General features: G+C 35.4%; 9 protein-coding genes and 1 long non-coding RNA gene across 13 annotated transcripts; 4 read left to right on the top strand and 6 right to left on the bottom strand.

Moving 5' to 3' along the window:
• Positions 1-12,770: 12,770 nt before the first annotated feature.
• On the bottom strand, positions 12,771-72,284 carry sty (sprouty signaling antagonist). 2 transcript variants are annotated; one of them, XM_073085461.1, is made up of 3 exons: positions 72,037-72,284; positions 39,759-39,796; positions 12,771-13,938 (listed from the first exon to the last, which is right to left on the bottom strand). In XM_073085461.1, the coding sequence occupies exon 3, from the start codon at positions 13,879-13,881 to the stop codon at positions 13,228-13,230; it is 654 nt and encodes a 217-aa protein (XP_072941562.1). In that variant the 5' UTR covers positions 13,882-13,938; positions 39,759-39,796; positions 72,037-72,284; the 3' UTR covers positions 12,771-13,227. The 2 variants fall into 2 exon arrangements, with proteins under 2 accessions (XP_072941562.1, XP_072941561.1); XM_073085460.1 differs by lacking the exons at positions 39,759-39,796; positions 72,037-72,284 and adding an exon at positions 23,016-23,174.
• Positions 72,285-82,187: 9,903 nt separating this feature from the next.
• eIF5B (eukaryotic translation initiation factor 5B) lies at positions 82,188-112,117 on the bottom strand. Its single transcript, XM_073085458.1, has 18 exons — positions 111,887-112,117; positions 111,743-111,805; positions 111,395-111,552; positions 108,697-109,883; positions 108,122-108,289; positions 106,988-107,119; positions 105,994-106,212; positions 105,508-105,621; positions 104,973-105,200; positions 104,134-104,316; positions 103,575-103,736; positions 102,994-103,124; positions 102,285-102,417; positions 101,720-101,827; positions 101,094-101,258; positions 100,591-100,698; positions 99,999-100,160; positions 82,188-82,572 (listed from the first exon to the last, which is right to left on the bottom strand). The coding sequence occupies exons 1-18, from the start codon at positions 111,931-111,933 to the stop codon at positions 82,465-82,467; spliced, it is 3,576 nt and encodes a 1,191-aa protein (XP_072941559.1). The 5' UTR covers positions 111,934-112,117; the 3' UTR covers positions 82,188-82,464.
• Positions 112,118-112,745: 628 nt separating this feature from the next.
• Suv3 (Suv3 RNA helicase) lies at positions 112,746-123,257 on the top strand. The gene is made up of 15 exons (XM_073085960.1): positions 112,746-113,256; positions 113,334-113,454; positions 113,656-113,824; positions 114,284-114,473; positions 114,894-114,971; positions 115,146-115,237; positions 116,518-116,657; positions 117,352-117,486; positions 117,662-117,768; positions 118,199-118,392; positions 119,675-119,854; positions 121,162-121,310; positions 121,971-122,069; positions 122,351-122,480; positions 123,057-123,257. Exons 1-15 carry the CDS (start codon positions 112,842-112,844, stop codon positions 123,171-123,173), a joined length of 2,316 nt encoding a protein of 771 aa, XP_072942061.1. The 5' UTR covers positions 112,746-112,841; the 3' UTR covers positions 123,174-123,257.
• Positions 123,258-123,720: 463 nt separating this feature from the next.
• Positions 123,721-130,885, top strand: LOC140751871 (uncharacterized). Its single transcript, XM_073085963.1, has 5 exons — positions 123,721-124,077; positions 124,147-124,282; positions 125,091-125,393; positions 126,877-127,043; positions 130,015-130,885. The coding sequence occupies exons 1-5, from the start codon at positions 124,002-124,004 to the stop codon at positions 130,287-130,289; spliced, it is 957 nt and encodes a 318-aa protein (XP_072942064.1). The 5' UTR covers positions 123,721-124,001; the 3' UTR covers positions 130,290-130,885.
• LOC140751872 (transcriptional adapter 1) lies at positions 130,870-133,332 on the bottom strand. Its single transcript, XM_073085964.1, has 4 exons — positions 133,175-133,332; positions 132,680-133,095; positions 131,949-132,313; positions 130,870-131,603 (listed from the first exon to the last, which is right to left on the bottom strand). Exons 2-4 carry the CDS (start codon positions 133,067-133,069, stop codon positions 131,453-131,455), a joined length of 906 nt encoding a protein of 301 aa, XP_072942065.1. The 5' UTR covers positions 133,070-133,095; positions 133,175-133,332; the 3' UTR covers positions 130,870-131,452.
• Positions 133,333-133,386: 54 nt separating this feature from the next.
• On the bottom strand, positions 133,387-146,507 carry LOC140751870 (cytochrome P450 4d2-like). The gene is made up of 11 exons (XM_073085962.1): positions 146,227-146,507; positions 143,787-143,893; positions 141,997-142,087; positions 141,581-141,763; positions 140,716-140,785; positions 139,810-140,006; positions 139,180-139,289; positions 135,964-136,097; positions 135,510-135,610; positions 135,234-135,413; positions 133,387-134,392 (listed from the first exon to the last, which is right to left on the bottom strand). The coding sequence occupies exons 1-11, from the start codon at positions 146,375-146,377 to the stop codon at positions 134,238-134,240; spliced, it is 1,479 nt and encodes a 492-aa protein (XP_072942063.1). The 5' UTR covers positions 146,378-146,507; the 3' UTR covers positions 133,387-134,237.
• On the top strand, positions 141,439-146,185 carry LOC140751874 (uncharacterized). Of its 3 annotated transcripts, none has more exons than XR_012103390.1 (5): positions 141,439-141,545; positions 141,850-141,889; positions 143,880-143,938; positions 144,615-145,097; positions 146,045-146,185. It is a non-coding gene; the product is annotated as an uncharacterized LOC140751874 (long non-coding RNA). The 3 variants fall into 3 exon arrangements; XR_012103389.1 differs by having other exon boundaries at positions 146,042-146,185; XR_012103391.1 differs by lacking the exon at positions 141,439-141,545 and adding an exon at positions 141,644-141,771 and having other exon boundaries at positions 146,042-146,185.
• Positions 146,508-159,781: 13,274 nt separating the features above from the next.
• Positions 159,782-178,755, bottom strand: LOC140751869 (cytochrome P450 4d2-like). Its single transcript, XM_073085961.1, has 11 exons — positions 178,569-178,755; positions 174,948-175,054; positions 174,482-174,572; positions 173,340-173,525; positions 172,652-172,721; positions 169,618-169,814; positions 168,963-169,072; positions 166,899-167,032; positions 166,098-166,198; positions 160,542-160,721; positions 159,782-160,070 (listed from the first exon to the last, which is right to left on the bottom strand). The coding sequence occupies exons 1-11, from the start codon at positions 178,717-178,719 to the stop codon at positions 159,919-159,921; spliced, it is 1,479 nt and encodes a 492-aa protein (XP_072942062.1). The 5' UTR covers positions 178,720-178,755; the 3' UTR covers positions 159,782-159,918.
• Positions 178,756-180,773: 2,018 nt separating this feature from the next.
• Positions 180,774-181,998, top strand: mRpL27 (mitochondrial ribosomal protein L27). The gene is made up of 3 exons (XM_073085921.1): positions 180,774-180,951; positions 181,024-181,187; positions 181,733-181,998. The coding sequence occupies exons 1-3, from the start codon at positions 180,903-180,905 to the stop codon at positions 181,934-181,936; spliced, it is 417 nt and encodes a 138-aa protein (XP_072942022.1). The 5' UTR covers positions 180,774-180,902; the 3' UTR covers positions 181,937-181,998.
• Positions 181,999-228,051: 46,053 nt separating this feature from the next.
• LOC140751762 (uncharacterized) lies at positions 228,052-234,052 on the bottom strand. The gene is made up of 2 exons (XM_073085803.1): positions 233,966-234,052; positions 228,052-231,224 (listed from the first exon to the last, which is right to left on the bottom strand). The coding sequence occupies exons 1-2, from the start codon at positions 234,050-234,052 to the stop codon at positions 230,235-230,237; spliced, it is 1,077 nt and encodes a 358-aa protein (XP_072941904.1). The 3' UTR covers positions 228,052-230,234.
• Positions 234,053-243,793: the final 9,741 nt, after the last annotated feature.

Here is a 243,793-nt window from a genome sequence, read left to right as displayed (position 1 = left end):
TTCAAAACGAAAGAACATATTTTGAATAAAAAAATGATTTCATTTGATGTGACTTCAGGCCTACCATATAGTCTCAAATCTTGAAATCGAGGTAAGTAGTTTACAAAATGTCTGGTGGTGACCACTTAACAAGCTCGTTTGCTCAGTCCATTTAACAAAAAAAATATTTTAAAATAATATTTTCACTTTTTTTTGTGGTATCTACACTGCTTTGCGCATATAGACAAGTTCAGGGATTCCGGTACAAGATATTAGGTACAACGTACAGAAGTTTCTGTCACACAATTCACTTTATAGGTAACACGAAACGCAATCTTCCTCTCTAAACATTAAAAAATTTGTAGCCCCAACAATTCATCGTTTTCGTGTTGCAAATAACAATCACTCAGGAACCGCATTCTACATAACATAATGTCATTTATTAGTCGCATGCTCTTTAAAAAGTACCTATATACCTATGTCTTTCATTTCAAGCTATTATTGTACTACTGCTGGGCAGAGGTTTTAGGCGACAGTCGTCCGTGATGACTAAGTGCGGATAGGATGACTTTTCAAAAAAATGTAAGAACACTCAGATGTGTAGCAAGATTTGTAGTTTGAAGGTGGTAGAATCCACTGTGGTTCGACTCCGGCGGCACCACCGCCACACCTATTTCTACCTAATAACAGCAGTGTTAGGCACTGCTGTGTTCCGGTTTGAAGGGTGTGGTAAGGGAGACAGACTTTTCCGAGGCATTCCAGCTTATTCCTCAGGGGTAGCGGCGCATCTGTAGCCGACCTCAGGTAGGAATATCTAATCCTATCTGGGGTTGATTACAGATGTCCATGGGCGGTAGTAGCCACTTACCATCAGGTGGACTGTATGCTCGTCTACTACCCCTATATTATAAAAAAAAAAAGTTTCCTCGCAATGCTCATAATACCTTAACGAACTAAAGTTAAATAAATCCAGACATACCTCCCGGGTATTAGTGCGCCCATATGAAATTCATTCACGTGTAAACTAAAAGCTGAGTTGCATTACCATTATAGAGCGGTGTCGCAACACGAGCTCTTCCTGTCAAACCGACACTCGATATTGTGCAATACGTTTACACCCCACGACTACGATTAGTCTTTCCCTATAACATTAATCCTGCATTTGCTATTATTATAAACGATTCTATACGAACTAGTATTCTAAACTCGGTCAGAATTATTATAGAACATTTTGGGATTATTTAAAACGAAAGCTAATACATACTAAATAAAAATAGCATGTCAGTTGACGCACAATAGAGAAAAATGTTATTAACTGCTATGTCTTAGCCGATTTATTTTCATACATAAGTAATAGGAGTATCGTATATTAATTATATTAATGAAGACCCAAAATAAGCCACACGGAAAAATGTCATTAGCTGAGCACTATGTCTTAGCCTATATATTTTCATACATAAGTAATAGGAGTAAAATTACCTTAATGAAACCCCAATATAAGCCATGTGATTTATTATGTATTTTATATTTTTTTCTATTCCGCTAATATTAAGGGTTTTCTCTTACGTACTAAAACTTTATATATAACTGGGGGCCTGCTATACTAAGAAGAAGCTCGTTTTGAAATACACATTTATTTTGCCCACGATTATGTACGAGTGGTTTAAAGTAACGTCGATGAGGTTTACCGAGTTGTCTGTATGTAATAGACTGCACATAATATTCATTTTTTTCATTCTATATAGGTACTTAACTCGCAAACGAGTATGCAGCTTCCAATATTAATTTTGTATAGAACATGAATAGGTACTACAGAAATTAATAACCGATGTATTGCTTGCTACTCTTAAGTAAACATTAAGGTGTACGAAACATTGTATTTGCTTTATTAAAGTTTTTAAATCAGAATACGGAAGCCCTACTCTGCTGCTAAAAGACAGAATTTTAGATTTTTTTGAGATTTATCTAATCGGTATTGTGTTTTTTCATCTGGAGCATTTGGTGATACAACGCTTTTTCAAGGTCAATTTCTATAAGATTTACATAATAGGTAACCATTTTAACCATTTGAATATCTCAAATCATGATACAATTTTTTTCCCAGGATTTCTATGTTAAAGATAAAGATTTGTACAAATGTCTAATATTATATTATTTGTCGTCGCCGCTTGTTCTGTAGGGCATCCGACGTAACACAATACTCAGATACATATAATATCGTATGAGGATAAGAGATAAGCAAGCCAAGTTGAAATGGAAAGAGCATTTCGTTCGCGATTACGCCACGCCGCGCCGTGAGCTTTTGCAATTCACCTAGGTCAGGGTTTATTAGCGTACCCGGTCCCGACAAAGGGCGTACAGACTTACAGAGGAACACAATAGGGTTTTAACCGGCATTAGTCCGGCATATCCTGTCTGCTGCTCTGTGGCTGACAGGAACCCGTGCAGGGCTTCCCCATGTAAAAAAAGGATCTACAAACCTACGTAACATGGTGTAGGGATTTCAGGGAATGATTTGAAATTGTTAATATACTTGTTACTGTGGCGTAGGTGTCCTCTTACGTTCGTTATTAATAATCAATCTACCCAATGTTTAGCCTTCCAAAGATTAAGGATTTTTTTTATTTATTTAGGCTGTTGGTGAACAAAACACTGGATAAACAGATTAATATTAACGGGTTTTCGAAAACTTGCACAGATTGCACTTCACAAAATCACATAGTATAAAGTAACAGAATAAGTAGGTAGTTATTAATTGACTTAAAACACAGTAGACGTAGATCCTTATACTGTGCTTAAAATGTCATAGCAATATTCAACTGTCATACTCCTAACGATAAGATGTTTTTTTAAGGTAAAGAGATACTTTTACCTTAAAAATCTATTCTTATGATACACACATAGGCATAGTACCTACAAAGTTACTTCTCAATTGATTTAAAAGTATGTTAATATAGCAATATTTAAAAGCCATAAATTTAATATGTAGTATCATAATCAATTGCTACCCCATGATTGCGCAGTGTGCCCACGCTGCCCCAGCCCACTCGATGTGAAAGTCTCGGGTTTGTTTCTTCATTTATACTTCGATACCTACTTGCGATAATCTTAATAAAACCAACAATATTGTCTTACTTAATTTGTCATATAGGTTCTTCATGGAATTGAAATGATCGAATAACTGATATAACATAAAACTACTCTTCTGTAGGCACACGTCTTAGTCTATGTAGAGTATTGTAGAGTCAATATAATCTTAAAATATTTTGGTATTTAAAACTCAAGAAACATACTTCTTTTCTTTTTAGAGCCTTAGATTTTAGTAGGTTGTATTCAACTATTCATGAACATGAGCATTGAGCATGAGCACCGGATATTGGCTAAGGAATTTTGAAATTTCAACTGTAGTGTAAAATATTTATAAATTATTTTTATAAGTACTTTGCTTGACTCTATAAATCGAGAGCCATTCTTACACAGCTCTAGGAGGTAGCAGCTCATTTTAGATTTATTTTAGACTTGCTAAAAGATTAAAGTAGTAGTAGGTAAGTGGTAAGTGTTGCCCATGGATAAATGTACCTAACTCCATATGTAACAAGGATTCTACTTGAAGCTGATCACATATTCGTCAATAAGGATTAAGAGGTTTCTTTATATGTAAGTCAGCCGCTATAAACACACTTCCACCGAAACACAGAACTGTTTTACGCTGAAAATTGGTGCATCGGTGGTGCCTCCTCGTCCCCGGATAAACCTATTGGTTCTACCACCTTTTAAACACTAACATAAGATGAATTGCACGACTGCATTAAAATACATTATATTTTATGCAGTCAATATTCCGTTTACAGATATGACAAATTGTAGGCGTTATTTACAAAATCTAGTTTCTGCAGGTGATTAGAAAACCATTGGAAGGGGCTAAGCTGGCTCCCACGGCCGGCCCACACTCCAAACGAGCTAGGCCTGTCGTTTACTGCCAGTAAACCATATCCGTTTAACATAATTCTTTATAGAAATTAGATGGCAGCTTAAAGTTGATGCTAACGATGTGTGGAGGATATGTCACTATTTTATGTTAAACCTGTTTTTGGTCTTATAGTATTTTATAATAAAATAAGTATCTTTAATTGTTATCTCTAATAATTATGTCATTGTATGTGAATCAAGCCTTAAGGAGCTAATACAAGACGGTCCTCAATATAAAATGGTGCCCGTGTGTAACATCCCTTAGCTAGGTATTGTACCTATTTTATTTTATGACTTGTATAAATATATCCAGATATTTTATTATTTATTCTTGTAGATGGAGCTTATGTATGTATTCTATAAAAATGTGATTAGGTGATCATTCTAGATTATTATACACATAGGAAGAAATATATGGTACTTACTTAAAAGTTGTAAGAGCATATACTAATTTCAATGCGTCGTAAAAACCACTGTTTCAATTTAAATGTATCTACTAATAAATACAGGATTAGGTCTGAAAGAGGACTTAATCTGTTCATATCATGGAACAGAAAAAACAAGGTTCATATGAATAGATATAACATTTTAATCATTTATTCTTTAAATTATTCGAACTGATCTGTAGGCGTTAAGCTATTGCATTATGCATTTCATTTTCGTTAAATCGTTTACACGTAGGTATAGTAGGATGAGGAGCTTATGTTACTCGTGGATAATGTAGCTTTCGAATGGTAAAATAATTTTTAAAAACGGTCTAGTAGTTTTTGAACCTATTCATTACAATCAAACAAACAAAGTTTTCCTCTTTATAATATTAGTATAGATGAATATTATCATATACCTAATTCAAAAACCGAAGTACCTACCCATAACTAAATCAAAAATCATCTTAAAACAATTAAAATTTAAACTTATCTATCAATCTTTATTTATCTATTTTATGTGAGGGCTATAAAATTTGTTTTTTCTTGCATCTTGTTTATTGATAATAAATTTAAGTTTTAAAAGTTATTTCTTCAAAGTTCACACTGATATGAATGAGTGTAATGCGGTTACAATACGCCTCCGGAGTAAAGTGGTGCGTAGTGGACGAAACAATGAGAGCACATTTTTATCGACGCCGCATGACCGATGACCGCAGATTCTACGATGGCAAATTGACGGACTGCGAAGCTCTTCCTCAACAATGTGTTACTACCACTCCCATATTATAAAAAATAAGGGTTGTATGAAAACCTACGTCACAATGAAAAGTAACTATTGTAAGGTCAATCGGGTCAATACTCCGTTGGTTTCAGTCAATTTTCTCCGAATCTACTAGATGGTACTTAAATTGGCGTTTCGAAAAGTCAGAGGTGCCTGGGATTTGACTCTTCGATACTCAAATTTATCTAAGCATAGATGAGAAAAGAAACATTCTCAGGTCTCTTTCTCTTCCTGTACGGTGATAAAAAAATTAAAACCGATTTTTTTTTCGCAGACCTCGACTGATGCCAGTGGTTTTGGACCCCCTTCTAAACAACACCAGCTAAGGGTTCTCAGCAAATACATAAATATCTTAATCAAAACACCACTACGAGTAGTAGACAAGACATCCCGTGATAAAGCGAGCCTCCGCCAGACTCCGCGTGACACGAAAAATCCTCCTTATCTACCGACCGGGTTTTGTCGCTCGCTATTGGTGTCATTCTGTTTATATCGTAAGGATTTATTCTTAGACGATTATCACTCTTTAGTTCATTTTCCTCGATTGCGTGTTTCATTTATTTTTATATTGTACTTAGTAATGGTAAAGATCGTTCTTAGTAATTGTTGTGATTTGGGCAATATAATGTTTCAGCTAATTTTTCGAAACATTTCCAAAATGAAATTTAAGAACGTTCACTTGTATGAAGTATCTTGCACTATTTTTGAAATTGTATACAGAGTGTTCAATGAAAAGCACGATCGATGCTCGGCATCGGTCGATTTGTGTGTGGACACCCTTAGTGATATTGATGTAGAGCGCATGAGGGTAATACAGATTACAGGATACAGCAGAAATGATAACAATTCTATTATGTACATAAAATAATAAATATGTGTTTTTCTTTTTATTTCTTTAAATTAATATTCATTGTACCTAAAAATATTTTTAACATCAGCAGCTTACAAAAAGCATAACGTCAAAACCTGTTACACTAGGATACCCTTTGTCATCCCAAGACACAGTACTCGAATCTAAATATATCCAAATAAGATGTCTGCCTGCCTGCCAGGATCGAACCCGGAACCTTCTGTATCACATCCGCATGATACAAACCGCTATGCTATGCCGTTACAAACAAAAAAAATCATAAAGTTATTTTCACGTTTTCACGACCAAGACATGATAGCTTTTTGTAACTGTTACTTTGTAACTCGGTTTTATTCCTTCATAGTTAAGAAACGTGTTTCATATTTATAAATCTGGTATAGGTACTTAATAATTTTATTACGAATAGATGCTATGAGAAAAAACTTGATCCATTGTGAGTGACGTCAGACGGCAGTGGCTGCTTCACTCATGCGTCCCATCTTTTATTTATAGACGATTGATTGATGAAGCAGAGAGTCGTATGAATGAATCGATTTATGGTTTCGTTGAGCGGACACTGCTTATGTGTCCGCTTGACGTCAGGAATTAGTAATGGGCAACAATATCCTAGTATTTACCATACACCATCGAACCTCATCTAAAAACGACAAGTAGTGTATCACATCTCATTTAAATATATTCCGGTTCGCTTATTCCAGTGTTTTTCAATCTGTTTCATGTCGCGACTTTTTTAAGTTTAGAAAATATTTCTCGACCTATCATCTAGATTATGCAACTAATATCAAATTCATTCAAAATCTTTATTTCATTTTCATAATTAACGTTCAGTACTCACATAATTAATTACCTACAAATCTTCCTCATAATACATTATCTGCGACCCCCTAGGGGATCGTCGAACGAAATTTGAAAAACACTGACCTATTCGATTCACAATTCCACTCAAGACATGAAACGAACACGTATTAATCACATAAAATGATCAATCACAGGCGTTAATAGTTTTGTACCTTATCTTTCAATAACGCATTAATTTATTGAGTCATAAATTCATTCGTATAGACTGAAAACTTTATTCTCCTACACTTCATACATAGGTAGTACAGGACAATAATGTAATGTTTCACAGCCGGTGCAAATGTTCTGTTATCACTTTCAGCTCATATCATTTGAAGACTAATGGCTCGTGTTTTATTTCGTGAATGTCAAAATAATATGCTCAAGTGTGACATATCGTAACCTTTGGCCCGCGGGCAATCGTACTCACTTCGTAATCGGCGTTTAATTGCGGTCTTGAGATAGGTTAGCAACCGACAGTAGGCATGGTGCGATTGCTCAACGGCGTTATCTGGTCATTCGGCAGAGCTCGTTTGAAGTTCCCGCCGCTTCCTGTGCGATGACCCGCGCCTTATCGCCGCCTGCGCCGCTGCAGTCGTGCGCTGCGCCCGGTGCCACGGGGCCACTCGACAACTACACTCGCTTTTGTACACCTAAACCTAGTGAGAACCTGACCTAGGGAATCATCAAGGGAGGGAGAATCATGAAGGGATTCTGGAGCTTACAAAAAAATCAAATACAAATGCTAGATAGAGTGGGACTTAATAAGAGGAATCACTATCTTTATTGAATGCAGTTTTCAAGGAGACTACTTCGATCCATGGCCTTATATCCAAATTCCAAACAATTAAGTATTAGGCAAAAAAATCCGGTAATGTATAAAAAAAGATTATAACTTTGTATTTACAGCCAAATGATACCTACCTACTTACATGTTACGATAATAAAGACAACCCTAAAACAGTAAGGTTAAAAACTCGTCTTTTCCTTAGAACATAAAAACATGGGAATGGTTGTTATGTTAAATGATGAAACAAGGTTCAGGCCTTTCTAAAGAAACATTAGTTATCTGACATCCTATCCTATCCTTAGGTATCTAGTTTTCATTAGTTACCTTTACTAATACCTACCTACACAAAAGTTGTAAGAGGCACCCCATACCAAATGTTACTCGATAGTTTCCTATTACATGACGAATAGCTCGCAAGCCGCGGGGTCAACTAGTTCAACTAATGTGACACGGAGAGTAGGTATGAATATTAATGTAACGGCTAGGATATGGATAGATAAGAGCGAGATTAGCCGTGTGCCGTACCTCCTTGGGACGCCGTACGTCACGCACGTCGTAATTACTCGTATGTTGGTTGTCGCCAAGCCGTCTCTAGGTGAGATAACCGTCATAATTTCATATTTATTGTGTCTACCGTCTCTACATGTTATTGTGCTAGGTCTCTAAAACTTTTTATGCCTTTCTTGCTTATTCACTTTGATAAAAGTAGACCATGAATTTAAATTGTGTCTTGAAATGAAAAATAAGTAGGAATTGAGATTAATATTAGATGTCTTAAAATGGTTTAATATTGTTCTTTATTTTATAATTATTAATCATACTACGTACCTACGTTGAAAATATTTTAAAGATTTCATTGCTAGGATTAATACTTCTTTCTAAATTTATATTTTATGACATTTATTTATTTAAGAGATAAAATTTCATCTATCTAAAAAATGTAGTCGTGTACACCAAAAGCTATTGCACGTCTTACTATAAATGGTACTACAAAGTAATGGGTCCATCATTAGTCCTTAAAATGCATAGTACCTATAGATTTACCAAGTAGGTATCCGTAGTACAGCTCTATTAAACCTCCGGACTAGACTATTATTCACTACACATCCAACAATCAAAGTGCCACTGCATCATACTCAGGCCACAGGTCAAGGAATGCGATCGATAAATAGCGATATTTGACAGTGAAATAGCGTGTTTATGAATGCACCACGACGCCCCATAAATGGCTCGGATCACAAATCAACCTTACAGTGACACGGGTGATCCATCTTGTGAGCCACAGGTCGAATGATCCACGCCTCGGCATATTTTATACGGGGGACTTTTTTTTCCTAATTCAAAACATGTATTCCTATTCAAACGTAAACAGATCTATTCATTCTATTAGATAACTATTGAGAATAAAAACAACTTAAATTTTAAAGCGCGGTCTATAAAACGAAGAGGCTCCTATTAGTTGCAAATATAGAGCATTAAAATTCTCGATGTCGTGCGCTTACGCACGCAGCGAATACATAGCTGGCGGTCTATAATGTCGCTCGATACAGCAGGACCTAAATATATCGGGAACAATTTCGAAGTACTAACACATTGTAGGGTTACGCCGTATGTTATCCAACAACTCCCAGTTGTTTACCAAAAACGCGACTCCATAGCGTCGGTTTCAAATAGACATACCGTTTATTAAGGACTATTTTTTTATTCAAATAATTTTTACGATCCAAGTTTGTTTGTTTCCTACCTACCTTCATATAGAATACAAAACTACCAAGGCTATTGTATTATTATACCAGTCTTTTTCAAAGTTGCAATAAATTGACAATTAAGATAGATAAACATTTGATTTATAGAACGAGAAAATTAATCATTTAAAAAGATTTAACGACTAGATTCAAACGAAGTTTTTCCGTTAACAATACTTCAATGTTACTTCTATACTTGCAGAATTTAATCTACTTAATAATAAAATATAAGTGTAATTAAAATATAATTCGTGGTTATAAGGGACACAATTCTATATAAATTCGTAGCCAAAAATATTTTATAATCAATTGCTTCAATTTTAATTTTGTTTCTCATAATTCGTATCTTATTAGTCTTATTACCCCGCACGAATAATGACTTAACAAACAAACAAACTTTAATTTCACTTTAATTGCACTTTATTGACGGAACGAACACCTCTCCTTGTGTGCCCAATAACCAATAATGTGCTTTTATCACGCCAGACTCATCCGGCCATCAAAGCTGACGGCCTGACAACATCTGTTGTCCCAATTTAAAACGCTCCACACAAGTACGTAAGTAAATAGCATGGGGGACTGATCCTGTACTCTGATGTGTAGTTCAAAGAGTACCTACCTACTCGTAGTAATATATTTCATAGTATTATAGAGCTGTAGTTTTAACGCAGATAATGCTGGGACAATTAGACATAAGTATTCTGGGCTCAAGTTAATATTACCTATAGTTTAAATCGAGATAAAATTACCAATACGTAGGCAATGGACAAATTCTAATAAGCAATTTGTGTTTTTGATAATTACTAGTTTTTCAAATAATCCCAAAGCGGATGATCTTAGAATTAACGTCTGTCTTTATGAAAATGCATTATTCCTTTAATATGATGAAATATATATAAAATTAATTTAACTTCAAAAACAATAGCCGATTTTAAACAGTATTTTGTACAGGAATAAAAGAACTGAATTTAACTTTGTAATGAATTCTTACTAAGATAATTTTAACTCTTGTCTTATTATGATTCGTTATTGACAATCAGTATTATTTTTCTTTAAAAGTCCACATGACATGCATTTGTGCTCTATTGTAACAAAAACTTGCTACTGTAGACATATCAATCAAACGTAGCAAAAATATTAGGCCTTTAGCTATAAATGTCTACAATATTATTGTACATATTGTAAAAACGTCTTTCTAAATCTTTCAAGTAAACATATGTAATAAAATTACGCTTTCGAATACGACCAATACGACAGTTGTAAATCAAAATGACGTAACAGTCAAATCAAACCACCAACAGACCCCGGTTTATAAAAAGAAGCATCAACATCTAATATTAATATCCAAACGCTTCCAACGCCAATATTTCATAGTGGAGGAAACGTGCGAGTGCCGCTTCCCGGATGGCGGGGCGCGATTCCATTGCGACTCGCGACTTCCGCCCGACCTGTACGTCAATATTTATGTCGGCGTGCTCCGTGCCGTGCCGTAACTATAACTGTTTTTATTAATATACTAGCTAACCCGGCAAACGTTGTGTTGCCATGTAAATAAAAAAAATGTTAAGGGTGAACAACCCTTATCACTTACTGGTTTGAAAAATACATAGAATATTTGAAACTGCGATGGTAGCGAAGTCTGTCGAATCAAATGAGAAGCATTCCAAAATCAACAACTACTTACGAATTAAAAATTAATTAAAAAAACCTTTTCCCACGGACTAAATTGTGAATCTAAACCATTCTCAAGTCCCCTTGAACACACACAACAAATTTCATCATAATCAGTCCAGTCGTTTAGGAGGAGTTCAGTGACATACACACGCACATAGGAAATATATATATAAAGATTATCATACCGATAAACAGATATAGCGAAGTTATAACGAATCGGTACAAAAACGAATTAACAAGGCAAAACTAAAACAGATCTGAAACTTATAAACTATGCATCTATCCATGATGAAAACGAAACGACGCGAATAAAATTGAATGCGTCGACATTACTCTTTGTTGATGTTTGCGATTCCACATTGGTAACAAACCTATGCTTCGATATTGATATAATATCATACCGTATCGATACACATAGGTATATAGCAAAATTTTTACAACAGTAATGAATTACTACAGTTAATAATTACCAAAGGCAAAAGTAAAACCGATCACTAAAGTATAATCTACGTTTATCTATCTTTCGCAGAGATGAAAACGAGAAGACGCGAGTAACATTGAATGCGTCGAAATTACTCTTCGTCGATGTTTGTGATCGGTAACCAACCTGCTTTCGATATCGATATAAACAGTTTTTCATATGTAACCGTTATCGTAGCGATATACGTAGCTGTTTTCAAATAAACGGTCGCTAATCATACTTACTATGTGGATATGTTACGTATAGGAAGCGTTTATCTATAGATATGTGAGCCTGAGAATGCTAGTTGGTTTTTACTTCTCCACACTTCACGTGTGACTCATTTTCTATTTTAAACAATTCCTACTAAGAGATCCTAGATCAAAAAGTTGGGAATTACGCTTGTTAGAATTACCTAAACATCTTTTAAATATAAAATTATTACTTATTGTATCAGTATAAAATATTAAAATCTACACAATATGTATTTAAATGTATGATTGCAAATTGTATGATTAGCCACTGTACAAACACTTACAGTAGTGGTGGTGACATGTCGAAAACAAATTGATGTTTCTAATTAATTTGAAATTTTGTCTAAATCTAACTATCCTATAAATATAATATTAAAAGAAAGTAGCTTAATAATAGTCGGGTAACTAATTATCACTATGATCAGATATTTAGTCGTTATGATAAATCAATACACTTGCTTATTTGAAATCAACACAGCATGAATGCAAAATGAAAATGTTCTTAACAATTTTCAGTTGGCATTTTACAGCAAGCGCTATCAAACAGATTGTTTGTAAAGTAATACAATTTACCGACGTACCGCTATGAATATGAATTTCTATAATTTCAATGTAAGTAACTTTTTATGTTATCATTATTTCTCTAGTTGTTATAATGTTCTATGGGTTTAAGATTTTTGTTATACTTGGTAAAGATAACTCGAAATTATGTGTACCTAGATGGAATATTATTTATCTAAACTAAATAGGTACTTAGAATGTATTATTAAATGTATGCTATGTTAAAGAAATTTAATACTAACAATTCAATTCAATTCACATGTTGTAACATGATTGTGTTTTATCTACACAAATTGCATCTTTCTTTACGTCTTATTGTATTACATGTGCGTATGATGTGTATATTCTTGGGATATCTCAAATATTTCGCTTAGCAGTTAAGAGGCAGAAAAAAGAGGCATAAAATAGTAAACATTCGATATATAATATAATGTTGTCGTTTTATTTACAAATAAATACAAATTCAGTTAATAAATAAATGGTAAATTATCTACATCTTAATGTATGTTTCTTTTATCTCATTTCTTAATCTTCTCTGGATTTGTGTGGAATCCAAAATACTAATGTTAGCGTTTTCTTATGACACGTTTCGGTCTCAAGAAAATTTGAGACTTTTTGCGTTCGGCGACACGTTCACGTACATTCACACTATACGACTATATTTACAAGGTACTCGTAGACGATCACTCAGCGAGCGCGGGGCGCTCGTCCCCGGCCCCGCGCCGCCACACCACACACTCGGACCAGGCACAGCGATCACTGAAGTCCACCCCCGCGCGGTCCGAAGCTCTCCGCTCGCCAATAAATATTTGTACAACGCGGGCGCGCCGCTCGGCGACTGGGCTCGGCGCTTCGGGGCGCGGCGGCTCGCGGCGGGACTAGATAATACTGGAGAGCGGCGGCGGCTCGGGACAGCGGCAGCCGGAGCGGCGGCAGCGCGCGTACGCGGCCGCGCCCGCCGCCGCGCACGCGCGCAGCGGCCAGTACAGCCACAGGCACGGCAGCGGCAGCGCCAGCGCGCCCACGCACGCCAGCCGCGGCCCGCACGCGCACGGCTCGCCCGCCTCCTCCTCGCCGCTCCCGCAGTGGTAGAACAGCGCCTTCACGCAGCACATGCACGACGCGTAGTCGACGCACGCCTCGGCGCTGCACAGGCACGAGCCGCACAGCCAGCGCGAGGGCAGCGGCCGCGGCCGCGCGCACTGCTCGCAGCGGCAGCGGCCGCACGTCTCGCACAGGATGGAGTCGGGCGCGCCGCCGCCGGCCCACTTGTCCGCGGCGGCCGGCTGCGCCGTCACCGGCTTGAGCGGCTGCGCCGGGCGCGCGCGATGGCCGCGCGGCGCGTGCGCGGCGCTGTGCGCGAAGGCGGCCTCGCGCCGCGGCGCCTCCACGTAGGCGTTGTGCTCGCGCTCGGCCTCGGGCCGGGGCCGCAGCAGCGACACGGCGGGCGGCCGCTCGCCGCCCGCGCGGTGCACGCGCGCCGCCGGCTTGGGCGGCCGGGGCGGCGCCGCCGGCCCGCCATACTCGTCCATCGAGTCCGGCTAACGGCTCTCCGGGCCGTCGCCTTCCTGTTCCCTCATCGTCCCCACCTGTCAAACGAGTGAATACGTTCGTTAGTGACAGTCCGTTGTCCACTAATAATAGATGCGGTTAACGATTCGCATTCATCGATTTCATTCAAAGTTATCTATATCTTGCATGATGAATGATATCTCTTATCAAATACAACATTATACTACAATGTAATAGTAATAACATTCTGTAAAGATTACAAAACATACGATTGCAGTGTAAAAGCCCAGTCATTGTGTATGTGTAGGATGTACGTAGAAAACGATACCGACCAATATATTATAAATAACACGCTTTTAAAATGGCTAACAATTTATTTTTTAACTTAAATATTATCTTTTATATATCCGAAATCCGCAAATTAATTCGAATAAATTTACTGGTTTATTTACTTAGTAACTTAATTTTGAAGACAATTTTAGTTTCTAATAGTAAATAAACCATTCATGAGTAAACGAATAGAAAAGCATCACCTATTATTTGTTTTACCGGTGCCTATTATTTATGTTTTCTCCCCTACAATATTTGTTTCTTTATATAAATTATATATAATACGTTATTGAATCTTCAAACTAAATAATGCAGACGCTGAAAAGATACGAAGAATGTCGTGTTAACCATTCTATAAAGAAGAACTAAGATTTTTATGTTAATAAAATTGTAGCACAGTATTTTGGCTCATATAGAGTCTACAAAAAGCAATCGAAGCAACATTTACTCCCAAAGTAATTAGCTTGTAAAAGCCAAAATATTTGTAATTAAAAAAGATGGCAAAAAAATCGAAAATAAATTGAATCGCACCTAAAACGCCACAGACTTTTTGCATAACATACGGAATGAAAGATAACAGAACAATATAGGTATGTATTGGCAAAAAACCGACATGTTTAGACTCCGGTGAACCAGGTGGATTGGTGTAAACAAAAAAAGTGCGCAGTGCCAAGTATCCGGCAACATTGAACTTGATCAAGGTTTAGTAGACGCCACATTTCTAATAGTTCGTATATCTTTATATATCTAAGGAATCAGCAGCCTCAATACAATAGGTATTATAATCTTTCCATTGTTTTTAATTCATCCTCGACAAGCTTAAATTTTAATGTCTAATGCGTTTTAGAAATTAATATACTCGTAACATTCACTTCAACGGTTAAAAAAAATTGCGAGAAACTAGCTTCCATAGAGACCTGAGCCCAGCAGTGGGGAATAAAGCATTGATGAATTGTCTATTCCTATGGACATGCTTTCTGAAAGTAATGAATTCATTGATAACATCATATGTCGCATCTTTCGCATTTTACTTTGTAGATAAATTTAATACGCTACGAATTTCAAGTTTTTTTTTTTTTTTTTTTTTTTTTTTATAATATAAGAGTAGCAGACGAGCATGCAGTCCACCTGATGGTAAGTGGCTACTGCCGCCCATGGACATCTGTAATCAACCCCAGATAGGATTAGATATTCCTACCTGAGGTCGGCCACAGATGCGCCGCTACCCCTGAGGACTAAGCTGGAACGCCTCGGAAAAGTCTGTCTCCCTTACCACACCCTTCAAACCGGAACACAGCAGCGCTTAACACTGCTGTTATTAGGTAGAAATAGGTGTGGCGGTGGTGCCGCCGGAGTCGAACCACAAAGGGTTCTACCACCTTCAAAAGTTGTCCCTTATTGATTAATTTCATTGTACTAAATATTAGAAAAGCTTTTTATGTAAGTGCTTTATATAGAGCTTGGTAGAGCGAAGAGTCTTTGAGTATCCCAATCAATATATCATTATTTAGAAAGGGATTTTAAGATACACGCATATTTTGATTTATTTGAAATATTATGCAGTTTGAAGTAAGTGCACTTAACAAGCTCTGCAATGTATAGAGCGAGTCACTTATAGAAACTACAGATGGATAATAATTGCGGATAAAAACCTCTGAATAATCTTTGGTCTAAGATTAGATTAAAATGGCAGCCACTGTAATGTTTTACTAATAACGCGTATTGCCACTACCTAGTCCTCCTCCAATTGTGAAAACCACGGGTGAAACTTAAAAAGTTAACAGCAAATGCCTCACATTCACAATTTAGTGGTATCATCTACAAAATTTTATTTAATTTGACTACAAAATTTAGAATGCTAAAAACGTTTTCTGCCAGCCCAAGATAAGGGATTGAGAAAATTTTTATTCAAAATACGTGGTGAGGGTGACATAAAGACACGAAAAGAAGAATTTAACATCCAGACCTTGCTGATAGGTACCTAAGTTTTTTATTTGGGGGTTTGCGTCACCAGGAATCTAATCGGGAACCTGTTTCCCTCTCACCATGAAATATAATATATCGCTAAACATAAATGCCTCCAAGCGGTCTTCAATATTATTGGCGATTATATAATAAAAAAGTTTATAATAACAAGAAGCGGGTAGCAATAAACCAAAATTATATTGTATATTAAGAGTATGTAGTAAAAAGATTAGCGACTTTAATTGATTAGCTTGTAAAGCACTAAAGTTATCCAGGTTTATGACAACAGTAACTAATTTACCGGCAAGTAATGCGTATAAAAATAGAATTAACGATCTTCATGATTTATCGCGGTTGCGATAATTATAAAGAGTCCATTAATATCAGCATGGTATCCATAGAGTTGAGACATTAATGAGAAATTGGTAAGCACATATTAATCTGGAAAATATGAGAAGGATGTGAACAAAACAAGTCTAGAATTGCTAATGTCGTATACTGACGCAAAAATGTGATAATTATTGGAAAATCAATTACAAAAATATACAAAAGGATTTTAGAATTATTTGAGTCGACTGTAGAGATATCTCTGTATAGAAATTACCCATACATATTCCTCATAACTTATAACCATACATACATAATACAACAATCGATCGATCGTCGCGAGGATCGACGATGGAATAAATAAGTCGACGTTGATCGTCGTTATCGATCGTATTTAATTCAATCAAACATCGACTATGATTTAATGGTGGATTTATTGATCAGCTTCATCGAACAGCTAAAGATCAATGCTGATCAAAACTATCGATCGGCGGTCGTTCGAAGTGAAGAACAAGTTTTCCAAACTTGCAGCAGGGTAGACGGTTCCTTGTCACCGATTTTAGATGAAGAGCATCAGAGGACTTATAAATCAATCAGTCAGGTCATGGCCAATTAGTACAAATACATTTAAAATTGGTTTTTACTACTATTATGTATAAAAATCATAGCATTTACATTAGAAACTTTACATAAGTTACATTAGAAACATGTGGCTAGAATATGCGTGGTTTAAAAAGATCGCCGTTTCTATATATTGTGCAAATACATGTTACTTTTTACATTGAAGTAGCGAATGACCTCGTAGTCCATCTGATGGATAATGGTGGCTGCTACCCATAGACGTCTTACATCAACTATATATAAAACAGTGGTTCTACCTGAAGCAGAGTACAAATGAATTGCCACTTATGAAACAAGATGGTCGTCTTATATGTAAGTCAAGTTGGAAAAGAGTCTACTGATCAAGCAACTGTGTTCAATCCCCATCGGAGTATGCTTATGTGTATTATATTTATAAAACTTCCACTATATTTAGCAAATGTGGTGCCATCTATTGCTGAGTTGGAGAAGGACGCAATAGATCTACAGAATCCAAGAAAAAGTTACCGTGACAAAACAATCACTAATAAACATTATTAAGATAAAAAATAGGCAAGTAGAGCTCATATTCACGAAATGCTTCTAGTATAAGGCCTACATCGAGGTTGAGGAGCTTCATTTCAAGAATCTTGAAACTGATTTTTTCACGAATGTCTAAATGAATAACATTAAAGCATACTCATTTATCTTTACAAAAAAAAGTCCATGTTTTATAATAAAAATCGTTGGCTATCGATACGTAATAAAAACCTTGAACGTTCATAGAAATTAATTTAAAATGTAATCAAGGAAACATTAGTAAACGTGCCGGTGCATCCGTTTCCTCGACATTTCTCTCGGCAAATGCAATAATTTACGTTTTTGCTCAATATATTATGTAACGTCGATTGATGTAGTTATCATCGCGGAGATATAAGTGAATGAATATTACGTAAATAGCAATTATATAATAATACTACGTACTTATTCCAATACGGTTTATTGCTTTGAGAAATGACTACGTTTTGTAACTTTGATACTTGTAATTTGTATTGTGGATTTCTTTTATGAGATTAATGTATCAAGAATGAGAATTATATGTCACCCATATAATTTGGTTTACTATGTAAAGAACACGGATTCTAATTGAAGTCAATTACAGATGAGGTGCTAATACTCTTGAAAAATAAGATAGTCGCCTAATTATGTTAGTGAACAGGCAACCACACCCTTCGACAAAACGCAATCTGCTTCACACTAGAAATAGGCATGGTGATAATTTACCCCGTGTAATGTATGTGTAATGTCTACCTCCTCCGGTTCTAGATGTTTGTATACCTGAACATAGCGCATGACAATACAGCTGTGAGGTAGAAAAGTAATGCATACTCAGAGCCTCGAAAATTTTAGATATAATATTGTGAACATTGGGATATAAACGGGAAGTCATTGTCGTGTTATGGCAAAGATGCATTGAAAGGTCAGCAGCGCATGACACATTACTTTATCTTAGCCATGTGCCACTTAACCTTTGAATTTAAAGAGTTAGTGTGAACAATACCATATATGAAACCGTCTATAACGCAAAAGAGTAATATATGCCGTGGCATTACATAAAATGACCAGTAGACTTCAATGGGTTATATGCATTTCTATTTTTTATTTCTAGTATAGGTACCTAATTGCATTTGACGATTTCTTTTTCATTTTTTTTATAATATAGGAGTAGCAGACGAGCATGCACTCCACCTGATGGTAAGTGGTTACTGCCGCCCATGGACATCTGTAATCAACCCCAGATAGGATTAGATATTCCTACCCGAGGCCACAGATGCGTCGCTACCCCTGAGGACTAAGCTGGAACGCCTCGGAAGTCTGTCTCCCTTACTACACCCTTCAAAACGGAACACAGCAGCGCCTAACACTGCTGTTATTAGGTAGAAATAGGTGTGGCGGTGGTGCCGCCGGAGTCGAACCACAAAACAAAGGGTTACAAAACAATAGAATAGGATAACATGAAGTCCAATATAGATTTTGCGCTATTCGAAGTTCATTTTGCAAAAAGTCGTGTTATATACACTAACGTAGACTAGTAGCATACCACAATATTCAAACTAGATCTAGAAGAATGCATTGCCACTCCTGAGGATTAAGACGGTTCTATAATGAAATGAACGATCGTGAATGTAACGTGTGGACAGCCTAAACCCTTCCACCGAAACAGCTATAACTATGTATAAGTGTGGTGGAACTGGGCGATAACCACAAATCAGGAAACTGGTATCATAGTATATGACCACATTGACCACTGACCACATTGATATCTCAGTTGAGGAAGGTGAAAAAAAAAAACTAGGCGGGCAAACGCCGTCGGGATCGCGGAGGAGTGCTACCAGCGTCCGTGGTCACGTCAATCGGCATTCAGAGGAACACCGGGTTTTAGCCGGTAGGAGTCCGGCATATCCTCTAAACTGCCCCCGCTGCCGAGAGGAACCCATGAAGAGTTTTCCCACGAAAAAAAATAAAATAAAAAAAAACAACACGTGAAAAGAACTGAAATTACCTTTTTTATTTTGAAAATAAATGGCTGTATGGTTTTATGACAAAATTTAAGTCTCATAAGTAGCTAAATGCAAAATTCAAGAATCATTCATACGCTCCAATAATATTTGCAATAAATCGTACATTTTGGATATTACGTAAATATTTCTTGGTACATATTTGTGGTCAAATATGTTGCCATATATAATTCAAGGTAATTCAATTTAATCAGCTGGGTTTATTTACTACGTTAATTTTAATCGATGTTAATGATTACTTAATTTTAAGACTGATGGCTAATAAGAGGAATCTTCAAATTTACCAAGTTCGACCATTAGAAAAACGCTAAAAATGTTGTTATCATATACGGTATAATTAGTATGGATCCTTTTAAGTAAAAATATGCCTAATATAGTAAATTAAAGAAGCTTATCCTTATGAGGCAGTCAAGACTTATTACATTCGCCGACTGAGTGGTACATACTGACAGTTCTATAACAAGATTATTTTCCTCAAAGATTCGATATTCTAAATATTCTAACATAGGTAATTGTTTAGCGTTTTGATGAGTTTATATTGCACATTGATTGACAGTGAATATTCTACGAACAGCTATTTCTAGCTATCAACCGATCACTATTGTGTAAACATTTAATAATATCAACACTCGGTCTATACGCGATACACATAATCTACAGCCGTCTATTAATTAAAACGAGTTGGTACGTTTTTGTCGCTATAGACTGCACAGATGTTTGAAAAGACAGTAGCGATTTTTCAAAGAGAATTTTAATAGCTGTTATAATGGTATAGTTTGTGAAATAATTTAAAAGAGATGGGAATTGATTTACCTTGGGAGATTAATCTTGGAAAACCTTAGTAGCAACAGCAAAGAACTGAAGTGAAGAGCAGAAGACAAGATCAGGTCTACCAGCATAAACTTAAAATGTGTTCGGTCTCTATCCCCGAAGCTATCTCCGAAAGGCTTACGAATGACTTAAGTAAGTATGGATATCGGCCCAAGGCTTGATAGATGCCAAACGATATATACGAGCGGTCACGTGGGGACTTTGTGAAAGACGTGATCTCGTCTTCCATTCTCGTCTGGTAATCAGGAGGAACGGTTTCTCTAGTATTTTCTCTTCTCAGTGTTGTAAAACTTTGACTTTGTACAGCCGAAAATATTCCCAAGAGTAAATGCTTCGGGCGAAATTATAGATTGTAAATTAGCATCGTTTAAATGAGATTAGCATTACAATTTTAAAACTAATTTTATAAACGAATGCATCACTGGTCTCTACATTACAAAAATTGACTTACCCAAGATGATTTATGTGTAATTCGCAAACATACCAATGATAAGATAAGAAAGATAAAATTTACGACTTGGCGAAAATACGTAAATATACGGCAGTTAATATTGTAGGTATGTTATGAATATTAATCTAAAGAAAATTCGACCACATAATCGTGGATGGAGTAGAGACATTATTGTTTTTATGGGTTTTACTAATGGCAGGTATATGATGTTTCGATTTTTAATATTAGGCAAGGATTTAATTTTTTGAGCTGGATCTAATATCTTGAGGTAAAAAGTAGTTTGTAGCCATGTGAAGAGTTGCTTACATACTCCTCATTCTTATATTATCCAGTGTACATTTAAGGAGCTGTTTCCGAGATTAGTTCATTAACAGACAATCATATAGGTAGTAGACAAAAATCAAATAGAATTTAATTGTTTGGTCATCATGCTGTACTAATTAGGCTCAGTAAATAAAAAAAATATATGGAAATCCCGTATACATCATTAAAGTTTCACTTATTTATGTATATAAATGCTAGGAACACACGTGGGTATTGATCGATATAAAGAGATTTTCTGATAGACAGTTGCTCTTAGCGCTATTTTTGCTTTGCACAGTTGCTATTTTATCTGATATAACGATATTATGAAACTCAACGGAAAGCAGCATCAGAGATTGGAAATAGTTCTAATTGAAAGCTGCTTCTCTAAGTAGCTCGTACCAAAAAACGGGAGTAACGAATGGCCTGAAGGGACCTCGGCCTTGGACGACGTAGACGAAAAAGCAAAGGTCGCCCGCGTTGTGATTGCAACAGGTGGTTGCTTATTACTATGGCAGGTTTTAAAATATCATGGTTGTTCGTTATTCGTTCATTGAAAGTAACGGTTACAGTTATATGAATTATGAAGTGACGTGCTCATAAGTATCGTGCGGTTGATAATAAATTATTAATATCTTTAACTGAGCACATACACGTGTTGGATTTATTTTTAATCTTCTGATATTCAAGATAACATTGAAAAGATACGTTCGAGAAATATCTGCGATAAATATTTATTCGCAAGGGGCAGATATATTAGAAGGAAGAATGAGTGGCAAATCGTGCTTAAACGATGAAACATACTTTCTTTGACGAATGGGAATATGGATTTTACTATATTAGATTTAACAGATCTCCGGAAGACTAAAATATAGTGGTTTTCATCTCGTACAATTAAAACCATGTTTTGTATTATGCTCCAGAATTTGTTAAAAGATATGCTACGTATTGTTTACAATTTTAATAGTCTTTATCTGCGTTCAGCTGTTATCATTTTGAAGTCAAAAACGCTCACTGTTGCTATAATAATATGTTCAGTTGAACGTGATTACTCGCTCGTATATATAATTATTTATTTACGAGCCTTAATTTAAGTGGAAAAATGTTCTACAACGAAAAGCAAGTTACCGAAATATTCGTGATCCGTGGTGGGTCCTAAATATACAGACACCTTGCCTGCTTAAACCTGACTATTGAATATGCGAGAATCGCAAGAGACTTAAGACGGTTATAACGACAGCGTGGTCAGGTGGTGGAGCTGAGAAGTTTCCGTGGAGTGCGTTCGGCGCGGCGCCGCACGTGTGGCGCTGCCGGCCGCGCCGTCGCCGTTCCTCATTCATGTTAGCTGCACTCGCTCGCTACCACCGATCCTTACATCGATCGCGTCTGCGACCCATAAACCCTAGCCAGTTCGATCCGGCGCGACCGGACGGCCCGCCGCGGGCCGGGGCCGGCTCCGGCGGCCGGGTGGTACTTACGAGGCGGACGTTCCACGGTCACCCGTCTCCTACGCACATCGCTACACGCTACACAAGGGCACTCGGGCCGACTGGCCCCACACACTGCACTGCGCTCCAGCCGGTGCCGCGCCGGAGCCGCGCCGGCACGCGCACACACACTCGGAATACGGCGGAACCACCGAATTTCGGGCGCGCGAATCCACGGGAAGGCTCGCGAGACCGGCGCGGCCCGGAGCGGCACCTGGCGCGGGCGGGGGGCGGCCCACGCACCGGCCTCGATTCTCGTCCGCCCGCCGCGCGGTTATCACTGCAATATGGCCGCTACTCACTTCCTCGGTGAAGTTCTTCGTTGATTTCTACTCCCGATCTCGACGACGGCGATTCTCGTGACCGTTCCGAACTCGTGCGGATTCACTGTACTTATTCTTATACACATTTTAGTGGAAAACCGGGAGCGCTGGCGCTACGCTCCGACGAAGCGACCGTTCCGTTCGCTGGCACATTCCGCACTGGCGTCGGGTGCGGGCGCGGGCCGGCGGAGAGCCGCGCCCCGCCGCCGCGCGTCTCTCCGCGCGCGCCTCGCCTTTTTATGAATGGAAGGCGGCCATACTGAATGAACCGCGTACACGGAGCGGTCGGCCGCTATTTTCGCAGGCGAGCGGGCCGCGGGGGGCGGGGGCCGGAAGCGGGCTGCGAGCGCTCGCGGTGCCAAATTTTGCGGCGCGGGCGACGGCAGCGGATGTGCTCGTTTATCGAGCTTCCGGCGAGATCCCCCCGCACGACCGCATCCGGGAATTAGGTTTCCGGTCGGCGAGAGTCGTACCGCTCCGCCCACTTTCGTCCTGCAACTGCACTCTCGGTCGCGCCCTCGCTTCGCTTATCTCCGGAGGATAAATCCGGCTCAGATAACGTAGGAAGTGCCGGTGCAACGAGCTGCGGAGTCGGAACGTTACGCTTTGTATTGAGGGAATTAATCTGTCTGCCGAGAGCGCTTCCGTTTGGCAGCGATTCGGGCGCAAGCACGAGGGGCGCGTTATCGGGAGCTGGCGGGCCGCGGGTGTATTTACACGCGAGCACAATTTCGCAAGGTTGTCGACAATAAGGCGCGTTGTACATGCAGCGTCTCTGTGTCAAGGACGAGTGATAACGCCGCGTCACACGGAACCTCGCTTGTCAGTATAATCTGACAACGTTATAATTCATCAAAAAACTCCTGATGTAATAACGTCGCTTACAAACTACTACTGAATACAATCATTGTAAATGCCCGATTTAGAATTGTAGATATTAGTTACACAACTTTATATCTTATCAATTCAACACATTTGGGAATTTATGTATGTAGGTATACATTTAGTCTAATAAATGGAGACTTTTGTTTACCAATTTACTTTGTTGCGAGTATTTTAAAGTCGAAAGCAATTTAATTTCATAAACTGCAATCTAAAAATAAAAAATAATCCGCTGTCGAGATCATAAGTGATCACCACAGTGAATGGATGGTGCAATCCCCATTATTCCGTTGGCAGTTTTACAAAAAGTTTCTACCTGAGCGTGCTTTGTTGAGGTGCAAGCAACAACCACTCGACAATCGGTCACTCGTTTAAATGTTCATTATAATTTATGAATATTCTCAGGAGTGAATGAAATGAGCATCATCGACATCGGCATTGACTGGACCCGTTTTTTGTTCGAATCACCAAACTGTTACTACCTACGTCTTGTAACTGAAGCTCTAAAGCAATCGACAATTTCCAGTTTTATTACTAACAAAAAGTAAAAATTTACATCCTTCAATCAAACGAGTATGCAGTCTACTTAATAGTAAGTGAATGTTGCCATGGACATCTGTTATCAACCTATATTATTGTCCTACCTAAGGTCGGCCATAAATGCTTTATTCCTTTAAATGCTAAGTCGTAGGTTAACATTGTTGTTATTAGATAGAACCAAGAAGAGTTCTGGCCCTTATACTTTCATTATACTTTATAACAAAAATAACAAAAAAATTTACAACTGGAAAAAATATCTGTTTCAGAAAGTGAGGTAAGTACTTATATGAGACTTTACAACTTCTTCAGGGCCAGTCATAGATTAGTAAAGATTACTCACTCCTAAGAAGAAAATGTACCTAGTTTTGAGAAGTTGCGTTAAAAAGTTTTGCCACGTCTCCGTGCTAAAATGTCCCTAAAATATTTGAAATAATTATTTATTTATTATGTAAATTACGCAGTGTTAGTTATTTATTCGTAAATTTTCTCTAAAAATGTTTTTATTTGTCAGGAATTCAAAAAAAGAACTTACTAATAAGCCGTTTGTGGCTTCATTCAATTTCAAGGCGGCGAAGTAACTTTACTAATCTATGGGGCCAGTGTTACATTTATGAGCTACTTTTTATAGGACCTCAGCTGATCAGTTCTATTTGGGTTCCATAATGAACCATGAAGTACACAATCACCACATTGATGGTTCGTGATTTCTATCATATTAGAATTCCAATGCTACTTATTGCCAAAGTTAGATACAAGCACTCGCTATTGTAGACATAATCGTCAAGTCTACACAAAGATTTTGGCAAAAAAAAAACAATCCGAACATCAAGAAATACAATTAAAACACAGACACTGTTAATTTTCATTTTATCTACTTAAATTTTGGCACAATTAATAAAAAACCCTAATGAAAAAAGACATAAATCAGAAATATCGTAGACATAGAGACATAGAGTCTTAATTTATACTTAAACAATGATATCAGTATATCTTACAAAAAATATTTAGTAGGTAGGAATACAATTTTTTGCAAACATTTTTTATCTGCTGGAAGATCCGCTTATTTTTTTACCGAAGCACGTTGGGACCGACATGTGGTTTTGTGCAAAAGGCTTTTTTTGTAAAAAAATATTGCTGCATCCGCATCCGTGCCTTTTTTGCTTTCTTTTTACGGTGTTCTTTCCGTTACAAAAAACTAATTGCATTCTGTTATTTTTTCTAATTGTACGTTTTTCTGAGTCATTTCGAGTCTCATTTATTTTGAGAGGTATTTTATTGAGTTATTTGAAAATTTACGAGTCCACATAACTTTTATCAGTTAATTTTGATTATTAAAGATTAGTAGGTAAGTTAACTTTTGGTTGAATTTGAAATAACGTAGGAACTTATAAAAAAAAAATTAAAGGCTTATACTCCAAGCACCCAAGTGCCCACAGAAAACTTGCTGAAACACATCATATAGGTGGGTATTTTATTTTAGTCTTGGCAATTGAATTTCTAAAATATGTATCCTTAATTTAAGTATGAGTATTCAGACATTCCCGAGAACTGTTTGTCGGATCGTCGATTGCATATAAAGTACCGACTCATTATACTTTGTACAAAGAGAATCAAGTTTAAATAATCGACATTAAATAACATGACAATTGCGATTGTTCGTCATTTTACGATTTAGGAGTGTAACAATAGAGTGATACGGGAGTTGTAGGAATCGCGAAGCCAATAAGGAAGAACAATGGTCCATACTGGCTCGAATGGGCACAGTAAGTGAAAACGACACCGCCTGAAACCACATATGGCACTTCGAGGTAACTGTGGAGGCTCGAGCTTCGAACAAACGCTGTTCATGGAAGCCGTGTACCAGGAATTCCTTTCATTTGCAATGGCTTCGATTTTCCATCAACACTCGTTACCGATGCCACGAAATTAAGCCACATTATAGTCTTTAAACGCAAATAACTTAAAAACTACTTAGTAAGAATAAAAATTGCAATATAAAGTACTATTTGCTAATTGTGCGGAAATTAATTAATACACGTAACACATAGGTACGCGTTTGTCTGTCAATTTATAACTACATAAAATACATTTTATTTTTTTCAATTCATGTGTATTCCTTGATATAAACATTTTTGCCGTCTTTCCGAAACAGCAGTTTGGAGTATGTTTTTGGATAAAATCATCTTGAAAAACTTTTTTGATAGACATTAACAATATAAAATTTGTCATTTCGATAATTTTTATTGCACTATGAAAAAAGTATCTAAAATCATATACATATAATAAAATATACAATTCTACATGTGTATCCAAGGGTGAGATATTGTCCGACTATAATAAAATACAGGGGAAAAGCTTATATTTTACAAGATTCTACTGGCGCTACTACATCTCAAGAACGTTTTAACTTTTAAGTGTGATAAGTACTTGCATCTGCTTCGGCTTTTAGCTGTGTCGTTGGTGCTACTGGATTCTGATTTACCGTTACTTTTTAAGTTCTTATCATTACAAAAATGGTCTTTTAGAAAATCTAAGTGAGCATTATAATTTGCTGAAGCCTGCTATCGTTACATCAAATTATCTGCCAATGCCATTAGACTTTTGACTACAATTTGACTTATATTAATTAATTCATATGCTGTACCAAACCTGGTCACCTGGTACCCTGGTACCTATCCTGGTAACAAATCTGGTCTGGTAAGTACTCTTGATAGTAGTTACGAACTAAAATATTATTTTTTGTTGAAGTAGCATACAACAATGCAGTCCACCGGATGGTGAGTGGACACAGATGCTCATGGACATCTATAATCAATCTCAGATAGGACCCCGAAAACGTGTGCTTGCAGTAGCAAGAGCACGCGTCTGTGGGTTCCTATTTGAGTGTGGTGCGAGAGAGTGTAGTGTCTGCGCCTCGTCTGAATGTCTTTCTCTTACCACGACGTTCAAACCATCAGCACTTACCACTGATGTTACTCTAATACAGTTTTATTAACTTCAGGCCACTGCGTTTTAAAACCGAATCGAATCACAGTATCGAGATCGAGTCGGTAAGGTGGCCCACTCGATAGAAATCAGGTTCCATTTGTTATTCTGGAGGCGGCGCGGCGCAGGCGGAAACGCTCGCCCGCGCTTTCCATCCGCCTGCCTGCTCGCCAGCACCACAACTAACACTTATTTATCACGATTATTTTATCGCAAGGAGAAAGCTTACTGATAGACCTGTGGTTTGGATTTAACCCCCACGCACTGGTTAGGATTCCACGCAAACACGATTTTTCGAATTTCGTCGTCTTCTATCCATTACCTACTGTCGGTTGGGCCTGGGCCCCATCACAGTGGCTTAAGACATAGTCCACTGCGCTGGGCAAGTGCGGATTGGTAGAATACACATATCTCCTTATATATAAAAAAAATCTTAGACGTGTTCAGTTGGTTTCCTCTCTATGGTTTTCCTTCTCCGTATCAGCAAGTTATAAGTAATTAATTTCTAATTTTCATGATCGAAAATGCTGGTTAGAAATTAATCACAAGGTTTGAGGTTAGACAAAAGAAGTAAAAAATTACAGGGTCCTCGGGAAGGACTTCCGTTCTAATGTGGTTTGATAACAGATGTATGTATATTGTACGTCGTTCCATTTACCATAATTATTGTAGATTGACTGTGTCTATTTGCTCCTTAAACAAACACAGTCATCAGATGACGCTTTATACATAATATATATTATAAGTCTTCAGTCTAAATTGTCTCTATGTAGAGTACCTACAATCACATATTATGGACATAGACAATATAAAAGAATCTCATAATTTATACCAGAAATATAAATATGTTATAAATACTTAGATATCTGATACGTAAAAATCAGCTTTCCTAAGACATTGTGTTATCTTAATGATTGTTTTCTGAAAATATTACGTTATCTTTGAACTTCCTTCTCGAGTCAAACATAATTTATCGCCATATGCTCGTATTTGTTCCAATAATTATTATTTCTTTTATTTAAACTCAAGTCAATATTAACATATATTATCTGTATAATACCTACGTACATGATTACGAAATGAGCCGATGTATTTCGGTTACTTAACAATGATAAATAGTATTGTTTTGGACATTATTATCTTTCGCGAGTTTGTGGTGATAAGTGGTTCGTGGTTGTCTAAATTTAATACAAGACAGAACGATCGTCTAAGATCGAAGTGAGCGGATGTGTGCCAGCTAATGCCGGATGTCGGCCGCAGATAAAGGAAGCATGAATGAGAGAGTTACGGCGATACGGTATGTCGCTTGCAGACTATACAGTCACTTGTGCAAGTACTAACCATTAGTGGAGAAGTAAATGGAGTGGTCACATTCACAAAGGAACTTAGGAAAAATTAACAATTGGGTGTACCAAATGAACAGATGATAAATATGCACATAGGTTGTAATACTAAGACTAGGAGCAGTATTGTATAAGTTTATATTTAACCGTTTGATGCTGCATAAAAATCGATATTTGTATAGCTTTATACTTTGCGTTATACTTCAACAACAAAGTAAACTATTAATAATTACTTAATAATACATAAAACAAAACTGAAAATAAAACGTTGAGCTTATTTTAGATGGATTTATTTAATAAGCTGATATTAAAATATTAAATTTATCCAATCACTAAAAATCTAATTTCCTGGCAACATTTTATCTGTCAAGCTGCATAGTTGCCGGGATTCTAGATTCTAAACAACCTTGACTAACTAACTAAGCAACTAACTAACTATATTCTAATACCAGACTTGCACTAAGCACTTGCAAAAAAAGAAAAAGAAACGGTGCCCAGTAGAGCAAGCTGCAACCTGAATTAATCATATTCGTGCTCTGTTTGTACCTACTTACTACTACGACTTGAGGTTCAAATTAATTTCAAAAGTAGGTTAAGAAGATGTATGCAAACGGAAAGTTTACTTCAGACTTACGAATTGGTAAGTAGAGTACCTAGGTGCAGGAAAAATGTAAAAAAAACTAGATAGTTTTGATGAATGTTAAGTGTTTTAGATTAAGGTATTTGTATTTAATTTTTACATTTTATACAGATGTTATTTTTTTTATCCTACTAACGTAAAAGTGGTTTTCGTAAATGTTAATTTTAATGTGTTTTACCCAAAAAAACTGATCATTCCTATTTTTATTGAGTAAACTGCTTTACTTACAGATACAAGAGTAAGTAGCCACGATTTAAGTAGTATTACTAAGTTATTTCTAAAGTTACTTATATTATAATATTATTATTTTTGACGTAAGTAACACTGACATAACTGTTGTTAATCCTTTGACATACAGTACAGGGTAGTATCTGAAACCGCTAAATAATTTCGTGCGGTTATGCATGTAAGCTCATGGTTGAGGACGTTATAGTCGCGTTTTGCCATTATCACTATGGATACTCAGAATAATATTGTCAATAACTTTATAATGTGACTACATGGGAGTAGGATTTTTAGGGATCCGTACCCAAAAGGTAAAAACGAGACTATAAGCCTCCAATGTCTGTCCGTGTACTCGATGGTCAGGGCTCTTATCTTTTAACCGTAATAGAGCGTCACTTGACATTCTCACATTGCATGTGTGTATGTAACTTTATATATTGTACGGAACTCACCGTGTTTGACTAGAAATTGGACAATATTCTACGTTTTCTAATATTGAAAAAAAAACTAAATAAAACAAATGCACATGAGAACAGATGTAATTATTGTTCTATTACCGTAAAAATATGATATAATATATGTACTTTATTTGAAAACTACAATTGCAGATTACATATATTTTGATGTCTCAGACACTTCTGTTTTATTTATTAACATATACCCGTTTCTTTTTTTTTAATTTTCCTACTTGTAATACATTTTGGTACTTGCCCAAGTTACTAGAATGTTACTGTCACGCTATAGTATACATAAATCTTACAATTTCATCTTAATTTTTTTCTTAAATATGAGAAAAAAACAAATCGGCTGATTCGTAAGAGCTGCATTAAAAACGTTTCTCCATATATTACCTATATCTGTTCTCAGAAATCGCGAATATCCTTTCTTAGAAATGAGCAATAAACAACACGACGTGCCGCACATTTTGGCGAATTGATAGAGATGGAGAGTCTGCCCAAACAAGATCGATTTTTTAATCGATTGGAATCGAAATCAAGGAATCAATCTACAAAAATATCAAAGAAAAGACATTAAGTATATTTTTAGATACCGATTATTTTCTAATTTTGCTGCCCAACTGTAACGTGCTCTTTGCATGTTATTTTTTTTGCAACAGAAAAATCTAATCTCGTTTTTAGAGTTTCTGAAATAGCTTCGTTGCTTGGTATCGATTTTAAAAAATAGGCGATTTGTTTGTTGGTCATAAAGTCGATTCTTCGAATAATCGATCACAGATCATGTCTAGCGGCCAATTTTTTCTCTTGAAAATTTCGAAGTATTAGCAATAAGCACATGCAAAACGCGTAACTTTAAGCAGGAAACGCGAAACTAAATAAAAAAGCGCGATTCCCATCCGAGCACACGGCCCCCATACAAATGTACTTAACAACATCCGTTAAGTTTCTAAATTGGTATCATTCTTTTTTTAAGTTTAACTTTTTGTAACTTTAAAATGTCGTTTATTATCTGTGTACATACTTGTTTTTTTCATGTGTTTAATTTACAGCCACTATACATTATTGCGCGCCATATTTTAGTGACATAGCAAAATATCTATAATGAGAAAATCTGAAAAGTACCAAAATCAAGTACAAAATCAATCCATATTTTTTTATAATTATGATATAAAAAGCTGCCTTAATTACACTGGATTTTTTTTTTATTTTTCAATAAAACTGCAAAATCATTTGTAAATTGTAATTGTGTAATTTATAACTTTTATATGTATAAAAATAAATTATTATTATTGATTTTTTGGATTATAACCATAATGATATCTTAACAATCCTGCTGTGCCACAGCTAAACCCACGCATACATTCATAAGTAGAGTCCGCGATGTTAAGGTACAAACACACTGTTTTTATGTCAATAATATTTTTTACTTATATTTATAGTCCGATTCATAATTAGGTGTCCAAAATGTAAACAAAGGTGTTGACCTATCAAGAAAATATGTGTCAAATGGCAGTTTCTTATTTTTGACAATATTAAATTAATACATCGATAATAAAATAATAATCTAAATAAATTAAAATCAATTCACATTTTCCAATATTAATATTAACTCAATTTCATTTCATACAGTAATGATAATAAAAAACAAGATTTATGAGAGAAAATTAAATTGTGATAATGGTCACACAATCGGCATCCAAAACATTTTTTGTGCCGCCATTTTTAAGTTTCGTAGTTGATATTATTCATTTTCTTGATCGTGATCGAACTCGATTTTTTTCTAGTTTTCATAGCGCGTTTTTTTAAATTGTGTGCAGTTTAAGTTTTTGTTTTATGTTGAAATTTTTGAAAGTTTTCGTTTCTTGTTAATTTGTAAGGTTTGCAATACCTGTCATCGAATTTTGACAATGACATTTCTTTGTTTACATTTTAGACACCTAATTATTAATCAGACTATAATTTCATTCATTGTCATTTGGGTTTTTATTTTGCTTGTTGATTGCCTTTTATTATTTTAATTAATGTCTTCGGCATTTTAAATAATACCAAATACAGATTGTCGTACGACATGTGAACACTAAGTTATTGACAATTAACGGAAACATTTTGAATTTGATATTATCGTACATAAGTAAAATCAGCTAGTGTTGTACATATACATGTATGTATATAAACAGCGTTACGTAAGAACAAAAGCTAGAATGAAGGATCTCGTTGAATGGACGAGTGTCGCGACTCGACTCCATTCATGGCACACACTCAGCGGTGACCTTACCAGCCCATGTGGTTATTTAGCGGACGTGTGTAGTAGTAGGTAGCGAATATTCGAGGACGCATTTGGCTCGTTGAAACGCTCGTGCGAATTTGTCGTCACTCATTCCAGTTTGTCTTTTTTAGGTTATGCCGTGGCAAGTTCGCGGTGTTACATGCCGTACATGCACATAAAAACAGTCCAGTATTTATAACCAAGTAATTAAATACGCAAAGTATATAATTGCGCTCACAATAGTTCAGTTTTGTGTGGATTATGTATGTGTTGTATGATGTATGACATGTAAATGAGGACAATTAATACAAGTTTTTGGAGTTACGACCCCCAAAGACATAAAAAGGCCTTGTCAGCCTTATTTAAATGTGTTAGTAGGTGTACGAAAATTCAAAAAAATTACGAATTTGGGAAAATTAAACCTTTTTGTTTTTTCAACGTCGAAAATTTGTTGCTAAGTCGTTATTTATCACCCAACGAATAGAATTTACATTGCAATTATTATGCTCCTCATATTAGACAGAAAAAACATAGTTTCCATATTATACTCAAATACTCGTATGGAATAAATATTGATATAACCAGGGATTTATGCTAGTGATATACGAGAGAAGTTAGTCTAGGCACTGAAGTCCACTACCACTAAAACGACCCATGTCGTCGCTCGAATGAAGATGGACCGAGCGTTTGAGATTCTTCTCGTTTTAATTGAAGGCAATTACATAAATTCCACGTAGCGGTGAGGGCGAGGCGCGGGTGTGAGGTGGGAGAGGCGGTCGACCTTCCGTGAGGCCACTGAGTCCGACTCGCTCGACTGTTACCGCCACGAGACCACAGCGACACTACAAAAGCGCCCTTATTGACAGTACGTTATACGTGTATAGAGTGGAACAGGAACTCGTTCTTTCCAGGAAATTTACGTTACCAACTCTGAGGTTGACGATTTTCTTCTGTGTCAGAACTTCGGACAATTGGATACATTTGATACGAACGTTTGATAAACGGAATGTAGGCTTTTGTTCAGATTTTTTTAATAATAATAATAATAATCATTTATTTCAGAATTAGATTCCATATTATAAAAATTAATGAGACTGTCTTTAAAGAAATGTTTATAATTACATGTTTATAGCAGTGATAGCCCAGTAATAAGAAAATCGGCCTCTCTTTATGGGGACCGAGGTTCGAATTTTATATTATGCATATTAGAAATTCATTATCACTGGCTGATGAAGGAACACATTATGAGGAAACCTACAGCTTGAAAGTTCTTTAAAAAAGTTCTCAAAGGTGTGTTAGGTCTACCCTCTGTACATGGACAGCGCAGTGAACTATTATCTAAACTCTTCTCTCTCTGAAAAGGTGACTTTTATCCAGTGGAGTAATAATAATTTAAGTTTAAATTTATATTAATTTCCAACAAATATAGTTTTTTTAAGTGCGGATACAATTGTTTTATCAAGTTTTAGTTGTAAAATCAACCTCAAATTGTTATAACACGAATATAGAGTCGAATTGTTACCGACAGTTGAAATACGCTGACCGGCAGATAATTAAGAAACAAAAAGTGTTTAATTTTAAAAGTATAATTAAGGAGGTATCGTCGTAAATCATTAAAATATATCGCTAATTTATCGGTTACATCGCGCCTTATAATATGGGCGGCAACAAATTGTCTAAATATATATTTATATACACATATAGTACCTTTATATATATGTCATAATAATAATTGAAATTGAGCAATTTATTTAATTGGTGCAAAAATTATTTGTTTAAAAATATGGGTATATTTTGTAGCACCTTGAAGTAAGATTGACTTTCATATTTTTAAATTTTCATATCAAAATCTATTTCATTCGATTAACCATAACATCTTCATTTTAAATTACTGTTAAGGTAATGTTTGATCTAACTATGTTAGGTAATAGGCAATGACATTTTATACTATAGGTAAGTGAATATATTAATTTTGTAAAATAAATTACAACCGACTACCAACACTTAGAAAAATATTTGTGAAAATATTAGGTACACATATTGATAGTGACTGTTTTAAATTTAATTTAAAAACTTTTATTTTATACAACCGCGTTAACATACAAACATTACAAACATTTGATTTTTATTTATTTTTATAAGTTGCACCAACAAAGTGTACACCATCTCCTCCAACACACAGGCTTGACTAAATAAGTTACAAACTAAGTGTCACCTCAATTACAGGCACCAACGGCTTGCAGTAATACCAACATTAACATTCATGTATTAAGACTTAAAAACGACGACTATTTTGATTATCTATTTGAGTATTATCTAAAATTTTGAAGTAGTAACACCAGTAGCGTCGATAGAAAATGTTTAATCATGCTACTAATCGATTTTTAAATTATACTCGTGTTAAGATATTTTGGTATAAGCTATTATAGCTCTAATATCCCCAATCTCTAACTCTATAATGCATCTGAATTGTACGCACAATCGTACGTATACATTGTTGTAAGTTGGTTTAACGTTGAGTATCTTTACCGTTCACATAATGGCCAAACACAATGTGACCTTAATGATAACGGGTGGTAAAATTGAAATTGGACACACTGAGTGATGGGTTCACGTCTACATTCCAGTATTGCCTTAAAGAGATTAGAAAATTCCGACCGAATGACGTGTGCCTCCAGGATGTACCTACAATGTTCACTCAAAAAGCAAAAGTAGCGGAGAGCGAATGGAACACGGTTTACAGTACGCAGTCGGGCCAATGACATCACTTTCCACCATCAACATGGCTCAACTAGCCATCTAATGATTTACAACACTCAGCCGTACCAACACACACTACAGTCCAAAATGGAGTCGCAGCGCAAAGCGATGTGTGGACACGAATATTTTTTTCTGTTTCTCCTATCCGTATACCAGTATCTTGGTTTCCACAAAACAAATTGTTGTTTGAATCGTAATAGCAGCGTGTTTGACACGTTAGCCTCTCGGATCGTGAACCCGAATCAATCATACAATCGATTTCTTTTGTAATACGCATTAGTGTAGCGTGTTTGAACGATCTTTGAGATCTTGAGAGCAGTGTTTGATGTGGGAAAGTTTTGATACGAAAATCGTATTAAACATTTAATAGAATCATCATTTTATAACATAAACTGTTTAAGTTGCAAAACTAAAAGATATTTTAATTAAGTTATACCGATTCTAAAATAGTCGTATACGGTAGGAATACTAAAAATGAAATTAATTATGACTCTATCGATGATTCTAGACAGTTTGGCTCTATTTTCAATAAATTAAAACGGAATATAGCAATCATAAATTTTACCATTAACTGTGGCTATAAATATGAAAATGTATTAAAGATTAAAATTATATTTTAATTTAAAATCATTTAGTTAATATAAATGGATTGAAATTAAATATTAAAACATTAAATAAAATATTAAGTACACATAATTTAATTAAGTAATATTTAATTAAGTACATTTAATGATGTACCATTGTAACAAGTAAAAGCTTGAAAAAAATAGTTTGAAAAATTATAGTCAAAAGTAGCTTAAAATTTTGGATAAATTGCACTGATTGGTAGAGCCGTTTATAGCAGCAGCGTTGCTAGAGGCTTGATTGATGTTTTTTGTTAATCTGCATGAATGCTTAATGACCAGAGTGGCTGCAGGCGATTGGTAGCCGCCGTTTGACACGTCGGGCCGGCTCCGGGAATGTTGCTAATGATAACTGGTATCGAACGGTGATTTACGGTAGATCGCATCCGGACCGCGTTAACAAAACGCCATCTTCGTGAAATGTCATACGTCCTAATGACGTCCGTGATGGCCGTGTGGACTAATTGTATTCGGCAACTCGAATAAAATTAAATCGTTGAGACTCGGATTTGGGACTATTAATACAAATTCTATAGGTAATATTAATAGCATACTGTATATGTTAATATTGTGAACGTAAAATTTTTAAATAGAACGATATATTGATATAAAATGGCATAGTTTCGTTAGCAACTAACGTTGTTAGTGGTAGCTGTTGTAGTGACTTTTGAGTCAGAAAAAGTAAAGTTTAGTTTTTAAATTTTAATTTAAGCTCATAAACTCTCCTTTGGAACTTTCAGCGGGTGTAATTTTCATACGAGCAAATACCAAAATTCATCAAAATAATAATTAAACAATTTTCCGTAGCTAAATAAGTGATTTTAGTACTTTTAGTACTTCAATTTTTTAAGCTAAAATGTTTTTAGATAATTTATTTTCTATAGCCTAATTCAATTGATTCTTATATCTCACGAAATAGCGTTTAGATTCTTTCTATTATATTGTTTCCAGGATATTGTTTCAATTCTATTACTGAGTTCCTTTACTTAATAGTCCGTTGTTTAAACAGTGCGACCATGTGTTAGCTAGACCAGGCGGCGGCGCGGCTAGGTGCGGCGCCGTGGGCGAACGAGCATCGCCCACACGACGCCGGGCTGCCGACCACGCGACGCGAATTCCGAGCCCACCGCCATCTCGACCCACACCTGCGCTAACTGCCACTTCGGCTCTTCACGCCATGCGACACGTGGACGACACGGAATTATTTGAAACTGACGCTTCGAGTGTTAACATCGTGCGACACGTGGACGACACGCGATTATTTGAATCTGCCATGACGGAGATTTTAAGGACTGATACCTACTGAGCCCTTGTGAAGTTTGGATAAGTTGGTTATGGTTTTCGCCTAATTAAGTTAAATATTAATTAAGCTAACATAATCTGAGAGATGGTAGAACCAACTTTCGGTCGGAGAGATAACACCTATTTCGCGTGAAGCAGTTCTTGCGTTCCAATGTAAGGATGTGGATGCAGGTGGACTTACAGGTAGTCCTTAAAAGTGGCAATGCTGTGATCGGCTTTAGGTAGAACGCCTATATGTTGGCTAGAAATCTATAGGCAGTTTGTTTAAGAGACCACTTGCCAATGTAGACTGCATGATCTTTTGCCATTTTAATCTTATGAAAAAAGGAAGTACTAAATCTCACCGTAACGGAAAGCCAGAGTTAATCGATTGGTATTTAATGATTACCAGATCTGATTACTTAACATGGTCTCCTTCCATTTCTTAAGTTGCAGTGGCTTAAGTACCAATTGGTACTAGTATCGCTGTATTGCATATTCACTTGCTATTTAATTACTTAATAATAAGACTGACTTCTTATAATTTGTACTTAGTTCAACTCCTAGACAGATCTCATTTCCGATCGTATGGTTTCGCATAAAAATATGCATTTTACGCAAATCTGCGAGTTAACTGATCAAAGTCGTGTTCACATTTTTACATAGTTTCCTGTCTCGACACCGCGGAATGCCGCACTAATCTTGTCGTTTTTCATATAGAAACCCATGTTATTAAAACGACTAACGAGGGAACTAACAAACTTAATCAAAAAAATGCTGTAGATCACTTATCTAGAGCATTTTTTTGATTAAGTTTTTAGTATAATGTAAATTTAGAATAGCATCAATCAGCAATTTAGGCAGTAGATTTCCGGCTAACTTATATGAAAGGTGAATATGTGATCCAGCGGAGGACTTAAAAGGACTGATGACTGTAAGTTTAGTAGACTGTATAAAAAACCGAAGAAATAGTAAATACACGTATCTCGTTCTTTTTATAAAATAATGATAAATTCAAAGTCAAAATCATGGTTTTATGTAGTAGATACTATTGCAATATCTTACTGCAACGGTACTGAGAGCTGATGTATATTTTACTTCAGGCCTCTATAGGAACGTCTAGAAGTTTCTTTCGCACATCCGTAATCGTCTCGTACCCGTCTCGTGAGGTGAAGCGTCACCGCATTTCGGTTCCGAATTCGCCCGCTCCACGCAGCTTTCAACCGCCACCAGACCGGTTGATAAAGCAGTGATTTCTATTTAATTTCACCTAATCTATCATAATGCTGATCTTCGCTTTGACAGCCATTGCTACCGAAATAGGTGAACTAGTGGGTGAGGATAGGTTAAGTTAGTCAGATTCAGTTATGTGCTCGCGATTTTGTACATTTTTAGTTTGCATTTTTGGAATATAATGGATGTTTGTGAAGTTTAAGAAACATAGTAATCTTGAAAAAAATAGAAGATATAGATAATTTTGTTTCTAAGTATCGCAGAGTGAGAAGAAACGACGGTAGATGGCGACAGACATGTCATAGCTATAAAATTTAAATTATATAACGTTCATATGTAAAAATATTTGTTATAATAATATTATTAATCTTATAGAAAACTGTAGGTGTGACGAACGCGCACAATGACATCAAAGATCAGTTTCACTCAACATCAAACCTGGAACCCCGTGAAACTATAGTTCATTGATGACTATAGTATTATCACGACGAGCTTTCGTTCAATCACGATGGATCAATTTATTTAAAAGAATTATTTCTTCAAAAATTAGCATTCAATTATGTAAGGCAAATTTAATCTGAGCACCAAAAGAACCACAAACACATAGGTACGTACGTATTTTTGTCATACACATATTTAATTTAATTCATACGATATTAGGTATGCGTTTAATTAAGTGAAAACCGACACCTACACAATAACATGTGTAACGACAATATTTTAATAGGAAACTTAAGCGCCGTCATTTAAATTAAAATATTTTAATTTTCTATGGAAAAGCGACCGGTATCGTCTTCTACTTGATAAACTGGACACCATTAACAAAGTTATTATATACGTTGCTGAATACTGAATGTAGTTCGTCCAACTTATACTTTATGTATACTTATATAATATGTATATGTATGTGTACGCCTTCTTACGATCTTTTAAAAAGAAATATTAAATATTTTTCGTCGACTTTGTAGTACATAATTAACTTAGCGTAACAAGACAAAACAATACAACTAACATTACAAAATAGTAATAATAATTATATTAAAATTAAAAAAAAACTAACTAACTTTAGTTAGTTTTCCTAGTTTAGTTTTCCTAACTTTGCTTGATACTTAGGAAAAAAATGGGGGGGGGGGGGTAACGAACGGTAGGTGCGATGGACAAATATAAAGACGAGTAAACGGTTATCCAGAACTAGTAACAATCGAAAATAATCGTCTAGATATCCGTTTGGGATTGAACCTGGAATCTTTTGCGTGTCAGACACGTGACATATACTTTACCACGCGAGTCATTGGTGAATAAAAATATATATTGTTGACAAAATAATGTCAGGTAATTGTATACTGAATGAACCACCAAGTATGTGAGGTATATGTATTTATGTGCACAATGTTATTTCCACTTTGTAGCAAAGTTTGAAGTGTTGCCAAGTGAATGGAAACGAATTGGCAGATCATAGACGAAGTGCGTACCACGCATTACTCACCTACATGTTTCGTAGGGCAACGCCGCAGCAGGTTGTGTCTGTAACAATAAATATAGTACTTTTAATGTTTTTTACCACGCTTTTATTAGCTTGAGTTGTATCTATGTAGGTATGTATGTAACGGAATCTTTGAACTCGATTACCCACTTTGAACGATCCGATTAAATTAAAATTTTGAACAATTGTCAAGAACCGATGACAATACACGATTTTAATAATTTTATCCCATTCTCCACATCAGGATCGTCAGGAAACAGGATAACGAGTTTTTTGGTTTTTAGTTTTTAAACTATAATTTATTATTATTATAGTTGACGTAACGATAAAATAAACATGGTACCTGATGGAAAATAGTCACCGTCGCCTATAGGCATTTGCAAAACCAGAGGAGTCGCCATTGCATCGCCGGCTTTGAAGGAGAGCTCTTTTTACATCTTTTTTTTAAGAGCCTATTTATTTGCCCAAATTCATTGCATATTTTGCACGTTCATGGCAAGAACATGGAGCGGTGCAGTGAAGTAATAATAACTGAATTTGGTGGACGCGTAGCCGTGCGTCTAGGCACAATACAAAAGTATTACAAACATTGCAATTAATAATAAGAGTTCTAATGTGGTAGAGCACTTCGTGGATCAAGTAAGGAGGCACCTCTGCCACACCTATTTCGATCTAATAGGAAGACAGTCAAGCGCTTCTATGTTCTGGTTGAGGTGTAGATAGTAAGTCTTGGATTTATGTTAGGTCTTCCGACTTAGTTCTCAGGGGAAGCAATACGTCGTACACTCTAATAATGACTGTAATCTAGGGTGATTTTTGATGTCTATAGGCATCAGTTGTCACTTACGTGGACTGCATGCTCGTTTTCTATATCACTATTAAAAAAATCAAGTCGAAAATTTTGAATTAAAAAAAGTATAACGCGAAAGAATAAAATCCTTGGCGAAAGAGCTACGCTCTGCGTGTTCATAGGTAAGTAATGGCGGTAGGTATAATTTAATAAGCCTACCGTTACAACCACGCTAGCAGTGCCATCTAGTATGTTATAGAATGATAGGCTACTGTTGTGATAGCCATTGTTCGTCTCAAAAAATTGTTACATTCTATTTTGACTAATTTAGAATGGAAAACATTTTTGAATTGTTGTTAAAACATAATCATAATTTTAGAATGTTTATGTAGTGTAGCATATTACATATTAGTTATAACCTTGTACTTTACGTCGAAATGTAGGCAATTGGCACTTCATATTAGTCTACATAGAGAAAAACTCAAGCGCTACTTCATACAACACACATGCGATTGCACAGCGCAGTACGTGTTACATTGCATGTTCGCAAGAAGGTCAGCATCTAGGATGCGGACAACAAAAACGTTCATTTGAAATAAAAATATTCATCATGAATGAATAAACAATTCCACGTTCATAGCGTTAATCAATGAGTTGCATGCAGGCAACAGTGCGAGTCGATGTCGAGCTCATTGATCGATCGACTCGATAGGCACCACTACACGCGCGCCGTGTCCGTATACGTGCGCACGCGCAACGAAAACCGGATGGCGCACACACGGGCCGGTGTCGCTGTGTGCGTGCATGAGCAAAGGATTTCCTACCGCCCCGCGCCCCCGCGGACCTGTTGCAGTGCTACTGGAGTTACGCCGCATACTTACCAGACTCGATATGCCTGCTCTCCGCCGCGCCGCTCCGTCAGAGCTAAGTTATGGCAGAGTGGTTAAGTTACGTATAAAATGTATCGTAAAAAGATTTGTAGTAAAGTCACATTCAGCGATTTTTGTTTTAAAAGTGGAAGGTAGTTTGAAAAATCTACTTGAAAATAATAACCCTACTGTTTTAAAAGATTATTCTTCGTCTTGGTAAAAGATTATTACGACAATCTTGGCTATTTTAGAATGAATTGACACGATGCCACGTAAAATAACATTCTATAATTTAATGGCTTATAATTAATTTAATATAAATTAAATAGTGACTCCGTTATAATAACTAATGGTAAGTTGATTAAATAAAATCTTTGAAATATTGATAAGTTTTATATAGGTATTCTAATAATTTTAAATAGTTTATTAATTATTTATTTCTGATACACCCGTCAAGTACCTACATATTGTGTACGACATAATAAAAGTAATTTAACTATATGTATTTTGGTACTTTACCTAAGGAAAAGTAAAGCACAAAATTAAAAAATAAAAAGTTTAGTTAGTTTTTTTTTGTAACCATAACCTCACCCTGCTATTTTTCGTTCAAGCTTTAGGTATACATCCGACGTACATAATTTGATAAGTTTCAGGATGTGTATCGCCATTTATAGACATACCAATATCAATTAATAATAAGGTATACGAGTAATGCTAATATTTTACTTTTTAGTAAACCTGACGTTCTTTCAATACATCGTCTGCGGTGTAGAGCGACACGGACCACGCACACACAACCGTTCGAACACTTAATTATCGCGGCGCACTCGTGAAATTGCCGCCGATCTCTGCTCTCATCGACATTATATTAATGTACGATACATAAAATCACACCTGCATTTCTAAGCCACTTCGTTTTCTTATAATGTTTCGTTAAATATTCTGTCTTAGCAGTAGATAGCTGCTGTATTCTGGTTTGGTTAGCGTGCTCAAACTTATTAGGACACGTAAGACTTGAAGTGAGACTTCTATTTCCTTTGGTATTACAGAACTTACAGTGATTGATTTATAAAGAAGTTAGCAACGTCTATGGTATCAGAATATCAGAAAGACAACATTTCTATTTAGTACTTTGTAATAAAAAAGAAGAAATTCACAAAAACCTTGAACGATATTTTTTTACAAAAGTCAGACTACTTTTGTAGTTGTGTTTTGAAGGTTACATTTAGCAGATTGATTTGAAGTTGTAATAATTGACCATGGGCTATCGTCATGGTACTAGATTTCTAATTCATCTAGAGTGGTGACAAACTAGTCACCACAACTGATGTTTAACTGACAGAATTAAATTTTAAATATAGTTAAAGTCATGGAACAACAAAAAGTAGTCTTGACCCGTGATCAGCCCTTTTCTGTCCCCCTGCTGGTTTCCACCACTTGACCACCACACCACGGGTCTCCATGGTTCCACCACGCTGTTCCAGTACGGATTAATAAACTACACATACTTTTCTTTTGATATTTTTTCTTTTAAAATACTTTATACCTATTAGCTACTGTTAAGTGGCTAGATGTGACTTTCCTTGAAGAACCTAAGAGTTTTAAGCCATGGTAAACCAGGCAAGCATACGAGAAAAATTTAGATAGGTAGGTATACATTTGTACGGACTAATTCTCGGCTATAAAATTTGATCATGGTAATAAAACATCCTCAAAAACAAATTTGTTCATATTAATAAAACAACATGTTACTAGTTGCAAAAGTAATACAGTAGACCCGTTCGATTTATGGTCGTTTTTGTGCATCAGCCGGATTTATGACATCATGGAATGCTAATTTGACCACATCAAGCTATCACTTGGTACTTATTACCTACAGATTAAAAATGTTGGATTATCTTTTTGATAATGCCTGTAGGCGACGCCATCTGTAATTTAAAATTTACATTTTAAATCATATTTATTTTAGTAGATAAATAAATTGCAATTATAATTTTATTTCCTTATTGTATATAATATTTTCATAATATTTTTAATAAATGCTGGCAGTAAATAAATCACACATATTCATAAAAATAATACATTGTAAAAAAATACGAGAAAAAACAAATGAGGTACGAACTGTGATGTTCTCATCTGTCGATAAATCATTTTAAAATTACAAAATTGGTAAGTGATAATTTTAATTTTCAAACCTAAAATTTTGTATTTGTAGATCCATAATGTAAGCATATTTTACTCATAAACTTATAGATGTATTTAGTAGACAACCATAAAAAGTGACTATTGTATTTAATTCACATATAACGTCGAAATATAGCAAGTCACTTTAAAATTAAGTACCATTGTATGTTTCTTCGTTATTTAATTAATACATCTGTACTAAAACGATAATAAAGGTGGATAAATGAGCATCACATTACGAGCCTTTAACGTTAATAGTTTAACTTCATATGTCGTCAATTTATCATATAATAAGTACGCGTGTGGTACTGGTCTAATAATAAACATAAATCCTATAAATACTCGTATCTGTGTGTAAGTGTAAGTTGCTGGAGATTGCAAAGAAAAGACAAGATTTTATTCCCTTTGCGTGGAACTTGCCTCAGCGTTTAACTCTTACTTAACTTTATTGCAATTCATTTAATGTAAAGTTATTGCTATTGTAGTCTGGGTAGAGCTATACAAGTGTCGTTGGTAAAACTAAGATTGCATTTTCTAATAAGATTAAATGTTCCTTAAGAGACCCGTTCAAAACTGTAAAAGTTACAGTGTAATGTAATTAAGTTTACATATAAAATGGACGTGAATTTCGCAACAATTTAGTCCCTCTGTACAATTACGATCGTGGAAATAATAAGCAAACGGACGCGGCGACGGCTCGCCGACTGCCTCAAGCTCTAACGCGGTGAAAAAAACAGGTAGCGCCGTTCCGCCGTATCGATCTTTATGTTATTTTTCTTATTTATCTTTTTTATCTGGGCTTCGCTTCGAGACTCGGACCCGAACGGAAGTTGTAACGATTTTTAATCGCACCAAGTATCTCGGCCGGCCGGTTCGTGAGCCCGCTTCGGACGACCAGTTTATACCTCGATATACTTATGTATTATTTTTTTGTAAACAACCACCGGAAACGGACGAGAACGTAGTGCCCTGGAACACATATCTTCCATTACGCTCCTCTGTTCTCGGTAACGATAAGCGGAGATAACGTCGCACTGACAACCCTGAGAGTTCTCGAAATGGTCGGTACTAAAACAAAATGTGCGAGCTAATGAGTGTCGATAGTATTAATAGCCGGGAGATCGGTGTAGTGACAGCATTTCATTGATGTGGACGTGTCAGACGCTCCAAGCCGGCACCAATGTCAGCAGCTGACGCCGTATAAGACGGCTGTGAATTGCGACGATGTATTTTTGTAACATTTTTCTGCCAATAGCGCGGCGTGGGCGCGTGATAATGGCCCGAAATATCCACATTCTCGACGCCCACCCGCACCATCGAGAATATTACTCCACAGATAAATTATTCTTAATCTTATGCTATTTTCATAAAGGTAAGCTCGTTGCGTGTAAGGCCTCTACGTTATGCCAGTAGGTGACAGTACGCGAGGCAACACGCGCGGCCTACGTAAGCAAACAACTCATCATTTTCGCTCGTCGATGTTTCTGTAGTTTAAACGTTTGAAATACAAACATATACAATGCAATATACATACGTACTAAGTAATGTAGATGAAGTCAATCATCAGCTTTGTAATCTATCGACCAAATTGTGTACATAATTATTTTTTTCTTTGAAAGTCATTATTAGCAAATATAATTGTACCCTTTGCTATATATTACTTTAAAGTTGTTTAATTATGCACTATTTGCGTGAATGTCATTGTTAATAATTGCTAGAGCTAGTTGCAGTCAACTGCTGTCCTCAAAATTAATTGTTTAATTAATCTGGTTTACGCTCGTTTACGGCGCTTTGAATAGGCATTATTTTGATCGAATTATGTAATCTACCTAAGCGCTTGGTTAATAACAATTATGTAGCAATAATATAGATAAGATTGCTTTATATTAATTTCATTGTAGTCGTAAATATCACTGAATAGCACAGGAGAAATAATTGTCACATCCCTGCTACGCTAATATGTGGACCACGATTAGTTTTCGCTGTTGATTGGAATTCGGTATCTCAATCGAAAAATTCGAGGTTGAATCCTAGGCACTCTTTCGTATTTTTGAAAGTTACGTGCTTATTATACATTAATTACTACCTGAGGAGGGGATATAGGGGAAAAATTGTCAGGCGTTCTTCACGATGTTTTGTGAAGAACGCCTGACAACTCTATCACTTAGAGAGAAAAACCGTGCCCAGCAACAGCAGTTATTATAATGAGTAGACAAAAAATAAAGACATGAAATCCATATTATGTGATATGAATACTCCCTAAATCAAAAGTCCCTAATCGAAATATTTGTAAATAAATAATAGTACCCAGGATTCAATAATCGAATTGCGACCTGTATTATCTTATGGTAAAGCAATATTTATTATTAAATTTCCAAACGTGACCACAACCCGAAAATCTTAAAACGTTTCTACTTCACACTTGGCTCACTACACATCTTGATGCGCGCGGCGTGTCCCACTAACCGTTCCTTTGTTTGCCGAACAAATATCCACCAACATCGCTAAGTTCACAAAACGTAAACAAATTGTGTGAACAGCTGACTACGGAATACAAAATTCAAGGATTACAGATAATGTTCAGATCGCCGATTTGACTGGCACTTGATGTGCTACCTCGTTTACGGAGTTGAGTTACAGGGTAGTTTCCAACCAAACTTTAAATACGTCATTATAGCTTTACTTTCCCAAAAGACTTAAGTCGTTTGTACTATGCTTTTACAGTCAATTATCAATAAAAATCAGCGACGCTCACTGCGTTAAAAGTAGGTACTTTACAATATGAACAAAAATCATCCATGTTACAAAGATTTGAAAGCTACATATATATAAAGTTGATTGTAATGCGAGATGCGTTTCTTGTAGAGTCCCACGCATGTACATAAAGATTTGAAATTTGTTGAAAATGATTTACGAATGTGTTTTTTTATCATACCTATATTATAATTGTATACAACCAGCAAAGAAACATACAACCTACGTCATAGAAAAAACCGGTTATAGATTCCTCACTATGTATTTCCAAGGACTAAGCTGGAATGCCTCTTCCTACACCCTTCTCACGAGAACACAGTAGCGCTTTCATAGCGTAGATGTAAGAAATCATGGTGGTTCACTTATAAGTGGAAAACCTGACCTGAATTATGAGATACAAATTTACGACTTAAAATAAAATGAAAACGTTATTCGATACTCTGTGGGTAGATGTCATGTAATTATTAGTCGTTATATTTAGTCTCATATTTATTCCCTTCGCTTTTACATTATCTGTATTTCTAACAGAAATATTTCGTAATGTAACTAAGTATCTGTTGATAAAAAGGAGGCCTTCGCAGAGGTTTTTATGTTTGACTTCGAAGGCTTCTTTAATTACAAGCTTTCATCTCCTTATTTAGCTGATGGATGATTTTTAAAAACATGTTTGTGTACCTACTTGGGTATTGATAGTACAGCATCAACTTTAGGCATAGTTATGGAGTTGGTTGCATATGTCTAAATAAAAGAAAATAATAGGATGAAGAAAAAAATCTCAGTAGTCATCTGTATTTTATAAGGAACTCTACATTCTATAGTACATATTTCATATTTTTTTGGCTGCGCCTGAGAGATACAACCTCTATCAAACAGTGTTTATTTTATTAAGCACATGTTTAAGGAATCACGTATTAACGACATCATTGTATAACGTATAGCAACAATTACCACTTTTCTAGAAGGATCAATGAAACGATTTATGGATAGACACCGACGTTCTACACACTGTTAGGCTGAGACGCCGCCGGAGTAGACTAAACAAGCCGCAGTGTTTACACAAAACTGTGCGAATTGGTCTCTACCGATACTAGAATATTATTAGACCTTTTATCATCACTTATCTTCTCTATGTATAGTAATAATAGTGAACATAAAATCGGTGGGTGATTTATCTAAATTACATAAGAATTATTCAAAAGTGAGGGGGACTTAAATTTGAAACAGTTTTGTTTACGTCATGCTTATAATGGTATAAAATTTATCAGCCGTTTTCCTCACAATTCCTATTGTTCCTACTTATTCACTTTATTGCAACAAACTTTAAATATATCTACATTACATTATTTATAAAAAAAACATTTACACTAACTATATTATAACTATACTTGTGTACTTGTGCCTACTTGAATTCGAATGATATTCTAAGACTAACCACAAAGCAACGATACTCTAGTCATTCTGGCAGAAAACTAAAATATGGCATGTGTTTTACAAACAATCTTGTAAACCTTCATGTGTTTGTCAAATACACGGAATACTGAAACCAAAACACGTTAACAGATTTTGACAATTATTATTTGTGAAGTTATATCTGCTCGGATCGCTGTTAAAAAAATAACGAATATAGGTAAGTTTACATTATTGTATAGCTATGGAAATGTTCAGTATTACAGTGGAGTCTCAAGTCACCTCCAAGTTCCCCGTTGTCATGGTTGGGCGCCGGCTGTATTTATATCCCTTTGAAACGGCCGCTCCTTATGTTTTCACTGACAGTTTACTTAATCTCCAAAGGTTCCCGACGTAAATAATTTACACTACTTATCTTAACTCTTGACGACGTTAAACTTTAATATTCCTTTACAAAAACTAGTACTGTTTCGTGCTACAAAGAAAATACAGAACTCCTGACAATAAAAATTTTTGCATTATTTAACCTCTGCTCGATATTTCGGGAGGGTGAATTAAAATAATTTTAGTTGCTGTACTTAATTTTCAATATAGTTGCTTATACGTTTAATCATAATGTAAACAGCGTAATCCGAATCTTTGAGCAAAATAATTTCGAGAACTGTAATGATGAAATCAAATTCTATTTCAATGTCATTGATAATGTTTTGACAGATACATTGGTTTATTCAACGATTTAATTGTGGAAAATTCAACTACAAGGTGTATTGTGTGCAAAATCAAGAGCCAACTTTGTCTCAGATATTTTATAAAAATTAGACATTGCACTTTTTTCACGAATAGTTTCATGAACAAGAAAATAGCGAACACGTGACACGATTGTCGCCATTTACATATTTCTTTGTCATTTGGTGCTTGATATTCTGATATTTTCTAATGACAAAGTACTTAAATTATGCGCTAGCAACAAACCGACGCATAATACAGTAATATAGGTATCGAAATATCGTATTTGCATCATCAATATCGGGAACCAGATTATAATAAAACATTGCAATCTCTTACATGCCACTTATCATAATATAATTGCTCTATGAAATTAAATTCTGACATAATTTGATTTTAATGATTGACGGTACGGGGAACCAACGGATTCGAAACCAGTTTAATAAATCATTTGAAGCATCAATTACACACTTGAGCGGTTTCGTTTACCGACAAATTGAAAAACAATACCAAGTTTATAAAAGTCGAAGTTGTATGTATGCAATCCTGATGTATACGTATGGATCCTGAGTTACCTACTTGTGATTTCAAAGGATACCAGAGCCGACGTAAGTATGGATACCGGTTGACTTACCCATGAGGCGAACATCTTAGTCCCCGGGAGTAACTATACATCTGTGACCGACTTCGGATAGAACATCTGTTTTATATGGAGTTGCTTACAGATTTCCATGGGCAGCAGTGACAACTGTACATAAAAAGGTCAGTTCTCCTTATATGGCATCGTCCGGATCGTCACATGAACTCCGTATTCATGTTGTTGATCCTATCTCCTGACTAGTCTATTATACCAAAGTCTACAACAGTGTATGAGTCAAGGCATTTAGTGACCACATTCCGTAATGTAGGAGAAACTATTTAATAGACACACTTGAAACTTCAACACAGACAATATAGGCATCTTAGTCATCATCATATCATAATTCGTGCGTAAGCAAAATGTGATAAATCCTTTTAGAACTGAAATATACGGGCTACGCAGAGTGGCGTCCGCAAACCCATGTCATAGCTTGCGTCACGGCTAAACGTCAGGAGTCCGTTTTGATGGTATTGAATAATTGTTTACTAGATTATTTTTATGATTTACTCTTCTCTTAGAGCAATAGATTTCTTTTCTTAGATAATTGCGGTAAGGTCATACCACGGACCTACGAGGCATTCCAACTTTGTCCAAGTAGGACTTCAATTCCATTTTGGGTTGATTGCAGATGTTTACAGATGTGACCACTTACCATCAAGTGGATTGCAAGCTCATTTGCTACTTTTATTTCATATGATTTTCAATTAGAATTAGTCTGTTAGGTAGAAAGTCGTACAGGAAAAGTTAATAATCTGCCCACTGACTTAGCTATGAAAGGAAGCTCCTATTAAATAAAAATTGCCTATTTCAAACTTCAGTAGTGTTGTAACGGAGGTATAAAGTGAGCTGGACACCGCACGCATGGATAGGTTTAACGGAGGACGCAATTATGATGATTAAACGAAACTGGTTCCCGCCGCGGCTGGGCGCTCGACTCGATCACCGAGATTTACTTACGCCTCTGTCCACGGCTTTGCTGTTTCCTACACTTATTAGTGTGGATGGTGTCTAGACTATGAAGAGGTTTTCATTTATAACTTACATAAGTACAATTTTTAAAAGTCAGTAGAATGAATGCCAACTCTATAGGTGCATTGTGCGTCTCTCGTAAAATTGAAATTATAGAACAGTTTCTAATTCAATTCAAATTCTAATTTCTAAATAAGAATAGACACTAAATTTGTAACTAATAGAAATTTTATCACTTTGAAAACATTCATGTGCAAAGAGAGACATATATTGGAAATAATTAAAATATAATCAGTTATGCTAATATAGTGAAGCTCCTACATCATGATGTTAGTCCATTCTGATTCAGCTGCGGAAGAACCACTGTCTTACATAATTCTGCATGCCTAAAAGCAGCATAGCTCCTACTGCTGGATTTATATTCTTATCAAACTAAGGAAGATCCATTGATCCATGTACCTACGTTTTATACGAATCATGAATCATTCCAAAATTTTACATCAGCAGCAACCACAATAGTGCGTCGTAAAAATTATTATCTGGAAATACCGTATAATTTCCCGCGCAGAAACTGCGGTGCAGAGTCGTCGCTCGTTACACAGATAAGAACACAATGTTTTATCTGTTACTCGATGAAAAAATATTTGGTCAACACCAAGGCCATGCCTTACGCGGAACTCGATACTACGAACGGAAACTTAGTAAAAAAATAATTTAAACGCTCGATACGAGCCACGAGAGTATAGCAATGTCAAATAAGTTATTGGGGACGTTTTGAGGACGCTCGTTACTTTATCTTATTTTTATGATCTGATAACAAAATACCTATTTACCTAGTATCGAATCTCGAATCGAGCCGCGTGGACGATAACAGTGTTGGTATCCACGTACACACCTACTAATGGTCTAAGATTCGACAGTGTGATAATTTATTAATATGCCATCTGCTTTTTAATCTATATACAAATTGTATAGATAAAAAACATGTTAAATAGCATTGATTATGGTAATACTGAGTTAAATATCAAAATACGATAACAAATATTTATTATTAAAAAGCAACTATATAATGAAATACTTTCAAAATTCCAATGTTCCATACAGATTCGATTTTTTTCTATTAGCATCAATTTTAATGCTATCTAGAAAAATAAATTAAATTTGAATACTTGTAAATCGATTAAAGAGCGATTGTATTTAAGAAAAAGAGAAGTTAATTTGAAACAGATTTAAACTTAAAAAATGAAATTGAAAGCATGTTTCATAATCGTACTTTATTAACATTAAAATATGTAAAATCACAGTCACGTGGTTATCACTCCCTGGGATCTCATACTGTTTTCATAGATTAGTAAAGATTACTCACTCCTAACAAGAAAATGTACCCAGTTTTGAGAATTGAAATAGTTGCGTAAAAAAGTTTTGCCACGTCTCCGTGCTAATATGTCCCTAAAATATTTGAAATAATTATTTATTTATTACGTAAATTACGCAATATTAGTAATTTATTCGTAAATTTTCTCTAAAAATGTTTTTATTTGTCAAGAATTCAAAAAAAGAACTTACTAAAATAAGCCGTTTGTGGCTTCATTCAATTTCAAGGCGGCGAAGTATGTTTACTAGTCTATGACTGTTTTATTATGATTTTTTTTTAAATAATTAAAAAAAAAATGGTAGCGTATATCCTAAAATGTTTATATTATGCATGAGTTTTAAAAATGAACTTTTAGTTTTGTTTAAAACTTCATTTAATTTTTGTAGTCATGGGGAAATGACACAAGCGAATATTATGTTCAATCCCAATGACGTCCGCAGACCCTACTACGGACGTCATAGAAATTTAATAAATAATAATCGCTGTCATAAATAAAACATTACTGATTATATTACTGATCAATCCATATTTTCAGTTATGTATGACGTAATTCTACTGTAAGCGCCATCAATTATATTTTCCATATTGAAAATTAATACGTATCATAAGAGAACACGCTAACCGAGAGTAGTAATAATTTATTTTTAAAATTGTATAATAATGTATAAAGTTTAAACAGTGAAAAGTTCATTCGATTCGGTCCAGGCGTTATTATGAAAAGATCTGATGTATAAAAAATATCATCTCTATAACATTAGTATGATCTATTTCGAAATACACGCAAGACATCCAACGTTTAAAAATTACACGTAGTTTCCGCGTGTGTTCACAAACAGATTCTTACGACGACGTAGTGACGTGTTTTAGGTACTTCCGTTCCGAATAAGTTGAGCAATTCGAGCATGTTTGAGCATAATCAAGCAGATTAGATGTCAGCACTGTATAATGGGATACTCAGAACAATTATGTAATGGAAGAAGTTGACATAAACATTATAGCTTCAAATGTCATGAATCAAATATTGCAAACTTCAAGTTTATATTATTCAGATATTATCACCATTTTAAAATTATCACAGATATTGCGGTTATTTTTAATACAAATTTGAAAAAATATCTTTTAAGATAATTATCATTTTCCTGTTCTTATCGTTTATCAAATGCTAATGCTGATTGGCTGCTTTTATTGTCTTTGATTTTATAAGTATTTTTTGCACACACTCCTAACAGAAATTTGAATTGCTTAATATTGAGCAATACGTTCTTATGTCGATGGAGTATTTATAATTTTTTGTTTCTAAATAGTTATTTATTAAATTGATACGTATTTAATGACAAGTGTACTTACTATAATAATATGGATTTATTTCGGCGGAGTCGTATCTACGGCAGTAAACAGGAAGCGCGCGAGTTGGCAACTCTTCAACGTACGAGACATGGGTTTATCTGTTGATATTGGGTTTTATGGGATTTCCATGGATGTAGATGTACAAAAATATGCTCAAACACAGAAAATCATACTTATCTCTTCTTATTTGAATACACAGAAGTAATGTTTACCTATGTTTGCAAAAAGAAGCATTTCGTAAATGTATTTTTAATGGATGACGAATAAAATGAATGAATTAAATGGTGATAGTCTAGACACTTCACATATCTACTTCGGTAGTTTGGTTTGTGGTTTCGAACATTTATTTTCGTATGCTTATAAGAAATTAATCATGACATGGTTTCACGAAGAGGTTTCATCGAGATTGATCCTACATTATATACCTATGAGTGTTCTCATTTTAAGAGGACATCCATGTCCAGCAATGGGACAAAAATGGGTTGTTGATTGTTGATAAACTGCACTTGGGATTGACTTTTGCACCCCATATAATTATATCATTTAAAATATTGCAGACTCTGTTTGATTTACTAGATTATGCTACTAATGTATAAAGAATCCTACTTCAACATTGAAAGATGAATAATAGATTTCACAGCCCAGTAAATATAAACTCACCAGTAACCAACAAAATCAATAAATTGACAACAGCCGCCAGGTCAGCTTCGTATGAAACGTTAAAGGTATTTTAGAGAAATGTCAAGTGTGAGCAAATCGAGATATCGACCTAACTAAAGGAGAGACGTCATTTTATTTCCCAAAATAGTTGATAGTGAACTCCCCGACTCTCTGACTTTTCGACAAAATGCATGATCTAGCATATCAGTAGTCAGAATTTTGTTTTGGGAAGAGTTGAAGTTGAATTCAGACTATTCAGAGGTAGCTAATAAGTAATAAATAAAATCTTAATGACCGATGATTATATTATAGACTATTTTTCTTAGCATAGTATAATGAGCTTTTTTATCACCGACTCACTGTTATATACCAAACTACTTTTTTGGCAATCCTAGTAGCCTATTCGTATAGACACACTACAATACTGAAGCTCATGAAGAGTTTTAAATTTAAAAAATGCCTACAAACTAAATGTACCTCACAGGAATTTTCTCCCTCAAAATAATTTAACTCCTTAGATTTAAGTGAATACTTTGAACCATCCTCGTACGCACTACGAAGCCCTTAATCACATTTCTTTTATTTTTATTCACATGTAAATATCTAATTCAGTGACCAGCGGGTGTACCGGATACGTGAGCCCGTTAAATGGTATTTATTTTCCTCGTCGAAAAAACGGCACAAAAACAGGCGGAGGCGACACATGGTCCGAGACAAAGGGCTCGAATATGCGCTACAGATGTGGGGATCGCTCCCAGTAACAAAACACGCTTTTAGTAGCCACCATTTTCATACTATGCCGTCTGTCGTACTTACTTAGTTTAGTTATTTGTTTCCTAATGTAACTTTTATGATCTTAAAAAACGGCATCTCAATATGTAGATCCCAGATTCAAATCCCAGAAAAGCACATTTATTGCTAAATATATAAGAAATTAATTATTCTAATATACGTTATCGGTGGAAGAAGACTTCATGAGGAAACCTTCACACCTGAGATCTTAAAAAAGATGTGTGTAGTCCACTAATCTACACTTGGCCAACTTAATGGCTCCCTGTTGCAAAGGAGAGCAATGGATTTACATTTCATGAGTCCTGAAACCTTCATTCAGTGTGATTTGAGTAACTGTATTTGCTTTAATTATACCAAAGGTAATTATCGAGTGACTATGGTAGATAGTATACTCACTCGTTATTATATGCGAGAAGATACCTACTTCTTATGTCATCTTTAGAACTTTTAGAATACCTACTTGTACTATAACATACATAAAGGTATGTGAAGTCTATCAATACGTACTTGCCCAGCGCGGTGGATTATGGCGTAATCCTTCGATTCTGAGAGGAGACCCCTGCCCAACAGTGGGACAATAATGGGTTGATGACGCACATAATTTTGAAAAATCAGAGATACGTGCCTGGAATTTGAACCTCGGACTCCTCCATCAAGAGGCCGAGGTTCACCACGAGACCTTCAGCACTAGGCTATCACTGTTTTTTTTCAATTTAGTCTACTCAAATACGTCCGGCGGGTGGTGGCACGACGTCACAGTACAAGTATGTATACACCGCGTGCTCTCGTCACGACACCGACACTTAGACACAACATGCAACACGACATTACCAGCCACTGTTTAAACTGGACTCTAATGGAATGAGCCAACATCGACGTTCAACAAACCACTATGTAACATTGTAAGCTGTGGACTTTGTTATGACATTGTAATACTTATACGCGTCCGTGTGTTCGGGAAACATATGTTTAATTAGTTTTTGAAGATATACTTATTAAAATGATGGCCTTAATTTTTACAATACCGACATCTAGAAAAGACACTGTTACACTGTTACACTGTCTGTTAAGTTGGATAGGAAGCTCATAAGTTTTGTAGAAAAGACAGAATTTGGCAGTGGTATCTCGGTTGAGCTATATTGGTTCGAAAATCTTTTAAAATAATGTGAAAATAAGTGCTTACAGAAAAAATAGTACCTATTAAATATAACTTTTATACTTTTATAGCCTTAGCAAGCGTTTTCTTCCATAATTTATCAGTGCCACACACCTCTGGCATTATCAGCCCACCGCCTAGGTACCTGATGTGGGTTTATTATGGTGCAAACAGATTTGTAAATGTACATTATACAACGGCTTATTGATGCAACATCGTTTCAATCGACATGCCATCGCGATTGTGCCGATGTGGGTGTTTATCGCTAAGGTAGTATGTGACCATGATATTTTATGAAACAGGACAAAATAACAGTTGCAGTTTTTATATCCCACCGGGCAATAGTCTCTCTGCAAACAGGGAGACGCCCTGGAGAATACTCTACTACGATATCGCATTGCGTAATGAAGAAGGAAGGTTCGCCATTGAAGGCTAGTTGCTAATCTACTCCAACAAGATTTAACTGCTACTATAACTGCCTGCGAGTGACTTAACGTATGATTCGCGCCAAACTACTAGTCCGCTCTGAAGTTGTTGCGAGCAGGTGTAGTCATACAATTTGCTATGGCGACGCGATTAATTTCTATATTCAGAGCGGACTAGCAGTTTTATGCGGACTATAACTTCCTAAGCATGGAAGTTCGAATGGAATTAAACTACTACTGCTGCAAGTGACCACCCGTTGGTCAAATTTGAGAACTGAGTCTGTCGATTTTGTTATTCGAATAATCTTTAGTACGAATAAGTAATAACGAAATATTAAAAGTGGAGACTGTCTTCAATATTAAATGTATGTAAGCACATTTCCTGTATAGGCGTCCTTATAAAATCTCTAAAGTAAACGTTAAAAGCCACTTTTAGGTAAGAAGACATAATGATTTTAGAGTCGAGGAATGACTTTTGTTAGAATTTTTTCGTGACAGAATATAAATCATAAAATCGGGACAATTCCTTTTAGTGTAAACCCATGGACACATTACGGATTAGTTGTATAATCGCGACCTCGTCATCACCATACCATATACAATTATAATTATCTCCAGTTGACCTAAAATTACTTTAAAAGTTTGCATATTATTAGGTTTTCATTGAACGTACTTGCAAGTTTATAATTTATGTTTGATGTATCTCTTGTAGTTTTCGCTTTAAATCATTATATTTTGGTTGTACAAACAGAGCGCTAACGATTGTATAAGACCAAGGTCGCCTTGGTTGGCGATAGTCAAAATAAACTTTTCATACACCTACCTCTCTATAAGTACCAATATTTCTTGTGTTATGAATGCTTCGGGCTACCACACACGAAATCGGTTGTGTATCCAATGTCCAAAACAGACATCTAAATTCTAAACATCTTTTACGTTAGCCTGACCGAGGTTCGAACTTAAAAAAATACGTATAGAATACCGTTAGAGTAACTAAACATTGCTTTATCATAGATCTTTTAAACATGGGAAAATTATGTAGTAAAACCGCCTTTATAAGCAACCTTTACTATTTGTTAGATTAAAATAAACGAATGAAACATTGAGTGTGAATGAAATTTATCTTTACCGTTTAAATAGACAATTGTTAAACTATGTACATAATTAATAATAATTCATATCGCTTAAAATGAAATGAAATAGGTACCTATTACTAGCTTTGATAAACTTTTAGCCCGTATTACACAAAATTACGTAGTACACAAGATTTTAAATAGTGTCAAATAAATTCTCGCCCAACATTGTTTCCTGTACAGATAATGAGTTGTCAATTTGTCAAAATCAGTGATCGTTTATGAATGAATTAGTGAATGACAGTTCGGCCATGTTGTTTGTTTACGCGGGGCATTCTATCGGGTGAAGTCGGGCGCGGCCGGCACACATCGGTGCCTGAAATAGCGCGCCAACGAAGAGAGCGGTCGACGACCCTGCGCCCTGCCACACCGTCCGAAATATAACAAATCTTCACAATCCTTTGCCTTCCCGTTCCTCTGGGGGTGTGATTGCACTGATCGTTTGGGATGTACGATGTAGATTTTTTTAATGTTTGATTCCGGTAATCCATTGGTAACAGGTAACATAACACTTTTTTCATTATTATACAACTTCATAATTAATTCACTTTTTCTGAATATGTAAACCTATATTGAAAAAACTATAGGTAGGCGTAACTTAAAGAAGGAAAAATAACTAATTATTATTATTTATTACTTACATCTAATTATTCCCTATTTAAGAAATAAACCTAAAGTTGATATTTTGTATGTTTAATTAAGTATTATAATTTCTAAAATACTAACATACATACTTAATAGGTACGTAATAGTTATACAATAAGAAAATTGAAACATACAATTTAAATTAGATTTAATTCACAACGCACCTATTTTTATAACAGGTAATATTTAAATTACGTTGTAATTTGAAAATGGAACGTTACAAACTTCTCTGAATGAGGACATCTCCCGCCCTCTAGCGAGGTTCGCCGCAACTAACCAGTCACCTTGCCCTCTTCGGCCTCAATTCTATGTCAAAGCTTTTAGTCTTGCACTAAGCTAAAAATAGTGCAAGTGTGATAAACACGTGTATTTATAACACATGTAGCTCAACAATAATTTATTATTTAGTAGATTACAAAGTATTTGCGTCTATTTCTGAATTGAATTGCATATATTTCATCGTTTGACTGTATCCGGTAGAGGGCGTATTGCTCTGTGGAACTCTTTAGCAAACAGTAAAAGATTGGATTCCGTTTATGTTTTAAATATTTTGTTATACGATATAATATTATTCTTACAGAAGTAACGATAAAATAATAGTTTGGACATATTTAATTGTAACGTCTACTTATAATGCAAATCAAATTGAAATAATTAAAGGTGATTATGTAGGATGTGTCTATGTGAAAACCAACTGAAAACCTATCTCTAGATGAATATTATATAAATCTGAAATAAGCGCGGATCTTGAAAGTATGAACCATAGAACTATGAATTAGGTCGCTATTATAGATTAGTAAAGATTACTCACTCCTAACAAGAATATGTACCCAGTTTTGAGAATTGAAATTGTTGCGTAAAAAAGTTTTGCCACGTCTCCGTGCTAAAATGTCTCTAAAATATTTGAAATAATTATTTATTTATTATATAAATTACGCAGTATTACTCATTTATTCGTAAATTTTCTCAGAAATGTGTTTTTATTTGTCAAGAATTCAAAAAAAGACGGCGTAGTATCTTTAATAATCTATGTTCGCTATAGGTCCTGGGAGCGCCTTCCACCACATACGGACTGCCTTATACCACCTCGCATGCTCTAAATATCCAAATCTCCCTTTACAAATAGGTACAAGTCTCATGATATCTATGTAGGTAATTAATAACAAAATATAATTGTTTATTTACATTACATTACAATAGCTTTATAAAGGTAAGTCGCTAAAGTCTCATCTTAAGCAGTCAATGCGTGTAGTAGGAGCTTTCACTCTTTAACTCTCTACTCAAGCCATAAACAAACTTAATACTATGTAACAAACATACTAGAGATGGGCAAAACACCCGGTTTAAACCCGATAAAGACCCGTTTATACCCTCCCGCAAGGTATTTATTTGGGTATTTAAAAATGATTTCATAAAATCTTTTGACACTTTTTTAAATATTTATTCAGTTCAAATATTTATTGAATAGATATACTAGAAGTTTCTACGGTATTTTCAACGTTTTAACATTTTTAAATGTTATATTTTTGAGGTTTTACCTACTTTTTTTTCCCAACTGCCACAGGAGGGTGATGTTTTTCGCGCATATTTTGTATGTTTGTAAATCTTTTTAATACAGTCGGATCTGGTTAGTATTTCGACAGTTAAGGTGTATATTTGTCTAAAATACCAAAGTGTCATTTTTTTATATCAGATGATATTATATTCTAGAATGACAACGGGACGTGGACATTGTTTGAAATTTGCATCAAAAGCATAGGCTGATTGGTTTCTTACTTAAACCTGCTTCTATAATTGCGTGATAAAATAGTATTTTAGTGCTGTAAATGTCTTTTTACAGTGCATATTTAGTACATTATCATCATCAAAGTAACAATTGCGCTTAAAAAAGGATAGATATGCATGAAAATAGTAAATACCGGAATAAAAACCCATTTTCGGGTTTAAACCCTATTTCTTCCCAACGACCGGGTAAAAACCGGGTTTATTCCCGATGGGTTTAAACCCTCTGCCCATCTCTAGTTAGTACCAATAATAATAGTAGTATGGTTGTAATCAGAAAAAAACATTCATAAGTGATTACAATATTCCCCCTTCTCCCTTAATGGATGGATTGGTACTTAATAGTCAACCCTATAATATGTAAGAGAATTAAATTTTATTTATATGTACCTATACATAAACCTACGAGTACATACATCGATCACAGCCACAGCCTTAGAGAATTCGTAGCGCAAATCATACAAAATCTACGACCTCCTTTCCTATAACCTGAATCTAATTGATACCACTTAGTCCTACGTCAAAGCTCCCACGACAAGCGTGTAAGGCCTCATTTACACACTGCGCCAGGCGAATTCGCTTGCTCGTCGAAATCGCTAACCAACTTGTAAAAACGCCTACTCATTTGTCGCCTGAGTCCGTTCTTGAAAGCATAGGTATATGTCACGAAATAACCTATGGTCTATGGTGGTAAAAATCTATGGCTGAAAATCAACCAAATCCTTTGAATGTAGTGATGTGATTTCGATAGTTCGCATCGACTACATTGAACGCTTCAACAGAGCTTTCGGTAAACCGAAATCGCTTATCGTAGTTTGTCTAATCTATCCTATATTATCCAACAAAGATTGAAATTCAATAATGTGTAATATGAAGAAATTATCAAATGTCGATCTTTGGTTGCCTACCAAAGATCTATATATACATACATTTGATACATTTGATAGATTGAATATCAATAACAATCGTAAAAACAATGCTGGTAGTCACCGAACTTCAACATGACGAAGTCATTTTCCAAAACTGGCAGCATATTCGGTGTAAACGAGCCCTTTGGAAGTTTCCCGGAACGAAGTCTAGAACAAGTTAGAATAATCAAACATTTCACAAGCCTATCCCAACCCACGCTCCAATCCTACATCCAACCTGCATCGTTTCCCTATAAACCACCTACTAAGCCTGATAATGCCTGCGGCATCAGCCTTGTTGTATTTCGAACTTCTACTAGTTTCGAACTACTACAAATTAATTAAATTGATAAGATGTTCAAGTCGGGAACAAACACTAATACCTACCCTAAAATACCCTACCCTACCTAAAATACAAAACAAAATAAAAATCCACCAGTGCGAATAATTCATTTATGTTAATATAAAAAAAATGGAAACCAGTAATACTTACCTAGTTCGAGTTTTGAATTCCACATTGCTTCAATTTTTTAGAAGTACATACTCTGAATTAAAACATCTTGAAGAAACCTACTAGATTGATAGTTTTGTAAAAAATCCACTCAAAAGTGCGTGAAGTCTATTGATCAACACTTAGCTAACATGGCACTATGGCCTAAAATTATCCTATTATGAGAGACCTGTGCCCAGCATTGCGCCAATAATGGGTCGATGATGAAACGAATGTGAACGATGCAAGTATTAATACGAAATCATTACAGAGTAGAGTCGCCAATAGGTTACAGCGCCTACATGTCTGTTATCGTCACCGCTGTTTCGAAACGATGCATCGCCACCGAATTCTCAACCCACCTCAGACGTGGGCAGGTGGAAAGCGGACCAAGCGATACCAGGTTATGCAACCATTTGATATGGTATGCACCTTATTGGTTGCGAAAGCTGATTCCTTATGCAAGTAATGGTTGGCTAATTACAAAAGTTATGAATGGTATTGTTACGAAGGAGGGAACGAGATGGATTCATAATTTTAGACATCGATCGACTGAACAGACATGGGTACAATATGGCTTTGGAAGTCGTGGTTTCACTGTTTAGTTCCGGTCTAAAAGGGGACGTAGACGCCTGTCTCTACTTGGCCCTCTGTAATAGATAGTACTTAGTACCTACATCTTATATGATAAAAACGCTTCATAGAAGAGTTTTATTTTTCACAGACAATAATAAATAGATTAATTCGTGAAAAATGTGAAGATCTGTAAACTGAAACTCTTTACTCTATTAAAATCAAATTACGATACGTAATAAAATTGTAACACTGACATACAATGCATTTAAATCCATAGGTTCTTAACTCATATCAAATAAATAGCATAGGAGTTCCTTATACGAGTATAACGTAAATAAATACTAACAAAGTATTTTAAAATCATTTAATATAGTTCAGTATGTACGGACACCTGCGATTCAATAGTCATCTAATAGAGTTCAATACGTATCTACCTACTGAAAGCTGCTAAGTATATAAAATATGTAGTTAATTTAGTCAAATTTAAACAGGTGGGCATAGCTACGTAGTCCGCACAAATCTTACAGGATATACTTAATCCTACACAGCAATTCCGGTGAATGTTGATAAAATAACTGTGGGGTACATAATTTAATAGCAGCACAAGTGCGTGGATAACTTATTTATGCAAAGTTTATGAGCAATCATAATATTATTTGAGGATGTAATAATCTAATTATTTTACGTGATTTTCGTGTAGGTGCACTTCCTAAACCAATTATAACTAATATTACAAAAATTTGAAATTATGTTAGAAATAGCAAATGCAAGTGAAATGGTGGTAGAGCCCTTTGTGGTTCCAGGGCACCACCCCCACCACCTACTTCTGCAGCATTCAAGCATTGCCGTGTTCCGGTTTGTAAGGGTGTTGTAAGGGACATGTTCGAGGCGTTCGAACTTTGGATCTATTGGTATAGGTATTCTTCATTAGGTATATTTTTACCTGTAGCATTACCATGAGTTGGCATAGAAACGCCACTATAGAAATGGTAAATAGAAAACTATTGTCATTTTGCTAGTGAATAACATAACTACTGTCGTTACGGTATTTCTTAACAACGTCTGTCAAATTAATGACTCATGGGACCGAATTTGTATGGCAATAGATCATAATGACATTCGCTAGCGATTTGATTTCGATAGGTTTTTTACGTATCGAGTTACGTCACTACGGATTTTAGTTCTACGAGTAACCACCAGAGGCGCTGTACAATTTTTCATACATTTATTTTACGCAGTCGCTAGCGAGTAATACTTTTGTAAACTCATGGTAGTCCTACTGCAATGAGTTAAAATAATATTTCAGTAGAGCGCACAGAGACTACAATTTGTAGCGACATAGCGAACAAAAAATTATTTAACTACGTCTCTTATTTGAAAAGCGTTCTGCCCGCATTGCATATCTATCTATATCTCACATATGTATTATCTTTTTTTCAATTAACCCACACAGATATACATAGTAATAACAAAACATCCCTACTTATTAATAAGCAGTGGATAGCCTAGTGGTTGAAACTCGGATTCTTAGAGAGCCCTTACATTTCTAACAAAAGTTGTCAATAGGGTGCAAATTCTTGTCCCTGTAGTACCGGGACCAGGATAGGGCTACGGTATCCTCTACCTGTCGTAAGAGGCGACTAAAAGGGGCTTTCGGAGTTGCGGGCGGCAAGAGTGGGAGCTCAACCGTCCAGCAAGCGACCCCGGGAAGGACAGCGGTTTGTGTGGTCGCATATCGCTGTAATCACCAGGGGATGTGAGAGGAGCGTAAATTGCTCCCCTAGGGCAGAGCCCGATAGAAGGGCATCGCGTTAGGAGGATTCCGGTTGTGTTCCGTTGGAGATCCCGGAGTTCTCCACCAAACGCTGAGGACGGCCACCGTGGGGGTTTTAGTGCGGTAAAAATCCCACATAACCCGACGTCGCTCCCATGGCGTCGGGTACCTTTTGAAGGTTTCCCCCTCGTCAAAAAAAAAAAAAAAGGTTGCAAATTCTACCAATTTACCCTTAGCCAATGCGATGGACTTTAACCCCGTGTGAGACCCGTGTCCAGCAATGGGGCAATAATTCGTTGACGACAACGACTCTTAGTTTTATTAACATTTACATTGTACTTATTTCACCTTTGAAGATTAACCGCTTGCATAGGACATTAAGGTTTCCAAGGATTCGTTTCGAATCATCTAGACTCTGTACATATACGTTACAGTGGAGTCAGTGACACAACAGCTGGGGCTCCACATGTTTTAGAGAGCACGACAACTCACTGAACCGTTGTTGCCGTAACGTGATCTTGTAATTAAATGCACCAGATACATACGTTCTAAGATAGCTCTATCTTCCGGGGGAACGCTTATTAAATATATTAGATGTCTGAAGAGTTTTTTTCTTTTATAATATAGGATGAATATGGGAGCAACAGACGAGCATGCAGTTTACCTGATGGCTACTGCTGCCCATGGACATCTGAAATCAACCCCGGCTAAAATCAGATATTCATACCTGAGGTTGGCTACAGATGCGCCGCTAACCCTGAGAACTAAGCTGGAACACCTAGGAAAAGCATGTCGCCCTCACCACCACTTTCAAACCAGAACACAGCAGCGTTTAACACTACTCTTATTAGGTAGAAATAGGAGGCTGTGGTGCGCCGGATTCGAACCACAAAGGATTCTACCACCTTCAAAATAGGTGGTGCCGCCCGAGGTTTATACTTCTTTTTTCTATTTTTCTTCTTCTTGCGGTGCCTCTCCAACTAGTGAAGGTTGGCTATCAGCTGTCTAGGCTGTTTTTTGAGAAACGAAATAGTTCAGCTGCGCTTGCTATCCTCGTCCACTCTCGAATGTTTCTATTATTCTTTTTTCTATTATTCATTTGTTATACGTTTTTGTGTTTTCTAAGTTTTACTTTCGCGGGAACATTCGTACGTATTTTTCAATTAAATACCACGCTAAAGTAACCCAGTATTTAGGCAGCATAAATAAAGTTTTCTTTCTTTTTGTCTATATATGAATGGAGTCCATGAAAGTAGAGACCTGAGTCGCTAAGATCTGAGGTCGGCAGCAAATACGTTGCTTCCCTTAACGAAATATAGCGCCTAGACACTCAAGACCTCCGTTACAAGACTAACATTTTGAAATATGATCATATATGAAGTTGGAAATCATAATTACATGCTACTCGACAGGTTTTATAAAGCTGTAAGCCCTAACATGCGACTGCGAGGCAATCTGTCTGTAAATTAATAGTCAGTTGCTTTTGGACATGGTGACTGCATGCGTACTTTATTGTTTAATATGTCTCAGTCATAAGGCCCATTAAGGCTGCATTTCAAAAGAGGTAATGATGTCCTTCGTGTGTCCATACCCGCCTACTACTCAATTAGTGGTCATCGTTAGGGAAGCGACTTAACGAAATTTCGATAATGTCGATCCATACATATCGATATTTTGTTCTAACGAAAAAAATATCGATATTGATTTTTTTTTAATATTTATTTACTGATATAATAATATGAGTAAATAAGCAAAAAAGGGTCGTAAAAATTAATATTCTTGTCAGCGGAAAGGGTTAATTAATATACTTGAATACTTTGAATTACCAATAATTGCGCATTAAAATCGTCGATACTATCGATATATCGATACGTCGTATATAAACATCGATATTATTATCGATACAAAATTGCATCTTACGGTTTAAAAACTCACTGATTGTGAATAACGATTTGTTTACGTTTAGATATTTCTGTCGCTTCGTCAGTAACCATAAGTAGGTTATACAGCCTACGCCGCATGTTAAGTATGGTATTAGTATGTATGTCACAAAAAACAAATTTACCTGTTACCAAAGTTGAACACCTATGTCGTAAGGCTAAGTCTAGGCTGACTTTGTACTTTGTAAACAGTGATATTCTAATAGGTACTTTACAAAGGTTTAAAGAGAATTGAGGAATATTAGAAATACTTTTTTTTCTATTTTGTTAATGAAACAATGTAATTATTTAATGACATATCTAGAGTTATTGTTTGAGGTGCGTAGATCACATTGCAAATATTACGTTTAGGCATACTTTAATTGGTAATTGTATTTTATTAATTAAGGTGCGTGTTGCAAACGTTCACGTTTTAACTTCGAACTAACTGCAGTGTTAAGCACTCTTACTTATGTTTTTGTTTGAAGGGTGGTAGATGAAATACACTTAGATGAGACTTTCAAACTTAGACTTCAGGGGTAGCAAAACTAGCAATGCAATGCCATGCATCTGTGGTCGATTTCACACACACCCCATCAGAGGTTCATTATATGGAGCTGCCTATTAATATCATAAAGACAGCTATAGATAAGTATAGATATCTCACCGCCTTGTAATTGAAGGAAGCCATTAAATGGCTTAAACAGCTGACAATTGTGTCAGACATTTAATGGCTGTCATGGTGTAATTTACGCGGAACAATGCCGACATGCGCAGTTAAGTGGTGCATAAACACGAAATCGTCCCATCGTCTTCACTGCGAAGGGCACAAACATGAAACTCTCTGATATATTAGCATTAATTATTTTCTTTTTAATAATTACTAGCGACCCATATATTATTACCTACAATAATTTTATTGTTACATTGAGCTTTATTAACTCATTCATATTCTTTACGAGATTAAGGTAATATAAATTACAACACACACATTGTTATACATTGTAGTTATATCCACGAGCATGCATACCTATCTAATCTTCTTATGTCATAGGTTACGCAGTCGGTGCCTATTCGAATGTAATTTGATCGTGGATTACACTGTACTGGTTCGAAACCAATTTAGAATCTCATCTCCGTACAGGATTAATTACAATTCCATAGAAATTGTGATCTGGATTGTTGATAGCAAAAAATATAATGAATAATGTTTTTTGTTTCCTATTAAAGTATTGGGTAAACAGATTTTTCATTATTTTTAACCCTTGTTAGCAAAATGAAGCAAAAACTTCTCCTCCCCCTATACTAATCAGAATTAATAAGAACTTCCTAAAATCCTGATACAGAAATAAACATACATAACCACTTAATAAAGCCGGCCTCTAAAACGTTATAATATCGACATCATTTAATTTGCCTAGACGGGATACAAACCCGGAACCTTTAGCATAGTCAACTGTAGTATTTGGTAAGATTACACATGGGTTCACTGCACACATCGTTTATTTTAATAATTCCTGTTTGTGACGATTTTTTTAAACTGAATAAATAAAAGTATCCAATCTCGTACACACTGAACTCCAAAAGAATAGTGGGTTTTTGTTGCTTAGGCCTACCTATTTTTGATGAATTTTCATTTAAAAATCCTGCAGATAGCGATACAACTAGGATAACTGTTTTATTACATTATAATTATCGGGTATAATATATGGGGCACAGAATGAATAAATGTTTATCTCCCAATAACTTCACTGTAAGAATCTCATGGGTTTTGGGTCGTGATCCCTAATAAAATAACGGTGGCCATAACTGTTCTAGATAACGTCATACTCATATTTCAAAGAACAAATTAAAAACCACATGTATAATTTAAATTGAAGCTTGAATATTTCATTACGGAGGATTTATTTAATGACCTTATTAAAATATAAAAATGTTCGTTAAATATTTTAATGAGAAATTAAGTTTTATTACAATTAATATACTGGAAATAATCCAGTATTTTAATTATAATAATAAAATATATACTTATTACAATATAAAGCAGTTACTAAAGTTTTTTACTTGCCAACCCCGCTACAGTAAATCCACTTCAATCTTATATATAAAATTCTCGTGTCACAATGTTAGTTATCGTACTCCTCCAAAACGGCTTTACCGATTTTCTGAGAGTCTGAGTCTGAGAATCGGCTACTATCTAATTTTCATACCCCTAAGTGACAAGGGTTGTTCACCTTTAACATTTTTTATTTATATGGCAACACAACGTTTTCCGGGTTAGCTAGTATTGTTATAAGAAAATGACTTATATAATTTATATTTTAGCATTTTGTTTAAACAAGTTAATATAATATCCCGAAAAAGTAAAAAAAAACCCAAAAAGCCTTTTAAAATATTATTTCATGTCGATTTAAATTCATAAAACCCTAAAATTGTCGGATTCCGTATAAATGAACGTAATATAAGAGCATTGTAAATATTTCCACTGAAAATTATAATCAGGCAAATTTCAATTTGAAATTCCACGAAAGAACCGCAGAGTTAAAACTATAATACCTACATACCTACCTATAATTCCTTGAATTTATTTATAAACTTGATAATACGAATCTATAATAAACAAACGAACAAACAAACAAACGCTTTCTACATTCACAGCCCCACACTAGGATTCCCTGTGTCGTGGGTGCCATGGACACACACATAGACAAATACACAAACACCCAGACCCAGAAACAGAAATCTAAATTCATCATTCAGATATCTGTCTGGCCGGGGATCGAACCCGGGACCCTTAGCGCGTCAGACCGGTATGGTGACCGCTCCGCCACGCGGGTCGTCATAACATAATAATAACTAAGTATTAGTGTAGTATACCTAAACTTGCTCGACAAGGGTTAATGAGTTATACTAGCCCTTATCTGTACATTCATGTCAATATTGTTAGGTACACCAGTGGAATGAATGAAGCTAGATAAACGAGTACCTAGCTCAAACTGGAGCGTTGTCGATGTGTGCTGTCATCAATCATCACAATACTTCGGTGTATGCATGTTACACGCTAATTATTTGATGGCGAATACGTGCTCTTAAAAGATTGATTGTCAGCTGAATCGTTGTTTTGTTGAAACGCCATATTTTTGTGAGATATGTCGAAAATCTGTATTGCTTTTTGCCATTTTGTTTTTTTTTTACGTAGCTCATGCACAGTAATGTTACTATTGTAGAGCCGCGTCACGCACTATTCATTTAAACATTTTGTCATTAATAAATCTTTGTATTTTAACTACATATATCAATCATATCACGTCCAGTAAAGTAAAACTACCTATTATGAAGTATGTACTTATGTCACATGAAAATAAATATAACAGGCTAAGTTCATATGCTTCTACAAAAATAAAATGTAATCTCACTTACATAAAACAATATCAATGTCCATACTAATCTTGGAAACAAATGAAGATAAATTAATATTGGGTTAGACTTTCATGCAAATATAGACTTACATTTGCTTGCACAAATATATGTAAGACTCGCCCACAAAGTTTCGTATTTCAGAAGCTAAGCTCATAAGCTCAGCTCTATACTGGAACGAAGCAGTGATAGGACAAAGGTTAAGTCAATTATGTTAGCACTTCCAGTGACACGTAGGTACAACGCGTGGGTAGATCTGACCTTCGGCGCTTCCATTTAATCGAATTTCAGATGCACTTATCCCTATAACCGAGTTCTATATGGATGGCATACATCAAATGTTAAAGTTCATAGACTTCTGTGTACATTTTTAGCGAACGTTGGATAGATATTGCGTGGGAGGCCTTTGCTGGTTCCCGGGAAGTGCACTTTCACCCCCACGCCATTTAAACTGGATTATGTCAAAGGCTACGTGATCAAAGCATACGTGCGAATATTGAATTTCGTTTTAATGAATTTTCGACAGCACAATGTAAAACAATTTGCGATTTATATTGCACGTTTCATTTTTACAATGGAAATACATATTTCACTTTTGTTTTGTAAAATTTAAGCGAGCATAAAATCAACCTTATACGTGTAAATACTACTGTCCATGGACGTTAGTAACTAACACCATAAATAACATGGGTTCTACGTGAAACCGATCACAGATGTATTGCCTCTTCTTATGTCTAAGATGGATGCATCGTAAGCCAGCAGACATACACACCCTTCTAATAAAACACAAGAACTTCTTCACGCTAAAAATACGAATAGATGTATCGGTGATACCTCCACAGTTATACCTGCTTTCATCTTAAAAGTTACTAAGTAGATTTTGCTAAATGTGTTAAGTATTATAAATGGAGTATGCTACATACTTTATCGTAACATTGTAGTAACCAAAATAATAATGAATACGGTCAGTCTCGACAGTGTAAAACTTCTTCTTCAAAAAAAAGTTCTTCAAGAGCTCTACTTTCGTCTGGTGATACATGTTATGTTAATAGGTCAGGTTATACATGTTAATAGGTATGTCATGTCAATAGGCGACGGTGTCTAAGTACTTATACTAACTACTAAGTAATAAAATCCTTTACTCTACTACGTTAAAATAAAAAAAAAAACCTTCGGACCCTTCACTAGCTGTGACGTCACAAATCGCAGAATTATGTCATTTTTTTAGTACGTGTGATCACTCAATGATCCTAATTTTACATCATTAATAAGATCCAGCAACTCTGAAACAGAAGCGTCGAAAGTTCTAGCACTCTAGTTTCTAATTAGCCTCCCAAGCGAAGTCTAGCAATAAAAATTAGAGCGATATATTTGCGAGCGATATGCGTTCAGAGTGCAGGCACTTCCTCCGGTTACGTGACATGCGTTATCTTTCATTGATAGATTTATCTCGAGCCGCGCGGGGTCGTGTTCGCCTGATCAGCTATCATGCCTAACGGTCACCTCACGTTCCGAACTTTATGAACTGTTCCTTCATTCGGTAGTTCTCAATTTAGAATGGAAACACATGACAGTTACGAGGAAACATTTAATTTGACAAGCCTTGCAGCGAAGCAGTTCCGGGGCCACTTTCTGCTAGGCAGAATGAATTTGAATATTTGTGTAAATTGTAAAAATTAAGTTGTTTGTGTGCTCGTTTTTGTATGGGTCCATACTACCCACAACAAAGGAGATCACAATTTAAAGCTATAAGTGTAGAAAGAATCTAAACGCCCAGTGCCTTTGATTTTGGAATATTATGGTAGAGTAGTAAATAATTGCACAAAATATAGATAATGTTAAGTCTAGCACTCTCAGCCAGCGATGTAACAGAGAGAAACAAATAAGAATTGTTTGTTTGGTGTTGAGAAAATATACCTACTATTTAGGTAATAACATACTTACTCGTATTTTCATTTCACAATATGTAGATAACGAATCCTATAGGGATGCTATACTAATAGTATTTATTCATCCTGCCAACAATAGATGCGTTGATTTATTTTGGTGTATGTTAAGATTCCATCATTTTCAAAATTGGTAGGACCAATATGGTTTGACCGTGGTTCACCGTTTCCGTAAAAGTTACTTTTGAGGCCACCATCTTAATCCTCAGAATTGGCAACGAAGTTCTGGTGGACTTCAGTTAGAACCCTGGTTCTATATGGAAGTGGTAATAGATGTTTATGGGCAGCAGTGACCACACCATTAGGTCGTATGCATACTTGATTGCCACTTCATTTTTATAAAAAAATGCTTATGACTGAGTGTAGTGAATCAATTGATGAAAAGCGATCAAAATACACTTTTCTCCGGCATTTTGGTTTCCTACACTATTCTTTCTTTGCTTTTCTAAATATAAGGTATATGTCCTTAGGAGATTGAAAAATATTTCAAATTCAAACTTTAAAAAAATTATATGATTTTACTACCTCCATTACAATTCCCACATTATATTTATAATTACTGTGCGTAGATGACTAGATACTTTAAAGATACGTAGCGATATAAATATTCATAAGTTTTATCGACAAAATATTATTTCAACGAACATTCTGGCTAGTTATTAAAGTTTATTGCACAGTTAATGTAATTTATGTATTAACGCTGTGAATTATTTTTATGTGTATAAAAAAAGATACTTTTAGGAGCATTATGAACAAAAATTGAGATAATTTTAATGTTGTAAAAAATAAATGCGGATGTAACGATGTTACGTAAACTGTGATACGACACGATACCAGTGTTGTGACATTGCAGATGTAATTACGTGTTCCTATCTTTATCAGAGCAAAAAACCGACTGGCGCCACGTTGATAACAGACTTAATTTCTTAAAAAGCCCTGTCATATTGACTTCGGTAGATAATGCTTGTAATTCTTCTCAAACTTGGATAAGGTTGTGGTAGCCCTTTGTTCTTATCTTATCTGTGCGCCAGTTCGGCAAACATTTTTGTTTTGGCACGCAATTTGTTAGGCTGTTTAAAAGATAGGATTTTTTCGTAGCTGCCACAGAGATAGGTGAGAGGGGAACTTCCTGTATATGTGGTGCTTGTTGGATGTCAGTTGGGCCCTGTACCTAATACTTTACTCTGTAGCGTGGGCACTGGCGACATTACCGGCGGCATGGCGGCGCGTGCAACGGGACACCGCTACTCGGTTACCTGGCGGCCATACTCACTACTTTTAATTTCCTGTCAATAGGCTTTCTTAGAATTATAACTGTAAACAAACATACATTAAAACAACTCGCACCAGTTCTCGTAACATAACTATAATCGACGTCTATCTTGACTATGTTTCGGAACAGGATGGGTGCTAGTCATCCAATTAATACGATCTTTAGCGGTTATAGATCTGAATTATCTCCAATTAACGAACGGTTCGTCATCGTAAGCGGTGCGTGCGAGGTCCGTTTGAAATAATTTTAGTGAATGAAGCCGCACAGCGAACTTCAAGGTCGGTCGGGAGATCGAAAGAGTGGTGGTATAAATAGATGACGCACCGAGAGGATCCGGTGTGCGGCGTGCGTGGAGTACTGTGAGTGGCGAGTGCTCGGGAAGTCGCTGGCAGCGAATGGCGAGCGTTGTCGAGCGAGTGCGGAGTGGTGTCACTCGCGGTGCGCGAGCGCCGGCGCTGCGCAACGTGCGCGCGGGCGGGCGACGGCCGACTGTTTCAAGCGCGCAACGCTCATTCATTCGCCGCCATGAATGAACGACACTCAGCACGTGGCCGAAAAATTCAACTGAAACTCCGTCTGGCTCGGAACTGTCGCTGAGGAAACCGCTGAATCGACCTTGTCTCTTTATGTCTTTACGCTGGCTAGACATTGCACTCTTATACGTGTGTGCACGACGCGAAAGCAGTGACGAACAATATGCGGTCACATTAAAAATATAGGTATGATGTTACTATTTGTAGCATGCAATAAATCATAATCCTATAAATTATTTACTACATAAATTACAGTATATTTGAACACATTTAAATAAATATGAGACATTATGTACCTAACAATGAAGTCGGTACATTATGAGAAATTATATGTTTATGCAATGAACCTTGCAAACGTGCTTTCAGCTCAGCAGATGTTACGCTATTATGCAGCTCAGCTCACTACGCTATTATACGACTTAAATCGGAGAGCAGCCCTACTAAAGGTCGGACATACATATATTGTTGACCCAGCAGACCTAGAGTTAAAAGGTCTCTTACCTACCTGCGCATTTTACCTACCTTAATCCATAATCAAATGTGACCACAACAGTTGAACTACTGGGTATTTGTCACCTTAAATACCTGGTTTTAAACAATATTTTAAATATATAAAGCTGTAAATAGTTGAATGTATATAATACTATTTAATAAATACATACAAATTACAAATTGATTCGGCGCATCGTCGCATGCATAAATGAAATTAAATTATTAAAATTTTATAGTTTCACGCTAATTAAAATTTCCTGTATGCCCAGACAATATTTGAAGGTTTTAAGCTTTTGCAGCATCCGCCGACTTGTAGCTGCATCGGATAAAATTGTATTATGCCGTATACTAAATACCTACAATATTTGAACAGGAACAGTTGATAGCGGATGATCAGAATGACAGAGGTATGTATTTTGGCCTATTACGCCTATTATTAATTATATGAATCCACCCAATCGAATTTCACTAGGTACTCTAGTTAGCAGAAATTGCCAATTTTCGATTTTGAGTAGACAAAAACTGGATTGTTAATTATTATGGGGTGTTTCTAATTTTTTATTCAAATTTGAAGTTTAAGGAAATTAACTGTCAATTTCTAAAACCTGTAAAAAATATTGTGAACAAAAAACTACGTAGGTAGGTAGGTACTAGAAAGTTTATTTATTTATTTATTTATTTACTTTATTATACCTTAACTAACACGGGTATAAAAGGCGGACTTAATGCTAGAAGCATTCTCTGCCAGTCTACCTTTAGGCTAAGCAGAAAACGTGCAAGGCGGTATGTCTAGGAAGAGTAATTATAATATATAATTATAATTATATATGTAAGTATATAAAATAACTATACAAACAATAGGTTACATAACAAACACACACATAATATAATATAATATATATAATTATACATACAATAGGGTACACTATAAGAAAAATGATGAACCGTAAATATAAGCACTATGATTTCTGTAGAAAATATAATTTAATTATATTTTTAAAAGTCTGTCTGCTGCAGGCATTGCGTAATTCATTCGGGAGAGCATTCCACAACCGAATAGCGTGAATTGCAAATGACTTGGATACGAAGCCAGTCCGATGAAGTGGAATCGTTAAAACGAGAGAATTGGAAGATCGCAACTGGCGCTCGTGAGAGTCACGGAGATACTGAAACTTTTGCTTCAGGTATCCCGGCGTAGGCGGTTCAGATAAAATAGAAAAAAGAGTAGAAAGTAATCTAACCTGTCTACGCTCACGAATAGGAAGCCATTCAAGTTGGCGACGGTAAGAGGAAATGTGATCGAATTTGCGCAGACAGAAGATGAATCGAATGGCGTGGTTAATAAGTCTTTCCAACTTATTGAGATGCTCCTCACTTATATCAGTGCAACATACATCAGCATATTCAATAATTGGTAAAATAAGCGCCTGTACTACAGTGACTTTAACTTTAATCGGAAGAAAGTTACGAAGGCGATTTAGGACGCGCAGCCTCGCAAATACAGAACGGCTGACTTCACTCACGTGGTCCGACCAGCTCAATGTTGAATCCAAACATAGGCCGAGATCTTTGACACAAGATGTGAAAGGTACAATAGAGTCCTCAAACACAACCGGTGAGACGGAACCATGCCATCGCCAACTGCCGAGAACTACCAATTATAATGGCTTGGCATTTATTGGGGTTAACGCTTATTCCATATCTCTGTGACCAATTACTTATGTTGGCAAGATTATTATTAATAATGCCTATAGCATCATTGACATTATTAATGTTGGCTTGTGCGTAAATTTGTAGATCATCGGCATACAAATGGTAAGAGCAATTAAGGGAAAGAGTAAGGAAATTTATATAGAGAGAAAAGAGTAATGGTGACAGAATTCCACCTTGTGGGACTCCATTAGTGAGACTGCACCAGTCTGACAGCGTGCGATCTACTCTAACAGCTTGCCGGCGTCCGCGAAGGTAAGATGAGAACCAATCCAGTACTGTAGATGAAAACTTATAATATTGGAGAGCAGCAAGAAGAATATCATGGTTCACCATGTTAAAAGCATTAGAAAAATCTATGAGAACGAGGACGGTGACCATTTTATCCTCCATGCCATCACGAATATCTTCGATAACCTTGAGAACAGCTGTTGTTGTGCTATGTCCTGTTCGGAAACCGGACTGAAAAGGGCTGAGAAGATTATTGTTAGAAATAAATGAGGAAACTTGTTTGTGTACAGCAGCTTCAAGAATTTTCGATAAGAAGGGTAGTATAGAGATAGGTCTGAAATTATTCACATGACAGGGGTTAGATACTTTCGGAAGTGGGATAACAAAAGCCTTACGCCAGACAGAAGGAAAAACCCCAGTAGCCATGGAAGTGTTGATGACGTCAGTAATAATGTTGAGTAAATGTGGCAGTATTGGAACAATCGTAGATCTACTCACATCATCAAACCCGACCGCTTTTGATTGAATGGACGAAATAATTTTTAAGATTTCATCTACGGTAACGGGAGAAAAAGAAAAAATATGTATATCGAGTTGAGCATGGAAGTAATTTCAAGAATAGTTTTCAAGAATTATTTAAAAACTTCCATATTTCGGCGGAAGACTTGTTAGATACCTTTTCGGTGAAGTAATTGCGCTTAGCTGCTCTTACCATTTGATTACAGCGGTTGCGTGCGACTTTATAGAGACGCCAGTTTTCGTCACACCGGTCACGCTTAAATCTTCTAAAGGCCCTGTCACCTGAAAGTTCGTCGTGAGTTCCAAATATTTGCGACGTATAATGAACGGTATTTGGCCAGTTTTGTCGCCAGCATTGTGTTAAAATGCTTGTACGATAATGCATGTTAATATTTTTTTAGTATGAATTGTTTTATTTTTACATTAAGTGACCATAAATATAAAATAAAACTTAATTTAGGCCTACCTGGCAATCTCGAGCGAGGTGTCACTATTGTTCACTGGTTAAAATTACTAAAGGCTTACAAATAAAAATAAAACTTTGAGCGGTAAAAAAACAAAATTCACCAATAAACACTATTTTACTGTTTTATAGAAAATTTAGTTTTACTGATAATCAATTGGTAGGTACTAATTAGGTACACTGCACTTGTAACTGAGATAGGTATCGCGCACTTCACACATTGTCGAGAAATTTCTAGAGTTCTAGACTCACTTGTCGACGACCGAGCGGTAGACCGCAGATGTGTTTCACCAGGAAGTGTCCGACGGGGTTTGAGCTGGTTCCGAGGCTCGGAAGCCCGCGCAAGCGCGTCGCACGCCGGGGCGTGACCTAGACCCTGAAAATGCCAACCCCCTCGCCCACGCATACCGCGTTTCCATGGTAACCGACCCAAATGCATCCAGAAACATCCTCAAATACTATGCAAGAGACCCAATAATGTCGGAAATTCACACAATTTTCGTTTTCCAACAGTCAATTATTTTAGAAATTGTGAATTGAATGAGTGTAGTTTAAAAGTAGTGGACATGACAAATTTTAGCATCCGGAAGTAGAGTTACCTACAAAGCTCGCTCCTCCCAAAGAACGACCTAGCTCGAGCCGCATTGGTGTTTTCCAAGATGGTTTGAGGAATGAATGTGATTGTGAACAGCCATTATTGATGACACACAAGACCCACATACGGCTTTATTAGCTCGGTATGCTTTTAACGAATTAAAGCCTCATATGTAGACTTTCATTGTATATGTAGCTATATAGGATGGGATGGGAAATTCAATTGGAATTGGGAAATTAGGGTTTTGTGTTTTAGCGATTGAATCGATGGAAAATTCCGTTTTGGCGACTGGCTGCGTTCGGTCGCAGAACCGAAAACACGCTTTTTTATGATTTCAATAATACTGCATCGCGTTTTCTACGTTCAGTCGCTGCACTGAGCATTCAAAAGCAGATACGACCCTTGCTCAAACATGTGCCTGTGTAGCATGTAGCGTTTGATCATTGCACCTTTTTTTTCTTTTCGAGGGGGAACTTTGAAAAGGTACCCGGCGACGTGGGAGCGACGCCGGGTTATGTGGGATTTTTACCGCACTAAAACCCCCCCGGTGGCCGTCCTCAGCGCTTGTTGGAGAACTCCGGGATCTCCAACGGAACACAACCGGAGTCCTCCAAGCGCGATGCCCGGATCGGGCTTTGCCCTGAGGGAGCGTTCACTCCTCCCACAACATCTGGTGATTACGACGGTATGCGACCACACATACTGCCGTCCTTCCCGGGTTAGCATACTGGACGGTTCGAGCTCCTACTCTTGCCGCCCGCAACCCCGGAAACCCCCCTTTTAGTCGCCTGTTACGACAGGCCAGGGATACCGTAGCCCTATTCTAGTCCCGGAACTAAAGCACCTAACGTCTGAAAAGCAGCTAAATCTTCAATCGGCAATGCTAAAAGTTTCTGGTTTGATGGGGCCCGTAAAAATCGCTTCAGGACACTTATAGTATATTAATTTAAACATTTTAATGTTTCACACTAACAGTGTTCCACTAACAGGATTCGAAACCAAAGTGCGATAAAGCAGATTTTACAAGTGAGGTCGCAACATGTTCTCAGGCAGGCAATATGTTAGTTTTGGATGGGAAACTTCCAAATCGTGTTAATTTTGGGATTGGTTACGGATGTAATTGACGTCGACGACTACTTAACACGGCGTGATCTGGTAATTATAAAAGGGCACTTAAAACAGCTTCCTATGATTGTTTTGAATACCTACGTTTTTTTTTTGTTTACGAGGGGGAAACCTTCAAAGGTACTCGGCGCCGTGGGAGCGACGCAGGGTTATGTGGGATTTTTACCGCACTAAAACCCCCCCGGTGGCCGTCCGCGGCGCTGCGTAGAGGGCTCCGGGATCTCCAAAGGAACGCAACCGGAAGAATACCTACCTAGCTGTCGGTCTTTATTGTTTCAATTGACGCAACTTAACTTTCCTCCTAAACTTTCGGCGTTGGTTATAGTTACAAATCCTATTTTCGAACACCTCCATTATAAGATTACTGTAGCCCTAAGGTACTAGTGATCTTTTTTCAATTAAATTTGGAGGCGAAAATTTAATGATCTTTCGTGTTTTAGATCTCTTGTGTAGATTTATCATCTACCTATGCATGTATCTAAAGGACCCATTTAGGCTAAAAGTTATAATGTTTCCTAGCTTAGTTATAAAGCTGTTACACGGTTGAAGGTACCAGTTTCAAAGGTGCGATGTATAATATAGCTATGATACTTAGATATACTTACCCATTATTAATATGTATTAAGAATATGTATAGGTAAATTGGCTACCTATACCAGGAAACTGTCCCTTAACACGTTCAATGTCAATACGATTTCATTAATTTCTTCTGAGGTGCCGCCTATATTTCACGATGGACTCGCCAGGCGTCAGTTCACTGGCATGACGTTTAGGTAAACCATGGATTAGTAAAGATACTTCGCCGCCTGCAAATTGAATGAAGCCACAAACAGCTGATTTGTCAGTTATTTTTTTGAATTCTTGACAAATAAAAAAACATTTTTAGAGAAAATTTACGAATAAATACTAATACTGCATAATTTACATAATAAATAAATATGTACTTCAAATATTTTAGGGACATTTCACCACGGAGATGGGACAAAACTTTTTACGCAACTATTTCAATTCTCAAAACTGGTTACATTTTCTTGTTAGGAGTGAGTAATTTTTACTGATCTATGAGGTAAACATAAATATTTGTTATTATTTTGGCCGTCACAGTCTCCACAACGTTTATATCTGTATCAAAAAGTGTTTGGCAAGTGTTTAGTGTATTTCCACGAATAAACCTGGCTAAAAACCCTACAAATCAAAAAGGAGGTAATTTTTTTCATAATTTATGCAGGGATTGTCAATCTTTTGATAAAATTCCATTTATAAAATTAAGTTTTTTATGTTCATAGTTGCGTATATAAAATTGATTTAAAGTTTAACTTGTGCGACTTCTATTTCTAATAAATGAGTAATTTCTTAAAACATCTCTATCAATCAAAATATTGACACAAAAAATATGCTTTCTTACGTTAACTATAATTCTGGGTAATATTGAAACTCGTGGGATTGGACATTATGCATTTATAAATAAAAAATATTCAAAAATTAAGCACTTCTTCTAGACAGGTATGATACGGTCGCATCATCACTTAACATCATGTGAGATTGCGGTCTACGCCGTCTATCAAGAATAAAAAAAATATCTTGAATCGGAAAAAAGTCAAAAAGTTGAGGACTTGCGTCAGTGAACTCGCCTAGCGAGTTCAAACCATTGTATAATGCAATTTTTTTCTTAAATTATAAAAATAGTCGTAAATACGAGCCATCGTGTAAATGTTCATATTAGCGTTTATTTAGTCTACACTTTGAATTTCAGTAAAAAATACGGACGAGTTTAGGAAATATTGGCGGAAAACTTTGGACTCGCCCGGCGAGTCGCCAGCACATGAACGAAATTTATATTACGATTAGGTCATGTTTAAGCTACTACTCTACAGTTGATTTACTGCAGATTTAGTTTGTAAAAATAACTTCTTGTCCGAAGTTGTGTAAATCAATTAATATACAATAACAAGCTTGTACCTACCTACTAGGCACTGTAACGTCGCGCACACATCTTTTTAAAGAAGCAGTTTATACTCAATAAAGATTTATTACAAGTTTTCTGTGCTTTTACCTCTAATTTTTACGTTTTACGTTATAACTCTCTACGTACAGGATAGTATTATAAGTGGTGTAAATCGATATTGTGCTCTACCAGTGCCGCTCCAGCCCGCTCACATCTTCTCCACATTGACGTAACCACGCTGCCTCTATACTGCTCGTCTCCCCACGAGCCGGTTTTGGTGAAAACTGGCCCTAAACTTAAGTACCACCCATTCCACATCCTTCAAACCAGAATACGGACGTGAGACTAGTGTAAGAAGGTTAGTTAAATATCCTTCGACTTATATGTAGTCAAGTAGGTAATTGGAAAATATTTGTGTGTGTTTATATTTTAATCTTTTTCTCCATGTGTTGTTTTGTTAACAATTATTAATTGACGGAGAGGTAGCAAATTCATATTAGATACATATGTAAACGATGACTAAACCTAAAACCAAGCTACGGGCGTATAAAGTTATTTGAAACTTAAACCCCTATTTTTTTATAATATTTCTGAATAATAGTATAAGACATAAGTTGAAAGAATAAGTACTTAATAAGAAAATATTTTAAAATATTACTCAATGTTAATAAAATGTTATGTTGTTATATTCATTTGTGTTTTAAATCGTACATGAGCTATATTAAAACTTCTGTGAATTATAAGTGCAATATCTGCATGTATTTGTAAATAATATTAAATAAATCGAATGAATAACTGTGAAGCTATGTATGAATAAGATATTTTGGGTAACATAAGTACTTTAACTATTGTACTATAATAGTTGTTAACTTTATAAGTGAGAAGAAAATCTTCAGATACGAATATGTTTTAGAGTTGGGTAAGAGTTTGTGTAAGAGAGAGAGAGCAGGACAAATAAAAGACAAAACATCTATTTTCGTATTTAATAAAATTTCTTCAATATAAGAATATGTCCGATTCCATCTATATAATACAAAGCATTTCAAAAAGGGATAATACCTACATAAAAAATACAACCTTTCGTATCTTCACCGTGGACTCATCTCGCTTGTTTGACAATTTCAATTTTGTAAAAAAGAACATGACCTCCATTTAATAAATTTTCCTTAGGCTGACTTCCCATTAGGCTACTAATCTAAATATATATAACTCAAAAGTGACTGACTGACATAGTGATCTATCAACGCACAGCCCAAACCACTGGACGGATCGGGCCGAAATTTGACATGCAGGTAGATGTTATGACGTAGGCATCCGCTAAGAAAGGATTTTGACCAATTCTACCCCCAAGGGAATAAAATAGGGGATGAAAATATTACTTCGTAACGCGAGCGAAGCCGCGGGCAAAAGCTCGTAGATTATAAACTTCTTAAAAACGTACTTAAAAACTTATACGAAACTTCTGTCTACGACAATCCATTGTCTACGTACAGACGTGTAGACTATAGTCACCTGAGCAACTAAATAGTCGCCAAGCAACTTTTCCCAGTCGCGTTAACCACTACTTAATCGCTAAAGTTCGACCGAGAGCGATATATCGAAGTAGCTCGAGCAATAGCGGCCAACGGGTCGTCAGTCTCTCTGAAATACTAACTAAAGTTCTAAAACCCAAATAGCAAATGTAATTAGAAAAATGCGACAAACAATGAGTACATGAACATTCTACCATTCGATTGGACACGACGCGAGATCGTTTATTGCACTACCAGATATTAAATAATTAAAAATTTGCGCTTCACTTATATACATTTACATAAAATATATAGGAAATAATTCATTTCAATATTTACATGGATTCTATTTTAAATCTTGTTATTACTTAACATTTCCCAAATAGTGAATTTTTAGTAATTTCGTTTACATTTCGAGGTCCAAACAAAGATACTAAAGGTTGAGAATAACCGCCATATCTTTAATAAATAAAGTCTACAATGGACTATGTACAATGCGTCACTTCGATATTGACTAACTGACGACGTGGTATACAACTACAATCTGTCCAAGTTTACTATTACGATACTATTTTACTGAGCGCTGGATTCCTGCTAGCATTTTGAGCATAAACATGACCAGTGTTTTCCAAAGTGTGCCGCCCCCCCCTTGCGACCCCCTGGGGGATCGCAAAGCCTTAAAGAGAGTCGCGGGAGAAATATAAATGACAAAATGTTACTTCTATTTTAATAAAGTTTTGTGCACTTAATTGCGTATTTAATCTATGTCTAATTATAAAAATCAGATTAGATCATTGAAACGTAATAAAATACAGGTTAGAAGCACCGGAGGGTAAGGGGTCGCAATATATATTTACATATTGCGGGGATCATGTAATGAAAAATATTGAAAAACACTGAACTAGACCATGTTGAGATCAGTACGATTAAACCAACTTCATATATTAGCGGAAACCCAGCGCCCCATATAAACGCACCTTATGGCAGCATTAAAAATAATTGTGTACAAAAAATGGTACGGGAATTTAATACAAGATTATGATGCTAAGTGTTAAAAAAATAATCTCGGAGCTAAAAGATTGTAATGAGATTCTATCATACAACGGAACAAAGTTAGATGGAAACGACAGACAGACAGGACACACCGAAATTCAATATACATATCCGCACCTACGATTGCTTATTAGGACGAGACCTTTACAAAAAAGCGAATAAAAATGGCTTCACTAAAGTTAGGTACATCAAGGCAACGTTTTTGTAATGTATTCATAACCCGTATTTATTCTCCTGTAAATATTCCGTTAATTAGTTTTAGGATTGACTGAAATTAAGTATTTACTACGACTTAACAACAGATGTTTCCAAGGGTTATTCTCTTTTCAATTAACTGCGCTAACAAAATTATTGTAATAAATCCAATAAGTTATATTAAGACGATAAAAACAAAATAATTAGAAGTACAACGAATACGGAACAGCCTTTTTCAGTCAAGCAGAAATCAATACCGATTTACAAACTTTAAGGGTGCGTTTCCTCGGCGCGAGATAGCGACTTCTCTCACATCCGACAGTTACATTACAAAAACGTCACAGAGACACGAGCTTAAACCAGCGGCTGCTGCTATGGTGTTAGAGGATCTGGAAGAGTTTCTTCAATTCCACCATCAGCTGCCAGTCGGTCTTGATTAGGTCATCACGGAAGTAGTCCTTGCACGCGTCGATACTGGCGCGAGATATCTGCAACAAATCAATTGTATGAGTCATGGGAAATGGATATCCTATACACGTGTGAAGCCTCATTATATATATTGATCTATGATTTTGTATTAAAAGATGTGCAGTCGGCCGTATACACCTATTTCTGCTTAGTAACAGCAGTGTTTAGCATTGCTGTGTTCCACTTTAAAGGGAGACTTTCTTATTCGAGGCATTCTAACTTAGTCCTAAGTGCGTTTGTTGCCAAACTCAGGTATTAATCTTATTTGGGATTGATTACAGTTGTCCATGGGCGCCAGTACCCAACTTTTTTGCTACTTAAATATTAAAAAAGAAAACACCTTTTTCGTTAAAATTCATAGTCTTATCATAGGCTATTAATCACCCAAGTAGCCCAAAATTTAGCCAATTGAACAGACATATAAACAGATAGTAAGTGAGTCACCCACCCTTTGATCCAGGCATCCATTAATATAGTACCCTCCTTTCCCTCACATAAATGTATTTGTCGAAAATTCCTATAAATGTATAATTTCAAGAAACCCTTCTCTTTCAAATATACCTGAGAGTAGAAATACACAACTTATAAAAATAATACATTTAATGTAAATCAGGGCCTGTGCCAGTATAGATATGTATGTTATTGTAACATTTTATCGGCTAACTACATTAAAAGAATCTATGTCCTAAACTTAAAGATACCTTATTTTTATATAAAAAGAAAATAATAATATATAATACACATATGAGCTAATCATATCAATACTAATAATTTCACCCAAATCATACAAATTTTCCGTAATTCCGCTATAATAGAACTTAATGAATGAATTCAACGAAGCCTTGTTCCGACGAATTTATCGCGGAAACTCGTACAAAATAGGCTGCACTCCAAGTTCCCCGGTTCTAAATATAGCCCATGGCTATATGAATGTAGACCTCACTTCATTCAGCTCGACCTACTTCGAGCCACTGATTCAGTTACCCGGGATTCAATGAAGGTTTGACGTCACCGGGTAAATGGATCAGGTTGTGCAAGCGACTAACTGGGTCAGACCACCCCTCTTCATCCCCACCCCGCCTGCAACCGTGCCCGGGGATGCTTCGAGCCAAGTCAAAAATATTATTGTTAACGGGAAGGAAAAATATATAAATTCCGTGATTTTCCCTCTGAGAAGTTACACAGGCTGGCGTACTTCATTGTTCGCAATAAAGAATATCAGAAGTTTGCTTTTACTTTTGTATATCTCAAGTGAATTTACACAACTTATGAGATTTCAGTTGCAAAGACCGTACCATTAAAAAGTCATTGATAGCCTAGTGGATGAAATTTGGCCCCTCGATGGAAGGGTCAAAGGTTCGAATCCCAGGCACGCAAATCCGATTTTTCAAGTTATGTGCGTATTAGCAATTAATTATCCCTTGCTTTAACTTTGAAGGAATATCGTCAGTGAAACTGCATACCTGAGAGATCTTTAAAACAAAAGTTCTGGAAAGTATGTGAATTTTACTAATACGCACTTTGCCAGCGCGGTGGACTACGGCCTAGTCCTTTTCATTCAGAAAGGAGACGCGTGTCCAGCAGTGGGACAGTAATGGGTTGATGACGAGGACCGTATCCATTCGCGGAACTATAAGTGCATGTTAAAAAAATCCGAGATTCAAGGTAATCTACAATGTACTGGACGCAAAGATAATCGGCGAGTCATTTGAAAACTGCGTAATGCATTAATATGTATGAGCAATTTGATTACAATGAGATAAGCAAGAAATCTGATTAGTTCAGAGGGCGGTGTTCGCCATATTTATGAGGATGATGCCTTTCAAATTATGTTAGGTTAATACACGAGCGACTGGCGATATCGACGACTGACGCCGGCAACAGCCAACAAGAACAGTTGCTCATGTTTTAACACATTGTCGCTAGCGTGTTACTTTCCTTATATAATATCTATTGAGTTCTATTTTTATATTATGGCATAGATTAGTAAAGATAATTCGGCGCCTTGAAATTGAATTAAGCCACAAATGGCTTATTTTAGTAAGTTCTTTTTTGAATCCTTGACAAATAAAATCATTTTTAGAGAAAATTTACGAATAAATAACGAATTTACGTAAGAATTACGTAATTTACGTAATAAATAAATAATTATTTCAAATATTTTAGGGACATTTTAGCACGGAGACGTGGCTAAACTTTTTTACTCAACTATTTCAATTGTCAAAACTGGGTACATTTTCTTGTTAGGCGTGAGTAATCTTTACTAATCTATGTATTATGGTAAGTAACTACGTATGTATATGTATGTATGTACAATAAACATTTTACAGTAGAGTATACAAATAGGCATGTCGCATAAATATTTCCTAAGAAGGTAAGTAGGCCTTGCAGATACTAAGTAAAATGTAAATGAAATTAACCTTGAGTTTTTAGTTTCGTATTTACATACATGAAGTCGCAAGACTTGAACCTCGCCGAAAATCTAAATTAGGACCTGCTGACTTATCATTTCTGTAATAATTTTAAAGGACAACTGGGTGCAGATCTTACCTAACATATGAGATAAGCTTGCAACGTCCTCCTCCTCACTTTTCGAAAATAGATGGACAGAGTAAGGGTGCCTTTCCACCAGAGTTACTCACAGCCACATCTACGTACCAACATAGCTACGCTACCTCTCAAGGTAGCTTAGTTTTAGATGTGTTAAATCCACCATACTTTCGCTCCGCTAAGATTTTACAACTACAACTTACATACCAATAATGAACACACCTACAAACTTGAAAAAAAAACAAGGAAAAACATTAACAAAACCCGTACTACAGAAACATTGTATGAGATAGGTACAGATAAAGAGTTCAGATCACCTATCTTCCGTCAACAACGCTTTGACACGAGCTCACAAGTAGTTTCATCAATGAAACCGCGTCGCGAAACATCAATGGAGCTTCTAGAATGGACTGTGACCCGGTCACTGTGCATGTGTGTCGGCTTGCGTCTGTGTGCGTTCACTGACGGTGAACAACCGACTTTATATCGCGAACACAAGAGTCAGTGTTAAGGAGGGATTGTGGGGATCTCAATGGCGATGTGACGTGTTATGGCACACCCTTAATGTTTCTCGTTGTGAAAAATCAATATTTTCAAATTAAATATAAGTATGTAAAATATTTCGCAGTCTAGTGCCAATATTTGAGTAATCTAATGGTATAGACTTCGAAAATTTTAGGACGTAGAACAATTGTCTTGTTTATTGTTCGACTTCCCCCATCTAAGAACACTTGTATTGTCAAGACAAATCTAACGAGTTAACACAACCTTTATTAAAGAAAGCCGTCCAGCTTCAAAGATATAATAACTAGAGAAATATTATAAAACAAAAAAACTCAGTTACAATTAAGACGAGTCCAACAACCTCTTACATGTTAAAATTATTTGATCCGTTCGAGCTGAAGGGGCGCGCTAAATAATCAGAACTATATTGGGTCGAACAACATTACCCACTGCCGCCGGGTAACAAAGATATAAGCGAACGGGCTTTTGCCCGCGGCTTTGCTCGCGTTACGAAGTAACATTTTCATCCCCAAATCCCCAAAATCCTTTCTTAGCGGATGCCTACGTCATTACATCTACCTGCATGCCAAATTTCAGTCCGATCCGTCCAGTGGTTTGGGCTGTGCGTTGATAGATCACTATGTCAGTCAGTCAACATTGAGTTATATATGTTTAGACAACAATAACACATACAGGTACCTATAGCAAGACATAGTTTAGGTATACCAACTAATCATTATTCGCTATTGCCCCACGATCGGCTCATTAGCATACGCCACAAATCACTGAAGTCCTGGTTACATAAAACATACGGTTACAAAGTCCAAAACATTTGCCATTCCACACAAACAATGTAATGACTCATGAAAATAGTTTTTCTTCAACTCATTTATATTTATAAATTTGATATTCTAAGTGTTGTTGTAAGAATTTATTACAAAAGATTAGTACCTACATATTATTCGCTTATTTTTATATTTTGCATTTTTTATTTTATTGCAGAACAGTAGGTATATCTTATATATAAAATTCTCGTGTCACAATGTTAGTTACCGTACTCCTCCGAATTTTTATATGCATATTCAGTAGGTCTAAGAATCGGCTACTATCTATTTTTCATACCCTTAAGTAATAAGGGTTGTTCACTCTTAACATTTTTTATTTATATGGCAACACAACGTTTGACGGGTCAGCTAGTTATAATATATTATGAATGATGAGGTATATGTTACATACATATACATTCATAAAGTATATACATTATTATTATTGATTGTTAATTTCGACATAATTGCATTCGTCTTCCTTTTCATTTTCCTTTAATACTTATTGTTAACCCTAAAATTTTATCTAAGTGTTGACATGTTATTGACCTATTGTACTAAATGCTTTACACAATAAAATAAATAAATAAAATAAAGTACCCGATAATGCTAGTAGGTACTTATTATAGTTAGAATATGGGTACATACATATGTAGATTTAGTAGCAATACATTTGACTGACAATTTAAATTAATGTACCCTACTAAGGTATACCTAAACATCTATTTCATATAACTGTAACTTTCAGATAAAATAAAAAGCGTGTAAAAATACCAACGTTCGTTCGTTGGATATAGAAACAGAAACAATTTAAAATGTGCTAATGAAAATGGCTACCAGGAAAGGCTTTTATCGCTAAAATAGCGCTCTACCAGCGATCAATATCTTCAATCTTAGTTAGTTAGTTTCAATCTATCTATCTATCTGTGTATTATATGTATTTTGTCCCTGAAAATAACTGTTATGTTAATAAAAAAATCGATTTCTTTAAATTCTGTTTATTTGTAAAGATACTCCACGCTTAAAACTTCTAGCATACACCTTAATTCGATAACAGACAAGTTTCCCGTAATAATATCGCATGCAAAAATTCAAATAACTCATAGTCATAACATTGTAGGAGCATTTCTTGAGGGCTAATAAGTAACTATGATTACACGGGGATCGGGAAACTGTAACCCTCAGAGCTATTATAAAGATAGAGTGCGCCAACTCGGGTACGAACAAAGTCACAAGTAAGAACATCATCAGTAAGCGGCGTACCGTATTGCCATGCAAGTACAAGTGAAGGGAATTACCATATTTTTAATTTCGTTAATAAATATCGTAATTCTGGTAAAATTGGCTATTAAAACTGGTACTGGGAATAGTATATTATATTTCACAACTAAATTAGATTTATACGGCTATAGTCCATTTGCTCACGGGTATATATAGAGGAGAGAGGGTTACGAGGTCTGGAGGTGCCCCTCCCGCTTAGCATAGGATGAAAAAAAATATAGAGATCTTTTTTCTGCGACTGCGAATACACCACTACTTATGGACCTATCCCTTAATAAAGCTATTTCTACGCTCATACATCTGCCTACAGTTCGTACCAAATCGTACTCTATACTAATTATTACTCTGGACAGTAAAGCTTTCGAGAATCCCACGCCATTTTACTTTCCGAGAATTACACGGAAAATACTTGTATAATATTGCATTGGACTTTATACGTTTTCATAGCACGGTATTTTTCCACTATGAAAGAGAAGTAGCAATAAATATTTTATATGAATCATTTTTCTTTGAAAACCTTTCGTTTTAGAACCACTATGAGCGGTGTATTGTTTATCAGCCTTATTCCTTTACACATCTCGGATTTTTATTATATTTTGTCTTAAATGTTATTGTTTAACAGCTAATTATAGGGACTACATTATTGCTATCATTAGATCTTGTCGTGTTTTTTTGTATTCAATTGGCAAAAAAACTTGTCGGATTAAAAACGTTTATTTTGATTTGATGATAGTGAAATCCTAGTGGTTTCAAATTCGATCACTAGCTCTATTTCCTGGGTTCGAATCCCAAAGACGCAAGTTGACAACGAAAGAAGATATCGTGAGGAAACCTACTAATAGTGCAGTAATAGAGAAATTTCTGAGAGGTGTGTGTAGTCTGTCAATCGTCATTTTACTTGTAGAAATAGACTATGGCTATGTCCCTAGATGAGTCCGAGATTATGGACAGTAAGATCCAGTACTCCAATATTTCCAGCCACAAAATAAAAGGGCTATTTAAAGTGGAGGCGGCATCGGGCCATCTCTTACCTAACGTATGGAAAGGCGTGACGTCACTTGGCCAAAAATACTGCGGCCTTCGTGGCAGTGACGGAAAACTGCTGAGCTCACACCGAGTGCTTTCATATGATTAGTATTACGGAAAGATTGATGCTTTCGTGTTATGCCTGCTAAAAATATAAACCATTTTTCTATAACACAACTACACGTTTTAGCACGCACGTACTGGGATATGGGTACTCATTCTAGATTAGGTTGTATAAGGGTAATTGCTCCCCCCAGGGCAGAGCCCGATATAAGGGCATCGCGTTAGGAGGACTCCGGTTGTGTTCCGTTGGAGATTCCGGAGTTCGCCACCAAACGCTGAGGACGGCCACCGGGGGGTTTTAGTGCGGTAAAAATCCCACATAACCCGGCGCCACTCCCATGGCGTCGGGTACCTTTTGAAGGTTTCCCCCTCGTCAACAAAAAAAAAATAGATATTGTAGTGGTACCACCCTGACCGAATAATTGGTTTGGCCACTTTTCAAGATAATACAGAATATGACCTTGTTTCCATTATTCTAAATAAGTACATCAGATGGATAACATACCTACCTATTCGTAGCACAAAAACCCTTATAAACTCTTCAGTGAAAAATCGTACAAACGGATTTCCACATAAGGTAATATTTCCATTCAAATTACCCAAGATGGTTTCGAATAACAGATGTAAAACGCAGCAGAACAAAGAACTTAACGTTAGTTTCACTATCCATAACCAGAGTTCATGTTTTTTTTATAATATAAGAGTAGCAGACGAGCATGCAATCCATCTGATGGTAAGTGGCTACTGCCGCCCATGGACATCTGTAATCAACCCCAGATAGGATTAGATATTCCTACCTGAGGTCTGCCACAGATGCGCCGCTACCCCTGAGGACTAAGCTGGAACGCCTCGGAAAAGTCTGTCTCCCTTACCACACCCTTCAAACCGGAACACAGCAACGCCTAACACTGCTGTTATTAGGTAGAAATAGGTGTGGCGGTGGTGCCGCCGGAGTCGAACCACAAAGGGTTCTACCACTATCATTACAAGAACATCAACTTAACAAGAAACTGCCTAACTATTTGCTATTGTCACATAGAAACAAGATATCATTGAGTATGTACCTAACCAAGAACATTTCGATTCACCTCACACCACGCTATGCACACACATATACCTACATAGCTAGATCTGTCTACCAGCATCTACTTGACACGAACACAGGTACACTAGACATAACACAAAGTGCACCTACGTCACCATCGACCCAGTGACCCGCCGCGCGATCAATGAAACCGACGCCGAGCGCCATTCAACCTGCATTACTATATGCACGTATTCTATGTATCAATGGATTTTATATACAATTCAATATGTTTTCTTGTATTCGTAAGCATTTTTTATTTCATGGCTCTACACGGAAGTAAATCATATACTTCAGCGTCATGGATTTTTTCAAAGTTTGCAGTGGCAAACGAGCATGAAGTCCACTTGATTGTAAAAGGTTACTGTTGTCCATGGGGTAATCAGCTTTATATGGAACAGGGGTTCTGAAGGTCCTGAAGCCGGACACAGATGCTCTAATAAGTCAGCCGGCATCCACACCTTTTTTGAGAAACGCAAGAATTGCTTCTTAGAAATAGGCAAGTATGCCAGACCTTAGCCATTGTGGGCTTGATGTCTCCTGCAGACCTGCGGTCTGTGAGTAGGACAATACAGCAGTTGAAGTTTAAGTAACACAGAATAAAAAATAATCAAAAGAAAAAAAAATACATGTTGGACTCATCATGAGATCTATAATTCCAGAATTCCTAACTCCACAATACTGACTCTGATAAAATAAAAATGTTTATTTATATTTCCATTAAATTTAAATATATTTTCCAACATGAAAATATAGGGATAATGGAAGCTTTACAAATAATTGCTGCCTCTAATTAGGATAAGTCGCAATACTTAAAAAAATAAAAAGAAAATTTCTTACCTATATAATGTTTTTCTTTTTCTACAATAGGTAGGTACCGGGAATTTTATCTGTTAACTATGTTTTATTTTATTTGCTCCTAGTCTATAGAAAAAATTGGTCGTAGTTGCGATGGTGCCTAAAGGCGGTTATCGTAAATTTATAAGCCTAAGAAACGTAAGCCTATTGTAAGCTAAAAATAAAAAAGTTATATCATTTTATTATTAACGATATCTAAAATGAACATTTTTGGAAAAGTCGTGGATTCATAGACGCATATCCACAGCAACAGAACGTACTACTTAGCTTACTTAGCTTAGACAAAAATGTAACTGAACTATTTCCAAACTGCTGAACTTGATGAGACGAGACTGAAGAATTTAGACTTTAAACCTTAATGTGATTTGAGACTAGAAATCAGCTACTTTATTTCATAAAAAAATACTCTAATATAGCCCAATATCATCGACAAACATATGAAATTGTGACAAATAAAGTAAAATTATATGAACGAAAATGTTTAAATAAATTCCATATACACACAATAGAACTGAGGCCCTTAGCAACCTGGTACTACGTCAGTCCCTGTAAAACAACCATTTACCAAGGCCCTCGACACGGAACAATATTTTAAAACAAAACATCGAACTTTGAAATAACGAAATAACAACATAAGGTACTTCAAATAGCTCTTAGATTTATCGAGAAAAAGCTACGTGCATAGTACAAAATCAATACATCCCTAAATTGCCCAGATACACCAATATTATAGAGAAAATAACAAATTAATTCGTAAAGTATTTATCAGAGGCGTTGTTGCCATTGGGCCTTAAAATTGTGAGCGGTTATTTGTAAATCATAGTAAAGTTTAAATCCTAACTAATATTATAAAAAAACGAATGTATGTTTGTTTCTTCCTACACTTTTATTAAGTACGTAACGATTTTAATTTTATTTATTATGTAACGGGTACTCACGATATGCGGTTTTTAATTAATAATTAGTAATTTAATAAAATAATAATCTAAATAAATTAAGATCAATTCACATTTTCTAATATTTATATTACCTCAATTTCGTTCCATACAGTAATAATAATAAAAATAAGGTTTATGGTAGAAAATTAAAATGTGATAATGGTAACACAATCGGAATCCAAAACATTTCTTATGCCGTCATTTTTAAGTTTCGTAGCTGATGTTATTCATTTTCGTGATTGTGATCGAACTCAAATGTTTTCTCGTTTTCATAGCGCGTTTGTTAAATTGTGTATTAAATTGTTAAAGTTTTTGTTTTTTGTTGAAATTGTTTAAGTTTTTGTTTCTTGTTAATTTTGACAGTGACATTTCTTTGTTTACATTTTGGACACCTAATTATGAATCAGACTATAGTTGCATGGATCGTGGTCACGAATGTATCAATTCCGCGATAATTTTGGTCCTAAATCATATATTACGTAACGATGGACATAAAGTTTGTACTCACGTCAATTCAAATTCTTTATTTGCTAGAACACAGTTATTACACAGATATTATGTACATATTACAGTCCAGTGTGTTCTACCTGTATGAGGTTTGCAAAATTCAACAAAATTATATAAACGTCATCACGGGTTCAGAAAAGGACATAAGGCTTACTCGTATTTTTTCCCGAAAAAAGTACCATTCCCGAGTATTAAGTAGATAAAAACCTCTGCCTGCAAGAGAAGTCGTCGTTAGAAGGTAGTTTTGTACATTTTAGTGACGGGAAGAACTTAGGTCAAATGAAACGGGGATATATCTATATTTAGCACGTCAGCACGGGAGCCTAGCAACGCAACAGGTATTGTAATGAGGCTTGGTGCTATTCACTGAAGTCAATTTTGTATATTTTACTAAGGACGTAAGTAAAGAGGGATGTACCTATATTTAGCATTTAATGTGGTTAGGCATTAGGCAACCTAACAATGAATATAACAGGTATCGTAATGATAATAAGGTATAGTTATTATCTGATTTCAATATTGTAAATTCGCAATGTAAGATAAATATAATATATTTTAATCGTAACAGAAACCTATACAGGGAACCTAGCACGATATGTCTCCAGTTATGAATAAACGATCTTTTAGGCGAAACATTCACCTACCAGTATCTAAATTTAACAACTCTAGAACACATTAAATGTTTAATTTCGATGTTTGGTCGGCAAAACTTGGAAACTTTCAAATAATTGTTTCGGGGCTTGATTGTTAACATCTTGGACTGTCGACTCAACTACAACAATTAACTCAGATTTCATTAAAGTTCTATCGGAAGTGGGTTACGGACTGCGTTGCTACTTCCGAGAACCAATTTGTAACACCTTGTTAGGCCAATCTCCTAAACAACTCGTGATCAAACTGACAAACACGGCATCGCCTGCCAGTATTGTTATGAAGGCAAAAATAGGAGTCTCGGGGGTGCGATCTAAATAGGAACCACGACAACCTTGACTTTATTATTAAAAATTAAATTAATAATGAAAATATTATTTTTTAAAAAAATGTATGACCTAGTCACAAGCGCTTGATGAAAGCTACAATTTCCTTAACAGCACAGTAACAGCAGGTTGCACCTACGTCACCCAGCCGACCCGGTGACCTCTTCGCAGCGATCAATGAGAGGCGACGTCATTCATGCCAACACCCTGAGCTCATGCAGGCGTGGCGCAAATATGAACGAAATATCTTTTGAACCACTCCATCGAAGACTGGTCTCAATTAGTATTGTATTCCATTTCTTTTATTTATTTTCGTCTATTGGTCGTTTGTAAAAATAATTATACAATTGTACATAGAGGTACACAGTACACACACATTACTTTTTTATATTCACTTATTTCTCGATCTGTCTGAATTTATTGAAAGAGTAGTAATTTTCTAAAATTCTGATATGTAGGTACATGATACATTTTTATCAAAATTTGGCTATTTAATATTTATGAAAACTGAACATGTGAGGAGTCAGTTTATTAGAGTAAAATGAGGCTATAATTTTAAGAAGTCAGGTTTTTATTTTTATATTAATTACTTATATCTCACTTTTAATTGTATTTCAAGTATTCCTTGCACCAGTCGAATCATTTTAAGGATATTAAAAAAAAATAATTGAAATCAATCAAATCTATTTTAAGATAAATCTGTCCAAACACAAAAATGATGCGAACCGTCTGTTTGTACGCGTCATCCCCTCGACCCAGTGACCCGCTGCGATCAATGGAGCCGGTGGGGGTGTCATTCATGCCAACCTTCTGCGATTTGAATGAAATTCAGCTTACGTAACCTACTTAGCTCCCTAAGGTCATGATTTTTCGAAAATCCCTTCTTAATGATATAAGGAATTTCTGTTCAATTGTTGTTTCTAGGTGCACCTGTAGAAGGTCAGTTTGATTAGTTGAAATATGAACGTGAAAATATTAATCAAAATATGTAAATAAATTGCGGTTTTTAAAAGTACCTACTAATTAAACTTGGACACATTTTCATCGCAATGAGATCTTTGAATTAGAACAATGAGAATTTAGGAACAATGAGGAAAGACGGGCTGGGAGGGGAGATTGTCCTATAATTGGAGGTCGCGGACCACATTGGGGATGCAATATCTAACTAACAATAACAAAACAGTTTATTAACAAAATAACAGTATTCGCAAGGATGTTTGAATACATACTAGACAACACACGTGACACGAAAATATCAAATGGTGTACACTTTGTTGGTGCAACTAATAAAAAATTAATTAATAAATACGCCGCGTAACATAAATTCGAATAGAACGTCGATACGTACACGATCACGACACACTGTTTCCGCTCCATTCACTTCGCAAACATCCAGATTGTACACAAAATGTGTGTCACTTGTATGATTGAAGATAGGACTGTCCAATGTTCATGGTTCGACAACCACAACCACGATATTTAACGAAATTGTCGTATGTTACATATGTTACAAGCTCTATGGTAAAAATACTATCGCTATAGAATTGTAGCTATAAATTGATATAAAAGTAGTAGTAGCCTATTTAGGATCCCCCTTTAGGCTGCCAACACATCAATCGATCTAGCGCCTCTCGTTCCTAGCGCCTCTCGTTCCACAACGAGAGGTCGCCATCCGATATCGGCTGTACGGTCCCCTAGGACGAAGGAGAGTTTTTAGTGGGGCTCGTGAAGGGAGGACCTTCACGAGCCCCACACGACGCAGGCGCCGGCCGTCGCGGACTGTAAGTGCTTGGATGCATTTTTACTCCTCCCTCTCCGCAGAGGGTTAGCCCAGTTTTCCACCTATTCGTCTGGGCGCTCAAAAAAAAATCTCAATCGATCAACAATCGATCCATGATTGAGTATAACAAAGATGGCTATCTGCATCAGATAATCTAAAATGTATTCGTCATCAATCGGCAATCGATCGATTGTTATTTGCGTATTCTTTTAGCATCATGCAATATGCAATTTTAGTATACCAATAACCAAAAATATATAACAAAATATCAAAACTCCTTTCTATCTCCAAAAAAGTGTGTTTGTCAGTAAGTTGAATGAAATATTCTGTTAAAGCCAAAACAATGATTGCACCAATATATTTCAGTCAGTTTTATGAAAACAAAAACTTTTTCTCCATTTGACTTAGTGGAAATTTTTATTCTGACGCGGTCGACATGAACCACTAGCACTTCTGGATCCAAGCCAACGTCTACTCGGCATAAACCAAATCATTCATTTGTTAAAATCACCTCTTTGGACTCTACAGCGTATGTTTATATTGCCTGCAATATATTTATAGTCATATATGACTGTATCATAGTGTTATCATATATGATATTACACTGTTGGTTGTATCTAAGTCTTTATTTGTGGTAAGGAAGACATACTTTTCCGAGGCGTGCCAGCTTAGTCCTCATGGGTAGCGGCGCATCTGTGGCCGACGTATCGTAGGAATATGTAATCCTATCTGAGGTTGATGTAAAAAAAACTTCTTGTAACTGTATGGAGTAGCTAACGAGCTTGCTGTCCTCCGATGGTAAGTGATCACCGCCGCTGATGGCCAACTCCACATAGAAAAGATCCTACCTGACGCCGATCATAGATGCGTTGCCAATCCTGAGGACTAAGAGAGTCGCCTCATTTGTAAGCCACCACCTTCTATCGAAACGCAGAAGAACTGTTTCATACTAGAAATAGGTGTGGCGGTGGTACCAACCCAATCGAACCATACTCTCTACCACCTTCCATTACCTATTTAGTATTTATAATTATATACAAGACGATGAATAATTCGATTTGATTATTATTAAGACAATCAAGGCAAACACTGTTTGTAACCGAACTATCAAATCTGCACCAGCCAACATTACAACAAAACAGTGTTAGACTAGGTGTCCGTTGGTATGTCCCTGTAGTCCCGGGACTAGAATAGGGCTACGGTATCCCCTGCCTGTCATAAGAGACGACTAAAAGGGGGCTTCCCGCGTTGCGGGCGGCAAGATTGGGAAGTCGAGCGGTCCAGCAAGCAACTCCGGGAAGGACGGCGGTATGGTTGTGTGGTTGCATACCGTCGTAAACACCAGACGGTGTGGTGAGTCCTGAAGCTCACCTTGATCCCGGAATCCTCTTGGCAACGCTGAGGACGGCCATCGGGGGTTTTAGTGCGGTAAGAATCCCACATAACCCAGTGTCGCTCCCACGGCACTGGGTACCTTTTGAAGGTTTCCCCCTCGTAAACAAAAAAATAAAATAAAAGGTGTCCGTTGGTAAATCTAATTCCATAAAATGAGCATAAGTAAGATGTGTTTAGCCTCCTCAGACATTAAGATTTATCAGTAGTTCCCAGCAAAGCGGATGCTGATCATATCATATATCCTATCGTTAGCGATGCGCATATTTTATGAATGAACTTTGGATGTACAAGCTAATACACTTTATATAGTGTATCAATATCCATATCCTCCCAATCCAATGTCCATGTCAATGTGTGTCCAATATCTAATAATATATGAGAAGAACACCGTATGAGAATTTTGACAAAAAATACACAAAAATTATGTATGTACGGTCTATCTACAACGTATGAAAATAGACAAACAATGATCAGACAAGTATTTTTAACACAGCAAAAAATATTTATTATTAAACGTGTTATTTTGAAATTACGGACAGACGCATTCATGTCACTTTATTTATGTATAACAGATATACTTTGTATCTGAACATCAAACGTATAATCATAATCGTGGTTGTGTAATGACCCGTGAATTGATATATAGGGTAGAATCAAATCGAAAACAAAAACACTCGAACAATATTGATAATATACATTCCCTAAAACTTTCATCGGATCACCTTTGATGTTTGATGTTTTCGAAATAAGGACGAGGCTTAACTAACGTATTTTTTTTATTTATTGCGTTTTTAACGCGCGTATTTTACGTAGGTACAATACAATTTAATTTTGGTTGCGCTGAAGACGTTTTTTTTTCTAATACAAACAGTTCATTTTACTTTTTTTGTAATTTATAATGATTTTTTTAAACAGCAGCCACCCATTTTTCAATATGACGGCCGAGGGACAAGAGGTGCGTTTCTTCGAACGTGGTATTAACTTTACAAAACCTATTCAGCCGGCATCCGTACCCTCTCATCGAAATGTGCGAACTTCTTCATTCTAGAAACTGGTGTGACGGTGGTACCTCCCCGATTGAATAATATTAATTTTACCACCTTTCTAAAACATTTTATAAAAAAAATCTAGAAACAGGTGTGACGGCGGCACCTTCCTGATTGAACTATATTATTTCACCACCTTTAAAAAACTTTATATAAAAACGGAATATCCCACATCTCGTTGGTCTGTTGGCAACCCTACAACGTATTGATAGATATTTGTGTTACAATCGATAGAGAGCGGATGTCTAAATAAAGAACTTCAATACTGCGGACCTAGCTCAGACATTCCAAATAGAATGGAACAAACTTGTTCCTAGTATTGTACTTTCTTTATATAATTCTACTGTGTTTGTTACAAATCTATTTTCGTAGAGAGGAAGGATACCGTAATAACATTTCTATTTACGTAATAAAATTATTTAGAGTTTAATTAGATAAATAGTATAATGAGCATATTGTTGTTCTCAACTCTTTACTGTCCCACTGCTGGGCACGGGTCTCCTATCAGTATATGGAAAGGGGTCTACGACAGAGGTTCCCACCAGTGGTCCGCGTACAATTTTTAATTTAGCGGGCGGTGGGCCGTTCGAAAGTAAGTGATGATTTGCGAATAACTTTGAGTAACAGTATTAGTCCTACGATATCGGAACTAGTGAAGTAGATGCAAGCTCAAAATCACATTAAAACAGAATTACAAAAGTTTATCCTATAATAAGATTATTTCTTTTTATGCGTGTTCCTTTTGAGTATTTCATTAAAGTTTCAGTTTTATTATTACAGTTTATTATTATTATACCTACTGATCGCTGCTGACAAGATGTTTTTGTAAATATGTAATATGGAAAGACCAAACAATACCAATGAAGTTTAATGACTAATATAGAAATGCCGATGAGCCATATTTTATGGGAATGCCATAGTGACGTTATCAACGTAGTCATGCATTACGCTATTGTAGATGTCAAATTAATTAGCCCATACAATGGGGTAGGAAGGACTTTTGTAATCAACTATTTCTAATAATCCTTTAAGTGTTAATGAAATATAGTCCGCGCCAATCTGCTAATCCGCTCTAAAGTCGTTGCGAGCAGGTGTAGTCATACAATTTGCTATGGCGACGCGATTCATTTCTATATTCAGAGCGGACTGGCAGTTTTACGCGGACTATACCTATTAGATTTTTTGTTTAAATTTCATAAAAGTAAAAATGATATGCGCGAAAAACGTAATGTATTTTTTTTTATAATCGCGTAAGCCGCCATCCTGTTTCATTCGTGATGTAATTGCGTTAGTAAACATTGTAATAACACTAACAACGTGCGTTGTGTCTATGATACATATATGATACGTATATGATATTATACAGCACCGTAGAAATATTTATTGCTTGTTTACTATTGTGACAACAGCATCATAAAGACGACTAGTGTTTTAGTTATTTGAATGACTATTCATTTCAATGATAATTTTGATATTGTTAAATAAAAGAACAACACAATATTTATAAAGTCAATATTGTGACATACAATGAATAATGCGGAGTATGTAAACACTGCGCACATATACATAATCCTTTGATTTTCGGTAAAAGCTCGGTGAACAAACAAGCCTCATGGCGGCTATCGAATACATCTGAGTTGGTTGTTTACATTGTTGTATTTGCTGACCTCATAAAAAGCCAATTTAAAGACGAATAATCGCACGAGTAACTCCCGGAACAATGACAAGTATGTAAACGCTGCGCAGGATGGTAGGCACGAAGTCTCTTGATTCGTGCGAGTATCTAAATCTAAGCTAAGAAAATAGTCAACAAAAAAAAATAGACAGTCAGGTGAAACAGTCCCCTAAACTTGCCTCGGAAATTTGTGGGCGCCTAACAAACATACTTCTATTTAAATTCTGCCACTTGTTAAATGTGCCGGCAGAGGGCGCTTCTTGATTTTTTAAGCTTTTCCTATATAAAATACACATACAATACGAAATTCCTAATTTTACCTCCTAAAGGGTATCGCCCCTTCTGTATCCGACGCACAATGCCACTGGCATAATGAGTTGATCTTGTATATTAATAGACTGATAGTATTGATACTATTGATGATAGGTGAAAATACAGATTTTGCCCAAACTGCTCCCTCTGCCCCTGACATGTTACTCCTTTGGCGTAAGTTGTTGTTGTATTATAGATTTATAAAATATTTGTTGACATAAAAAGTTGAAGATTGATGGATTGATTTTCTACAGTAAAATACCCGACCACATTTTGAATCTCACAGAAAAAAAGCTCAAACATGTCGTTAAACAAGCGCTATGTAAAAAAGCGTACTTTAAACTAAGTGATTATTTGACTGACAAAACGGTGTGGTCTGAAGTAGTTCCAGCTCCACATGTACCATTAGGTTAAGTTTGACATTGTTAAAAACATTTTTTTAAAGATGTGTGTTATGGAGTTTCTTTCGCCGCTTCTTCTCCATAACGAAACACCTTGTGAAGTGGTGGTAGTTGTATTGACATTCAAAAAGTGCTCTGTGAAAGAACCTATTTTTAAATTAAAACAAATGATTTGATTTTGATTTGATGAAATATTTGTATTGATGATATTGATAATACACTAACCTTGCTGACTAGCATGTCTGTTTCGTCGAAGTGCCTGCCGAACATCTTGGGCGACTCGCCGGGTATGGGCTCGATCTTGATGCACACTTCTTGTCCCTTACGAGCTGTTTCCACTTGCTTGTGGTTCACCTCGATCGACGTCACTAACCCCAGCTCCACGAACTGACGGACAGATTTATATCTATTTATATACATATATAAAAATGAATGTTTGTCTGTATGTCCTTAATAGAATCGTAAATTATGCATTTGATCATGTGACGATTTTTAGCAAAGTTGTTGTGCATAAGCCCACGACGGCTTCTGAGATGGTACGACCAATTTTCGACAGATGGCGCCACTATCATTCCAATGAAGGTAAAAATTTTCAGTTATATTAATGTCATGTTATATTTTAACAAAAGCGGGCGATGCCGCGGTCACTCCTAGTTAGTAATAAATATTGTTGTATTTTTGAAGTTAGGTGTGATATGATATAGAAGTCTGCGGTTCGAAACCAAAGCACCTGTGCCTTTTCAAAGTTATGTGCAAATTAAAAAAGTATTACCAGTTTCTATACACACTGGAAACAATAGAACATTGTAATATTTACCTCTTTGCTAGGAACGCAGATAGGTGTGCCCTCTTTCACAACGCCAGCTTCCACCATCACACCGGCGACGATGGGATCACGAGAGTTGAACACGAACTGAGGTAGGATCTGAGTGAATTTAATAAATTTTAGAATCATGGACATTATTTTTTACCAATAATATAAACCTAGTGATATTTACTCTAAAAAAGTGAACAGGTATCTACTTAAAATACAATATTTAGTTTTTTTTGTTACATAATAAATATTTTTTATTATTTTAGTTCTGTCTATGGCGCACGGTTACATTCGCGTTCAAATAAAGTGCCCACATATATGACTACAATAAATTGTTCAATATTATGTCCATATGTTGCTATACTGTTGATTATAGATATATGTATTATGGTATGTTTTACTTAATTGAGCAACGCAAAAATTATTTTCTAGCTGAACGGTCCAGCCTCGTTGAGCCCAATAGTACTAAAATACTTCTGTATCTAACAACATACGGCAATATATACCTTAAGCTTGCAAGGGAAGACAGCGATATGTTTGAACTCCTCCCGTTTCCTCTGCTTGAGTTCCTCGCGATACGCCGTGAACTTATCGAACAGGTGGTATATAATGTCCGCTGCGAAGATCTTCACTCCCAGTTGATCTGCCAGCTCTTGAGCATCACGTTCGATCTGGATGAAATTTGGTCTATTAAGTTCACATAATTATAAATAAATTGAATCTTTAAAGTATATCATTTACATTTGTATAGTATTCAATATATATTGTTAGACAAAAAAAGGTTAAAAGTGATTTATTTTTGTAATTTATTTATTTGTAATTTATAATAACTAATATATTAATAAATAATTTTGCGTAACATTATACTCCACCTATATAATGTAGTTCGAAGCTCAAAAGTATTATAAGACATATCCGTAACAGACATGCTTCGACAAAGTGTAAGTGAGTCTTCATATTATTTGTATGCCCATGTGTGTATTTAATGTATTTGTTTTTTTAATGTGCGTGTATGTGATATTATGCGTATTAATGCATGTGTGTGCGTCCGTAAGCGATTGAATGTGTGTAATCTATTGTATAGAACATTAGGTTTCACTACTTTATAGTATTTTTAGATAATACTACTTACCTTAACATCAAAGGCGAGTATGGTAGCATATTGAGAGTCATGCTCCAGCATAGCGGAGGCTTTCATTACATCACGCTTCACCACCGGTCCTATCCTAATAGCTGAGTACTGTGAACAAAGTCATAAGAATATAAATATATGGAATAAAAAAATGCTGTATTAAAACTAATATTTTTATTAATGTTTCTAAAGGGATCTCTTATGTTGATTTATTGTAAAAACTTTATAAATATTCTGTCTTTTTTTTTTAATGTTTACATCTTTCATCTCTGCGGCTAATGGTGGTAATGGTTGAAAGACTTGTATTGTATTTATCAGTAAAATTACCTTAGAAGACAATCACGACTCTTTAACTGTTTGGATTGTTTTTAAATAATGAAATTTTATCTTACCATTGCAAACTTTTGGACATTTTTTAATACAAAAAAGGTACAGCACTTATCTGTCGTTTTATAATTTGCAATTTATACCCAATAACATGAACGAGTACCTTCCTGGATATCTTCTCTCCTTGTGGTTATCTTTCTGCTAAAATTCTGAAAAATATTTTTTAATTTCAACTTACAGGAATTTTACTAGTCCTAAGGAACTCGAGTAGGGCTTCGAGGGAACCGAGGGTAGAAGCTTGTACATAGACACCGCGCTCCGTCAGCTTGATGGACGACAGAGCAGACTTTAGCTCGCGGGCAACCTCCTCTCTAGAAAGAAAATAGGTTTAAATAAAATTGGTTTCGATATGTAATATTGACATTTCCTGTTTCTAAGGTCATAGCTTTCCTTTCATGGTTTTAAAATAAACAGAATAACGTGAAATTAAAACGTATGTTACTTTATTTATTATTAGTCTATTGGACATTTTTAATTTTTATACCTTAGCGTGCAGTCAGGAGAACCAAATTTATTTTTTGGATGTCTAGAAGTGTTAATATAAAGTTACATTAATTATGGGGTTGCAACTCTTGTCCTTCGAACGCCATCTTGAAAAGGGGCGCAAATCTTTTTCACAGTCTATCAGGCAAACTATTCGTCAGGCAATTGTATGTAAGAACAATTAAATTCTCCAAATTATCTATAAGTTTGGTTCTATAACTTTTTGTGGTAGAACCAAAAATAACAAAGATAATAACGAAAGTAGATCAACATTTGGGAGCTAATTTTTTTACATCATTCTCTTTTTACTAATTTTACAGAAAAAAAATCACAGACGAAGACGAATCATACTATCAAGAAAATACTGTTTTTTGTTCTATTTTTCGTTTAATATTAATACTCACTTAAGTACATCAACCTCGTCGGGTTTTTGCGCAACCAACAAGTTGAGTCCCGCTATGGCTTTCTCCAACTCCTTAGCGGCAATCTTTACCCCCTGAGCGCCCACTACTTCTTTGTACTCGATGTACGCATTCTAAAAACAATTTACTTTATATAGTTCCTTAAAGTATATAAACATAATGTAGTACCTTACTCAATTATTACTTTTTGAATAAAAACCATCTCATAAATGGCATACTTAATACAGTTGTTTTAGTACTTTTGTAATTGGATATGCCATTATTTCTATGTCATTTTACTAAAATTTCCACGAATTAGTGTCATGTACAGCTTTCATGCATTGTGAAAATTTGAACCAATAAACGCCAAAAGGAAAAAAATATGGGATAGCTCCTCCCTCTCCCTATGAACTAAAGATAGACAATTAATATTTTTACAGTCTGTAAAAAATCCAAGTGTCTATCTATTACAGTTTAGTTTAGAAGATAGAGTTCTGTGACAAACCAGACAGACAGCAGTCTCAGTAAAAGGGTCTCGTTTTTTAACCTTTGGGTTCGAAACCCTAATAATTAAGTGTACCAACCTTAACCCTAAGCTCCTTCATGGGCTGCGGCATGAGCAGCGAGCGGATCTGCGTGACGATGGGGCCGTCCGTGCCCGCCAGGATCACGGTGTCACCTTCGTGTAACGTCCCGTTGATGAGAATCGTGTCGATCGTCGTGCCCAGGCCGGGGATGGCTTTTACCTGTTCAAGAACATATTTTTTGTATGTTTTATATTGGTTCATCCCAGTTGCAAACTCACATTATACTTGATTTTATGAAATCATATTTTTTAAACAAACACAGTAGGACCTATTATATTTTGAAAAAAAAAAAAAAAAAATAGTGAGACATTGATAGTTAGTTAACATAAGTCAGTTAATTATCAAAGAACTTGACTGTGACATATTATAAGTTAAGTTAGGTTAGTTTCAAATTTAATAGAAAATAAAATTCCCAAATATTTTTTTGTTTTTAATTTTTTATCAACAACACTAAAGAACGTCAATAACAAACCAAATCGATGCTACCAAAAAAAAAAAAAAAAACAGAAAATAGATAAATGTTTTGACTGTTTTGTATCAATTTATTTATACTGACCTCAAGCACCGTAGCCAACAACTGCTGAGAGAACACAAGCCTCTTATGCAAGGGTCCTTCGCAGGCTTGCACGATCATCGCGAGCAGGTTGCCCATACCCTCGCCGGTGACGGCCGATGTGGGTACGAGCGACACGTAGGTACGGGGGTCCGGGTTGTCGTAGAATAGGGCTGCGTTGAGACCCTGTAGAAATTTGAGGTTTATATTACTTTGCATATATACAACATATTAAATTGGTTGTTGATTATTTTTAATATAACTCATTAGTGTAACTTTTAATTCAGTAAAAATCGATAATGAAGGAAAAATCCTCACAATACATGCAAGGTAATCGACAAGTAATTTGTAGCGATAGCGATATGGACAATTAGCAAAGAATTGTTAATCAGAAAAGCCAGCACGCGCCAACTTAAATTAACCGCACTATAATCCCTCATAGTATTAATCTGCAGCACAACAGCCTTAGTCCTCTTCTCGAACTCCAACAGCCAGTCGATCTTGTTCAGCGACACTACGAAAGGAATATTTTTCTGCGCATGCGGGCGTTAGAAGAAACAATCCTAATCCCTTTCCCTCCTCACCTCATAGTAGCAAATAGACAAATCCCTTCAAACAAACCTATGCACACGACGTCTTGAATGAACCACACTATGATCGTTTAGTTAAACGCCACTAAGAACGGTGTTTACTTCTTCGCGTGCAGGCGTGACAAGAAAGTCACTAATCCCCCCCCCCACCCCCCACCGAAGCAAATAGACAAATACCTTCAAATAAACCTATGCACGCGCCTACTCAAATTATAACACGACATTATAATCCCTTCTCACGTATAAACTAACCTGTTCAGCGAACTGCAGCACCACATCCTTGGTCCTCTTGTCGAACTCCAGCTGTGTGTTGGGCTGCTGCAGCTTCAGGATGTCCCGCACGTCCTTGCGAGCGGCGCTCTGCCAGTCGTACAGCCGGTCGATCTTGTTCAGCGCCACTATGAACGGTGTCTTCTTCTGCTTCAATAGATTGATCGACTCGATCGTTTGTGGCTCCAGCCCGTGCATAATGTCCACTACCTGAGAATATTATGTTTTTGTTATCATTTATGTTAATAATATTTTTTCTCATATAAAGTTCACAATATGTAGGTGAATTTTTCAAGTCTTCATGGCCAAATCCTAAACTATAAGAAATAGCGAATTTTGAAGAAAAAAACACCCTGTATATTTTGATATGCTTATCTCTCTTAAATTATAAACGTAAGTAAAAATTTTTTTTTAGTTTTATCGAGTTAAAACTGTTAAGTAAAAACAAAATTCAATAGTTCTGAAAACTTCACTATTCTTTATGAAAGCAAAAAATAAAGAAAAAAGTTATACTCACAAGAATAGCAATATCACAGAGAGAAGACCCACGATTTCTCAGATTACTGAAAGACTCGTGGCCAGGTGTGTCAATGATCAACAACCCTGGAAGCTTGAAGGCGATCTCATTCACCTAGAAGAAATAAAAACAATGAAATGTTTGTCAATTATGTTACTACCACATTTACAAACTGGAAGTTTATTCTGTACATCTGTCGTCGAAGCTTCAGATAAGCTGAAATTCATAGTCATAAAATTGATTAACTGTTTCGAATATTTTTCGGACGGGCTTATGAACTGGCGAACGTAATGGGCTATACTAGTTAATTGGTGGTTAACTTGGGGAAGCTTTAGAAGAGTGAACTAGCCCTCAAATTGTTTATTCTTATCAAGGTTCTCCAAAACAAATATCCATTCAAATGCGGGAGTAGGAAGCAGCTGTAACTTCGAACGAAACTAAGAATTTCACATGTACAGAATATACCATTTGTTACATATAACTTACCCCTTTAACATGCTTAGTTTGCTCCTTAATATTCTCAATGGGAACATTAGTGGCACCAATCTGCTGGGTGATACCACCAGCCTCCCCATCCTGGACATTGGTACGTCGGAGTTTGTCCAAGATCTTGGTCTTACCAGTGTCCACATGACCAAGGACACACACCACGGCCGCTCGTAGAGGGTTGTTCACTTTGTTCTTTTCATTGTCTTCTTTACGTTTCTAGAATTACGTATGGATCATGTAAAGGACAAAACAAAAAAATATATATTGCACTCATTATACATATTATAGACATTAAATACACTTTTTTATATTTAAAATAGGAATTTAGACTTAAGAAGACCATAATAATATTTATAAGTGTATTGTTTTATCAATAAAATAATGGGAGTAAAATTGATATCATAATAACAATAAAATTGATATGGTAAAGGTTGAAATACAAGTATATTCAGACCCTAATCTAATAATATTACATGTTTTCTTAAAAAACAATTTAATCCTTACTAATATTATAAATCCGAAAGTAACTCTGTCTGTCTGTCTGGTTGTCTCTACTTCACGCCTAAACCACTGAACCGATTTTAATGAAATTTTGTAGAAAGATAGTCTGAGACCCGAGAAAGGACATAGGATAGTTTTTATCCCGGAAATCCCACGGGAACTAGGGATGGCGATCTAAGATGGATTAATCGGAGAATCGATCTTTTGGACCAAAAAATCGATTATTTTAATCGATATTAGTAAGGATTGAATCGTAAACTATGCATTTGATCAAGTGATGATCTTTAGCAACTTTGTTGTCCATGAGCCCACTAAGTTTCCAGAGTTGGTACGACCAATTTTCGCCAGATGGCGCCACTGTCATTCCCATGAAGGTACGAATTTTCAATCTTATATATGTTAGTATGTCATATTATTTTCTTTTAAACGCGGGCGAATCTGCGGGCAAAACCTAGTAATGAATAGATAATGAGTATCAACATTAATGTACCGCTAATCTCTTGAGAATAACTTCACGTTTTTTTTGTGCGTCAGTCATTTCTTCATCGTCTGAATCTTCCTCCGAACTGGAATCTTCATCAGAGCTGCCATCTTCTTCCTCTGAACTGTCTTCTTCATCCTTCTGTAAGAAAATAATTGTTTCTGAATAATTGCAGTAGCAGTTGTGTAATTAAAGTTTTACGTACAATATCTATCTTGTCTTGTCTTGTATATAAAAATCAATAGCTGTTCATTAGTCTCGCTAAAACTCGAGAATGGCTGGACCGATTTGGCTAATTTTAGTTAAGAATTATTTGTGGAAGTCCAGGGAAGGTTTAAAAGGTGAGTAAATATGAAATATATTTCACAAATAAATTCTGAGGCAGTACAAAGTTTGCAGGGTCAGCTAGTATGCAATATATGCCAATATTCAAAATTTCCTAGATTATTTTATTTAACAAATGCCATTTATATAAGTAACACGTTACATTATCGACAATATTTCATAATATTTAAAACCGTCAAACTAAAACTTTAAAGATATCCGCATTACTTTACCGACCATATTAAAAGTATATAAAACCGACAAGGTAAGATATAGTAAAATTACAAAATTCAGAATTTAAGCAATCCTAATCAGAACCAGGAAACCTTTAACACTATGTGTTATTGTCTGTTGATATTGTTCTGCAATGTCTCTGTCCTATCTATTGACAAACTCTTAATGAACAAATTTTTAAAAGATAGATAGATAGATTTACTTAGAAACATAGATTAGTAAATATAACTCACTCCAAACAAGAAAATGTAACCAGTTTTGTCACAATTGAAATTGTCACTGTCAGCTATTTTCGTGTTTGAAAAATATTTAAAAAAATGTAGTTTTTTTGGGCATTAACGAATTAAATGATATTTCTCCGCACTTTTTCTTCGTTCTCGAGTTTTTGCACCACATAACTGCGCATGTCGGCATTGTTCCGCGTAAATTACACCATGATAGTCATTAATGGCTTAATTCTGTCAGCCTTAAATGGCTGACAGAATTGAAGCCATATAATGGCTTCCTACAATTACAAGGCGGTCAAATATCTATACTTATGTATGCTTAGAAAATAGATTAGTTTAATCTAGGCATAAAGTATACCTCTTTAGCTTTTTCTTCTGCAGGTGTGGATTTCTTTACTTCCTCAGGAGGTGGAGTTGGCTCTTCTTTAACAGGTTCCACCTCATCTTCAGAAGACTCAGCATCCCACGCATCTTTCACAGATTCATTGTCGGACTCTTTCTTTTCTTCAGGTTTTTTTTGGACCTCCTATTGATATACACATGAACGAATAAACATTAAATATATACATTTATACACACACATTTATTTATTTTATTGATCTAATTAGAACGGCCGAGGCCACTTACACTAAATAGATATTTTTTTTCTATTATGACGTTTATAAAAGTTACAAATCCTGCAATCATCTATCAATAAAAATTTATTACTGGACGATATAGACATCTGTGTTCTGTGACCACTCTCAAACATAATAGCATTCTCATCTGTTGCTAATTACAGTTGGACTGCAACCTAAGGATTAAGAAACTACACATCATGTAAGTTTATCTGCCATAATATACAGACAGCAGTACAGCAGTTACAAACAGTATTAAAGAACAGACACATGTGCAAACATTCAAATCATTGATTAATATGGAAACTTTACACACCTTTTTGTCAACAACTTGTAATTCAACTTTCTTCTCTTCCGATGGGGTTGGTGGTGCTTCTTGTGACATTTGCGTTTTCAATTTAGTTGGCTTAATCCTAGTCCCTGGCCTCGGTGGTTTCTTTTCAGCTGACCCGATGTCAATGCCCTGAGCTTTCAATGATTCTAGCAGGGCTTGAGCTCGAGCTTTCTCAGCTTTCTGCTTGGGCGTCAACAACTTACCCTCAGCTTTAAGTCTTTCTTTTCTCTCCTTTTCTTTTTGCTTTTTCCGCTCCTTTCGTTCTTTTTCTAACCTAATCGCTTCGAGCCTCTGCTGCTCACGTTCTTCTTCTTGCTTTAACCTTTCTTCTTCTTCGCGTTTCAGTCTTTCTTCTTCCTCTTTGACCTTTTTCAAAGCCTCTTGCATTGCAGCAATCGTCTTCTTAGTAGGTCCCTTCTTACCTTTATCATCTTTATCACCTTTATCGCCTTTGTCACCTTTCTTTTTTTTCTTTCCCTCCCCCGCTGTAGTGTCTTCGCCATCTTTTTCTTCAGATGGATCTTTTGGCTCTTTAGGTTCTTCTGTTTCTGCTGGTTTAGTGTCTACTTTCTTTTCTGGTGCCTTTGCTGGTGTTTTTGCTTCAGTCACTTCTTTTTTAACTTCTTGATCTTTCTCCTTTTTCTTGGCTTCCTGCTTTTTCAATTTTTCTCGCTCTTTCTTCTCCTTTTTCTTTTGAGCGGCAGTTTTAATGGTGACGTCATTCTCGTTATCACTACCTTTATCATCGGCTTCATCTTCTGGCTCAGGTTTAGGTTCTTCTTTCTTAGCTTTTTTCTTTGTTTTAGTTTTCTCCTCAGCTGCCTCTTGTGGTTTTTCAGTTTCTTCAGTTTTTTCAACTGGAGCAGGGGTGGCTTCCTTTTTCACTCCCGAATATTCCATTTCCAACTCTGCCAATACCTTTTCTAAATCATCATCACTATCATCTTTCTTTCTTCTGGCCTTTTTCCCCTTTTTACCAGCTGGCTCTTTCTTTTCTTGTGCCTTTTTCTGTGTCTGCTTTTGAACCGGTTTATCCTCGTCAGAAGATGGTGGTGCTTCAGGAGCTGAATCACCTGAATCTTCGATTTCTAATAATGAGAAAGCACTCTTCTCTTCCTTCTTTTTATTCTTAGTTGATTTTTGAACTGGTTCATCATCAGCTGATTCATCTATAAAAAATAAAGAGTTATGATTTCTGACACTTTCACTGTATACTTATTATTCTAAGGCAGCATGTTAGCTGCTACTCTTGTTTCATCTATCCTTTTTAGTTAGAAAATACACACTGAACAACATATAACACAGTCAATATTAAATTTGAATAGCTAATGAAATTGGGCAGTAATGTAGTGAATCCAGGATTTTTTTAGCTCAACTAACTTAGGCCTTGTGCTTTATAAAATAATTTATCGCCCATCACCAATATTAGATCTTTCTATTTCTGAAATTTTGCTTCCCTCTAAGGCTACATAGAAATCTGGAAAATGCACTATGCAATAACGTGAATACTGACTATTTGTTTGGAGTGCCTTGTTAACAACAACTAACATCCAACTCAAATTCGCAAGTTGCAAGTCGAGATCTAGCAGGTAAATTTTTCCCTATATCATTTAAACATATGCATTAGTTGTATGTAAACAGAACATGCTATGTGATCCATACACGCAGGTCATGAGCTTTTTGCAAACAAGCATATTCGAGTCGCATTCGGCAGATTTGCACCCACTCTAAAATTCTCTTAAGGATTTAGAATATTTAAGATATTATTAACTTAAGCTCCTTAGTATTACCGTCCTGTACCTACCAGTGATGTCAGGCACTTTTATGTAAAACATGTAAATTATACAAAATTACATTGCCATAATTCATGGCCACGGTTAGGTTGGTTAGATGTAACATGTCCTTATTCTATTCAATGACTTCTGAAAGTCAATATGATCTGTAGCAGCTGAGTTACTAATGAATGCAACAATAAAGCAATAATGAGTAACAATGATGTGAGTTGGACAGACAGTATTCTAAGTGTCAACAATGGCATTTGTAAAAAACAAAATATTTGTTTGCGATATATGAGGTTTTTAAAATAATAAATTTCACAATCACATAGATATTTTTAATTGGTACCAGTTAATTATTGCAATTTAGTTATTTATAGCAGTGAGAAACTAGTCGTTTGGAATTCAGACATACTACATGGGGGTCTGGGGTTCAAATCAGAGATATGACAGCATGCACCTGAGATTTTTCAATATATGAAATTTGCATATTTGAAATTTATGGTCCTTTATATTAATAGTAAAGAAAAACATTGCAAGGAAACTTCCGAGTTCTTACAACAAAATAAGAAACACAACAGAATAAGGTGAATTGATCTCAAAGGAGCATGAAGTCTGCTAATCGACACTTATAGCGAAACCTTTCTCACTCTGGACCCTTTCTCACGCATGCTCAGTAGAGACATGGTAATTGGTTGATGAGAATTATTGCAAATGAAATTGAACCAGTTTCGTTAATGTTTAATTAAAATCACAATATAGTGAAATAGATCATGCTTAAATGCTTTTATATGCTTTGAGCCGTATGGTGTGATGATAATCATCTGATAAGATGATTAACCAATAACATCCCAAAACCAACATCATTAATATTTCCTGTGTAATGAATAACAATGAGACATTACCTTCACTGCTCTCAGCTTTCTTCTTTTGAGCCTTGTTTGAAATGGATACATTCTTAATATTCTTTGTGACTTCCTTTACATCAGAATCAATCGACTTCTTCGATTTAGCTTTCAGTTTTGGCTTCTCGTCCTCACTTTCCTCACTATCAGCTATGATCCTAAAAACATTGCATATTAGAAAACAACTTTCTATTTCCCTTCTTTAGTTCAACCAAAAAACTAATTTAAGTATGATACGTTCATAAGTTGCTAAAGATAAGTAATGTTTAATATGATGAAAGGCTGTGCCAGCCAACTATTGCATAAAAAGTCACAATTTTTTTTATTAATAACCTATAAGCTACTTACTTTTTTCCTTTATTTTGCGCCGGTTTTAAACTTTCAGTGGTGGTAGTTTCTACATCGCTGTCTCTGAAACAAGTCGGATTATAAGAGTTTTAAGTGATAATTGTAATAAAACGTCGGCAGCATATGTTATAGAAAGAAATTTACCCGTCTTCGGCCGTCTGATTTCTTTTCCCCTTTTTAGCTTTCCCCATCGTGTTTGGCGGTTATATTAAGTCACAATGCCAGGCAGATAATATTCTAAATCCGAGTATTGTGTGATTTCTAGCATGTGAAACGTAATCAATCCACAAAATGGACTTGTAGCCGAAATATATTCTTGATTGCTCGTCGACGTCGTCGTGTTCGTCTCTTACTCACGTCAAGAATGTCAATGTCGTAAAACTCGTAAACGCAGTGACAGAAAAGCATATTAGTCTATGGTTTACTTTTCTAAAAGTTAAGATCACACGCACTGCGTTATTTTTTTTAACACTAAAATGCGAACTGATTTTATGTGCTTCAACTTTAACACAAATTTGCTATATTGCTTAAAACCACGTTAATTCCTCATTTGAGAATTTTCGCTTTTCCCAATATTATTTATCCAATAAATAAATGATTATGCATATCACTTATTTCAGTCTGTGTACTCGAAATATAAAGAAATTAACTTCAAGATTCAAATAAAGTCAATTGATTAATTAATGGGGATCTCCCTGTAGAAAGAACATTGATTAATTATGTCGTGGGCGGAATCGATTTGAATTAAAGTTTCATTTAATTCTTTATAAACCTTTAAATAAACATTTGAGCAAAGAGAGCACCATAAAAAATCCTAATCTTCATGGTTTTCACATTTAAAGTTTTAATATAGTTAGCGCTCCAGGTATTTTAATTATAAATAATAAGAATGTTAAATCTGTAACTCAATTATTCGATTTTTTCACTTTACTATCGTTTAATATCAGTGTGCTAAATCGATTTTCAAATTATTCGATCTAAGATTGACAGATAGCCCTTGTTTTTGAACGTAGTTTTTTTGACAAAAGGTTATAAAAATTCAGTAATGTTAAAGATTATTTGGTAAATTTTAGTCTAATATAATTTTATTTTTAGTAAAATGTACAAAGGATTTTCGCGTGTATTTGCGTTTTATTGTGCGGATAAGTTGCCATCGGCGTCTACATGTAGTGTTTTGTTAACCCGTAAAGGCAGATTTGGTGGTATAGGTTATGTTATCAAAAGGGGTAAAAAGCATGATAAGGGGAGTTCGGCGCCGCTTTTCGTTCCTGTGCCCGTGAAGCCCAATTCCGACGATATAAACATAGGAGAGGAGTTTACGGGGCGTTTAAAGAAGCAGGATTTGTTGAAAATTCTGAACAGATTCTACCAGAAACCCGAAGTGCGTGTACTTGCGTCAGAAAACGGTTTGGACGATCAGCTACTGCACCAGGCGTTCCTGTCGTTCAGAAGACACTGTTTAGAACACGATCTCCCGCCAGATTTACACATAATAATAAGCGACGTATTAATGGGTGAAGATTATTTTTATTTACAAGCTTTTTTTATCTCTTATTAGGTTTAACTTTTTGTAATCGAGGATTTGTTGTAGGCGCGGGGCACGTCGACGACCTGTTTCCGTATTTCCTCCGCCACGCGAGACAAGCGTTTCCTCATTTAGACTGTTTAGATGACTTGAAGAAAATATCAGATCTCAGGACTCCTGCTAATTGGTAATTATTTTAATTTTCAAGTAATTTAAATAATTAACATTTATTTCGTCATAATTGTAATTAATCTTATGGTGTAAATAAAGTCTTAGGATTTTTTTTAATCATGTCTTCGTACGTCATACACATATGACGGTATCAGATTATTATCTTGATTTGTTAATTTTAATATTCAGGATATGAAAATATGCAATTTTGTTACAGGTATCCTGAGGCACGCAATATAAATAGAAAAATAATATTCCATGCAGGCCCTACAAATTCAGGAAAGACCTACCATGCTATGCAAAGGTTTCTTAAATCAAAATCAGGTGTATATTGTGGACCATTGAAATTGTTAGCTACTGAAATTTATCATAAATCAAATAAAGAGGTAAGTTTTATTTATAAATTTAAATTAATATATTAATTGTTTTATAACTATTAATATACCTCTCTTGCTTTTTACCTGTATTTGCGCACAATTGTTAGTTTTATATGTAATGATTTTCATATTTAAAAATTTTGGAAGGCAAAAACTGGTTAAGACATATCACAACAAAGCTACATATTTGCTATAAAGCAAGTTTTAAAATGTTAATTATTAAATCAAAACAGTTATTATAAATTACAGTAAAATTTTGCATCAATAAAACTGTTTTTTTAAGGATCCAGAATCATCATCAACAGCAATTACTTTGTTCATATTCCTAGCTTGTTCCATTGACAAAATTGAAGTTGGAAATTGTAACCCAATTTTGAGAACATTTGATTTTATTCAATACAAATTGACATAAAAATTGTGCATGGTATCTGAAGGTATTTAAATTTCATCTAAGTGCTATAATTTCAGGGTACTCCTTGTGATTTGATAACGGGAGAGGAAAGGCGGCATGCGTCCCAGTACGGTACATTAATAGACAATAATAATGAAGAAACTGAACCTACCTCAGAGACTGAAACCTTTTTGTTGGATGAACCAGAACTTACACCGTCCAAACATGTTGCTTGTACAGTGGAGATGACTTCTTTGAATGATAGATGTGAGTGATTTTCTATTTACGGGTTCTTAAGAATTCCCTTTTTTTAAGCAGTACTTTTATAATATAAGATTTTTGTATTATTTCCATTAACATTCAATTTATTTTATGTTTTCAAAGGTTCCTTATAACCTTTTTATATTATAGTATACCATTAAACTCATTTTTCTCTCGCTGACCACCGACCACAAACTATTCAGTATAGTATAGTAGTATAGTAGTATTATGAAGTAGATAAATAAAGAAAAACATTGATCTTGAGTATAAGTATTAATTCATTTGAGCCTTGGAAGAACACTGTTAGATCATGGACAAAGGATTCTATAACCCTGAAATCTAAAGTTTCATTTGTGTTATATTACTAATGTTCTTAACTTTGAATCAATTTCAAAATATAATAAAGCCAGTAATTATAAATTCCAGATGAAGTAGCCATTATTGATGAAATTCAAATGATTGGCGACATGGGCAGAGGATGGGCGTGGACAAGAGCTATTTTAGGTCTGTATACAATATATCTTCTTTTAAATTATTCCTATCTAATACAGTGGTATTCAGAAGAAGTAGAGAAGTATAAAACCTTTACTAAATTGCTGGATTTGAGGAACTCTAAATATCTGATTTTTATTATTGTTTGTGGGAGATATAGATTACAGGTCAGTTATATTTTTTCAGGATTACAAGCAGATGAATTACATTTATGTGGAGAGGCTGGTGCGATAAATCTTGTAGAAGAAATATGTAACACTACTGGTGAGGAACTAGAGGTAATTGAGAATATTTTTAAAAAATTTATATGTAATTTATGTGCCGGATTAGTCACTTTACCGTTGCAACATGCTTATATCTATTAGTATTCTTTGAATTCTGTGTATTATTTCAATTTCTGTGTCTATGGCATCCATTATGCAGGATCTTTATGGTTGAGTATCAATAGATATATTTTATTATTTATTATTTTAAAGAAATGGACCTTCCATTTGGATTACACTACTATAAATAAAATGTTTCTGTAAACACAAACCTGTGATCACAAAAGATAGCTTCATTTTTAATTAATTTCTGAATATTATTTACATCCAAATCCATTACCAAACCAGAACTATATTTAATTCCGCCATTGAAGGTCAAAGTTCACTCAATAACATGGTCTTCTAATTGGTTTGGTTTGGTTCCAGTTGAGAAGCTAAATATTATGTTTACATTGGAAAGCAGAGAACTATTTAAATAGTTTTTAAAAATATTCGACATTGAACTTGTTTGTATTTTAAAGCAATGTTTGCCAACATTGGCACGGTGTCAACACACGCTGCAAGCTGTTGCATCCATTCCCAAGTTATTTTGGGAAAGAAAGTAAACATTGTAAACATTTGGTTGCTACATACTCTTATCTCTATGAGCTTAGCTATAGTTTTGTTAAGGTTAAAAAAAAAAGGTCGGCCAGTCTCTGAAATTTTATTTTACGCTTACTACTACTTACTTTAGGTTAATACTAAAGGGTGTCGGAATGATGTCTCTGAAAATTTAGCTTAGCAAAGCGAAAACAAATAACTGTCTGAAGATATTTTTCTCGCTTATGTTAAGAAAGAGGGAGGGGAGAGGAGTCCGTATCCCCTTTTTTATCGCTAATGTTAAGTTGGAACAACTGCTCTATTCTTGCACCTTATTTTTTTGCTAGCGTCAGTTGGTACTTTGCGATTTATTACATTTTTTTTGTAATATAAGAGTAGCAGACGAGCATGCAGTCCACCTGATGATAAGTGGCTACTGCCGCCCATGGACATCTGTAATCAACCCCAGATAGGATTAGATATTCCTACCTGAAGTCGGCCGCAGATACGCCGCTACCCCTGAGGACTAAGCTGGAACGCCTCGGAAAAGTCTGTCTCCTTTACCACACCCTTCAAACCGGAACACAGCAACGCTTAACACTAATGTTATTAGGTAGAAAGGTGTGGCGGTGGTGCCGCGGGAGTCGAACCACAAAGGGTTCTACCACCGTAAAACCGTATAAGGATATATGTGTTAACTTTTACCCCTGTTTTAGGTGCGATCATACAAAAGACTAACAGAATTGAAAGTGGAAGATTCCGCATTGGGCTCACTGGACCACGTGCGTCCCGGCGACTGTATAGTGTGTTTCAATAAGAACGACATTTACAGTGTAAGTCGTGCTATAGAACAGAGGTCAGTCCTATGTTGAGGCAGGTATCCCATATAGATCAGTCTCATTCTTATATTAGAATCTTCTATCATTGAATTTGTGATCATACTCTATGCAGCAACAAGGGGTTCAAGATATACATAGTGGAAGATTAAAAGGATAAAATCAAGCTTGTGATTGTACATGCTCACATATGATCCATAAAATACAATAAAAAGTATGAAAAATAGGTAATAATTAATAAATTATCTTATATATATCAATAGTAAACTGTCGTAAGCGGCAACTGCAGTAAAATGTCTCTCACGAAAGGACACCATAGTGCATGCGATCACATTATTTTACATACTTATTTTTATGGATAATCGTGTCAATTTAAGGATTATTCAGGACATGAATTAAGGCTTTATTATTTCATATTAAGTGTAAGCTGTGCTGGTCATCATTAGAAATACTTGTAAAAGGGTTTAAAATCAATAACAGTGTTTATATGCTAGTTGCATATATTTGTATTTTTGTTCATTTAAAAATAATATAATTTTATGTATTATATTGTTTGTGCGTTTCCTCGATAAACGAAACACCTTGTGAAAGGTTGGTTCGATATTGGCGTTAAAAAATGCGTAAAAAACATATTTTTGATACATATACATACTTTGATTATTATACATTAAAATGTATAACGAACACAATTTTACAGTAATTAATGTATTTCAGGGGCCATGAAGTGGCAGTTATATACGGTAGTTTGCCTCCTGGAACAAAGTTAGCACAGGCCAATAAGTTCAATGACCCGGACAGTTCCTGTAAAGTTATGGTCGCGACAGATGCTATAGGACTCGGTATTAATTTGTAAGTAATATTTATTACATGTTTAACAATAAATTGATAGAAAATACGTAATCATAAAAAATCAGTTTGAATTTTTCTTTTTTTTTGTCTATCGGTTGTTTAATTGTATTTGTGTTGGTTTGTGTGTTGACTTTTTTAATTTAAGTTTAATTAATAATTGCGTTTTGAATTTCAGGAGTATAAGAAGGATAATATTCTATTCATTGATCAAACCAGTAGTTAATGAAGATGGGGATAAAGAAATGGATGTTATTAGTATATCTCAAGCACTGCAAATCGCGGGTAAGTGTAACTTTTTAGTTTCAGCATTTTTTTATAAGATTGATGTAGCGAACAAGCTTGCAGCCCATTTGATGGGCTGATGGTCTGATGGTCACTGCTGCTCATAGATATAACCAACTCTATATAGTGGGGAGAATTTATCTGAAGCGGATTTTATCTTGAAGATGCATTGCTACTCTTAGAACTGTAATATGCAACTCAGCTACCACCACTCTTACCACTAATTATCAGAAAAGTAGATAGACCCCTTTTGAAAGCTAAATCAGGTTGGAATTATTGCATTATGTTCCTCTCTAGAACTTTCATTAAAGGAAAAGTAGATATAAAATATAATTATGGGTAATAAAAAAATATAATATTGTAAAAGTTCTGAGGTTGGGATTATAATTTAACAAATTAATCATTTTATTAACTATTCTTATATTTTTAGGTCGTGCTGGCAGATACGGTAGCGTGTGGGAGACAGGCTACGTAACCACATACAAGCCTGAGGACCTCGCAACCCTCAAGACGTTGCTAGCGAAGCCCCCGGACCCTATCACCCAGGCGGGGCTCCATCCTACCGCTGAACAGATGGAGCTGTACGCGTACCATCTACCCCATGCCACTCTTAGTAGCCTTATGGTTAGTAGAAGTGTAATATGAGATTGTGTTTTAAAATAAGAGATAGCGTTTGTGTTTTAAAATAAGTTCTGTCTGCATTGCAGTTGATAGATCTTTTTAATGTTTATAAACAGTGTACAAAACTTGCTCATTTGTTTATAAAGATACAAAAATATCTAAAGTTCGTGAAAATAGCCAAAATACAAAATAAAAGTACATTATTATAATACTTATGGGCACAGATTTCCTTTCAAAGTCTCAGGGGTTAGGCCACAATCTACTGAGCTGGTCGAATGCGAGTTGGTTGATTTCATTCACCTTTGAGAACTTTTTGTGAAGATCTCTTAATCCTTCCTTACTTTACGATAGTATAGCAAGTGATCCTTACTTCCTTACTAATATTATAAATCCGAAAGTAACTCTGTCTATCTGTCTGTCTGTTTGTCTGTCTGGTTGTCTCTTCTTCAGGCCTAAACCACTGAACCGATTTTAATGCAATTTTGCACAAAGATAGTCTGATACCCGAGAAAGGACATAGAATAGTTTTTATCCCGGAAATCCCACGGGAACTAGGGATGGCGATCTAAGATCGATTAATCGGAGAATCGATCTTTTGGACCAAAAAAATCGATATTTCGATATTTTAATCGATATTAGGAAGGATTGAATCGTAAACTATGCATTTGACCAAGTGATGATCTTTAGCAAAGTTGTTGTCTATGAGCCCGCAAAGGTTTCAGAGTTTAACGCGGGCGAAGCCGCGGGCAAAAACTAGTAATAAATATTTTATATTAATATAAAGCTGGCCTCGTTCATTACATACATTACGTACATTCGTTTTCCTAGTTAGGTTTCCTGATCAGGATTTCGAATTCAAATTTCCGTGAGCCTTCCACAGAGATTAGGTTACTGTATTAGGATTTTTACCACCACTACTCTGAGTGTTTCGAGAAAGCACGTTAACAAGGAGAGTCAATTTTATCACAAAATTACGAGCAAATCCAGAAAAGAAGAATGGAATTTCCGTTCGTGTGCGGCGATACGAACAAAATCTATGAGAGCGATGCATTCGGAATGACTTAATTCGGTTTTTTTACCATTCTGACCCTCCGAACGCACGATATATTTCCGAACCGAACGTTGGGGTCTCTTTCCGTTCGGAAAACGAACGATTTTTTCTCGTTACATATAACATTTTATATGAAAAATAGCATTCAGATTCCCGAATCCGGAAACCGAATACGAAAACCTAACAATGAAAACGAATGTATACGGCCAGCTTAACAAACCTGTTTTCCTATAGGACATCTTCGTACACCTGTGCACCGTGGACGCGACACTGTACTTCATGTGCAACACGGAAGGGTTCAAGTTCCTAGCGGAGATGATCCAGCACGTGCCGCTGCCGCTCCGGGCACGCTACGTGTTCTGCTGCGCGCCCATCAACAACAAGCTGCCCTTCGTGTGTGCCACCTTCCTCAAGGTGGGTGACACACTGTGACTCGAGGTGGACTCTTTGTGGTTCGACTCCGGCGGCACCACCGCTACACCTTCTGCCTTCTATCAGCAGCGTTAAGCGCTGCTGTGTTCTGGTTGTGGTGTGGTAAGGAAGACATACTTTTCCGAGGCGTCCCAGTTTAGTCCTCAGGGGTAGCGAGCGGCCCATCTGTGACCGATCTCAGGTAGGAATATCAAATCCTATTTAGGGTTGATTACAGATGTCCATGAGCGGCAGTATCCACCTAACATCAGGTGGACTTCATGCTCGTCTGCTACTCCTATATTATAAAAAAGACGCATAGACACGAAGGCCCCAGTTCCTAGCGGAGATGATCCAGCACGTGCCCTTGCCATCAACAACAAGCTGCCCTTCGTGTGTGCCACCTTCCTCAAGGTTGGTAACGCACCGTTGTAGTTACCAGAATAGGGCTACGGTATCTTCTGCCTGTCGTAAGAGGCGACTAAAAGTGGGAGCTCTAACCGCCCGCCTAGCGACCCCGCGAAGAACAATGGTATTTGTGACTACATACTGTTGTACTTCCAATCGGGCAACGCCTAAGAGGGCTCCGGGTGCGTTCCTTTGAAGATCCCGGAGTCCTGTCCGCAGCGCCGAGGACGGTCACCGGGGGGGGTTTTAATGAGGTAAAAGTCGCACATAACTCGTCGCTCGTGGGAGCTGGGAGTCGGGTACCTCATGAAGGTTTCCCTCTTGTCAGCAAAAAAAAAGGGTAACGCACTGTGACACGAAGGCCCCTGTTCCTAGAGGACATGATCCAGCACGTGCCTCACTTTGGCGAATACAAAGGAAGATCCCGTCAAGCTGGATTTGGCTCTGCTTCAAAAGTCAATTTAGAGCTTGCCTATATAATACAAAATATTTAGAAAACTTCGATAAAGTGATTCAGAAATATCAGTGGCGCCATCTGTTGATGATATGCCAAAACTCAAAAAGTCAAAAATAGTTGTTTAAAGTAGTTTAACGAGCGGATGCCAAGTCCGTTGTCTTTCAGGCATCTTCGTACACAACTTCATAAATAAAACGGTGTTGCTTGGACATTTTACGCTCAGGTTAAGACTGTACTTCCTTAAATAAGATTGCAGTAACAAACGAGTATGCAAACCACCTGATGGTAAGCAGTTACTGTCGTACAATATGAATACGAGCACATCTACACTGCTTAATCGTAGAGATCTTTCCCTTTTACCCTCCCCCACTGTTGTACTTTAAAATTATATACTACAATACAATAATATAAGTAAAATATATCAGTTTTTTTATGTCAACCACAGATGGTCCGTCAGTACAGCCGTAGTGAGCCGATTACGAAGTCCTGGCTGAGCAACACTGTGGAGTGGCCGCTACCACCGCCCAAGACCATCATGGACCTGGTCCATTTGGAGTCTGTGTTCGATGTGCTGGAGCTCTACTTGTGGCTCAGGTAACTAGTGACTAAAGGGCCACTTTTAAATAAATCTATAATGGTCAAGAGTATATTGGTTTCCCAGAAGTAGAAAGGTTTAAATTTATTTATTTATGAAAAAGTTGCCAACATTCTTTACACCTTACATTTTAAATGAAACATTGCAAAAAAGTAAGGTAAGTGCTAGAATAATTATAGGCAACGACAGCATGAAAACAAGACATCAAATTACATAAAATTAAAGTTAAATTAAATTATACTAACGTAAAATTAAATTAAAAGGTTTTAGAGGTCTCATTTTTTCTGTCATAGACCACTTGTTATTTATTATTCGATACTTAGTTGCCTTTGGAACTGAGTTGATGTGGTGAAAATAACAAAACTTAACTTAAACTAATAAGGACTGTCTTTAATGATTTAAGTTGTGGCTCTAAAACATAGATTTAATCTCATGATGGAGCCGACAGCTTGAAAATATTAAAGAAAATTACTTTGTTACATTCACAAATCTTAATTAATGAATAGCTGGATATTTTAAATGTAATCAGCCCCATAAATGTATTGACAATTTTTCACTACTAAAATTTGACTGTTCCACAAACAGTTGAAAAATACACCTTATGATCCTATTTGAAGGTTAAATAAGTAAATAAATAAAAATAATAACATTTATTGCAGTTATCGGTTTCCCGACATGTTCCCTGACGTGAAGTTGGTGCGTGAAATGGAGAGTGAGCTGGATGCTATCATCCAACAGGGCATATTTCAAATAACGAGGTAAGTTCATAAATAAAATAGGTATGGTAAAAATAGGAATTAGTAAATAAATTATTATATATTACATATGTGATTCTAGATAAGAGAATAATTCTTATTCAACTTGCCTGTAGTATATGTAATAGTCTCGTTTATGATGTGTAAAGAAAAGAAAGTCTTTGTACAGCCTTTCATTGGCATTTCTTTATAATCTCGATAGTATTAATATAGTCATGAATTAATTAAAAAAGCTTCATTACCTTTTTTACTTCTGGTATTACAAGTAATGTCTTAATTCACAGGTTGCTTCGTAACTCAGAACAAATACTTCATGATGATGAAATTGGTAGAGGAAAGAGGAGTTCTCGAGCGCACTCGCCGGCTGGGGACGATGTTCCTAAAGGGAAACTGTCTGAAATGCTTGTTGCTAGGGTGAGTTATTACGGTTGTCTATAAAATAACACTAATATAGATTGTTGTAAAAAGGAATAAAATATTTCAATTAAAAACAACATGCAAAATTACTGGAAAGGGTGAGAAATAAAGCGCAATTGACGAGGAGATAAATTAAAAGTAAATCCGAGATAGGGGTGAAATGGGGTTAACTTTCAGGGGTGGAAATGGTTTTGTCACGATTTCTAAAGTTGAAGTTGTGCGTTCTATACGTGCTGTACGTAACAAAAAAGGCCACCAGTACCCTTACCAGGAGTTTTTACGTTTCGACAAATATGACTGTTTTGGTATTTGTTTACGTATGGGCCAATACGATTTCCTAGTTCTGACACAATCTGCTAAGGGCGCTGATTGGAATTTGTATGGGCAAATACGTAGACAAATACCAAAACAGTCATATTTGTCGAAACGTACAAACTCCTGGTAAGGGTACTGTACTACTAAGCGGGAATGTCTCGGAAAAGTATGTGTCTCTAATCGTCTAAAATACAATAGAAAAAGAGCACATCTTAGGCTCTTCAAAGGCTATTTTTTAATCAAACGACATTATTCCAGGGTTTGATCACACCACAGATGTTGAAGAAGTTACAACAAGAGCTGGTCACAGAAAAATCAGAAAAAAATACAAGTTACGATAGACGGAGCAAGATTAATAGGAATAGAAGGAAATAGTAGTGAACATTCTGTTATTGTTGTGTATTTTAGCTAGGACTGTAATATTGTATGGATGAATGAAATAAAGTGTATGTTTCTGGATTTCACCTGTTATTATTTTATCCTATAAACCTAGAGTATTTGATTTGGAGTATTCTGCATTTTTTGACCTTTTCAAGTTGATAAAAAATGTTTTTATACATCCTAATTTTATGACTAAATATCGTAAACAAGAGAACCATTTAGTCAATAGATACCAAGAAATACGCACACTGCATATTATCTTAATTGTAAACGTAAAAATAAAATTCTATTTAGTATCCTTATCAGTAGTTTCAACTAAAAGACAGCCGACACTAGTTTGAAAGAAATAAATAGGCCTCTTTTAGTCAAAGTAATTGTTAGTTAATAGTGCGTAAAAACGGCGTAACGTTTTCCATTTATGTTAAAAATAGCCGAAATCTTGCAATTTGAATACCCGTTATAATATATGCACAGGTGCTTATTACCTAACCGGTGCGTATCAAATTGTTCGACATTTTTAACTATAAGTTAATCTATACGACGTACAAACGCACGGTTGTATGGTAGTCAGTTCATTATTTTTAAGAAACCCATCAAAATCAGCCATATCTATCACTATTAAGTAATCTCAGCAATGTTTACTCAATACAGTGTATTTAATGAGTTCGTGATCAATATTATGTTTGTCCGTTATCGAAAATGCAAGCGTAAAATAACGACCTATTGACATAAAGAGCTATAAACTTATCACCTAATAACTACGAGAGGGTAGTTAACGGAACACTCTCATCGGCGTCTTACACGGTCAAATGTCACTTTATAATGCAAATCTTGAAGAGATTGCCTTTTTTTCTACTAACTTTTTATTTTCTAAGTGAACATCTTCCTGGAACAGCTGGTATGGAACTTTAAGTGCCTTGTGGTTTTATTTACGGTGAAAATATTTTTAAGCCACGTATTTTTCTAGCTTTCAGAGTGTTTGATGATGTGGACGGTACCGAAACAATTTTGGCTTTTGAAAATGAGAATATTAAAATTCAGTGCAAAACGGACGTGCCTATGACTTATTGCGGGTTTTTACATCCAAAAGGAAAAAGATTTTCGTGAGTTTTTTATTTTATTTTACATATGACTAGGTACCTCATAATCCGCGCTATCTAGATCTAATGATATTCAGTTTAAAGTTATTTAATAAGAGGGGATTATGAACGTAATGTTTGTTGCAATATATATTTTTCATATACACATTATTTAATTTAATAATGATCTGTTGCTAATTATTAGATTAAAATCAGGATAGAAGTGTTTAGCCACAGTCCACCATACTGGCAAATTGCTGTTACTAGTTAGAACAATTAAAATATTACAAGAATAAAATTCAGTCACATAAATTACTGCTACGCCATTAACAGGTGATAACAACTTTATAATACGCGTAATTGGAATTAAGCTTTAAATGGCGCCGAAGTTTATTACGGGGCTTCTTGTGTATACCTATGAATATGTAAATAATAATTTGATGTAAGGCTTATATAGTTATAGCTATACCTACAAGCCTCTTGAAAGGACAAGATTCAATAGTAAACCTTTTATTCTTTGGTATTTAATTAAATCGGCATATGTTTTTAAATATTTCTTTTCTGTATATGATTTCCAGTGAATTTCTTTTATGGTTACTAAGTATGATACACTATTTATAGACATATCTATTGATAACAGGAATGACCTTTATAGTAGATAGGTACTTATCTATTTCTTCTATAATGCAATTAAATGGAGATAACTCATTTTGCGTAAATTTAAATGTAACTGTTACTTTTATAATTTTGATGAACTTACTCTCTGATACTTTTTTAACAAATTTCAAAATAGTTGCAATAGATATTTGTGTAATAAAATTTAAATTAAAAGTTTTACAGATCGCGATGTCAATGACGGGCAATGCACTATTAAAATAAAAGTATCGAAAAACGACGACGGCGAATGGAAATGTCACATAGGCAGGCAAACAGTACGGGTGGAGACTATAAAGAAGATCAGAGTAAGAGTCGTGAACCAGGTGGCTGCAATCCACCCGAATATCACCGCAGTACATGGGAAGCCGGTTACCATACATTGCGCTACGACTAATGGGTTCGTGCCTATAAGCTACTGCCGATTCGAACCACCTAAAGGCAGTCCTTTCAACATAGATTCTGCAGTTACACCTAAAAAGTACGTACACTTCACGATTTTACTGCTTATTTTAGTTTCTGACGTTAGATCGAAGTATAAACGAGTTTGCAGTCCATCTAATGGTAGGTGATCACTGCCACTCAAGACATTTGTGAACAACTCCATATAGAATAAGGGCTCGACTTGAAGCTTATCACAGATGTGTTACTACTCCTGAGGGCTAAGATGGTAGATTCATTATGTTTGTGATATTGATACACTAGGATTCCATGTGTCGTAGGTGCCATACATAGACGAATACACAAACACCTAGATCCAGACCAAAAATCATCATTTAGATATATCTGTCTGACCGGGAATCGAACCCAGAACCCTATGCGAATCAAACCACACATGTATGGTGAGCTCTCCGCCGCGCGACTATCCTCGTATGTATTTAATTAAGAATTCATTTAGGGAAGTAATTTAATTGAAATGGTTTTATTAGTTTGTCCACAATACAATTGTAATTATTTTCATAAAACGTATGTTTTCATGAAATAATTAGTTCCAGTTATTACAGTTTGTTTAATAAACGCATTGTATTGTAAAGTAGGTCGATGAGTTGTAAGTTTATGGTTAAAAGTATTACATAGATTTTTGCTTCTGTGTTATCTTCTTATTTATCCAGACAAATCGCAACATATTCATTAGTTTCCAAGAACAAATGTTGTGTTTTTACCCAATAATGTAGCTCCAAAGCACGTTTGGGCAGTAAAACATAAAAGTCGTTAAAAATACCTATAGTTACCTATATTCACAACTATGTAAATGAGATGAGAAAATTATGTAGATGTTAATGATTTTAAATGTGCCTAGAGACATGTTCTTAATGTTTCTTTGTATCTTTTTACTTGGCAATTACATGGTTGAAATGGAGAGCGTGACTGCACGGTGTGGCCATCACCAGCTTCGAACCTTAGGTCACGGAGCGTCCCTGACAAGATTTCAAGTGCCTACCGAGACTTTATAGAAAGATTATTATCTAATTCATTAATTTTAGAAAATCTTTAGGCCCCGTTTTTGCGGAATTACTTCTTCTATGACTTATGCAGACTCTTTGTAATACAAATTAAATAGCTTATTTTTCTCATGCTCTCGGAAAACGCACCCCCCTGAATGTTGTGCTCCTGGCAGCGGCTTCTCATTTAAGTTTCTAGCAACGTCGTCGGTTAAGCAGAATAATTCAATCAACTAGGACCACAGTGTGCAAACAAGTTCTCAGCAACGAAAACACTGCTGTTATAAGACAAAAAATAGTATGGCAGTTCAACACTCATTCCCCTGCATTTTAAATTAAGTGGATTGCATGAATGTTAGTTGTTAGTGCTGTATCATAAAGATATAGAAATAGCAATAACTACGAAATAAAGTAAAAACATGTTCTTTATAAAATCTCATTGTCGTGTAACATCTACCTACTTAGGTTATTTGCTTCGATAATCCTTTGCTCTGATATTAATTTATGTGTAATTGCTTTTAGTCCGATACTGGGCAAGTATTTTTATCCGCAAAACAGAAGTCTTGACCGAGGGGACTGTGCGGTCACCATACGCAAAGTAAAGTACGATGACGTTGGTATATGGACTTGCGGCGCTGGCCTTGATGATGGCAAGGAGTATACTGATGTTATCAGGATCGATGTTGAGGGTAAGTTATTTTATGCATTTAAAGTAACAAACCGAGAATGAATAGTTATACAGGTCTGTGGAATGGTCGCTGCTGGCCATGGACATTCGTAGCCTACTCCACGTTGGCTAATAAGGTCATGCCACAGGTTAGCCACATATGCGGTTCCACCCCTGTGCAATAAGTTGGAGCTCAACGTGAAGTGCAAGATACCGTCAACCGTCAAGCCAGAATATAGCAACGCTTATATTTAGCGGCTTTAATTTCTAAGCAATTATCTATTAGTATTCGTTATGTTAAGTTAATCATGTTTACAATGTAAACACAGTCATCTGTTTTTAAATGTATTCATGATACGTAGGAAACTACGTTTATCTTTTTTTTTGCGCTGGCTATAAGCAATATTTATAATTGCTGTGGGAAAATTTAATTGGTTAAATTATCTCTAAGGCTACATTAGTACGTAATTAATAACTTGTCTATCAGTACTACAGGATGTTCAAGGCTTGTTTATATTTGTTACAATGTCTTGCTCTAATCTCGTTCAAAATAAGTCAATTATCAATCATCTACTTGAGAACAAGATAGATATCCTAAGATTGATTAATTAATTATTTCATTACCTATAAAGTAAATGCTTAGTAACTAGATACAAAAACAGAATAATTAGAAGAACCCATGACATGGATAATGCCTGTCAATTAAGTACCTACTTAATTTTTCAACGCTTTTTACTTAATTTTAATGGTTGATAGATATGTTCAAAATAGGGAATATGCATGTGATTTAGATTTGCTTGTTATTTTTTTCCTCGGTACGTTACGGTCCTGAAATTCCATCAAAACCATTATTTTTTCTTTATTTCGTGTTAAATTGTTTAAAACTTTAATCAAAAATCGTAAATTATGCGCGCGAAATTCAAATTTGCAAAACGCATTCCCATTGGTCGAATCGAAAAATGACGTCACATAGCGTGTTACGGTGTTTATCGGCGTCGATATTCAAACTGTTTGAGAGAAAAATTGTTTTTGTCTATATTCCTACAGTGTTATTTATTACCTAGTGCGATTTTTCTAGATAGTATTATTAGGAATAATCAAGAACAATGATTGAAAGTAGTTTTGTCAAAGCACAATCGGACTATTTACCTAAAATATGCAAAATGAATAAACTGTTTTTTATGCATAGGTCAATTCGGAAATATTTAACTGATCATAACTTATTATGTTAATATTCTTTTTTTTTTATAATATAGCAGACGAGCATACAGTCCGCCCATGGACATCTGTAATCAACCCCAGATAGGATTAGATATTCCCACCTAAGGTCGGCCACAGATGCGCCGCTACCCCTGAGGACTAAGCTGGAACGCCTCGGAAAAGTCTGTCTCCTACCACACCCTTCAATCCGGAACACAGCATCACCTAACACTGCTGTTATTGGGTAGAAATAGGTGTGGCGGTGGTGCCTCTGGAGTCGAACCACAAAGGGTTTTACCACCTTCAACCTATCACCTATCTTCACCTATCTTTATAATATTATAATAGATTATAATGCATTTTGTGTGTTTCAAATGATGGTGTTTGTTGTAGAAGTCGATAAGTACCTAACGAAGTAGATGATCAATGCAATATTTTAAAATCATTCACCTAAAATTATTGTTTGTTACAGTAAATACAAATGTTAATGCGATTTTGGAGATACTATATCTGTTTCCTATAATCTTGCACAACATTTTTCGTATTTTCGCATCTTTTGCAAAAGAAAAAACCCTATATAATGTATTTATAGTACTGGTTTTGCACAATAACTCTAGGAAATATTTATAAAGTGGTTATTTAGCCTTTCCCATGATGTAAATAGCGATGAAACCTGAAAACGTTTAATAATTCCTTTATGTGCACACAGTTATCATCAATATTAATACAAATCACGCTACGTGACGTCATTCAAAGAGCGCGTAAAATGGCGGCGTTCAAATGTGTCAAATTTTATTGATACTTTAAATAATTTTTAAAAAAATACTTCAAACACGAATAAAATTGTTTATATTTTTTACTATGTTAAAACGATGTGATAAGTGGTTTAAAATAATAAAATAAAAATGTGCATATTCCCTATTATCTTAAATAATTAACAATCTATAAATGTTATCAAGTTTCCGGTTTATGTGACTTTTATGTAGGTACTTACCGCTACCATAAAACTAAAACGAACATAATCAATAATTGAAAGGTAGTAGAACCAGGTTTGACGAAGAGGTAGGTACCACCCCTACACCAATTTCTAGCATGAAAAAAAAATGTTTTGATAGCAGGGTGTGGATGCCATAACCAACTGACTTACATATAAGGCGAACATCTTAGTACTCAGTCAGGAGTGGCAATGCATTTGTAGGCATGTGTGGTAAGGGAGACAGACTTTTCCGAGGTGTTCCAGCTTAGTCCTCAAGGGTAGCGGCGCATCTAGGGCCGACCTCAGGTAGGAATATCTAATCCTATCTGGGATTGATCACGGATGTCCATGGGCGGCACTAGCCACTTACCATCATGTGGACTGCATGCTCGTCTGCTACTCCTATATTATAAAAAAAAAGTTCGAGGGTTCATAATTCATACTATCTGAAGCAGCTAGCCTTGTTCTATATTATGTGTATAGAGCTGATTACAGAAGATTAAAGGCTGCAGGGTTCACTTACATTTACGGTAGTCACATTCTGTGTGATATTTGATTTTTGACTAATATTTTTGCGGATGTTTTATGAAACTGGTTTTTACGATAGGCGGTTTTTATTTACGCTGTCCTAGTGGCGATTTCGCTTATCACGATACATATAAATGGGATATTAAATGGTCACATACCAAATAAAAATCAGCCCATCGTTAGTACCCGTTAATTAATACAATTTAATTAAAAGTATGCTGTACATGTGTATTTTTAAGCGCATTACATTACAATCATCTCTTCAGTTTCAACATTTCTTGTCATTCAGGTCTATATACAATGTCAACAGCATCTGCAACGGGGATTACATTTGGGGGCATACTCATCGCGATTGCTTTGGTCATCCTTGGAGTGATGGCTTGGAAGAAACGTGCGGTGTTGGGCGGGCGGCGGCAACCTCCGCCTCAACCAGAGGTGATAGAGATCCAAGAGTTGGGGCAGAGACAAAGGTCACGCTCCCCTGAACCAGGGCGGATGGTACCTAGTGTAGTCGTTCAGTCGCCTTCAGAACCTGGTGCTTCGCCACTAATACCAAAGTCATAGAATCAATTTATATATCTTTAAAAAATTCCAAAAAATTCAGTAACTTGATCATAATTATTTTTTGGCAAAAAACGAGTCATTAACCGACTTCTTTTATTATTATGTTTTTAATTTATCTAATTATTTGATGTTTTATTGAATAGTTTTAACGAGTCAGTTTAATTTGCTGTTTATTATTATAATGAGTTACACTTATATAACAATTTGAATGTAAATACGGTGTTGCCAATTACATTTCCGGTAGAAAAATAAATCTGAATAATGATTTTGTTATGTAAATCTGAGTAATTGCTAAGTATTATATAATCAAAAAGACGCTTAATTAAATAAAAATAGATCTTTCTGTATTTACAAACGTTCAAAAAGTTTTATGATAATAATAAATAAAACTATGATAATTAGTTTTATTTTATCGCACAAATATTTCAAATGATCTGCATGAAGACTGCGTATCATGGTGAATATGAAAAATAAATATAGAAGTCCTTAAAAGTTTATTAGCCACAGATTATTCTGTGTACATAAAGAGTTTATATAAATATTATTATGTTTGTTGCCATGTAGTATTAGGAAATAAAACTTTGTTATATTATTCATTTTTATTTCTTTTTCATATACCTTAGAATACTAACTTTACACATAAATGTGACATTACTGAATACACATAATTATAAAATACTAGCTGACCCGGCAAACGTTATGTTGCCATATAAATAAAAAAATGTTAAGGGTGACCAACCCTGTACTTAGGGGTATGAAAAATAGATAGTAGCCGATTCTCAGACCTACTGTATAAGCATATAAAATTTGGTGAAAATCGGTAAAGCCGTTTTGGAGGAGTACGGTAACTAATATTGTGACACAAGAATTTTATTTTAAAATGTTAAGCTTTTATTAACTTTAAAATACTGTATTAAATTACTTAACATAAAAGACTCATTTTATTAAATTATGGGCCCTACAAGTTCTATATTCAAGACAAAATATCAAACTTTCAAATTCTAGAACATAATCTACATTTCTATCTTTATAGGAAATATTTAAATCTATTAACTACTAAAAGCTATATATATAAAAGCTATATAAAAGCTTTTAGAGAGGAAACTTTTAATAATGATAGAGATTATAATGAAAATGTATTCAACAGTTATACAATAAAGTTCTTAATAACTAGGATGGTTCAACATATTAGCCAACCGTTCCATATTGACTGCATACACTGAATGTGATGCTATGGCATTTTTGTGCACCAGCAAAGTGTTGTAGAACTCATCTATTGTTAGCTTGTCATCGTTCTGCTGCACATTTCCTGCACTGAAAACGAAAATTACATACAAATCGTCACACTAAGGTCAGGAGAGTCAGGACACTAAGGCGAATGCTCAGACATAGGAAAAAGCAAAAACACCCAGACCCACAAATGTAATCTAATCATTTATATAGGTATTAAACCATAAATGGAAACTGGAATAAATTAGGCATAAGACTGTTCGTAAAAGGTAAGAGAAGTCGATTAGAAAAAATAAAAAGTACCTATGTGTTAAAATATTAGTGCAAATATCAATTGGACTTATCATCAATCATACAATTCAAGAAAGGTATTATTAATAACAAATAGTCCTTTAAAGTCATATATTGTTATTTAAAAATTAGAGTTACCTGCAAGCAATTTCATATGCAGCAGACTGTTCCATCTCATCAAGTGTTGGTGGTAACCTTGGACCCAACACATCTGTACTCTCATCCAATGTAACCCTTCCTTCTGCCTGAGGATCGTACGGAATATTACAATTCCGAAGCCACATATTCGGAGCATAACAGCCCATATCATACATAAAGTGCTTATTCCTCATCTTATAAGCTTTGCGTTGAGATATAACTGAGGTTAGGACATTTTTGAGGAAGTTCTGCACAGCAACCACGATTAAGTCTGCGGCTTCATCGTCTGCACCTTCGAGGCCTAGCTCCCAAGCTGCCAGCATAAATCTACCGACTACCATGGCATGGTCGGGTAAAAATATCTCCTGTAACATTAGAGTAAGAGGTAAGCTTCAAAAGGACTTCTTATATGGAGACACACATAAATTAATCATATCGTAGAGAATCCAAGCTTTCCTTATTATGAGAGGAGACTTATGTACGTCAGAACAATTTAAAGAGTGGCAGTGTATATCAATGAAATTTTTTGTTGTGGGAATAATATTTATCATGCACAAATTTTGTAATAGAAGGTATAAAAATCAGGATTTACCTGTTTAAATGGAGGAAGGAGACTAAAATTAAAGACTCAAGAAAAGTGTTTTATTCAAAGTTGTAATAACTTCGATTCTCTAAATATTTGATTGAATAATTAGATAGATACAAGAATAACATAAAAAGAAATAACTGACCTGAGCAGCATATTTCACACCGTCAACCCCAGCACCTGGGGGCGAACTGGGGGGTAGGTATTCCAAAAGATCGACGGGTTCGAAATTAGATTTCTCCGACGCTTTTCGTTTATAGCGCCTGTTGTTCTTGTTATACGTGATTGCCTTCTCGTGCGCAATAGTCATCGACATCTCTGCTAGACCTTCCACTTTGTTCAACAACGCTAATAGAAACTCATTGTGATAATGAACCTGGTCAATGTTTAACAGAGCTCGTGCTTCTATGTCAAACTCCTCTTTAGTAAGTTTCATTCGAAACCACTGTTTCATATGACTGAAATATTTCGTCGATTTCTCACCTAACGCATCGTTTAGTTTACGTCTACAGATGTTCAGGGCGTCAGATGTCATTGTTTAGTAAGTGTGTATATCTAAACCTTAAACATAAGTAAATATCGATTATTACTATATTCTAATGGCGGTAGGATGTTCCGTTGGTACCGCTTTGTTACTTACTTTAGCATCTATGCACTATGTATTTACACTGTGAAGAAACGTCCCCTGGAATGCGGGGTAATGAATATTATTTTCCGCCTTCGATTTCTGAGATAGGTTGCAAATATATTTTTGAACGAGAAATATAGCACGAACTCAACACGCCAAATATTTTATTGACAATGACATATCAAGAATCAAGATATCAACATTGTCAGCTGTCAAATGTTTTATTTTCAGTTACACGATTTGGATTCTTACAATTGGGCCATAATATTTTTACTTTAAGAACGTAGCACCCAAAGAGTATAGTAACATATATAGGTTAGGCTATCTATATAGCACCATTGTACTGTAAAGCAAAGTGTTGTTAAAAGTCGATTTAACAACAATCGGATCGTTTTGAATAGCCAGTTATAATATGATTAATAAATGCATATTATGCTTTTATTAAAACAATTTGTATTAATAGAAAGTAGGATAATTAATGGCATCTTTGACGAGGCGATTAAAGATTACAAAATAGGTACAGCATTTTCGAAGACCCGTATCTTGCAGTCCGGGCGGCCTATAAGGGAGGCGACAAAATTTTCAAACTGAGAACATGTTCTCGCTGTCAAATTTTAGAGCAGTCTATTTATTTTTGACGCCCTTGACGGTAAATTTTTTGTAGAGCTATTTCAATATCCATCCGCGGTGGTACAAACTTGAGGTACAAACGAATACCACTGCGTATGTAAGTCAGGGACGTTGCCCCACCCTGTATGTAATAATCGAATATCAACAGTATAACCACAGTATAATATATCCTTATACTGTGGTATAACTATTTTAAACATATATTTGTACGCACATAATTCCACCATTTGGTGTTTATAGGGCTGCTGGAAACTATTTCTTAGAGGGGTACATAAGCAGTGTCTTATTCATTTTTGTTTTATTTCTAATTCTATTGTATATCTTTTATTTTAAAATGTATAAATAAGTGTAATACATAGGTAATTGAAAAAAAGTATCATCCCAATTCCCTTTTAGAACACTAAATTAAATTAATTATAATCTTAAATAAATATCTTAAATAAATTTATGATCTTTCTTCAAACTGAACCCAAACACCGTTTTCAGATCGCAACACCAAGCTGGCGCAAAGTTGCAATTCGTGATCGGTCGGCAACAATCTGAAATGCTTGATGACTCCGGCTAGCGTAACTTTCATTTCCAACATCGCAAACTTTTGACCTGTAACAGTAATTCAATTTAAATTTTATTTAAATCATCACGAGAGTTGTCAGCAGCAGCTGACAATCTAGTGGTTGACACTCGACGTCTCATTTGGCAGGTTCGAGGTTCGATCGAACACCTCTGAAGTTATGTAGTACTAGCTGACCCGGCAAACGTTGTGTTGCCATATAAATAAAAAAATGTTAAGGGTGAATAACCCTTATCACTTAGGGGTATGAAAAATAGATAGTACCCGATTCTCATACCTACTGAATATGCATATAAAATTTGGTGAAAATCGTTAAATCCATTTCGGAGGGGTACGATAACTAACATTGTGATACGAGAATTTTGTATATAAGATTATAAATTAATTCTCACTTATCGCGAAATATCTTGAAGAAACCTACACGGCTGGGTATTTAAGAAAATTTCGAAGGTGTGTGAAGTCTACTAATCCAAATTTGGCCAGCGCTGTGGATTGTGGCCCTAACTCTAAGATGAGACCCGTGCCCAGTAGTGGGACAGTAAGTTGTAGTTGTAGAAAGTTGGGGTTTTCTGGTTGTTCAACACACATCCCCAATAGGATTGTCTTTACATAACTATTAAATTAAATAAATTTACCTATTTACTTTAATAAATTAGTTTAAACAATTGCAGAGCGAACCTATTCAAATATATTCAACATTCAATTTCAAGTCGCATATTTTATTTGACCTTGCATGACTAACAATTTAGTTGCATAGTCAGAATAATAAATTAGTTTGTTATTGGGATGATGGAGGTCCAAAGATGATCATTTATTAAAGGAGATCTTAATATTGTACATATTTCTAACAACATATAATTGTATCCTTACCAATACAATTTCTAGGACCGGCACTGAAAGCAATCCAGCTGAATGCATTCTTAGCATTACAGGATTCAAATCTTTCTGGTCTGAATTCAAGAGGATCTTCGTACAACTCCGGGTGTCTCTGCATGTGGAAGATATCTATAAGTATAGTTGAGTTTTTCTTTACACGGATCCCGCCAATTTCTGTAAAAAAATAATCATTGACACTTTTTATAATATTCGAAACCCTCTTACTAGGTTTTTGTCCCTGTAAATTCTCACGCCCAGGGACATTTTTACCTGTATTCCTAGTAATTCGTCGCTCTATTAATGGCACGGCGGGATATATACGAAGAGATTCCTTTATCACTAGCTCCAAGTACTTCATTTGCTGAAGTTCGCTGCGAAATTAAAATAAATGACTTATTCAACTGCTATTAATAGATACTTAAAGTAACAGAAAGAGAGTGGAAATTCATGTAGTTGAATAAATAAAGTAGAAATATTTAGATTAATATTTTCCTAGCTATTTTACTCTGTAATCTTAAATTATTTCTATATTTTTATTATGACTAAAGCAGCAATAAAGTTTGCAGTTCTACTGATGTCAATGCTGCCGCTAATCTGTAAGCAAGTCCGTATAAAACAAGGATTCTACCCCAAGACAATCACAGATGTAAGTCGTGAGTCAGATATGTGATATGTGATATGGCATCCACACATTCATGATTACATGATTATAGTTTTAATTTACCTGTACGTTGGATCTCTGTTCAAATCATCGCCGAGGATGTCCTTCTGTTCCTGAAATATCTTCTCTTGAACGTCTGGGTGCTTGGACAAGATGTAGAACGCAAAGCAAAGACCGGACGTTGTAGTATCGTGACCCTGAATCATAAAACAAAGTTAAGTCGTAATAAAGAATAGGGAAGAATGAAATGTGATAACCAGAACTGTAGTATGCGTCGGTATATGGAGCAATTTACGCTCCTCTCACATCCCCTGGTGATTACAGCGATATGCGACCACACAAACCGCTGTCCTTCCCGGGGTCGCTTGCTGGACGGTTTGAGCTCCCACTCTTGCCGCCCGCAACCCCTAAAGCCCCCTTTAGTTGCCTCTTACGACAGGCAGGGGATACCATAGCCCTATTCTGGTCCCGGTACTACAGGGACACCGCGCCGGAGGGCGCTATCTACGCCCTCGGCGTCTCCGTCTCCGCGCGGGATCGGCGCGCTCCCTGGCCCGTGCGGCGTCCTCTTTTGCGAGCTAGATATATTTACCTAGCATGGTGGATTATTAAGACTCTATATTGAGACACTTATCAAACAATCTGAATTGATGATCCTATTATTTATTGTAATTATACAAGTACTTAGTTTTCATTAATTTATGAATTAATGTTATTATCCCAAAAAAAAAAGACCACCTTTTACTCTTTAAGTGGTTCCTAATTGTAATGAAATTTGAATTGTAATTATCATATTAATTTATGTATGTTTTATTCAAATTACCAATTGCTCTTTAGTAAATGAGACGAATAATTTACTTCTACCGCATTTTAAGCAATTGTTTCAATTAGGGTCGAGGAAGAGTTCAAAATCAGGAACAAGACCAAATTCAAGACATTCAGACATTCAAATTAGAAAAACATTGAAAGATAGAACTAGTATGGTTTGCCTAGCGTTGAACAGTTCTGTGATTTGGTGAAAGGGTGTGGACACCGGCTGGAGGTCCTCTTTTCTTTGGATGCGGTTACAAATATTAAAAGGCGGCAATGATTACTTTTTTATATAATATTGAAATAGCAGGCGAGCATGCAGTTCACCTGATGATAAGTGGCTCCTGCCGCCCATGGACATCTGTAATCAACGGTTAGGATTCTAATATTATCTGGGGTTGGCCCAGTGTTCGATCACAGATACACTGTTACCCTGGAACTATTCGAGCTTCGAAAAAATATGTCTTCCTTACACCCTTCAAACCGCAACATAGCAGCGTTTGACACTGCTGTTATTAGGCAAAAATAGGTGTGGCGATGGTGCCATTGGAGTCGAACCACTGAGAGTTCTACTAATGTATTACTGCAATAATTTTATCTTTAATCATAATGCCCGTGTTTAAAGCTTGCAAGGAAATACAAATAATTGTTACATGTTTTACTCATACGATCTTGTATTTTTTGTTTACCAAATTAACAATAATAATGGTTGTTTAATAGCGGCTGGATCAGCTTACGTGAATTAAACATAATTACTGGTACTAAAGTTTACAATGTCAGCTCAATGTTATCGTAATATTGTCAATACTGGTTTGAGGCTGTACAATTTAATATAGTCGTTACTATAGGTAGTTGATGAAAATAATCACGAGGAATGGAACACTCGAGACTTTATTTTATTATGTATTTAATATATTCGAGACGGGTCTCAGAGGCGTGTTAAGTTTACATATTACTTTATTATAATGCAATGGCATTATTTAACGTAGCGCAATGTCATTATGTTATTTTTGTTCTGATAGGAGGTTTTACGGATGAATTATCTAAGACAGTGTTATCACAAACAAAATTCATTATAGGTATAGTCCGCGAGGCCTAAGGTGAGCTTTGCATTTGTGTGAGTGCACATGGATAGTGTAGGTGTGAAATCAAATGAAAGCGCGATGATTTTATAGTTGGGGAGCCCAAGAGGGGATTTCGGAAGTGTCTCAGTACTAGAGTGGAATAAATATGTGATCACGCAATAAAAGAAGAAAAGAAGTTTGATGGCCACGACGCCGTTTACGATAATATAACAGAACCGTTTATTATAAACACAAATGATACATCAGATGAAAGTGAAGATGAAGGCGAGAGTGATAATGAAAATGATGATGATACAATGTCCGGTGCGGAAGATTTGCTATAATTTTAAATAAACAAAATAAAGTTTAAAGGTGGTAGAACCCTTTGAGGTTCGGCTCCGGCGGCACCACCGTCACACCTATTTCTGCCTAATAACAGCAGTGTTAAGCGCTGCTGTGTTCCGTTTTGAAGGGTGTAGTATGGGAGACATACTTTTCCGAGGCGTTCCAACTTAGTCCTCAGGGGCAGCGGCGCATCTGTTGTCGACCTCAGGTAGGAATTTCTGGTCCTCTCTAGGGTTGATTATAGATTTTCATGGGCGGCAGTAGCCATTTACCATCAGGTGGACTGCAATGAAGGTTTCTACAATGCCATCATTTGCAACATATGCATATCCTCTTTCAAAATCAACATGAAACATTAAACACATATATCATTCGATCTGCGTCAATTAGGAATACAATAATAAATGGATTGTCTAACAACTTATTTCGATAAGTTAAGCAATAACATATTTTTATGCATAAACCTAAAGATGACGTAACACTACAGCTTATGGACTGTTCCATTGGAAGAGTTGCCAACAACGAAATTTGCTTCTCAATTTGAGATCTTAATTTAGCATTTATGAAGAAATTTTATAGCAATCCGGTAACCATAGGCGGAAGTTCATTGCCAATCTTGTGCAAAAGTGTATAATAACAAAACACTCGCCGAAGGATGAAGTTCCATCCACATCAATTGGACTCATGGTGGTCCTCCACGGTCATTTATGCCCCGTACGTGTAAAATGTGGTATGAACTTCCTCTTGAGGTATTCCTTGAGAGCTATGACTATGGTGCTCTTCAAGAGGGGTGCAAAAAGAGCTCTTCTTCAAAGCCGGCGATGCATTGGCGACTCTGGTTTTGCAAATAACCATAGCCGACGGTGAATGCTTTCCATCCGATAGCCCGTCTGCCCTAACCTACTTTTAGAAAAGAAAACATGCAAACTATAATTATGTAGGGCCGGATTAACAAATCTTTTCAAGAGATTTCTTGATCTCGATGATCCGGGCGGGTCCTTCATTCTACAGTGAATGGTACTTTTGAGGAAGGTTGTTTCAAGTTTTTTGATTTTCTTACCTCAAACATGAATGTGTCGACCTCTTCTCGGATTTGTTCGTCGCTGATCCTTTGGCCATCCGTCTCCGCCAACAGAAGCAAGTCCAAAAATGCATGCTTGTTGCGTATTCCTAAAATATTTTAAGTTTAAAAAGTGAGTTTAGTTTCTGAAATTGGTCGGCGGAAAAAAGGGATCAACTGAGGGATACTAAAATGAAACTAAGTTAGATATACTCGTAGTTATCGCCAAACTGCTAGTCCGCTTTGAAGTTGTTCCGAGCAGGTGTAGTCATACAATTTGCTATGGCGACGCGAATCATTTCTATATTCAGATCGGACTAGCAGTTTTACGCGGACTATACCTACATTTTGTTTTACCGTAAAGATATTATAAGAATCTTTCTTACTAAAGTGTCTCCTTACTTCTTACACAAATGTCTCCACTATACGAGGCGTTCCAGCTTAGACTTCAGGTGTAGCGGCGTATCTGTGGCCGACCTCAGGTGGGAATATCTCCCCCTATCTGGTGTTGATTACAGATGTCCATGGTCGGCAGTATCCACTTACCATCAGGTGGACTGTACTCGTCTGGTACTGGGTACTGGTGGATCGTTTGGTACTCCTGCTAAACGATGTAAATAAAATGATTACCGATATCTGTTTGCGTGTTCAAGCGGGTGATATTAAGACTCTCTAGTTCCCTGCGCCGTGCATCAATAACATCTCTTGTTTGTCGATGTAGTATCTTAATAGCTTCGTTTTGAATTTTTTTGTAATGAGTCACATTGAAAATCGCGTCCTCACCTAAGAATGAATTTCGTATCCGCAATGAGATTATCCTAGTTAAGCTAGAAAAAAAAATCATTTGGACATTTTCAATTAAATAAGATTAGTTTATAAAATTATACATTAGTAGTATAATCCGGTAGTTAGTAGTTTAATCCGGTTCGCCTACTAATAGACGCCTATAATTATTAAAATTAAAATTTAATGATTTTTAGATTGTCTTCATTATTTTAACTTAATTAGTCAAAATATAATAATTAGGCGATTTAATCCACCAATGATGAGAATCAAGCCACCCATTTCCTTATTTTTAATTATGAAGATGGCAAATTACTCGATAATTTGTATACAACTATAGTAGAGATATAAATAATTTTATGAATATCTGAGATAAATGAACAAATTCAATTTTTGAATAATTAATTACCGCGTTGTTAAGGCAATCACGTATCATTTATAATGTTGCATATATACTTAATGACAGAATTGTTGTTGATATATTTTAAATATTTTATTTATCTGTTTCATGGGTAACAACTTTCACGTCTTTGTATGTAGGTATGTCCTCCTGCTTTGTGCTTTCGTAATGCAAAAAGTAACAACATGACTTTGGTTATTTATTCCTAATTGTCATGTAGTACGTAATTTTATATGTGCCTATATAATTTGCAACACAGGGCGTATTACTTTAAAATGTAATAAAATGTATTTTGAATGCAAATCAGATGCAGACGTAGTTACCACAAAATCCTATCTAGAAGAAGTACTTACTCGTCAATTGATTGCACATATTTTGATTCACTATCTTTTTGAGCGTTGATGGAAACGCCCATAATTGATTCTGCAAAAGAAGATTTTATCATTTAAGGTAGATCCCTTTGTGTTTTATCTCTGGACACACCAACAACAGTGTCAAGTGCTGTGTATCGGTTTGAAAGAGGTAACGATATACAAATGAAGACGAAGTTAGAACGCATAGATGTTCTAACTTAGTCCTCAGGTGTGGTAAACATGGCCGTGAGATCTTAGGTAAGCAAAATATTACATCAAGGATATACTCAGGGCCGAATTTAGAGGTCTAGAGGCCTTGGGGCAACAATGGAGTGGAGGCCCCCTGGTCCCAAATTATTTTCCGAATGCACAATTTCTTCAGTTGAGTTTTTCAATAAATATTTTATTGTGAAACGCAGGTAGATTCTTCTATTCATGTTTGTACAAAGTACTGTAGATGAAGGTAAAACAGCGAAAAAAAATATCAAAGGAAAATATATTTTTTTTTTACTAGTCGGAATTTAATAAAAAATCCGACGTCTCTATTGTGGGGGCCCCTCTTTTGTGGAGGCCCCGGGGCAGCCGCCCCGGTTGCCCTCCCTTAAATCCGGCCCTGTACCTACTTGTGTGCGTGTAGTGACGTAGAATAGATACTAGTTTCTTTAGGAAAAAAAGGTCGTTTGTAAATGAGGACTTTTGTCAATCCCTCCCGAAATAATCCCGAAAATCTGACTACAAAAGCGTTGCTACTGCTTTCGTGGTTAATCTTTGGTAATATTTTAAGACTTTAGTTCTATTGAGGGTTCATAATGGACATTTAAGGATAAAGAGTAAGTAGTAAGTATTATTTTAATGAGTTTATTACCTGTCACATTGTCAAGTGCGTTTAGGGCGATAATGGGGGTTAAGTCAACGGGTCTGTCAGCAACTTTTCTGAGTGTTTTCATCAATATCTTCTCGTTTTTCAGAAATACTGGTAAATAATTCTGCAGGATGTTAAAGTGGAAGGCTGGCGTCAAGAATTTTCGATGCGTTTTCCATCGGCTACCTAGAATAGTTAAAGTTCATGTTTTTTTGAATAGTTAAAGTTGGAGTTAAAGTTTTTCATTTTTAATGTTTTGAAATATCTTTCAGGATACTTCAGGATGCTGCTACAGTGAATATTTATTGCCGGGTAATGACAACATTTTAGTCAATCTAAGGGAATTGTAAATTTAAAAAATCTTTTTAAATTAAAAAATGTATTGTTAAAATTGTACAGTTTTTATTATAAATACATACCTGTTGAAGTTAGGAGACCGTCTCCTAGCCAGGGTAAAAGGAAATTATATGATCTGCCCTTAGTTATCAATTCGGTGCTCGATACCAGGGGCTGTGAACACAGATGTTTAATGATATTATAAACTTGCCGTGCGCCGCGGTTTCGCCTCAGTGTTTAGTTTTAAAAACAGTGCACGAAAGTCGTTCCATCAATAAGGGCTTTTCAAATCGGATAGACACTACCAGCGATTAGAATAACAAGAATAAAAATAATAATGCTTTTTTGCCACACAATATACAAAAAATGATTACAAACTTATATCTAATTCACACAGTAATATTATTACCTCGTGCAGCGTTCTTATTAGTGATCGAAGCGTGCAGCGCTGTTTTTCACTTATTATTAGCGCGTTCAAACACATAATATGTACCTAGACTTTGGCCGGGCGGTACGTAAAAAGCATTAATTATAATTGCAAACAATAGATACTGAGAAGATTACTTATACATAGCATGAACATCTACATACAATATGACGATGAACTGTGAGAGCGATTTATCAGGAATCCGATTTAAATTATGAGCTATAACAGACTCTAGTTCTAATAGAGTAGTCTTAACTTTATAGTGTAAAATTTATAGATACAAAGATACTGCAAATTAGGATTAGAATTATGCATTATGCATAGTTTTTATGTACCTATTGCAGTGGTATTTGCATAGTTTTTGTGACTATATCACTAATAAAAACTTCCTAGACTTATGTATTATGTATGACTTAGGTATCTTATAAGATTTATATAAGTACTAAGTATTTAATTTGAATTTATATGCAATAATAAATTATTAGAAATATTCATAATAAAACCACATCATCGTTAGCGTATTATAGTCCGCGTAAAACTGCTAGTCCACTCTGAATATAGAAAGGAGTCGAGTCGCCATAGCAAATTGTATGACTACACCTGCTCGCAACAATTTCAGAGCGGACTAGCAGTTTGAGCCAGACTTTACTTCGGGGTAAGAATTATCTCTGAGTAAGAGGAAATTAGGTGCTAATCTACCATGCTAGCCAAGAACGGCTTCACATACCTTTGAGAACTTTAAAAAAAAACCCTTGAGTCTGTACATTTTTTCATTGCCGACTCGTGTGCTGTCATAATACCGATGTGACACGCAAAGGGTTCCGGGTTCGATCTCCGGTCAGACAGAAATCTGATAATTTGAGTGATGAATTTTGATATTTGTTCCGGGTTTGGGTGCTTATGTATTTGTCTATGCATATGTAATTATTATTGTTAATAATTATTAAGTTTAATGACATCCTGTTTGAAAGGTGGTAGAACTCTTTGTGGTTCGACTCCGGCGGCATCACCGCCACACTTATTTCTGCCTCATAACAGCAGTGTTGAGCGCTACTGTGTTCTGGTGTGTTCTGGTTCATAGGGTGTGGTAAGGGAGAGATACTTTTCCGAGGCGTTCCAGCTTAGTCCTCAGGGGTAGCGGCGCACCAGTGGCCGACTCCAGGTAGGAATATCTAATCCTATCTGGGTTTGATGTGGGCGGCAGTAGCCACTTACCATCAGGTGGACTGCATGCTCGTCTGCTACCCCATATTATAAAAAGAAAATGTAATTTGTATGTAATATAAATTGTAATTAATTCATTTGTAATAAATTTGTACTTTGCAAACCTTATGCAGGTAGGTCACAGGTCACACTGGGCTGTAGTTAGTACAAAATTCTGTGTAACAAGTGTGTTCAAGCAAATACCAAATTTCACATGGCTTTAACTTAGGACTAGATACATACCTCTATGTATTTCGGATGATATAGAATAATGTATCTTGCATGAAGCAAATGGATTATAACCGCATTCCCATAGACATCATTTAATTTTTTCAGAGCTGGTATGAATGCTGAAATAAGGTACAGAATAAATATTTTTGAAGAACAGTCTTATAGTAAGTCGATCATTGATTAAAGATTTTAAGTATTTCTCTTATATCCATTATATCTCAGTTTGATTGTAAAAATATTAAACCAGTTTGTATTAACTGCGTTTTATGCAGATATTACTTGGTTCTAAATATTAGATAAAAGTGGCAAATCTTTCGTGACTTATTTCTCCATAATAAAATTAGAAGACAGGATGTGGTTAGGGGGAGACATGTTACGAGTTGTTCCAATTGGCATGGCATCTGGGAACGACCTTAGGTCATAGTAAACTTTAAACCTATTTGTGCATATCTTAGCGCCGGTCACGCTTACTTTTGGACTATCGATGCAACGACTGAACTGAAAAACCCAATACATAATGATGTATATTAATGATGCATTCGCCAAAACTCGTTTTCGATACCGCGAGTGAAGATAAAAAAATGCCTAAACGTGATGATGCATCAAAGTTGGATACTCAATCGTGATGTCACTTTATTTAAATAATGAATCTGTTTAGTTTTAGTCTATATTTACCACGCTTTCATGCGCTTGACGTGTATGTATGTATGTATGTAACGGAATCTTTGAACTCGATTGTTACTCACTTTCAACGGTCTGATTAATTTAAAATTTTGAACAATTATCAAGAACCGATGACAATACACGATTTTAATAATTTTATCCCATTCTCTTCATCAGGATCGTCAGGAATCAGGATTAACGAATTTCCTTGTGCGATTTAGCGTGGTTTTTAGATTTTTAACTATTATTATTTCAAATACAATGCCAAACGCCCTTGGTGTGGAGAATAAATGTTGACACAGATGTACAGGTATGTGTTGATAAAATAGTAATTTTAATTACTAAAGGTAGGTTATTATTCTACTTGACATAGATATACAATTAAATAAATAAAATTTTAAATAGTCATAAATTATTTATTTTATATAGGTACATTAATGTACTTAAATGAAATAAAACTTTCATCATAATTACGATAAATATTAATGTTTTTTCCTCTGTAATTAAATTCTTGAATTTCTTTCTCAGTTTTGTGTCTCATTTCTGTCTCAGTTGCAGATTTCATGCTTTTGAAGCACTTTGCCACCCTGCAAAAAGGTCTGCTTGGGGCTAGTTCCCTTTTCCCCTCCCGGCATTCAACGTCTCTACGATGTACTAAATGTACGACTCTATTTAGACTAATTGTATCAAACACAAAATACACTACAAAATCTTAAACTACATAAATGGTCTTTAGAAGCTTTTTTAATATTAAAACAATGATGTGTCAGTACAAAAGCTATTTATCATGTAAGGTAAATGAGTAGGTATATACATTAGATTCTCATGTAATATATTATTTTGTAATCATCTTATTTTCATACATCACATCAAAAACCCATTACTGTCTCTCTGCTGGGCACGGCTCTCCTCTCATAATGAGAAGGATTAGGCCATAGTCCACCGCGCTGGCCAAGTGCGTATTGGTAGACTTCACATACCTTTGAGATATTTTTTTAAATCTCTCAGGTATGCAGGTTTCTTCACGACCGTTCTAGCACCTAACCTTCACTGTTTATCAAGCGATAATTAATTTCTATTACGCACATAACTTTGAAAATCAAAGGTGCGTGCCTGAGATTTGAACCTCGGACCCCTCGATCGAGAGGCGGGGTTTCTTAACCGCTAGGCTCTAGTACTTTCTAAATCACTGCTCAAATGTATTTTCATAACCTTACGATAAAAATTTACTTTCAACAAGCTAACAATTATTAAATATATTAAATACTACTTGTTATTAGGAAAATTACAATGTTTATTTTAATTTTAATAAATAAAAAAAGCCATGTAAAAATAACATACCGGTATTATTATTATTATTTTTTAAAACAGCTACAGTATGTATATTATTTTACTGCTTTATAGCTTGTAAATTAAAGATAAGAAGAACATCGCTTACCTAATATTGTTTGTGTGTATCTCTTATCAGAGAACGAGGAAGTTGATTGTTGTTATTCCAGTTCTTCAACATTCACTAATATAACAGTATATAGAATATACGGTATATATTTAGGATTTACTATTTCTTTGTGAATATATATATTACAATCTTGCCCACCTTTTAGCAGTTCCCAAAAGTGTGGATAAACTTTAAACAAACAGACGAATGCGATCGGAATTTTTCGGAATCGGAAACGAATCGGATCGGAATATTTTAGGTATACAATTATATTGTGATTCACTTATGTATTTAAACAATTATGTATTAAAGCAACAAACAATTTATCTATTAAATTTTAAAATTACTTACTTGTTGGTTTTCCTAAGAATAAATTCGCGTTTCCCAATAACGGGAACGGCCGAGGACCAGGAATATTAAAGTCCTTGCAGTCTCGTAGCAAATATATCCAAGACACAATAATCGCGATTACTGATGTGAATATTGTTAGGAGGATAATCATTCTAATAACTTTTAAGCCCTATCTATATATAAAACAATCTTTTATAAGACTATTTGCTCAAGTGACGAGTAAACCGTCTACTGCGCGCTGTTAACAGATTATAACTGTGTTTTGTTACGACTGCAACGCATTCAAATCAGTGGGATAATGCTAGTTGGTTGGCTTTATCATAAAAGGCCGCAAAAAAGTGTATACTTCCACAACAAAAATAATGTTGCCAAATTAACATTTATGTTACATACATCGATTATCTTTCGTGATAATATGCAAAATTAAGTTTTATTTCGCATGCATATTTTTTATCATAAGTATGCAAAAATGTGTAGGTGAGACAATCACGTTATAGTGCATTATTATGTACAAAAGGAATTGCATACAATTAAAATTCTTAAATTGTTTAACATTTAATAAATTTAACAGTGGTGGTCCATATCTAGTCAGGGATATTATATTACTTTAAGAAGAAATATGTCAATGGCTAGAATAAATCGAGGAAAAATACCTAAAACAAAAGCCGCCTAAACTTTGTTCTTAGGCAATTGCCCGAGTTGTTCTGGCCAGATCACCTTAGGTCTGTGGGGCAGATGATGGCGTAAAAAATCTGGATATAAAGTATATCAATTCTGAGCTAGCGCTAGAATGTTATCAATTAATCAGGATATGATATTGACAGCCGTGGTCCTTATCGCCAAATCTTTATACTTCTAATAAAATCCAGATTTCTTATGTTCGTGACTATATAGCTTTTAAACTATTTGATGGAGTGACTAGATTTTTAGCACAACTTCGCATTTTGTATAACAGTGTATAAGTATTTTTATAATTTAACAATAATTCATTTGTATCTGGAGGCACGGCAGTGCCTCCGCCAAGTCGAGTATATTTTATGCATTACCTATAAAAACAATTAATTAATTTTCTATCAAATAATAATATCGTGTTGTTAAATATATATTGTGTTTGTATGACTTTTCCATTTGTAAGAGGTTCCAAATTTAAACGTGAATCTTAGTGTCTACTCACACGTACCAAAATCGTCAAAAAACATTAATGCGCGTATCTAATTTGTGAAATTATGTGTTAACGCATTGTGGCTGCCATAATTACGGTGTCGATGTGGCTACGTATAAATAGGAACATAATTGTTCTTATAACTGGTTTTAATATCGTGATAAATGTACTATAAATAAATGGCTTAGTATTTAATTAAATAAATGTTATTCTTATTTTTGGCACTTATATCTTTATGCGCGTAACCTTTAAGGGAAATTACATAGAAAGAAAGATAAACATAGTAATAATTAGTTATATCGTTTAAAATCTTAATATTTCAATATTTAACAGTCTCTTATTAAGCGATAGGAAGAGATACAATATAATTATTAAGCCAGATTAAAGTAGGTAGATAATTATTTAATTAGAATTATAATTATTTGTAATGTAGTGGTGGCGTTAATTAATTCCAGTTTACCTTTTTTATAATATAGTTGTATAGCAAAAGATTATGCAGTCCACCTCATGGTAAGTGGCTGCTGCCGCCCATGGACTACTGTAGTCAATCCCATATAAGATCACCGTCTCATCTGAGATTGGCGATAGATGAATTATTAACTCCGAGGAATAATAACAACGCCTCGGATAAGTATGTTATCGCTACCATACCCTTCGAACTAGAGCACAGCAGCGCTAAGCACTGTTGTTATTACTGGTGCTTCCAGAGTCTAACCATACTCGCTACCACACGGGTTATAGTCCGCGCCAAACTGCTAGTCCGCTCTAAAGTTGTTGCGAGCAGGTGTAGTTTTGATTTCTTTTTTTTTTAAATCGTTCATGGATTTATAGATGGTAGATGAAACTGCAGTGACGGATGCACAGAGTTTATCAGTAGACCTCTCGATATATATGCTATGGTAACATCCATAGACACAATTAAATTATACAGTACCTATACTACAAACTACTGTTATAATGCAAAAAAATGTGAGCCGTCACGGGACGCCTGGCAGATGTGAAACATCGACATTATTTTGTAAAAGTAATATGCAGAAAAGAACATATTGTGATAGGAACTAAATATGTCATAATGATAAAATAAAGTATTACGATTTTTTTCCAGATAACGATGACTATTTATTGAATTCGATTGCGCATGGCGACGCGTCGCCACACCGTACACACTACTGCATATAGACTGTATATATATACCATCGTATAGCGTCGCCACGGCATGCGTCGCCACGCCAGAAATCGGTTTTACGTGCGGCTATAGATGTTTCACATCAAAAGGCACAGAGAGCTGTAGAGTGTGTAGCCAATGTAGTTGAACCAAATATTTTTCAAAAATATTTATTGTTAAGGGTTTAATGATAGAATTGCTAATTTATGGTTCAGGCGTCAACAACATTTTTGTAGGTAGTTGGTTTACTGTTGTATCATATACCTGCTAGGCCTTTATTCCTATGTCCTGTTATGACCAAAACCAGCAAATGTAAGAAATATATTTAAAACGTATTTATATTATTAATTTTCTGTTTCAGCGATTTCTTTTTAAATTCAACTTTTAAAATATGTAGGTATGCCTCAATTTAACAATTGGCTATGATGGCTTATATGTGGCTTATATCTCAGTCTTTGCAAAATAATGCTTTACCTAAACCTTTTTCATTAAATCATAATTAATATTTAATTAATAATTATGAAATCAAACTCATCTTGAAGGTCTTGAAGTCATGTAATAATATAGTCACATAAACGGTACAGAGTAACGATATAACAATTATACGTAAGTAAGTTCACACTAGTGATTAGAAGTATTATAACTACACAAGTATCTCCGTTATTAGACTGCTCTTGCTGAAGTCTCCGACCAGAATGTCGCTCTCTGTTAATTCGAGCGCCGCCAAGGTGTCGTCCCCACTTCACCTACCCGCATCTGTTTTTAAACTGTAGTATCAAATGAGTCACTTATTACTTTAATGTAACGTTATAAAAATGTGATATCGTTAATATCCAAGCTTCTTATTAACGACGATAACATTCGGCCGTCCTGCTCACACGTTCGTCCTCGATCGTGTATGGTCTGATGCAAGAGCTGCAAAAGAAAACCAGTTGTTTAATGCCTAAGTCCAGAAGAGTTACACATTTTCTTGTAATACCGACTCGCACGTAAGAGGCCCGAACTGTTTATCAAAAACATGGCTTAAACTCTACGCATTTTCTTGCAATACCGACTCGCATGTAAAAAGCCCGAACTGTTGATCCGAACCAAGGCTTAAACTAGGTGATGTTCATATAGAATCACACTAGTTGTGTATTACCTAGGTTATAAATCTGCCCCAACAGTGTTCACCACGGATTTCTGTTGCAGGCATAGTTCATAAGGACTCTTTACATAAATGTCATATGCGCGACAGGTATTGAAGCGAATGCATTAGACCATTGTTAAATAATAAAACACACGGTTATAACTAGGTGATGTTCATATAGGATCACTCTAGTCATGTATCACCGCAGTTTTTATACCTTGTTTACGATAACATTCGGCCAGTGCTCAACTCAAATTTACTCTAAAAATGCAATATTCACTCAATGTAATACATCCACCCAACATACATACATACATACACCCAACCATATGCATCACCAAGAGACACCCGCGAACATTACACTGCTCGAGGCATCTGCACTAATCCATCTTAACTACAGATAAATAAAAATCAAACTAAAAAAGTTTCCTACACCTACAGTAATGACAACATCTAGCTGCCCACTTTACTTATGTCTGGATTCTAAGTCCAATAGTTAAATCTCCAACAACTATTGATTCGATAAAGTTACGCATCAGAATAACGACGTTAATCTTATTAGTCCATTTCGGAATGCTCAACAACCTGTTCAATAACTGTTATACTGATAGATAGATAGATCTATAGTTGGCCACTAAATGAATCTGTGCGACTCAAAATACTATTATAAAATTATTTTATTACTACTTAGTACTTCTTTTAATTATTACAATGTTATTTTATACAAATAGTTGCCTTTCCAATGTACGTCTTTTATCAACTGATGAAGCAGTATCAAAATAATAATATATCGTGAATATTTGAAATGAATGATATCAAAGTTAAAGACTAAATAATGGTAAACAAACCATGAATTTCACACAATATAACACGTATAAGTTGTATGAACCCAATTTTTTTACGTTATTTATCACAAATTCAAATTATTTCTTTCAAAGTAGGGCCACATAACCCACTTTTGAAAGTCAGAAAGAAATTTCATTACATTAAATTGAATTTATATTCAGTTATAATAATACATACTATTACATGAATTTCAAAATTTAATTAACAAAGCAAAGGACCCATGCGTTCACGTCAGCGACATACTTGTCAATTGTGTATGGCTTAACTACTTAACTTTTTTTTTTTTTTATTTCACCAAAAGTTTTAAATTAAGATTCCCATAAGGAAGTTATAGTTTGGGATATTTTACTGTAAAAGTTATGCATTATACTAAGGAAGATTTGCTAGACTTTACGCAAACGTCGTTTAAAAAAAAAAAAAAAATCAAATAATGTTATGGAAAGAATAAACACATTAAAATGGTCCGTTAATCTAAACGGAGTTTAAACAGACCTTGTCTTACATTGAGTTCCTCGGAAGCGGATTTTTTTTTCCGTAGGTAGTTATCAAACGGATAGTGTTATTGAATACACACTCGTAAACTACCTACCAAGAAAAATGACTTCAGAAACCGGCCATTATTTAACTATACTTATTTGTGTCTACAACTGATAAAAGATTTTTTTTAAACACGCTTTTATTTTTGCCACGCTTTTATTAACTTGACCTGTATGTATGTAACGGAATATTTGAATTCGATTTTTACCTACTTTGAACGGTCAGATTTATTTAAAAATTTTGAAATACTTATGACATGACATGATTTTAATAATCTTGTCCGATTCTAATTTTGTCTCATCACGATCGTCAGATTTAAAACTATAACTGTTTTACATAACATGTGGCTCCTTATCAATCACAACCTAAAATTTCTATGACCTGAAAAAGGTCTATTAAAGTTGATCATGATTTTATACCAGCCAGCCAAACAAACAGTTAGTCAAACTATCTTATGATACACCTTATTACCGAACAATTCATATTTATTATATATATTTCAAACGCCTCGGCTTCACCTGACTTTTATATAGTTTGTAATAAAAATTATATTAGTGCGTAATATCTGTATAGATTATATTAATATAATATGTATCATTTACAACCAACACTCTCAAGGAGATGCTCGATGTTTCTATAGAGAAAACCTAGACATGACGCAATTGTGAACCGTATGAAATTTATATGAAAAGTAAATTATTGTATAAGAAAATCCCATCGAAATGTACCTATGCTTTTATTTGATTACATTATTATTCATTTGGCTATGATATACATATAATAAGAATGAAATCTTCACGTGTTTACATCGAATATATTTGAAAAAGAAAAATTGTCTGTCGGTTTGTATGTTTGAAAATGCATTAAAACCAAAACTACGAAGTTGATGTCAAAAGTATACATTTTTTTTTAAAAACATTACATGACCAGGTAATGGAGAATTCCAAATTACTAACGTACTCCGTGATCTTGACAGAGGGCATTGTATAATTCAAATTATATTTTGAATCCACATGAATATAGTCGCAGGCAAGACTCGTTTTAAAAATGCAATTCAAATTATATTCTGACTCCACATGAACAAAGTCGCAGGCAAGACTCATTTTAAATATGGTATACAAGAGACTATCTAAATTTATGTAGGCTTCAGTGACCGTTTCTCACTTAATACGTATAATAACTTAATTGCTGTAACTTGTAAATAGAACTAAGCTCAAGTTATAAAAGCATCAATTTATTATTATTATTATTATTATTTTACTTAAAATAATTTATTCTCAATCCCATACAAAGTGGATCCCGTTTATCATTTCGTAAATGGCTCACATAATTGATAATATCGATAGTCTAAGCGTCTCAACGTTTAAGGTACAAACTTCATTTACCAGTATTTGATAGTGCCCAATTTTCAAACCAAAAGGACGTGTAATGTGTCAAATTCAAATTGAAATTTAAAGATTTAAAATTACGAGATGTAAAGAAATATTAATACAAAACGAAACGTTGCATACTAAATTTAATATTATGTATAAGTGAGTCAGTCAGAAGTAGAATGGGAGATAAGAGAGATATTTTTATATATAATATTCCAAAGACCGCTGCGCATAAGTTTCTCAGTTTTCTTATAGATCATTAACTAATGTGCATTTATACTTTATGGGAGTCAAAACACAGTAGTACACAGTACTGCGTGAATTCGCCTAGAATTGATGGAAATCTAAATTTGGCAACGTACGTATGCTTCTTTCATAACAATTACGTATAAAGTATATGAAATCAAAAGGAAACTTTCATTGATTTATAAAATGAAAATGTGAACAATGTAGATGTGAATGCAAGTTTATTTTTAAATATAGTCAATTAATATCCAAAAAAAAAAAAACAATAAACCTTAAACTCATTTACCATTTCCCTCCTGGGTACACTCAGCCACTCAATACCGTGGTCGTGATACTTTTTTGCAGGCAGTTAAATATGTACCACGTAGATATTATACATTTCTGTACAATTATGAATAATCAAAATTTTGCAACCTAATAAACGTGTCACTTATATCAAGTAGGTATACTGTACTCTGTAACTGCGTTTGTTGCTACTGCATAGTCCCTTCCATACAATAATAACAAACGCATATACGTAAACCCCGTTTGAAACATTAAAAGTTATCAAAAATAAATTCAAATCTAACCTGTATGCAATTTCTGGCGTACATTAGCCTATATTAACAACCATTAGGTTCCCATATCTATAAAGCCTGACATTTAAGATTAAAGATCCTTAAAATATTTTCATAAGTACGTGTATTTCTATATATTTCAAAGTAGGTGTAACTTTAGAACAATTAGGATTTACTTTTTACACCACAGAATTTAACCAAATGGACAGATTTACCACAAGAACTGCCTTGCAAAATTACTTTTAGACACTTCTTCACAGAAAATGCACTTATTTTGAAGTAAACACCTCAGTTTGCAATGTTAACAAGTAATTTGATAAGAGTAAAGTTTGTTCACAAAATTTAAGTATATCATTTTCAGAGGGTATTAACATTTCATTGAATTACTAGTCTCAATCTATCCATTTTCTTAATTCAAATGAGTTTTCCCTTACATCAACGACATTTATCCACCCCCATTTTTACTTATTCTACCAAGATGAATTCACATATGACATAATAATGTTTTAACTCACGGTTTTTATTCCTGTGTCAAGTATGTTCGTACTTACGAATCGCCGTCCATGATTGTGAGCTGGTTCTTGTACACTTCTGATGAAATCAAACTCATCTTGAAGGTCTTGAAGTCATGTAATAATATAGTCACATAAACGGTACAGAGTAACGATATAACAATTATACGTAAGTAAGTTCACACTAGTGATTAGAAGTATTATAACTACACAAGTATCTCCGTTATTAGACTGCTCTTGCTGAAGTCTCCGACCAGAATGTCGCTCTCTGTTAATTCGAGCGCCGCCAAGGTGTCGTCCCCACTTCACCTACCCGCATCTGTTTTTAAACTGTAGTATCAAATGAGTCACTTATTACTTTAATGTAACGTTATAAAAATGTGATATCGTTAATATCCAAGCTTCTTATTAACGACGATAACAATTATAATTAATCCTCAATCATAATTATTTCCATCTATGATTATTTTATAAATTTGCACTTTGGACATCCATACCAATTAAAATTTTTCTTCAGCGCTAGTATAAACTTTTGCTACATCTAATTCTAATGTTGCCCGCTAGATTCTATTAAAATAATTATGTTAGTTTTCTATATTTTGAATGTGTGTAAAATTCACAACACAGCACATTCTGATACGTAAATAATTTTCGCCCGCCATTTTCTGAACAAAGTAGGTAGGTATGTACTAACTAGTGCGATTCTACAAAAAATATATAAATTTTAATTTATCTCTACTCTCCATAATTTGCTATAACATGATTAATGAAATAAAAAAATATTCTTTAAAGACGTATACGCATACGTATACGCATTAGTATACGCGTTTGTATTGCATGCGCCTGTGAGATTTTCATATGTAATATTTTACTTTTATACCGAAACTTCAAATTTTGCGCACGCAAATTTATTTATAACGCGTTCCTCTATTGTGGCAATAACTAATATTAAACTATAAATACCATCTAGTCTGCCTGACCTGATTATTATTGTAGAGTTTTAGGTCGCTGGTTTCTAATCCGATATATAATTTGGAACCCTTGTGCGCTAGAAACAATAATGTAGGTGAATATATGTATAAATACCGTAGAACTGTGCGGTGCTCCCTTCGGCGACCGATCGACCGTGATGCACACACACTCGCGACGTCCAAATAGGTCCCCAGGACCCCCGTAATAAATATAAATTATATTATACGTCCCGTGACGAAATCTGAATACGGACTGTCCGTACTATGTGTGTTATGACAGAAACGTCAACCTTTAAATTTTGAATTTACTCCTTTTATTTATAATCAGTATTTCGACCAGTTCTAAATACTGAACATACCCCCGCCCGAGAAAGGCCAAGCCTTTATCAACCAAAATCCAAAAAATAAAAGCTTACACCGAACATATAATAAACATAAATTAACACAAACAAGTTTGTGACAACCCTATTCCGAAGGCAGCCTACAAACCTTAACCATAGGCCGAATAAATATAACCGATGTTGTTTTCAGTTTAATTATCCGAATAATACCATCTTTCTCAGGCAGTAAATCTAAAATCCAACCTAATTTCCGTTTTTAAAGAAGGCAAGTTCTCTTCTTTTAATAAAACTAAATCTCCAATTTTAAGTGATCCTCCAGGTTAAGTCCTTTTACTTCTAGTTTGAAGCAAGTGAAGATATATACTACTCAGTCTTCTCCGAAATCTTTGATAAAGAGCTTGCGCCAATTAACATCTCTTCAATCTATTGTTTTCTTTCAGCTGTATAATTTGTCCCACAGTCGAACCGAATGACATGTGAAAGACTCCGCCGAGAAGTAAATGTAGTTAATGCTACAAGAAAGGCTTCCTTCGTCAAATCGTTGACACTTAATGTTCATTGTACAACCTTTGCACAAGAACAAACAAAAACTCAAAAAGATATACACCATAAGGCTTTAGGATTCCTTAACCGCGAAACCCCAATAATAAAGGAAAATCTTTAAAATAAAGAAAAGTAAAATCCGTTCGCAATGTGAAATAGCCCGGTGGCATTCACCCTATCCGTAGGTAATGAAACCATTATGTCAATCCATTTGACCAAAAAACAAAATATTCTACAATGAAAACAATAGACCTTTCCCAATAAAAAATAATAATAGAACTAAAGCCATAAAAAATATAACTAAAATAAAACCGTAAAACCGCTAAATCAAATTAATATTTTTTTCCGAAATTTATTTACCGTACGTTGTCTTTCCATGATAGAGAACCGTTTTCTCACAGATGAAAAGGAACTATTTACCGTAAACGTATCTGGTAAATATGGCGAACCTACCGCATATCGCCGTGTATCATCCCGGTGATGATAATTTTTATTATAAATTTTATGATCCAAATGTCTTGGATCCGCAATGACGCTAGGATTATCGTTAGTGTCCCTAACTTTATATACAAAATTATCCGATTGTACGTTTGTAAATGTTTGGCAAACGTTAATATTCTGGGCACCTTCATCATTATTTACCGCGTATGAAAAAGGCCCCGACAATACATAACCGAAGATAGTTTCCATAGCACAAGGCAAATCATTGTTTATTTTAATAATATCCCCGAGCATAACCTCTCCTAATAAATCCGCACCGATTAATATATCAACCTCCCGACTGAGGTAAAAATATTCATCCGCAAGAGGCAAATCTTTGTAATGACTACAAATATGTTGAGGTAAATTATAACTAGGCAACTGATTAGTTATTTTATTTAAAATAGTAGCGGTAGTTACCAATAACGGTCGACGTGAAAACCGCGGTCGAATCGTTAAATTAACCCCATTTCTACCACTATCCACTGGTATGCCACTCAGTCCCGTGACTGTAGAAGCATTCGTCCTAAACCGCCTTAAACCTAATCTATTGGCACAACTCTCCGAAATAAAACTGCCTTGACTACCATTGTCTAATAATGCACGCGCTTCTTGATATTGACCATGTTCATCCTTAATATGCACCATGGCCGTAGACAAAAGAACCGTACGATTAAACATGTTACCTTCAATCATGTTAGAAGTCAACGAAGCACCACCTTGATTCGAAACCGTAATATTTGCCCTGTTAGATCCGCTAACAGATGCAGAACATGGATTATCCTCCACCCTATCCGTGACAACATTAGTAGCATGTGCCCTACTGTTACCGGTCACAGTAGGTGTCGCCGCCGACCTTGCACTGCCCGATGCTGTCTGGTAGTGAGGTAAATCCATGTGAATAAGATGATGATGCTTAGGTGACTTACACTTCAAGCAAACCCATGAAGATTGACAGTCCGCTATCTTATGAGAGTTAAAACATCTAAAACATAGTTTATTTTCTTTAATAAAGTCTTTCCTAAGACCCACCCTTAAAGATAAAAATTTATTACATTTGGAAAGATGATGTATTCCCTTTTTACAACATTTGCAGCCTACCTGCCTATTTTCCTGAAATGCCGCATGAGTTTTAGTAGTGCCATATGCCCGATGTGAATCACCACTTGACTCTAAAATCCTAAGTTCATTTTCCAAAAACCTTATTAAATCCTTAAATTCCGGAAAGTCCTTTCCTGTAAACCGTTCTTCAAAACCTTTTTTTAGACTATTATCTAATTTTTGAAAATTAATATAAAACAATAAATGAGTCCACTGATCAACCGGAAAATTCATCTTTTCTAGCGCTTTCGTATTTTCTAATAATGTATTTAAAAATAATTTAATAGAACTTAAATGTTTGGTGACATGTGAAATATAAAACAAATTATAAAATAGTTTATCTGCTAACAATCTTTTATTATTATATCTATTGTTCAACAGATCCATAGCAACCGAAAAATTATCTCCCGAAATAGATAAGTGTTGCAATAAAACCTTTGGCTCTCCAGCCAATGAACCTAATAAGTAATACATTTTCTCCGAATCAGATAAAGCATTATCTTCACATATCAAAGAATTGAATAAATCCATAAATGAAACAAATTCTTCTATTTTTCCCGAAAATGTAGGAATTTGTATTCGTGGTAAAACCACCCGCTTCCGCTTGTCACCATCATCCATTGACCTGAACTCCGAACCATGTTCAGTCTCCGAAGATGATATTTCTAAAAACTTCCTCTTGATATCATAATATATTCCATTATATTTTTTAAAATCGTCCGAATAATCCACATCAGAGCCTTCGTCCAATTCCGATTGCAGCTCCAAAAACATCGACGTAAATTCTTCATAATTACGATCCAAATCATGATACCGTATTTTAAAATTATTTTTATCTATTTCAGATTTAGGTTCCCGCTGAGAAAGATCGTAAATAGAATCCAAATTATGGATTGCTAAATCGTATTTTAATTTATTCAACCTTTGTTTAGATTTAGGAGCCATTTAAAAAAAATGAAATAAGAAAAAATTAAATTAAATTTAAACCGATAGAACGCTGTCACAAAATTATATGTCAACCGACTTGACAAATATGAAAGCACAAAATATTACCGAATGTAAATTATAATCCGCAATAATAAAAATCCAAACCGAAATAAAACCGACCGAAATAATAGAGTAGACAACGACCATGCAGTCCACCTCCACCTGGTGTAAATGACCACACGTGCGCTGTTACTCTTGAGGACTAAGTTGGAACGCCTCGATTAAGTATATCTCCCTTACTACACCTTTTTCAAACCAAAATATAGCAGCTCCAAACACTGCTGTAATGGCAGAAATAGATGTGGCGGTGGTGCTGCCGGAGTCGAACCACGTAGAGTTCTACCACCTTCAACCGACACACAGGAGAATGCTCAATACAAGCCCGACCGAAACACTAATAATAATCCGAAAAAACGCCTAAAACCGTTGACGTTTCTTGTAGTACCCGATGTACATAAATAAAATAGTAACCGAAATAAATACGTGTATCCCTACGTAATAATTGTAGAGTACACAGTTTTTTGAATTTGTCCAGCCGCTGTAAATACTTATAATCCGGCAAAGTATTTACAAACGACGTGGACGTGTACCAATGTCTACACTACTGTTGACCAACACACAAGAATATACTTGCGAGCACGGAAACCCGAATCCCGACTCGAAGTGACCAAAATGTAGAGTTTTAGGTCGCTGGTTTCTAATCCGATATATAATTTGGAACCCTTGTGCGCTAGAAACAATAATGTAGGTGAATATATGTATAAATACCGTAGAACTGTGCGGTGCTCCCTTCGGCGACCGATCGACCGTGATGCACACACACTCGCGACGTCCAAATAGGTCCCCAGGACCCCCGTAATAAATATAAATTATATTATACGTCCCGTGACGAAATCTGAATACGGACTGTCCGTACTATGTGTGTTATGACAGAAACGTCAACCTTTAAATTTTGAATTTACTCCTTTTATTTATAATCAGTATTTCGACCAGTTCTAAATACTGAACAATTATTATTTAAATAAGGTAAGGTAGGACAACAGTCAGATCTGAAGGTGGTAGACTCTTTTGTGGTTCGACTCCGGCGGCACCACCGAGTACATTTCCGAGGCGTTCCAGCTTAGTCCTCAGGTGTAGCGACGCATCTGTGGCCGACCTCAGGCAGGAATATCTAATCCTATCTGGGGTTGATTACAGATGTCCATGGGCGGCAGTAGCCACTTACCATCAGGTGGACTGCATGCTCGCTATTCCTATATTATAAAAAAAGTCAGGTAAGAACTTTTTTCTGTTTTGTTGGTAGTCTGATTATATTCTTCGATTTTTTTGTATAGATTAACGTCTTACCAATAAGAAAATTGACAAAACATTGGGAAAATTGTGATTACTTATTTTGAATTTCGTCCTCTGGGCGAAGTGCTCGTATATATTTATAAATGTTTCACCATAAGGAGTATCATATATAATTCTGTAATTTAGAATAATTGTAACTGTAAACATAATTATTTTTGTCGAAACAAAACCTAACCTGTTCAAGGGAATTTCGTAAGTATGGACATGGGAAGCTCTTTATTTCAAATTGGGATAGGATAGAAATTGTGACCCTTAAAAAATAGCCATATCGTTTAATATTTCTTATATCCTAAAATATCACCATCCCTTCCCGTATTACGAGTATGTGCATTTTCAAGTATCTTTTATAACGACCGTTATTCCTAAACAGTAGTAATGGTTCAAGAATATTATCTTGCTTCGAATTTCACGTGAACACCATTTTCCGATCTCAATATTAAATCAGCACACAGTTCTAGTTCCTTATTCACCGGCAACAGTTTGAAATGCTTGATCACTCCGGCTAACGTCGTTTTCATTTCCATTAACGCGAACTTTTGACCTGGAATAAAGTTATTTAAAAGGATTATTCTCGTAATTTGCGTTCATTTATAATACAATACAATGTAAATACTAGCAAAGTATAGACTATGTCTGAATTAAATTGAAATAAATAAAAAAAATCAAGTTGTTTTAGTAGATTTTAGTATTTTAGTAGGATTATAATACTTATAATGATTTTTTAGGTGTGCGTGGATGGCAAAATCCAAAACTAAATAAATGGTAAAAGTATAATTAAAAAAATATCCTGTATTCTTTTATTGGATTACCGTCCATAAATATATTACGTAATCAATTCAATATAGAAGATGGATTTTATCTGAAGTCGATCACAAATGCATTGCCTTGGAACAATCTTAGCGTGAAGCAGCACACTAGATGTAGATGTAGCGAAGATATCAGCTTGGTTGAAATCTAAGCTTATCTAGGGTTGATTACAGATGTCCACGAGCGGCTAAAAACTATTTCTTACCAATACAATTTCTAGGGCCAGCACTAAATGCCATCCAGCTGAATGCGTTTTTCATGTTGTGAGATTCAAATCTCTCTGGTCTGAATTCTAGGGGATCTTCAAACAATTCCGGGTTCCTCTGCATGTGGAAAATGTCTATAATTATGGAAGTGTTACTCTTTACGTGGATGCCGGCAATATCTGAAAAATATGATTAAAATGACAATAGTATAGTTATTGAAAAATAAATGGTATGGTAAATATACCCCGTGTCGATATAAATGTAGCAAGTAACGCCATCTATTGGAAGGTCTTTATACTACCGTGTAATGTATACTGCACAGACCTGTACATATTTGTTTTGTACCCATACGAAAAAAATAAAAACTATATAATTATTTTGTGCCTGTGCTGTGTGCGCTGACAACTAATTATGTTATGTGAAAACAGATGGCGTAACGTGGTAACGTTTGGGTGTTGATTTCTTATATTTGGATCCACTTTTATGTATATGACGGCGCCTAGTTTTGGTTGCCATGGTTACGTTACGAAATAAATTATTATGTCGTGATTCTCCCGGAAAAATGTGATAATTTGTAAAATTAATTACGAAATGAAGTAACTGTACTTTTGATTAAAATAAGTGAGGAACCCAAAGTGTTTATTTATTATATTAAACAAAGTACGTCGGACACCCAGCCGATATATATATATTTTATTTTTAGTATTTGTTGTTATGGGTTTTAATTGTTTAATTTAATAATTTTAATTCTTTAAATATAGGAGACAATTTTTTAATTATGGGTCGTATCTGTACCAACAGATGTACCAACATCAGTCACATTTATGCCGTATCAGAGAAATATTACTGTGGAGTACATACTGCGTCAAAAATTACTTACGGCAATAAAACTTATAATTTAATTTTAATGCATCATGTCGGGGCCACCTTTTGATAGTTTGATAGGTTTTAAGAGAAATTAATTTTATTGCGTGATATAATTGTATGAGTGATAAAATGAGTACACTCGCGAAATTGTCTTTTTTGTACGCGTGACGTCGTGCACTGAATGTTTCTACGATTGGCGTAAATGCGTGGTCAGCAATGTGCGGTCAAAGACCCCTTGAAGATGGTAGAACCCTTTGTGGTTTGACTCCGGCGGCACCACCGCCACACCTATTTCTGCCTAATAACATCAGTGTTAGGCGCTGGTGTGTTCCGTTTTGAAGGGTGTGGTAAGGGAGACATACTATTCCGAGGCGTTCCAGCTTAGTCCTCACGGGTAGCGGCGCATCCACAGACCTATTATAGGTCTGTGGGCGCATCTGTGGCCGACTTCAGGTAGGAATATCTAATCCTATCTGGGGTTGATTACGGATGTCCTTGGGCTTACTTACCATCAGGTGGACTGCATGCTCGTCTGCTACTCCTATATTATAAAAAAGACCGTACACCTCATGTGCATTTATTTTGTTGTCAGTAAGAAAGCAACCTTGCATGAAGGTTGCAGCTGCATTTAGTATCCATTATATTTAGTTGTGCAGTTGTTATTACGACAAACCTGTTCTTATATCTGCATGCTATAAAATAACTAATTGTACGTTGCATTTACAAAGTAGGTAGTTAATTGAAATAGGAAAATCAAGTCAACTAATGATCATGGACATGACAGGCTTATTACAAGCTTTTATTTAATTTGCCTTAGGTATGTATGTGAGGGTCAAAACTTTGAACTATATCATAAATCAGTTAAACCTACCGATTAAGCTAAAATCACGATTTTAAGGGATTATTCCTACGTAAGTTGTTGTCTATACTAATAACATAAGAGATAAAGTTTGTTACTTTGTTTGTTTGTTTGTCTGTTTCTTTGGTTGTTTGAAAGCGCTAATATTTGGAAATACTGATCCGATTGAAGATGAAAATTCTTTCACAATTTCAACTAATGTTCACCAAAATTTTGTTCTCTGTTAGTTCTTACAACATAATTGCATCACAAACATATAATTAACACCCAACGAAGTTGTTATTATTATAGTAACATATTTTAATAAAAAAACATTCTTATTTATAACTTTCATCATAACAAACTGAAATAAAACGCCAGTATATAAAGAAGCTGTTAATATTATTTACGTCCCTTTTATTACGGTCGAAGCAGAAAATCCATTTTTTTACTCAAAAGGTTGTAAAATCCTGCTTTATTCAAAACAACTGGAAACGCTGATATTCTTATGATACCTACACAAAAAATGATTTAGTGCATTTTCCTGCATATTAATGCACGAGTATTATTGTCAGTTCGGAGACCTCAATTCTGATGTGGAGTAGGTATTTAGGTAATAGGTATCATTAAATAAATACATATTATGTTGGGAGTTTCGATAAAATCCGCCAACCAATAGTTAAGATATTCTTTATCGTGACATAGCAACCTTGACCTTAACGGCCTTCGATCACTAATAAGAACTAGATACACAATCAGCGACAAAAAAATGCCGCGACGAAATAAGCACCTAAATAGACATTTGGGTGCGCTTTAAGGTTAGGTCAGAATGTATAAACCATTTAAATTGTAAAGTCTGTTACTAAACGTACAATTCTTACTATTGCATGCCCACTTGATTTGTTCGGGTAACATGGTGCCTCTGTTCTAACTTGAGACGCTATTGTTTTATATTTTTTTATTTAATTTAATTATTTTCTTTCTTTTTTTGTTATATAAAAATATTTGTTTTGTGTTTAATAATTGAACGTATTACCTAAAAGGTTAGGCAATGAGTAAATAGTAAATGAGTGAAATTAAATAATTAAGTAAATTATTATTTAATATATTTTATGATGTCTTTTCATCCAACTGCCGCGGCAATAGTCATAGATTTATTATAATAAAGTCTATTGACGAACGATACACTAAAATAAGATTGCTTAATATGGTGTCTGGCGCAGCAACTTACGCATTTAGTCAGACAGTCACCTCGATGTGTTATATATATATGTATACATCATATAATATGTGTGTAATCTCCTTTTAATTTCCTTCATTTTGATACCCCACTCCATAGGTTTGGTTAACTTTTTTTGAAATATTACTATTTCGCGCCAAAAATCCGCCATTTTGATTTTTTTCTAACACCTATCTAAGGACACTCGGGTCAATGAGACGAATATAATGACACCTTAATTGTCGACATTCATCCAGCCGTTTGTTAGATCCGATCAAATAAATAAAGACAAACATACAAGTTACGCGCGAAAAACATAACCCTTCCTTGGCAGTCGGGTAAAAATAATGGAAATAAATGTTGGTTTACTACATATTTCTTTAGTCGGCGGCAATATATTTCGTTGGATAACGGCGTAAACAGCTTGTTGATTTTTTAATTAAATTACTTGTATTTGGTTATATTTTAATTTTAAACTTAAATATATTTGCATTATAATAAATTGTGTCTTCACATTACTTTCATTGATAAATTATTATTATGTTCATTAAAATTAATTACTTCGACCTAATAAAAATATTAAGTGATAATTTATAATAACCGTATAAAATAATGATAGTTCGTCTCCACTAATTCCTTGTCCAAGTGACAAACCTGTCAAAGTGATAGCTTATGACAGCTAGCTTATGTCGTAAAAATTTATTGCTTTTGGTATGCAGTTTTTGAAAAACACCTTTAAATAATGTTGATAAGGTTGATTTTGCATTAATTTTAGATTCTGTCGCTTAGAATTTTATAAACACGTTTGACGCCACTTTTGAAGTTCATTTTTGTATGGGATTGTGTATCTAGTTCTTATTAGTGATCGAAGTTAACGGCCAAATGTTTTTTGCATATTCATAATCCACACGCACAATCCTATAATATGATTAAATATACAATGTATAGTATTCATATAATAATCATAAATAAAAATAAAATTTTATTAACTAGCAGAGATTTCGAACTTTGCCTTCAACTGTTCGATATCTGAGTGATTATATGCTACCATAATGTTCTTTTTCTATTTAAAATCTGAATAAAGAGTATGAATACTAACTGAACTACTAGGTATTAAGCCTATGACGAGATCATTTTGATCCTCGGGTGCGGCAACGCATTTGTGGTCGAGTTCAGTCAAAACCTATTCTATTTGGAGTTGGTTTGCATCAGTTTGGCTGCAAGCTCGTTTGCTGCTCCAACCATATGAAAAAAGTCAACTCTTTTGGCCCACTGGTTCGGAGAAAACTAGCTATGACGGACGGACGGACAGACAGAGGCACGAGTGACTGGAGATAAGGGATCCGTTTTTTCTTTATTTTTCGTACGGAATTCTAAAAAAAACATTCGAGAGACCGCTCACAAACAGACTGTTTCACTTTAATTCGAAATATATTATTTGACCTCAGTTGCCAACGCATGTTTAACGAGTTTTATAAGAAATGACGTCATTAGCAACAATAATAAAAGAAAAAATATATGCTATAAAAGATGTTGAAAGCTATGAAAGAATTTTGCTAAAGTCATGTGACGAACTTAACCGGATTGAATTTTTATTGTTATCTTCGACATATATAAGGCTAGTAACGCATTTGATGATACTAATGTGGAAATGATTATGATAAATGTGAGAAGTAGTAATAGATATTGTATGTATTTGAAGTAAATGGCAACCCTTTTCTAATAAGCTAGATCAAGAAGACGGGATACGGCATATCTTTTTCCTTCATTGTATGGATGAATTGATATATTTTTGTTATGTAGAGCGTAGGTTTCGATGTTCGTGTCCCTGTAGTTCCGGGACTAGAATAGGGCTACGGTATCCCCTGCCTGTCGTAAGAGGCGACTAAAAGGGGGCTTCCGGGGTTGCGGGCGGCAAGAGTGGGAGCTCGAACCGTCCAGCAAGCGACCCGGGAAGGACGACGGTATGTGTGGTCGCATACCGTCGTAAACACTACGTGGTGTGAGAGGAGCGAAAACTGCTCTGCTTTTAGTGCGGTAAAAATTCCACATAACCCGGCGTCGCTCCCGCGTCGTCGGGTACCTTTTGAAGGTTTCCCCCTCGAGAAAAAAAAAGGTTTCGATGTTCGATCAAGTTGACACTTAAACACTGAATTTGGCTGTTCGTTTTGCTTCTGATTGGTGGTGTTAATTTTTGGTCTGCTTTGTAACTAGGAATTAATTCTGTGACAGTATTTATAGTGTGAGGCTATTGTGAGGCAATAGCCCCCAAAAATAAACCAATAACTTCAATACTGTATTGAAAAGTCGTCGTCGATAAATCTAAAACAGACAATATGATCACATTTTACGAGTAATCTAAAATTCGTATGAATTCTAAATTTCGTTCGAATGTTACAAGTAGGTACCTAACATCACAGTTATTATTTGTTTACAATGGTACAAGAAGTTGACTTGATTTCTATGTTGACTAGGTATGCAAGGTTAACTACTTTTTTTAATTAAAATGTAATATTATTGTTTGTGTTTTTATGCGGAAAACTAGATGTATCTTAGAATTTTCGCGTGCACTTAGACTTTTAGATGTATGTGTTATTTAGTCATCTTCCAAATTTTTGTGTGTTTTCTTACCAGTGTCTTTGGTGATGAGTCGTTCTATTAAAGGCACGGAGGGATATATGCGAAGAGATTCCCTTATGACCTGCTCCAAGTACTTCATCTGCTGAAGCTCGCTGTAAAATTACCAGTTTCTTTGTTACTATCAATATCTGTAGCCCATTTTACGGTGGGTAAAAATAAAAAACCACACTTGAGATGACCTAGAAAACAAGAAAACAGAGAATTCTTACGGTTTCAAATTTATTAGTATTTATCCGATAATACATAACCAAAGTACATGTTCCGCCTAAAGCTTTTTAAATAAATATAATACTTAATAAATATTACCTATAGTTGTTGCTAAATAAAATATAGTTGGTGCTTAATAAAACGATACAAAAAATGAAACACGTTTGCTGACGTTAACTATTTATATTATATTTTTATCATCTATTCATTAAAATTGATGGAAGAATATTCCAACAAGGAGTCAAATTCCACAACGCTATATTTAGAACTGGAGATGCGTAGAATAATATAACAAGATAATTTAACAATATTACGTTCTTGACCTAGTTTTTGTAAGTTCAATAAGATATTTATCTAGTAACAATTAAATATTATTTATTCTTCTTATAGTTAACTAGCTTTTCCCCGCTCGCATTTAAAAGTTTTTATCTATCCCTCAGGAACGGCATGAAAGGTACCCTGTGTCCTGATCAGTGCCCTTGATAACGTGTATACCATAGATAATGGTATAATTTATAAAGTTAAGGAGTGAAAGTGTAACAAACAAATTCCCTCGCATTGATAATATTAGTTGGGATTCCATACCTGTACGTTGGATCTCTGTTCAAATCATCGCCGAGGATGTCTTTCTGTTCCTGGAGTATTTTCTCCTGGACGTCTGGATGTTTCGACAAGATGTAGAGCGCGAAACATATTCCTGAGGTTGTCGTGTCGTGGCCCTGTGACATTAAGGTGTGACGGTTAGGTCGAAGGTGATAGAACTCTTTGTGGTTCGACTCTGGCGGCACCACCGCCACACTTATTTCTACCTAATAATAGCAGTGTTAGGCGCTGCTGTGTTCCGGTTTGAAGGGTGTGGTAAGGGAGACAGACTTTTCCGAGGCGTTCCAGCTTAGTCCTCAGGGGTAGCGGCGCATCTGTGGCCGACCTCAACTAGGAATAGCTAATCCTATCTGGGGTTGATTACAGATGTCCATGGGCGGCAGTAGCCACTTACCATCAGGTGGACTGCATGCTTGTCTGCTACTCTTATATTATAAAAAGAAAATTAAGTGTTGCCTACTTTTTGTGGTTTGGTTGGTGGCACTACACCAACAATTTTCCAAGGGGATACCGTAGCCCTATTCTGGTCCCGGAACTACAGGGACAATGTTATGCCTACCTAAAGTCAACATTTGAAAATTTCCAATTTTGCTAGTTTTTTTCCGACCGAAAAATGGTAACTGACAATTTCTGCTTGAATTAAAAAAATCTGAGATAGGCATAACATATGATAGAATACTAATATCAATAATGGGAGTTAGTCTTTACGAGTAGAATTTGTAGACCTCAATTCGAAATGGCGACACACATTAATGTCGAGAATACATCTGTAAATTCATTATTTTGATGCTTGTCGACTTTGAAAACCTTTGATACTCAAATTGGTATGCAGATCTCGATGATAATTTTGATACCTATTGTTTCACAATGGTATTAAAAATGCCACAACGAGGAAACAATTAATCAACACAATATGCAAATTATGTGTCTCTGTTGATAATTTGCGTTTAGGGTTGCCACCATTTTGAAGATAAATAGTATTTCTTACAGAAAACATTGCCAATTATAATAGTAGTTTAGAAAAAAATAGGAAAAAAATTATGAGGACCTAATATAATTTGTAAACATTTTTTTTTTCGTAAACTCTACTCATAAATTTTTAAACTATAAGTTATACAATAACTAGGTAAATGGTGAATTTTTTAATAATATTTTTTAGTATATATCAAAATTAGTCTCGTATTTATGAGTATATATCAAAATTAACTCCTTTATGCATTTTTCGATATTCCTTAAAGTTTCGATTTGGACAACAATGCACATTTAAAAAAAAAGTGTGTGTGTGTCAGCTACGACGCACGATTGGAGTTTACTCCTTACGAACGATAATTATGATATATATCGAATAGAAAAAAAGGGTAAATGAACGCATCTGCTAAAATGATAAGAGAAACAAACATATATCTGTAATTATTCGGATTATTTATATTACTTCAATAATGCGTATTACATAAAGTATGTTACAAAATAATATAAATAATAATAATAATTGTGTTCAATTTATACAAATCCAATTTTAGGATAATTGATTTCTTTCACTTTGAATTATAATATCATTCTTAAATACTGTAATTATAGGTTTGTGGTAACTGAAATACGATACATGAACTTCGGAAGTTACATGAGTTATGAATCGTGAAAACACCGCATCAATAGTTGTACCATATCTAGCGCGCAACACACACGTACAAACATACGCACACATTCAACTCTCAGACTGGAGGTAGTGAACTATACAGTGAGACTACGAAGTATCGCGCAAAGAAGAGACCCCGAGAATGAGATACGCTGTGTAATGTATTCCATCTCATTCTTTTACACGTTCAATCCTACAGATATATATGTTTGTCTCTTTCTACGTTACGCCTCAACTTTTCGTGTTACACTTGATTTTACTCCTCATAAAATTTCCGTACCTACCGGGCCTTATAACTCAAATCGTTTCTTAAGGAGTAAACTCCAAAAATCCATCCTGTATTTTAGTACGGTTGGCAACCCTAACACATAACTTAAAGTTATTGTTATTTATATTAGTTTTTTGCTCACCTCGAACATGAAGGTATCGACCTCTTCTCGCACGTGTTCATCGCTGACCCTCTGGCCATCTGTTTCCGCTAACAGGAGCAAGTCCAAAAATGCGTGCTTGTTTCGTATACCTACAATGAGTGTAGGTATAGTCTCCGCACAAACTGCTAGTCTGCTCTGAAGTTGTTGCGAGCAGCTGGTGTAGTCATACAATTTGCTATGGCGACGCAACTCATTTCTATATTCAGAACGGACTAGCAGTTTTGCGCGGACTATACTCCAGTATTCAATTGATTTTTTATACAATATACGAGTAGGAGACGAGCATGCAGTCCATCTGATGGTAAGTGGCTACTGCATGGACATATGTTTTCAACCCTAGATAGGATTTTTTGATTTTTAATTAAGATCGGCCACAGATGGGCTGCTACCCTTAAGGACTAAACTGGAACGTCTCGGAAAAGTATGTCTTATATCATCGTCCAATCGATATACGTTTGTAGGTATATCGATTGGACGATGATTTTTGACAATGTTTTTTTCGTAAGCTTGATTTTTTGCTACGAAGAAAAGGATCCAAGTCAAGCCTTTTCGAAACCTTTTTCAAATCCTACTGGTATTTTAAGAGACTCAAGGCAAAGTATATGATATTCAAACCTTATGAGTAGGTACATACCTAATTCCGATTGAGGATCCAACTGGGTTATATTTAAAATTTTCAATTCCTTGCGTCGTTTGCTAATAACGTCTTTTGTTTGTCCATGTAACACTTTCAGTACTTCATCCTGTATTCTTTTGTATGAAGTCAATTTGAAAATAGCGTCTTCTGCTACGAACGGGTTACGCATCCTCATCGCTATAATTTTAGTTAAACTGTAATAAACATAGTTAGACATGTCATTATTTTTTTTTTAAACTAGATGTCGTTGGTTACAATCAAAGGCAAATAGTCCTCGTTAAGTCCTTGTTACTTCCATCCTCCAATATTGGGTTGTTCGGAAAGTCATTTCGTTTTTTCCCAATAGAGAATTTAATTGTATTTTTTCACAGCTAACTTCACACTTAAGTCACATTGTCATTATATGTTTTTACAGCTGATATAGCAAGGCTTGTGTGTGAATAAGTTCAATTGATTTTATGCAATATTTATTGGTGGGTGCTCTTTTAAATATGGAGAGCAATAAGCAGCACTTTCGTCATATTTTACTTTTTTACTATAGAAAAGGTAAAAATACTGTTCAAGTCAGAAAAACATTAAATAATGGGTATGGAGAAGATGTGTTGTCAGTACGCCAGTGGCAGAACTGGTTTATAAAATTTAGATCCGGCAATTTTGATGTCGAAGATGCACCACGTTCTGGTAGGCCGATTAAAGCTGATAAAGGCATTAGTTAATGCAAACCTGCCAATAACAATACGTGAGATCGGCCAGAGTTTAAATTTATGGAAATAAACCGTTTATGACCACTTGAAAGGCCTGGGTTTAAGCTTGAAGTTCGATATATGAGTCCCCCGATTTCTCACGATGAAAAATTTGCGTCGTCGCGTCGACGTCTATGATCTGCTCCCGAAACGTCACGAAAATGATCCATTTTTGAAGCGAATAAGTTACTCCACCACACCTGCCATATTCTCCAGATCTGGCGCCTTCCGATTATTATTTTTTCCGATCACTGCAATATTTTTGGACAGTAAAACCTTTACTTGAAATAAAGAGGTCAAAAATCACCTGCAACAGTTTTTTGCAAGAATCGACCAAACAAATTAAGAACGTGGAATCACGCTCCTACCAGAAAGATGGCTTAAGGTGTTGGGCCAAAATGGCCAATATATAATTTTATAAAATATTTATACATTATAAGAGAATTGTCTTTCATTTTCACGAAAATAAACGAAATGACTTTCCGAACAACCCAATAAATTGTCTACACTAATATTATAAAGAGGAAAACTTTGTTTGTTTGGTTGTAATGAATAGGCTCAGAAACAACTGGACGGATTTTAAAAATTCTTTCACCATTCGAAAGCTACATTATCTACGAGTAACATGGGCTATATTTTATATGAAATATATTTGATAAATAGATTTTGAGGTACAAAGTTTGCCGGGTCAGCTAGTATTGTATAAGGTTTTATTTCACTTGCATTATATGTATGTATGTTTGGATCAAATCTTGCAAGCTCAATTTGACCCACTCCCTGGTATCAGATTGAGCTGTTATTTTCTAGATTTATTTTCCTAAATCCTAAACGAGTAAAAAGAGACATAAAACTTCGAGAACAGACAACTGCAATCTCACTTCATTATTGCCAGATCTCCTTAATTGGATTGTGTTTCGATCCGTTAATACATTTTTAATTACAAATGTGTGCACATCACTGATAGTATATTAGTACCTACAAGAGCTACCAGGCGAAATAAATTCACTTAGTTTCACACATATGAATGCTTTTGTAGGTTATTACGTATTTTGCGTAATCTTTATTTTATAATAATTTATCTGTTATGACAATCAATTAATGTTAAACTTTCAAATTACCTGTGTTAAATAAGTTAACGTTGAAAGTAACCAACCTTGGGACTATGTTTCAATGCCTTCAGAGTAAGCTAATTACTTTATTTTCATAAACGACAGTCATAATATAAATAATTGAACGTAGCTAATGAGTACTGAAAACGAGAAAAACAAGAAATATTTTTTGAATTAAGTACGTCTAAAAATGAATAAACACAAACATTATGTGAGGTATTCCTCTCTTGGTGAGATTTCGTTACATTTGCCTAGACCCCTTTCTCCTGATCTCACGTGAGATTGATTCTAATTCGTATTTTTCGTGTAAATAAATGATTTTTCGTGTGTTTGAATAGTTATTTAATTAGGTTTCTCGTAATGTTAGATTGTTTCTTGTAAAACAAAAAGGTGGTAGTTGCCCAATATCCCGATATAGCTCAAACCCCTCTCCATACATAGTGGATGCCCTTTGCCCCCTTATTAAATTAAATTAAATTAATCTTTGTTATTAGGTTTCTTAGTAACATTACTTACTGAATAATTGACGCGGTTCCTTACATTGTACTGTCACGTGTTCTTTGTTCTATTCTGTAGGTATAGGTTTATTCATGTCTATTAGTATTTATGTGGTATTTATTATAAGTGTACTAAATCTTGATATAGTTAAATTCCTGTTAATCGTTTCAATCCGTCTATTCATAAAGATTTTCCTTTATAAGGGACATACAAAATCACATAGACATGGAAGGGATATGTGTAGAAGCTAACGGGCGATGGGTATTTTGACAGTGTCAAAAGCTTTCTATGATTCTAATAATTCGTTCGTAATGTTATAATTAAATAGCCCATCAAATGCGTAGATTTTTTCAAAATTGTCTGATATTTCTAAATATTAGTGCGTAAGTAAGTACAGAAATATAATCATTAAGTTATATATAAACATCTCGTGTCACAGTGTTAGTTACCGTACTCCTCCGAAACGGCTTTACCCATTTTCACCAAATTTTATATGCATATTCAGCTCATTATATGCTGCTATCTATTTTTCATACCCCTAAGTGAAAAGCGTTGTTCACCTTTAACATTTTTTTTATTTATATGGCAACACAACGTTTGCCAGGTCAGCTAGTAATAATATAATATACTTATTCCTAGGGTGTGAATATAAATTATTTATAATTATTTAACTTTACTTACGCTTCAATTGATTTTACATATTTTGATTCGCTGTTTTTTTGTGCGTTGATCGAAACGCCCATTATAGATTCTGTAACGAAATGTAAATAATATTAATGGATGACGTATACAAAACATGTATGTAATTAACATCTATATGTTGTAATTTACATATATTGAGGGATGTACTTATATATTTTAAGTGTCCTCCTACGGCTTTGATTGCGAAAGTGATATTTACCTACCTTCTTGCGAATTACCAAGGAAAAGAGGCAATTGTAACTTATTATAACAAGACTGTACGTATTAATAAAACATGTGACGAATAAAACGAAGACGAAATGGCGTAAAACGAAAATTATGAACGATGACCTCTTTCCTCCAGGAAATCGGATAAAAATCACAGTACAAATTATACTTATTCGTGCTTAGGAATAGAATTGCTACAACAATGAAACTTTAAAATTAATTGATTGTATTCAAACAATAATAAAGAATTAAATTTTTAACTTCATAAATTATTAATAAGGCATAATGCATTACAAACAACAACAAAAGTGCATAGACCTTATTTAAACAAAGGCGACCACAGATAAGAGCGGAGCTCCTACCACAGGTTTATATAAACTTACCAGGAAAGTCCCGAAAACTTGTAATCTACATACTTGTTTAAATAAAGAATTTTTGATTTTTGATTTTGATTACAAACCTGTTACATTGTCAAGAGCATTTAGCGCCATGATGGGGAATAAGTCTACCGACGGTCCACTGACAGTCTTTTTAAGTGTCTCTATTAATATTTTCTCGTTCTTCTGAAACACTGGCAGGAAATTCTGTAGAATATTGAAGTGGAATGCTGGTGTCAGGAACTTTCGGTGGATTTTCCACCGGGTACCTGAAATAGTTAAAAAAGTGTCATTTTTCAACATGCTTCGTACACTTTCACCGCTATAGTCGCATAGTATAGTAGCAATATCTTAGTATTTCTATGCGATGTTGTCCTTTCTATTATAGAAGCAGCAAAAAGAACTCAATGTTATAATGTTACTGCTAGCGATGATGTTATAGATCTCAAGAAGACCATGCGGTCCACTGACTTGAAGGCTTCAGTCCAAGTCTTTGCACACAATAATATATGGTGGTAAAGTCACTATGGTCCTACCAGGGAAGTATTACGGCTATTTTAGATGTGGTTCTTCATTTCGATAGAAGGGCGTGGATGACGTCTGACTTACATATGAGGAGTCAATGCATCAGGAGTGGCAACGCATCTTTTTTTTTTGTTTTTGTTTACGAGGGGGAAACCTTCAAAAGGTACCCGACGACGTGGGAGCGACGCCGGGTTATGTGGGATTTTTCCGCACTAAAACCCCCCCGGTGGCCGTCCTCAACGCTTGTTGGAGAACTCCGGGATCTCCGAGGGAACACAACCGGAGTCCTCCAAGCGCGATGCCCCGATCGGGCTCTGCCCTGGGGGAGTACTTTTGGCTTTTTCCACACCATCTGGTGTTTACGACAGTATGCGACCACACATACCGTCGTCCTTCCCGGGTTGCTTGCTAGATGGTTTGAGCTCCCACTCTTGCCGTCCGCAACCCCGGAAGCGCCCTTTTAGTCGCCTCTTACGACAGGCAGGGGATACCGTAGCCCTATTCTATTCCAGAGACTACAGGGACAGTGGCAACGCATCTATGATCGATTTTAGGTAGAACCTGTTCTGTATGGTCACAGATGTCTACGGGCGGCAGCGATCACCATCAGATGGACTGCAAGCCAGTTTTCCCCCTTATGTATAAATAACTAAAATTCGTAGATTTACCGCCTACTACCGCTTACCGCCGATTTACATACCTTCTGAAGTAAGAAGACCGTCGCCTAGCCACGGTCTGAGGAAGTAGTATGACCTGCCCTTAGTTATCAAGTCCATGCGCGATACCAGAGGCTGCAAAATTTGATAATGTCACAGGTCTATTTAATGTTTTATTATTTAGGGTTCAGTATCCTTTAAAGTTTGGTATATTAATTAATGAGTTGGCCTACTGACAGACTTGACGACAAATACGATACGATAAATATACGACAGCTGGATAGGGCCTGGAGAAAACTACGAGTAGTATTGCAATCTTCCGTATTTTGTCTATTTAGAAAAACACAAATTAACTATCGCACTGATTTTCTTTTACCCTTCATCATCATGCCGGCGTTAAGTATCGAGTTGACGTTATCGCCCACTTTGACAAATACTGGCCAATATTATAGAGAAATGCGTATTACATAAAAAATGCAATCTCTATCTTTTCCATGGTCGTATACGTACCTCTACATACTTGGGGTGGTAGAGAATCATGTATCTTTTGTGTAGCAAATGAACTCGAGTAACATTTCCGTAAGAGTCCTTTAAATATTTCAGAAGTGGTATGAAATCTGAAAGCAAATACATATCTGTTGCATTACGGCTAAAATACATGGCCTGAACTGCTTCGAGAAAAGGATGGCATAATCCGCATAAAACTGCTAGTCCGCTCTGAATATAGAAATAAATCGCGTCGCCATAGTGAATTGTATGAGTATACCGGCTCGCAGCACCTTCAGAGCGGACTAGCAGTTTGGCGCGGACTATAATGATAAAGCTGACGATGATAATTTATGTAAAATTGGATTTTATAAAATATAAGATTTTCAAATAATATTTGTTTTTTTTTCGTTAATATTACACGTTTTTTATGGTTTTTGATTTGAAATATTAATGACTTATTTGGATCCCCTTTGTTTATTTATACCCAACCTATATAGATAATATGCACATGATTTTATTATTGTTTTACGTGGCTGCGAAATTCTTTCTTTACTACTTGGTATAGGTATGTAGATTTTACATACCTACCATATTGAATCATTGACTCATGACTGCACTCATAATTTAATTCTACATTTAAATTAACCTCTTAAAGTATACATTACAGTAATTACTTTCCTTAGAATTCCGTAAATATGTAATTACATTTGAAATAATACGACAAACATTTATTTGAGGTATCCAATTAGGATTCGTAATTATGAATCATTTACAATAAACTGCCATATTATACCTTAACACAGACTATACAGATTATCCTTTCGCGCGCATTTGGAATTTAGCATTATTTCTTATATTAATTACGATATATGAGGCAAATGCATCAAACTATTAGTCTAGTCAACAAGTTCAAAAACGTGAAAAATAGAGATAAAGGTCCTAAAAATATGAGCGATGGCTCATTCGATTCGTAATCACCTCTAGAAAAATGTTTTTGAAGGATTTTGGTGCAGGTTAAAAATTGCAATTGTTATTAACAAAATAAGATGAAAAAAAAATGTTGTTTCGTTTTTTGTTAATAACTCGAAAAATATTAACATTTAAGAAATTTTGTAAAAAGCTCGTTAAAGAGGAAGAAATTTCCAATAAAACAGTCCTAACTCCCGGAATTCTATCTCCATTATTTATAATTTTAATTAGACGTTGAAAATAGGGCTCCGCGCGGCAGTTACGGCATGCGCGCGCCGCCGCTAAAGAGAGTTCAGCAGTAAAAATATTTTTTTTATAACATAAAATGTGATTTTAAAAATTTGAAAAAATTCTAGTATCTTCTTAACACTTGAAAGAATCGAGCCCTGAAGAAAAAAAAGTTTAATCACCATTTTTCAAAAAGTTATTCAAAAAAAGAACTTACGATAATAAGCCATTTGTGGCTTCATACAATTTCAAGGCGGCGAAGTATCTTTACTAATCTATGGGGCCATGAATAAAGTTTCAAAAGTCGCCCGTACCTCCGTATGCGTAGTTGTGCATAGGACGCATGGCAATATTTGTAATATTTTGGTTGTTCTTATAATTTCGTATTCTAAAGTATTTAAATAATTCTTTACAAAATAAATACCCTTATCACACATTTTGCTGTCTAAGTGTAGGCTACACTCTACCTTTTAGATACCCACACTAAATAATTTGGACAAATAATTTAAAAATGATCTTGAACGAAAGAAAACATGTCGGTGGAACTCTGATATGTCAGCCAGTAGTTGCGAACGGCTGCCGTGGGCCAGGTAACGTCATGCGCCATCGCCTAGTTCATGGTGCGATGAAGATGAGATGACGTAGACACGAGATCTAATAATTCCTCGAAACTCTAACCCTTACCCGACGAACTTGTAAAGAGAACCTAGGGTGTTCTTCCTCCAGTTAACAATTTTAAGTTCTAGCTGATTGGAGACACTAATGTGCCTGTTTAATTTGTATTTTACTATTTGCTATTAGCCATAATATATGAAAATTTGTTATTTCGTTAAAACTTGGGTATGTAGGTACTTTCGGTTGACATGTTACACTTTTAACAAAAGTGGCCGCAAGGGCAGCTGGTCAATTTATATATCAATCCATAAAAGTATTACTGGACATAAGGACGGATATTCGTTGACGTAAAAAGGTGAAGGAAATCGTCTTGTGACCTTTACCTACATACCTTAGTATAAATATAATAAAAAGGTAGGTAAACAACTTACAGCCTAAATAAATTGGCATAGAAGATATCGTTATTCGTATACTAAGCAAAACTGAATCTAAATGATTGTATTATGGTAAACAGGTACATGCGTACACGCATTGCGAGTTTATCTACGCACGTGACATTATGTCACTTGATATATATATTTAGATTTTGGAAGACATACAGAAATCGATCCATCCTTGGGGTCCTTGTACCTTCTTCTGTTCGACGGATAGCAGCAATGATATACGAGTATGTAGTTATTATATGAATGGATATCAGTCGATATTTAAAACAATGACGGCGATCGATCCATGATTGAACCATCGTCGATCCACGATTGAGTTTCCACGTCTACTCTACTATCTGATCCATTCTATAGGTAGTTGATTGATTGCTTCGATCTATTAGTGTGTGGGTTGCCTACTTATTGATAAGAGATCAGGAAAGCGGAAACAGGCACGTGCCTAAACGGGCTTCACGTACCTGAACTTGAACCTATATTTAGAAATAAACTAAGGTTCCAACTCTTTCTACATCTATACCTACTGCGTTCATATACAATACTTTGGATTTTTTCTGTATATTATTTATAAGCTTTCATCTCTACTACCAGCTCCCTGATATAAACACAAGACAAACTTTCAAAAAGTCTTCTGAGACGACTAAGTAATTTATATTTAATGAAATTTTGATTCTCTTACATCCATCAGTATTAGGTTTGCGGTGTTTGTTCAATCTGACAAATAAATAGGTAGGTACCAAATGAATGTATAGGTTTTTGATAAAGATACGTGCAGATAGTTTTAATTTTTACGTGTAGATAGTTTTATTGACAGTGACACACAATATCTGGAAACTGCCAAGAATAAGTAATTGCTTAACCTTGAAAAACGTTTACATTTTCATTAATTACATTTATTACATTACTTTGTGTAAATAAGTACATTTTGGTGCTAAGAACATGTGAATTTGACTCAACAACAATCACCATTTGACTATATTTCTTCTTCGCGGGAAATATTAAAAAAATAATACGTATGACATTATTTATTTTGAAGTACGAACCGAAATACTTGATATTATCTTTTTAATCTTTTACTTAATAACACGTTTTTTTCAAACCAACATTCAACTTTAACTGTGTTTGCGTACGTACTTCACTCAATCGTTGGGTACAAGACAAGATAATCTTTTATTGTTGTTATATAGATTCACATAGTAAATGATTTCGATGATATAATATTGCTTTATTTTAATGATTTAAATATATTCACCTGATTACCAATTATACGAATAAGTAATATAAATATGAAATAAAAACATAATATTCATGACGTACCAACCTATATGACCTGATAAGTAAGATAAAGATATTTAAATGTTTTTGTTGTGGAATTCTTAAAAATACTTACTCGTTGGCTTTCCTAGAAACAGAAGTGCATTACCCAAAACTGGAAGGGGCGACGGCCCGGGTACATTAAGATCCTTGCAATCGCGAAGTAAATATAACCAGGATGAAATTATTGCGACCACTGACGCAATTATTGTCAATAACACAATCATTTTAGCTTCAAAACAATCTAGATACTATAATAATTACTGCACTGGTTATAATTATACGATTCGCGTGTTTATAACGTACAAATACGTCTACCACGATACATCGACCGAACAGTTAATGAGTGTTACTGAGTTATCATGAATTTATTACGCCCCTAGTGTGTTCGTAAGACGCATGTTCCTTGTTATAAATTGCAGTTTACTTTATACCTATAGGTACTCGCTAAGCTTAGTCGGGACAAATGTATTTACTAGAAGGCATAGAACATATAATAACGATATTGACAATACTCAGAAAAAACATAGCGTGACTGTATACGTAATAGATTTGTTAAGGAAGACTTCGTCGAGTTCGGCGAGAGAAAATTCCCCTTATAGGAGATATGCATGCCAGGCATTTGAACCTCGGACCCGTCGGTTGAGACGCCGCGTTTCAACCACTAGGCTATCGGGTGGAAGTAGGAATCCCTTATTGTTGGATTGAGAGATGGTTTGAGTAAATCGATTATCAATACGTAAGTAAGTACTTATATCGTTTCATAATTTACGTAATTTTCAGATTTTTAATATAAGTACTTCTTTCTATTGTAGTCTTGTTGTCATAATGTCTTTTATTGATAGTAAGTAGTAAATGTGGCGGTCTCCTTTTAGAATTTCTTTTACTTTTTGCATCAAACATAACATAAGTTAATAAATAAACAGATAAAAAAAAATACACAATTTATGTTTATTCGTTGGAAACAACGTCCAATGATATAATAATTAAATAAAATGTAAAGCTACTTTTTGCTCGTTGATAGAAATTCGATCATAATTAATAAATATAGAAAATTTGAGGATTTTATTTATTCATAAAAAATAAAGAATATCAGTTAGCAAACAAAATGAATACCAATATTATAGTCACTCCGACAATCTAGAATCCAACGACACCTTATATTATGTTAAAATCCTTCATGCCTTTTGGGCTATTTAGGGCGTACGTTATGGTAAAAACATTACCTACATTTTATACTTATCTATGCATTTTATATGTACAAACATTGTGTACGATACGAAGCGCGCATAGTACCTCGAGCTAAACATGGGTAACTCAAACAGATCGCGCGAACTGCAGATCAGGTCGCGACTCATAAGGTTGAACCGGAGTTATGAACCGGTTCACAGATCAGATCAAATTAACTCAATGGATCTGTTTGATCTGAATGACCTGCATGACTCGCGACCCGCGTTGCGAACTGTGCGAATCGTTGGATCTAGTGACTCACGCGACTCAAACGTTCAAATGATTCAAACGGGTCAAACGATTCAAACGGTTCACGGTAGTCATGGCTCGTGGGCTCGCCGATGTTAGCATGGCGCGGGCTTTGAAAAGAAGTTTATTAGTTTGAGATTTATATGTTTTGAATAATGTCAAAAAAGAAGCAATGTCTGTAAGTATTATTATTTTACCAATGTCGTAGTAATGTTGAATTAAAATGTGTTTTTTACTATTAGTTAAGTCAGTTATTGATATATAATACTGTGACGTATAAATCGGATTTATTTATTTTGCTAAGTAAATAAATTGATCAGTCGATATTTACCAGTAAGAATTAATTTAATAAAAACACCATCTTATGATAAAAGCTAGAACTAAAACGAATTCTCATTGAGGTATATAGAAAACAAGCGCCATCTTACTGATCTAACAGTCATTGACAAGCGATATTTACAAAACCCCAACAGATATCGCACCACCTACATTTTTTTGATATTAAACTCTATATCTTAGTAGTTAACAGTTAAAATTGCATAATGAATCAAAGAATAAGTCATAAGTGATTTATTAAAAAATAATATGTGCAGATATAAACGTGTTATGTTACTGAACATAAACAGCAGCACGGCCTTATCCTTAGAGATTTTATTATCTTTGTCACACATAAAGCGTTTAGAAAGTAAAACTTTAACGTCAACTACCATTTTGAAATAATCAGCTTGAAATAGAAAAGCTAAAGAGCAAGAAGTTGAGGCCTTAAGTTAAGAATAAATCAGTGAAATTGTCATTTCAGCCGTCATTTGTCAGTCAGTTGTCACATAAGAATTGAATTGAGGTTATGTTATACTCTACAAAATTTGTCCTTTAGTATATTACAATAATATTGCATATTTACATTTGACAGAGCATAAGAACATACGAAACTATGTGGAATTATATTCTGAGTGGGACTGTAAAGTCTTCACACTTGTCAGGTATAATGGCTAAGATAATTTGTTTAGTACAGTTTTTATTTGTCGTTTCGTAATTCATGTTTGTTTTAACAGAATTTGTACGACATGCCAGTAAAAAGACGGGTGGTAGTACGAAGAACACGAATGGTAAAGTGAGGCCGAAACACAGAGGGTGGAAGGTTCAAGACGGCCACCAGGTTCAAGCTGGTTCCATATTGGCAACTCAGAGGACGACTAGGTTCCATCCTGGTTTGAATGTAAGTTACATTGATCACGTATAAAATCTTAAAGTGAGAGGTTCCATATAATGCTCGTTACTTTAGGGTAAAGAAAGTATTGGATGCATATTGGCATATCGTTTTTTTAATAATACTTATGTAGTGGGCTTCTACTTAGATAAGATATTCTATATGATTTGAGTTCAAAACCTGATCTTACTAGTGCTATCGGTAGAAGTGTTAAGAACCATATGCCATACTACATCAAACTTCGACCCCCTGACTGAAAGCCCGAGATTCAAACCACTAGGTTAACATGAATAATTATAGTTTAAAAACTAAAAACCACGCTAAAATCGCACGCGAAAAACATTCTGTTAGGAGAATGGGATAAATTTATTCAAGTTGTGTATTGTCATTGGTCCTTGATAATTGTTCAAAATTATAAATTAATCGGACCGTTCAAACTGGGTAAAAATCGAGTTCAAAGATTCCATTACATACACACATACTACATAGATACAATCCAAGCCAATAAAAGTGTGGTAAAGACAATAATTACATACTACATTTATAATTTTCAGGTTGGATTTGGACGCAACGGGTCACTGTTTGCAATGGAGGCAGGCAAAGTGGTGATCACCTGTGAGAAGTTCGACCCTTTCTGGGACCACACGTGGGTCCAGCGCCACTACGCCGGCCGGGAGCAACAGACCATATTTAAGAAATATTTCAATGTCATACCAGAACCACAACATCAGAGATTTAAGTTGATAGATGAAGTTTAGTGTTAAGCCCGATATTTTAGTCATTTTGTTTAGTTATTTTAGGTAATATATTATTTAATAGATTTTGTTTTTTATTTTTCTTTTATAATTTAGTGTCACTAATGGGCATTACAGGTTCCTCCACGTTTGCTGATGTAGTTCTTGAAATTTTAAAACTATTGCTTCCTTTCTTATATCTGAGGTTTATGTTGGACATGACAATTTGTAAATCAATATTATTTATATTTTATAAGATTTAGTAGCAAAGGAATATGCAGGTCATTAGATGAAAAGTAATTAGTGTCGTCCAAAGATTTCTATTAATAACTATATACGGAACAGTGATCTACCTGAAGCCAATCACAGATGAGTTGCCACTCCGAGGTCTCAGGTATTCAGCCTCAGATGTATAACAGCTTGCATACACACTCCACTAAAACGCAAGAAATGTTAGGTGTTACAAATAGGTGTGGTTTTGCTACCTCCCATACTTTAGGGAGTCATACCATATTGGTTCTGTCAAGTATATTCTATACTAGCCCAGTATGTCTACCAGAATTGTCTCCCTTTCAATCAGTGGCGTAGCTAGGTAACCAAGGGCCCTGGGGCAAATAAAAAAATGGGGCCCCACTGCTATGGAAACTGATTAGGTTTTATCAAACAAAAATATGAAATATACAAATACTTTATAAATGCTAAGCTATTTAAGCCCTTTTTTGTGCAGTGCAGGGCAGGTAATAAAAATATTAAACAGTAAGAACATAAATTACAATTAATAATGGATGTAGGTTTGGCTAATAAAACGAAATAGGATCGTCAAGGATTTATCATATAAAGGTCGGGCCTAACTGACTAAATAACTATTTTATTTACAATTTTTCCTAGCTTTAGTTTCCGCAAAAGTATAACGTTTCCACATAAATCAAAAATGTTTCACTGTAGGGACATTTGTTCTTAAAATAGGCAGATTAAAGCGTCATAGGACCACGATTGGATACGATCCTATGACGCTAATGTGTCCGTTACATTTTCGCAAGTTACAAACATATATGTCATAACATCGAAGAATTAGTTGATTAACCAACAAATTCTTCCATGTTATGACATATGTATTTATGTATAATCCTTAAGGATTAGTATGCAAATGTATGAAAATACGTATTTTCTTCAAAATTTTCCTTTTCCTTTAATTTGTCACATAACATTAAAATAAATTAAGGGTCCATGTGTCGGCGCACCCCGATTTAATACGATTGCGCATTAACATGCCGATCAATACATTTATTGATTTATATATATACTCGTATATGTCTACCAAACCGCAATATACTAACAAATAAACAAAAAAAACACATGTCTGCAAACTATTCACATTTGTGCATAGGTGGTCTGCACCGTATTCCTTAGCCGGTTCTTACGGCACCCACGGAAAGAGAGGGGGAGGGAGGCCCTATTTTAGAACGCCGGGGCCCCACGGCGGAATACTTCCGTTAGGTCGCATTCTAGCACTCCTTATTTGCTCATTATTTCCTTGCATGATTGGTGAACAGTCCATGCTTGAGTTAGTTGAGGTAAAACTAAGTACTAGTACAGAAAGAATTTAGGGGAATTCCCTAGGCATAACTTTTAAATTACTTTCAACTGAGTTGTCATGTTTAAAGTGGGGTTGCAACATTTCATGTTTATTTTGAAAATGGGTGAAATTTCCAAAAGTTCCGTTCGATCGAGATTTCTGGTAAGGGTTCGAGGGCCCCCTGAGTTTGAGGGCCCCGGGGCACTGCCCCGCCTAGCCCCTAGGTAGCTACGCCACTGCTTTCAATACTCTCTAAACCAGATGATAATAACGCTTAACACTGCTGTTATTAGGGAAAAATAGAAACCTATTTCCACTGCTGTCAAGTAGCAGTGGTGTTTTGCGGACCACATTGGAATACCTCATATTACCAGTCAGTATCTGTGCCTTACTTGTTTTTTAAATTGCAGCATAGTAATCAGACCGCTATTACAAGGCATAAGTAGGAAGGTAGGTAGAGATGACGTCGCAATGAAATCGAGATTTTCTCACCTTTACATTAATAAATTTACGTATGAACAAAAAATATATTTTAACATCAAGGTGATCCAGTAAATTTACAATTTGTAGATGTAGTCCTTGGTCTTTACACGGCGCCAATTTTAGACCTCAATACCACGTGTAATTTTTTTGGTAATTTGTTTCAACAATAGTTGTAATAATTCAAATAAGCGGCGTCTCTATGTGTGTCTCGTTTGGTTTTTATTATGTGTGAGCGAGCGATGTATAGAAAAGCTGCTATTCTGAATTGTGTTCCTAATTATAAGAAGTATTTTTTTACGAATGCGGTTATGTGTTTAAATCAGTAGGTATACAAAAATATTTTCACACGTGTTATATCTTAATCACCATAGTTAGGCATTCGCCTTATACAAAATTATAAAGAAGACATCCGATCCTGCACCGCCGCCGTGCCGTGGGAACGCTGGCTCCGCATCACCGCTCCGTTTCCATCGTACAGTCCCGAACGTGGGAATTCACTCTGGGCGCTAACATTGCCCCAGCAAGTCACTTAGGATAGTTAGTTATAATTTAGGTTAGATTTAATCCAAAACATGTAACATTCTGTTTTGATTAAATACATTTATATAAGTAATTCGGTCTTTCTGTATCCTGGCTGCTGCATCCCGACGCACTATATAACTCACGTGCCGTTTTAGTTGCTTGTTTTGAATCTTTCCGCGCCATCTTCGGACTACTGTCTGGAGATGGCGCTATAATTTTTACCTCGCATAGTTGATTCCGTGATTTCCATTTGCCAAATAGCTTTTGGTTCTTACTTAAAAGTACTTAAATGTAAAAATTATGTAATGATACCTACAAATAATTGGGTACTTTTGTAGAGGTCGTTTTGTAGATTTTATACCAACTTACTAACGTTATTCTCATAATGTGATTTTTATTTGATCCTCAGATTGTGCACGTATTATACCATAGATGATACACTTAATATAGGTAGGTTAGGTATAATACCTATAGGTATGTAGTATGTGAGTTATATAAACAGTAGGCTATATAACCATTTTAAAATTCTTTACATCGCATTCCTTTAGCATTAAATCAATTTGCCGAACTTGCCAATTTTGGTAGTATGACAACATAATTTATGGTCACATGGAACATTTTCCTATTTTTGTTGCATCTGACGGTAAGTGGCCATTGCCACCCGTGGACATCTATAATCAACCCGAGAATAGATTTCTTCCTGAGGCCGGCAGCAGATGCATTTCTACTCCCTGAAGGCTAACTATAATAATACTTACCGTCGTGTAGGTTTTTATTTCCATACACAATCTACCGTTTATTTAAATATTTATGTAAAATTATGTACCTATAATCGAATGGAGAATCCATATTATAAAATTGACTTCCCTTTTTGAAGTCGATAAAAAGTAGTAGAAACAAATCGACAACCCTTTCGTAGTAAATTTACGATTTCACTGCACAGCGCCTCCCGGCATACGGCACCGAGCGCCGGCAACAGATGTGAAGAACGCGAGTGACATAAAAAAATCAGGTACGGAGATTGGCGATTTTCCGGTCCTGAAATGACGTCCGGCGTCCGGATGTTGACCAGCGCCGGCAGTGCAAGCTTATCAGGCTTGAATCAATGAATTTGTATTCGGGTCATATGTGTCGTAACGGTCAACTCTTTTGTTTTTGTTATTTGACTTCGGATCAATATATATATATAGCAGTGATAGCCTAGTGGTTAAGAAACGCGGCCTCTCGATGGAGGGGTCCGAGGTTCAAATCCCAGGCACGCACCTCTGATTTTCAAATTTATGTGCGTATTAGAAATTAATTATCACTTGCTTAAACGGTGAAGGAAAACATCGTGAGGAAACCTGCATACCTGAGAGATTTATAAAAAATCTTAAAGGTATGTGAAGTCTACCAATACGCACTTGGCCAGCGCGGTGGACTATGGCCTAATCCTTCTCATTCTGAGAGGAGACCCGTGCCCAGCAGTGGGACAGTAATGGGTTGATGTTGATGATGATGATGATTATGCACATGTCCCTGTAGTCCCGGGACTAGAATAGGGCTACGGTATCCCCTGCCTGTCGTTAAAGGCGACAAAAGGTGGCTTCCGGGATTGCGGGCGGCAAGAGTGGGAGCTCGAACTGTCCAACAAGCAACCCCGGGAAGGACGGCGGTGTGTGGCCGCATACCGTCGTAAGCACCAGGTGTGCGGGAGGAGCGTAAACTGCTTCCCCAAGGGCAGAGCCCGATAGGGGATCGCGCGCGGAGGACTCCGGTTGTGTCCATCGGAGATCCCGGAGTTCTCCACCAAGCGCTGAGGACGGGGGGATTTTAGTGCGGTAAAAGTCCCACATAACCCGGCGGCGCTCCCACGTCGTCGGGTACCTTTTGAAGAGTTCCCCCCTCGTAAACAAAAAAAAAGGGGTTATTATGCAGATAACATAAGAGACCTATCTGAGGACAACATCAGAGGCGTAGCTACCTCTAATAACCGAATTGGTAGGCCTTCGATTAGTATGTCGTCGCGTTTTACACAGCTATTAAAACACAGAAATAGGTGGAGCGACGGTGCCTCCGCGTTGTCAACCACAAAATTTTCTAATACTTTAAAAATATACCTACACAAGTTATATTTATTAAATACATGTGGACAACTATACACAACTACACAAGCAGTAAATATAAAAACATAAACATAAATATTATATTGAAAAGCTCCGCACTAGCGACTTTAAAAGCATTTACGACTTTCCGACTTCCATTATGCGGAGCTTAATCCTCAAGAGAATTGTATTTGTTTAATGGAGACTGATGTCTGGATGTGTTAGCTATTTGCATGTTAAGGATAAACAGCTAATGCACTAGCATTCTATTATTTACAGGTAATATTGATTTTTCTATTCAAAAGTAGTAATAGCATCCATATAGGTACGTATGATAACTATAGGTACGAAACTATTGTTTATCAAAATAAATGTCTGACGCTTTCAATCATAGTCCCACACTAGTATTCCTGTGTATTGGACATACATAAAGAAAAATAAACAAACATCCAGACATCATTCAGAATTTATATTTACAACAGGGGTGTCCTAATATGAAACGCATTGACTGGGTCTCATGCGTTCATGGTCTCTGGTTTTATGCGTTTACTGAATTGTTTCTTATTAACTCCAGCAAACCAGCTTATGGTTTAGAATCTCTAGGGGTCTCAATATAGGTCTGAGTCTTGTACATCTTCAAACCTTTTACGTGGTTATCATAGTATAGTCCGCGTAAATCTGCTAGTCCGCTCTGAATATAGAAATGAGCGTCACAACAGTAAATGTATGACTACACCTGCTCGCAACAACTTCAGAGCGGACTAGCAGTTTGGCGATTACTATACCTACATATCGATTGCCTACCTAGCTACTTGAATTACTTAGAGAATCATGATGTCACTACACATTCCTCTTTTCAGAGATATTCTAACACTACTGTGCTATTCAGTTTTTAAAATTAGCTTTGAGATTATGTTTCACATATCGATACCTGGTACAACAGCAAAATATTTTCCGCTCATAACTTCGTACGAATGAGGGTTCGTTCGTTGCAAACGGTGCAGTGGAAGGGCGACAGGGATTTCCCATTGGTAATTTTTCTCCAGCATATTACGGTGCCTAGCCCAATAACGCTCAACACCCGCTGTTGGTATAACTCAAGGGCTAAATTAAACTTTTTGCGCCCAACTTGTCATGTGCGACTGGCTTTTATGGATTGGTTTGTTACATTACACCGGAAGTTTTGATTTTGTTGGAAGAAAAATGGGTTTATTTTTTTTTTTCATTATATTCTAGTGGGACTAATTGATGGGGAAGTAAGTTATTCACTTATTGGGAAATGTGCTACATAAATATCCTTATTAGGAAAATAACTTTTAATACCATGTTTTAGGCATAACATTTTAAGTTAAATGGTTATAATGTTCTTCTTAGTATCTATCACTAGAATGATTGAAAGTTGACAGTCTACTTAGCCATAATTTTTATATTTGTTGCGAGGCTATACATTATGGCGACACTCGTAATTCCTGCACATTTGGATGTGTCTGAGAAGACTCATGTCTGTGACTTGTCTAAGATTTTTCTTGTCCTAATAATAATCAGGATTGAAGAATAGTGTTACAATAATTTCAATGCCTTGTCCGCTTGTATTAATATTCTTAATTTCAATATTAGAGTAAATAGTGGTAAAATCGTAAAGATAAAGTGTGCAAATCATTTTTCAGCTCAGTAATTTTTCACTCGTTTCGATTATCACGCGTTTCCCCCAGATTAAGAGCTTTGTAAAAGTGACGCATTTGTTAAAAAAAACTTTAAGTTCAACGCGAGGGAAAGTCAACCCTATGTGACTCAGCACAGAGGTTTTGTTAGGTTCCTCTCTAATTACGGTATACTGGAAGCAAAATGAGTGTTTCAGTTTTCAGTAATAAAAGTCGAAAGCTTTGTCTGCATTGGGTGCGAGATATAGCAGGTCTGACTTAACACTATTTACTACCTAAAATGTGACTTTGCTGGTACTGAGAACTTCCTAGAAATTTTGATATTCTCTCGTATTTAGAAAGGCAACTTGATAAAAGTAATTTACTCAATTGTGTATTTAGTTTACTAGCTTTTTCAAAAGCAAAACTAAGTTTGCTTTAAATTTGAATGTCTTTTCTTGTGTTCCAAATTTTTATAAAAATCTTTTTACCATATTGACTGACAGATTAATGATTTTGCTCTATGATTCTTAATCATATATCGAATAAGTTAACTAATGCATACCTACTTTAATTTGCATGTGATGGCGTTTTGTTTGGTTTTTATTATTCATTTACTCACTAATAGACATTACAAAACAATAGGTGACAGATTTTTTATAACACTTATTGATTAAATAATTTTACCAAATACATACTACTTAGTAGGTAGCCTTGATGCCCCATAATCTTTTTCGGAAGCGGAACATAAAAATAAATTGAAATTTTACGAACTTAACTACGCCGTGAACCCCCAAATTCCTCCCCTTTTAATCCACCTTAACATGTTTTATGATCGTCAGCTTTACGTGTAAAAGTTTGACACTCAACCTGCCTGCAATAAACATCGGTCCGTAACGACTGGGGCATTTCTTGTTTCTTTTATACCTTTACTTTTTGTTCAAATTCTGGGAAGTAATGTTATGTGACAAATTAAAGGAAAAGGAATTTTTTTAAGAAAATACATATTTTTCCATACATTGCCATACTAATCCTTAAGGATTATACATAACAAATGATTTATGTGTAATTCTTTAGAAACATGCGTAAGTCATACCATTAAAGAATTTGTTGGTTAATCAACTAATTATTCGATGTTATAACCGTGACATACGGCTTAGTATGAGAAAGTAATAGTTTGGCAAGTAAATTACCGCCGTTTTTAGGATTTATTTTTTAATAGAAATAGATAAGTGATTAAATAGTAAATTGTTATTGTTTGTTGTTTATAACTACGTTTCAACAGTAAATATAATTTTATATATCTCTTTGTTTAGTTATCACTCGGAAATGACTCGAAAAAGACATTCTCGCAAATTGTCAATTTTACATCTGTATTAAACGAAACTCCGCCCATAGCAAGTTAAATCTATTATAATGGTCCAAAAAGTAACCTTAACTAAGTCGGACATAAAAATATAAATTCTTGCAGAACAAAACGTCCTTTTCGAATGATTAGAAACATTGAGCCAAAAAATTGTTAATACGCGAAATGTTTAAATTGATGAATGGCGGGAACTTAACTGCCAAATTAATATAAAAAAATATGTATTTTCTTAAAATTGACGCTTTTCCTTTAGTTTGTCATTTATCATTACTTCCCAGATTTTGATCCTTATAAGCAACACTATCAGATAGTGGAATAATATAGAGGGTGTATTTTTTTTCAAAATTAACTCGTTCGATTCCCGGCCAGGGAAAAAGTTATTTTAAAAAAGTAATGATGCAGTTTTAGTCTTTATCAAAATCGGCCTCGTAACTCCTTTCAGCATTTTTCGCTAATCCTTATAGTTTCGGATTTGGCCATGAAGGCCCGTTTTAAAAATTCACCCTGTATACCTTAATCTATATTTACACCCGTTGTATGTTAAATTTACCTTAATTTTGCCACCAGACAATTTCCAGTACCTAAGTATGATTTAATTGTCAAATGTCGATCTTCGATTGGCGAAACATTGGATAGTTTGATTAAAAATAACGTAAGTAAGTGTCAATACCGTCATACTACCGTTATTATTAACATAAATCGTGTTGTGGTTCGAGTGTTACGACAAAAAATCCGTCAAAAAACTCTTCCACAAGCAAATTTAAACAATTTTTTTAAATCTATTTTAATTAATTTTTAGTTTGTCTTTGATCAGCCAGCCAGTGATAAAAATATACTCGTAATATAATTGTCCTGCCATATATATCGTCACTCCTATATCCAGTAGAATAAGGACATTAAAAACCGTTATCTACTTATAATAGGTATTTACGTCCCTAAAACTATAGTACGAACCGATAAGTACGATTCAACTAAACTTAAATTAAGATTGCTACGAGAAATCCTTCATTGGTAATACATAGATAGCTAGGTTCTATTACGAAAGGATTGTCGGTGCAGGATTTACGGATTTTAATCAGTCAGAGGCTATGAAATAGAGCCGAGACTTTCATTTAGCTCTTGCGGGATTATACGCATAGTGCTGGGAATTTAAGCCACTAAGTCATTTAATAGAATGGTGATTTCTGGTATTTTGAGATGCGAGTTTTAATAGGTTTAGGGGAGTAATTTTATACATTTCTAAAATTAGAACATAATTTAAATAATTGGCCAAGTGCAAGTCGAGCAGCAGCGGTCGGACAGTGGAGGTTTAGTATTAGACCTCCTTTCTTATTTATGGGTGGGGAACCCTAAAATATAGATTATTTTAAGGTAGTGGGACCCTTTGCGGAGGCGTCACTGCCACGCCTACTTCTGCCTAATAGCAGCAGCACTTACTGCTGTGTTTCGGTTTGGGTATGGAATTTATTCGAGGCGGAACAACTTAATCCTCAGGAGTAGTCATCACAGGGGTACTAGGGGTATCTAGGGTGGATTACAGATGTCTATAGGCGGCAGTAGCCACTGACTATCAGGTGGAATGCTTGCTCGTTTGCTACTTCTAGATTCTTATAAAATACTGTATTTTTATTTTTCTGTTATCTTCTTGCTGTTGATTTTGATTTTAAGGTTCACTGAAGTTAACGACCGCTGTAAGACAAATAATGTTATACTGCAAAGGTAGTTCGTTTGTTTAATGTGTTTTTATAGCAATGTTTTGCTTATATTGAAAACATATTAGGAGCAACGATTCACCCCGACGTCAGGTGATTTACATGGCTCCCATCGTAATTCGTTGGCTGACGGACGCTCAGTATAAATCAATGTTGGACCCCCCGTTAACCGGACATTTATCTCGGCCCGGATAAAAAACTTCGATAGAAGGGCTGGAGCATGCAGGTTTGGTCGTACGTTACCCTGTTTATCCTTAAAAGAGTTAGGTTTTGTATTTTGGGAAATATATTTCTTGGGGACGCGTTCTTTGTCACGTCACGCTTCTCTTTGTGGTGACTGAAAAATTCGAGTAATATGCAAGCTTAGTTAAATAGGAGTCTTGTCACTCTTCAAGACTACGATTATCGCTTCTAAACCTGAAGCCCATCCAGCAATGTGTATTACCACTATTGAGAACAGATGGTGATGGTGTATGATCAGTAAGTATTGTAGAACAGCTATTGCATACTTATAGTTTTTTGTCCCCCTTGTTAACGTGTCATGCCAGGGGTTTTAAAACCAAAGCACAATAAATATACAATCTCGTGACCAGTTTTAGAACTAAGGAGTATAAATAAAATGGCTATAAAAATGTCACGATATTAAAATTGAGTCACGGTGGTATTCGTGACATCGAGAATTTCCACAAACGAAACGAAACGGTAGTATCTATTTGTAAACAATATAAATTTTCCATTCTAATGGTCTGGTCTTCAAATGCAATCCCAGGCCAGATTTATCGATGTTACGTTATGATTTCACTGCGACATAAATTACATGATATAATAAATAATATCTTGCCATCTTGCTATATTCATGTAGAAATGTTGTCACTGTAGAAGAGAATCAAATATTTTGATATTCAGTAACGCATGGATCCAACTATATGGAGGTTTATATTCGTAATGCCTAAATGTATACGGACTCTTGTGAAAATATAGATCATGAATTCACCTATTAATCGGTTTACTTATTGGAAATATGTATAAAAATAAAATCATTCAATTATTATTTGTACTGAATATTACATTTCAACGAAAACGTATTTATTTTCAAACAAATACTTCAGACGTATTGAAGGTAACACGGTAAGAACACAACGTAGAAACAGAGATCCAAATAACGTTAAAGAAAAGATTTACAAAAACAAATCAGATAATACATCTGTACGTATTTCAAAGGTTACAGTTAAATAACGCAAAAAGATTGCGACATCGCGTATAATATTCATGGAAAGACATAATTTAATTCGCGGAGACAGGCTGGGCGGGCCAGCCCGTGGAGATTAGAGTCGTTGTCTCGAAAAATGTGTAATGAAGGAAAAACGCCTGCAAAATATGAAATTATGGACTTTGAGACGATATTTCCTCGTTTATTATACAATACATTAAGAAGTTGTGCTTCGCTATCGGCGGTTTTATTTATAATAGCGTTGGTCTTACGGTGTATATTACTCCATCGCTGAAAGGAGTGTTAAATAGAGCCCATATATTATGTAGGTATGTGGTATCGCAACTGCTTTCGATTTGTTTTATTTGAAAGCTTAACGAAATCATTTATATATTAAGCTATTTAAGGATCATAAGCTTTTCCTAGACGGCTTATTTAGTTTTTTGTTTTGGGATTTTTTTAATGTTTGAAAAATACCTGCATATGAAAATATTCAAGGAATTGTTATGAATAACCATTTTATTACTTAGTAAGTAAATACAAAGTTTTAAATAAAATCAAATCACTGAAGCATTTGCTAGAACATTAGTATCTAAAATATAGATATTAATTATAACAATACGTTCTATAATATGTTCTGCCCATAGATATAAAATGTTGCGAATAAATTTTGAGTCTATGGTTTTGCCAATTGACATGTAATACTGATAGTCAAAATATTATCAGCATAATAATGTCAGATTTCTCAAGAACAACTCAGCTCTTTAAGAGCTGACTGACAAACAAGCGAATTGGCGAGCGGGAGAAGGGTTGACTGTGACATGACGTTTACAGGTTAACTCAATTAACCCGTTTGCTAGCCTTGCCTGTGCCTTTATCGTTGTTCCATTGCCGTCACAACGGAATTCTGACTTTGCTAAGAGTACAAGATTAACTGAGATTCTTGAATTTTATGATTCTTGTGGTTCAAGCAAATTGAAATACATTTTCCTAATTTTGGATCATCATATTCAATAGCAAAAGAACGATCGTTATTGAATGTGGAGGTCGTACTGGTTTGAGTTGTAGCAATTTCGAGACGTTTATGTATTGTAATGTACCTCAATGTATAGGTATATAAATCTTTGTTCCTGAAACTTATGTAGTAACTATTTATTAATCTGTGCACATTCGGGTCTGAATAGGGCTACGGTATTCCTCTTATAGTAAAAGGCGACTTAAAGAGTCAATTGAGCGTATAATAATTTCATTTTATTTAAATTCTCATACAAAATACAGTGGGCTTTTATAACTTTTCACTTCCATTCTTCGGAGTGAAATTAAAATATTAACCTAAAATTTTTCAGAAGTTATTTCGTATGCAGCGGCGGTATTTTCCTTGCACGTACGAATTAATTTTCTCAGACCAAGTCAGGTGTGTAAGAATTTTCATTTTAATGCATATATTATGTTAAATAGTTAAGTATTTCTTGAATTATGTGTAACATTGAACGATGTGAAAATTATAACGTAATTGTAAAGTGTCTGTTTTAATTTTTAAGTTTGTTTCAACGGTTTTATTTTAGGCTAAAAATTGAGACATTTAAAAATGCAGTATAATAAGAATAATACAGGCATTTGTTACAACTCACTGCTTTCTATAATAAAGTTCTGTAGATAAATATAATATTATATAAGCTCACATCCGCGGCTTATCCCGTGTCTTTTTTTAATTATTGAACAACATATTTTAAGATGGCAAATCTCATTACAATTTAAGTTCTGTAGCATTTATGGTAGACATATCTATTTCTGTGTATTTAAGCAGCACCAAGGTATAGCGATGAGTATGTTTGAATACTACTGTTAAATAAAATAATGCAGGAATACTCAGAAATTTTAATATTGTTGCTAACTTGGAAACAATCGATATTGTTATCAAGTTAGTAACAATATTTAAATTTATATAATTATAATCTTATGAGTTTCAAAAATGACTTGTTTTTTTAAATCCAGAATTCGATCATAGGATGAATGACTAAATTAATCTCCTGGAAACTGAAGCATTCGATTATACATAAATAAAATTTCCTTATCGGAGAAAAATGATAAGCACAAAGCAGATTGGCTGCCATCAATTCCCAACGCCACTCTGGCACTGCATTATTACATTTGTAGATAACATTTTAAGTCTTATTTTTCTCCTCAGCTTCCATTTTATTCTATTAGATTTATGTCACTCAATGCTAACTTGTCGCGAAGATACGAAACGCATAAATATCTATAAGGATCATAAATGTATTGTCGATAAATATGAAAGAACAAAGAATCTTGTAATTTGATAAGGAAAGGGACTTTCTTGAACTATGATTATTATAAAATCAATCCTGTAGTTATAATAAATTTTATGGACAAGACAACAACGGCCACCGCATATAGATTTGTAATTTTGTTACCTTTGTTTATCTATGACACTTTTTGTACTATTGTGTGCAATCTTTAACTTAGTAAATTATTACCCGACTGCCAAGGAAGGGTTATGTTTTTCGCGCGTATCTTGTATGTTTGTCTTTCTTTATTTGATCCGATCTAACAAACGGCTGGATGAATTTCAACAGTTAAAGTGTCATTATATTTGTCTCAATGACCCGAGTGTCCTTAGATAGGTGTTAGTAGTTTTAAAGGTGGTAGAACCCTTTGTGGTTCGACTCCGGCGGCACCACCGCCACACCTATTTCTACCTAATAACAGCAGTGTTAAGCGCTGCTGTGTTCCGGTTTGAAGGGTGTGGTAAGGGAGACAGACTTTTCCGAGGCGTTCCAGCTTAGTCCTCAGGGGTAGCGGCGCATCTGTGGCCGACCTCAGGTAGGAATATCTAATCCTATCTGGGGTTGATTACAGATGTCCATGGGCGGCAGTAGCCACTTACCATCAGGTGGACTGCATGCTCGTCTGCTACTCTTATATTATAAAAAAAAAAAAAAAAATAGTAAAAAAAAATCAAAATGGCGGATTTTTGGCGCGAAATAGTAACACATTTAAAAAAAAAAGTTAAGCGAACCTATCGAGTAGGGTATCAAATGGAAGGAAATTAAACGGAGATTATAAAAACATATTTGTATATATATAAAACAGTAAGGTGACTGACTAACTGACTAACTAAATGACTTTTTCATTTTTCAGAAATCAACGTACAGCCTAAACCAAGGACCTTACAGTTCTGAAATTTTGCACACAGGTTCTCTATATAGCTTGAATAAGTACTAAGAAAAGCCTTTTGGAAATTCTACCCTTAAAAGGGTAAAATAGGGGAAAACAGTTTTTTTGAAATCCTTTAATTTTGAAGCAACTACTATAAAATTTTGTATTTGGCTTTCTGGATAGGAACAAGGACGCACTTATTTATCCCCCTCCGAAAAATCAACCCCGTAGAAGGTAAAATAAGGGTTAAAAGTTCATTTGAACAATCCTCAATTTTGAAGCAAACACTATGACATTTTGTATCAGGCTTGTTGGATAAAAATAATGAAATGCTACCTCTAACGAGGTAAAATATTGACCGAAACTTTGATTTACCGAAGTTATATAATTTATAGACCGTAAATGGTAAATTTTTTCGCGAAATAGTAACACGTTTTAAAAAAGTTAACCAAATTTATCGAGTAGGGTGTCAAAATAAAGGAAATTAAGAGGAGATTACACATACATTATATAATATATCTTATATATAAAATTCTCGTGTTAGTAACCGTACTCCTCCGAAACGGCTTCACCGATTTTCACCAAATTTTATATACATATTCAGTAGGTCTGAGAATCGGCCACTATCTATTTTTTTTTACACCTAAGTGATAAGGGTTGTTCATCCTTAACATTTTTTTATTTATATGGCAACACAACGTTTGCTGGGTCAGCTAGTACATATATACTCGTATATACACATCGAGATGACTGTACGACTAAATGAGTGAGTTGCTGTGCCAGAGATCAACGCAAAGGGAAACCGCTGAACTTAAGCGTGCTGGAATTTTACATATAGGTTCTTTATATAGCGTAAATGAACACTACGAGGATAAAATAGGATAATATTGTTTGAACATCTTTTGTTTTTGAAGCAGACACCTACTATGAAACTTTGTATTTGGCTTTCTGGATAAAAATAATGAAATGCCTATTTCACTGCTTTTGGAAATTCTACTTCAGCCTTTTTGGTGCAGTCGGGTTTTTGATTTTTTTAATTAATTACTTGTTTAATAGATACCTTTTTAATACGACAATTTCCTTTATATTTAATTTTAATGAATAGTACATGTTTTTATTTACTCGACTTTTCTACGACCACTCAGCACAGAACGTAACATCTAAATGCGTACTTATTCTTTGCATCAGACTATTCTGTTTCAGATTCTTTTAATAGCAAGTTAGTACGAGGGTCGCAGATGACTGCGTTTAATATCAATTCAAGTCTTCGCATTATTTTGAAGCGAGCAACGCCGCGGGTGCCGTTTTAATTTTCCGCTATCCTTAAAATTTATACGATTCGAAACGTACTTTTATGATTTTAATTTCAACCCAACCGCTGCCGGTGACTTGTTAGCTAATTGAATGGATGTATCCGGTTTTTTATTAGATCCGAAATCTGGTTGTACCCGGTTTTTTTCGGATCAGATGCGTTGTTTAGCTATCAAATTCACTTTATGCGAAAAGGATTTGGTTAGCAATGTAAACACGAATCCATCAAGCGATTAATTAAACTGTAATTTAAAAACAAGGATTATAGGCTCGCTTTCGTTAAAGCCAGAGGATTTTATTATATTGTAAAAATAAATCATATTGCACGAAATTGTTTTGTATAAAAGAAGTATACTGCGAACTGTTTGGCGTAACCAATCACAAGAAAAGCAATTTATCCCGAAACTTATTCTGAAGACAAATATATATTTTACGGGGCGACATGATTGCGTATTCCTGCAAAAACTGTAAGAATGTACCTCAATAAAGGTAAAAATAATAAAAAACAAATAAATATCGCTTGTAAATAAATAGCTAAATAATAGTAAGAATGTACCTCAATAAAGGTAAAAATAATAAAAACAAACAAATATCGCTTGTAAATAAATAGCTATACGTTTGCAAATGAGATCACAATAAAGCGGCCATATTGAACCCAAACACATAAAATCTGAAACAGAAAGTCTCTAAAGTCCACTCAGTGCCATCCAAATGTTTGTTGGATAACGTTGTAGCGTGTATTTATAGGATTCGGCGGGAAAATAAATATTTTTAAATTTGGAACAATATGGCGGACAGCGGGTTGCCATAAATCTAAAGATGGTCGTAATGCGCGAATACACGGGTGGAATCCTTTATGAAGGGATGCCAGTTTTAAGTTTTGTTCGTATTTTGGAAATATAAATCGCTATTTTGTATCCTATTGCTGTTATATCATTTGGTTTTGATATATCACTTCCAATGTGTTATTTAAATTGTGTTTTGCTCACTAAAATAATAAATAATTAAATATTATAACCATACGCCACAATAAAGCACAAATTGTTCTGTGTGCGACTATTAGTGGGTCCGAAAATGGTTTTTTTAGGTGATATCCTATTAAATTTGCTTACTTAATAACATATTATATCATTTTGTCTAACAACAAGCTAAAATCGTACCATAATGGTTAATTTAAGATTTATCGATTTTTCTTAAGATTGCCCGTTCGCAGTCCAATTTAGCCAAATTATTAAAATTGCTATTTGTATTTCCTTTTTAATTTGATGCCCTTTAATATTTTCTCTGCGAGATAAAATTCATCTTTTCTTTTGTTAAAATGAAAATATTATTACAATTGTATTGACCACTTAAGTTAGCTCATTTACCGGGCCGCACTCATTTGCTGCTTCCATAACACAAAAAAAAAAGTTGTTCGCCTATTACCGCAGTAAGTTAAGGAGTACATGAAGGCGATATTAATCGATTAACAATAATGAGCTATTCGAACGACCCGCATAACAGTAACAGTGCAAACGCATTACCGCGTCATTAGCTGGGCGGGAAATGGCCGATTGCTGTATTGGAATTGTGTTACATTATTCTTAGTTGTTACTTTGGCTTTGAAGGACTTTAACGTATTTATATAGCGCCACTTACTGTAGTAATACTGTGCAAAATATCCGAATAAACGATTAATTACAAACTTAATTGCTTTGATAGGGCGAGTTTATTTAAATTTGTGTTTCCGAAATGTCAGTACGCTAAATAACGCAATGCAATGTCATTATAACTCATAAGTACTTTATTTTAGTCATATATTAGTAAAGATTACTCACTACTAACAAGAAAATGTACCCAGTTTTGAGAATTGAAATAGTTGCGTAAAAAAGTTTTGCCACGTCTCCGTGCTAAAATGTTCCTAAAATATTTGAAATAATTATTTATTTATTATGTAAATTACGCAGTATTACTTAATTATTCGTAAATTTTCTCTAAAAATGTTTTTATTTGCCAAGAATTAAAAAAAAGAACTTACTAATAAGCCATTTGTGGCTTCATTCAATTTCAAGGCGGCGAAGTATCTTTAGTAATCTATGATTTTAGTTTAGTTTTACTTTAGTTCATTTTGTTTCCGCAATCGAAAATGCGGCGCCACAGGCACTGTTCACTTTGACTTTCATATTTCCGCAGTTTTAGCTGTCTGATTAGAAATACACTCATAATATTCATCAACCTAAGTTATTATTCTAATATTCTGCTTGTAATTCATTTTAATCATTTCGGTAAACTCTATAACGTACAATAGAATATATTTTACTTAAGCTTTACCCAGTCAATTATCTCCTTAGGCAAATCATGCAATTTGTCCCTGTAGTCCCGGGACCAGAATAGGGCTACGGTATTCCTTGCTTGTCGTAAGAGGCGACCAAAAGGGTCTTGCGGGGTTGCGGACGGCAAGAGTGGTAGCTCAAACCGTGCAGCAAGCGACCCCGGGAAGGATCGCTAATCACCAGGGAATGTGAGAGCAGAGTCCGATAGAAGGGCAGCGCGTTAGGAGGACTCCGGTTGTGTTCCGTTGGAGATCCCGGAGTTCTCCACCAAACGCCGAAGACGGCCACCAGGGGTGTTTAATAAAACATCATGTCATTAAATAAACTACTAGTATTATCATAAAAGTAGACATCTCTACGAGTTTTTCGGTTTTAGGACCGGAATGCGTTACCATCATTATATTATGAAGAAAAGATGTAAGTTTACTATTGTTTAATACATAATTATTTTATGAGAATCAATTTGCAGGTAGCAATTTGCGTAAGTAAAGCCGCTTGTCACTTTATAACAAAGAGCATAAAGTAGTGAAAGATTGGTTGATTTGCAATTCCATTTAACCTCGGGACACATTTTAATTTTCCGCTAGCCACGGATTTATATGTTTCCAGTTCCGCCAATTTTCACGATTCTCATTTAAACGCTACGTTGATCCCGAAAAGGCACCGTTTCAATTTTCATTTTACCTCTTTGTTATATCTCCATGATGGCTTATTTACCACTGTATTTAAGTGTACATTTTCAGTTGAATTACAAACAGAATTGCAGATGAGATATGTGAATGCTACCGTTTAAATTTATGGCATGATTAACATAGTGAATTTCAGATGCTTTATTACATGTGAAAAGAGGCGAGCATGTATTTCCAACACTGGGCTTACAAGGTGGTAGATCCAGTATGATACAACCGAGAAGGGTCCACCATCATACCCATTCCTTACGTGAATGGTGTGGATGTCGACTAACTTATATATTAGGTGATCTTGCTCGCTCGGCGTCTTCCTTCACAGACATGACCAAGTCGCGGAAGGTGATCATGCCGTCCCAGGCTTCGCTGCGCTGAACCATCGCTCCGACCATGGCCGACGGAGAGAGATCCGGTCCCACTTTTTCGAGGAGGATCCGCCGCTGCGACTCCCACGCCGGGCAGAACTGTAGCGTGAAAAGAATTCCACATAACCCTGTGTCGCTCCCACGGCATCGGGTACCTTTTGAAGGTTTCCCCCTCGTGAACAAAAAAAAAATGGTGATCATCTTGGTCTTCAGGAGTAGAACGCGTTTGATCAGCTTTAACTAGAACCGTTGTTCTATATTATATATTATAGTGTTGGTAACAGATGTTCAGGATTACTCACCATCAGATGGCATGCTCGCTACTTCAATCTTATAAAAAACTTGCTTGCTTCCCTCTTATTGTTGTCTGTAAAAACTCATTATTGTGTTTCGCGTAGTTCACAGATTTCCCCCTGATTAAAGTATAGTCAATCGATAGATAATTGAGTCTATTTCCGTGCTCCCCGACCTCTAAATTGTAAAGGTTCGATTCGCTTGTCTACCCTTTGCCGTGTTTGTACACACTATGATTCTTTGCTACGAAACTTTGTTACAGTCGCTGTCTTACTTAAGCAGTGTCTTGACATACTGGAGATTTGTTCTTCTTAGTTGGTAGAAATGTTTAGACTGTGGCATGATTGGTGCATCAAGATATCGCTAAGGATACGACGATCTCGAAGCACAAGCCTCTGAGGGGAGGCTCCGGAAAATTGCAAACATAAAGTTTCTAATCGACGGATCTTTTATTCCCTAGCTTTCGAGATACAGCCCATTAGCTTTGTAATGGGGGATGTTCAAAATTTATTTTATCATCTCTTGGCACGTGATGTCTCTCTTGTAGAGAATTTGAACGTTCGGATGAAATTTTATATACATCTGCTACCTAATTTTATAACTTTTAAAATGTTATTTGTTTGTTTCCGACTATAACATAAAGGAATAAAAAAGTCATCAAATATTTATAGACAATTTTGTGTAGTTGCGATTCAGAATATTTAATGTAAAAGTAATCCTAACATTTTAATGGGTATAGGTACAATAGAAATATCGCGCAAAGGACCAAAAGTTCAATTTCCGGCGGGACAAATATAAATATGGGATTGGGTATTTGTATTTATCACCTAACATATTTTATAGCACACAGCACAAGAAATACATTAAAATAGACATATAGTATATGATATTTTACTACAGGTGGTAGAGAACGAGTAAGCAGTCCACTTTTCGATATGTAGCAATTGCCGCCAGTGAGCATATAAAATCGATCCCAGATTGTATCGGAGTTCTACCTGAGGTTCCTGCCCTTGAGGACTAAGTTAAGACGCCTCTTATGTGTTGACATGCTACATCCTTCAGACCGGAAAACAGCAGAGCTTAACACTGTTACAGGCAGAACTAGGTGGTGCCGCTGGAGTCGAATTCTAAAGGACTCTACCATCTATTAGAATACAGTTATATATTTACAAACCAAGTATCTAACTGCAAGTATAAAACACCCAAGAACCATTTATATATATTTACTGCTCATTAAACTCACGTGAAATGCGAATAGAAGGTATGGAAATTCTATTGTGAAGATAGGAAGCGTTGGTTTGGCGATACACGCATGCAATTTATACGTCTGCCGCGGCGGGGGCCAGACACCATACATTACTGGCATTAGGAGATGCCCTGACTAAAACGTACGCCACTAATTGGAGCTGTTTTCAATGATAATAGTAAATATGTAGAATTTATACGGTTGAATCTACTATGTGTTTAAATAGGCATATACTAGGCATGTCACAGATATTAAGTGATAGTCTATTGGTGTGAATGTGAGCTATTGCAAATTATTTAATAATACATCCTTTAAGGGTAATGCAAAATATTACGGGAAAAGTTACATGACTGGGATTTGTCTACATAAGGTGTGTCGAGTCTACCAATCCGCACTTGATTAGAAGGTAGTATTAGTAGGTAGAACTGTTTATTTTATTATTCATTTTCATTTTTAAACCCATACATGTCGACATAGAGGCGACATATTCAGAGGCGACATATCAGTAGGTATAGTGGATGGTAACGTATGTATGTTTGTTTTATTTTGGATTGTCTCCAATTACAAGACAATGATAAAGATTTTGACAGTTAATTAGATATTTCGATGAGCTTTTTTATTCTTTGATTTATCCATTAAAATATCTCGCCGTATACGATTCCATCTTCACAATATTAGAAGAACCTTTGAATTATACTAGCGAAATGGTAGGGGAGTTCTGGATCCCGACATTCAATTTAGAATAAACCGAAAATATCTAAGACAACTACACAAACCAGTTGCTTTCCATTGTAGTGTGCGGAATGAAAACGACTACAAAAGTTGCGAAGTTGCGCCGTAAATCAAGATACGCCTACAGAATTCAGGTAGGACATTGCAAAATACATCTTAGGGTAAAGAAAACAGGAGTTACGGGATGAGAAAATGTTAGTTTGTTAGAACATAGCCCAGGGGAAAGTAAGGAACAAAGATAAGTCGGGATTGTCGCGGTGTCTGCGAGGAAATTACAACTAGCAAGGTACAAAGGCTTCAACGTTCAAGTCCCAAGGATTGGAGCACCTCGTAATGCAGGATATAAGAATATTGTCTAAATATTCGCTCTTAGCAACCAAAAGCTGGTCTGGTTACAGTTACCAGTTTAAACTGGAGACGCTCGGCTGACGGAATTTTATGTCAACTTTCAGTAAGCATTTTCTGAACTAGACGCCATGTTTGCGACACTGTTTTCGTAATATTTAAATAATGTGTAGTTAGATGTCTTTTACACATAATTTTGTATTTAAGTACCTCACATCTGTTTAAAAATCTACAGACTACTACTACTTAACCTTTTACTAAATGGTTAATTATGATTTGTGGTTACTTTCGAAGGAAAAAAAAAAATATCTAAATCGAAATATGGATATTGCCATTGCATTGTAAAATGTTCTTAAAATTTTGTATTTCTTTTATGTTTTTATTCACTTTTTTACATTATTTAAGTATTAAAATTATGAAATGTATCGTTCGGTCCACAATGTTCGTATTAATTTGAAAATCTGATACGGCACGTACAATAACGCAGGCTTGGGTGAAATAATTGCGCCGCCCAATTTTGAAATTGTAATCCATCCTCCGATGATTGCGGCTGAAACTTTAGAAGTTTACAGGATAATGACTACCCAATTGCAGTGTTGCAAAGTTATTATTAAATTGCGTAGAAATATAGTAATGTTTCCATATTAATTTTCAATTTAAGTATGGTACTGTCGTACTGGAGGAAGCCTGGATCAGGTAGGAGAATTTTTCATTCTTACTCTAGACCTGTTTTAGTTGTAGAGAGATATCGCTGCCTAGAAGTAAGCCATAAGAGGTGTTGCATATTTCTATTAAAGTTAACCTTAGTTGCTAAATTAATTTTAATTGTTTTACAATTTCCATATTACTTTTGACCTCCCCACCCGCGTGGCGAAGCGGTCACCATAACGGTCTGACGCGCAAAGGGTTCGATCCCCGGCCTAAGGAATTTATTATTTGATTATTTGATACATTTTTCTGTTTTTACCCAAAACTTTCCTTCATCTGTGGTTCTGACAATGTTTACAGTTTCCACGTCTTTGCTCATTGTAGGGCTAAGAAGCCGACATAACAAGGTACCTATGGATAATGACGACAGCTTCGAGACAAGTTGTTTACTTTTCAGCTACTTGCACGTTTCTGCGCCTGAGAATGTGTCTTGGTTTTACGTGCCTCCGAGAAATATGACTCAAAATATGTGAATAAAATATGTGAACAAAATATGTGAATCTTTACGTTTTACGCGCATTAAGCAACTATCTTTTGTACTACACTACACTAACAGCCCCACACTAGGATTCCCTGTATCGTGACTGCCATGGACACACACAGAAACAGAAATCTAAATTCAGCATTTAGAAATCTGTTTGGCTGTGGATCGAACCCGGGACCCTCTGCGCGTCAGACTAATACGGTGACTGCTCCTCCACGAACGTTGTTACTAGATATTCAATAGATATTGGGTAAATCAATTGAAAGCTGACATAGCGTCGGAATAGCAGGCAGACAATCAAACATTTACATTAGAGGAATCGAGACAGTTATAAATTAACCAGACGCTTTGTACATAGACGTTAGAATATCTAATAGATTGTTTTCTTTAGCGCAGTTCATTTATTTTTAAAAGTGGATTCCACCATGTTAAAGCAGTGATAGCCTAGTGGTTAAGAAACTCGGCCTCTCGATCGAGGGGTCCGAGGTTCAAATCCCAGGCACGCACCTCTGATTTTTCGAAATTATGTGCGTATTAGAAATTAATTATCACTTGCTAAACGGTGAAGGAAAACATCGTGAGGAAACCTGCATACCTGAGAGATTTATAAAAAAAAAAATCTCAAAGGTATGTGAAGTCTACCAACACGCACTTGGCCAGCGCGGTGGACTATGACCTAATCCTTCTCATTTTGAGCCACCCCGTGCCCAGCAGTTATTGATGATGATAGCAGGGTTGTTGATGATGTTGATGTTCCACCATGTACCTTTAACGTTAACTTTAGCGTCGCTAGCTGACAAATCTACGGTTAACCATTTTGTTACGGTTTACATGATGTCATAACCAAAAATCAACATTAACCGGTCGGTTTCGGTCGGTTAAAGTTGTTGTTTTTGTTAAATTTCGTACCTCCAACGTGAAATAAACGTGATGGCAGTGACACAAACGATAATGATAAATAACTTGGTGTGACAGAAAATCGTTACATTCCATGATTATCGCCAAAGTTATTTTATATACTAACTAACTTTAACGCAAAGTTTAAGGGCCTTCGGTGCAACCTGAACTAAATATCGTAGGGTTTAATTTTTGTGTCTTAACTTATTATTTATGTAAGAACAACAAACAACAAAATATTTTTTGCGAGGTGTTGAACATGGTGTTACCATATTTTTTGGTCTCGAGGGGGAAATCTGATAAAAGTCGCCAAAACGAGAACTGTAAATCGAAATGCGATTTACAGAATTCAAAAGTAGCATGTCTGTTAAGGCCCTAAGAGGCCATATAATTATGTATGACCAATCGCATGTAACGAAAACTTCCGTGACCGAAGTCTCTTCTATCTAACATGTATCATCATCATCAACCCATTACTGTTCCGCTGCTGGGCACGGGTCTCTTCTCATAATGAGAATTATGCCATAGTCCACCGCGTTGGCCAAGTGCGTATTGGTAGACTTCACATACCTCATAATGCAGGTTTCCTCACGATGTTTTCCATCACCGTTTAGCAAGTGATAATTAATTTCTAATACGCACATAACTTTGAAAAATCGGAGGTCCCTGGGATTTGAACCTCGGACCCCTCGATCGAGAAGCCGAGTTTCTTAACCACTAGGCTATCACTGCTATGTATATATGTATGCTATGTATGTGTATGTAACATGTATTAAAGAGCTATATTTGTATTTTACATACAAATAAAATACTATGCTATTTTATTTTCGGAAAATACGGATGCATAATATCGTGTAGGTGTCTTTGTGTTCCGTCGTGGGCGTCCTAAGCTGGGTCTTATAGACAGAAGTGCACAGAAACGATAAAAGTGCAAACATTATAATATACAGTTACAATATTTCCTGTTTGTAACTTCAGAAAATTTAATGTTATCAAGAACTTTTCGAATGAAGCTTTTGAAGATCTCCGACGTCAGAGCTGATGAAGATGACGTAGAGAATTGATTGATTTATAAATTTTGATTGTGTCAATGACAGTGTTATGTGATTTTGTATAATAAAGAAATCTTACAAAATATGAATACCTAATATTAAAATCTTAAGCTGACACTACTTTTATTATTTGTTCATAAAACAAAGATATATTATAATATGAAAAGATTATTAGGTAATGTTTTTTAGGCCTGTAGCATTACCATGAGTTTACAAAAGTATTACTCGCTAGCGACTGCGTAAAATAAATGTATGAAAAATTGTACAGCGCCTCTGGTGGTTACTCGTAGAACTAAAATCCGTAGTGGCGTAACTCGATACGTAAAAAACCTATCGAAATCAAATCGCTAGCGAATGTCATTATGATCTATTGCCATACAAATTCGGTCCCATGAGTCATTATTTGACAGACGTTGTCAAGAAATACCGTAACGATAGTAGTTATGTTATTCACTAGCAAAATGACAATAGTTTTCTATTTACAATTTCTATAGTGGCGTTTCTATGCCAACTCATGGTAGTGCTACACGTATGTATCGATAATATTAATCTACTTCACTAATAATTCTGACTGTTTACTTAGCATACTTTATATCAGTACCTAGATAAGGTTGAGTGCTAGAGAATGCTGATTAGACGGAGTTACTATATGATGACATTAATTCCGTCCCTTATTTATCTTGTGTACTAAAGGTAATAAATGAAATACACTAGGCAGATCTATAACTGTCAATACCTAGATTAATTGTTAATTAACACTCTAAATTTAATTTAACATAATATATTATTAAATTAATTTAATCCAAAACAATCGTACGGGAAATTACCTCTATTGAACGCTCATCCAATATTAAAACGTCTGGTGTAACAGAGATCGGGCTTAGATGTCGTTTGGTAATCCGATTTCATTCGCCAAATAATGAGCACCATTAAACTGAGGTCGCTTTGAAACCAAAACGGTCTATGAGCATCATTTTATTATCATTCGTAGGAAGAAGAAAATAAGGTATGGTTCATAGGTTGTAAGGGTGAATGTACAGTCAGCTCCAAAAGTAGATGAACAGGTTAAGGTTTTAAAAATATGTATACACCCAAGCGTTCATAAGTAGTAGAAGTAGCTAAACACGACTACCATCATAATGGAATGTAATATAGTACATATATTATTTTACTTATAAGGTATGGTTCATAGGTTGTAAGGGTGAATGTACAGTCAGCTTCAAAAGTAGATGAACAGGTTTAAAAATACCAATACACCCAAGCGTTCGTAAGTAGCTAAACAAAACTAGCAGCATAATAATTACATAGATGAACGTTTTGAAGTTTCAAAAGTAGTTGAACACTAGTGTCAAAAGTAGCTGAACAGTGATATATCATATTAGTGACGTTAGCCATTTTGCATATACGGTGTTCAGCTTCTTTTGACGTTTAAGTGTTTCTTTTAATTATGATGTTAGGGGTGTTTGCTTATGAACGTTTGGGTGTATAAGTATTTTTGGAATTTTGATCTGCTCATCTACTTCTGGAGCTGACTGTACAATAAAACAAAGGATACAACTAATGCTCAAGCGATATACGTTTTAAGCGTAAGTTAATAAAGTTCAAAGTAGCTCGCTTGTATTCATGAAAAGATGTGCCGAACTCGCAGACGAAATATGAGGATTAAATTCCTGTACTGCACCTAACAAGACTAATTTATACCGAGATGCCTGCAACGCATACTCGACTTAACTAAACTAATTGAGAGGTAATGGTTGAAATTTCACAGCAATATGTTTTGTTTTATACCTACGTATGTATACGGAATATGGTTTCATACAAGTATGGTTTGGTTTTTCTTTAAAATATTTTGTCTTTTCACAGAATTTGATGTTACGTTGTTAGTTTTTGGTGTCATTGCCCCTTTAGTTAATAAAGTTAGAGATCCATAACGGTTATTTTGAGTGTATTTAAGTGTTAAGTGCACCTATTCGCTTCTTAGTGCATATATTTGGAATAAAGAATGTGTGTACTCTATGGCTTTTTAATTGCCAATTTATTCATCGGCATATTATATTTAAGACTAAATCCTCATTTATTGGTTAAACATTTAAGATTAAATCCTCATACCCTGCTTACAATTAAGTATATTATTTGCCATCAAGTAAAGTACTTTTTTTCTTGATCTATTATCGGAGGAAACCAAAATATGAAGTACAAAGCAGCTATTGACAATTTTAAGCTATCCGAAAACGCACATCTTCTCTAATAAGAGTTTCTTTATCCAACAATAGATAAGACTATTATACCGTTCCAAAACATTTCAAATATTAAAACCTACTTAAATCACGAGCGTGTCCCTAGAAAATAATGTCGTACATTGTTTGAATAAAGTAAAAACAGAATTTTTCAACGTCACCTTGCCCTTATTCGCTATTTGCTGTCGCGAACGAATTACGCGGGAGGCCTACGACGACGTGGCGTGAAATTGGCTTCGGATGAAACCGTGGTGTTGCACCTACGTTATCTTCCTATATCTTTAATCTTCAGAATAAGGCTCTTTACTCATAAGGTTACAGTAAGGTTACGGTAATTAGGCCCCGTTTACATTGAATGTGTTTTTTTAAACAAAAACAGACAGAGTTAGCTTGCGTATAGATAAATGTATTGCTTGTTACTTTTAACTTTAGAATAAATACATTGAAACGCATAGTATGATTATTTTTAGTATAAAGTTAAGTTCTTTAATTAAAACATATTTTATTGTGTTCTACGACACTAAATAGGCGATATTATTGTTTTACGTAATAGTAAAATATATGTAAGTTGCTCATATAGAAGTGTTGTTTTGTCATAAACATTTATGCCAAATAACAGGAAAAAAATAGCATACGTCAAAACTTATACAAAAACGCATAAAGAAACCACAAAATGGCAACACCACTCAAAAACGATTCATAAAATATACAATTTTGAATACGTAAACAAAATATGGTGAGAAAATCTTGCACGCCAGTAATAAATTAATAACTCGAGGGCTCGAGCTGAAAGGCTTCGAAGCTCCAACTTGACAATAAGACTTACTGAAAGGCGATTATGTTGTACCTATGCTTTTAACTGATAAGTAATAATGGAGCGCTCATTTTGAGCGGTGATTTTTTGAACGTCTGTGCATTTTTTATGTGTAAATACAAATGGGAGTAAAAAGGCGTTACGTAAAATATGTTCATAAGAAGTTAATGGAAAATGAATAAATGAAAGATATGAATAGGTAGAATAATGTTTTTATATCGTTCAGAACAATGTAAGAAGTTTTTTATAATCTGTTAATTATATGATTCTAGATTAGTTTAATGATTGTCCAACAAAAAGTCGTAGTATTGTAAAAATCTGTGTTTAGCTATTTAAAAACGCTGGGGTGTAGGAGATATTTTTGAAATCTTGGTCTAATCATCAACTTTTGAATGTACGTATATAGTCTACATTTGATAGGTATTACATATTCTTACAGTGTTTAGATGTTCTTAAAAATAATATTTAGATTAGTAAAATCTACTAATTAACTTAATAAAAGTAACAAAAAATATAGCGACTTCATTATTTTGGAAACTAAATTCAATCTTACTACTTTGAAATTTATTAAATTGAATGTTGGAGTGTGAAAACGAATGACGGTCGTATCTTATTTAGTTGTAACGATTTTGTAGAAAGTTCGAAGAAAAATCCTTTCATTTAATACCTATATCGTGGGGGTGCTTAAAAATAAATGTTCCGCCATCTTAGGGAGTACGCCATATTGGATTTAGTCACGTCACTAACGAATGACGGCATTAAGCTTATCATACCTTATCATCCAAACCAAATGTGTATGAACATTCATAGCTCAATCGGCTAGTAATAATTGGTTTACAATACAGTTGCAAGACTTAACTCTGACATACATACAAACTAATAAAGGAAGTTTAGTAACAGCTTGTAAATACAAACAAAGAACATCAGTATTCCGTCCACAAAAACGTATAATACCATTATTGGGCAAAACGAAAAATACTCCAATAAATATTAACTTGAAAAGGCTTTATGGGGTAATCCCTTTGTCATTGTCACACCAAGGGATGAATAAATCTACAATGTAAATACGTATTACAAATAGCATTCTGTTATTTTGTGCTCATATCCGGAAAATTGTTGCCGGGTTCCGATCTTCATGCACGTTTTAGTAATAAATGTATATTTAGATGATATATAAAATTTAGTCTAGGTGTTTCGGTTTAGAAGATTTATAGATTTATTAGACTTGTGTTTATTAAGCAGTGATAGCAGGTGGTTGAAAATCGGCCTCTCTGGGAGCCCGAGGTTCGAATCCCAGGCTCGTACATCAGATTTTTTTAATTTACATGCGTATTAGAAATTAATTAATACTTGTTATAAAAGAGACGGAAATTTGTGAGAAAACCGATATTAGTACGATTTGTCAAAGGTGTGTGAAGTCCACTAATTCTTACTTGGCCAGTACGGTGGACTTTGGCATACACTCCACTCAGTCGGAGACATGACTTGTGCCCGGGAGTGCGACAATAATGCGTTGAAGATCCATTGCTGGACGAACTTAAGTGTCTGAGACAAATGAAGCCAAATAGGTGTGGCAGCTGTGCCTTTGGAGTCAAATCATAAATAGTTATTTCAGCTAGGGCGTTCGTTTGTGTGTGTCCATAGTCTCACACACAAGGAGTTAATTTTATAGACAGGTATGGTGGTAGTGCCGCCGCCGCCGGAGTCGAACCACAGAGGGCTCTACCACCTTCAAAAGTCCTAAGTATCTAAAATCTACCTCGTAAGGTGTATGATATACTTTATATGAACGTATCGTATAAATATTATGAAATATCCCATTATCAAAACATGTTACAAACGTATTTCGTTCCGTTTATAAGCTTTATATTTCTGTGTGAATTTGTTATTCGCAGGTTATTTGGCGTTTATGGAACATTGCGATCTATTCAAATATCATCCTTTTTAGTGTTTTGTTCCCATTTCAAACGTATAATTCGAAAACGAATGTACCGATACGCGCTATTTGCAAATGTTCGTGTAGTAACGCGAGCAATATCTATAAATCGAGATTGTTTTAGTTTAAATATTGACGGGTGAAAGTAGTAAAAAAATGGAAATATTTGTGAAGCGATTGGGGAAATTATCTTCACACTTTTAACAAAAATAAGAATAATGGTCGTACTATAATCAAAGAAGTTACGCTTCTTTGGTTTTAGCAGAAGTATATGTATCTTAGGAGTTACGAATTAAAACCTCACTTGCGTTATTTATAACTAACTAATAGTAGGATTCACTGCTTTAAGTAAGGCAGAGATATTTACATGATGCATTTATAGCTCTTAAGAGTAGATTAAAGGCTTTAAGCACAAACCTAACTTCAACATATAGGATGTTAGATTTACTACCGAAATTGGTTATATTTGTCCTAATTGTAAATAATATTAACCATTTTGAGCCGAAAATGTAGGAACATCTGTCAATAAATCAGCACCTAAAGTGGGAGCATATCATCAAATATGCGAGAAAGCGACATTACGCAAATAAATGAAACTCACACGAGCAAACAATATCTCGCTCGTTTGTGTGTCAACAGCGGTTTCGAGTGCCTTCCGAATTTCGTATTATTTGACTCATTGTCAAATATTTCATTGATGATAATGCAAAGGAGTAAGTGGTTAATAGATAAATGTTCGTATTATAATATTATACGGTTAAATTTAGTAAGTACTTTGTTATCAGGGTTTTAATGGAGGCAGAAAGCTGTGTAATTCTATTGCGGATATATTACAATGTCTACTTAATAACAGAAGTCTAGCTTCGCCATGTTTAGATGTAAAGCGGGCTAGAAGAGCAGTTATAAGAAGCATTTCTTAGTCCTCAGGGGATACGCCGTATCAGTGATTGATTTTCGGCAGAAATCTAATTTTAGTTTAGGGCTGGTATCGTCAATATAACATCAGATCAATTATATGCTAGTATTTGAAGAATTACATGTATATACTTATGTACATAAGAATACGTTCTTAAGCGTTCTTATACTTCTTTAGCGTTATAAGTACGAGTAATTGTGTATGTATTTAATATTTCGAATGGCCAAATTATATTATATATATTGGTATAAATACATTATGTGTTACATCGGTGCACGCAACTTCGTTTCATAATAAATATACCTACACTCTGATTTTTTTTCTCAAACGCGTCATAAGAAGAATAACTTCAAAAAATATATAACAATCGAATTAAACCCCGTGAAATACGTCTCAAAAATTCTTTGCCCGTTAAATATGTCTTTCAAGTTGTGAACAAAATGCTTACGTTTGCGATTCTTAATATAATTTCCTAACGACTTCCGTACACCTTTATCAACGCCATTAACGACGTTTTCATTTTTGTCTTTTTATCTCGTACCCGTAATGGTTCTTGAGCTTTTTATACCGTTAACGCTTTGGCGTGAAAAGTTTTGTCAGGAACTAAATTTTATGGTCGTATAAATAGTATGTAACTGGGTTGATAAATTTCAATAATAATAATTTGCAAAAATCATGCTACATATAATTAAAAGATAGATTTAATTTTATTGTTACTTACTTACTTATTTTTTGGCAGAATTATGTTTTAACAGTTATGTAGTAGTCATAGATTAGTAAAGATACTTTGGCGCCTTGAAATTGAATGAAGCCACAAACGGCTTATTATAGTAAGTTCTTTTTTTGAATCCTTGACAAATAAAAACATTTTTAGAGAAAATTTACGAATAAATAACTAATACTGCGTAATTTACAGTTACAATGTACAATTTACATAATAAATAAATAATTATTTCAAATATTTTAGGGACATTTTACCACGGAGACGTGGCAAAACTTTTTTACGCAACTATTTCAATTCTCAAAATTGGGTACATTTTCTTGTTAGGAGTGAGTAATCTTTACTAATCTATGGTAGTAGTATGGTTTATCATTTTCGGTCACAAAATGTTACACCATACTACTACACTTGTCATGTAACACATAATGACAACATGAAAACATTTTGAACTTAATCACCTATTATAATTTATTTATACATACACTTTTTGGGTTAAATAATAAAAGAAAGATTTAAACTTATATAAAGTAAAGTACTTAATACCTACTTAAAAATGCAAAGACATAATAAACAATAACAATGTTCACGGTTTGTTAAAACAACTCAGCCGCTGTATACATACATTGTTTAGAATTGTTCGCTGGAAATTAAGACCGATGTTTATTTGTTATTCTTTATTAAGTACATAATATGAGTATATTTGCACATGTGGTGGATTCCACGAGTTTGCAAGAGATTAAATTTTGCTTCGCTGAGGCGCCTGCCAGTGTCGATAAGAGGTATTAATGTTTTGTTTTCATTCTAAATTAATGTTCAAAATTCAATACCGCCCAACCGGGTTTTAATTAAAAATTGTTTATGCTTTGAAATGAAAGAAACAAATTGAATATGCATGAAAATTAAAAGGTGTATGTTTCCGTTTTGGCCAATTAAAATAAACGTATTTTACATTTATGATAATTTTAACAAAATTATTTACGTTTATCATCTATGTAGATTTTACACTGTGTGTAAAATGAATATTGAAATTATGCGGTGAAGGAAAACATACATGCCTGAGAGTTGTTTAAAAATCAGCTGTAGGACAGTAATGGGTTAACGACGATGCTATTTTAGTGGCATGTGCAGTTAAGTTCTCCATTAGCATAGCAAATACATTATTTTATATTGTAAAATGAGCATTGTTTTACATTATTATATGAAACACATTCTATTTATAAAGCAGTCTTAATTAACAATATAGATTTATTTATTTGAACAACAATGTAGTCGTATACAAAGGCTTACGTATCGTAGCACTTGACATGAGAATGCTCTGATGGTTTCCAATACAATTGGAAAAGATACAGATACAATTGGTTGAAGGCAGGTCGATCTGAGGCCGCTCGGTAACAATGCGAAAATATGGGATTCAATAATAACAGTGAATATAAAACTCAATCTTGCACAACGCGGTACCATTCGTAGCATTTTCTTTTCAAGCAGGGTCTGAATGCAGGAAGCCATAGATCTATGCATCGAGTAGATATTGGACAAAGCAACTGGCTGACAACTGTTCCCATTTGGCCATTGTTGTAGATATTGCAACAATGGCTTGCTCTCGTGCGGTGACCCATTTGTGTCCTCGTTGAAAAATATGAAAAGTTATCTGTGCGAAAGTTTTTTTGTTTACATTACCCAGGCTGTGGAGTGTAATGAATGGATCCTCCGAACCACTAGAATGTAATCCCGCTGGATAATGCTGAACAGTGAACATAAAAGTGCTTTTAAATTGCACAAGCGAACAGTTACTTCATTGGGAATGTAACAGATTATCCTCCTTTTATAGACGCTCGAATTATATACCGCTTTAAATATGTGTGCAATATTAAAATTCCAAGTTTAATTTTTCAGTGCAAATTATTTTCCGCAACGTTATTCTTCAACAACAATTCCCGTTTTACCCGAGAATTACCCGAGTTTCGTATTACCCGAGTACGTGTTAATCCAGCTTTTTTGCTTAAAACAGCAAACAAGGAAGACTGAAAGTTGCTAGACACATCATACCGCTCAATAATAAACTACTGAGACTAAAACAAACTTCTCTATTACGTACACGAGCGAAACTTACACCTTGAATAAACTTCAGGCTTCTAACTCCAGTCTAGAATGTTTGAAAACTGTACGAACATAAAGGCTTTATCTGTATGTATGCCGAGAGAAGTAATTAGTTCCGAAGACCATTAAATTTGCATGACAGTAAGGTTTCCTTAGCACACGGACTTTCAGCTGTTTGGACATTTAGATGCACCCTCCAAACCATAAAGATGGCGGCCTGTCCCTACCATACAGCTCCTTAAGTTAATGTAAATGAATATTCAAAGGACTTCAATATGCCTTCCACGTTTGACTGTTCCTTTTAAGTACACATATAATTTTATTAATACCCGGTTTATAGGTAAACAACAACACTAACTAAGCTTTCCTTCTAAGAATGGGGAACGTATGCTTACAAGTATTTAACAAGATTCCTTTCGAAGATTGCGAAAGTTAAGTTCAAATTCGGAGACTCCACCGATACATCATTATTTCTGCCTAATAATGACAGTTTTAAGCGCTGTTGTGTTCTGCTTTGACGGATGTAGTAAGAGAGATATATTTATCCAGGCGTTCTAACTTAGACTTTAGGGGTAGCAATGAATCTGTCAGTGCCCTCAGATGGGCCTCTAATCTTATCGGGGATTGATTATGGATATCAATGGGTGGAATTAAACATCCACGCAAGGTCCATGCAAGGTGGACTGCATTCTCATTTGGTACTTCTTTGTTATAAATAAAAAAAGGATTGTTTAGTACTTTCTTCCCAAAATACAGATAATAAAATCTCTTTCAATAAAATATTATTGTACTGTCATCTTGTAACATTCGATAACTACCAGCAAAGAGAATTCATAAAATTTTAAATTCCATTGTTTATCTCACAGAAATTGGGTCATAAAAAAGGAGTTATCGCTCCCTAAGCCCCAATCACAATTTCGGTTGAGAGATGCCATACATATTTCACTCCATCTCACCCTTAAAGCCTCAATATAAGTGTACTTTTAGGCAGATTTTCAAGAAATATTCCCCATACAAAGTTTTTGTTTTGGATTTTATTAATTAAATAAATCATAGGTAGGTAAATCAAGTGATAAGCTTTTAGGCACAAATGCTTTACGTAGAATCTGAATTCTATATTATTTAATATAAAAGAGAATCGCAAATTAGGTTAATTTTATCTAAAAGTATTTTTTTTTATAATTAAGGAGTTGAAGAAGTGCATGCAGTTTAATTGATCGTAAGGCTATTGCCGCTCATGGACACCTGTAATAAATCCCAGATAAGATTAGATTCCTGCCTGATGTCGGCCAGAGATGCTCCGCTAACCCTGAGAACTACGAAAAAGAACACAACAGCGCTTTCCATTGCTCTCATTAGGCAGAAATAGGTATGGCGGTGGTGCCGCTGGAGTCGAAACTCTGAGCGTTCTACCACCATATAGGAATATAATCTGTAGTAATCCGGGGATGATTACAGATGTGCTTGGGCGGCAGTCTCTTTTTACCATCAGGTGGACTGCACGCTTGTCTACTATTCGTGTAGGTATTATAAAAAAAATCAACGGGTTGAACTCCGGGAGTGTCGTAGAAGTGAAAACATTCGAAACCTAAACTGAATAATAAACAAGTAATTAATTAAAAAATCAAAAAACCCGACTGCACTATAAAGCTAAAGTCGAATTTCCAAAAACTGTGAAATAGGCGTTTTATTATTTTTATCCAGAAAGCCAGATACATAGTTTTATAGAAGGTATCTGCTTAAAAATCAAAAGATCTTCAAACAATATTATCCTATTTTATCCTCGTAGAGCTCATTTACGCTATATAAATACCCTATGAGTAAATTTCGAGCACTCTAAAGTACAGTTCCTTTGCGTTTATCTTTATCACAGCAGCACTACTCATTTAGTCAGACAGTCATCTCAATATGTTTTATATATGTATATATTATATAATGTATGTGTAATATCTTTTAAGTTCCTTTATTTTGATACCCTACTAGATAGGTTTGGATTTTTTTTTAAAACGTGTTACTATTTCGCAAAAAAATATCCACCATTTACGTGGGGTAGAATTTCATTATTTTTATCGAACAAGCCTGAAACAACATTTTATAGTGTTTGCTTCAAAATTGCCGGTTGTTCCAAATGAACTTTTAACCCTTATTTTACCCTCTACGGGGTTGATTTTTCGGGAGAGGATGGGAAGGTGTGTTCTTGTTCCTACCCAGAAAGCCAAATACTAAATTTTATAGTAGTTGCTTCAAAATTAAAGGATTTCATAAAAACTGTTTTTCCCTATTTTACCCTCTTAGGGGCGGAATTTTCAAAAAGCTTTTCTTAGTATTTATTTACGCTATATAGCAAACTCATGTGCAAAATTTCAGAACTCTAAGTTGAGCAATTTTGGCTGTACGTTGATTTCTGAAAAATGAAAAAGTCATTTAATTAGTCAGTCAGTCAGCCATCTTGCTGTTTTATATATATACAAATATATTTTTATAATCTACGTTTAATTTACTTTCATTTCATATCCCACTCGAAAGGTTCGGTTAACTTTTTTTTTTAAATTTGTTACTATTTCGCGCCAAAAATTCACCCGTTTGTTTTTTTTTTCTAACACCTATCTAAGGACACTCGGGTCATTGAGACGAATGTAATGACACATTAACTGTCGAAATTTATCCAGTCGTTTGTAAGATCGGATCAAATAAAGAAAGACAAACATACAAGATACGCGCGAAAAACATAACCCTTCCTTGGCAGTCGGGTAAATATAATAAATAAAAAAGGCAACGGACACCCATTGACATATTTTTTCTATGCTGACACCGGATGACATCTTGACTTTTGCAGTTTGCTTTGCCATCTTACAAATTTTCGATCAGGCCACGTATCCTGACGCGAATTTAACATTTTTTACCCATCACAAAAAGTGCACAACGCCGCTAAAGAAGTTGTCACTTCAAAAAAAAGTTTATAAATGTAATGTATAGCACAGGCCGTATCCTGACAGTATGAGCAAAACAATCTAAGTTCGCTTCCTATTTTCTTTAACATATCGTAATCAAGAAACGTTGGCTTCGACTTCGAATGTAGGTCGGTGGCGTTCGTGCTCCGGGCACATTAGCGTGCGGTTTCTGCCAGCATTTTTCACAAACCATCACTGGCTGAGGAATTGGCCTGATTCCGAAGATATATTTTCTCGGTCACACGTTGTTCTTGCTTTTGTCAGGCTACTATTGAAAGGAATTGCACGTCTAAATGTGGCAAATAATCTTGCTACTCGCAGCTGAAAGAACAACTTAAGCTCTGAATAATTTATGGCAAGTTTACTTTTTCTTGATATGTTTTCTATCAAGATTACTGTACTGCTTCCGAATATCTTCCAAGTTCATATTAATTTGATATTCAAAATAACAGCATTAAAGGTCTTATTTTTTCACATTTATCAATTTTATTATTAAAATAAAGTCAAAAGCTATGCAGAAAACGTTGGTCCTTTATTTCAGTTAATTGCCTATTTTATGATACAAACATTTTTGAATGTTAATGTTAATGTAATTATTGTTGGAACTTTTTCTTGGCACCTTAACAAATATGAATAGAAAAAATAATTATAGGTCTTCATTCACCATGAATTTGGCACCTACTTAACACTTGTTTCAAGAAAGCCCATATAATTTGTATCCCAAAATCGACCTAGACCCCATTCCATACCTTGGCCAGACTTATCTTTGATCAAGCTGCATCGTGAATTAGGTGACTTGGGAACATCAAACCTTCGTAACCTGGTGAGTTATATGCCCTAGTTCAGGATCGCGTGTTACCAATGGAATGGATTCGGATTGCCATTTCAACTTGACGACAAGACGATTTGCGAAGCTTATTGCGTCATATGGCCTCGTGGCTGCACATTTACATATTTATCTGTCACCGTTTGAGACATGCAAGTTATTCCGTATTGTGAAAGAATAAATTAGAAGGTGGTAGAACCCTTTGTGTTTCGATTCCGGCGGCACCACCGCCACATCTATTTCTGCCCCATAACAGTAGTATTAAGCGCCGCTGTATTCTGGTTTAAAGGGTGTGGTACGGGAGACATACTTTTACCAGGCATTCAAGGTGAGTCCTTAGTCCTACCTCACTTCGAGAGAAGATCCTTATACAGCAGTAGCACAGCAATGGGAATTTATCCCTCACAATAAGCGTATGACATCAATCTTATTTGGGGTACCTACATAACAAATATGGGTGGCTTTCCACTTACCAGGTGGACTGAATACTCGTTTACTATTTCTGTTTTATAAAAAAAGAAAAACAAAACAATATGATGGTAACGATTTGCACGAAGGACACAAATCGAAGCAGGAATTAATTCAAACGGTCAACTCTGGCGTTTGCACAGGCAATCAATTCAGAACGACACCAATATTGGGTAGAACGAGTTATAGCGAAAAATAAAATAAATTCCGATCGATTGCCATCCATCATTGGCGTCCTCGTGCGCTAAGCGATCGTATAGAAAAATAATTGATTTTTAGATGAAGTGCCTAAATTTGGGACGATGGGTTTTAGATGTCGATATTTCACTCTTGAGTGTTTGATACGGAGAAATTGATAGGTAAGTAAATGTAATGGTAGGTAGAGCGTAATGTAGACACTCTTGTGAACTTGAATAGTATGAAATGGTGGAGATATTTCTTCATATCTGTCTTTAGCGAGCGGTTCATTACGAACTTTGACTTGTGATTACAATGTGGTGCTACGGTCTTGTAATTTTCTGAAACAATGCGGTTTATAATGTTCTACGCTATCCATAATTAAGGTTCATATAATAAAACAGACTTTTAATACGCTTTTAACACTAAATGAACATTGTATACATACATAACTAAAGTATTTATCTATTCCAATATTATAAAGAGGAAAACTTTGTTTGTTTGTTTGATTGTAATGAATAGGCTCAAAAACTACTGGACCGATTTTAAAAATTCTTTGACCATTCGATAGCTACATTATCCACGAGTAACATAGGCTATATTTTATATGAAATATATTTGATAAATAGATTTTGAGGCGGTACAAAGTTTGCCGGGTCAGCTAGTTTAAATATAAAACATGTACTTTAAATCCAAAATAAGAATTCAGCGAAGCGGCAAAATCAGTTACTACAGTTTCGTCCTACATTGGAAAGATCTCGATTATGCTTTAAAATCCGGAACGTTCAAGTGATTATAGCGATCAACTCAACAGTTTTCATTTAGCTTTTCCAATTAGGAACAAAACCCGGGCAATTAATTTGATTACAGGTCGCGGGGAGCGTTTGTGCGTGAAGTTGTTCTTCCGCGCGGGCTCCGAGCGCCCTTCAGGGAAACGTCAAATAAACTTTGTAGCTCTCACTCATAATGTGCTTCAAAGAATAAATTCGGCTACAGACGTACCTAATGAGGTTTTAACTTGCTAATTAAAATATGAGATATAGTTTTTATGGCGTAATTTTAGTTCGCTGTTATAGATGCTACAATAATTAACTGTGAAATACTCATCTGCCTTATTTCTAGGTTGGTTAAAGAAATTGTAACTTGTATTATTATAAAAAACAAAAACCAGACTGATTAAAAATAATTAACTTAAAAGGAATTAATATATTATACATCACGCCCACAATGAAGGTCCAACGATATCTCACACGTTAAAATCCGTCAAGGCGTTTGGACTATAGGGCGTGCCAAAGATGTGTATTGTAGGTCCGGGACCAGATTCTCCAACAAACGTTGAGGACGGCCACCGGGGGGGTTTTAGTGCGGTAAGAATCTCACATAACCCGGCGTCGACTCCACGTCGCGGGGTACCTTTTGAAGGTTTCCCCCTCATTAAGAAAAAAAAGGCCCGGGACCAGAACAGGGCTACGGTATCCCCTGCCTGTCGTAAGATGCAACAAAATGGAGGCTTCCAGGGTTACGGGTGGCAAGAGTGGGAGATCAAATCGCAAGCAAGCGACTCCGGGAAGGACGTCGGTGCCAAAGAATGAGCTACATACAGACGCTTTAGAAACTTTATCCTCCGCAGTCGGGTAAAAACGTGAACATCCTAAACGAAGTGCCGTTACTGCGTTAGCTATTCACTAACCTCGGGGCCCGTACACACAAGCTGTAATAATTAAACGCAAAACTGCTAATACCTGCCTGCAAATACAACTTTTTACTTAAATACTCTTTGTTCACTCCGAGTACCTACCATGTAAGTATTGTTGCTTCGACATAGGGGACGGTAATGGTAGACAGAATTTTAATTTACGGTTTGATTTTAAAATTTGTAAAATAAAATAGGATAGGCTAAAAGGTCTGCTTACTCGTAAATTCTATATTTTTAATTTGTGAGTGCTCAAAGTAATTTATTACCAAGAGTTTCAATGCCAATGTTTTGCCTACGAAAGTTCGATGATTGACAATTCTTGCCTATTAGAAACTTAGGATATATTGTTTATCATTACACGGTTTTAAACGTGAATCGACCATGAATGGCAATATCCAGAATAGAGACGTATGGAAAATGTTTAGTCCAGGATTGGCAAAGAATAGAACTATGCAATGAAAGACAATTTCAGTGTTCTGAAATCCTGGACCTAGAATACAATAGGATGAATCCTAGGATGGCGTCTCTAGGTATGTAATAGCATATAAGGTAATCAGATGTAATGGAACTGGATAAATTGAAAAAAAAAGCAGTAGGTATAGAGCAGAAAAACGTAAGTAGTATTCGAAAGTCGGTTACGACTATCGCGTGCCTCATAAGCTTAAGCTATTCTGAGACATTTTCATAACGCAAATGTGAACAAGTTTTAAGTCGTTCAGGCTTATTGAGTTTAGCCTCATCCATTACGCAAATGTGCAGATGTGTTACGTACAGACAATATGTCCGGCTAATTTGTAGCATTTAGTATGATTTGCACACAGCACGTCGCTACGTGATCTATTACGCCATTAATTACGTATTTACGCATGTAATGTGATGTAGATATGCTATCGAATATTAAGTGAGCTCTAAAATCATAGCTTGAGACTTTGTCGGTTGTTATATTATGACAGCTCAAAATCTTACGCAGTCGAATTTTTTCGTGTTTGTGTAATTTTTGTGTCTTATTTTAATCTTGTATGTTACTCGTAAATACCGTTATATGTATGTTATATTTTTTCTTTAGGTTGTCATCTTGCTCCCCTTATTAATAATGAATCTATCCAATTTTGAACGTAATAAAAAATTAAGTATAACTATTTCTGCTTAGTGGAAATTGTTAAATTTCGATCTTTTCTGGAATGTAAGGTTAAGGGTTAAAATTAAAAGGCCTAGAATTTAAAAGCAATATGTGTATCAGGAATGATCAATAGCTTTCATGATCAAGGCATAAGTCGTGATTAAACCTAGATTCCTGAGAGCTGAAACCTAAAAAATCCTAAATCTATAGCATTCTTGTTCTGTGAGGAGACCTTTGCTCAGCGGTGGTTACTCATGAGATGATTATGACCAAGAAAAGATGAAGATTATGTTTCACTAGTTATTACTATCTTTATGATGACTGATTGATTTTCGACTTTCTTTGGCTTTTCTATCTTATATACTCACAGATAGTGAGATAATATGACTGATAATACGAATAGCACACCTTATATGAGGGTTCTATTCACAGTAAATTACCATTGCTCTTATCTTGTTGCAACTTGTCAACTTTGTTATCGAGTTGGTAACAGTTTAGGAAGTTCGAGACCAAGTAACGAAGTATAGACGTTACTGTGTAACTGAGAAGCGTGTAAGGATATGTGTGTGAATAAATAAAATAAAATTAATGACGTTTTTTTGACGTTTTGCTAACATGAAAATTCGTGACGTTTCATGTTGAAGGACTTTACTGTGCGAAGTATTATAATAGTTTTTTGTGAGTTTTAGCAAATTTCATTTAATTTTGATTCTCTTATTTTTACAAGCTTTTTTTCAGTAATTTATAAATGGATGAATAGTTCAATGAACTTATGATGTTTCAATAAAGTCTGTGATTTTAACATCAACACATTGTTGTTTCGTTAGACTCATTCACATAAGAAGGGTCTTAATAAAGATAGGCTATATTCTACAGATTAAATAATTAATAGGTAACAGTCAACCATTTGTAGATTAATATACGTCACATGTCCTTGTAAACTTTATAGACGACAGCAGGCGTCTAAGGATACCAATAAACACATTCAACTTCTTGTAGATATATAGTAGCATGTCCCTATAGCTCCAGGACCAGAATAGGGCTACGGTATCCCCAGACTGTCGTAAGAGGCGAGTAAATGGTGGCTCCGGGATTGCGAGCGGTGAGAGTGGGAGATCGAACCGTCTAGCAAGCGACCCCGGGAAGGACGGCGGTATGTACTACGCATAGCGTCGTGAACACCAGACGGTGTGGCGAGCCTTGAACTCACCTGAGCGGAGCCCGAAGATGCAACGCGTTCAGAGGACTCCGGTCCAGACACCGTCGTCCTTCCCGGAGTTACTTGCTGGACGGTTCGAGCTCCCACTCTTACCGCCCGCAACCCCAGTCGCCTTTTAGTCGCCTCTTACGATAGGCAGGGGTTACCGTAGCCCTATTATAGTCCCGAGACTACAGGGACAATGAATATCTAATCCTATCTGAGGTTGATAAATGACGTCAATGGGTGGCAGTAGTCACTTACCATCAGGTGGACTGCATGCAAGTCTGCTACTCCTATATTATAAAAAAATCTTAAATAGACACACACTTTGATGAAAGAAATTAGGAAATTAATGTTCGATTCAACCGCTCATGCTATACTTGATTCATTCAACCCCCTGACGCATCCTAAAGACTTATCAGGCAACTAAGTTCGCGTGTAGCGACGTTAATTTCGAAAATAAATTAAAGAAGACGCTTCGGGCGTTCGAGTTACGCAAACTGAGAGCCAGCAGTTAGGTAGATGTTGAAAGTTAAAAGCGCAGTTTAGATGGAATTTTCAAAGGATTCGTTGAGGAACTCCGGTTTTGTTTGAAACTTTCACCTGTTTTGAAATGGTTTAAGGTGTAGCTGCTTATCTTCCTGCATTGTGCTTTATAAATAATAAAGAACAGGTTTTCACCCCCGGCGTTCCTTGTATAACTTGTATTTTAGTTTTCATAGACATTTATTATTTATGGGCTGATTAACGAATTGAAGTTAGTTCGTGTGTAGTTTAGCTGACTGCGGAGAGTAATGTTTTTCTAGTGTATATATTAAGTACATATGTATGTATGACTCATTCTTTGACATGCTCTCTAAACTAAACGACGATGAATTCATCTAAAAAGTGGGAAAGACGTAGTACATATTTTATGGACAGTCGGTATATGGGTTTAATAAATTATCTAGTTAATTATCATTATCAATTTTATAATTAGTTCAACAGTTTTTCATATCTAATTTACTTAATTATAAATTATATTTTTATCATCGCCAAACATACAAAAATATGTTTTCAGTGCATTATGTTTCCTATTTTACATGATCCAATTTTTTTTAATATTTTTCAGTACAGACATACATACAAAATATACAGATTTTTATATGTATGTAGTCCCTCTTTGTGCTCTTTTGTTTGAAGTTTATGAAGATTAGCGCGTCGTAAATTAACTGGCATAAGCTTTGTAAACTAAGCCATGAATTATGTAATCAAGTTTAAACCTTGTTCATAATTTAGCGCTGTATTATGAAATACTTTATAATATGCCATAATATGTTATTTTGATCTTTATAGTATGGAAGGAGCAAGCAAGGATTAGTCAGTGGTTAAGAAACTCGGCCTCCTGATCGAGGGGTCCGAGGTTCAAACCCCAGGCGACTCTGATTTTTTAAAGTTATGTGCGTATTAGAAATTAATTGTCAGTTGCTTAAGTGGTGAAGAAAAGAATCGTGAGGAAACTTGCATATTTGTTTCTTTACATAATCTCTACGTCATGTTGCTTACAGCATCATAGGACCGCTATTTAATATGGCGATATACAACTTCTCGATATGTCCATGTAATTATTTAGATCACGCTAATTATCACGCTAGATTTTTTTGTATACTGTAGGAGTAGCTGACGAGCATACCACCTGATTGTAAGTGGCTACTTCAACCCATGGACATCTGTAATCAATCCCAGATGAGTTTAGTTTCCTACCTGAGATCGCCCACAGATGAGCCGGTACTCCTAAGGATTAAACTGAAATGCCTCGGAAAAGTATTTCTTCCTTACAACACTCTTCAAACCAGAACACAAAAATTAAGATTCACAATACGGGTAGTTTTGTTACGGGTAGGTTTGTATATCAAATCAGTAAACATTATTAATTTGGCATCGCTGCTAGAAGGAAAAATAGCTACGGTGATGCTTCCGGAGTCGAACTACGAAGAGTGACACCTCATGAATAACCATTTAAGCGATGCAACTTCCCCACTAATGCCGCTGTTAAATATTTATCATAGTTTTGTATTTAAAAACTTTGTAATAGCCATAACCACGTAAACGCAGTCTGAAACCACTTAAGCGCTTAAAAAGTTAGCGCAATTCTTAACCACCAAGATAAAAGTTGTTATAAGTAGTTTGTTTTGAACAATAAATAACCGGCGGCCATCTTGGGTATTGGATCTAATTTGCAGTGATACACGCCACCGTCTCTGGCCACAATTAAGTTAGGTTAGGGTTATAAATTTGGCAATTACTCCCTCGATGGCAAAACAGGAGTACTAAGATGCCACTTTTTTGAAGCATCTGATTTACATATTTTTGGAGCTATTCTTTTAGAAGTAAATTAAATGCGATAAGTTTTATGAACGTTTTTAAATACAGACACAGGGAATTCTGTGTGGAGCCTATGTTTTGTGCAATTGGGCAATGTTCTATAATGTCGTTCTTTGCTTATGTTGAAAACACTTTACTCTAGATTTTCTGTTTACTGGATGCCAATTCATAATTATTTGTCTTTGATAAAACAAACAAAATGCATAACCTAGAGTTCCTCTTAAATAATTATCAATTATAGGTACATAGCAATATTCACAATGCCAATATATTTAGGAATAGTAGAAAGTAGTCAATATATTTCTTTTCTAATATCATATTCGATTAGATTGTTACGATTTAGTCCTACTATACATTTTCTAATATACAAAAAAATCACAATAGATAAAACGTACATATTACAAAAGTATTACAATAAAATATTTATATCAAAGTCTGTACAACCTTTTATAACTCTAAGGTTTTACGCCTTTTATTTTTAATATGTTACTTGGCATTGAACCTAAGCAGCATATTAGGCGCCTTCGGGGCAGAATGCCGCCGGCGTCGCCGAGGCGCCTATCGCGCCAGACACTTTCTTGTAAGACTGCACAAATATATTTTGGCAATACACAAACTTTCATAACACTTTCTTTGTGCTGTTTTTACACAGCACATTTCGTATTTAAATCGTGTGGTTAGTGGAGCGCAATGCTATTTTCTAGAAGGCCTAGTTGAAAGGGGGTAGAATTTTTTATGATTTGATTGGGACAGCTATAACTACTATGTATTACTATGCATAACCAAAATTGGGTAACAGTAAATGCCTATCACCAGGTGGAACTCAGTTTTGGTTTTAAAGGTGTGATGAGGTAGGGACACTTAGACTAAGCGTTCTGATTTAATACAGTGATAGTTAAGGGTTGGTAAATGCTTATGAATGTCAGTGACAATTTAGTTTCATAAAAATTGCCAGCTTGTTTGCTACTACATTTTAATATATTGCTTTTTAAACTTACTTCTCTCTTGTCACAAAAGAATGTTATGGAAAAGTCAAGAAACTTTGGTAGCTGCCACTATCAGTAAATTCTAATCAATATAAAGGTTGCACGTGGGATTTTTTTTATTTTTATTTTTATTTATTGAAGGAAAACTTACAGCTAGGAGTAGTACATATACAAAGGAGTAAGTAAATGACAGCCATTTAAAAGTTTCCGCAAATAGATAATACAAGCATAGTAAATAGGTAAAGGATCGGTAGATACATAGATGGTCAAGCGAAATTAGAGCATGAGAGATAGATTTTAACAAAGCAATAACGAAGATATAAATAAATATAAATTGAAGAAAATTTTACAGTTAGGAAGTGAAGAAATCTTTTGTCAATTTACGCTTGAGTTCAGAATCGGAGGTATGGTATAAATCTATATCTATATTATTTGATATATTGTTAAAGGATCTACAAGATCTTACCATAAAGGAGTTTTTCCGGTACTTACTTTTGACTAACGGTATTGATAACAGAGTCGGGTCACGCTTGTTAAATGAACGTACTTTCAGTTGTATTTTGCTTAACAGTTCAGGACTATCTATAGCACCTCTGGCAATTTTGAAGAGAAATGATAAGTCAGCTATATTTCTTCTAACAGATAGCGGAAGGATATGAAACTTTTTACAGCGTAGATAATAATTAGATATATGTTTATTAGTTTTAAATTGTAAGAAACGTAAAAAACGATTTTGTATGCGCTCTAATCTATCGATATATATGTTATATTGAGGATTCCAGATTTGACACGCGTATTCCAAATGACTGCGGACAAATGCACAATAAAGAATTTTTAGAGTTTTGATATTCTTAAAATTTGCTGCAATTCTTAAAATAAAACCTAGGGCTTTATTAGCTTTCTTAATAACGTCTTCTATGTGATTATCAAATATTAATTTGGAGTCAAAAGTTACACCCAAATCCTTGATGGAGTTAGTTCTGTTTAACAATGTATTATGTATCTTATAGTTATAAATTATAGGATTGGGTTTACGCGTAAAAGAACAGACAAAACACTTTGATACATTCAACTCAAGTTTATTGAGGGAACAGTAGGTTTCTAAGTTGTGAAGATCTTGTTGAAGAGTAGTACAATCTGTAATATTGGTAATGGGGCATAAGATTTTCATATCATCAGCGTATAGGATAAATTTGGATGCTTTAAAAGACGTGTTAATATCGTTAACGAAGATGGCAAACAGCAAAGGGCCCAAAAGCGAGCCCTGCGGGACCCCTGACGATATGTATACAGGTGAAGAATTGTAGCCATTTAAGACGACTATTTGACTTCGATTTTTGATATAAGATGCGAACCATCTAAACAAATCACCTCTAATGCCAATTATCATAAGCTTCCTTAACAGGATTACGTGATCTATACGGTCAAAAGCTTTGCTGTAGTCCGTATAGATCACGTCTACCTGCATTGGATTTGACATATAGGTAGATATATAGTCAGAGGAGACAATCAGATTAGACACAGTGGATTTATTACTTAAAAAACCGTGCTGTTCATCAATAAATGTATTACGCAGGCTAGGGTATACCTGATTGTGCACAATTTTTTCAAGTGTCTTTGCAAATAGACAGAGTTTAGAGATTGGCCTGTAGTTTTGGATATCGTTTTTAGGCCCTTTTTTATGAATTGGAGTGATGAATGCTCTCTTCCAAATATGAGGAACTACGCCTTCATTTAGTGAGCGCTGAAAAAGTATACATAACGGTTGAGTAAGCGAGCCAGCACAGCGGACGACGAAGATTGGGGGAATACCATCCGGTCCCGCTGACTTATTAAGATCAACAGCTTTTAACAGTTTAGACACCTCCTCACCATTAACCTCTACGGTGTTGACATCAGAACATTTATCACTCAGAGGCAAACTATTTGTGTCAATATTAAACGTATCAGTGGTCTGAAGAAAATTAGAGTTAAAAAATGTATTAAACATTTCACATATTTCTGCACCGTCACCCGATGACCGGTTTATGTACTTCATATTAGAGGGATATGTGTTTGAGAACTTCTTACTTTTGACATAATTCCAGAAGGTTCTTGGTGAATTACAAATATTATTTTCTACAGCCTGTATATAATCATCAAACATGGCACTTTCCAAACTTTTAGCACGATCACGTAATAATGTAAATGAATTTAAATCCGATAAATTACCATACTTCTTATATTTACAGTGAAATTTATGTTTTTCTTTTAAGATTTTAATCAATGGGGTTTTATACCAGCGAGGAAATTTAGTTGTATGTTTAAACAAGGTAGATGGCACATATTTATTTCGTAAAACTTCCAATTTGTCATAGAACACAGATACCGCATCATCCACTGTTCCCCTCCGAAGAGAACCCTCCCACTCAATACTGTCCAACTCTCTACAAATTGAACTATAGTCGGCCAGGTGAAAAAGATATTTAGTTCTTGGGACAACAGATAACGTACGGTGTTGGATAAAGTCAGCGGAAATACACAATGATTTGTGGTGAGGATCTTCAGGGACTAATGGATCGTAACACATCTGGACGTTAATATGGCTATTACAAAATACTAAGTCCAGAATTCTGTTATTACAATTAGCGTGGCTGTTAAATTGTGATAAGGAACATAAATCGATAATATCAAAGAAGTCTGATTGAATAAAACCTTGTGTATTTGTAGCATGAAATGAATTCCCATCTTCCGAGGCTTTCCATGTTAAATTAGGTAAATTAAAATCTCCTACTATCAAATATTCATCAGATAAGTTGTTTAAAACAATATCATGTAATTTTGTGTAGAAACATTGCAATTGTGTCAGTAATGAGTTTCCCAAGTTTTCATTACATATGTATACAACACAGAGATTCAACCTAAGATGTTTTTGTGTCGTAGCGTGTTTGAGGTTTAAAGTTACCCACAGATCCTCAGCTGTCGAGCACCAGTCAACACGTTCGTGGGCGACTATGGTACGACGAACGGCGATTAAAACACCACCCCCTAAACTTTGATTAGTATGAGCATAATCCCGGTCACGCCTCCATACGAGGTAACGGTCGTCAAATAATTCATTATTATTAAAGTCACTATTAAGCCACGTTTCCGTTAAACAAATTATGTCGAAGTCATTCAGTGCAATACTACTATATAAGCTTTGTGCCTTTGTCCGCAAGCCACGAACATTCTGATAGTAAATATTAAACATTATTACTGCAATATTTTAGAAAAATAATAGGCGCATACGTATGATGAAAGTTATTAAATATTATATTTACAGCATTTAGTATCATTAAAGCAGAAGAGATGTTTCGTATTTTAAAAATTTTAGAATATATACTGCCATTAATTAAATAGTATAACAAACAGACCAAAGAAAAGCAAATTAAAGACGCAAGGTGCAAACAAAACATACACTTAAGAATATAAGCATAAGATCGAAAAAATAAATAAGTACCGCAGGTAGATGCATCGAGACCCGAAGCGTAAATAACAAATGCGATAACGAGCAATGAGTAAGCCATACCTGCGCTTCCCAACCTTCGCGTGCACATGAAAAATATTAGCAATAGAACTAGTGTTATTAACTTATTTTCTTCAGATCCGCTTCTGTTTTGATCAGGATAATCGGTGAGGTGGTGTTCTTTCGAACAAATATTTTGCAGTTTTTTACCCACACAAAGGCAAAGTTCCTTTCCTTGGCGAGGCCTTTCGCCCTGTTTAGTATTTTCTTATGAACTACTGTTAAATGATCATTAACAAATATCCTGTTGGAGCCGTTGAGGCCAATGTCCAATGGTGTTAAGGATTTGCATTTTTTTGCCGCAGACACAAAGTTGTCCCTTAGGTACCGATTGTGCAAGGATACAATTATATTCTTATTAGGATTGTCGCCATGCGTGGGCACACGTGCAATGTAGTTTATCTGCTCATTACTGACGCTTACATTGATCTTAGCGGATATCTTCGAGAGTATATTATATAAATTTTCTGAATTAGTGCTCGGTACTCCCTTGATTTCGATGTTGTTCAATCGAGCCCGTTGCTCACTTTCGTGGGCTGTGGTTTCGAGAGCTTCTAACCGTAGTTGTAAGCGGGCTACGTCCTCTTTAGTCTTCTTAAGAGTCTGAACCTCAAGATCAATTTCAGATATCCTTCTTGTGAGTCCATCAACCGAAGTGTAAATATGATCTAACGAGTTTTTTACGTCTGATATTTCTGACTTCAGCGATTTAAGGTCCGTTAAATCTTCTTGAATGCTCCTCACGGCAGCTAGCAGTTGAGGTAGTGATGACATTTGGTCTTTGAGGCTACGAAGCTCCACACTGACACTGTCCAGGTCACTTGTTGCGAAAGGACTGAGGCTGGTGGGCGATTTACCGGGAACTGGGCTTGCAGCTCCAGTTTTACAGGTTATGCATTTCCATGTGGCTTTTCTGTCTCCCAATTTCCTGTAGCCAACTTCAGTGATACCTGCACAGGGGAAGTCAAACTGCTTCGAGCACAAGGAACATTGAGCACCATCTCTCGCTTCAACACCGCAGCGACCGCACGTAAACTTAATTGCAGAAAACTAATACGAATAATTATGTTGAGGTTGAGAACCGTATGCAGAACCGTATGCAGATTGCACATGATAAATAATTATATATTGTTGCAAATACTTTCTAACTTTTACTTATATCATGTAAGAAACAACAAATTTCTTTAAGCGTCCATAACAGTTATGCTCGACAAATCCACGCATTTCACACATTACAAAAGTGTGAAGCGGCATATTCTTTAACGACTTACGAGTATTTCAGTGGTTGTGCGTTCACAAAATGTTCTGTGATTATAAATGTGGCCAATTTGTCACGTAAAGTTATACGTAAGTTCGTAAATTTGATACATTATTCCGGGGAAGTTTTAAGTAGCAATTCGTACGGATGCGATGACGATATTTTAGCGTTTGTTAGTAAGTGTTTGTAAATTCAAGTTCTAATTTCTTAACTTTTCAGTTCAGACTTCGGTCTATTCGAGCTTAGATGTGATTCTTTGCTGTAGATTTTAGCAAACCTTATTTTATTTTTATTTAGGAAACATACAATATTTAATACATACAGTAACTTTCACATAGACATCACAAAAATCAGCAAAGTTATTATAAACCTCTAATATTCTTCGTAATTTAACCAGGTTACCACCAGGTTCTATACTACCGCCATACCTATTTCTAGCTTAAAGTTTTTGCGTTTGGTGGGAGGTTGTGAATGCCGTTTGATTTATATAATAGACTATTTTAGTTATTAGTAGCGGCAATGCATTTGAGATTAGCTTCAGGTAGAATCCCTGTTCGGCATGAAGTTAGTTGTTGTCCATGGGAGGTATTCGTAGTAACCGTTTTTTATAATATAAGAGTAGCAGACGAGTATGCAGTCCACCTGATGGTAAGTGGCTACTGCCGCTCATGGACATCTGTAATCAACCCAGATAGGATAAGATTGCCACCCTTCAAACAGGAACACAGCAACGCTTAACACTACTGTTATTAGGTAGAAATAGATGTGGCGGTGGTGCCGCTGGAGTCTAACTACAAAGAGTTCTGGTGCCTCGATCTCATAAAAAAATGTTAAACGAGTGTAATGACAGATGACGAACAATTTGCAAAATGCAAAAACATAGTATACTGTATGTAAAATGAAGTTTACACAAGATATCCCAGCGAAAGTGATTGTAACGAAAATTGCGTTGAATAAAAAAATGGTGTACATATTTTACGTCAGCCAATTTTGTCATAGCTACTGAATATATCGTCGTCAGTATAAAGGGTTTCTTCGGGTAACCGGCGAGAGATGTTTTATGGGCTTAATAAAATATCATCGGAGTATAAATCAAGGGGTGCTATGGTATTGCGACTTTGGAAATTGCCGGCTTTGAATGATCGTTAATATCTGTAGAGGCTTGAATTCAAAATTGGTGTTAATCTGTTTAAATAAATAGCAAAGTCTACAATATATATTATATATATACTTGTATTTACTTGAAAATACGAAATATAAAAAAAAACTACGAAATATAAAAATACATATGTTTTAGTTGGATTGTTTGAGTACGTGGTGTTTACAGCCTAAGCCTTTTACTCTTTTTTATGTCTCGCGGTTGCGCACGAGTCTTTATCCATAACTGGGCAGGCCTGGAGCGTTCATCACGTCGCTCCGATGTACTTTGGCGAAGGAGGTACAGGTTAGTGAGAATCAGTGCTGAATGTTATCGATCCGTCAATAAAACTTCTGACGAAGTTTTACGTAACAACTGGGAATTTTTTTCACGAATGGTCATCCATCCAACTTGGGACCATAACCGATATTGCTTAACTTTGTGGATAGGTTGAGATACTAGCCGCAGGCCTATGCTATAGATTATTATTAAATATTGCAAATATTGAAGACTTTTATATTCCAAAGAGAAAATAAAATATTTAAATCATGGACTAGTGTGGTCTAGAAAATGAAACAATCGATTAAAACTTTTGCATGCATTCAATTCCGAAGACAGTGAAGCAGGAAAGGGGAAACTTACTCTATTTATAGCCATTTCCATTAATAATTCCACGCACAGTTGTAAAATAATTTTTCCTTACCGACGTACAATGTTTATACAACCAATTACTTAGGACTTTTCCATGAAGATTATAAAAAAATAAAACTATATTTAGTTAACAAGTATAAATGAAATGGATTGCAATTTCGGAAATTGTGTACGAACAAGTGTCACGACACTTGATATTTTTTTAATTAAACTATGTCTATTCATATAAAGTAACTACAAACGGAACCTTTACTCCTGTAACCTCAGGAAAACAGTGTATCGTGACCTGACTACCTACGCATAATACCCTCATAAACTAGCTTGTCCTCGTTCCATTTACATACAGACAACTCTAAATGTTTTTGCACGTACGTCTCCTGTTCTTCCGAGACGCTTCCTTTATCGGTCACGATGAAAGTAATTTACTTCGTGGCTCAGCAAAACGTAGAGAAATAACACGAAATTAATTAATGTTTAGTTACATTAAGTGAATAGGATTTCGTATTTTTGTATAAGGTTTAAGATGTCTACCTGATGGTAAGGTTTTTCCACCCATGTGTGGCGACCTACCGCTATTCGACAAGGGATGGCACCACGAGTATTCTGAATCACGCTATCGAAGTTTTCTACGTATTCTGTATATATAAAAGTTCCGAACTGAGACTGTCAGAGCACGGCCGCTCCCCGGGCACGATAACCTAGCTCGGCAGGAGATCTCCCTTTGCCAAAGTAGTGACCCCTGACAGGAATACGTCCCTTCTGACCCTCATCGATGGTGGCAACCTCATTCCCTGGATGAACTGCAATCTCACAGCATCCGATCAGCGCCATCCCTTTGCCAAACATGCATGTATGTAAATATATATTTTTTTATAATAGAAGAGTAGCAGAGGAGCGTACAGTCCAACTGATGGTAGTCATGGACATCTGTAATCAATCCCAGATAAAAGTAGATTTCTACTTGAAGTTGGCCAAAGATGCGCAGCTACCACTGATGACTAAGCTGGATGCCTCGTATAAGTATACTCTTTACAGAACGGTGGTTATATCTGAGGTCGATAACAAATGCGTGATTATAGAAATAGGTGTGGCAGTTGTCCCACCCTCATGCAACTGATTTGGTTGTACCATTCTTAAAGTCTACGGTCCAGATACTCAGGAAACACGATGTTTTTCTTAAAATCAGATTGTTTTGCTGCTACTTGTGCAATTATATACATTACGTCTTTCACATGTAATTATCACAAATTACAATAAATCTTGATTAGTCATAATCCACAAACAAAGGACTTATCGTATCGATAATTACATATTGTCATAGACAGGTACGTATTAGCGTAGAAAGTAGTATTCCCTGTGCAATTAAATAGAATATAGGGGAAACCAGTGTGAATAATGTATGTAATGTACGGTTAGTGGTGCGAAGTTTACGCCTCTTACTTTAACTTCGATTCTATTGTGATTCCGGGAAAATTTGATACTGTAGGTGTAACATATCGACAAACACTAAACGTTAATACTTTTTCGAAATCGGTGCTGTAAAGTTAGGTAAAAAAACTTTTTTGTAACTGTCTGCTAGTCTAAATGTATTATTACACTCATGTAAACAAATTGTGTTTTTTTTTCTTGATGATGACGTAGATAAGATAAAGAGAGTTTAATACAGTCCACCTGATAAGTGGATGGTAAATGAAGGTGGTAGAACCCTTCGCTACGACTTCGGCGACATCACCGCCACGCCTATTTCTGTCTAAGAACGACAGTGTTAAACTCTGCTGTTTTCGGTTTGAAGGGTGTGGTAAGGGAGATATACTTTTCCGAGGCATTCCAGCTTAGTCCTCGGGGGTGGCGGCGCATTTGTGGGCGACCTCAGGTAGGAATCTAATCTTATCTGGGGTTGATTACAAATGTCAATGGGCGGCAGTAGATCTTACCATCAGGTGGACTGCTTGCTCGTCTGCTACTCTTGTATTATAAAAGAGTGGCCACTACTACCTATGTCCATTTGTAGGTAATCAACCATATATTAGATTAGAATCTTACACGAATTCGGCAATGCAATACGACCCTTTTGAATTCTGTCAAAAATACATACGTAAAAATAATTGCATTCTTCCAAAAATAATGCTACATCCATTTCTGTTCACCACAGCTCTAATTGAATTACCATTTTAATGTGCTTCACATTCACACATTCGTACGTGCAAAATTTAAATGAGTTTATTTTTTAACACCCAGAAATGTCTGGAATACACTGCAAATTTAATAGCGGCATTTCCATATAACATTTTAAGGAGACTTCAGCTTTTTACAAAGTTTTTTTTTATCATCAACTCGCTATGTTGTTGCGTACGAGTAAATTGTTGTAATTTTAACTACTTCAATTTAACCCAATGAGTTGTTTAAAATACTTATGTGTCTTCGATTACAATATACTATTACTGTTATTGAGTTGATCTGGTGATGGATCCGAATACTGATCGTAACAATGGCTCAAGTAAAATACTTATTTATTGAGCCGTTCTTGGCTCTTCGAGTTTAGGTCTGTTAGATTCATCTCTTTTGTATAACAGATATAACAATCAAACATGCAGTTTACGAGTATCTGATGGTAATGAAACGCAGATAGTTAGACAGTTTTAACTGAGGTCGTGAGTAAATAAGTTGCTACTCCTGAGGACTATGTTGGAACGCCATGGATAAGTCTGTCATCTTCATAACACCCTTAAACTGGAACACAGCAGTATTTAACATTGTTTTTATTACATAGAAGTAGTTGTGAAGGTGGCGCCTTCAGAGTCGCATTACATAGATTTTACCACCTTCAAAATGAAATAATATATCTCTAAGATTTCATGAATTAAATAAGTCTTTTAAATGCTATTTATATACTGCTTCTTTCTATTTCTAACGTTTACGAATAATGTATTAGGTAATAGTGCTTTTCGTTGTTCAGTAATTTGCCGGTGTCTACCCGTTTTGCAATTTCAGGTCTGAAACTAATTAAACTTGTAGTGTGTGTCTTTCTCTCTTGACTTTGTATGGAGCCATACATTTATCGGACATGTTTGCAGTATAAAATTCCTAATTGATTTTCGTGATTAGTGACATTCTATTTTAGTCTCAGTTTAGTTTGAATTGATTGGTTGGTATTAGTTTTTATGTTAACATGCATAATAAAAGAAATTATATTAGACAAATCCAGTTTTGTACATTTAAATAGACATTAGCTTTTTAATAGGGTTTTATGTTGGTTAATCTAACATAGATAGTAGGTATATGGATATATAGGTAGAAAAAAGTAGCCGTATAGGTAGGTAGGTAGGTTCATTCTGGAACCCACTCCATTTTAGCCTATTTTGACTTCATTGTGGCTATGACAATTACCTAAATATATCTTACTAAGCTTATAACAGCAAACTTATTTAAGAAATACTCCTGAGAGGATGGTTATTAAAAGAACTTGCTTCTTATAACCAACAATGCCCTGAGATTTTTGCTAATTAGTACTAGGTACTTTAACTTGTAGTTTCCCGACTTTATAGTATGAAAATGAAACATTCAACAACAGCGAGTAATTGTTATTATTTCGTTTTCTCCACTCAGGATTGCATTGTTTCAGAGTCTTCTGATTCAGTTGCGGTACCGCCATACTTAAGAGAATTTCCATCCTTCACGATGTTGTGTTTAATTATATTTTATAGCACAATCCTTTAAAAAATAAAATAATTCGCATCCCTCTTAGTATGTGAATATTTCTCGACCCCTCCTCAGTTTCTAACTTGCAGTTTATTATGTTTTCAATGTCAAATCCATACAAAACTGAGTATTTCTTCCATAATGACGTATTGAGTAAATATATAATTATGTGTCTACAATTGTCCTTTAATTTAATTTTTATTTTATTTTCTACTTCACTGAAAGTTTGTGACCTCCTAGGGCCTTTGTGAATCCCTAGGGGGTCGTGACCCGCAATATGAAAAGCACTGCTCTAAAACCTCTTAATAAGGATGATCTAGTTCGTTTTCAAAAAAAGTACTACAGGAACTACTCGGTGAGCCTGTCAATCTTCCTTCATACCGTAGTCAATGCAATTATCCGGCACAAACAAAGCATATCCGACGTCAAGCTTGGACGGCTCGGCTGCACAATGACGTCAATAACCTAATTGACGTATCGGCGTACCGCTTGGGTTGAATAACGAACATGACTTGCGGTTATTAGTGGTTATATAGTTATATAATTGGGTGATAGCGTATTTTTATAAGTGAAATTTACGAACTATTAACATTAAAACTAAAATAACTGAACAAAATTGTGGTTATAGGGATGTCTGATGGTTAGTCAAATAGCACATAGCAAATTGATACATCAATACGTCCATAACTTAATTGACGTATCGACGTATCGTTTCTTGCTCACTTCGATTGATATATTAAAAGGTGGTTACGTATATTAGAGCATATTTATTTTAATAATTTGTTATCATGACTACTACCACTATCTATTTAGAGAAACGCTCTATGTCTATAGACGTGAATGTCAGTTTTGATGTCTGTAGTATATCTACTTTAATATCTAATAGGTCTTAATAGGTCATTCAAATGACGTTATTAGTAACGTTATAAACAATAATCCCATCAAAGTCAAAGTCACTAAACAGTATTTTGCGAAAAGCCACGTCATTTATACATGAAACATCTAATTTCAGCTAATTAACGTTAATTCCACGAATAACGTACGTCAACACCAGGCTTGGCCGTCCGGCGGTAAAACCAATATCCTAATTGACATATCAGTGCACCGCTTGCTGCCTGGGCCAAGTGCAGACAGCTTGATGATTTGTGTGCTATGAGAGATTGTTTGACTTTATATTGAAAGTACATTAAGAACACTACGTATTTGGATATGTGACAGAGGAATTAAGTGACCATATCAATCCATTAACATTTTCTATGAAAATTAGTTCGACCGTCGAAAATCGAACGTACTAAAATACGATCAAAAGTGTTATGCAACTCTTTTTTTTGACAAATGTTCGTAACATAATATGTTAATGGCGATAAATATTTATTTAAAACTTACTTTAGCGGAAATAATTCATTTATATCAAGCCAAAAATACGTTCACCAATATCCTAATTGACATATCAGTGTACCACTACCCGGCCTAGTGGTTACCCGGGCCAAGTGTAGACAGGTTGGTGATTTCTGTGCTTGCTATAAGAGATTGTTTGACTTTACAGTACAAAGTACAGCAGTAAACTAAAATACCAATACTAGGCATTATGAATATTTAATAGAGATAAAAAAGCTTAATCCAATTTCAGAATATCGCAAAATTTTACGAAAAATCGTCTATCAAAATTTGTATTCCACTTAACTTGATGAAACGAATAGTCCTACCAACTAATTGATTTTTGAACTGTACCCACAAACTTTCGAACTAAAAGTTCTCGAAAAAATGAATAAAAATTCCAACGATGGAATTACTGGTAAAAATTATACTGTTAAAGCAAAGCAAGATAAATATGGAATACATTTAATGCAACTGAACTATTGGTCTAAATTGAGATCACAATATTGGATTTCAAACAAAATGTTTTATCAAATATCTTTTTAAAATGATATAGTCCGCGCCAAACTGCTAGTCTGCTTTGAAGTTGTTGCGAGCAGGTGAAGCCATAGCAAATTTGCTATTGCGACGCGATTGATTTCTATATTCAGAGCGGACTAGAAGTTTTACGCCGACTATTTTCTTTTTTTAAATATGTTTTGTTCAAACACTATTCATGATTTATTTTGACTTTGTCTTCATTTATTACTAGGTTAATGCTATTAAACATTAATTTTAAGCGAATTCTAAAGCAAATTTGTTAAAATAAAGCTGTAAGGTCGCTCACACAAACACAACGCCAATATCCTAATTGACGTATCAGTCTACTACTTCCTGTCCGGGTGAAACGAAAGCGGACACTTTGATTTGTGGGATGACTAATGCGATTTAGGTAATTTATAACGAAATTGTAAATAAATTAGAATTTTCCCGGTTTTTTTCTGCAATTGAGCAGGAAACGAGCACGATGCCGTGTTTGATTTACTTACTTACAATTTAATGTTCTTTATACGTTTGTTAACTTTAAGTAGGACTATTATTTACATCAAAAGGTTTTGGATGTTTATGGGCAGTAGTAACCACTTAATGGGTGTTAGTTTTATTATATAAAAATGGCATTATTTTATCATAATTTTAGAGCATGAGACAATATTAATAAAAATCATTATTATTAAAATTCATAACCAAACTGACGTGTTGGACAACGTATCATTAATTTCAAGTTTTTATTAATATATCCAGTTCTTATTAGGCTATCTCAAATCAAAATTACGTCGGCCTATCCCAAACTGACGCATTTGACTAATCCTCAAACAATGTAATCTAACACACACTGAACGTCAGGCATGGATGACAGTCATCCGTGTACAATCGCAGCAATATACTAATGGACGTATTCAGTGCATTCACTGTCAGCATGGAATATGTTGGCTTATCTACAGTTAGTGATTTGATTGATATATCCAAGGTTATATCCAATGTATACAATACACATGTTATTATACTAAAAAATTCAATTTTTAAAGATGAAATGTAAAGAAATAGAATAATGGACGTATTCAGTGTATTTACTGTCAGCAGCGGGATATGTTGGCTTAATTAAGACACTCCCACTTGTAATTTCAAGTGGGTGTATTTTGATTGATATATCTACTTTTATATCAATGTGTGCAAATATTATTATTGTAGATTTTGCTATTTTAAAGTAGAAATGTAAAGAAAAATCGGCCATTATGTTTTGAATTTTATTTTGTAGTTATTATTACAAATAATAAAATACATTATCCTCCTTGAGGGAAAATAACTTGAAGTCACCACAGTTATTAAAGGAGTACCTTAATCCCCAATAAACCTAAATCCTAATAAATAATAAGTTTTCTTAAATCATAAAGCTAAATTACCTCAACCTATCTCAAATTGACGCGTTTAACTAATCCTCAAACAATGTAATCTCGCACACACTGAACGTCAGACATGAATGACAGTCACCCATGTACAATCACAATATCCTAATGGACGTAGGCAGTACCGCTCAAACAGGATATGTTGGTTCATCTACTAGTGTAACCGAATCGATTGTTAGTATACGTTTGAGAATAGTGTTGTCAAAGGAGTACCTAAATCTCTAATAACCAAATTGTGTTTTATACACTATCCAATTTTAGTATTTACACATTTAGTATTTTTGAATTGAGTTTTATTAAATAACAAAGCAACATTATGTCAGCCTGTCCTAAACTGACGCGTTTAACTAATCCTCAAACAATGTAATCTCGCACACACTGAACGTCAGGCATGAATGACAGTCACCCGTGTACAATCGCAATATCCTAATGGACGAAGGCAGTACCGCTCACAGGATATGTTGGTTCATCTACTAGTGTAAGCAATCTGATTGTTAGTAAACGTCTGAGAATAGTGTTATTAAAGGAGCACCCAAATGTCTAATAACCAAATTGACTTTTCATATTCCTCCTCCATTCAATTTTAGTATTTCACACATTTAATATTTTCGAATTCAGTTTTATTAAACCACAGCGCAAAATTACGTCAGCCTGTCCTAAACTGACGCTTTTAACTAATTCTCAAACAATGTAATCTCGCACACTGAACGTCAAGCATGGATGACAGCCAACCGTGTATAATCGCAATATCCTAATAGACGTAGGCAGCACCGCTCACAGGATATGTTGATTCATCTACTAGTGTAAGCGATCTAATTGATATATTGAATAGGATGTCAAGCATACTACCGAAATGTTTTTGTATGTTTGTAAAAAGTATAAAGTCGGTGTTCTTAAAGTCAAGATTTTGCTACCTTGAATATATTGGTGGCTGCAACCATTTTCATACCTGCTGGGACAACTCTCTTAACAAATGTGGCTTAAAGGTCTGGTTATAATATAAAAAGCTGCTCCCTCCAATATGGGGTTGTACACGAAGGTATCGGTTTGTGGATAAGCTGTATCGGATGTTTTCAAACCGATAAATTATTTAAAACATAAAATATTTTTAATATTGACATAGTCACCGTAATATGTTGTTAGGTTAGCTAATGACGTAATAACTTAAGACAGAAGGTAATTATGTAGGAACTGAATAAATTACCCGACTTGGTATTATGTGGATCTCACAACTTTTTACGGTAAAAGAACTAAGTTGCGAGACTTGTATTTTTTTACAAGTTATGTTTTTGATTGCATTTAATAATTAGTATGCTGATGAGTGGTCTGTGGGTTGTCTGCCCCGCGTTTATTTATTTATTTCGCTTGATTGCCATTACCAAAATGGCTTTGCCAGTTTAATTTACACTAATTTCAATTCGTATCGATACATCAGTGTTTAATACTTATGTAGTTAAATGAAGACCCGATACATTTAATTGCTATTCATTATGTTTAAATAGGTGTCCGCAAATTAGATTTTAAGAAATATTTACGTAGATATTGTGTTGTATTAACTAGCTAAGAACGGCGAAGCTTCACTATGACTCAGCCTGATATTTCCTTCGGGAATTTCAAGTTACTGAAAATACTCTTATGTAGATAATATATGTAATGTCCGACATTTTTCAGTCAATCCATTGACTACTTATCAGGTTTTACGGACTTGTGTCACACATACATACATACATGTTATCTGTAATGCATACCTGATAAGATTAGATTTCTACCTGAGGTTGGTTACAGACGCGCCGCTACCTCTTAGAACTAAGCTGGAATGCTTCAAAAAAGTATATCTCCCTAACCACACTCTTCATACCAGAACACAGCACCGCTTAATACTGTTGTCATTAGGCACAAATAGGTGTGACGGCGGTGTCGGTAGAGTCGAACCACAGAGTGTTCTACCATCTGCTAAAAACCTTATTAAATGCTTTCTACACTCATAGCCCCACACTAGGATTACCTGTATACAAAGACGAATACACAAACACCCAGACCCAGAACAGATATTTAAAATCAGATATCTGTCTGGCCGGGGATCGAACCCGGAACCCTGTGCGCATCAGACCGGTATGGTGACCGTTCTACAACGCGGGTCATCGTCCGTTTGTTTTTCTTTTAAGATAAAATAATCAGAGGGCTGAAGAGACCTCCCATCTCAAGTTAAGCTTTTAATAACCAGTCGGCCATCGTTTTTACGAGACTCGGGTAAGCGAGTAAAATATGTGACGTGGTGGTTACGCTTCGTGGAGCGGGGAAGAAATGTGATCTCTTGGGGCTCCTAATATCCACAGCCTCCATGTAACCGCGGAACGCGAAGTTTACACTTTCACAATTATCTCGCTGAAGAATGGCACAATTAAGTATGCCACTAAGTACGTGGATTTAGACTAGCTATTGCTGTGAAGTCAAATTAAGACCTAACTGGTCTCAAAAATATATCTTGCTTTCATGCTGACGAGTTTTGTAAAAAAAATAAATGTTTTCGGGGTTGAAGCAAAGTGACTTCTCTGTAAAGCCTGTCTTTGTGAATGTCAGAAAAAAAATCCAACTGTATCCAAGAAAAATCCCTACAGTGCCCTTAGTATGGTTTTTTACGTTTTGACAATAATGACTGTTTCCTTTATATTACTAATCATTTCTGATACAATCCGTTAGGGGCGCTGATTGGAAATGTATGGGCAAATACGTAAAAAAATACCAAACCAGTCATTTTTGTAAAAACGTAAAAACTCATACCAAGAGTACTGATCGAGGACCGGATATGTTCGGATTTATAAGCTTCTAGTTTTTGTTCTGACAATATTTTACTACTTAAAACACATTAGTTTTATCTACTTTATACAAACAAATAAATATGCCTGTTTTTATCAAAACATTAAACTAAATCAAATCAAAAAGCCAGTATTTACCAACGCGATATTATAAGGCAGGAAATGCTCCGAAAGTCGAATCAACTTCATTACAAGGTGCCAATCACATCGCCTCGCGTGAAATCATAACTCAGCGAGACGCCTGCCCTTCTAAATCTTTGGGGAAGCGCCATCCATTGCGTTTAATTATAGCCCGACCCCAAGCGCTCTACCTGAAGATCGTTAATCTTTCTTAAAGATATATCCCGCCTTAGAAACAGCCTTCATTGCACGCCCTCAGCGCTAATCGCTTCATGTCGCACACTAGGCACTTCGATCTGAACCGTCACTGATCGTTGTATCGCTGGATGTAAGCGATAAGGGATTTATTAATAATGGATACAATGTTAAAAAATATATTATTATTGTAATAATTCAATAGCAGAGATCTATAGATTCGATTAAAGATGATGATGATAATGGATTCCGCATTAAATGGTATTATTTATATATATATATATATATGGCAGTGAGTGTTAAGGTGGCTTGTCAAATTCTATAATACTACGAATTTTTACACGGACTGCAGGCGACCATGGACAACCACCACAGTTGTACCAATTTTTTTTAACGGGCGCGTCAGTCTTTCAGTCGAAGTT

Source organism: Epargyreus clarus, unplaced genomic scaffold (genome assembly GCF_041222505.1).
Source record: "Epargyreus clarus isolate Ecla_fem2 unplaced genomic scaffold, WU_Ecla_fem_2.2 ptg000023l, whole genome shotgun sequence".
Lineage (NCBI taxonomy): Eukaryota > Metazoa > Arthropoda > Insecta > Lepidoptera > Hesperiidae > Epargyreus > Epargyreus clarus.
The sequence above is the reverse complement of the archived record's forward strand: the minus strand, read 5'-3'. Positions and strand labels throughout refer to the sequence as shown.

What these genes read in the sequence shown, in the direction of transcription:
- sty (XM_073085461.1), bottom strand. Translation starts at nt 13,881, where the DNA reads ATGGACGAGTATGGCGGGCCGGCGGCGCCGCCCCGGCCGCCCAAGCCG.
- eIF5B (XM_073085458.1), bottom strand. Translation starts at nt 111,933, where the DNA reads ATGGGGAAAGCTAAAAAGGGGAAAAGAAATCAGACGGCCGAAGACGG. An exon ending in TTATTCTCAAGAGATTAGCG is followed by an intron (nt 106,213 to 106,987) that starts GTACATTAATGT and finishes ACGTAATTCTAG; the next exon opens with AAACGTAAAGAAGACAATGA. An exon ending in TCTGCGTTCCTAGCAAAGAG is followed by an intron (nt 100,161 to 100,590) that starts GTAAATATTACA and finishes TCTGTCCGTCAG; the next exon opens with TTCGTGGAGCTGGGGTTAGT.
- Suv3 (XM_073085960.1), top strand. Translation starts at nt 112,842, where the DNA reads ATGTACAAAGGATTTTCGCGTGTATTTGCGTTTTATTGTGCGGATAAG. An exon ending in TCAAGCACTGCAAATCGCGG is followed by an intron (nt 117,769 to 118,198) that starts GTAAGTGTAACT and finishes TTATATTTTTAG; the next exon opens with GTCGTGCTGGCAGATACGGT. An exon ending in CTGAAATGCTTGTTGCTAGG is followed by an intron (nt 122,481 to 123,056) that starts GTGAGTTATTAC and finishes ACATTATTCCAG; the next exon opens with GGTTTGATCACACCACAGAT.
- LOC140751871 (XM_073085963.1), top strand. Translation starts at nt 124,002, where the DNA reads ATGCAAATCTTGAAGAGATTGCCTTTTTTTCTACTAACTTTTTATTTT. An exon ending in TCTGCAGTTACACCTAAAAA is followed by an intron (nt 125,394 to 126,876) that starts GTACGTACACTT and finishes AATTGCTTTTAG; the next exon opens with TCCGATACTGGGCAAGTATT. An exon ending in TATCAGGATCGATGTTGAGG is followed by an intron (nt 127,044 to 130,014) that starts GTAAGTTATTTT and finishes CTTGTCATTCAG; the next exon opens with GTCTATATACAATGTCAACA.
- LOC140751872 (XM_073085964.1), bottom strand. Translation starts at nt 133,069, where the DNA reads ATGACATCTGACGCCCTGAACATCTGTAGACGTAAACTAAACGATGCG. An exon ending in GTGTGAAATATGCTGCTCAG is followed by an intron (nt 132,314 to 132,679) that starts GTCAGTTATTTC and finishes CTAATGTTACAG; the next exon opens with GAGATATTTTTACCCGACCA. An exon ending in GCATATGAAATTGCTTGCAG is followed by an intron (nt 131,604 to 131,948) that starts GTAACTCTAATT and finishes TTTCGTTTTCAG; the next exon opens with TGCAGGAAATGTGCAGCAGA.
- LOC140751870 (XM_073085962.1), bottom strand. Translation starts at nt 146,377, where the DNA reads ATGATTATCCTCCTAACAATATTCACATCAGTAATCGCGATTATTGTG. An exon ending in ATTCTTAGGAAAACCAACAA is followed by an intron (nt 143,894 to 146,226) that starts GTAAGTAATTTT and finishes ACCTTATTTCAG; the next exon opens with CATTCATACCAGCTCTGAAA. An exon ending in AACAGAGATCCAACGTACAG is followed by an intron (nt 135,611 to 135,963) that starts GTAAATTAAAAC and finishes TTAATTTCGCAG; the next exon opens with CGAACTTCAGCAAATGAAGT.
- LOC140751869 (XM_073085961.1), bottom strand. Translation starts at nt 178,719, where the DNA reads ATGATTGTGTTATTGACAATAATTGCGTCAGTGGTCGCAATAATTTCA. An exon ending in TATGTAAAATCAATTGAAGC is followed by an intron (nt 169,815 to 172,651) that starts GTAAGTAAAGTT and finishes TGTTTATTACAG; the next exon opens with TTTAACTAAAATTATAGCGA. An exon ending in TGGCCCTAGAAATTGTATTG is followed by an intron (nt 160,071 to 160,541) that starts GTAAGAAATAGT and finishes ACTTTATTCCAG; the next exon opens with GTCAAAAGTTCGCGTTAATG.
- mRpL27 (XM_073085921.1), top strand. Translation starts at nt 180,903, where the DNA reads ATGTGGAATTATATTCTGAGTGGGACTGTAAAGTCTTCACACTTGTCA. An exon ending in AAAGTCTTCACACTTGTCAG is followed by an intron (nt 180,952 to 181,023) that starts GTATAATGGCTA and finishes TTGTTTTAACAG; the next exon opens with AATTTGTACGACATGCCAGT. An exon ending in GGTTCCATCCTGGTTTGAAT is followed by an intron (nt 181,188 to 181,732) that starts GTAAGTTACATT and finishes TATAATTTTCAG; the next exon opens with GTTGGATTTGGACGCAACGG.
- LOC140751762 (XM_073085803.1), bottom strand. Translation starts at nt 234,052, where the DNA reads ATGGCGCTGATCGGATGCTGTGAGATTGCAGTTCATCCAGGGAATGAG. An exon ending in GTCAGAAGGGACGTATTCCT is followed by an intron (nt 231,225 to 233,965) that starts GTCAGGGGTCAC and finishes TATTCGTATTAG; the next exon opens with TTTTCTGCAATTAAGTTTAC.